Below are 288358 nucleotides of genomic sequence, written 5' to 3'. Positions count from 1 at the left end.
TCGCAAAAACATCAATCGATGTATAAACATGTTAGCTATAACCATATAGTCCTAGAAGCCTTAGTGGCGAAACGTGCGTCGAAGTGCCCGACAGCGTGTCAGCAGGGGATATCTACTAGTTCCAGCTATGGCCACAGGTACTACATGAATATTTGTCTATACTATGATTGGTTGTGATCTATCCACAGGCTGGTGACTGTATCTGGATAAAAGCCTATAAAATATTTATCACCTGTGTATTTTAAACGGGTTTGTTGTTGTATTAATTATGCATCTTTGCTACAGTTCCCCCACTTGCTTGTTATAATTTGTTATCTTAACACAACTTCTCATGGTCATCTATTTATATATCCTACTAGCTGAAGAGCCTGGCGTTGCCTGGGCATAGTAAATATCTGTGGTTAGTTATAGCACCTCACTTCTCTTATTTTCCCATCACGCCTCTCATTTTCCCCATCACATCTTTCATTTTCCCTCTTACATCTCTCATTTTCTCCCTCACACCTCTCATTTTCCCCCTCACTCCTCTTATTTTCCCCCTCACTCCTCTCATTCCCCCCTAACACTTGTCATTTCGACCTCACATCTGTCATTTTCCGATCACTCCACTATTTTCCCTCACTCCTCTCATTTTGCACTCACACCTTTTCATTTTCACCTCACACCTCTCATTTTCACCTCAGTATATACATGTTTGTCATCTCCCTTAAATATAGTATACACCTGTATGTCATCTCCTGTATATAGTATATACCTGTATGTCATCTCCCTTGTATATAATATATACCTGTTGTGTGCCATCTCCCCTGTATATAGTATATACCTGTATGTCATCTCCTCCTATATATAGTATATACCTGTATGTCATCTCCTCCTGTATATAGTATATACCTGTGTGTCATCTCCCCTGTATATAATATATACCTGTAAGTCATCTCCTCCTGTATATAGTATATACCTGTAGGTCATCTGCTCCTGTATATAGTATGTACCTGTATGTCATCTCCTCCTCTATATAGTATATACCTGTGTGTCATCTCTCCTGTATATAGTATATACCTGTGTGTTATCTCCCCTGTACATAGTATATATCTGTATGTCATCTCCTCCTGTATTAGACCTCGTTCACACGTTATTTGGTAAGTATTTTTACCTCAGTATTTGTAAACTAAATTGGCAGCCTGATAAATCCCCAGCCAACAGGAAGCCCTCCCCTTGGCAGTATATATTAGCTCACACATACACATAATAGACAGGTCATGTGACTGACAGCTGGCGTATTTCCTATATGGTATATCTGTTGCTCTTGTAGTTTGTCTGCTTATTAATCAGATTTTTATTTTTGAAGGATAATACCAGACTTGTGTGTGCTCTAGGGCGAGTTTCGTGTGTCAAATTGTGTGTGTTGAGTTGCGTGTGGCGACATGCATGTAGCGACTTTTGTGAGATGAGTTTTGTGTGGCGACATGCGTGTAGCAACTTTTTGTGCGTCGAGTTGCATGTGACAGGTTAGTGTAGTAAGTTGTGTGCAGCAAGTTTTGTGCATGGCGAGTTTTGCGCGTGGCGAGTTTTATGTGTGGTGCCTTTTGAGTATGTGCAAGTTTTGTGTGAGGCAACTTTTGCATGTGTTGCAACTTTTGTGCATGTGGCAATTTTTCCGCGGGTGCAAGTTTTGCATGTGGCGAGTTTTCCCATGAGGTGAGTTTTGCACGTGTGGCAAGTTTTGCGTGAGCCTAGTTTTGCATGTGGCGAGTTTTGCGCGTGGCGAGTTTTGAGCGGCGACTTTTGTGTTTCGACTTTTATGTGGCGAGGTTGGTGTATGTGTGGTGAAATGTGTGCTGAGGGTGGTATATGTGTTAAAGCACGTGGTAGTGTGTGGCGCATTTTGTGTGCGTGTTCATATCCCCGTGTGTGGTGAGTATCCCATGTTGGGGCCCCAGCTTAGCAACTGTACGGTACATACTCTTTGGCACCATCGCTCTCATTCTTTAAGTCCCCCTTGTTCACATCTGGCAGCTGTCAATTTGCCTCCAACACTTTTCCTTTCACTTTTTCCCCATTATGTAGATAGGGGCAAAATTGTTTGGTGAATTGGAAAGCGCAGGGTTAAAATTTCACCTCACAACATAGCCTATGACGCTCTCGGGGTCCAGACGTGTGACTGTGCAAAATTTTGTGGCTGTAGCTGCCACGGTTCAGATGCCAATCCCGGACATACATACACACACACATTCAGCTTTATATATTAGACTAGCTGAAGAGCCCGGCGTTGCCTGGGCATAGTAAATATCTGTGGTTAGTTATAGCACCTCACTTCTCTTATTTTCCCATCATGCCTCTCATTTTCCAAATCACATCTTTCATTTTCCCCCTCACATCTCTCATTTTCTCCCTCACACCTCTCATTTTCTCCCTCACTCCTCTCATTCCCCCTAACACTTGTCATTTTGACCTCACATCTGTCATTTTCTGATCACTCCACTATTTTCCCTCACTCCTCTCATTTTGCAATCATACCTTTTCATTTTCACCTCACACCTCTCATTTTCACCTCAGTATATGCATGTTTGTCATCTCCCTTATATATAGTATACACCTGTATGTCATCTCCTGTATATAGTATATACCTGTTTGTCATCTCCCCTGTATATAGTATATATCTACTGTGTGTCATCTCCCCTGTATACAGTATATACCTGTATGTCATCTCCTCCTATATATAGTATATACCTGTATGTCTTCTCCTTCTATATATAGTATATACCTGTATGTCATCTCCTCCTGTATATAGTATATATCTGTGTGTCATCTCCTCCTGTATATAGTATATACCTGTATGTCATCTTCTATATAGCATATACCTGTATGTCATCTCCTCCTGTATATAGTATATACCTGTAGGTCATCTGCTCCTGCATATAGTATATACCTGTGTGTCATCTCCTCATGTATATAGTATATACCTGTAGGTCATCTGCTCCTGTTTATAGTATATACCTTTGTGTCATCTCCTCCTGTATATAGTATATACCTGTAGGTCATCTGCTCCTGTATATAGTATATACCTGTGTGTCATCTCCTCCTGTATATAGTATATACCTGTAGGTCATCTGCTCCTGTATATAGTATATACCTGTATGTCATCTCCCCTGTATACAGTATATATCTGTGTGTCATCTCCTCCTGTATATAGTATATATCTGTGTGTCATCTCCTCCTGTATATAGTATATACATGTGTGCCATCTCTCCTGTATATAGTATATACCTGTGTGTCATCTCCTGTATTAGACCGCATTCACACGTTATTTGGTCAGTATTTTTACCTCAGTATTTGTAAGCTAAATTGGCAGCCTGATAAATCCCCAGCCAACAGGAAGCCCTCCCCCTGGCAGTATATATTAGCTCACACATACAAATAATAGATAGGTCATGTGACTGACAGCTGCCATATTTCCTATATGGTACATTTGTTGCTCTTGTAGTTTGTCTGCTTATTAATCAGATTTTTATTTTTGAAGGATAATACCAGACTTGTGTGTGTTTTAGGGCGAGTTTCGTTTGTCAAGTTGTGTGTGTTGAGTTGCGTGTGGCGACATGCATGTTGCGACTTTTGTGAGATGAGTTTTGTGTGGCAACATGCGTGTAGCAACTTTTTGTGTGTCGAGTTGCATGTAACAGGTTAGTGTAGCAAGTTGTGTGCAGCAAGTTTTGCGCATGGCGAGTTTTGCGCGTGGTGAGTTTTATGTGTAGTACCTTTTGACTATGTGCAAGTTTTGTGTGAGGCAACTTTTGCGTGTGAGGCAACTTTTGCATGTGTTGCAACTTTTGTGCATGTGGCAATTTTTCCGCGTGTGCAAGTTTTGCGTGTGGAGAGTTTTCCATGAGGTGAGTTTTGCACTTGTGGCGAGTTTTGCGTGAGCCTAGTTTTTGCATGTGGCGAGTTTTGCGCTTGGCGAGTTTTGAGAGGCGACTTTTGTGTTTCGACTTTTATGTGGCGAGGTTGGTGTATGTGTGGTGAAATGTGTGCTGAGGGTGATATGTGTTCAAGCACCTTTTGTGTGTATGTTCATATCCCCATGTGTGGTGAGTATCCCATGTCGGGGCCCCACCTTAGCAACTGTACGGTATATACTCTTTGGCACCATCGCTCTCATTCTTTAAGTCCCCCTTGTTCACATCTGGCAGCTGTCAATTTGCCTCCTACACTTTTCCTTTCATTTTTTCCCATTATGTAGATAGGGGCAAAATTGTTTGGTGAATTGGAAAGCGTGGGGTTAAAATTTCACCTCACAACATAGCCTATGATGCTCTCGGGGTCCAGACGTGTGACTGTGCAAAATTTTGTGGCTGTAGCTGCGATGCCTCCAACACTTTTCCTTTCACTTTTTCCCCATTATGTAGATAGGGGCAAAATTGTTTGGTGAAGTGGAAAGCGCGGGGTTAAAATTTCACCTCACAACATAGCCTATGACGCTCTCGGGGTCCAGACGTGTGACTGTGCAAAATTTTGTGGCTGTAGCTGCGACGGTTCAGATGCCAATCCCAGACATACATACACACACACATACACACACACATTCAGCTTTATATATTAGATTCTAGATATATAAACCTTCCCTCCTATTGAGGTCATTCATGTTTACCATCTTTAGTGATTCTGGCTTATGGACGCCCCTGTCTAGCCCTGCTGTTGTGGCTGTTTTTTGTCTTAGATTGCCCTTTTGTACTTTCTCACAAAAATAATCTATTTATGCGATTTTGTGTATTATTTGATATATTTAATAAAATTTGTTACATTTTGATACATGCATATAGACTACCCTATTGTCTCCTTTATATCTATGTAACACTTACTTTTAGTCTGCATTTGCAATCACAGCTATGCCTGTGACTATAATGCACTCCAATGGCCTCCATGCATCTCTGTGCACATCCTGAGTAGAACACACAGCAACCCCTACCTGTGACATTGGTCACTGCCTCACAATTGCAATTACAGCTACGCATGTGACTGCAATGCACCCCCCCGGCCTCAATACGCCTCCATGCATATCCTGGGGAGAACACACAGTGACCCCTACCTGTGACACTGGTCACTGCCTCACAAAGTGCACTGTGCATGCATGAGTCTCTCTAGTCGTTTTATGGGAGTTGTGGAGCTTGATCTCAGTGGGAAGAAAATGAGCAAAGCAGAATTAGCTGAAAATGTACTTCACCTCCCACCTTTGCTACAAGAAGAATATTGGTATATATCTGCCCTATAATTAGATGTCCCTGAGATTTATGTAGCCCAGATAAAAGAGGAGGATAGAGTTCCTTCCAAGGGATTAGTTGGAAAGAAGGAAACAGCTATTTTTAAAGCATTACTTTTCTTAACAGAGGAATCAGCTGCCTAAAATGGTTAATATGAGTCTGTCACCACATACTGTCTATAGATGGCCACAAGCACACAGAGAAGGCTGTGACAAGATTTACCTAACTTGCTGTTTCTGGCCTCTTTCTGATTCTCCATATTACACAGGAATCCATCTTACATCTTTTCATATTTACGGTAAGTACATCCAGCATGAAGTAAGGCAGCAGCACAAATCTGTTTTTTCCATGGTGGACATTCCAATGTCTCAGTTCAGGAGCAGGAAGCCTCATACAGATGTTGCAATATTAGGACTGTAGAGAGTCCTGACTTCAGTCTCTCTTCGTAAATGGCCCGAGTGAATATCTCTAAAATAGGATAGATATTAGATACTTTGATTTTCATTTCTTTAAGGACGTATTGTACAGCAACACAGCAGGAAAGTTATAAATTTGAGTCTTTTAGACAGCTTACTTCATTCATGGGTCAGCTACATTTGCCCCCCTGCTGCGTTTGAATGGATTACTAGTGATTACTATTTTGCCTCTACCTACTTTCACTGTCTGAAAAAGTCAGTAGTACGTACTGTACATCTCAGCAATTTTGCTATTTACTTAATTAGGTATTTCTCCAGTTCAAAGCACTGATTCTCCACACCATTAACTTGTCACAATACTAGAGGATACTGCCATTAGAGAGGAATTTCATATAAGTAGATGCATCCCGCCCTTATTATAATGGAAAAGCTAAATATACTGTAACTGTCTGCATACCTGGATATCAGGAGAAATTGACACCAACACGGCCACTTGCGTGAGACAATAAGAAACTAGTGGGCCATAAAAAAATAGAGAGAAGGGGTTTCTAAGAGAAATTATCATTCTTATGGCTACAATTTTCCTAGTGCTCTAAATTACCGTAAATGATTTATTTTGCCTGAGAGAAATGGAATTATATTTCTTCTGTCTTCGTACAAGTGACTAATAACTAGAAATGAGCGGATCTTTTACAATTTGAATTCCACAAATTTTCTTCCAAAATTTGTTTTGTGCCAAATAAATTTGTGCAAATCTCAATACTAGAAAGCATGTAAGTACTCGGAAAATACATGTAGGGGAGAGAAGAGAGAGAGATCCCTGCAGACCATAAGAGCTTACATTTTACAGGAGTCAGAGCGGTGGGACTCTGCTGACCATAAGGGCTTACACTCTACAGGAAAGAGAGAACCTTGCTGGGTCAGAGTTTACACCTTACAGGCGAGAGAGAATTACCCAGTGATTCTGGACAAGGAAAAGGACTCTGCTTTACATACTGTGCTCTGCTGGAAACCACTGATCTGTGATGGCCCAGGTACTGACCACCACTGTACAAGGTATGACAGTCCAGTAGATGTCACAGATGCAAAGCATTATGGGGAAGGCAATGAAAAATGGCATTAGCCTGCTATCTGATCCTCCAGTAGTTTGCAAAATGGTGCCAGGCAAATTCTCTTTTTTTTTTTGCGAACCACAAATTGAATCTCAAAATAATTAAATTTGTGTGATACAACGAATTTCAGGAAATCTGACACATAAAAATCTATCCTGAGGGGATCGATCCACTCATCTCTACCAAAGACCATGGAAAAGTTGTGAAATGATTGTCAAAATGACTACTCCATTAATAGAACTATCAGAAGCCCATTTAAAAGCAGTATGATGACCAACCTGTCACAATAGTGAACAGATCATGTTAACATCTGTGGTGAACTAGTTTAGTTAAAAAGAAAAGGGGTAAGTAACCTAAAATAAACATGTAAAAACAGCTGCAAATGTGGTAAAGCAAATAATGAAAATGTGCTCACCCTTTCTTCTCCCTGCAAGTACAGAACTGACTTTCTGGTGGCCCGCCCAGTCTTTGAGTTGATGTATACTGATTTGTGTAGCCATAAAAATGAAATGATGGCACTGGCACCCTGACAGTATCAATATAATACTGAATCATTGGCCAACCTACCCTAGTAAATGCATTTGAGAGCACTTAAGCCTGGAAAGGTTGGTAAACCAATCTGTCAAGCCCATTTTTCATTAGTCTGGGAAAATGGGGAGAGCAAATTATATTAACAATTCCCAGGACTAAAGGGCTGTCAAAAAGTGCTGCCTCTTTTCTTGATCTCTGGATACACTGTATTGTTGTTGTCTAGAGGGATGAAGGTCCTCTTTGAGGCGTGGACTCAAACTTCTCTTTTTAAGCATGTTGTGCTGTTTGCCTTGTCTTTCTTTGTACAGAGCTAAAATTACTCAAGTGAGTTAAAACATCTACCTTTGTGAACATCTGTTACCTATTGGACTTTGCTTGAAGAGATCATTTGAATTTGTTATCAAGGGTCAGTTTACATAACTCATGACAAGCAGCCTATGTCCACAAGTGTTTATACAGAATAAAAGTCTTGAATTAAATGGCTAAACAGCGATAATTACATCGTAGCATTGAACATTGTGCAGTGTTCACACAAGCAGATAATATAAAATGTAGATGTATTCAGAGTTCACATCCCATAAGTTCTACTATTTATTTCAAATAGATTAATTCATAAAGTATTGTCCAATCTTTTTGGTGTATAATGTACAAAGAGAATACTTGTGTATAAGCCAAGTTTTTCAGCACATTTTTTTATGCTGAAAACGCCCCCCTCACCTTATACATGAGTCATTGTCCCAGAAAAATGGCGGGGGAGAGTGTTATGTTTGCTAATGACAGGTGTTATGAAGGCAATCCAGAAACACAGTGTGCTTAGCGATCAGAGCGCCCACAGTGATCTGACAAATACCCAAAAATACAAGAACGAGCTCTGAGACGTGGAAACTCTGTAGACTGCACACCTGATCCTATCCTAAACACAACTAAAAGCGGCTGTGGATTGCGCCTAACAACTACCTAGGCAACTCGGCACAGCCTAAGAAACTAGCTAGCCTGAAGATAGAAAAATAGGCCTGACTTGCCCCAGAGAAATTCCCCAAAGGAAAAGGCAGCCCCCCACATATAATGACTGTGAGTAAGATGAAAAGACAAAACGTAGGGATGAAATAGATTCAGCAAAGTGGGGCCCGATATTCTAGGACAGAGCGAGGACAGTAAAGCGAACTTTGCAGTCTACAAAAAACCCTAAAGCAAAACCACGCAAAGGGGGCAAAAAAAACCCACCGTGCCGAACTAACGGCACGGCGGTACACCCTTTGCGTCTCAGAGCTACCAGCAAAACAAAAGACAAGCTGGACAGAAAAAAAGCAACAAAAAAGCAAAAAGCACTTAGCTATACAGAGCAGCAGGTCACAGGAACAATCAGGAGAAGCTCAGATCCAACACTGAAACATTGACAAGGAGCAAGGATAGCAGAATCAGGCGGAGTTAAGTAATGAAGCAGTTAACGAGCTCACCAGAACACCTGAGGGAGGAAGCTCAGAAGCTGCAGTACCACTTGTGACCACAGGAGTGAATTCAGCCACAGAATTCACAACAGTACCCCCCCCTTGAGGAGGGGTCACCGAACCCTCACCAGAGCCCCCAGGCCGACCAGGATGAGCCGCATGAAAGGCACGAACAAGATCGGAAGCATGAACATCAGAGGCAAAAACCCAGGAATTATCTTCCTGAGCATAACCCTTCCATTTAACCAGATACTGGAGTTTCCGTCTAGAAACACGAGAATCCAAAATCTTCTCCACAATATACTCCAATTCCCCCTCCACCAAAACCGGGGCAGGAGGCTCAACAGATGGAACCATAGGTGCCACGTATCTCCGCAACAACGACCTATGGAATACATTATGTATGGAAAAGGAGTCTGGGAGGGTCAAACGAAAAGACACAGGATTGAGAACCTCAGAAATCCTATACGGACCAATAAAACGAGGTTTAAATTTAGGAGAGGAAACCTTCATAGGAATATGACGAGAAGATAACCAAACCAGATCCCCAACACGAAGTCGGGGACCCACACGGCGTCTGCGATTAGCGAAAAGTTGAGCTTTCTCCTGGGACAAGATCAAATTGTCCACTACCTGAGTCCAGATCTGCTGCAACCTATCCACCACAGAATCCACACCAGGACAGTCCGAAGACTCAACCTGTCCTGAAGAGAAACGAGGATGGAACCCAGAATTGCAAAAAAATGGAGAAACCAAGGTAGCCGAGCTGGCCCGATTATTAAGGGCGAACTCAGCCAACGGCAAAAAGGACAACCAATCATCCTGGTCTGCAGAAACAAAACATCTCAGATATGTTTCCAAGGTCTGATTGGTTCGTTCGGTCTGGCCATTAGTCTGAGGATGGAAAGCCGAGGAAAAGGATAGGTCAATGCCCATCCTACCACAAAAGGCTCGCCAAAACCTTGAAACAAACTGGGAACCTCTGTCAGAAACAATATTCTCAGGAATGCCATGCAACCGAACCACATGCTGAAAGAACAAAGGTACCAAATCAGAGGAGGAAGGCAATTTAGCCAAGGGCACCAGATGGACCATTTTAGAAAAGCGATCACAGACCACCCAAATGACTGACATCTTTTGAGAAACGGGAAGGTCAGAAATGAAATCCATCGAAATATGTGTCCAAGGCCTCTTTGGGACCGGCAAGGGCAAAAGCAACCCACTGGCACGAGAACAGCAGGGCTTAGCCCTAGCACAAATCCCACAGGACTGCACAAAAGTACGTACATCCCGTGACAGAGATGGCCACCAGAAGGATCTAGCCACTAACTCTCTGGTACCAAAGATTCCAGGATGACCAGCCAACACCGAACAATGAAGTTCAGAGATAAGTTTATTAGTCCACCTATCAGGGACGAACAGTTTCTCTGCTGGACAACGATCAGGTTTATTCGCCTGAAATTTTTGCAGCACCCGCCGCAAATCAGGGGAGATGGCAGACACAATGACTCCTTCCTTGAGGATACCCGCTGGCTCAGATAAACCCGGAGAGTCGGGCACAAAACTCCTAGACAGAGCATCCGCCTTCACATTTTTAGAGCCCGGAAGGTACGAAATCACAAAGTCGAAGCGGGCAAAAAATAACGACCAACGGGCCTGTCTAGGATTCAAGCGCTTGGCAGACTCGAGATAAGTCAAGTTCTTATGATCAGTCAATACCACCACGCGATGCTTAGCTCCTTCAAGCCAATGACGCCACTCCTCGAATGCCCACTTCATGGCCAGCAACTCTCGATTGCCCACATCATAATTACGCTCAGCGGGCGAAAACTTCCTGGAAAAGAAAGCACATGGTTTCATCACTGAGCAATCAGAACCTCTCTGTGACAAAACCGCCCCTGCTCCAATCTCAGAAGCATCAACCTCGACCTGGAACGGAAGAGAAACATCTGGCTGACACAACACAGGGGCAGAACAAAAACGACGCTTCAACTCCTGAAAAGCTTCCACAGCAGCAGAAGACCAATTAACCAAATCAGCACCCTTCTTGGTCAAATCGGTCAATGGTTTGGCAATGCTAGAAAAATTACAGATGAAGCGACGATAAAAATTAGCAAAGCCCAGGAACTTTTGCAGACTTTTCAGAGATGTCGGCTGAATCCAATCCTGGATGGCTTGGACCTTAACTGGATCCATCTCGATAGTAGAAGGGGTAAAGATGAACCCCAAAAAAGAAACTTTCTGCACACCGAAGAGACACTTTGATCCCTTCACAAACAAAGAGTTAGCACGCAGGACCTGAAAAACCATTCTGACCTGCTTCACATGAGACTCCCAATCATCTGAGAAGATCAAAATGTCATCCAAGTAAACAATCAGGAATTTATCCAGATACTCACGGAAGATGTCATGCATAAAAGACTGAAACACAGATGGAGCATTGGCAAGTCCGAACGGCATCACTAGATACTCAAAATGACCCTCGGGCGTATTGAATGCAGTTTTCCATTCATCTCCTTGCCTGATTCTCACCAGATTATACGCACCACGAAGATCTATCTTAGTGAACCAACTAGCCCCCTTAATCCGAGCAAACAAGTCAGATAACAATGGCAAGGGATACTGAAATTTAACAGTGATCTTATTAAGAAGGCGGTAATCAATACACGGTCTCAGCGAACCATCCTTCTTGGCTACAAAGAAGAACCCTGCTCCCAGTGGTGATGACGATGGGCGAATATGTCCCTTCTCCAGGGATTCCTTCACATAACTGCGCACAGCGGCGTGTTCGGGCACGGATAAATTAAATAATCGACCTTTAGGGAATTTACTACCAGGAATCAAATTGATAGCACAATCACAATCCCTATGCGGAGGTAGAGCATCGGACTTGGGCTCTTCAAATACATCCTGATAATCAGACAAGAACTCTGGGACCTCAGAAGGGGTGGATGACGAAATCGACAAAAATGGAACATCACCATGTACCCCCTGACAACCCCAGCTGGATACCGACATGGAATTCCAATCCAATACTGGATTATGGGTTTGTAGCCATGGCAACCCCAACACGACCACATCATGCAGATTATGCAACACCAGAAAGCGAATAACTTCCTGATGTGCAGGAGCCATGCACATGGTCAACTGGGCCCAGTATTGAGGTTTATTCTTGGCCAAAGGTGTAGCATCAATTCCTCTCAATGGAATAAGACACCGCAAAGGCTCCAAGAAAAACCCACAACGTTTAGCATAATCCAAATCCATCAGATTCAGGGCAGCGCCCGAATCCACAAACGCCATGACAGAAAACGACGACAAAGAGCATATCAAGGTAATGGACAGAAGGAATTTGGACTGTACAGTACCAATGACGGCAGACCTAGCGGACCGCTTAGTGCGCTTAGGACAATCAGAAATAGCATGAGTGGAATCACCACAGTAGAAACACAGACCATTCAGACGTCTGTATTCCTGCCGTTCAACTCTAGTCATAGTCCTATCGCACTGCATAGGCTCAGGTTTAACCTCAGGCAGTACCGCCAAATGGTGCACAGATTTACGCTCGCGCAAGCGTCGACCGATCTGAATGGCCAAAGACAAAGACTCATTCAAACCAGCAGGCATAGGAAATCCCACCATGACATCCTTAAGAGCCTCAGAGAGACCCTTTCTGAACAAAGCTGCCAGCGCAGATTCATTCCACTGAGTGAGTACTGACCATTTCCTAAATTTCTGACAATATACTTCTATATCATCCTGACCCTGGCACAAAGCCAGCAAATTTTTCTCAGCCTGATCCACTGAATTAGGCTCATCGTACAGCAATCCGAGCGCCAGGAAAAACGCATCGACACTACTCAATGCAGGGTCTCCTGGCGCAAGAGAAAATGCCCAGTCTTGAGGGTCGCCGCGCAAAAAAGAAATAATAATCAAAACCTGTTGAATAGGATTACCAGAAGAATGAGGTTTCAAGGCCAGAAATAGCTTACAATTATTTTTGAAACTTAGAAACTTAGTTCTATCTCCAAAAAACAAATCAGGAATAGGAATTCTTGGTTCTAACATAGATTTCTGATCAATAGTATCTTGAATTTTTTGTACATTTATAACGAGATTATCCATTGAAGAGCACAGACCCTGAATATCCATGTCCACACCTGTGTCCAGAATCACCCAAATGTCTAGGGGAAAAAAAAAAATGAACACAGAGCAGAAAAAAAAAAAAAAAAAATGATGTCAGAACTTTTTCTTTCCCTCTATTGAGAATCATTAGTTTGGGCTCCTTGTACTGTTATGTTTGCTAATGACAGGTGTTATGAAGGCAATCCAGAAACACAGTGTGCTTAGCGATCAGAGCGCCCACAGTGATCTGACAAATACCCAAAAATACAAGAACGAGCTCTGAGACGTGGAAACTCTGTAGACTGCACACCTGATCCTATCCTAAACACAACTAAAAGCGGCTGTGGATTGCGCCTAACAACTACCTAGGCAACTCGGCACAGCCTAAGAAACTAGCTAGCCTGAAGATAGAAAAATAGGCCTGACTTGCCCCAGAGAAATTCCCCAAAGGAAAAGGCAGCCCCCCACATATAATGACTGTGAGTAAGATGAAAAGACAAAACGTAGGGATGAAATAGATTCAGCAAAGTGGGGCCCGATATTCTAGGACAGAGCGAGGACAGTAAAGCGAACTTTGCAGTCTACAAAAAACCCTAAAGCAAAACCACGCAAAGGGGCCAAAAAAAACCCACCGTGCCGAACTAACGGCACGGCGGTACACCCTTTGCGTCTCAGAGCTTCCAGCAAAACTAAAGACAAGCTGGACAGAAAAAAAGCAACAAAAAAGCAAAAAGCACTTAGCTATACAGAGCAGCAGGTCACAGGAACAATCAGGAGAAGCTCAGATCCAACACTGAAACATTGACAAGGAGCAAGGATAGCAGAATCAGGCGGAGTTAAGTAATGAAGCAGTTAACGAGCTCACCAGAACACCTGAGGGAGGAAGCTCAGAAGCTGCAGTACCACTTGTGACCACAGGAGTGAATTCAGCCACAGAATTCACAACAGGAGAGGAGCGGCGGAGCAGCGGTTCACAGAGGCAAGAGCCGGCAGCTGCGGCTAAAGCCTGTGCCCACTGCTGAAGAGAAATGTATATTTACTGTGCTGGCATTGAGTATTCATTTCTCTTATAGCCTGCACAGTTACAGCCACAGCCGCCGGCTTCCAGCACACATCCTACTTACCTTCCCTGTGCGCCCTCGCTGCATCTGCTTCCGGTGCCAGCAGCTCTACCGGCTGAGCGATCACGTGTCCCCACTTATTAAGGTAATGAAAATTCAGCTCATAGGCGTGGAGTGAATATTTATTAACTTAACCCCTTTCTGAAATCCAACGTACTCTCACATGACTCTGAGGGCCAAAATATGAAAACATTATAGCTCTCAAAGTGTGGTGATGCAAAAACGCAAAAAAACTATTTTTTGCAATAAAAAGCATCTTTTAGTGTGTGACAGCTGTCAAACATAAAAACCAGCTATAAACCCCTCTATAAATAATAAATCAAAACCCCTTTATCACCCCCTTAGTTAGGGAAAATAATAACATTTTAAAAATTATTTATTTCCATTTTCCCATTAGGGTTAGGGTTAAGGTTAGGGTTGGAGTTGGGGTTATGGTTGGGACTAAAGTTATGGTTAGGGTTACGATTGGAATTAGGGTTAGGGTTGGGATTAGGGTTAAGGTTGGGATTAGGGTTAGGGGTGTGTTAGGGTTAGCTTTGTGGTTATGGTTATGGATAGGGTAGGGATTAGGGTTAGGGGTGTGTTGTGGTAAGGGTTGGAGATAGGGTTGTAGATAGAATTGGGGGCTTTCCATTGTTTAGGCACATCAGGGGCTCTCCAAGCAAGACATGGCGTCTGATCTCAATTCCAGCCAATTTTGCATTGAAAAGTCAAACGGTGCTCCTTCCCTTCCAGGCTCTGCCATACACCAAAACAGTGGTTTATCTGCATATATGGGATATCAGCGTACTCAGGACAAATTGCACAACAACTTTTGTGTGTCTAATTTCTTCTCTTACCCTTGGAAAAATAAAAAATTGGGGACATAAAGATCATTTTTGTGAAAAAATATGATTTTTTATTTTTATGGCTCTGCATTATAAACTTCTATCAAGCACTTGTTGGGTCAAAGTGCTCACCACACCTCTAGATAAGTTCCTCAAGGGGTCTACTTTCCAAAATGGTGTCACTTGTGGGGGGTTCAATGTTTAGGCACATCAGGGGCTCTCCAAACGCAACATGGTGTCTGATCTCAATTCCAGCCAATTTTGCATTGAAAAGTCAAACGGTGCTCCTTACCTTCCAAGCTCTGCCATGCACCAAAACAGTGGTTTACTGCCACATATGGGGTATCAGCGTACTCAGGACAAATAGCACAACAACTTTTGGGATCCAATCTCTCCTGTTACCCTTGGTAAAATAAAACAAATTGGACCTGAATAAATTTTTTGTGAAAAAAGTTAAATGTTCAAAAAAAATGGTGTTGTAAAATGAGGAATCACTGGCCAACTTTTAACCCTTATAACTCCCTTACAAAAAAAAATTTTGGTTCCAAAATTGTGCTGATGTAAAGTAGACATGTGGGAAATGTTACTTGTTAAGTATTTTGTGTGACATATCTCTGTGATTTAAGAGCATGAAAATTCAAAGTTGGAAAATTGTGAAATTTTCACAATTTTCGCCAAATTTCCATTTTTTTTCACACATAAACACAAGTCATATCAAAGAAATTTTCCCACTATACTCATGATCTCACCGGCATCAGTTGTAGCATTCCAGAGATATAACCTCATAAAGGGACAGTGGTCAGAATTGTAAAAATTGGCCCAAGTCATTAACGTGCAAACCACCCTTGTGTGTAAAGGGGTTAATGAGCGGGGACATGTGATCGCTTGACCGGAAGCGCTGCTGGCACCGCAACGAGATGCAGCAATGGCAAGCAGTGAAGGTAAGTAGGATGTGTTTTTATATATATATATATATATATATATATATATATATATGAACTATGCATACAAGGACAGGGATGGGGAGCCATGCATACAAGGATAGGGGATAAGGAGCCATGCAAACAAGGACAAGGAGCCATGCATACAAGGATGGGGACGGGGAGCCATGCATAGAAGGATGGGGAAAGGAAGCCATGCATACAAGGATGGGGAGTCATGCATACAAGGATGGGAACGGGAAGCCATACAAACAAGGATGGGGAGTCATGCATACAAGGATGGGGAAGGGGAGCCATGCATACAAGGACGGGGATGGGGAGTCATGCATACAAGGATGGGGACGGGGAGCTATGCATATAAGGACAAGGATGATGAGCCATTCATACAAGGACAGGGATGGGAAGCCATGCATACCAGGATAGGGATGAGGGGACAATGCATACCCGGCTTATACTCAGGTCAATACGTTTTCCCAGTTTTTCATGGCAAAATTAGGTGCCACGGCTTATACTCAGGTCGACTTATACACGAGTATATACGGTTATCAAAGTAAAATGTTGATAATTTCCTGGTTTTATATGACAGTAGCATTAGCAATAATAACAATTAATAATATGACACAAAAATATATTCGTTCCAATGCTCCAACTACTACTGAACAATTATCTCGAAACATGAAAAAAACAATCAGTGAAAGCCATACCAATTTAGGATTAATATTTCCACTCCTCCTTTTTACCGGTCAAACGACCATTTTTATAGACATCATTCATTCCCTCAACCAATTGACATTACACAATTATGATGAACGATGAGTTAACATTAGAATCTAAAGGATTATATCAGCCAGTGTAAATGTGCTTTCAGTTTTTAACTGACAATTTTTACAATGTTTATCAAATTGTTTTTTTTTGCAATAGCAAATATAATTATCAGCTACTATTTTTTCACACCAAATAATATTTGTGATACAAATAGGATTCTTGTCACACTGTACTACTGAGAGTTAATGCAGAGTAACTCAAGCTCCACTAGATGGCAACAGAGTGGAGAGTGAGATGAATATCCTGCTGAGAAGCAGACCCACAGCAGTACAGCGAAGCCACCACTAGGTGGCAGCAAAATAGTCAGAGAGCCGAGTCAAAACCGGGGAAAACGCAGTACAAAAGGGAAAAAACAGAGGCGCAGAGTCAGAGGAGATCAGGGGTCAGTACCGGTCAGTAGCAGGAATACCTGAGGAGAGAGAGAGAAAATCAGGTCAGAGACAAGCCAAAGTCAGGTACCGGGAAATCCAAACAGAGAAGTCAGGAGCTGAGACAGGTAGACCGGAGATAAACAAACACAGGTCGGGTTAACTGAATGCAGCAGGACAGATAGGAACTCACCAGAGCCAGCTAGCACAAGGCAAACAATATAACTGGCACTGAACACAGGTAGCAGCACAGATATATAGCAGACCGGACACAGGAACGAGGCTGTGAAAGTTAACCCCTGGCATGACCAGACCAGGAAAGATAAAACAAAACCTGGCCTGGATCATGATAGTTCTGTTCTGCAGAAAACAATTTTGAATAGAATACCATTTTGTGACATAGGATACATTTTGTAATATAGAATAGCATTTTATGGTACAGAATGATATGGAACAGCATCTTCTTAAAGAATAAAATTTTGTCTCCAATAATTTTTTAACATGTTAAAAAAGCCCAAAAAATACTTACTTTAAGTTGAAATGAGCAAATCTCCCAAAATTCTAGATTTGAACACAAGATTTGATTTGTCCTGAATAAAATTAATCCAACTCTCCATTTCCCCAAAATACATTTATTATGCTTTGAGGTTTCTATAGATCCAAAAGCACAATAAACAAGGAAAAGGGGTTAAAAATAATGATTCTTTACTCACCCATGGTAGGCCCACCCCTCACCTATCCTAACCTGTTGCCTCTCCCCAGTCCTCCGCATCAGTCTTTGGTTCTAGTAATTCATTCTTTTACTGAGACCTGTGATTTGCATCAAGCTGTTCACTTGGGTACCCAAACATGACCAGATCCTTTGACTGTCCCTTCCAGAGCTCAGGGTTCATGTGAAGACCATTGCAGAGAATTGGGAAGCTGCAACAGTGTAAGTACAGATGATGAATGGGCACAAGACAAGTTAGTGACTGATCACCATTTCCTGGATTCATGCAAATTCAATATCCAAATTTTTAGCTTCACCAAAATCTGAAATTGAGGAAATTTTTAGTAATCTTTGGGAAATTTATAATAAATTTGATTCATAACAAATTGATTCACTTATTAATATATTGCAGTGCTGATTCAAAAGAAGGCAAACTCCCCCATAAAGCCAAAGCCAATTTTCTTCATCTAAAAGAAAAAATTCCTTCCCAACTCAAAATGTGGTCTCCTACACATAAAAGTTTTGTGACGTGTATCATCTTTTTACCATATTTTTTATTTACCAAATGCATTTTTAGTGCAAAACATACTGTGCCTTATTACTTTTTTTGCTATATTATTGTCATGATCCAGTTCGGAGTTTATGTTCAGCTGTTTTATCTCTGGACTGGTCATGTGGGAGTTATTCCTCCCTGCCTCACTTTGAAGCTGGCTGAGCTATTTAAGTCCTCTGCAGCCTGAGGGTCAGTGTCAGCTATAGTTCATGCTGCACGGTTTGAGCACCTGACCTGGATCCCTGTACTAGTGTTCCTTTTGCCTCTGACTGCCTGCACCCGTTTATGACTTGTTCCGACCTTTGGCCTGTACCCCGACTCCGTCTTACGTCTCACGTTTTGGTTACCACGTTCCCGGTAGGCTCTGATGTCTTGCTTTTCCCCGACTATTCTCTGCTCGCCCCTTCTGTACCGCGCTGCTATCTCCGTGTATGACCTTGGCTTGTCTCACGTCTCTTTCTTTACCTGTGACACCTATGTTGTTGTTCAGTGTTGCTGCGCTGTGTGTACAACCTCCTTTCCTTAACCAGCACCCCCTGGTGGAGGTTGCTCTATACTGCACTGCAGCAGCACATTACAATTACAAAACTAATGTGAAGTCTAAAAGACTCCTTCAGATCATAGTTTTACAAATTGGACAATGTTTTCTTAAATGCTGTATTATTCTGAGTAACATTTAAAAAAACATATGCTTACTCACCACACCGTGCCTTACTATGTCACGTGAGCGCTGCAGCCAATCAGAAGCCGGCAACGGGCTGCAGTGCTCTCACCTTCCCCTGCCTCTCAAGCTTCATCTGAGGAAAGTGTGAGCATGGTAGTCGATTAGCGGCCACTGATCGTCTGCAGTGCCCCTGTGACACAACAGTGTCTCGTGAGCCTGCCGGCACTGAAGCAGCGCCAGAGCGAAAGGTGAGTATAAAGGTTTTTGATTTTACTTGGGTCAACACAGCATTTAAAGGGACTCTGTCACCTGAATTTGGAGGGAGCAATCTTCAGACATAGGGGCGGGGTTTTCGGGTGTTTGATTCACCCTTTCCTTACCCGCTGGCTGCATGCTGGCTGCAATATTGGACTTGCCTTGCGCAGGCGTGTACTATGGAGGACAGAGAATGAACTTCAATCCAATATTGCAGCCAGCATGCAGCCAGCGGGTAAGGAAAGGGTGAATCAAACACCCGAAAACCCCGCCCCTATGGCTGAAGATTGTTCCCTCCAAATTCAGGTGACAGAGTCCCTTTAAGAAGGAGGTTGCCCACTACTTTTAACAATTAAGTGTACTTCATATATTTACAAATTCAGGAACATTATAAAATGTTAACTACTTCCCGATAATAGCCAAATTTATAATATGTGGCTGAATTAGTAACAGCTGGAAAGTGTTGTAATTGAAAACACTTTCATGCTGCCAGTGTCGATATAACACATAAACTTTAGAAAAGCAAAATCAATTGTGCTAAGAATAGGCAGACACTGCCAAGAATGACTGATGTGTTTTTAAGATCGACTTGACTCCTGCTTTACATTATTGTCTACATCTTACGTGCCAATTAAAAGTGGAAGAGACAGAAGATGCTGTGTTTCACTTCCCAAAGAGCCTTACATCATAATTTACAAAGGCAGCATTCATTACAATACAGTACGGACTATTAATCATTAATGCCTATTTACTCCTAATAGTGAGTGATTTATGGAAAGCTAACTTCATTTACGGTATATTTACGTGGAAGTAGTCAGTGGTGCAGTGTACATTTGTAAGGCTACGTTCAGATTAGCGTTTCCCGACGCTGCGTCTGGAAACGCAGCGGCGACGCACGCGTCATGCGCCCCTATGGCTACGTTCAGATTAGCGTTGCGCGCCGCTGCGTCGGCGACGCAACGCACGACGCACGAAAAAAACGCATGCAAACGCACGCAAAAACGCTGCGTTTTGCGACGCGTGCGTCTTTTTTTGACGAAATCGGACGCAAGAAAAATGCAACTTGTTGCGTTTTCTTGCGTCCGACGCTAGCGTCAAAAACGACGCACGTGTCGGAAAACGCAACAAGAAAAACGCATGCGTCCCCCATGTAAAACATAGGGGCGCATGACGCGTGCGTCGCCGCTGCGTTTCCCGATGCAGCGTCGGGAAACGCTAATCTGAACGTAGCCTATGTTTTACATGGCGGACGCATGCGTTTTTCTTGTTGCGTTTTCCGACACGTGCGTCGGACGCAAGAAAACGCAACAAGTTGTATTTTTCTTGCGTCTGATTTCGTCAAAAAAACGACGCACACGTCGCAAAACGCAGCGTTTTTGCGTGCGTTTGCACGCGTTTTTTCGTGCGTCGTGCGTTGCGTCGCCGACGCAGCGGCGCGCAACGCTAATCTGAACGTAGCCTTAAGTAGTTGTTATTTGCTATAAATTGCAATGTACATGTCTGTTCCATATGGACCGTCCTCCTGAGAAATGAAAGGTTGTTTAAATGACTTTCGTCTTTAATGAATTGTGTAGGTCAGCATTCTAGTATTGAAATTGTAGCTTATGTCTCGCTTATGCTGATTGTTTCAAGCAATATGGAAGCTATTAATTATATTTCAGTACAAATTGTTGACAAGATACTATTCAAGATTGATTCTGAGTCTTAAAAGAAAGATTTGTATATTTTTGAGTGAAGTAATTCTGGATGATACTTATACCTATCTTTCCTATGAAGGTAGCTACAGCCAATACTGTAATACTGCAGTAACCACCGATCGACCAAACCGCTGCACGACCAGCTCTACGCTCGCCTACAGTATTCTCACCCATCCATTGTAGATTGTGAGCCTTCGCGGGCAGGGTCCTCTCTCCTCCTGTACCAGTCATGACTTGTATTGTTTAAGATTATTGTACTTGTTTTTAGTATGTATACCCCTCCTCACATGTAAAGCGCCATGGAATAAATGGTGCTATAATAATAATAATAATAAATAGGAAGATCAAATATGCTAAATCAGGGGCCTTCCATTTAGCCTTCGACTAAAAGTTGTATATGTGTAGCCATACAAAGTAGATCAATGTTGGATGTATTTCTCCAAAGGCCATCTTCTGGAGCAAATAAGTATTGGGCCGTTGAATTTTAACAAAAAACATATCCAATCCTTTCATTTTTAGGGGAGATATGATACTGAAAGAAGTGTTTGACGCCAGTTGTAATCGCTGTAGATAAGTCTGGGCTGGAAAAAGTTGTCATTTCGGTCTGGGCCAGATGGAAAAGACGAGAAAAGTGGCCAACTCCATCAGAATGAACGTGAGCTCTAAGTGATTATCTGTAACTGCACTGTAATCTCTTAACATGTTCTGCAGGACTGGAATCTACCACTATTTGGTCACCATTTAGCGGTAATATCAGTGGTGGTCTTAGTATAAAAATGTATTTTCATTAACAGCATACGCATCTGCTGAGGTTCCCTTATTCCAACTATTAGGGTCCGTCACCATAGTTGTAATCAGGGTTACCTGGTTAGGGGCACACTCATAGGTTTCATCCCCCTCTGAGCTGAACGCCTCTAATACTGAGTCCAGTTCAACATGAAAAATTTGATGAAAGGTCCTCTTTAATAGAGAGCAGTGACAGATGAAAAAGCATCCAAATGCAGAAATATTATTTGTCCAACATAGGAATTCATAATGCTTTTTGTATAATGTAGTGTTACATCTATGTAGACATTTTCATCATTTCGAGCAGACATCGATTTTTAAAATGCTTGTACACTTTAGCAGAGCAAGCTCAACCTGGCTATTTAATATAAATGAATACCACTATCTGCTCCTGTAAATCATGTCCTAATTGCTGTAATTACTGCATATTTTACCTGTCCAGACAGCACGGTTATTAGCTAATCACAGTATGATAGTTCTATCTTTGCTCCCATTTACTTTTTCATCCTTCTACTTACCATAAGGGTCTACAAGCCAAGCAATTAGGTCATATCACACGTTCCCTTTTTTCAGATCTGATTGGCATTGAGAGTGCAGATTAGAGAAATAATTGACATTTGACAATCTCCTCTGAACTTTTGCGGAAATCAGTCAAATTTAATATGATCCCCCATTGCTAAAAGCAACTATTCCTGGAGACACGTCTTGTGGCATCGCTCATGGCTCGATTCCTCAGATTTTATTTACTTCTTCAGAAGTTTGTTAATGTAGAAAAAGTGAAAGCTGAGTAGAGAGATCATGTCATCTGCGGGCCTAGATGAATAGGAGCAGAATAAAGCAGTGAAAGCCGTAACTGGAAAACACATTTACATTTTCACACTGTGTTTCTGATGCTTTTGACAATGCCGGGCTTTTAGAGGCTTTGAGGTGCAATGTGTGATGCCGATTGTCAGAAAACACCACAGGGGATCAAAGCAAAAACCGGCTGATAATTCTCCCTGCATGAGCAGACATCTTGTACATTTTTAACTCCTGATGATCAGCAAAGATTAGGCATGAGTTAATATTTGCAGTTTAATAGTTGAGAACATTGAACGTAGAAAAGGAACAATACAAAATAACAAGCTAAAGTTAGAAATGTATGGTCAACAAGACCCAACACGATGGAGAAATATAATGGAAAGGTGAATATGACACAATTCTGAGATTGAGATGCATTTTTTTAATTGATTGTGAATAAATGTACAAAATTGGATACAATTGTTCAAAGCCAACACATTACAGGGAACCTTTCACATCATTTATCCCTTCTAAACTGCCCCCAATATCTTATAGGTCATGCAATGTTCATCACTAACATTTTGTTCTCATACACCCCAGTATACAAGGAAAAAATACACTTTTAATCTTTACTCAATTTCCGACCAGGCCCTGGCCTTCATTTATATGGGTAGCACTGCATATCGTATCAGTCACATCCAATGCATTGTGATTGATGGGCTAGACTACCCCGAAGTCATGCCAATTGCTGACGAAATCCCGCACTTGTGTGCTGACAATCACCTGCCTGGGCATGTGCACTGGAGCTGGGTGTAAACTTACCCTCTTCTTCACCTCTTGGCAGTGGTGGGAGCACAGCAGGATATCTTCAGCCATTGGCGCGATGTCGGTGAAGTCCAGCCCATCAATTAAACTGCGTTGGTTGTGATTACTGTACAGAGGACCATGACTGAAACAATATGACTGAAAGCAAGGGTTTGGTAGGCAATTGAGCAAGTAACTCTTGTACTGGGATGTTTAGCTTGCAACCAATATGTTAGTGATGCACATTGCATGAACTGTAACTCTTTGGGGTAAGTAGGAATAGATGAGGTATTAAGTTCTCCTTAAAGGGAACCTGTCACCCCCAAAATTTAAGGTGAGTTAAGCCCACCGGCATCAGGGGCTTATCTACAGCATTCTGTAATGCTGTAGATAAGCTCCCGATGTATCCCGAAAGATGAGAAAAAGAGGTTAGATTATACTCACCCAGGGGCGGTCCCGCTGTGGCCCGGTCCGATGGGCATCGAGGTCCGGTCCGGGGCCTCCCATCTTCTTACGATGACGTCCTCTTCTTGTCTTCACGCTGCAGATCCAGCGCAGGCATACTTTGTCTGTCCTGTTGACAGCAGAGCAAAGTACTGCAGTGCGCAGGCGACAGGAAAGGTCAGAGAGTCCAGGCGCCTGCGCACTGCAGTACTTTGCTCTGCCCTCAACAGGGCAGACAAAGTACACCTGCGCCAGAGCCGCAGCGTGAAGACAAGAAGAGGACATCATCCTATGAAGATGGGAGGCGCCGAACCTGACCGCGATGCCCATCGGATCGGACCGCCCCCCCAGGTGAGTATAATCTAACCTCTTTTTCTCATCTTTCAGGATACATCGGGGGCTTATCTACAGCATTACAGAATGCCGGTGGGCTTAGCTCACCTTCGATTTTGGGGGTTACAGGTTCCCTTTAAAACAACCTTCTATGGCTAAGTTCACATTTGCGTTCGGGGGCTTTGCGGATGGTTGCTTACATCCTCCGTTAAGCCTCGACTACATGCGTCCTGCGTACCTATCTTTAACATTGGGTACGCAGGACACAGGACATGCGGATGTATGCGGATAATAATAATAATAATCTTTATTTTTATATAGCGCTAACATATTCCACAGCGCTTTACAGTTTGCACACATTATCATCACTGTCCCCGATGGGGCTCACAATCTACATTCCCTATCAGTATGTCTTTTTTTTTTAATGTGGAAGGAAACCGGAGTACCTGGAAGAAACCCACGCAAACACGGAGAGAACATACAAACTCTTTGCAGATGTTTGGTTGGGTTTGAACCCAGGACTCCAGCGCTGCAAGGCTGCTGTGCTATCCGTTGCGCCACCATGCTGCCCAATGCGGATGCATTGTTTTGACGTGCCCGCCGACCGCACAGGAACACAACAAGCTATGCATTCCAAAAGCTATCTAAAGGTTTCTTGTGGTATATTGTGGTGACAAGGTGCTAATAGTATCATTAAGTTGGAGTTAACTGAATTGCAAGACCCCATTGGATTAACCATGTTTTATAGCACAGCCCACAGATGCTCCATATGATTGATAACTGAAAAATTTGGAGGTCAAGTCATCACCTTGAAGTCTTTGTCCAGGTCCTAAATCTGTGGCACATTATGCTGCTTAAAAAGACGACTATAATTTGAGAATGTAAACCTAAAATCCAACAATGCAGTTCTAAATATAGCTAGCAAACAATACAAAAATAATTAAAAAAAAAACTATAAATCTGGAGCGCCCCCAGACACAGGGCCACGGGTTCTCGATACCGGGACCCTCAGTCTCTGTATTGGGGTCGTCACGGTGGCTAGACCCGGTCCGTGACCCTGCTAAGGGGCGCCCAATGAAAGGTGATGGTGTGATGCGTGGTGCGAGGCACGATGAATAACGAGGACACAGGGTTGCAGTCTCTTTACCTCTTTACTGAAGGCTTTGGAATCCGCAATCCAGAGCACTGCTAACAGGGCTGGCTGAGACCGGCCGGTCCGAAGGCACATCCAGAGTTTCCTTTGCAGGTGGAAATCAGTGCCTACCCACTAGCGCCTGTGTGTTGTAGTCCTTCCCTGCCGTACCACGGGATAGTCCTCACAACTGTTGTGTCTGTGTTCGTTCGTTCTTTCTCTCTCTCTTCATCCCCCAGATGATATGGTTAGGACGCACCCGTATGACGGGTAGGCCTGGAGTTATTCTGGGACCCTAGAGATGCCCCTCTCCCACAGTTGCCTCCCTTGTCTGCTTAGGTGATTTAGGTGAGACAGCCAACCTATAATTAACTGTCCTGCCGTGTTGAAGTAAGGCATAAAGTCTCTTACTTTCTCGGTGCTCCGGCCACCGCTATGCGCCTCAGAAGGATGTTGCCTCGGTCTCACGGCACGACTCCTACTGGTTCTATCTCCTTTACACTGTGATCCCGCTTCTCACTTCTCCACAATCAACTTCGCTTCGTGTCCTTTCTTAGAATACCGCCGCAAGGTAGTGCAGGCGCGGCTCCGTAACGATCTGTTCTCTTTCTAGACCGCTGTCAGGATCCCACCCCTGACAGGTCTTCTCCCTAACTCTCCCTGGCTCTTTCTGTCTAACTTCCTGTCCAACCCCCAGTTTTACCAGAGTGTGAAAAGTGGCCTACTAGATAGAACCACTCCCCCTGGTGGCCGGAGTGTGAAGTGTCATGTGTGTTTGTGATACCTGGTCAGAACTCCTTCAGTGCCATCAGACGTACCATCACTCCCCTTAGCGGCAGAGTGTCATACTGCAACGACCAGATCTCTGGGGCGCTGCAAATCAGCACCCACAAAAAATATGTACACAAAGTTTGATACCTTATTCACCCTTTATTGGAAAATGTATACGAAATTCCAAATTCATAATAATCTAAATGTTAATATATTATACACATGAACATAACCAAACAGGACAATATAGAAAGGTATATATTTCCAGTCTATCGTAGTGTCCACACAGCCAGCAACTCGTAATGTCCACATATCCAGTGGCTCGTAGTGTCAACAACACTGCCAGCCCCTTGTAATATCCACATATCCAGCTCCTCATAATAACCACATATCCAGTCCCTCATAGTGACCATAGAGCCAGACTCTCATAATGTCCACACAGCCAACTCCTCGTAATGTGCACACAGCCAGCTCCTTATAATGTCCACACGCCAGCTGCTCGTAAATTCCCCACATCCAGCCCCTCGTAATATCCACATATCCAGTTCCTCGTAATAACCACATATCCAGTCCCTCATAGTGACCATAGAGCCAGACCCTCATAATGTCCACACAGCCAACTCCTCATAATGTGCACACTGCCAGCTCCTTATCATGTTCACATGCCAGCTGCTCGTAAATTCACCACATCCAACCACTCGTAATATCCGCACAGCCAGACCCTCATAATGTCACCATAGCCAGCCCCTCGTAATGTCCACACAGCCAGTTTCTCGTAATGTCAAGACAGCCAGCACCTCATAATGTGCCCACAGGCAGCCCTTCTTGTGATAGCCCCAATTTATTGGCAAAATAAAAGAGGAAAGATTAAAAGAAGCTTATACCCATCTAATCCAGGCTCCCTGTCCAGCCCAGCCTCTGTCTCCTCTTCTGTCTGGTGCAGCAGTGGGTGCTGTATGGCGCTTTCCATGATGTCATTGCACCGTCTAATGACCCCTGCATCTGCAATTGAGTGCAGGGAGTGAGTAACGGCTGGAGCACAAGCAGACAAAACGGGTAAGTGGTGTCAGCACTGTCAGGTGTTGTTTTCCAAAGTACGCCCGACAAGGGAAGGCAGGAGGTAGCACATTAGGCGGGTGCCTGCCCTGCCTATCCCGTGTCCCGGGCCTGCTTTATGGTATAACCTAATGAAGGAGTAAAAGAGGTTAATGAAGGGGTAAATGCCTGCTTTGAGTAAACTTTGCTACCAAATGTCTTTCTTTCAATAAATCATCTCAAGATAAATGGAGCAAAGTAAGACGATAGTGATGATGATGATGATGATGATGATGATGATGAATATAAATGATTTATGCTTCATGCTTTTGCACTTGTTACAATTAACTGTAGGTGTGATTTTTTCACTAGCACTTCCATAACACTTAAGGTACCTTCACACATAACGATATTTTTAACGATATCGTTGCTATTTGTGACGTAGCAACGATATCGTTAATGAAATCGTTATGTGTGACAGCGACCAACGATCAGGCCCCTGCTGGGAGATCGTTGGTCGCTGAATAAAGTCCAGAACTTTATTTCGTCGCTGGACTCCTGCTGACATCGCTGGATCGGCGTGTGTGACACCGATCCAGCGATGTCTTCACTGGTAACCAGGGTAAACATCGGGTAACTAAGCGCAGGGCCGCGCTTAGTAACCCGATGTTTACCCTGGTTACCATGCTAAAAGTAAAAAAAAACAAACACTACATACTTACCTACTGCTGTCTGTCCCCGGCGCTGTGCTCTGCACTCCTCCTGTACTGGCTGTGAGCCGGAAAGCAGAGCGGTGACGTCACCGCTCTGCTTTCCGGCTCACAGACAGTACAGGAGGAGAGCAGAGAAGCAGAGCGCAGCGCTGGAGGACAGACAGCGGTAGGTAAGTATGTAGTGTTTGTTTTTTTTTACTTTTAGCATGGTAACCAGGGTAAACATCGGGTTACTAAGCGCGGCCCTGCGCTTAGTAACCTGATGTTTACCCTGGTTACCGGCATCGTTGGTCGCTGGAGAGCGGTCTGTGTGACAGCTCTCCAGCGACCAAACAGCGACGCTGCAGCGATCCGGATCGTTGTCGGTATCGCTGCAGCGTCGCTTAATGTGAAGGGGCCTTTAAAGTACAGGAGGAGTGCAGAGCACAGCGCTGGAGGACAGACAGCGGTAGGTAAGTATGTAGTGTTTGTTTTTTTTTACTTTTAGCATGGTAACCAGGGTAAACATCGGGTTACTAAGCGCGGCCCTGCGCTTAGTTACCCGATGTTTACCCTGGTTACCAGTGAAGACATCGCTGGATCGGTGTCACACACGCCGATCCAGCGATGTCTCCAGGGAGTCCAGCGACGAAATAAAGTTCTGGACTTTATTCAGCGACCAACGATCTCCCAGCAGGGGCCTGATCGTTGGTCGCTGTCACACATAACGATTTCATTAACGATATCGTTGCTACGTCACAAAAAGCAACGATATCGTTAACAATATCGTTATGTGTGAAGGTACCTTAAGGCTTTAAACCTAAATTTGCGGACTAATTAAATTAAGCTCACTCATATAGTTAGTGTTACATTATAAATAGTAATAGAACAGATTCCATCCAGAATACTGAGTGCAGCATGTTAGTATTATGGCTTCTCGTTACTTTTTACTTTGTAAAGTGTAAGATATCACTAAGATTTTACATCAAGTAAATATTCTCCCCTAACTGTTGCTTTTCACCTGTCTGTGTTTTTTCTTAGACTGTGTGTCCATGCAAAGCACATACAGACGTGTCTGGTTTTTTTTCCAGCAGCACAGGTGAAAAAGGGCCAAAACATGTCTATACGTCCGTTAATAACACATACAGCTCACGGGTGGCATGCGTGTCCCATCCACGTGCCGTACATATTTATCATTGCAAAGAATAAGACAAGCTTTGTCATTTATTTATTCATCGATGAAAAACTCCAATGACTGATGGTAAAAACGGACACACGGAAGTCACACTGATGGTAAAAATGGACACACGGATCACACACTGGTGCTAAAAACGGACACACGGATCACACACTGATGGTAAAAACAGACACACAGATGACACTGATGGTAAAAACAGGCACATGGATCACACACTGATGGTAAAAACGAACACACGGATCACACACTGATGGTAAAAACGGACACACGGATCACACACTGATGGTAAAAACGGACACACTGATCACACACTGATGGTAAAAACGGACACCCTGATCACACACTGATGGTAAAATGGGCACACTGATCACACACTGATAGTAAAAACGACCACACTGATGACACATTGATGGTAAAAACTGACGCACGGATCACGCACTGATCCAAAACACTAGAGTCCAGTAGCCTTTTTCATGGACGTGTTTAAACAGAGATGTGAGAATGGGGTCTTACACACTGGATGAAGCAACTGTAAAAAATGTGATAAAAAAACAAGAAAAGAAAACAAATTAAAGGTTTATATTTATTGATGACACTGAAATACAAAAACTGGTCTTTAAGATAAAATGGAAGACGGTGGTCGGTTCCCCTTAAGCAGCAGCTAGATCCACTCACAGCCCTTTTATGAAGCATAATTTTATTTCACATTTTGTAGCCAATAAATTATTCACGGTGCATTCTCGTGCACTTAAAACCTTCCCTAGGAGCAGATTAGAAGAGGCGCTTACAGAGGTCACATTTATTGGCATTTAACTAAAAATCTAGCACAGTGTGAGTGATAAAGTTATACAAGAAGTAAAAATGATAAAATCTGAGGCGAGAGGTGGAAGGGATTATGTAACATAGTTAATGTCACTTTAAAAGATTAGCTCTGGGGCTGTGACTCACGAACGACAAAATAAGTAAATGTTTCGCTATAAAATGAATGGGCCATTTGAAGGAAGATTAAATCGATAGCTTATTCAGAATATATCTGACTTATGTTCAGTAGATGGAGATATTTTCCGGTGTCATAAACTTTAAACATATCTGTCAGTTTCCTGAATGGGGCATTTTAAAAACTTCACAGAGAATCACAGCGAAAATAAATCCGTTGGAGCGCATTCAATTGAATCACAAAGGATAAAGTTCATGACTTTATATCAAGTCTTATTGCTGTTCAGCTTAACTTTGATACTTTTAGTGACGACCATTAAGTACACTGCTGAGTACAAATGGCCAGGCCATCGCCTCCGATGAACAAATTATGAAAAAAGTTATTTTCAAGGCACAAATTTAGGCAGTAAACATTAAAAATATAGGGAGGGCGTACAAGAGATAATTTACCAAGGTTTACGTTAGTGACAACAGCCATGGTGAATACAGCTTCCTACTTAAAGAGAATCGGTCAGTAAGTTTTTGCTATGTAATCTGAGGGCAGCATGATGTAGAGGCTGAGACACCGATTTCAGGGATGTATCACCTATTCACCTGTCTGTTGTTGTTTCAAGACAATGAATGTTTTAGCAGCAGGAGATTATCACCACCTAGACTGATGCCTGCCTAAGACCTGTTCGGACCACGCCCCCAGCTCTGATTAGCAGCTGACTGTCAGTAGACAACGTACCCAGAAAGCTGTGGTGTGGGCGGAGTTAGCTTTCTCAGCTCTGCTAGACACTACATCTAAAATCTCTGCTTGTTTCATGAGGGCTGCACCCAGTAAAATAAGTGACACATCATTGTAATCAGGTTCTTTTTTTCCTACAGTATGCTGCTCTCAAAAGAGGTAGCAAAAGATCGGTGACAGATTCCCTTAAACGGATATAAGGGTCCTTTAATCTTCCTTGTGCAAAATGCCCTTAAATAGTGAATGAGACAATTGATAATAATTATGTGAAAGGCTTTTTCTATAGTCATAAGAAAGAAGCAATGAATGCATTTAGGGTTTAAATGAAGCACCGCCTTTAAAGAAGCTGTACTTCCAGAAACAGCACCACACTTACCCTGGAGGTGTGGAGCTCAGCAACACGAAATTAATGGAGGTAAGCTACAAAATTAATTTACTAAAAGGAGAACCGATAGAGTGGGTAAGTGTAAAGGTAATATAAGTACTAATGCCGTGAGGGCAAAAATAAACTACAACATCCATACACTATAAACCTGAATTCTTGACAATATTAAGGGAAAATCAAATGTCTCCTAGATGCAGGGTAAAATAAAGGAAGAAGCCTATCTAGTAATACTCATAGGAGAACTTCACTACTACTGATAAACTATCACAGGTAGATGCAGTGTTATATGTAGTATTGTGGTAGAGGTCTGCAGAATACAACAAATGCATGGCAATTGGTAGGAAAAGTCCCTCAATGAAACAAAATATTGTGAGAAGTCGACCTCCCAACAGGGTTTACTGTCTACACAGCTTTATCAGGGGAAGAAGAGGAGCAAAAAGCTACTATATTCAACAAAACGTGTATTCACATGTCAGTGATTTTCATCGATAGGACAGATAGCGATAACACCCTGTGTGTATGTTCATACTGTATGTCCATTTTACTGTTGTGCACCGATTGTCAACGAAAAAAAGGACCTGTGTCTAGTACTGATCCAACTTGCTGTTTCAAGTCACTGTATGTCATTTGTATGGTTGCACCCTCTTGATTTACTGTCCGTCATGGTTTCCTCACTTAATGTGGCCTAGGGACGCTGTAAGTGAAAGCTCAGCCGCCCTATGGGATCTGGAGTGTGCTGGACTGTCAGTTTTGTGACAGTATAGTCATCCAGTGTGATACTGAGGCATGCTGGGCTGTCAGCATTTTGACTGACAGCACTGATGCTAAATCTGGTCTAGTCTGCGGGGCGTTTCCTCAGGTGCCTCTGCAGCGCCCCAGGGTCCTGTTCGTTGCAGTAATACCATTCTCCTCTAGGGGGAGTGATGTTACGTTTGGAGGCAAAGAAGGACACCTGAATCCAGGTATCACAAACATGCAACACATTTTGCACTCCAGGCCACCAGGGGAGCTCTGTTCCGATTTATTAGGGCACTCTTCACACTTAGGTAAAACTGGTTGCCTGGGGAGGAAGTTAGTTAGTTGCTGGCTGAGTTTTGTTCAGGTAGTTGGTCCCTGACAGGGGTGGGATCCTGTCAAAGATCGAGACAGAAGGACACGGAGCTGTGCATGCCCTGAGAGCTGCAGCTTCTAGAAAGAGACACTGAAGGAGAACTGTATTGTAGAGAGGGTGAAGAAGTCGTAGCAAAGGAGTGGATACCAGGAGGAGTTCTGCCCTACACAGGCTGCCTCCTTCTGAGGCACAAGATCCAGGTAGCCAGAACACCGAGGGAGCAACGATCCTTTATGCCTTGCTCCAGAGACTGGCAAGACAGCTGATTTCACATTACCTGTTCGCCCCTACACCCAGGAGGCAAAGTGGCACCCCTTATAGGCTGGGGCATGATAGAGTCCCTGTAAAACGCCTCAAGCCACCGGTCATACGGGTTTGTCCTATCCATCTGGGGGACAGAGAGAGAGACATAACATCTATAACATCTGTGAGGACCTTATGAGAAGCTTAGCAGTAAGGGACTAAACACCAAGGCGCTAGAGGAAAGCTACTGATTTCTACCTTGACAAGGGGACTCTGGACTTGCCTCCAAACCGGCCGGACTCTGTCTGCCCTGTGATCTGGTGCTCTGGACTGTGGATGCTGAAGCCTTCAGTAAAGGTAAAGAGACTGCAACCTTGTGTGCTCGTTCTTCTCTGCGCCTCTCACCATCCACCATCCACCATCTACACACTGGGAAGCCCTGGTGACATACTTCGCCTGTGGGAAGGTATACCATCTAGCTGCCATAACATCACCCCAGCTCACCCCTTAAAGCAGCGTTGGTCACCCTGACTGAATACCATAGGTGGCATCACGAACATAAACTCTATCCCTTTAAAGACCTTTCCCTTTAACACGGACGTCCCAAGGGACACGGACCGGGTCAGCCACATGACATCCCCCTGTGAACTGAAGGACCCGGTACCGAGTACCCCGCTGCCCTTGGGGGCGCTCCATATTCCATCCTAAACTGATCTTCAAGGTATTTAGCTGGCTTGCTATGAGCAGCAGCTTGTCAGTTGTAGCTTTGTTTTAGTTAGGTGTGTGCTTGCTTTGTGTCTGACTTTTGATGTTATTGATCATCTCAGAGTTGTTGTGACTATTCGTTAGATTATCTCTTCTGCTTTTGACGCTCTCTGACTTCAGGTATCTGACCCCGGACTTGGCCTCTGATCATCTGTTTTTTTGTACTCTCTGGTTTTGAACTACCCTCCTGGCATTTGAACCCAGACTGATACCTGACCAAGCCTTTGTTTTATCCTTCTGTACTACAAACCCTCCTAGTATTTGACCTTGGACCTCCTGACTAACCTGTCTCACGACTTCCCCGTGAGTAGTAACTCAGCGTCACACTGTCACAATGGATAAGAAAAACTTGGAACCTGTTTTTTTTTTTTTTTTTGCACATGGATGTCACACTCATAGTAGAAATGGAAAAACTGACCTCAAAACTGATGCAAATTAGAAAATAGAAATCAAAATTGATAAATTTTTCTCATATATCAAAAAAACTAAATAAAAAAACAGATGTGTGAATGAGCAGAAGAAACAACCCTGATGCTCTTATATAGTTTTGAAGGTGTGTCAGCTGTTCTGCGAAATCATGGATCTATTTACCAATCAATTTACCAGCAGCATGCCACTCGAGACTAGATCTCAGTAACATGACCATGTGCGTTGCGGAGCACAATACAAATCCTTATGTGCAATGTGTTCTAAAGGTTTTGCAAGTTCTATTTATGTATCGCTCCATTTTCTTCTCTAGAGCTAATGAAGCCTAATATATCGCATTGAATAGAGCATAAGGTTATTCTTTTAAGCATCATCTTTCTGAAACAAACACCATTGTACCATATATGAAACTATGTGCTTGAGATCTTATTCATTGCTACCCACAGACATTAGGCATGTGAGGATTTCAATTAATAAAAGCCCCACGTTTCTTTTTTTTCCTGTTGAATCCAACAAAAATGGAGAAATACATTTAGACTTACACTCTTCTATGAATGACCCTTCACAGCTCTGTAAAAATAGAAGCTGTAATATGTATGAGCTGTTATTTAAGACTAATTCCCTAATTGAATGTTGTTTTGTTGGCATAAATATTATAATTACATACTCCTTAATGATCTGCTATGGATATAACTGTTTTCATTTGCCCATTATGTTTTATGAAATCCCATAAATGAAAATTGTTTAAAAAACATATATTTATTGCTATGTCAATATCAAATTTTATAGTTCTTTTTTGGGGTCTTAAAGGGGTTGTCCACTACTTTCAGTTAACCCCCCAATGTATCCCCTCGGGGCCCCTAATCTACTATACAATTGTCTAAGGGTCACTTCCGTCTTTCTGTCTGTCTGTTATGGCTGGCAATCAGGCAACACAGCGTGCAGTAATCAGCGCACATACAGAGATCTGGCAATAACCAAAAACAATAGGACGAGCTCTGAGACGTGGAATCTCTGTAGACTGCAGTACCTGATCTATCCTCACACAACTATAAGCAGCAGTGGATTGCGCCTATCACTACCTATGCAACTCGGCACTGCCTGAGGAGCTGACTAGCCTGAAGATAGAAATACAAGCCTGACTTACCTCAGAGAAATACCCCAAAGGAATAGGCAGCCCCCCACATATAATGACTGTTAGCAAGATGAAAAGACAAACGTAGGAATGAAATAGATTCAGCAAAGTGAGGCCCGATATTCTAGACAGAGCGAGGATAGCAAAGAGAACTATGCAGTCTACAAAAAACCCTAAAACGAAAACCACGCAAAGGGGCAAAAAGACCCACCGTGCCGAACTAACAGCACGGCGGTGCACCCCTTTGCTTCTCAGAGCTTCCAGCAAAAGTTAATAGCAAGCTGGACAGAAAAAACAGAAAACAAACTAGAAGCACTTATCTAGCAGAGCAGCAGGCCCAAGGAAAGATGCAGTAGCTCAGATCCAACACTGGAACATTGACAAGGAGCAAGGAAGACAGACTCAGGTGGAGCTAAATAGCAAGGCAGCCAACGAGCTCACCAAAACACCTGAGGGAGGAAGCCCAGAGACTGCAATACCACTTGTGACCACAGAAGTGAACTCAGCCACAGAATTCACAACAGTACCCCCCCCCTTGAGGAGGGGTCACCGAACCCTCACCAGAACCCCCAGGCCGACCAGGATGAGCCACATGAAAGGCACGAACAAGATCTGGGGCATGGACATCAGAGGCAAAAACCCAGGAATTATCTTCCTGAGCATAACCCTTCCATTTGACCAGATACTGGAGTTTCCGTCTAGAGACACGAGAATCCAAAATCTTCTCCACAATATACTCCAATTCCCCCTCCACCAAAACAGGGGCAGGAGGCTCCACAGATGGAACCATAGGTGCCACGTATCTCCTCAACAACGACCTATGGAATACATTATGTATGGAAAAGGAGTCTGGGAGGATCAGACGAAAAGACACCGGATTGAGAATCTCAGAAATCCTATACGGACCAATAAAACGAGGTTTAAATTTAGGAGAGGAAACCTTCATAGGAATATGACGAGAAGATAACCAAACCAGATCCCCAACACGAAGTCGGGGTCCCACACGGCGTCTGCGATTAGCGAAAAGCTGAGCCTTCTCCTGGGACAAGGTCAAATTGTCCACTACCTGAGTCCAGATCTGCTGCAACCTGTCCACCACAGAATCCACACCAGGACAGTCCGAAGACTCAACCTGTCCTGAAGAGAAACGAGGATGGAACCCAGAATTGCAGAAAAATGGAGAGACCAAGGTAGCCGAGCTGGCCCGATTATTAAGGGCGAACTCAGCCAACGGCAAAAATGACACCCAATCATCCTGGTCAGCGGAAACAAAACATCTCAGATATGTTTCCAAGGTCTGATTGGTTCGTTCGGTCTGGCCATTAGTCTGAGGATGGAAGGCCGAGGAGAAAGATAGGTCAATGCCCATCCTACCACAAAAGGCTCGCCAGAACCTCGAGACAAACTGGGAACCTCTGTCAGAAACAATATTCTCAGGAATGCCATGTAAACGAACCACATGCTGGAAGAACAAAGGCACCAAATCAGAGGAGGAAGGCAATTTAACCAAGGGCACCAGATGGACCATTTTAGAAAAGCGATCACAGACCACCCAAATGACCGACTTTTTTTGAGAAACGGGAAGGTCAGAAATGAAATCCATCGAAATATGTGTCCAAGGCCTCTTCGGGACCGGCAAGGGCAAAAGCAACCCACTGGCACGTGAACAGCAGGGCTTAGCCCTAGCACAAATTCCACAACGTTTAGCATAATCCAAATCCATCAGATTCAGGGCAGCGCCTGAATCCACAAACGCCATGACAGAATACGATGACAAAGAGCACATTAAGGTAATGGACAAAAGGAATTTGGACTGTACAGTACCAATAACGGCAGAGCTATCGAACCGCCTAGTGCGTTTAGGACAATTAGAAATAGCATGAGTAGAATCACCACAATAGAAACACAGTCTGTTCAGACGTCTGTGTTCTTGCCGTTCTACTTTAGTCATAGTCCTGTCGCACTGCATAGGCTCAGGTTTACTCTCAGACAATACCGCCAGATGGTGCACAGATTTACGCTCGCGCAAGCGACGACCGATCTGAATGGCCAAGGACATAGACTCATTCAAACCAGCAGGCATAGGAAATCCCACCATTACATCCTTAAGAGCTTCAGAGAGACCCTTTCTGAACAAAGCCGCTAGTGCAGATTCATTCCACAGAGTGAGTACTGACCACTTCCTAAATTTCTGACAATATACTTCTACATCATCCTGACCCTGGCATAAAGCCAGCAGATTTTTCTCAGCCTGATCCACTGAATTAGGCTCATCGTAAAGCAATCCCAGCGCCTGGAAAAATGCATCAACATTACTCAATGCAGAATCTCCTGGTGCAAGAGAAAACGCCCAGTCCTGTGGGTCGCCGCGCAAAAAAGAAATAATAATCAAAACCTGTTGAATAGGATTACCAGAAGAATGAGGTTTCAAGGCCAAAAATAGCTTACAATTATTTCTGAAGCTCAGGAACTTAGTTCTGTCACCAAAAAACAAATCAGGAATCGGAATTCTTGGTTCTAGCATCGATTTCTGATCAATAGTATCTTGAATCTTTTGTACATTTACAACGAGATTATCCATTGAGGAGCACAGAGCCTGAATATCCATGTCCACAGCTGTGTCCTGAAGCACTCTAATGTCTAGGGGAAAAAAAAGACTGAAGACAGAGCTAAGAAAAAAAAATGATGTCAGGATTTCTTTTTTCCCTCTATTGGGAATCATTGGTGTGGCTCCTTGTAGTGTTATGGCTGGCAATCAGGCAACACAGCGTGCAGTAATCAGCGCACATACAGAGATCTGGCAATAACCAAAAACAATAGGACGAGCTCTGAGACGTGGAATCTCTGTAGACTGCAGTACCTGATCTATCCTCACACAACTATAAGCAGCAGTGGATTGCGCCTATCACTACCTATGCAACTCGGCACTGCCTGAGGAGCTGACTAGCCTGAAGATAGAAATACAAGCCTGACTTACCTCAGAGAAATACCCCAAAGGAATAGGCAGCCCCCCACATATAATGACTGTTAGCAAGATGAAAAGACAAACGTAGGAATGAAATAGATTCAGCAAAGTGAGGCCCGATATTCTAGACAGAGCGAGGATAGCAAAGAGAACTATGCAGTCTACAAAAAACCCTAAAACGAAAACCACGCAAAGGGGCAAAAAGACCCACCGTGCCGAACTAACAGCACGGCGGTGCACCCCTTTGCTTCTCAGAGCTTCCAGCAAAAGTTAATAGCAAGCTGGACAGAAAAAACAGAAAACAAACTAGAAGCACTTATCTAGCAGAGCAGCAGGCCCAAGGAAAGATGCAGAAGCTCAGATCCAACACTGGAACATAGACAAGGAGCATGGAAGACAGACTCAGGTGGAGCTAAATAGCAAGGCAGCCAACGAGCTCACCAAAACACCTGAGGGAGGAAGCCCAGAGACTGCAATACCACTTGTGACCACAGAAGTGAACTCAGCCACAGAATTCACAACATCTGTCCTTCTGTCTGTCACGGATATTCATTGGTAGCGGCCTCTGTCTGTCATGGAATCTAAGTCGCTGATTGGTCTCGCCAGCTGCCTGTCATGGCTGCCGGGACCAATCAGTGATGGCCACAGTCCGATTAGTCCCTCCCTACTCCCCTGCAGTCAGCACCCGCTCTATACTCCCTGCAGTGACCGCTCACACAGGGTTAATGCCAGTGGTAACGGACCGCGTTATACCACGGGTAACTCACTCCGTTACTGCCGCTATTAACCCTGTGTGACCAAGTTTTTACTATTGATGCTGCCTATGCAGCGTCAATAGTAAAAAGATCTAATGTTAAAAATAATTAAAAAAATAAAAAATCATCATATACTCACCCTTCGGCGCCTTTCCCGCTCCTCGCAACACTCCGATGCTAAGGATGGTATGCGACAAGGACCTTCCATGACGTCACGGTCATGTGACCGCAACGTCATCACAGGTCCTGCGCGCCTACGCGAGAAGGACCTGTCATGATGTCACGGTCAGCACACCCTGGGACTGGAAGCTGGCAACAGAACTAGAAGGGGCCCTCGGATCGGAAGGTGAGTATATGTTTATTTTTTATTTTTTAACCTGTGACATGCGTGGCTGGGCAATATACTACATAGCTGGGCAATACACTACGTGGCTGGGCAGTATACTACGTGACTCTGTGCTGTATACTACATCACTGGGCAATATACTACGTCGCTGGGCAATATTCTACGTGGCTGGGCAATATACTACGTGACTGGGCAATATACTACATGGCTGGTCAATATACTATGCGACTGGGCAATATACTACGTAACTGGGCAATATACTACATGGCTGTGCAATATACTACATGACTGGGCAATATACTACGTGACTGGGCAATATACTACGTGGCTGGGCAATATACTACGTGGGCTGTGCAACATACTACGTGACTGGGCAATATACTACGTAGCTGGGCAATATAGTACGTGACTGGGCAATATACTACATGGCTGTGCAATATACTACGTGACTGGGCAATATACTACATGACTGGGCAATATACTACATGACTGGGCAATATACTACGTGACTGGGCAATATACTGCATAGCTGGGCAATATAGTACGTGACTGGGCAATATACTACGTGGGCTGTGCAATATTCTATGTGGCTCTGTGCTGTATACTACGTCGCTGGGCAATATACTACGTGGCTGGGCAATATACTACATGGCTGGGCAATATACTACGAGGACATGCATATTCTAGAATACCCGATGCGTTAGAATCGGGCCACCATCTAGTGAATTTTATAAATACCTTCTGTTGCCGTTTTTGCCTGTGAGGGCCGCTATGGCGGCAGCTGAGTCCGGGTCACGTGACCCCCTGGCTGCAGCCGCTGCTAATTTCCTCCGACGTCACGTCAATTTCCAGACTCTGGATATTGACGTGACGTCAGCAGCAGGCGTGACCCAGCCTCCACAGACAGCAGTCACTCAAGAGTGACTGGGCTGTGGGCGGGGCTGTGGGTGGGGCTGCCTGCGGGGCTGTTCTGGGGGCGGGCGGGGCTGGGGTCTGCGGGCGGGGCTGGGGTCTGCGGCGGCGGTGGGGGGTGGGGGTCTGCGTGGTGAATCTGCCGTCGGTGGATCTGCTGGTGGTGGGGGTTCTGCGCAGTGGGTCTGCAGAAAGTGCTGGAGTGTGCGGGCTGGGGGTCTGCCGGGCTGTGCGGTGGGGTCATTGCTGTGTGTGTCTCTGTGTGCAGGCATCGTCCGATGGGACTACAAGTCCCATCGGGCTGTGCAGGCTCGGACTGGCCCACCGGGGAACCGGAGGATCCTCCGGTGGGCCCTGGCACTGACACCTGCTGGCAGGGCCCACCCCCGCTCCAGGGCCCCACCCCCGTTCCAGGCCCCCCCCCCCCCCCCGCTGCCCACCTTGAATACTCACCCTGCTCCAGCGATGGTCTCGGCGTCTGCACTGAACGAGCGGTCACGTGACACCGCTCATTAAGATCATGAATATGCGCATATTCATGATCTTAATGAACGGTGTCACATGACCGCTCAAGCAGGAAGAAGGTGCTGCGCCGGCGCCGGCGCCTGGAGTCGGGACAGAGCGCGAGGGATGTCGGCACGGCCGTGCAGTGGGACAGGTGAGTATGAGGGACGGGGCCGGGGGACGGGGGACGGGATGAAGGAGGACATAAGCCGGCGCGCCGAGCGGGTGCAGAGAGATAAGCCGCCATGCAGGGGGAATATATGAGCCATACAGGGGGGAATATATGAGCCATATAGGGGGGGAATATGAGCCATACAGGGGGGAATATGAGCCATACAGGGGGGAATATATGAGCCATACAGGGGGGAATATATGAGCCATACAGGGGGGAATATATGAGCCATACAGGGGGGAATATGAGCCATACAGGGGGGAATATGAGCCATACAGGGGGGAATATATGAGCCATACAGGGGGGAATATATGAGCCATACAGGGGGGAATATATGAGCCATACAGGGGGGAATATGAGCCATACAGGGGGGAATATATGAGCCATACAGGGGGGAATATGAGCCATACAGGGGGGAATATGAGCCATACAGGGGGGGACTATGAGCCATGCATACAGGGGGGAATATAAGCCATGCATACAGGGGGGAATATGAGCCATGCATACAGGGGGGGGATATGAGCCATGCATAGGGGGGGTCATTATACAGTATTGAGCATCATGTGTGGCCGTTATACAGTATGGAGCATCATTTGTGGCCATTATTCAGTATTGAGCATTATGTGGGATCATTATACAGTATGGAGAACTGTGTGGCCGTTATACACTATGGAGCACTATGTGTGGGTGGCCATTATACAGTATGGAGCACTGTCTGGCCATTATACAGTATGGAGCAATGTGTGGCCATTATACACTATGGAGCATCATGTGTGGCCATTATACACTATGGAGCATCATGTGTGGCCATTATACAGTATGGAGCATCATGTGTGGCCATTATACAGTATGAAGAACTGTGTGTGGCCATTATACAGTATGCAGCATCATGTGTGGCCATTATACAGTATGGAGCATCATGTGTGGCCATTATACAGTATGGAGCACTGTCTGGCCATTATACAGTATGGAGCAATGTGTGGCCATTATACAGTATGGAGCAATGTGTGGCCATTATATACTATGGAGCATCATGTGTGGCCATTATACAGTATTGAGCATCATGTGTGGCCATTATACAGTATGTATGGAGCATCATGTGTGGCCATTATACAGTATGGAGCATCATGTGTGGTGGACATCATACAGTATTGAACATCATGTGTGGCCATTATACAGTATGGAGCATCATGTCTGGTGGACATTATACAGTATTGAGCATCATGTGTGGCCATTATACAGTATGGAGCACTGTGTGGCCATATTTTTGTTTGCTTATAATTATCGTATATAAAACAGTGTGATCAGCAGTGCTAAATGGCTGTGGTTGGGACGTGGATATGGGTGTGACTAGTTGTGAAATGGGTCTGGTCAGAGGCGTGGCCTAAAATTTGCCGCGGCGCACTACGCGCGCCGCAAACTTTATACCTCCTTCCCTTCTTCAAAAGTTGGGAGGTATGGTACCACATTTGCCAGATCATGGCAAGTGCCGCAAATCCCATAGGGAATGAATGAGGCCGAACGCAGTGTTGCCATAAGTGATCTGTTATGCAGCAGATGCAGAAAAACTGCCCGATCTTCTGCAAAAGGCGACTTTCACATCAGCGATTCTTGCCAAAGTCACTGCCGATAGTGTCATACTCACCAATGGGGGAGGCAGCACTAAATGTGCCTAGGGCAGCAGAAACACTAAATACGGCCCTGGGGGGCTACATTATATTCTGTGGGGGGACTGCATTATACTCAAGGTACTACATTATATTATGGGGGGCTACATCATACTATATGAGGGGTTACAGTATACTCTATGGGGGGCTGTATTATATTCTGTGGTGGGGCTGCATTATTCTCTCAGGGGACTACATAATATTATGGGGGCTACATCATACTATATGAGGGGGCTACAGTATACTCTATGGGGGGCTGCATTATATTCTGTGGTGGAACTGCATTCTCTCGGGACTACATTATATTCTGTGGTGGGTGGCATTATACTATATTGGGTTGGGCTGCATTATACCCCATGGGGTGCTACATTATATTCTATGGTGGGGACTGCGTCATACCTGAGAGGGTTGCATTATATTTTGTGGGGTGCTGCATTATATTCTATGAGGGGGGACTGCATTATATTTTATGAGGGGGCTACATTATATTCTGTGAGGGGGCTACCACAACCCTTGCTACATAATTAAGACGTGAACTACCTTATATTACACCCTGATATTAGCGCTTTTTACCGCACAATTGGTGGTCTTGTATCTATTTCTATGTAGCTACATAGTGGGCCCCAAGAATGATTTTCTCTGGTGGGCCCAAGGTGTTCCAGTCCGATGCTGGGGCTGTGCCTGCTACAGTGACAGTGAGTGACACATTAGCCAATGATGGGACTGTAGTAGTCCCATCATCCGGCTAATGTGTTGAATGTAAAAAAACACAAAAAATACAAACACACATATACAGTACATACAACATACATTACACACATACAGAACATACACCATGCAATATACATCATGTGACATGCACCATGCGCCATGTGATATGCACCATGCGACATGCACCATGCGACATGCACCATGTGACATGCGCCATATGACATGCACCATGCGACATGTACCATGCGACATGTGACATGCACCATGCGACATGCTCCATGTGTCATGCACCATGCGACATGTACCATGCGACATGTGACATGCACCATGTGAAATGCACCATGCGACATACGACATGCACCATGCGACATGTGACATGCACCATACGACATGCGAAATGCACCATGTGACATGCACCATGCGACATGTGACATGCACCATGCGAAATGCACCATGCGAAATGCACCATGCGACATGTGATATGCACCATGCGACGTGTGACATGCACCATGCACAATGCACCATGCTACATGCGATATGCACCATGCACCATGCGACATGTGACATGCACTATGAGACATGTGACATGATCCATGCACCATGCGACATGCACCATGCGACATTCACCATGCGACATACGACGTGTCATGTGCCATGCACCATGTGACATGCAACATACAACATGCACCATGCCACATACAGTAAATACAGTGCATACATACAACATACATACAGTTAGGTCCATATATATTTGGACAGAGACAACATTTTTCTAATTTTGGTTATAGAAATTACCAAAATGAATTTTAAACAAAACAGTTCAGATGCAGTTGAAGATCAGACTTTCAGCTTTCATTTGAGGGCATCCATATTAAAATTGGATGAAGGGTTTAGGAGTTTCAGCTCCTTAACATGTGCCACCCTGTTTTTAAAGGGCCAAAAGTAATTGGACAATTGACTCCAAGGCTATTTCATGGACAGGTGTGGGCAATCCCTTCATTATGTCATTCTCAATTAAGCAGATAAAAGGCCTGGAGTTGATTTGAGGTGCGGTGCTTGCATCTGGAAGGTTTTGCTGTGAAGTAAACATGCGGTCAGAGGAGCTCTCCATGAAGGTGAAACAAGCCATCCTTACGCTGCGAAAACAGAAAAACATCATCCGAGAAATTGCTACAATATTAGAAGTGGCAAAATCTACAGTTTGGTACATCCTGAGAAAGAAAGAAAGCACTGGTGAACTCATCAATGCAAAAAGACCTGGGCGCCCACGGAAGACAACAGTGGTGGATGATCGCAGAATAATCTCCATAGTGAAGAGAAACCCCTTCACAACAGCCAACCAAGTGAACAACACTCTCCAGGAGGTCGGCGTATCAATATCCAAATCTACCATAAAGAGAAGACTGCATGAAAGTAAATACAGAGGGTTCACTGCACAGTGCAAGCCACTCATAAGCATCAAGAAGAAAAAGGCTAGACTGGACTTTGCTAAAAAACATCTAAAAAAGCCAGCACAGTTCTGGAAGAACATTCTTTGGACAGATGAAACCAAAATCAACCTCTACCAAAATGATGGAAAGAGAAAAGTATGGTGAAGGCTTGGTCCAGCTCATGATCCAAAGCATACCACATCATCTGTAAAACATGGCGGAGGCAGTGTGATGGCTCGGGCATGCATGGCTGCCAGTGGCACTGGGTCACTAGTGTTTATTGATGATGTGACACAAGACAGAAGCAGCCAAATGAATTCTGAGGTATTCAGAGCCACACTGTGTGCTCAGATCCAGCCAAATGCAGCCAAACTGATTGGTCGTCGTTTCATACTACAGATAGACAATGACCCAAAACATAAAGCCAAAGCAACCCAGGAGTTTATTAAAGCAAAGAAGTGGAATATTCCTGAATGGCCAAGTCAATCACCTGATCTCAACCCAATTGAGCATGCATTTCACTGGTTAAAGACTACACTTCAGGCAGAAAGGCCCAAAAACAAACAGCAACTGAAAACCACCGCAGTGAAGGCCTGGCAGAGCATCAAAAAGGAGGAAACACAGCGTCTGGTGATGTCTATGAGTTCAAGACTTCAGGCAGTCATTGCCAACAAAGGGTTTTCAACCAGGTACTAGAAATGAACATTTTATTTAAAATTATTTAATCTGTCCAATTACTTTTGGTCCCTTTACCAACAGGGTGGCACATATTAAGGAGCTAAAACTCCTAAACCCTTCATCCAATTTTAATGTGGATACCCTCAAATGAAAGCTGAAAGTCTGAACTTCAACTGCATCTGAATTGTTTTGTTTAAAATTCAATGTGGTAATGTCTATAACCAAAATTAGAAAAATGTTGTCTCTGTCCAAATATATATGGACCTAACTGTATAGACATACAGTACATATAACATAGAGTACATACTCACCATCACTTGTCACTTTGATCCTCGAAGCCAGTGTCACCTGTAAACAATATTAAAATAACAAACAAACACTATACTCCCTGATCCGCAGAAATCCAATTAAAACAAGTGTCCCTCGACGCTCTCCTGTGGAGAGCAGCAGCATCAGCTGATACAACTGCTCTCCAGGGGCTCCAGGAATACAATGATGGAAGGTATCCTTCCACAATGTATTCCCCACAATGTATTCCTATGCCCCTGTGAGAAAATAGTCCCTAGTCTCACTTCTGGCACTGCTGTGTGAGAAAGTTCCAACGCAGCTTTTGCCATAAAGTGAGACCCTGAACTGAGGTAACCTCGCAGTGATGCACTGCAGGAGCCATTGTCTCCTTGCAGTGTGTCACTGGAGGGCCTATAGAGCAGTGACATCACCCGCTGTCACTATTCTATAGGGGAGATCGTCGTGGGACACTCGTTATTAATTGGACTATGGCGGACAGGTAGCATACGGTTTATTATTTTTAATTTTTTGCAGGTGATCGAGTATGGTAAGTATGGTTAAATTAAGAATATTAAAATACTTTTTTCTGGCTGTGTCTTTTTTTTTTTAACTCTTTCACTACTATAGGATTAATAATGGATAGGCGTCATATTGATGTCTCTCCATTATTAACCTGACTTAATGTCACCTTACAATAGCAAGGTGACATTAACCCTTTATTACCCCATGTCCCACCACTACTCGGGAGTGGGAAGAGAGGGGCTAAGTGCCGGACTTGGCGCATCTTACAAATGTGCCATTTCTGGTGCGGCTGGGTGCTGGTATTTGTAGCCGGGGGGGGTGGGGCAATATCCATGGCCCCTCTCTAGGCTATGAATATCAGCCCGCAGCTGTCTGCATAGCCTTTCTGGCAATAAAATATAGGGGGATCCCACATCATTTTTGGGGGGGTCCCCCTATTTTAATAGCCAGTAAAGGTTACGCACACAGCTGCGGGCTGATATTCATAGCCTGGGAGGGGGCCATGGGTATTAACCCCTTCCCAGGCTACAAATATTGGCCCCTGGCCGTCGGCTTTCCCCCTCTGGCGCAGAAAATTGCGTGGGACCCCACGCCATTTTTTTTTCTTTTTTTAACTGAAACATATTGTTCATTAACCCATTTCTGCCAGCTGACGGAATAGTACGTCAGCTGGCAGTATCCCCCGCTTTGAGGTGAACTTCGGTGGTGAGCCCACATCAAAGCCACAACATGTCAGCTGTTTTCAATACAACAACAAAAATTTACATCATCGCTAAACGGTGTAGCGAGAAAAAAAAATCCAAAGCCAAAATTAGGTTTTTTTGGTCGCCGCGACATTGCATTAAAATGCAATAACGAGCGATCAAAAGAACGTATCTGCACAAAAGTGGTATCATTAAAAACGTCAGCTCGACATGCAAAAAATTAGCCCTCACCTGACCCGATATCTCAAAAAATGTAGACGCTACGGGTATTGGAAAATGGCGCAAACATTTTATTTCTTTTTAGCAAAGTTTGACATTTTTTTTCACCACATAGATAAAAAATTACCTAGACGTGTTTGGTATCTATGAACTCGTAATGACCTGAAGAATCATAATGGTCAGTTTTAGGCTGCGTGCACACGTTGCAGATTTGTGTGCAGAATTTTCTGCACAAAATCTGCATCTCCTTGCAGAAGATGCAGCTACGTTTTTGATGCATTTTTTTCACGGCTTTTTCCCAGTTTTTGTGCGGTTTAGATGTGGGTTTTTTGTGCGGTTTTGATGCAGTTCTTGGTGCGTTTTTTTGCGTGGTTTTGATTCAGTTTTTGCTGCAGTATTTGGCGCGGTTTTTTGCGTGGTCTTAATTCAGGTTTTTATGCTTTTTATGCAGGTTTTTTTTCATGTGTTTTTGATGCAGTACTTGGTGCGGTTTTGATGCAGTTTTTGTGCAGTTTTGATGCATTTTTGATGCAGTTTTTGGTGTGGTTTTCATGCGTTTTTGATGCAGTTTTTGCTGCGCTTTTGATGCAGTTTTTGGTGCCGTTTTGATGCAGTTTTTGGTGCCGTTTTGATGCAGTTTTCGGTGCATATGATACATATCTATCTACCTATCTATCTGTGCGTAATGGAGTGTGAGTTGGACAAATGTAAAAGAGGAGGTTGGACAGAAATTACATCACAAATCTTTTTGAAGATAGAGAAGGGAGAGGAGGGGTTTGGGTGTATTTTGGAGTGGGTGTGGTAGGTTCAGGCTTAGTGGCCAGTGCCAATGCATCATGGAACTTGCAGTATTAGAGCACAATAACTCAGGAGAAAGGAAGTTGTCTATTAACCCAATGAGAGCTGGATCCAACACGGAAGATGTGCTGCTACAGCACGATAAAAGGTAATATTGCTAAAATAAACACAGTGGATGATTTCAGTGGCACATAATAGCAAGAGTTATGAAAAAAAATTATTGTAGTGGACAACTTCTTTAAGTCAGTTTTGGGGGGCTTTTTGAATAGAATCTGTCAGCAGAGTTTTGTTCTGTAATCTGAGAGGTGCATGATGTAGGGGCAGAGAAAATGATTCCGGCAATGTATCACTTACTGAATTGCTCGGTGTAGTTTGGATAGAATCCCTGTTCTCTCTCTCGACATAGAAGTGGCCAGATTGCGGAGTTGGGCACTGTGCATAGTCAGAAAGCTGCCAATGAGTGGTGGGGTGCTCTTATACAGATTAGCCTGACTGGCCAGCACATGAGACCTAGTCCGGCAATGAAATATCCTGTTGATAAAACAATGATTGTATTAAAACACACAGTCTAATAAGTGACACATAGCTGGAATCAGGGTGTCTGCCCCTACATTATTAGCCTGACTGGTCAGCACATGAGACCTAGTCCAGCAATGAAATCTCCTGCTGATAAAATAATGATTATATTAAAACACACAGTCTAATAAGTGACACATTGCTGGAAGCAGGGTTTCTGCCTCTACATTATGCTGCTCTCAGATTAACTAACAGAGACTTACTTAAAGATTTTGTTTATCGAAAGCAGGCATGGTCAGCCACTATGCAGCAAAATGTACTACAATGTATAGAAGAAAACTGGAGTAAAATATAACAGAAATATAAACATCATTTCTGGGGCACAGACAGGTCAAAGATGCATGCACCTCCAAAAAACATTGGCGCACCTAACTTTATAAAATTCCCCCTAATATCTGTAAATATTGTATAGGCCAAAAATTTAACAAAGCATCATTCCAAATAAAAATTAGCAATAAAGGTGGTTTCATTGATTCCAAAGTCTATGCTAAGCAATAAATCAATGTTTTACTTGCTTTTTTTGGACAACTGCTCTGTTCTATTTATTTGCCTGTTATTATAATACTAGATGGTGGCCTGATTCTAACGCATCGGGTATTCTAGAATATGAATGTAGTTTATTTATGAAGATTTAAGAATAATGCAATGAATACACAGGATTCGGCCGGCTGGCCGCGACCAATCAGGGAAGCGTGGTTCAAATCCTGCTCAAATTCGCATCCGGACTGCGCCTGTCACTGATTGGTCGTGCCTGGACGGGCGCGACCAATCAGTGAAGCCAGGGCCGGCTCCAGGTTTTTGAAGGCCCCGGGCGAAAGAGTCTCGGTGGCCACCCCTTTAACACATACCATGATTCATGATGCACAGATACAGCAGAGAAAGGTCCCCCGCCTTTCAGCGTTGCCGGAATATACAGGTATCCTTGCCGGCGTTTGGAACAGCCGCACAGAACAAAGCTGGAAGGCGGGGGACCTGTGGAGCGTCTGACAGGCGCAGTGCGCATGCCCAGGAATCCCAGCCCCGCACTGTGCATACTGCATAACACAGTGTGGGGCGGGGATTCAGTAACAGGCTGGCCGCACTGACCACACAGGTGCAGAAAGGAACCCGGCACCAGCACTCGGACGAATAATGCTGTATGCGCCTGCGCAAGGCAGAAGAGCAGAGTGCAGGCGCCGGAATTCACACAATAACAGCGCTGAGGGGGCGGCGAAAATCTACACAAGAGATGACTGACGGCAGTTGGGCGCTTCTAAGAGGAGGCTTCAGTCCCGCCTCCATGGACAAAGACAGGTATTTCAGCAGAATTATAAATACATTTATTGTGGCAATAACAGAAACAAAAACTAAAAGAGCCACCTTGTTAGAATGCAGCATTACTGCTGGACAAGGTGGCTCTTTTAGTTTATAACGGCTGGAGGGGGGTGACAGTGGCCCTTTAAAGGGGCTTAAAGGGGTTGCTTACTACTCGGACAATCCCTTCATAAATACCATATTCCCCCTTGTGATATACAAATACTCTATACTCAGCTCCTGTACTGGCGCCATTCCAGTGATGTCAGCTGCGGGTCTCCGAAGGCTCATGTAGCCCTGCAGCCAGTCAGCGGCCAATATTGGGGTGCTACACACTCACTTCATTTGGACCTCTGAGGTTCATCCAAGGGAAGTGATTGCACAGCAGCCCAATGGCAGCTGCTGATTGGTTGCGCGGCTCACTAAAATGGCACAGGTATGGGAGGTGAGCATTTGGTAATTTAAATTACAAGGGAGAATATGGTATTTGTGAAGGGGGTTGTCTGAGTAATAATAATGATAATAATAATCTTTATTTATATAGCGCCAACATATTCCGCAGCGCTTTACAGTTTAACAGTTTCAAACACAACAGTCATAGGTAACAATGTTAACAATACAGTAATAAAGCACATTAGACGACCCTGCTCGTGAGAGCTTAGAATCTACAATGAGGTGGGGGAGAGTAGTGATATAGTGATATGAGTAGTGGATAGCCCCTTTAAAGAGGACCTGTGACCAGGCCAAATGTGGGCAGTTTTTGCTTTTAATTAAAGTGGTATTCTCACCTCCAAGATCCTATCACAATATGTAGTAGGTGTAATAATAATAATAATAATATTAGCAAATTCCTCAGTGGTTACATCCACTGATATAGTGACGGCTAGTTGCTAGTAGTCGTAGCCATGGATACCTAAGGTCCCGCAATGCCTGCATATGAGGAAAGGGACATAGCGAATAAAAAAAAACCATACTACATTTGTAATTGGAGGTATTTTCTAATATTATTATTATAATTACGCCTACTACATATTGGGATGGAATTTGGAGATGGGAGTACATCTTTAACTCCTGCTACTGCCCTTTTTATATGTGTTGTTTTTATAAATCTATAATATGGTTCCAGAGTTAGAGATCTTTTTATTTAGTACTAATTTTTATGATCTTTACAAGTGGGCATTGCTCACGGTATGAATATGCAGAGCAGCCTAAAGACACGCCCCAGAAAATCCTGTGAGTAACGCCCCCTTGGTAAAGAATTTAAATTAGGACAAATAAAAAGGCCCATATCTCTGAAACCGTACGTCAGATTAATGAGAAACAAAAACCAATGGAATACTCAGTAAAACAGAAGGAATAAAAAAAGAGTAAAAACTGGTCACTTTTCAAATGGGGTCAGATCTTCTTTAACCCCTTAACGTCCAATGACCTTTTCCAGCACATGACGACTGGTCTACATGTGCCTGGAGCAGCCACGTGTGGAATTGCGATTCACCCGCAGCTGTTAACATGTTAAATGCCGCTGTCAAACGGAAGTGTGTCATTACCTCCTCCCATTGGCGCCCGTATCACATGAGCGCGGGTCGCCGAAGGGTTGACATGACAACTCGGGGTCAGCAGGAGACCCCTGTGGTTGTCATTGCTGGATCGCTATGAGCGCCGCCTGGTGGTCAGCGCTCAAGGAAAGTGAGCACATCTGCTATATAGAGCAGGGCTGTAGCCCTGCTCGATGTATCAGAGGCGATCGGACAAGTGCAGCTTCTAGTATCCCATGGAGACTATTGAAGCAAGGCAAAGAGTAAAAAAAGTTTTTAAAAAAATTAAAAATATATAAAAGTTCACATCACCCCCCTTTCGCCCCATTCAAAATAAAGCAATAAAAAAAAAGAAATGTACACATATTTGGTATTGTCGCGTTCAGAATCGCCCGATCTATCAATATATAAAAAGAATAAATCCAATCAGTAAATGGGATAGCAAGAAAAAATATCAAAACGCCAGAATTATGTTTCTTTGGTCGCTGTAACATTGCAATAAAATGCATTAACAGGCGATCAAAAGACCGTATACACATCAAAATGGTATCAATAAAAATGTCAGATGAGTGCACAAAAAATAAGCCCTCAGCCAGCCAGAGGTCCATAAAAATGTAGACGCTATGGGTCTCGGAAAATGGCAACTTTTTCTTTTCTTTTTTTTTTTTACAAACTCTGGAATTTTTTTCACCACTTAGATAAAAAAGAACCTAGACATGTTTGATGTCTATGAACTCGCAATGACCGGGAGAATCATAATGACAGGACGGTTTTAGCATTTATTGAATCTAGGAAAAAAAATCAAGCAAAAAACAAGTGTGGCATTGTACTTTTTTTTGCAATTTCACCGTACTTGGATTTTTTTCCCATTTTCTATTACAAGACAAGGTAAAACCAAAAAAACAACGGTGTCATTGAAAAGTACAACTCGTCCCGCAAAAAATAAGCCCTCACATGGCCATATTGACCAAAAAATAAAAAAGTCATGGCTCTGGGAAGAAGGGGAGCAAAAAAATGAAAATGCAAAACCAAAAAATACCCCTGGTCGTTAAGGGGTTAACCCCTTCCCTACATGCGCTGTATACATACGGCGCTGCAGGAGCTGAATTCCCGCATGCCCAAAAATCTGAAAATATTAGATTCCGCCACAAATCGGGAAAAAAAAACAAAAAAACAGGCAAGCACATATACAATAGACTTAGAAAATGACGCACGTAGAATATTTTATAGGGGGTAAACAAAAGCAAAAGGCAGAAATGAGCCAAAATAAGACAGAAAACAGGCACAAACACACAATGGACGTATTGGGGCCAAATACTTATAAAAGAAAGACAACTTAAAAGAGGAGCAAAACGTGTAGAGAATAGGGAACAAATACTAAAGCCACTAAAAGAAAAGCAAATTACTGTAGAAAAGTCGAGAAGCAACTATGAGGAATCGGGGGCCTGTGTATATATTTATACATGGGCTTAATCATTAACATTAAAAATGCAAAGTAAAATTTAGTTTTGTGCTTAATTAGCCAATTAATTTAAGCACTAGAATGTTTCAAAGCGATTAATTTTGCTTTCTTTTTCAATTTTCTTTCTGTTATTTGTCAAAATAACCTTGTTTTAACAAAATGAACAGATATTTTGTTTTCCACCTCCTTTAATTGAGCAGAATTGGACCGTACAATGACCTCTGTGTTACACGCCTGTTAGCCACAAGAGGTCACTAGTTGCTCAGTTGTGTTCTTGTGAACCAGGCCAAGCAACATAACAGCCCTTTACTTTAATTAAAGCACTAATTAATCCGATAACCCAAGATATTGTAAAAAATTTTAATAAACTAAAGCCAATGGTTCATAGTTAAAGGAAATAAAAAGAGCGAGCAATAAATATCTTGTGCAAATGTAGCTACTTGTATTTTGTATAAAATGCTGCATTAATTGCTCATTAATTAACACAGCATGGTCAGTTTTTGTCATTCATGGCCTATCCATTTTTTTTATTTATGGACAAAACAAATTAATTTCATTTGTATATTGAAATTATTGTGGTATTCTTTGTGGACTTTCGGAGTGAAGTCCGTTTTTTATCTCATTTGTGGATCAAGGTCGTCCATTCAAGTAAATAGGATTGTGAAAAATAACGAATATCGCTTGGATGCTTCCCGTGTGTCATTGAAGTGCTATCCATTCTTCACATTAACCCCTTAAGAACAGCATTTTCGTTTTTACGTTTCCGTTATTTTGCTCCCCACCTTCCCAGAGACATATTTTTTTTATTTCTCTGTCAATATGTCATGTGAGGGCTTGTTTTTTGCGGGATGAGTTGTACTTTTGAACGACATCATTGGTTTTACTATATCATGTAGTGGAAAACGGGAAAAATATTCCAAGTGCGGTGAAATTGGAAAAAAAAGTGCAATCCCATAATTGTTTTTTTTTTTACCATGTTCATTAAATGCTAAAGCTGACTTGCCATTATGATTCTCCGGGTCATTATGAGTTCGTAGATACAAAACATGTATAAATTCTTTCTTATTGAAGTGGTGAAAAAAAAAACAAAGTTTGAAAAGAAGAAAAAAGAATTGTAATGCCAACCCATCAACACCCACGATCATGTGACAGGGGTGCCGATCAGCAGAGCTAAGGCAAGCATCCAGTTTGCGAGAGTTAAATGCTGCTGTCAGAGGTTGATAGCGGCATTTAACTAGTTAAGCCTGGGTTTAACGCTAGCATATGGGAGTGCTGCGGATGGCAGCGTCCTTCCTCCCATCTTCCTCCCTGAAACCATGCCTACGCTCTGCCTATGCCTCCTTGCGTCCTGCAGTGCCCTGCGTACCTATCTTTATCATTGGGTATGTAAGCTGCTTGCGGATTCCTCCGCATGCGCCGTTTGGACGATGCGCCAAATGGCGCCGAACACCACATGTTGCATTTTGTTGCGGTCGGCGCAGCGTCCGAACGGCGCATGCAGAGGCATCCGCAAACGTCCCTGCGTACCCGATGATAAAGATAGGTACGCAGGGCACCGCAGGACGCAAGGAGGCATAGGCAGAGTGCACGCGTGATTTCATGGAGGAAGAAGGGAGGAAGTACGCTGCCATCCTCAACACTCCCGTATGCTAGTGTGAAACCAGCCTAACAGCTGCAAGTGGATCGCAATTCCATCTGTTAGAGGCACATGACAGCTAATCAGATCAGCTGTCATGTCCCGGAAAAGGTAACGGATATACATGTCATAGGTCTTTCAGGGGTTAATAAGAGAAGCCTGATTTTTTTGTAGTAGAGTAATTGGTAACATTTGGACTGTAAAAACTGACACAAGGATCTAAATGAGGTCCAAACACAATGAAAAATAAGGTACATGTAGGAGAGGGGAAAAAACACTCATTAATTCGTGTATATGTCAGGTGTGACAATTCTCCTTTAAAAACATGTACAATTGAACTCTTTTTCTATCTACTTGTTAGATTACTAACCAAGGATGTACATAGACATTACAAGCTTCAATATCAAAATTTCTATTCCCAACCTCCCTTGTCTCCACACCACCATCAAAAAAATATGCAGCGATGTAGTAGGGATCATAGCATCTGGACGAAATCAAGAAGGGCCACACCACCAATCTTTGAAAGACAAAGAGGGGGGGACGTATCAAGGTACTTACAACGTAATAGTGACCTTAGTGAAGTTCAACACTGTTTTCACTCAGTACACAGGCCCCTTTCATCACACAAAGTATGATGGTCCTCACACATGATAATGCAGTCACATAGTGTGATGGGCCCCACAGTCCTGTAACACAGTATGAGGGCCCCCACAGCTGCCTCCCCACACTCCTGCCCGTACAGCACCCACGCACACTCACACACACACACGCACACACATAATATGATTGACCTTAGGGTATGTGTCCACGGCCGCAGAGTTCAATCAGCAGCATCCAGATGTTACAGCATAGTGGAGGGGATTTTATGAAATCTCGTCTCCACTATGAGTGCGAACACGCATCCGGCAGCCCTGCGTTTCCAGACATGCGTCTTTTTAGAACGCAGCATGCCTGTTTACCTTGCGACGACGCTCTGTCGCCACAAGGTAAATAACATAGTCCTATGTATAGGGTACAATGAATACATCCGGAATCTCCACACTTACAGAAAAGGCGGCACTTTGGGCGGAGTGGGTTTTCCGCTCCGTCCAAAGCGCCGACAATCCGAACTGTGGACATGCACCCTTACAGCCACCAAAAAAAACACAATCTATCCCAGCTCAATCATGGTTTTCCTTAGTAACGCTCCATACAGCTTCTGCTTCTTTCTTAAACCCAGGACTCAGGATGCCTTCAATGCTCTAGCAGTTTTCTGGATTGACTGACCTTAATGTCTAAAGTAATGACGAATCGTCATTTCTCTTTACTTAGTTGAGTGTTTTTTGACATATTTTAGTTGAAAACGGATATGGAATAGGACTCGGCACTGTATAGAAATGTGTACTGACACTGCCTCTGCAAAATACAGCTGATGGTCGCCTTCACTGTCTGAAGGCCGGTGACTCTACAAATGAACTCTTGATGAGGCATCTCTCTTTATTGAAAGCCGGTCCAGGTAATACCTGGTGAAGGTACTTGAGAGAATGCCAAAGGTACATAAGACTATGATCAAAATAAAAGGGGTACTTTGAGAAAGTAAAAGTTTAACACGTATTCTGGTTTGTTTCTCGTTTCTATACTCCTTGTTTCCATGCATGCTTCTTTATGTAATTGCTGCCTACAGTATGATTATACAATGTGCACATTTCAATAAGGACACGGAAACCCATTGCTTTAACAGTTGTGTCCAAACTTTTGAATCGTATTGCACAACTGTATTACAGCACTATAACGAAGGCATGTGACTGATCTACTGTGAAAGTGCAACTACATATTACCCTGAGTAATGCTGCAACTAATAACTTGTGGAGCTGTTACTGACTACTCGTAAGGGTGCGTTCACATCTGGGCCAGCATTTCTGTTTTTCTGCAACTTTAGAGTGATAAAAATTATTCTTAGTCTTGTATTCGGGGTTCTTCGGCGTGGCCACCTGCTTTGCGCACTCTTGGCATTCTCTTGGTGAGCTTCAGGAGGTAGTCACTGGGAATGGTTTTCACTTCACAGGTGTGCCCTGTCAGGTTTAATACGTGGGATTTCTTGCCTTATAAATGGTGTTGGGACCATCAGTTGTGTTGTGCAGAAGTCTGGTGAATACACAGCTGATAGTCCTACTGAATAGACTGTTAGAATTTGTATTACGGCAAGAAAAAAGCAGCTAAGTAAAGAAAAACGAGTGGCCATCATTACTTTATGAAATTAAAGTCAGTCAGTCTGAAAAATTGGGAAAACTTTGAAAGTGTCCCCAAGTGCAGTTGCAAAAACCATCAAGCGCTACAAAGAAACTGGCTAACATGAGGACCGCCCCAGGAAAGGAAGACCAAGAGTCACTTCTGCTTCTGATAAGTTTATCCGAGTCACCAGCCTCAGAAATCACAGGTTAACAGCAGTTCAGTTTAGAGACCAGATCAATGCCACACGGAGTTCTAGCAGCAGACACATCTCTACAACACCTGTTAAGGGGAGACTTTGTGCAGCAGGCCTTCATGGTAAAATAGCTGCTAGGAAACCGCTGCTAAGGACAGGCAACAAGCAGAAGAGACTTGTTTGGGCTAAAGAACACAAGGAATGGACATTAGATCAGTGGAAATTTGTGCTTTGGTCTGATGAGTCCAAATTTGAGATCTTTGGTTCCAACCACCGTGTCTTTGTGCTTCGCAGAAAAAGTGAATGGATGGACTCTACATGCCTGGTTCCCACCATGAAGCATGGAGGAGGAGGTGTGATGGTGTGGGGGTGCTTTGCTGGTGACACTGTTGGGGATTTATTCAAAATTGAAGGCATACTGAACCATCATGGCTACCACAGCATCTTGCAGCGGCATGCTATTCCATCCGGTTTGCGTTTAGTTGGACCATCATTTATTTTCAACAGGACCTACCATCGAAACATTCAAAAAAAACCTGAAGACCTACCTCTTCCGGCAAGCCTACAACCTGCAGTAACCACCGATCGACCAAACCACTGCACGACCAGCTCTATCCTCACCTACTGTATCCTCACCCATCCCTTGTAGATTGTGAGCCCTCGCAGGCAGGGTCCTCTCTCCTCCTGTACCTGTTGTGACTTGTATTGTTCAAGATTATTGTACCTCTTTTCGTTATGTATACCCCTCCTCACATGTAAAGCGCCATGGAATAAATGACGCTATAGTAATAAATAATAATAATAATAAAATAATAATAATAAAAATTAAAATAACTTAACCGGGACGTGAAAGACTACCAACCTGTCTGTTGACTGTTGCACTTGCACCATTTTCCACCAGCACAGAACGGTCACATATTTCCACTGATGTCACATCAACAGAGCGGCGGTTTCTTTTCCTGTTGACAGGGCAGAACTATTGGTGTAATGCTGAGTGACAGCCAGCTCCTCGCTGCCTAATTGAGGGTAGCCGGCTGTCAATCAGCATGACACCAGTAGTCCTCAGCTGTCAACAGGAAGAGAAACTACTGCTCTGTTGAAAGAGAGCAGCTGAATCTCTGGCAGGAGTGGTCAATGACCGACATTGGGAACAACAGTCAGGTAGTTGCCTCTGTTAGCAACTACATGTCTGTTGGACCTTAGGCACATTTTTTTTAAATCCTGGATATCGCCTTTAAGTGCTGAATCCATCATTGGATAGAAATCCACAGTACCCCACCAGGTTTCTATCGTGGTGTCTCTTTTTTTATCGTGGCTTTTTTATACGTTTGCTGTGCCATTTTTCCTTATTCAATGAAAACTGTGATGGAGACTCCTAACAGTCTCTAAAGCCAATGTGACCTTAAAGGGGTTGTCCACTACTAAAACAACCCCTTATGGATCTAAATTTTTGGCCCCAATAAAATAAAAAAAATCTATACTCACCTCCCGTGTTGGTGCCGTTCCAGCATTGTCAGCACTCACGCTCCTGGGGCTCTCGTGTGGATGTTGTGAGATGTGACCCAATCGCCCAATCAGCATTGGTGTCACTGTCTCCACCTTTGGACAAATCAAGCATGAAGAGGAAGCCCGGCCTGCAGTCAATTTCTCACTTCTGCTTCATGTTTAATTTGACAGGAGGCAGGGACAGTGACACCAGTGCTGATTGGGTTCTGGGGTCTCGTGTCACAACAACAGCACGGGAGCTCCAGGGAGAGCAAGTGCCAACAAAGCGGGAAAGATGCCAGCACAGGAAGTGAGTATAAGATTTTTTTTATTTTATCAAGGCCAAGCGTGGGGTATGAGAAGAAGTTGTCCAAGTAGTGGACAACTTCTTTAAGTCTAATGTGTGAAATGGGAGGGCAAAGTGGGGGAGAACTTGCAAATTTGAATGAGCGTTATTGAGTAATTTCAAGTACTCAGTTTCTGTGCTTGAGAGAGTGTAACCCGCGTTGATTGTGAATGTTTGAGTGTCTGAAATGTTTGTGAATGTTTGACTGGTGAAAATAGAAAAAAAAACAGCAAACTGTTATGCTTAATATCAGAGGTGTACCTAAAAAGGCTAGACCCCATACAGAAACTTTTGAATTGATCTTCATTCTCTTGTCTGAACCCATAGATGCCACTGATGCTATTCACCATGATCACCAAAAAAATGATATCTAAAATATGTAAACTATATGAAAAGCGCTAATGACAAACTACAATAGCCCATTCCCATGGTAAGACATAAAAGTTTGAATGGTGGGTTCTGACTTCCGAGGGGCCTCTGATCCCAATGACAGGTTAACAGCAAAGAGAGAACTTTCTCACTAGGCTTTTTAAATCTAGAAGGGGATCATGAAAGCGCAGCCAATTTTCCACCAAGTCCCTTGTTTTCAGGATAATTGGTATTCCCAACAGTCAAAATACACTATTCCAGATTTTTGCCCTATGTATTAGAAATTGGCAGGCATGATACCATGGGAGAAAGGGCATAAATAGGAGGCCACAATGCAAGTACACAGGGTCAATCTACCAAGTGGCCTAGGACTGTGTGACAAAGGAGGTTCAAAGTACAGGACAAAGGTCTCTGTGGAGTTTAATAGGCCATGGCTTTGTAGGGAGTGATTTTTCATAGCAAAGTCTTGTGAAAATTCTACAGCTAATCCCCCAATGTGCAGGTAGCCTAAATGTTTAAAGGCATTTTCCAGGCGCACTGTCAGAATTCTGCTCTGTTTGCCTGCTGGAGTAGTTGTCTGGTGAGCCTTCACATGAAGTCATATTTCACTGGCTACTTTTTCAGCATCTCTCAATGTTCTGTTTAGAAAAGTGGAAAGGATGTCGGCACATGACTACATGTATACAAATTGCATATTAGCTGCCACAGCTTCAGTAGGCGAACAGAGCATAATCCTAACAGTATGCATATTGCACAGAGTCGAAAAACGGTAGTCAGATAAAGTGACTGCAAAAATTCATACATGGCCCGAAAAATTCCTTTAAACACTGGAATAAAGAACAGCTGTTGGTACCAGCACTCTCCTCCTTCCTTCCACTCTATGCTTATCACGACACGTGGGCAGCAAGTGCCAGTAACACGCTGCAAGTGACAGACAAAAGTACCACCCTTTTTAATATTTTGCCTTGGTCTAAGATGGGACTATGAGCCTACTGCCAAGGCACACTGAGACGGTGGGATGTAAAGCAGTCACCACGGCTGCTGGGGTTGTCGTTTCGCCACTGCAGAATATTTTGGAGATCTATGCCCGCCAAGTGGACAGTTGCGGTGGCATAGCTGGGAGAGGCAAGCAATGAACGTCTTCTAGGTGCTGGATGCTAGAAGAGCTGCCAAGAGGAATTTATATACAGGGTGAGGTAAATCTTTCTCCTTGAAGGAAATCCTAGAATACTAGAATTTACAGAAATAATCATATATTTTCACACAAAAAATCATTTCTTCAAAAAGATTCTCTAATTCTTTCCCAAGTGTAGCAGGGATAGTTAATATGATTTAATGCATATTGTGCACCTTAGTAAAATATTAGTCAATGAATGCTCCTCTGCTGACCGAGACAGATTAAAGTCCATTGAGAATGAAACATTATATTGTACAATTTCACAGGGTATCATGGATTAATGATTGAATATGAAGTCCAATAAATCTGCTGTTTTATTGATCTGTTCCAAGAAGGTCAAACAATTACGGATTACAGCGGCTTATATTAACTGCACATTTAGCTGTAACCTGCACCTTTCTTAAGCCGTCTGGGCAATGTACAATTTTGGCACTGATGATGAAATATGTTTTAAGGGAGTTCTTGCTAGGAAGTGCAATTAAGAGAGGTGTAAAAGGATCTCATGTGATATATGTCTGTTGTAATCTTCACATAATACTTATCTATTAAGATAAACAGAAGAATATAATTCAATGGAACACCATGAGGGGTCATTTTACCCCTTGGAGTCTGGTTCATTTTTTCTTTCTTTCTTTCTTTCTTTCTTTCTTTCTTTCTTTCTTTCTTTCTTTCTTTCTTTCTTTCTTTCTTTTTCTCTTTCCTTCTCTCTTTTTTCTCTTTCTTTCTTTCTTTCTTTCTCTTTCTTTCTCTTTTTCTTTCTTTCTCTCTTTTTTTCTTTCTTTCTATCTTTATTTCTTTCCTTTCTTTCTTTTGTTCTTTTTCTTACTTTCTTTTCTTTTTCTTTCTTTTTCTCTCTTTCTCTCTTTCTTTCTTTTTCTTTTTCTTTCTTTCTCTTTCTCTTTTCTCTCTTTATTTCTTTCTTTCTCTCTCTTTCTTTGCTTTCTTTCTTCTGTTCTTTTTATTTCTGTATTTCTCTCTTTCTTTCTTTCTCTCTTAATTCCTCTTTTTTTCTTTCTTTCTCTCTTTCATTCTCTCTTTTTTCTCTCTTTCTTTCTTTATTTCTTTCTTTCTCTTTTTCTTTCTTTCTCTATCTTTCTTTCTTTCTTTCTTTCTTTCTTTCTTTCTTTCTTTCTTTCTTTCTTTCTTTCTTTCTTTCTTTCTTCCTTTCTTTCATAACTTTATTTTTCCATTCCATTTTTCCAATATAAGTGTATAATGGCTTGTTTATTGTGGGACATATTATAGTTTTGAATAACACCACTCATATTAGCATGTAATGTACTAATAAACAGGATGGAATTGAAAAAAAACGACACCCCCAATAAATTACCTTGTAACTTTTCTCTATGAGTCAGTAAGGTTTGTATGTCCGTAACCAATATAGTTTGTTTGATTTTTTTTTTACTGGTTAAAAAAATGACATTTACAAAAACTTGGCTTCAGTCGCCATATTCTGAGTCTAACTTTTTTATTTTTCACATTGTATGAGCGTCTGTTTTTTGTGTGATAAGCTGTTGCTTTCTTTAGTATCCCTGTGGGATTATTTTTATTACATTTTTGTCCAAAAACAGCAATTCTGACTGCTTTTATGTGTTTCGGTCTTTACCATTTGGGATAACTATTTTGATAATTTATTAGATAAGACAATTATGGATGCAACAATACCAAATGTGGTAAAAAAAAATTACATTTCACTATTTACAATTTGGGAAAAGAGGGGTGATTTAAACTTTTTAAAGTTTTAAAGCTTTGTCTTTTAAATAATTACATTTATTATTAGTACAAAAAAGAGACTTAAACATGCTTTCTTCATTGCTTGTACCAATGTACCAATGTACCAATGCAATACTATAGCATTGCAATCTACTGTATAATGATTGATCTTCTGTTCGTGGTGTACAAACATGGCAAACACAGTGGCCTACAATAGGCCTCCCGGTGCCATGACATTGCCATTGGCACACCACTGAATGCATTGTGGAGAGCTGGAGGAAATAATGGGTGAAAGAAGGAGCCCCCTCCCTTCTTTATGAAAATATCTGAAATCTGATGAAAACCTAAAACATATTTTAATCCTGCAGGGGCCTATCAGCTGAATTTTTTTATTTTTTACAGTGGATAATAAGAGAACATGAGCTCCACAATTTATAACGCAATTTCTCGCATACACAGTGATGCCCCCAAACTACTGCTAGCCACACGGTAGGGCTCAGGAGACAAAGCAGCATTTGACTTCTGGAACACAATTTTGCTGGAATAGTTTGTGGACCCCATTTGCAGAGACCCTAGGGTACCAGAATAGCACAAAAAGAGAAACAATTTTTGAAACTAAACCCTTTAATGCAATTATCTACAGGTGAGTGAAAACTGCAAATATGTCAGCTTAGTGCCCAATACATTGTGTTTATGGAGTCATGCACAACATTAATTTTAACCCCTTAGTGACAGAGCCAATTTGGTACTTAATGACCAGGCCAATTTTTGCAATTCTGACCACTGTCACTTTATGAGGTTATAACTCTGGAACGCTTCAACGGATCCCGCTGATTCTGAGATTGTTTTTTCATGACATATTGTACTTCATGTTAGTGGTAACATTTCTTCGATATTACTTGCGATTATTTATGAAAAAAACGGAAATATGGCAAAAAAATTTAAAATTTTGCAATTTTCAAACTTTGTATTTTTATGCCCTTAAATCAGAGAGATATGTCATGAAAAATAGTTAATAAATAACATTTCCCACATGTCTACTTTACATCAGCACAATTTTGGAAACAAAATTTTTTTTTGTTAGGGAGTTATAAGGGTTAAAACTTGACCAGCAATTTCTCATTTTTACAACACCATTTTTTTTTAGGGACCACATCACATTTGAAGTCATTTTGAGGGGTCTATATGATAGAAAATAATGAAATGTGACACCATTCTAAAAACTATACCCCTCAAGGTTCTCAAAACCACATTCAAGAAGTTTATTAACCCTTTACGTGCTTCACAGGAACTGAAACAATGTGGAAGGAAAAAATGAACATTTAACTTTTTTTTGCAAACATCTTAATTCAGAACCATTTTTTTTATTTTCACAAGTGTAAAAACAGAAATGTAACCATAAATTTTGTTATGCAATTTCTCCTGAATACGCCAATACCCCATATGTGGGGGTAAACCACAGTTAGGGCGCACCGCAGAACTTAGAAGTGAAGGAGCGCCGTTTGACTTTTTCAATGCAGAATTGGCTGGAATTGAGATCGGACACCATGTCACATTTAGAGAGCCCCTGATGTGCCTAAACAGTGGAAACTCCCCACAAGTGACACCATTTTGGAAACTAGACCCCTTAAGGAACTTATCTAGATGTGTGGTGAGCACTTTGAACCCCCAAGTGCTTCACAGAAGTTTATAACGTAGAGCCGTGAAAATAAAAAATCGCTTTTGTTTACACAAAAATGATCTTTTCGCCCACAAATTCTTATTTTCACAAGGGTAACAGGAGAAATTAGACCACAAAAGTTGTTGTGCGATTTCTCCTGAATACGTCGATACCCCATATGTGAGGGTAAACCACTGTTTGGGCGCACCGCAGAGCTTGGAAGTGAAGGAGCGCCGTTTTACTTTTTCAATGTTGAATTGGCTGGAATTGAGATTGGACGCCATGTCGCGTTTGGAGAGCCCCTGATGTGCCTAAACAGTGGAAACCCCCCACAAGTGACACCATTTTGGAAACTAGACCCCTTAAGGAACTTATCTAGATGTGTGGCGAGCACTTTGAACCCCCATGTGCTTCACAGAAGTTTATAACGTAGAACCGTGAAAAAAAAAAAATCGCATTTTTTCTACAAAAATGATCTTTTTGCCCACAAATTTTTATTTTCACAAGGGTAACAGGAGAAATTAGACCACAAAAGCTGTTGTGCAATTTCTCCTGAGTACGCTGATACCCAATATGTGGGGGTAAACAACTGTTAGGGCGCACCGCAGAGCTTGGAAGAGAAGGAGTGCCGTTTTACTTTTTCAATGTAGAATTGGCTGGAATTGAGATTGGACGCCATGTCGCGTTTGGAGAGCCCCTGATGTGCCTAAACAGTGGAAACCCCCCACAAGTGACACCATTTTGGAAACTAGACCCCTTAAGGAACTTATCTAGATGTGTGGCGAGCACTTTGAACCCCCATGTGCTTCACAGAAGTTTATAACGTAGAGCCGTGAAAAAAAAATTGCATTTTTTCTACAAAAATGATCTTTTTGCCCACAAATTTTTATTTTCACAAGGGTAATAGGAGAAATTAGACCACTAACGTTGTTGTGCAATTTCTCCTGAGTATGTCGATACCCAATATGTGGGGGTAAACCACTGTTTGGACGCACCGCAGAGCTTGGAAGAGAAAGAGTGCCGTTTTACTTTTTCAATGTAGAATTGGCTGGAATTGAGATCGGACGCCATGTCGCGTTTGGAGAGCCCCTGATGTGCCTAAACAGTAGAAATCCCCCACAAGTGACCCCATTTTGGAAACTAGACCCCCCATGGAACTTATCTAGATGTGTGGTGAGAACCTTGAATGCCCAAGTGCTTCACAGAAGTTTATAATGCAGAGCCGTGAAAATAAAAAATATTTTTTTTTCCACAAAAAAGATATTTTAGCCACCAAATTTTTATTTTCACAAGGGTAACAAGAGAAATTGGACCCCAAAAGTTGTTGTCCAATTTGTCCTGAGTATGCTGGTACCCTATATGTGGGGGTAAACCACTGTTTGGGCGCACGGCAGAGCTCGGAAGGAAGGAACGCCGTTTTGGAATGCAGACTTTGATAGAATGGTCTGCGGGTATTATGTTGCGTTTGCAGAGCCCCTGATGTACCTAACCAGTAGAAACCCTCCACAAGTGACCCCATTTTGGAAACTAGACCCCCCAAGGAACTTATCAAGATGTGTGGTGAGAACTTTGAATGCCCAAGTGCTTCACAGAAGTTTAGAATGCAGAGTCGTGAAAATAAAAAATATTTTTTTTTCCACAAAAAAGATATTGTAGCCCCCAAGTTTTTATTTTCACATGGGTAACAGGAGAAATTGGACTGCAATAGTTGTTGTCCAATTTATCCCGAGTACGCTGATGCGCCATATGTGGGGGTAAACCACTGTTTGGGCGCACGGCAGAGCTCGGAAGGGAAGGAGCGCCTTTTTGGAATGCAGACTTTGATAGAATGGTCTGTGGGCATTATGTTGCGATTGCAGAGCCCCTGATGTACCTAAACTGTAGTAACCACCCACAAGTGACCCCATTTTGGAAACTAGACCCCCCAAGGAACTTATCTAGATGTGTGGTGAGAACTTTGAATGCCCAAGTGCTTCACAGAAGTTTAGAATGCAGAGTCGTGAAAATAAAAAAAAAAAATTTTTCCACAAAAAAGATATTGTAGCTCCCAAGTTTTTATTTTCACAAGGGTAACAGGAGAAATTGGACTGCAATAGTTGTTGTCCAATTTATCCCCAGTACGCTGATGTGCCATATGTGGGGGTAAACCACTGTTTGGGCGCACGGCAGAGCTCGGAAGGGAAGGAGCGCCTTTTTGGAATGCAGACTTTGATAGAATGGTCTGTGGGCATTATGTTGCGATTGCAGAGCCCCTGATGTACCTAAACTGTAGTAACCACCCACAAGTGACCCCATTTTGGAAACTAGACCCCCCAAGGAACTTATCTAGATGTGTGGTGAGAACTTTGAATGCCCAAGTGCTTCACAGAAGTTTAGAATGCAGAGTCGTGAAAATAAAAAATATTTTTTTTTTCACAAAAAAGATTTTGTAGCCCCCAAGTTTTTATTTTCACAAGGGTAACAAGAGAAATTGGACCCCAGAAGTTGTTGTCCAATTTATCCCGAGTATGCTGATGCCCCATATGTGGGGGTAACCCACTGTTTGGGCGCACGGCAGAGCTCAGAAGGGAGGGAGCACCATTTGACTTTTTGAGCGCAAAATTGGCTGTCGTGTTTGGAGACCCCCGATGTACCTAAACAGTGGAAACCCCCCAATTCTAGCTCCAACCCTAACCCCAACACACCCCTAACCCTAATCCCAACCTCATCGATAATCCTAATCACTAACCCTAACCATAATCACAACCCTTACCCCAAAACAACCCTAATGTCAACCCTAACCATAACCCTAATCAAAACCCTAAATCCAACACACCCCTAATCCTAATCTCAACCCTAACCTCAAACCTAACCCTAATCCCAATACACCCCTAATCACAACCCTAACCTTAACCCTAATCCCAAACCTAACCCTAATCCCAAGCGTAACCCTAATACCAACCCTAATCCAAACCCTAACCCTAATCCCAGTTCTAACCCTAACTTTAGCCCCAACCCTAGCCCTAACTTTAGCCCCAACCCTAACCCTAGCCCTAGGGCTACTTTCACACTTGCGTCGTTTGGCATTCCGTCGCAATCGGTCGTTTTGGACAAGAAACGGATCCTGCAAATGTGCCCGCAGGATGCGTTTTTTGCCCATAGACTTGTATTGCCGACGGATCGTGACGGATGGCCACACGTCGCGTCCGTCGTGCACTGGATCAGTTGTGTTTTGGCGGAGCGTCGGCACAAAAAAACGTTCAATGAAACGTTTTTTTGTACGTCGCATCCGCCATTTCTGACCGCGCATGCGTGGCCGTAACTCCGCCCCCTCCTCCCCAGGACATAGATTGGGCAGCGGATGTGTTGAAAAACTACAGCTGCTGCCCACGTTGTGCACAATTTTCACAACGTGCGTCGGTATGTCGGGCCGACGCATTGCGACGGCCCCGTACCGACGTAAGTGTGAAAGAAGCCTAACCCTAAGTTTAGCCCCAACCCTAACCCTAAATTTAGCCCCAACCCTAACCCTAAATTTAGCCCCAACCCTAGCCCTAACCCTAGCCCTAACCCTACCCCTAACCCTAACCCTACCCCTAACCCTAACCCTACCCCTAACCCTAACCCTACCCCTAACCCTACCCCTAACCCTACCCCTAACCCTACCCCTAACCCTACCCCTAACCCTAACCCTAGCCCTAACCCTACCCCTAACCCTAGCCCTAACCCTACCACTAACCCTACCCCTAACCCTACCCCTACCCCTACCCCTAACCCTAACCCTACCCCTAACCCTACCCCTACCCCTAACCCTACCCCTAACCCTAACCCTACCCCTAACCCTACCCCTAACCCTACCCCTAACCCTAACCCTACCCCTAACCCTAATTTTAGCCCCAACTGCTGTTCTCCTGCCGGCCGGCAGATGGAGACAGATGGCGGGCGCACTGGGCATGCGTCCGCCATGTTCTGCTGCCGGCGGCCAGGAGGAGCAGCAAGAGGATCCAGGGACCTAGGTGAGTATGCTAGGGTCCCCGAATCCCCCTATTTCTCTGTCCTCTGATGTGCGATCACATCAGAGGACAGAGAATTACACTTTACTTTTTCTTTTTTTTTTTTGCGGTCGCCGGTAAACAGTTAATTACCGGCGATCGCAAAACAGGGGTCGGTAATACCGACCCCGATCATGCTCTTTGGGGTCTCGGCTACCCCCGGCAGCCGAGACCCCAAAGATTCTCCCGGTGCCGGCCGGCGGGCGCACTGCGCATGCGCCCGCCATTTTGAAGATGGCGGCGCCCACCGGGAGACACGAGGAGCATCGGGGGAGCTAGGTGAGTATTGGGGGGCCACCTGGGACCCCTTTTCTCTGTCCTCCGATGTGCGATCACATCGGAGGACAGAGAAATTAAAAAGAGATCGCTTTTTTTTTTTTTTTTTTTTTTGCGATCGCCGGTAAACGGTTAATTACCGGCGATCGCAAATGCGGGGTGGGTTAAAAAAACCCCGAATCATGTTCTCTGGGGTCTCGGCTACCCTCGGCAGCCGAGACCCCGGAGAAAATCGGCCTCTGGGGGGCGCTATGGACTTTTTCCACAGCGCCGTTAATTAACGGCGCTGTGGTTTAAGTACCCTTAGCGGCCGCCGTTAAAAGGCGTATCGGCGGTCGCTAAGGGGTTAAAGTGGGTTCTTCCCACAACAGCAATACCAAACATATGTATGCTACCTGCAGTTTAGGCAAACTATGGGGCTCAGAAGGAAGGGGACCATTTGGATTTGGGAGTAAAGATTTCTCAGGATTTTATTTTTATGAGGATCCAAGCTCTTTTTCCAGAGTCGTTGATTTACCTGTGATATGGAACCACATTACTTTTACATTGACACACGATGGTCCTGGGGGAGGGGTTGTTTTTTGAGATGAGATGTAATTTTTACTGGTATGATTTTGGGGTACACAACGTTTTTGATTACTTTCAAAGCTATGTTCACATTTATGGTATGGTACATCAGGGTTTCTATCTAGACTCCCAAAAAATTAGATGCAGATGAAACTACTCATGGAACCATTTACTATAATGAGACATAGGAGTAACTTTCAACTCTGACCTCTGTCCCAGCAGTGCAGTGTCCCGTCTTTTTAGCCATCCACTGTTTGGTGGTCGACCCAGGTACGGACTGGGGCTCAAATTCAGTCCTGGCATTTGAAATCACACAGGCCCACGTTGTCCCTGTTCCCAAGCACCAGATGGAATATATTACTAATATTACCCTGGATGGAGGAAAGGAAGATTTTCTACAAGACCAATATGTCTAATGATACCCATGGCCTGCTGGGGTAAGTGACGGAGTCAGCGACTTTGTGCTCCATCACAACTCTTAACAGTATGGGTGTCTTGAGAACATAGATTCTGTTAACAATGTAGCAGACAAGGCGGCCCATGACCAGACAGGCCCTTCTGGCATTTGCAGAATTACCAGATGGCCAGACCGGCCCTGTGGTCGACCACACTTTTATGCACTAAAAATACAGACACCACCAGAACAGAGGTCAAACTGTGTCTCCATCTACCTTATTATAGTAAATGGAAGTAAAGGCACAGATGATTGGCCTCGGGGAGACCAAAACATCCAACACCGCGGAGACACCATCACGTGTTTCTCAACGCAGTGATTCCAGAACACTGCCCCCATCCCTTATGGGAAATATGCAGATGCAAGAAAAGAAGCTGCGGAGACACCATCACGTGTTTCTCGACGCAAGCAGTGAATAGCCAGGCCTTTCACCGGGAAGGAATAACCACGGGAAGGGCAGCATCCTATGAAGGAAAGACACCTATGCCAAGCATGGTATCCATCCACAGACAGCTTTTCTTGCATCAGTAAATGGAAGTAGGCATTTTGTTTGAATTGCATTTTTGTGGGGATTTAGTCTGAAACCCCAAGGTAAGAGCCCCTTCGGCTCCCGTTGCTGCCTACTTGGTACTTCTCTGAAGCTTAGTAAAAGGGTTCACTCACACTTGCAAGAGAGAATCATCGGATGCTATAGACAAATGACTCTTGGCTCAAACACTACTGTGAGTGTGAGCCGAGTGTCATTTGACTGTGATCCAATTCTCTATCATGTGAGAATTGCATCACAGGTGCGGAGAAGATCAAGAACTTAACTTCTCCATTGTGAGTCGATGTATATCGGACTGCACTCAGAAGACATCGAAGTGCAGTCTGATGTTTTGTACACAACCATAGATTTGTATGGGTGCATGCCATCTGATATACATTGTCAATCTCAGCATGCAGCATTTTTTTTTCTCATGCTAGTGCTTCAATCCATATCCCCTCCAGTCAGCACTCCCACAAAGTGATCGTGAGGGCCCCATCACTGCCATGGTGACCTGAGGTTGTCATGACGACATCTGGGACACCAGACTAGCAAGTTTGTTATACCATGCTGAGTGCATGGTCTATCAAGCTTGTGTGTCAGTGCAGAACTGAAAGTTATAAATCAGAACAATGGTGGTGCATTGCAATGCTTTACGACAGCGATCGAAGTGGTAAAAGTGAAAGTCCCATAGAGGGACTAAGTATAAAAGTTTTAAAAAAATGAAAAACATTTTAAAAAATATATATATACCACACGCGAAATGGTGTAGAAAATAAATAAAGCCAATTCTTTACCTGCTGTTGATTTTTTTCCATTCTGCCTCCCAAAGATCGCAGTAAGACTCGGCTCACATTTATTCTGCACTCTACGCTAAGTGCTGACACAGGGATTTCCGTGTAAATCATTGAAATACATGATTCGGATGGAACCACTGGGGGAAGATTACCTATAATGAGGATGATGTAGACACTGTGGACGCTGTCTGACCTGTGGTTCGGCGGTGTTCGTCATTTTAGACGTGCATAAAAGCGCGTTTGGCCACAGTTGTGTGCACTTCTGAAAAGAAGTACAAAACTGAACAGAGGTCAGACAGAGTCCAAAGTAACTCTGCTGCCTCATTATAGTGAATAGATCACTCGGGGGGGTGTTATCTGAATCATGTCACTTGTAGATTTAGATGGAAACTCCTATGTAAGTGCTCAGCATAGAGCACCGGATAAATGTGATCCCAAACATTATGTCAAATGTTTCCAATAAAAGCTTCAGCTCTTTCCACAAAAAAGCAAGTCTGCACTCAGGTCCATCATCTGTTAAAGGAAATATAGGGGGTTTCCACTCTGCTTGTAGGACAAAGGCAACTGAAAAGCAAAATGGCTCCTTGCCCCCCAAAAGAAATTCTGCAAATTCTGCGCTCCCAAATTCAAATGTCCCTCTTTCTTCTGAGTCCCACAGTGTGTCTAAACTTCATTTAACGTTTACATGTTTGCATTTCCATAGCAATAAGAGTCTGTGTAATTTATGGGAGTATGTCTCTAGAAGCATGGGCTTGGCATAATGTATTGGGTACTACAACATACTGGGCACTACAATGTACTGGGCACTAAAATGCCTGATTTGCAGTTTTCACTCAGCAATATCATCTGGTGCTTGCTTCTGGAAAACACAGTAGTTTACAACCACATATTGGGTATTGGTGCTCTCAGAAGAATTTGCACAACAAATTTTGGGGTCCATTTTCCACTGTCATCTTTTTAAAAAAAAAATGTGGGTTAAAGTAAAACTTTTATGGAAAATAAGTACCGTATATACTCACTGAAAGTGCCCCTCTCGGCTTATATTTAAGCTATTGTCCCAGGGGGTTGGCGGGGGATGGAGAGCGGCAGAAGTGGTGGCGGTCACCTCATACTCACCCCCTCCTGACGTGGTTTCTGAATGTCCCTGCTTCTCAGATGGTCTCTGGTGCCTGCAGCTCTTTCTGTGTTCAGCGGTCACGTGGTACCGCTCATTAAAGTAATGAATATAGACACAACTCCACTCCCATAGGCGTGGAGCACATATTCATTACTTTAATGAGCGCTACCACGTGACCGCTGAACACAGGAACAAGCTGTCAGTGCGCGCCGGAAACCATAATACAGAGCTCCTGCACAGGCACACTTCTCAGCCCTGTTGTGGGCAGAGCAAAGTACCGCAGTGTGCAAGTGTCGGGAAAGGTCAAATAGCCCAGACAAATGCGCACTGCAGTACTTTGCTGTGCCCTCGACAGGCAGGAGCGCTGTGCCGAGGAGACTGTGTAGATGACGAAGGGATGTGTCATCCACATGAAGCAAGCAGAAGGACAGGGATCGTAAGAAGATGCAAGGTGCTGGACCAAGACCAGCGACGCCCATCGGACCAAACCGTCCAGCAGGGGAGTATAATGAGACGTATTTTTCTTCTCTTGCAGGTAGGGTTGGGGGCTGATATGCAACATTATAGAATACTGTATATCAGCCCTGAAAGGTGATGGCCGTATCTCTTATCGGCCAAACCTGGTGACAGGTTCCCTTTAATTATCATAAATTGAATAAAAAATCAGCAACAGGTTGGATAAATAATGCTGCAGTGTTTATTAAGGATATTATTCAATATTAACCAAATAAATACCATATAACTTTATCATTAAACATTAACGACTCAGTTCTTACTTGACTCAAGTCGATCAACCAGTCCTTTGTTAAATTAAAAAGATCACACAGCCAGATGGCTAAGTGTTACCTCCCTTCAATAAAGCAATGCGACAGTAATGATCAACAAAAAAGGGGGTGAGTGAGTGGGGAAAAATCTTCTGGATCCTGTCAGAATGCCAGCACACTCACCAAAATGGCGTCGATGTTGATGCCTGCACCGTAGCATGATACAATGGCTATTATGTATATACTGTATATATTCATTTATGATTTATTCATATAGTATTGTGTGGAGAGAAAAAAAATTATCTTAATCAAAATGGCACAGAAGGCACTTGCGAGGTAGCATATATCATGCTACTGCACAAGAGTGCCATTAGTGCAATTTTGCTGGAGAAAAAAAATTGGGCTAGATGCTACCTTTGGCACAGTAGTGTGGCGCCCCTGAGGGTCCAGTCGCCACAGAGGTACTGCACCGCAGCCAGAGGTGTGGTACTCCACTCTCGGGTAAGGAGGGGGCAATACCCGGTACCCGCACACTAGCATCCAACACCACACCACTCCAGGCCAGGGGATCTGGGTGGACATTATTTAGGCAGGGTCCCATCTTAGGCTGGAGGGGGAACTAGGTAGAGGGTGTGGGTGGAGGAAGTGAAGGGTTGTTATGGAAACAGGAGTGAGGCTGAGTTTGTCAGTCAGAAGAGTTAGTGAGTTGGTGAGGAGAAGAATGAGAGGAGTGAGCAAGGAGGAGCTCCAGAAAGAGAAGGGGTCCTAGGGGCCAGGGAAGTGAAGAATCCACCGGTGATGCCTGAATCCACACCAACCGTAGTTGGGTGGAGGGACCAGGTCGCAGTGGGGGACCGGCCCCAGACAAGTGGAGAGACTGTAGGCCTCAGCTAGCAAACCAAAGGCTGTGGTGTCTGTATGTGCCACAGCCAAATCTACACACACTCACTAAAAAGGCAGCCGCATAGGGTCAAGGGGACCAGGAGGACGTCGCCAGACAGGACCTGAGGCTGCTGTCTTGGGACACTGTATGTAAGGAGGGCGGGAGCCAGCGCAGAGTGAGACAACCTGGAAAGGTGCAAAAAAAGGGGGCCCCGGAGAAGTGAACCCCAAATTACCTGAGAGCTGGCTAGACCACTGACCCGGAGAACACAGCACCTAGCTGGTGACTGTAACCCACAAACTGTGAGTAAAGTGCGAAGACTGCACCCCGCTGTGTCATCAGAATTATTTACTGCGTCACCTCTGCAGTACTATAACTTCAAACTTCAATTTACACCTTTTATCTGCCCTGGGGCCCCACTCTACCTGTGGGTAGGTGTACCATCTTTACTGCATCACCATCGGCCCCAGTGGACCTGAACCACAGCGTCGGCCATCCCTTGCCAAACACCATGGGTGGCGTCACAAATCAATCCCAAATAACTTTCCCCCTTGCATTTTTATTGCACGCCCAGGGCCACGGAGTCAGGTCACGACCCTGTGACTTCCCCTAAGTACTGTCCGACACTGTTCCTAGTATCCCACTGCCCTGGTGGGCACTGCAGTTGCAGCACCCCAGGTAGCCGGACGCTGCAGTGATGTTGCCTTCCCTACCGGGAGGGTGATGTCATGCTTGGAGGCAAGGGGGATTCTATCTATCACGTAAGGCACTCACATTCAATATATCTAAATCTAGGCAAAGAGGGGGAGCTCAAGACCCGGATTCAAGGGAGCTTTCTTACACTTTATGTATCCTGGTCTGGAGGAGGAGCTAGCTAATCTGAGGGAGACAGTAGAGGGAGACAGTTGGTCTCCAAGAGAGCATAAGGACGTCTGAAGCAGACGTTGGGGCCGAGCAGCCACGAGGGAGCTGCTACCCCTGGAAAGAGAAGCAGAAGGAGAGTTGAATTGTGGAGGAGCTTAGAGGGAAGAAGCACAGAGGAGGAAGAGGCTCAGTAGGGGAACAGCGGAAGGACACCCTGAAAGCCAGAGCGCAGAACTGGGTACCGGGAGCCCGAGGTCGTGTTGTTCTCCAGGACATGCAACAGAACCGGAGGGCATAGTATTATATGTCAATTGCCTGTAATAAGTCTGAGGTGAAGTAGTGACCTTAAGAGCCAGGTCATCTAAGAGATCCTATAAACAGGCTCAAACTGCCTATCGTACAGACATCTGTCTTAGGACAGGAGAGAAGGCACCCTGCCAGCAAGCTTTAAGCCACAGGGACCTCGCCATCTGGCGCAAGTAGGAAAGGTTTACAGACCTCACCCGGGAGAGGGATCTCCTATTGCCTCCAAGCCGGCCGGACTACAGCTACCCTACACTTGGTACCCTGGACTGACGACTGCTGTCATCAGTAAACCAGGTAAAAGACTGCAAACTCTATGTCCTCCACTTATTCGTCGGCATACACCATCTTTCCTTGGGAGCCCTGGGGACCCCGCTTCACCTGTGGGAAGCGTTACCATCTTGCTGAAACAACATCACCCCCGAGGACCCCTTTAATCAGCGTCGGTCCCTACTGACCGAATACCACAGGTGGCATCACAAACAATAGACATTACAAATCCCTTTAAAGACCTTTCCCTTTAATTGGGCCCCCAGGGCCACGGACCGGGTCGCAGCCACCGTGACATCCCCTTTAAGACCGAACCTGGCACCGAGTACCCCGCTGCCCTGGTAGGGTGCTCCACAGTAGCATCTATTGGAACGCACCATTTTGCTAGAGCAAAAGCAAATTTGGCTACATCAAAATGGTACTGGTGCCTGTGCAAGTGGCATCTATCGCCGATGCATCATACCATTAAAGGGACACTGTCACCTGAATTTGGAGGGAACAATCTTCAGCCATGGAGGCGGGGTTTTGGGGTTTTTGATTCACCCTTTCCTTACCTGCTGGCTGCATGCTGGCTGCAATATTGGATTGAAGTTCATTCTCTGTCCTCTGTAGTACATGCCTGCACAAGGCAATCTTGCACAGCGCAGGCGTGTACTATGGAGGACAGAGAATGAACTTCAATCCAATATTGCAGCCAGCATGCAGCCAGCGGGTAAGGAAAGGGTGAATCAAACACCCAAAAACCCCGCCTCCATGGCTGAAGATTGTTCCCTCCAAATTCAGGTGACAGTGTCCCTTTAATTCTCCTGGTAGTCACATACAGAATTTGTGGAGCTGTCATGTGTATGTACAGTACCTCCATTACTTCATTGAAACAGGGTTATGCAGAGCATCAATCTCAGGACCGATGGGGGTCTTAGCGGCTGAATCCCCACCAATCAGCAAGTTATCAACTATACTATAAATGGATGGTTGATAACTTCTAAACATGGGAGTTATCATGGGGGTTATCCCTTAAAGTGAGGTGTAGACAACCGTTTTCTCCCCATCTGAGAAAAACCGCCCGATCATGCTAACCAGACTCTGATCAGCGTGTGATCAGAGTCTGATCAAAGTGGGATCCGATTTTCTCAAAGATGGGGAGGAAAAAAAACTTTCTCCACCTTTTCCATTATTACAGTACATGAAAACCAGACAGCAGTCGGATGTCACCCGAGTGCAGTCTGATTTTTTTCACGGACCCATAGACATGAATTGTTGAGTGCCATCTGATTCTCTGAGACAAATCATGCACGCTGCATTCTTTTATACCTTGGACCACTCAGTGTGAAGGAAAAATCAGGCATGTGCAGTGCACGACCCCATAGAATGGGCATGAGTGCTATCTGTCACAACCAAGGATAGCACTCGTCGTCTGCAGGAGCCCAAATTGCAGGAAGCCAAATATCACAAACTGCAGATTATACTAGTGAGCTGCAAAAAGAGAAGCGGACAAACATTCTGGAAATTCATCTAATAATAACTATACTTGGCTAAAAGATTGCAATGTTTTCTGATGGCTGGGAATCCAGGTATCCGCTCTGCAGACGTCATCTACATAAGGGAAATATGTTGTATTGTACAATGGTACGGTATTTTTTTCTTTTACACACTGGTGTTTTTGATACATTTTATGTCTCGGCTGCCTTTTCAAAGAATGCTGATCATGAGTCTTACTGCCAGTTATGGTTCCAGAGTTGCACTTCCTTATGGCTGGGCCGGATGCCAAGCTCATATTTGTAAATAGCAGTGCCAGGTACTGGGCAGCACAGGCAAACATGCTGAATGCTGATTTGCTAAGGTACAGATGGCAGCTGCTGGTTCACCACTGGTGAAGACAGTTGTGATAAGTCTTGGGACTAGCGAGGATATATAAAGCAAAGATGACAATGTCCAGAGTCTAGCACAGGAATAATCCAGACTGACGAGCAGTCAGACTGGCTGAGGAGGGCCAGGAGAATGGCAAAGACAGATCAGCCTATGAAGGTAAGATATTTCTATACTAATTCTACCTGTTAAGTTTTTATTATGTCTGAAAAAAAATGATTTTGGATAAAATATAGCAAATGTATATGGTCAGTCATTGCATATTTCCTTAACCTTATGCCTCTGCAACCAATTTTTATTTTTACGTTTACATTTTTCCCCCTTCTTCCAAAAACCATAACTTTGCTATTTTTCCGCTTACATAGCAGTATGAGGGCTTACGTTTTTTTTTATGTAGTTTTGAATGACATCATACATTTTGCAATATAGTGCACAGGAACGGGGGGAAAAATCCAAGTGGGATGAAATGGTGAAAAAATAAATGCAATTCTACCACTGATTTTTGGGTTTTGCTTTTACGGTATTCATTGCATGGTAAAAATGATTCTCCAGATCAGTATGATTATTGAGATACCAAACTTGTATAGATTTGTTTTTTCGATTTAAGTGGTGAAAACAATTCAGAGGTTTGTAAAATCATGGTGTCTTGTTCCTCCATCTTTCAAGATCAAGGCCCATATTTTTTTTAAATATTTCTTTCGAGGGCACGGTGTGAGGAATTGTTCTTTTCGATGGTGAAATCGCAGTTTGATTAATACCAGTTTGGGGTACATATAATATTTTTTACACTTTTGTTAGGGACTCGGTGTTTCCGGTGCTAAACTCCGAACATGGACTTCGAGAAAGAGAGAATTTTCCAGATCCAAAGTTTGGGTCCCCATTGTTTTCAGTGGAGTTTGGGTTCAAGTTCGAGTAGAGTTTTAGTACTTGAACTGTAGGGTGCCAGAGCCCGAAGTTCCATGGGTCCGCTCATCCCTAGTGATGACCAAAAAATACATAATTCTAGCATTTTGATTTTATTTTTTCACCTGTAGGGTGCTTAGTATATGAGTTGATTAAATGTATATTTTGATAGCTCGAATTTTTATAGACACGGCAGTACCAAATAGCCAATATGCTTTTTTTTAATTTCTTTATTTTTAGGTAAGGAAAAATGCAGTGATTTGAATATTTATACTTTTTAAACTTTTTTTTTTTTTTTTTTTCCTTACATTTTTAGTCTCCTTAAAGCACCACTCCAGTATTTTGTTTCGGTGCAGGAGTGGCGCTTTAAATGTAATCCCCCTGCACCCGTTCTTATATTCGCCTTCCAGCGACTTCACCTTTTACAGACGCCGCTCCGGTCCCGCAGCGCCATCTTGTGCCCATAAGTTCTGACTGGCCAGGGTCTGCAGTTACGTCACAAGAGCTCAATGCAAGTCTGTAAGAGCCAGAACGAAGCTCTCCTAGAGATGTATTGTAAAGTGATCTCTGGTTCGCTCCATGAAACACTGGGGCTGCCGGCATATCACTTTTAGCCGGAGACCAACTGGAGCAATGCTGTAAAATTCTGAAGGTGGCACCAGGTGAGTATGAGACAGGGGGCATGGGAATTACATGTCAAGCACCACTCCAACGGTGCAATAAAAAAAACACTGGAGTGGTGCTTTAAGAGTCAGGAACCTTCAACCATTTGATTGCTTATATTGCAGCATATAGGGTAAATTAGGGGTCACCATTGAAGCACTGACTTTAGCTGAGCTTCACAGGAGTACCAAGATGGCAGAGACAGGGGACTTCAGTTGGCTCCCGGATGCCATAGTAATCCATCGGTGTCCTGCAATGGTGTTGCAGTGGGTCAGCAACCACTCCATGTAAATATTTTTAGCAGAGATTGACAGTATCACCTAAATGGTTACTAGCAGCACTCGAAGCTCAGCTGTGGATACTAGAGAACCCTTTCAAGATCTAGTTAAAGTATGAATATTTTCAGACCCACACAGACAGCACACTGATCTACAAGTCCAGAGGGGAGGTGGGCCCTGAACAAATACTATTTTATAAGGAATACCTATGTCCTATTTAATAGACTTGGTGGTAACCTGTTGCCGCGGGACGTTCACAATTCCTTTTGAATGGGGCTTAGTGCAGTCAATGGGTGGGGCTAATAAAATGGGGAGGAACTTTCTATCTGCATAATTTAACATCTGAGTGATCAGCACTAGATGTTGTAATTATTTATACTATGTCGATTGCTTTACTGGCAGGCTTATGATGTGGTTTGTGCATTGATAACCGTGCACATGCCGAGTGTGTTTGTGATTGTGTGGTTTCCACTGTATGGAGCCCCATACAGTATAGACAGCTGCACTGTTCAGCAGGGAGCTATCTCTTCCGACTCCTTCTTACACAGGAGGTGCTTGCACTGATGAGTGCTCCTGAGTTCTCTACGAGAGCCGCACAAGAGCCATTGACTGGCTCCTCTAGCTGTGAGATCTCAGAATGTCAGATTCTTATCATCATCTGTCAGGAGAGAGTCAACTGGACCACTTTCACAGATTGTCAGCCGATCCCGCTGATAAAGCTGGTTTATATGATGTTAATTTAATGTGTACAGGGGCCTTATCACACTTTTCTTTCCCTCATACTGTCCCCTCACACTTTTTGCCCACCCTACTGTCTCCTCACACTATTCCTCCCATGCTTTGCCCTCACACTTTTCTCCCACCATACTGTTTCCTCACAATTTCTCCCCTTATACTGTCATCCCCCACTTTTCTCCCCCATACTGTCTCCTCACACGTTCCTCCCCATACTGTCCATCACACTTCCTGTCACCTTACTGTCGACTGTCCTCCTCTGTGGCGCATGAGTGACATCAGCAGTGTGATCACGTGATCATGTTACTTAAATACTCTCCTGACAAAGTGTTGAAAAGACCCTAGAACAATTGATTGCAGGAGTTTTTCATTTTCAGATCTCAGCTTGATAACCGGCTTGGAGAACAAGTGAATCCCACTTCCAGGGGGCAGCATAATGCCACCGCCTTACAGACATCACAGACCGCTACATTAGACAGCCCCCCTAGATACTCCCCCGACAAGACCAATGGGTGCGTTGTGCTTGTATGACATGCGCGGTTGTGTACAAACTTCTGTAACGAGTCTCATGTGTGCGATGTTCTTGTGTGACATGAGCGCTAGGCTTGCCCAATGTGTGCACATGTTTTGTTGTATGATGTGTTACTTAAGAGCATTGAGACTATGGAACTCTCTGCCGTATGATGTTGTAAGGAGTGATTCATTACTTAAATTTAAGAGGGGACTGGATGCCTTTCTGGAAAAGTATAATGTTACAGGGTATATACACTAGATTCCTTGATAAAGCGTTGATCCAGGGAACTAGTCTGATTGCCGTATGTGGAGTCGGGAAGGAATTTTTTTCCCCAAGGTGGAGCTTACTCTTTGCCACATGGTTTTTTTTTGCCTTCCTCTGGATCAACATGTTAGGGCATGTTAGGTTAGGCTATGGGTTGAACTAGATGGACTTAAAGTCTTTCTTCAACCTTAATAACTATGTTACTATGTTACTATGTTAAGGAGCACGCCTATGCACGGTTCTCACACAGGGGGACTTTGCTCTCAGTGTCCACCTCTGTGTGCACTTAGTATGTAAATTAGGATTTCCAATCTAGAATTTAAAAAGTTAATGCTCAACGTTGTTTAGCTTCATTTAATATATGACAGAGTAGCAGGTGACTCAATAGCAGGTGAATCACTACACCCATTCCCTTCCACATGGTGGATAATGAGAAAACTGTCTAAATAAAGAATGGAGAAATACAATACAAATAAGATGATTATCTTCTGCAAACAGGGAACTACAAGCTGTCTGTTTCTGTAGAAATGCTTGCTAGCTAATAAACACCAGTGTTCACAGCACCATTGACACTGATTCAAGCAGGAAGTTTACATCTTTCTACAGTGAGAGGAAGAAAGGAGAATGTTTAACCCCTTCACAACATATGACATACATTTATATCATATTGTCTTGTCCCTGACTTTGAGGCCGGCTCACAAGCCGAGCCTACATCTACCCTAGCTGATGATGGCTGTTTAATCAGCCATCATCTGCCTCTAACAGCTGCAGGTGGAGTGGAGTGTAGTCCATGGCTATTAACCTGTTAAATGCCAGTGTCAATCTCTGAGAGTTGCATTTAACATGTATCAGCAGGGTGGAGCGTCATTCCCCACTACCATCGCTGCGCCCGTGAAGTGATCATGGGGCACCAATCGGTTGCCATGATAGCTTGGGGTCCGCTGAAGACCTCTGCGCTGTAATGATGATGCTCCTGTGAAAGACTAAGCATAGCAGTACATTGCAGTGAATTGGAATAATAGGCTATCAAAACATCATATCTACTCTAAAATGGTATCAATAAAAACATCAGCTAAGGATACAAAGGATAAGCCCCCACACAACCCCGTATCTTGAACATTTGGGTCTCAGAAAATGGCCACACAAGCAATATTTTTTTCTTTTACAAATTTCCAAATGTATATTCACCTCTTAAATTAGAACAAAAAACTATACATCTTTGGTATCCGTGTAATTGTACTGACCTGGAGAATGATATTGCCAGGTCAGTTTTACTCTATAGTGAATCTGGTAAATAAAAAACAATTGTGGAATTGCACTTTGTGTGCAATTTCAATTCAGTCAAAAAATTTTCCCGCTTTAAAGTGCATCACATGATACAGTGAATAGTGTCATTCAAAAGTACAACTCATCTTGCAAAAAACAAGCCCTCATATGGCTATGTGGATGGAAAAATAAAAACATTACTGCATTTGGATGAAGGGGATGAGAAAACAAAAGCGAAAAATCATCAATTGACTGTGGTGTGATAGCACTAAATAGATTGTCCAGGAATGAGATATTGATTACCTATCCATAGGATAGTTTGTAAGGGTTTATTTGGTTTTATAGTGTGTGCCACCAACAATAACCTCCAGTCTGTATGGGGGATCCCCAGACAGAGAAGTAGGGGCAATAAAACACAAGAGACCTTCCAATGAGTAAAAACTAAAACAGGACGGTAAAGGGAATCTGCCTATCTAAACTATTAATATGGGCATTTAGGTTGTATACTGTTGAGGAGAGTGATGCATGTAAGCCTCATATCAGATGCCTTGTTGATAAATCATCTCTTATAACTTTAAATAAAATGACCTATTCCGGGCTCTGGGGCGGATGGTGCCTGGAGGATAACTCGGCCTCCAGAGATTACTTTACATGAAGGGGAGTTACCAGTGTGATGTGTGATGGCCGCTCTCTGCTCTCCCGATCTCAATGCAGAGCTGTGTGTGATTATACCGGACACATCTGCAGGTTCCTCTCTGCTTCCATCTCACAGGCAATATGAAATGAAACCTGGCACTCAACTTGTACGTGAAAGCGGTTTTATTTACCAGCAAGAAAAAAACGTTTAGGTCGTTAATCTGACCTTCATCAGTTACGTATAAATAGTGTTGTTTATAGTGAGTGTACGCTCCTGTGAGCGAAGGGCTATGTTTTCCCTGTTATGAGAAGAGACCGGGTATGTGACCGGTAACCGCTGGCTTGTGATGTGAGACTAGCGGTGGACACCGTATCTCGTCACATCACAAGCCACAAATGAGGGACCCTAAAAAAATGACGTGGGGTCCCCCTATAATTAATAATCAGCAAAGGCTATGTGGAGAGCTGCGGGCTGATATTAATAGCCTAGGAAAGGGCAATGGGTACTGGCCCCCCCAGGCTTAAAACATCAGCTCTCATTCGCCCCAGAAAAAAAGGCATCTCTAAGATGCACCAATTCTGGTACTTAGCCTCCCTCTTCCCACTTGCCCTGTAGTGGTGGCAAGTGGGGTTAGAGTTGGGGGGGGTTGATGTCACCTTTGTATTGTCAGATGACATCAAGCCCCGAGGTAAGTAAAGGAGAGGCATCAATAAGACGCCCCCATTACTAACCTCATAGTCACATTGTATGAAAAATAGACATGTAGAAAAAGTCCTTTAATTGAAAGAAAGACACAGACTCCTTTAATCATCTTAATTAAACCATACTTATGACATCGCCCATTTCCCTGATGCCCTCGTCATCTGGAAAAGATGTAAAAAAACAGTCAACAATATTCCTCACTTTTCCGCAGAAAAATCTATTTGTCCCATGATGGGTCTAGCTCAGCTACATCTAGATGGCAGGCTGTATGGTTGCGTGATGTGACCATACAGCCTGTCATCCAGTAGACACTGAGTATCGTGTACTCAGTGTCTGCCTGTGAACTGCTATTCCCTGGTCTGAGGGCACCGCAAGCGTGAGAAAGTTCTCCTGCTCGCGGTGCCGTCTGATGGATCCTGCGAGCTCATGGCCAATGAGCTCAGTTCACCTATGTGACGTCGGTGCGAGCACCGTGGGAAATTCGGATGCTAGGTGTGAAAAATTGGATTGTACTAGCATTACACTTATGCGACTCTCAGCAGGGAGACTCTGGCCTAATTAGAAAAAAACGTTAATGGGAGTGCTCCTTTAGGGTATGTTCCCATGGTTAGTAAGCGCTGCAAGTTGGACGCTGCATACATCCGCAACGTCCAAACCGCAGTGGCTAGATGTTGCAGCATAATGGATGGGATTTCAAGAAATCCCATCTCCACTATGCGTGCACTGACACCCGTGGCTTACCTGTGGAGACAGACATGTGTTGCATTTATCCAGACCACAGCATGTCAATTTAACGAGTCTCCACAAGATAAATTTCACCCGTTCAATGAATTGGACGTGTTGATTGTTTATGGTTCAATGAACACATGCGGAATCACCTGCGTCCCAATGCCGGCAGCGCTTTGGAAGCAGCGGACATGGGCTGCATCCAAAGCGCTGCCGATTACTGACTATAGGGACATAGCCTTAAAGTCAGTCATCTGGCTGGGTTGGAGTGTTTTTGGGAGGGACTGGTGCTGGGATGTAAATGTCCTAATACTTCCAATAATGCTGGAAAATATGTTAATGTTGCTCTATATTTTTACCGAACAGCAGAAATGACAGTCTGTTCACTCGTTCCACTTTGCTTTCAGCGCTCTTTTCACAGTGCGCTCAGCAACATGTTCACTATCAGCACTCCATCGGTTCTCTCTTACCCATGGGTAGTTCTTTCTTATGTGACTGCCACCCCATTTGTCTCACTTCTGTGGCACTGATTTTGACTCTTCATGTTTTCAGCCTCAGAACCTCCTCTCAAACAGGCCTTAGTCTTTTCTCATCTTAGTGAACAACTTGGTTTAATTCTCCTTCCGGCACTGCTCTTTACTGTGGGATTTGTCTACTTTTCAAACTCAGGCTTAGGTCAGAGTTAGATGACTGTTTAAAACGGATAACGATCACATCACAATGCTCAGACTGGTCGTCAGCTCTCTTGGTCCGAGCGTGACAGCATGTATTTCTATGCAGCTGTCACGCTTGGGTCAGGAGAGCCACTGGCCAGTCCCTACACTGTGATGCGATCCTTGTCCACGTTATATGGCCTTCTGAATGCGCCCTCAGACTTTGAAAATTCCATGGAAGTAATTGCTTGTCTGGAAGTCTGTAGTAGACAAGTATACATGTCCCCCACTAAATTGCATTGCAGGCTACTCAAACAGCATGAAGCTCTGACCTGCTCACATGCTATCTCTGACTGATGGGAAACAGAAGAATTTATATCATCTGATGTTCTTGATGTGTCCTAACACTGACCCCTATGCTCTACCTTACCCATCTGTCAAGTGCATCAATAAATCAATAAGAATCATTAACTCATTGCAATCACACATTTATCCAGGCAGTGCATACCTCACTGCTATAGAGTACCACTTCAGACAGTTTCTTAGGTATTCCAGCAGTTTGCACAGGGATAATGACCAGGGCTACACCAGATGGAACACATCCTTAACATTCCTGCATCTGTTTATGGAAGAGTACTCACTCTCCTAAAAACAGATGCAAACATACAGAATCAGTGGAATAATTACATAATATTAAAACATAGGTAGTATGCCCAACATAAGAAACAGAGAACTGACATAGTAAAAAATAAAAGGGACTGAAGGACGTAATGATATGAATGTCTAAGTCTCTAGTAAGAGGGTGTTTAGAGAACAGTTTTCAACCTTCGCCCAATGTAATTAATATCAGATTGATGGAGGTCTGACATCCACCTTCCATGATCAGATAATACCTGGAACAGCAGCCACTGAAGTCAAAACACAACTGCAGTGTTTAAGACTATGGTTTACCACCTCCATACACCGTACTATATCAGGTATCGGCTGATTAGTGAAGGTGCTCGGTGTCAAATTCCTTCCTAATTATTATTATTAACCCCTTAGTGACAGAGCCAATTTGCAGCTTAATAACCAAGCCAATTTTTACAATTCTGACCACTATCAATTTATGAGGTTATAACTCTGAAACGCTTTAACAGATCCCGCTAATTCTGAGAATGTTTTTTCGTGACATATTGTACTTCATGATGGTGGTAACATTTCTTCAATATTTCTTGCATTTATTTATGAAAAAAATGAAATGTGGCAAAAAAAAATAAAATTTAGCAATTTACAAACTTTGAATTTTTATGCCCTTAAATCAGAGAGATATGTCACACAAAATAGTTAATAAATAACATTTCCCACATGTCTACTTTACATCAGCGCAATCTTGGAAACAAAATTTTCTTTTGTTAGGAAGTTATAAGGGTTAAAACTGACCAGCGATTTCTCATTTTTACAACAAAATTTACAAAACCATTTTTTTTTCGGGACCATCTCACATTTAAAGTAACTTTAAGGGGTGTACATGACAGAAAATACACAAAAGTGACACCATTCTAAAAACTGCACACCTCAAGGTGCTAAAAACTACATACAAAAAGTTTATTAGCTCTTTACGTGCTTCACAGGAACTGAAGCAACTTTTTTTTACAAACATTTTATTTCAGAACCAATTTTTTTATTTTCACAAGTGTAAAAAGAGAAAATGAATCATAAAGTTTGTTGTGCAATTTCTCCTGAATACGGCGATACCCCATATGTGGGGGTCAACCACTGTTTGTGCGCACGGCAGAGCTTGGAAGAGAAGCAGCGCTGTTTGACTTTTTCAATGCAGAATTGGCTGGAATTGAGATCGGATACCATGTCACGTTTGGAGAGCCCCTGATGTGCCTAAAAAGTGGAAACCCTCCACAAGTGACACCATTTTGGAAACTAGACCCCTTAAGGAACTAATCTAGATGTGTGGTGAGCACTTTGAACCCCAAAGTGCTTCACAGAAGTTTAGAACGTAGAGCCATAAATATAAAAAATTGTATTTTTTCCACAAAAATTATCTTTTCTCCCCCAATTTTTTATTTTCAATAACAGGAGAAATTAGACCCCAAATGTTTTTGTGCAATTTGTCCTGAGTATGCCGATGCCCCATATGTGGGGGTAAACCAGTGTTTGGGCGCACGGCAGAGCTCAGAAGGGAAGGAGCACCATTTGACTTTTTCAATGCAGAATTGGCTGAAATTGAGATCAGATGCCATGTCGTGTTTGGAGAGTCCCTGATGTGACTAAACAGTGGAAACCCGCAGAAGTGACAACGTTTTGGAAACTAGTCCACTTAAGGAACTTATCTAGATGTGTGGTGAGCACTTTGAATCCCGAAGTGCTTCACAGAAGTTTATAATGTAGAGCCGTGAAAATAAAAAAAATCATATTTTTTCCACAAAAATGATCTTTTTGCCCCCCAAATTTTTATTTTCACAAGGGTAACAGGAGAAATTAGACCACCAAAGTTGTTGTGCAATTTATCCTGAGTACACCGATACCCCATATGTTTGGTAAACCACCGTTTGGGCACACGGCAGAGCTCGGAAGGCAAGGAGCGCCGTTTGACTTTTTCAATGCAGAATTGGCTGGAATTGTGATCGGACGCCATGTTGTGTTTGGGGAGCCCCTGATGTGCCTAAACAGTGGAAAATTGGACCCCAAAAGTTGTTGTCCAGTTTGTCCTGAGTACGCCAAAACCCCATATGAGGGGGGACCACTGTTTGGACGCATGGCAGAGCTCGGAAGGGAAAGAGCGCTGTTTTGGAATGCAGACTTTGATAGAATGGTCTGTGGGCATCATGTTGCGTTTGCAGTGCCCCTGATGTGCCTAAACAGTAGAAACCCCCCACAATTGACCCCATTTTTGGAAACTAGACCCCCAAGGAGCTTATCAAGATGTGTGGTGAGCACTATGAACCCCCAAGTGCTTCACAGAAGTTTATAACGTAGAGCCATAAAAATAAAAAAATCTTATTTTTTTCCACGATTTTTTAGCCCACAAATTTTTATTTTCACAAGGGTAACAGGAGAAATTGTACCCCAAAAGTTATTGTCAAATTTGTCCTGAGTACGATGATACCCCATATGTGGGAGAAAATTACTGTTTCGACACACATCAGGGCTCGGAAAGGAAGTAGTGATGCTTTGGAATGCAGACTTTGATGGAATCGTCTGCAGGCGTTATGTTGCATTTGCAGAGCCCTTGATGTGCCTAAACAGTAGAACCCCCCCACAAGTGACCCCATTTTGGAATCTAGACCCCACAAGGAGCTTATCTAGATGTGTGGTGAGTACTTTAAATGCCCAAGTGCTTCACAGAAATTTATAATGCAGAGCCGTGAAAATAAAAAATATTTGTTTTCCACAAAAATATTTTTTTAGCCCACAATTATTTATATAACAAATAATTGTTGTCCAATTTATCCTGAGTACATTGATACCTCATATGTGGGGGTAAACCACTGTTTGGGCTTACGGCAGAGCTCAGAAGGGAGGGAGCACCATTTTACTTTTTGAATGCAATATTGGCTTGAATCAATGATGGCGCCATGTCACGTTTGGAGACCCCGTGATGTACCTAAACAGTGGAAACCCCCCAATTCTAACTCTAACCCTAACCCCAACACACCCCTAACCCTAATCCCAACCCTAACCATAACCCTAATCAAAACCCTAATTCCAACACACCCCTAATCCTAATCCCAATGATAATCTTAATCATAACCCTGGGATTAGGGTTGGGATTAGCGTTAGGGTTGGGATTAGGGTTAAAGGTGTGTTGGGGTTAGGGTTGTGATTAGGGTTATGATTAGGGTTATGATTAGGGTTATGGTTGGGATTAGGGTTAGGGCCCTAATCCCAACCATAACCCTAATCATAACCCTAATCACAACCCTAACCCCAACACACCTCTAACCCTAATCCCAACCCTAACCATAACCCTAATCACAACCCTAACCCCAACACACCCATAACCCTAATCCCAACCCTAACGCTAATCCCAACCCTAATCCCAATACACCCCTAACCCTAATCCAAACACTAACCATAACTCTAACCACAAACCTAACCCTAATCCCAGCCCTAACCCTAATCCCAACCCTTATCTCAACCCTAACCCAAACCCTATTCCCAACCCTAACCCTAATCCCAACTCTAACCCTAACTTTAGCCCCAACCCTAATTTTAGCCCCAACCCTAACCCTCACTTTAGCCCAACTCTAACCCTAATGGGAAAATGGAAATAAATACATTTTGTTTATTTTATAATTTTTTCCCTAGCTAAGGGGGTGATAAAGGATGGCTATATACATTTTTTTTTATTTTGATCACTATGATAGGGTGTATCACAGTGACCAAAATGAACCAATAGGAAAAATCCTTCCTATTGTTGCCGGGTGCCGGTTGACAGATCTCGGCCGGCGCAGGCACCAGCAGCCATGGGGGAAAGCAGGAGGACCCAGGGACACCGGGAGACACTGATAAATATCGGGGGGTGATCGGAGACTCTATTTCTCTTTCTTCTGATGTGCAATCACATCAGAGGACAGAGAATTAAATGGCAAATCACGCTTTTTTCAATAACGGCGATCGCAACCCGAGGGTCGGTAAAAACTGACCCGAATCATGTTCTCTGGGGTCTTGGCTACCCCTGGCAGTCGAGACCCCAAAGAAAATCAAACTCTGGGGGCGCTATACACTTTTTCAACAGCACCGCTGATTAACGGCACTTTGGTTTAAGTGCTCTTACCTACCTCCATTAAAAGGCATATCGGCGGTCGTAAAGGGGTTAAATGACCTTTGGCTCCATCTCTAGCCATGGCAACTTGATGGTTGAATGATCTGTAGGCACACCTAAATAGGTACACCAGGGCTTCAAACCTAAAACCTCAATAGGTTCACCACGGTTTTCGCCACAATTATTCTGATTGTATTAAGCCATCGGGTTGCTGGTCTTCCTCTTCACCTTGTTCCTTCTATTCTTCTGTCCATGATGTTCTTCTCTAGTGATTGCTCTCTTCATATGATGTGTCCAAAGTAGACAAGTTGTAGATTGGTGTTCTTTGCTTCGAGTGACATGTCTGACTCGATTTGTTCCAAGATTGATTTGTTTGTTCTTTTTGCCATCCATGGTATCGATAACATCCTTCTCCAGAACCATATTTCAAAGGAATTGATTCTTCTTCTGTTTTATTTCTTTAACTTATCTTTATTTTATATTTATTTATCTTTTTTATTTATTCACCAATTTAACATTGTTGATTTATACTAAAGGCCCCAATACACATTATACTAATGTCGGCTGATATTGACAGGCTCGAGCAACAGTTTAATATGCATGAGGGCCTCCTGGGTCTCCTCAGACAGATGATGTCAGGGAACATAAGGATCTGGCATTTCTAATGTTGGACTAATGACTTTTTTTATCTCAGCGAGATAAGCCACAGATGGGATAACCTGGCAGAGGCGCTCTCATAAAGAACAAAGGAGTGATTAGCAAAGTGAGCGCTTGTGTGTGGAGGAGTCGGAAGAGGTAGCTGCCAGCCAAATCATCATTTTGGCCAACAGCCATCTATTGTGTATGAAACCCTAAGGGTATGTGCACACGTCAGGATTTCTTGCAGAAATTTTCCTGACAAAAACCGGACATTTCTGCCAGAAATCCGCATGCGTTTTTTTCGTGTTTTTTCATGCGTTTTTTATGTGTTTTTGACGCGTTTTTGGTGCGTTTTTGTGCATTTTTCTCCCAAATGCATAGAATAGCGGGAAAAACGCAGAAAATCCGCAAAATTAATGAACATGCTGCTTTTTTTTACAGCGATGCGTTTTTTTCGCGGAAAAAAATGCATCATGTGCACAAAACATGCAGAATGAATTCAAAATGATAGGATGCATAATGTATACATTTTTAATGAGTTTTTATTGCATTTTTCCCACGAAAAAACGCAAAAAACCTGAAGGTGTGCACATAGCCTTAAGGCTACATTCCCACAATGAGCTTTTAGTGAGTTTTTGATCTTGCAGATTTTCTTCAGCATTTCTACGCTTACCATATACAGGTCCTTCTCAAAAAAATTAGCATATATTGTTAAATTTCATTATTTACCATAATGTAATGATTACAATTAAACTTTCATATATTATAGATTCATTATCCACCAACTGAAATTTGTCAGGTCTTTTATTGTTTTAATACTGATGATTTTGGCATGCAACTCCTGATAACCCAAAAAACCTGTCTCAATAAATTAGCATATTTCACCCATCCAATCAAATAAAAGTGTTTTTTAATAACAAACAAAAAAGCCAACAAATAATAATGTTCAGTTATGCACTCAATACTTGGTCGGGAATCCTTTGGCAGAAATGACTGCTTCAATGCGGCGTGGCATGGAGGCAATCAGCCTGTGACACTGCTGAGATGTTATGGAGGCCCAGGATGCTTCAATAGCGGCCTTAAGCTCATCCAGAGTGTTGGGTCTTGCGTCTCTCAACTTTCTCTTCACAATATCCCACAGATTCTCTATGGGGTTCAGGTCAGGAGAGTTGGCAGGCCAATTGAGCACAGTAATACCATGGTCAGTAAACCATTTACCAGTGGTTTTGGCACTGTGAGCAGGTGCCAGGTCGTGCTGAAAAATGAAATCTTCATCTCCATAAAGCATTTCAGCCGATGGAAGCATGAAGTGCTCCAAAATCTCCTGATAGCTAGCTGCATTGACCCTGCCCTTGATGAAACACAGTGGACCAACACCAGCAGCTGACATGGCACCCCACACCATCACTGACTGTGGGTACTTGACACTGGACTTCAGGCATTTTGGCATTTCCTTCTCCCCAGTCTTCCTCCAGACTCTGGCACCTTGATTTCCGAATGACATGCAAAATTTGCTTTCATCAGAAAAAAGTACTTGGGACCACTTAGCAACAGTCCAGTGCTGCTTCTCTGTAGCCCAGGTCAGGCGCCTGTGCCGCTGTTTATGGTTCAAAAGTGGCTTTACCTGGGGAATGCGGCACCTGTAGCCCATTTTCTGCACACGCCTGTGCACGGTGGCTCTGGATGTTTCCACACCAGACTCAGTCCACTGCTTCCTCAGGTTCCCCAAGGTCTGGAATCGGTCCTTCTCCACAATCTTCCTCAGGGTCCGGTCTCCTCTTCTCGTTGTACAGCGTTTTCTGCCACATTGTTTCCTTCCAACAGACTTACCATTGAGGTGCCTTGATACAGCACTCTGGGAACAGCCTATTTGTTGAGAAATTTCTTTCTGGGTCTTACCCTCTTGCTTGAGGGTGTCAATGATGGCCTTCTTGACATCTGTCAGGTCGCTAGTCTTACCCATGATGGGGGTTTTGAGTAATGAACCAGGCAGGGAGTTTATAAAAGCCTCAGGTATCTTTTGCATGTGTTTAGAGTTAATTAGTTGATTCAGAAGATTAGGGTAATAGGTCGTTTAGAGAACCTTTTCTTGATATGCTAATTTATTGAGACAGGTTTTTTGGGTTATCAGGAGTTGTATGCCAAAATCATCAGTATTAAAACAATAAAAGACCTGACAAATTTCAGTTGGTGGATAATGAATCTATAATATATGAAAGTTTAATTGTAATCATTACATTATGGTAAATAATGAAATTTAACACTATATGCTAATTTTTTGAGAAGGACCTGTATATACTCAACTATAAGCCGACCCGAGTATAAACCGGCCCCCCTAATTTTGCCACAAAAAACTGGAAAAACTTAATAACTCGAGTATCAGCCTAGGGTAGAAAATGCGGCAGCTACTGGTAAATTTCAAAAATATAATGCTCCATAAAGTTGATGATGGGCCCATATAATGCTCCATACAGTTGATGATGGGCCCATATAATGCTCCATAAAGTTGATGATAGGCCCATATAATGCTCCATAAAGTTGATGATGTGCCCATAAGATGCTCCATAGAAAAATATGCCCCATGTAATGCTTCATTAAAGTTCATTATGGCCCCATAAGATGCTCCATATAAAAATGTGCCCCTTGTAATGCTGCATACAGTTCATTATGGCCCCATAAGATGCTCCATTTAAAACTGTGCCATATAGAATGCTCCATACATTTCATTATTGCCCCATAGATGCTCCATATAAAGCTGTGCCATATAGAATGCTCCATACATTTCATTATTGCCCCATAGATGCTCCATATAAAGCTGTGCCATATAGAATGCTCCATACATTTCATTATTGCCCCATAAGATGATCCATATACAGTGGTGCCCGTGCCACATGTAATGCTGCTGCTGCAATAATAAAAAAAAAAGACATACTCACCTCTCCTTGCTTGCTGCCCGCTGCTCATCAGCGTCCCGTCTCTCCGCACTGACTGTTCAGGCAGAGGGTGGTGCGCACACTAATACGTCATCGCGCCCTCTGACCTGAACAGTCACAGCAAGAGGACGGGAAGACGGAGCGGCGCCCGGTGGGTGGAACGCAGACAAGTGACTATGAAATACTCACCTGCTCCGGCGTGGTCTCTGGCAGCTTCTCCAGGACAGATGGTCTCCAGCGCCCGCAGCTTCTTCCTGTAGTAAGCGGTCACGTGGGACTGCTCATTACAGGAATGAATATGCGGCTCCACCCCTATGGGAGTGGAGTCCATATTCATTACTTTAATGAGCAGTCCCACGTGACCGCTGAACAGAGTAAGAGCTGCGGCACCCAGAGACCATGGGACAGGCAAGGACAGCGACAGGAGCGCTGGGACTAGGTGAGTATATGACAGTCCTCCCTCCCCCTCACCCGCCGACCCCACCGCCGATCATGACTCGAGTATAAGCCGAGAGGGGACTTTCAGCCCAAAAATTTGGGCTGAAAATCTCAGCTTATACTCGAGTATAAACAGTAAGTAAAATAGGCTACTTGTGTTTTAAAAAAAAAAAAAATCATCAGGGTCACACAGCCTAATAAAAGCAGTGCAAGTTATCAATATCTTTGTACCAGAGATAAATTCTTTATTGTTTGCTAGCAGACTTATATAAACTATGATTGTGACCAATCTGTAACTTCCCTGTACTCGCATCAAAGACAGTGATAAACTTAGTGATGAGAAAGGAGAGCTGTGCAACATAAGTGTTGGTAACCAGTTATTACAGTGACGTTGCCTTCCTTTCGGGGAGCACGATATCATGCGTGGAGGCAAAATGAATTCCCTTCACCAGGTAAGGCACTCACACACAACACATTCCAAATCCAGGCCAGAAGGAGGAGCTCAGGACCTGGATTCAGGGGAGCTTCCCTCAGCTTTAAGTATCCTGGTCTGGAGGAGGAGTTAGCCAGTTGGTGAGAGACAGTGGACAGAGAAGGAAGTCTGGAACAGAGAGAGGAGCAGACAGCGGATCTGTGCAGCCAGAGGTGAGCTGCAGCTCCAGAAAAGAACGAGAACCTGAGGGGTGTTGAATGTGGTGGAGCTATTGAGGGAAGGAGCAGAATAGTGGAAAAGGGCTCAGCGGGGAACTGTGAGCCAGAGCGCAGGAACCGAGCACCGGGAGCCCGAGGTCGTGTTGTGCTCCAGGACACACAACAGAACCGGAGGGCATTGAACTGTATGTAATTTGCCCACACCACACCTGAAGACAAAGCAGCACCTGAAGGGCCTGGGTTGTGATAGAGACCTGTAAACTGGCTCAAGCTGCCCGTCATACAGGTACCTGTAACAGGACAGGGGAAGGAAGGGGTATTTTGCCAAACAGCTTCAGGCAGCAGGGACCTTGCACATCAGCGCAAGTAGGAAAGACTTACGGACCTCAGCTAGGAGAGGGATCTACCATTGCCTCCAGGCCGGCCGGGCAATACCATCACCTGTTCCTGGTACTCTGGACTATGGGCTGCTATTGCCAGTAAACCAGGTAAAGACTTTACCACTCTGTGTCCTCCACTTATTTACCGGCATATACCATCCTTGCCATACACCTTGGGAGCCCTGGGGACCATGCTTCACCTGTGGGAAGCATCACCATCTTGCTGAAACAACATCACCCCAGAGGACCCCTTTAAGCAGCGTCGGTCCCTATTGACCGAGAACCACAGGTGGCATCAAGAAAATAGACTTTCACAATTCCCTTAAGAGACCTTTCCCCTTTAATTGAGTCCCAGGGCCACGGACCGGGTCGCAGCAACCGTGACATCCCTTTTAAGTGCGACCGGACCAGGTACCGAGTATCCCCATTGCCCTGGTGGGCGACTCATAAGCAGCACTCTGGAAAGGCACAAGATCTAATTGTTCACACACTGCAGAAAAAAATCTGCAGTGGAAAATGCAAGTTTAAAATCTACATCAAGACATTGTTCGAATGCATCCAGTGTAATCTGCAATAAAGTCCGTGAGATATATGCATGTAGCACAAATTTGCTGCAGGTCAGAGCGGAACCCACAGTCTAAACCTTGCCTGTGTGAACGTGCCCTAAAAAGAAATGTTTGAGTGTAGTTAGATAAGTCCAAATTAAACTAATAGTTCACAGGAGTTCAGCCGCTTCAGTTACATGACTTGATGTCACCATAGTGTAATAACATTATCGTAATTTGATTTGGATAAGATTCTTAGAGGCCAAGAATACTGGACAAAAGTGAAACTTGAAAATCATTTATAAAAAACATACCTTTATAAAAGGTTTTATATTGCAGTTTTATTTCTATAGTCAGCTTTATTGGATTTTTAGAAAATTGACCTACTGCTGGACAACCTTTTATGGTTTCATACATGTATGTACGTATGTATGTGTACTGAATATCAAACTTCTATGTCTTTTTTGCCATGGAAAAATTATATCTACCAATTAGAGATCATCTTATGAACAGCATACATATGGCAAGTTTCAGGTTTTACACATACGAGTCATAGAATATTCCATGTACGTCTTTCATCAGGATCAGAGCAAAAATGCTCCAGTCTCTATAGAGTCCTGATATGGTAATTGCTTCATTGTGCAATTGCTTGCAGTCCTCATTGGCCCCAATCTCCTTCATCTCATGTCCTGATTCTGCTCTGAAGCATTACAATGAAACCCTGCAAAGTGCCCTGGATGAAGCTGCACCTCCTATACATAGAACAACTCAGCACAGACGGCAACAACCGTGGCACACGCTGCAAACACGTTTCCTGCAGCGGTGCTCCAGGTGCGCCGAACGTCTGTGGAGAAAATCTAATCTACCCAAAGATTTCATCCATTATAAGTTCATGCTAAAAACATACAACTCTGCCCTTCACCTCTCCAAACAAACCTATTTCAACACCCTCATCACCTCGCTGTCCAATAACCCTAAATGTCTCTTTGACATTTTCCAGTCCCTACTCAACCCAAGAGTGCAGACCCCAACCACGGATCTCCACGCTGGCGATCTGGCCAATTACTTCAAAGAAAAAATTGACCACATTAGACAGGAAATCATCTCCCAATCTCTTCATACCATGCACTGTCCTCCCTCCCCCACTGCATCTAGTTCACTCTCTGACTTTGAACCAGTTACAGAAGAAGAAGTAATCAGGCTCCTTGCATCTTCTCGCCCAACCACTTGCACCAGTGACCCCATTCCGTCACATCTCCTCCAGTCCCTTTCCCCGCCTGTCACCTCTCACCTAACAAAAATATTCAACCTTTCTCTCACTTCCGGTATTTTTCCATCCTCATTTAAGCATGCTATCATACATCCATTACTTAAAAAAACATCCCTCGACCAAAACTGTGTCGCTAATTATAGACCTGTCTCTAATCTTCCCTTCATCTCTAAACTCCTCGAACGCCTGGTCCACTCCCACCTTACCCGCTGTCTCTCAGATAACTCTCTTCTCGAGCCTCTTCAATCTGGTTTCCGTTCTTTACACTCTACTGAAACTGCCCTCACTAAAGTCTCTAATGACCTACTGACAGCTAAATCTAATGGTCACTACTCCATGCTAATTCTCTTGGATCTCGACTGCCCCCTGACGAAGCCGACGCGAAACGCGCGTTGGGGCTCCGTTGGAAACTCCTGGTGGTCCAAATAATGGGTAAGACTCTGACAGGGATAGTTGGCACCTAGTGCGCCGTACCAGATTGTAACCCCTGATTTAGGTCATATAACTTAGCGCCTAATGCTGACTTTTTCCAAGCAACTTACTGCTTACCCATTATGTGATATGCACTAATAGCACCTTATTTGGTAATACGGACATTTCCAGGGATTGTCCCTGGCTGTTTTTTCAGTGTTGTCCCAGTTTTTCCCTCATGATCACTATGTAGTACTGGTTTTGTCATGTGATGCGTTTGTATATATAGTTAATGTAATAAAATTTGAATACATTTTTATATACAAATATCTTGGACGTATACTCCTATTTTTCTCCTGGTTTCTCTGTCTCTAATCTTCCCTTCATCTCTAAACTCCTCGAACGCCTGGTCCACTCCCGCCTTACCCGGTGTCTCTCAGATAACTCTCTTCTCGAGCCTCTTCAATCTGGTTTCCGTTCTTTACACTCTACTGAAACTGCCCTCACTAAAGTCTCTAATGACCTACTAACAGCTAAATCTAATGGTCACTACTCCATGCTAATTCTCTTGGATCTCTCCGCAGCATTTGACACTAAGGATCATCAGCTCCTCCTCACTTGCTCCGCTCCATCGGCCTCAAGGACACCGTTCTCTCCTGGTTCTCCTCCTATCTCTCTGACCGTTCCTTCACCGTTTGTTTTGCTGGTTCCTCCTCTCACCTTCCCCTTACTGTTGGGGTTCCTCAAGGATCAGTCCTAGGCCCCTCCTCTTCTCTTTGTACACTGCCCCTATTGTACAAACAATCAGTAGATTTGGTTTCCAGTACCATCTTTATGCTGACGACACCCAATTATACACTTCTTCTCCTGTTATCACGCCGACCTTTTTAGAAAACACCAGTGATTGTCTTACCGCTGTCTCTAAAGGTACCTTCACACTCAGCGACGCTGCAGCGATACCGACAACGATGTCGATCGCTGCAGCGTCGCTGTTTGGTCGCTGGAGAGCTGTCACACAGACAGCTCTCCAGCGACCAACGATGCCGGTAACCAGGGTAAACATCGGGTTACTAAGCGCAGGGCCTCGCTTAGTAACCCGATGTTTACCCTGGTTACCATCGTAAAAGTAAAAAAAACAAACACTACATACTTACCTTCTGCTGTCTGTCCCCGGCGCTGTGCTTTCCTGCACTGACTGAGCACAGCGGCTGGAAAGCAGAGCGGTGACGTCACCGCTCTGCTTTCCGGCTGACCGGCGCTCACAGCCAGTGCAGGAAGCAGAGCGCCGGGGACAGACAGCGGAAGGTAAGTATGTAGTGTTTGTTTTTCTTACTTTTACATCGGGTTACTAAGCCCGGCCCTGTGCTTAGTAACCCGATGTTTACCCTGGTTACCAGTGAAGACATCGCTGAATCGGTGTCACACACGCCGATTCAGTGATGTCTGCGGGAGATCCAGCGACTAAATAAAGTCCTGGACTTTCTGCAGCGACCAACGATCTCCCAGCAGGGGCCTGTTCGTTGGTCGCTGTCACACTGAACGATATCGCTAGCCAGGATGCTGCAACGTCACGGATCGCTAGCGATATCGTTCAGTGTGAAGGTACCTTAACATCATGTCCTCCCTCTATCTGAAACTGAACCTTTCAAAAACTGAACTCCTCGTGTTTTCTCCCTCTATTAACCTACCTTTGCCTGACATTGCCATCTCCGTGTGCGGTTCCACCATTACTCCAAAGCAACATGCCCGCTGTCTTGGGGTCATCCTTGATTCCGAGCTTTCATTCACCCCCACATCCCATCACTGGCTCGCTCTTATCTGCATCTCAAAAACATTTCTAGAATTCGCCCTTTTCTTTCTTTCGACTCTGCAAAAACTCTTACTGTTTCACTTATTCATTCTCATCTGGACTATTGTAACTCTCTACTAATCGGCCTTCCTCTTACCAAACTCTTCCCGCTCCAATCTGTCCTGAATGCTGCAGCCAGGATCATATTCCTCACCAACCGTTACACCGAGGCCTCTACCTTGTGCCAGTCATTACACTGGTTAGGTTACCCATCCACTCAAGAATCCAGTACAAAACTTCTACCCTCATCCACAAAGCACTCCATGGATCAGCACCACCCTACATCTCCTCTCTGGTCTCAGTCTACCACCCCACCCGTGCCCTCCGCTCCGCTGATGACCTCAGGTTAGCATCCTCAATAATCAGAACCTCCCACTCCCGTCTCCAAGACTTTACACGTGCTGCGCCGATTCTTTGGAATGCACTACCTAGGTTAATACAATTAATCCCCAATCCCCACAGTTTTAAGCATGCCCTAAAAACTCATTTGTTCAGATTGGCCTACCGCCTCAACGCATTAACCTAACTATCCCTGTGTGGCCCGTTCAAAAAAAAAAAAAAACATAATCAGGTTCCTCGCAACATGTTCTCATACACTTTATGCAGTTAATAGCCCTCTGTGTCTGTACTGCTACATACTTAGGCAGTTACACTATGGCTGGTCCGACTAACTAAAGCAATTGTTACCATCCACCTCTCGTGTCTCCCCTTTTCCTCATAGATTGTAACCTTGCGAGCAGGGCCCTCACTCCTCTTGGTATCTATTTTGAACTGTGATTTCTGTTATGCTGTAATGTCTATTGTCTGTACAAGTCCCCTCTATAATTTGTAAAGCGCTGCGGAATATGTTGGCGCTATAAAAATAAAATTATTATTATTATTTTGTGTCACCATCAAGAAACATATATGATTACCTCTCATAAATGATGAATTGGAAGCATGTTCCCCTACTCCTTCCTATAAATCAGTGTGTGATATGTGCATGTTTTTATCCTATAGCAACAGAATGGACCAGTCAATGGCAGATTATACAAGAAAGAATACAAGGAGTCATTTGAAGAAGCCCCATTGTACATTCCTGTGCTCACCTACCTTGGTTATGGCATTCTAATTTTATTCGGCTACTTACGGGATTTCATGAGAAGGTGGGGATTAGAACAATGTCACATGGCCGAAGAAAGGGAAGAACAAAGAGTAAGAATATTTTTAGTTTATTAGACAATTAGTATAAATACAGATAGTCAAAATTTTGAAATTTAATTTTACAATGTTTCCGCCAATTCGGTTATCCGAGTTGCAACCTACCTGGACCTTTATTAATGTCATTTAGGTAGCAAATCTAAGATTATATAGCAGCAAAGAGATGAGATACTGCTGGTAGCCTAATAACCTAATAATTTACTTGTCTTTAACTCCTTTACCCCCCAAGCCTGTTTTCACTTTCATGACCAGGGCCAAAGTTTACAATTCTGACCAGTGTCATCTTAAGTGGTAATAACTTTTGAACACTTCAATGGATCCCAGTGATTCTGAGAAAGATTTGTGGAGACAAATTCTACTTCATGATAGGGTTAAAATTTGTTTAAAATAACTTGCTTACATTTGTGAAAAAATTGGAAATTTGGCAAAAAAATGTAAAATTTTGCAATGTTCAAAATTTTAATTTTTAAGCCCTTAAAGAAGAAAGATATGTCACATAAAATATTTGAAATAGCATTTCCCACATGTCTAGTTTACATCAGCACAATTGTTGAAATAACATTTGTTTTGTTAGGTAGCTAGCCCCTTCCCGACCTTTGACGCCACGTAGGCGTCATGAAAGTCGGTGCCAATCCGACCCATGACGCCTATGCGGCGTCATAGAAAGATCGCGTCCCTGCAGGCCGGGTGAAAGGGTTAACTCCCATTTCACCCGATCTGCAGGGACAGGGGGAGTGGTAGTTTAGCCCAGGGGGGGTGGCTTCACCCCCTCGTGGCTACGATCGCTCTGATTGGCTGTTGAAAGTGAAACTGCCAATCAGAGCGATTTGTAATATTTCACCCATTATAACGGGTGAAATATTACAATCCAGCCATGGCCGATGCTGCAATATCATCGGCCATGGCTGGAAATACTAGTGTGCCCCCACCCCACCCCTCCGATCGCCCCCCCACCCCCCCGATCTGGCCGGTACACTGCTCCGGCTCCCCTCCGTCCAGTGCTCCGCTCCCCCCCGTGCTCGTGTCCGCTCCCCCCGTGCTCCAATCACCTCCCCGTGCTCCAATCACCCCCCCTGCACTCCGATCCACCCCCCCCCCGTGCTCCGTTCCACCCCCCGTGCTCCATTCCAGCCCCCCCGTGCTCCGTTCCACGCCCCCCGCGCTCCGTTCCACCCCTCCCGCGCTCCGATTCCCCCCCCCGTGCTCCGATCCCCCCCCCCCGTGGTCCCCCCCCACCCTATCATACTTACCGATCCAGCCGTGGTCCCGTCCGTCTTCTCCCGGGCGCCGCCATCTTCCAAAATGGCGGGCGCATGCGCAGTGCGCCCGCCGAATCTGCCGGCCGGCAGATTCGTTCCAAAGTGCATTTTGATCACTGAGATATAATCTATCTCAGTGATCAAAATAAAAAAAATAATAAATGACCCCCCCCCTTTGTCACCCCCATAGGTAGGGACAATAAAAAAATAAAGAAATTTTTTTTTTCCACTAATGTTAGAATAGGGTTAGGGTTAGGGGTAGGGTTAGGGTTAGGGGTAGGGTTAGGGGTAGGGCTAGGGTTAGGGTTAGGGGTAGGGTTAGGGGTAGGGTTAGGGTTAGGGGTAGGGTTAGGGGTAGGGTTAGGGTTAGGGCTAGGGTTAGGGTTAGGAATGTGCACACGTATTCTGGTCCTCTGCGGATTTTTCCGCTGCGGATTTGATAAATCCGCAGTGCTAAACCGCTGCGGATTTATGGCGGATTTACCGCGTTTTTTTCTGCGCATTTCACTGCGGTTTTACAATTGCGATTTTCTATTTGAGCAGTTGTAAAACCGCTGCGGAATCCGCACAAAGAAGTGACATGCTGCGGAATGTAAACCGCTGCGTTTCCGTGCAGTTTTTCCGCAGCATGTGTACAGCGATTTTTGTTTCCCATAGGTTTACATTGAACTGTACACTCATGGGAAACTGCTGCGGATCCGCAGCGTTTTCCGCAGCGTGTGCACATACCTTTAGAATTAGACTATGTGCACACGGTGCGGATTTGGCTGCGGATTCGCAGCAGTGTTCCATCAGGTTTACAGTACCATGTAAACATATGAAAAACCAAATCCGCTGTGCCCATGGTGCGGAAAATACCGCGCGGGAACGCTGCGTTGTATTTTCCGCAGCATGTCAATTCTTTGTGCGGATTCCGCGGCGTTTTACACCTGTTCCTCAATAGGAATCCGCAGGTGAAATCCGCACAAAAAACACTGGAAATCCGCGGAAAATCCGCAGGTAAAACACAGTGCCTTTTACCCGCGGATTTTTCAAAAATGGTGCGGAAATATCTCACACGAATCCGCAACGTGGGCACATAGCCTTAGGGTTAGGGTTAGGGTTGGAATTAGGGTTGTGGTTAGGGGTGTGTTGGGGTTAGTGTTGTGGTTAGGGGTGTGTTGGGGTTAGGGTTGGAGTTAGAATTGAGGGGTTACCACTGTTTAGGCACATCAGGGGTCTCCAAACGCAACATGGCGCCACCATTGATTCCAGCCAATCTCGTATTCAAAAAGTCAAATGGTGCTCCCTCACTTCCGAGCCCTGACGTGTGCCCAAACAGTGGTTTACCCCCACATATGGGGTACCAGCATACTCAGGACAAACTGCGCAACAATTACTGGGGTCCAATTTCTCCTGTTACCCTTGTGAATCTAAAAAAATGCTTGCTAAAACATAATTTTTGAGGAAAGAAAAATGATTTTTTATTTTCACGGCTCTGCGTTGTAAACGTCTGTGAAGCACTTGGGGGTTCAAAGTGCTCACCACATATCTAGATAAGTTCCTTGGGGGGTCTAGTTTCTAAAATGGGGTCACTTGTGGGGGGTTTCTACTGTTTAGGCACACCAGGGGCTCTGCAAACGCAACGTGACACCCGCAGACCATTCAATCAAAGTCTGCATTTCAAAAGTCACTACTTCCCTTCTGAACCCCGACGTGTGCCCAAACAGTGGTTTACCCCCACACATGGGGTATCAGCGTACTCAGGAGAAACTGGACAACAACTTTTGGGGTCCAATTTCTCCTGTAACCCTTGGGAAAATAAAAAATTCTGGGCTAAATAATTATTTTTGAGGAAAGAAAACGTATTTATTATTTTCACGGCTCTGCATTATAAACTTCTATGAAGCACTTGGGGGTTCAAAGTGCTCACCACACATCTAGATAAGTTCCTTTCAGGGTCTAGTTTCCAAAATGGGGTCACTTGTGGGGGGTTTCTACTGTTTAGGCACATCAGGGGCTCTGCAAACGCAACGTGACGCCCGCAGAGCATTCCATCAAAGTCTGCATTTCAAAACGTCACTACTTCAATTCCAAGCCCCGGCATGTGCCCAAACAGTAGTTTACCCCCACATATGGGGTATCACCGTACTCAGGAGAAACTGGACAACAAATATTGGGGTCAAATTTCTCCTGTTACCCTTGGGAAAATTAAAAAATTCTGGGCTAAATAATTATTTTTGAGGAAAGAAAACGTATTTATTATTTTCACGGCTCTGCATTATAAACTTCTATGAAGCACTTGGGGGTTCAAAGTGCTCACCACACATCTAGATAAGTTCCTTTGGGGGTCTAGTTTCCAAAATGGGGTCACTTGTGGGGGGTTTCTACTGTTAAGCCACATCAGGGGCTCTGCAAACGCAACGTGACGCCCACAGAGCATTCCATAAAAGTCTGCATTTCAAAACGTCACTACTTCACTTCCGAGCCCCGGCATGTGCCCAAACAGTGATTTACCCCCACATATGGGGTATCAGCGTACTCAGGAGAAACTGGACAACAACTTTTGGGGTCAAATTTCTCCTGTTACCCTTGGGAAAATAAAAAATTGCAGGCTAAAAGATCATTTTTGAGAAAATAATTTTTTTTTTTATTTTCATGGCTCTGCGTTATAAACTTCTGTGAAGCACTTGGGGGTTCAAAGTCCTCACCACACATCTAGATTAGTTCCTTTGGGGGTCTAGTTTCTAAAATGGTGTCATTTCTGGGGGATCTCCAATGTTTAGGCACACAGGGGCTCTCCAAACGTGACATGGTGTCCGCTAATGATTGGAGCTAATTTTCCATTTAAAAAGCCAAATGGCGTGCCATCCCTTCCGAGCCCTGCCGTGCGCCCAAACAGTGGTTTACCCCCACATATGGGGTATCAGCGTACTCAGGACAAACTGGACAACAATATTTGGGGTCCAATTTCTCCTATTATCCTTGGCAAAATAGGAAATTCCAGGCTAAAAAAACATTTTTGAGGAAAGAAAAATTATTTTTTATTTTCATGGCTCTGCGTTATAAACTTCTGTGAAGCACCTGGGGGTTTAAAGTGCTCAATATGCATCTAGATAAGTTCCCTGGGGGGTCTAGTTTCCAAAATGGGGTCACTTGTGCGGGAGCTCCAATGTTTAGGCACACAGGGGCTCTCCAAACGCGACATGGTGTCCGCTAACAATTGGAGCTAATTTTCCATTCAAAAAGTCAAATGGCGCGCCTTCTCTTCCGAGCCCTGCCGAGTGCCCAAACAGTGGTTTACCCCCACATATGAGGTATCGGCGTACTCGGGAGAAATTGCCCAACAAATTTTATGATCCATTTTATCCTACTGCCCATGTGAAAATGAAAAAATTGAGGCGAAAAGAATTTTTTTGTGAAAAAAAATTACTTTTTCATTTTTACAGATCAATTTGTGAAGCACCTGAGGGTTTAAAGTGCTCACTAGGCATCTAAATTAGTTCCTTGGGGGGTCTAGTTTCCAAAATGGGGTCACTTGTGGGGGAGCGCCAATGTTTAGGCACACAGGAGCTATCCAAACGCGACATGGTGTCCGCTAACGATGGAAATAATTTTTCATTCAAAAAGTCAAATGGCGCTCCTTCCCTTCCGAGGCTTACCATGTGCCCAAACAGTGGTTTACCCCCACATGTGAGGTATTGGTGTACTCAGGAGAAATTGCCCAACACATTTTAGGATCCATTTTATCCTGTTGCCCATGAGAAAATGAAAAAATTGAGGCTAAAAGAATTTTTTTGTGAAAAAAAAGTACTTTTTCATTTTTACGGATCAATTTGTGAAGCACCTGGGGGTTCAAAGTGCTCACTATGCATCTAGATAAGTTCCTTGGGGCGTCTAGTTTCCAAAATGGGGTCACTTGTGGGGGAGCTCCAATTTTTAGGCACACGGGGGCTCTCCAAACGTGACATGGTGTCCGCTAAAGAGTGGAGCCAATTTTTGATTCAAAAAGTCAAATGGCGCTCCTTCCCTTCCAAGCCCTGCCGTGCGCCAAAACAGTGGTTTACCCCCACATATGAGGTATCAGCGTACTCAGGACAAATTGGACAACAACTTTCGTGGTTCAGTTTCTCCTTTTACCATTGGGAAAATAAAAAAATTGTTGCTAAAAGATAATTTTTGTGACTAAAAAGTTAAATGTTCATTTTTTCCTTCCATGTTGCTTCTGCTGCTGTGAAGCACCTGAAGGGTTAATAAACTTCTTGAATGTGGTTTTGAGTACCTTGAGGGGTGCAGTTTTTAGAATGGTGTCACTTTTGGGTATTTTCAGCCAAATAGACCCCTCAAACTGACTTCAAATGTGAGGTGGTCCCTAAAAAAAATGGTTTTGTAAATTTCGTTGTAAAAATGACAAATCGCTGGTCGAATTTTAACCCTTATAACTTCCTAACAAAAAAAAATTTTGTTTCCAAAATTGTGCTGATGTAAAGTAAACATGTGGGAAATGTTATTTATTAACTATTTTGTGTCACATATCTCTCTGGTTTAACAGAATAAAAATTCAAAATGTGAAAATTGCGAAATTTTCAAAATTTTCGCCAAATTTCCGTGTTTATCACAAATAAATGCAGAATTTATTGACCTAAATTTACCACTAACATGAAGCCCAATATGTCACGAAAAAACAATCTCAGAACCGCTAGGATCCGTTGAAGCGTTCCTGAGTTATTACCTCATAAAGGGACACTGGTCAGAATTGCAAAAAACGGCAAGGTCTTTAAGGTCAAAATAGGCTGGGTCTTGAAGGGGCTAGAACTGTTAAAAGTTGACCAGCGATTTCTTATTTTTCCTCACAAAATTTACAAACCCATTTTTTTTATAGACCACATCACATTTGAAGTGACTTTGAGGGGCATATATTACAGAAAATGCCAAAAAGTGACATCATTCTAAAAACTGCACCGCTCAAGGTGCTCAAAACCACATTCAATAAGTTTATTAACCCTTCACGTGCTTCACAGGAACTGAATATGGAAGGAAAAAATGAACATTTAATTTTTCACAAAAATTTTACTTTAGACCCAATTTTTTTTTTTCATTTTGCTCCTAAGTACACCGATACTCCATAGGCAGTGCTTGGAAGGGAAGGAGCCCCATTTGACTTTTTGAATGCAAAATTGGCTGCAATCAAGAGTTGACAATATATCACAATTGATATAAAGAGCCCCTGATGTGCCTAAACAGTGGAAATCCCCCACAAGTGACCCCATTTTGGAAACTAAACCCAGAATGAATCTAGATGTGTGGTGAACACTTTCAACCCCCATGTGCTTCACAGAAGTTTGTAACATAGAGCTGTGAAAAAAAAAATCAAATTTTTCCCACAAATGTTTTTTACCTCCAAATTTTTTATTTTTACAAGGGTTTTGTTATTTTATTAACTAGACTCCTCGAGAAATTTATCTAGATGTGTGGTAAGCACCTAGAACATCCAAGTGCTTCACAGAATTTTGCAACGTTAATCTGAAAAAATGAAGAATAATTATTTTCTCACAAAAGTTGTTTTAGTCTCAAATTTTAAATTTTCACAATGATATCAGGAGAAAATGGATGCCTAAATTTGTTGTGCAATTTTCCTGAGTACACTGATACCCCAAGTGGTTAAAAATTACTTTTAAGGCACAGTGCAAAGCTCAGAAGGAAGACGCGCCATATTGGAGTTCAAATTTTGCTGGAATGGTTTGAGGGTGCTCTGTCACATTGGCAGAGCCCCTGAAGTGCCAGAACAGCACAAGCGCCCCATAAGTGACCTCATTTTACAATTACACTTTCCAATGATTTAATATAAGGGTGCAGTGATCATATTGACACACATGTGCCTCACAGAATTTTATACCATTGGGCAGTAAAGAAAGAATGATTACATTTTTGCCATCAAAATTTAGTTTTAGCCCCTGATTTTACATTTTCACACAGGAAAATGGGCAAATATGGCACCAAAATATGTACCACAATTTATGATGAATGTAGAAATACCCCATATATGACTGTACAGTACTGCTTAGCCATACATCGAGACTCGGGAGGGACAGAGCGCTATTTGCCTCCTGGATCACAGATTTTCCTAGAATAGTTTGCAAAGCCTCAAAGTGCTAGAAGAGCAGAAGTTCCTCTTAAGTGACCCCATTTTGGAAATTATACCCCTTTGGAAATTTATCTACAGGTGTTGTGATGATTTTGACCTCATGGTTGTTTTCCAGAAACAACAGCAGTGGATGTTGCTGAGTGAAAACTGCAAACTGCCATTGTAATGCCCAGTACGTTGTAGTGCCAAAAACCTTATAGTGCCCAGCTCATGGTTCTGGATATACACACTTATAAATTAGGAGGGCTCTCATCACTACAGAAATGTCAAACGTGGACGCTTATTGTGCTTTAGGCACACTGGGGCTCAGAAGGGAGGGGGGCATTTGGATTTGGGTGCACAGAATTTGCAGAATTTTTTGGGGGGGTCGAGGAGCCATTTAGCTTTTCCAAAGCCTTTGTACTATCAGTTACGTGGAAGCGCCCCTTGTTTCCATTAACAGATGATGGACCTGAGTGAGGATCACATTTATCCTGCTCTCTACGCTGAGCACTTACTTTGGGGTTTCCATCTAAATCTCTGAAGTGATGTGATTCACATGACACCCCTGAGGGATCAATTCACTATGAGGCAGTAGAGTTACTCTGGGCTCCATCAGGCCTCTGTTCATCACTGTCCTTCTTTTCAGAAGTGCATAAAACTATGGCGGGCCGCGCTTTTTTGGATGACTAAAATGATAGACATCGTCTGATCACAGGCCACACAGCGTCCACAGTGTCTCCATCTGCCTCTTTATAGGGAATCTTCTGCTGGGGTTCAGTCTGAATCATATATTTCAGATTTACACGGAAACCCCAGTGTAAGCGCTTAACATAGAGCCCAGGATACATGTGAGCTGAGCCTTACTGCAATATTTGGGAAACAGAATGATGAAATCAACAGCAGGTGAAGAATTGGGTTTATTTATTTTTTACACCGTTCCTCTTGCGGTACAAGTGATTAGACGATTTTATTATTCGGGTCGGTGCAATCACAGCGATATCAGATTTATATTGTGGTTTTTTTTTGTTTGGCTGCTGTCACAAACTAAAAATCGCTTTTTATTGCAAAATATTTTCATATTTCATCCGACAGGGACATGTGAGTGCTTGTTTCTTGTGGGACGAGTTGATGTTTTTATTGGTACCATTCTCAGGCATATTCAGCATTTTGATCACTTTCTATTCCAATTTTTGGGAGGCAGACAAAACAAAAAATAGCAATTCCTGAATTTTTTTTATGCCTTTCCTCAAGTGATAAAATTGATAAGGCAGATTTAGTCTTTGGGTCAGTATGATATTACAGTATTACAGTGATAGCACATTTATATGGGTTTTTTATGTTTTGGTGCTTCTACATTATAAAAACTATTTTATAGAAAAAATAATTATTTTTTGCATCGCTTTATTCTGAGAGCTATAGCTTTTTTATTTTTCCATTGATAGGGCTGCATCGCAGATTTTTTTTTTTTGTGGAACAAGATGATGTTTTCAGTGTTACAATTTTTATTTATATTGATTGTTTTGATCTCGTTTTATCCCACTTATTGTTCAGCGGTATGATGAAAAAGCATCGTTTTTTTCCCCTGTTTTTGTTTTGTTCATGGTGTTCACTGAAGGGGTTAACTAGTGTGACAGTTTTATGGAGCATGTGTTTTACACAAAAACACACATTTTTTAGAACAATATATTTTTTTTATTTTGTGATTTAAAAAAATATTTTTACAATTTTTTTTTTTACATTTTTAACTTTGTCCCTCTTTGGGACTTTCACTTTCATGTGCCTGGTAGCTGTTATAAACCATTGCAATGCATGAATATTGCACTGGTTTATAATTGTCAGTGCTGCACTGGCACAAGCCCCATAGACCATGCTCTAAGGGGCTTGCCGTAGCCTGCTGACCAGGATGTCCTTATGATGACATCGGGTCACCTTGGCAACGATCGGGTCCCCTTGATGATGTCACAGGGGCGCTGATCAAAGGCGAGAGGGAGCTTCCTCTCTCTCCCTGCCTTCTAAATGATATAGATTACAGCATTTAGGGGTTTAACCTTCCAGGCATGGTGCGGGCACCACTCCTGGCAGTGAGAGCCGAGTGTCAGCTATAATAATAGCTGAAAACCCAGCGGCGATAGCGCGCACACAGCTCCTGTGCACGCAAAATTGCCATGACGTACCCAGTACATCCAAGGTCAGGAAGTCTTTCCCTTCCATGATGTATTGGGTATGTTGAAGGTTGGGAATGGGTTAAGATTGTGTGCACTTAAGGTCACCAGGTTTTTGCTCACCAATCCAAGAGTAGCATAATATAGGGGCAGATATGCCAAATCCAGTGATGCCACTTGCTGGACTGCTTGCAGTCATGTTGATAAAATCCCTGTTCTATCTGCTGCAGATCTTAGAGTTCTCTGTATAACCCAGCCCATGCTAATGATTGGCAGCTTTCTGCCTATGAACAGTGTAAACACAAAGCTGGGGTGGAGGTTATACAGATCTTATGAATATGCATGACTACCTGGCTACAGGTTTACTAGTTCTCTAATGATGATCTCCTTCTGAAAAAACTATGATTTTATTAAAAATGACACTAAGCAGTCCAGTGATACATCACTGAAATCAGGGACTCTGCGTCTACATTATTTTGCTCTCAGTTTAGGTGCCAAAAACCTAGTGACATATTCTTTTTCAATTGTTAGATCTAGTACAATTGACACTCTCTTGGAAAAGCATCGCTGTGAAACACACATCGGGGTGCTTGTGGTGGTCCTCATAACACATTATGGGTAAGCAGAGACCCTTTACTGTTCAAAGTTTGGCCTCGCTTTTCTCTACTTGTGTGAATAACAGACTGTTTATATGAATAGCAGCCATCTTTAATATATTATAGTTGTAAGTACTAACCCTTTTACTTGGATCTACCATTCTCTTTACTTGATCCTTTCTCTTTGTGTAGTATGTGTAAAAACGTTTTCAATTATGTTAAATAAAATGTATTTTATATTTTAACCCCTCTGTGACCTTGGACGTACTATCCCGTCGAGGTGCCCTGGGCCTATCTGACCCTTGACGGGATAGTACGTCCTGCCCTTTAATGCGATACCGCGACTTAAGTCGCGGTGATCGCATTAAAATTCCGACGCCATCTCACCTGGGGGGAGATGGCCTCGGCATCCAGGGCATTGTCGCCGCCCACCCGCCCTCTCGATCGCTGTGATTGGCTATTCAATTCTGAACAGCCAATCACAGCCATTCTCATTGTTTCAGCCAATCGGAGCGGCTGAAACAATGAGGTCACAGGCTAGGATCGAGTACCGATGTACTCGATCCTAGGTCCGGTGCCTGGCAACGCCAGGCACCGGCAAGAACACCCCGGATTGGCGCGATCGCCGATCGCATCGATCGCGCCAATCGCAGGGCACCGCGCGGAATTACCGCGCTGTGCCCTGCCGGAACCTGCGTGGATCGGTGCTCTAATAGCACCGATCCTAGGATAGGACACAGTGCAGGCCCAGCAGGGCCTGCAGGAGCCGATTGGCGCGATCGATGTCATCGTCGATCGCGCCAATCACAGGGCGCAGCGGCGATCACGCTGTGACCGCTCTGTGCCCTGCAGGTGACCTGGCTGTGACCTGCCTAGGATGGCGCGAACAGATCCGATCCTAGGCAGGTCACAGCCAGGTCACCAGGAAAGCTCTGATTGGTGGGATCGATGTTATGGTCGATCCCACCAATGACAGGTCACAGCAGCAGCATGACCGCTCTGTGACCTGTCTGTGTCACCTGCCTGACCTGTGTATGACCGCTGAGGATTCCTACAGAGCGGTCATACTGCTGGATCTCCCTGCTGGATTTTGTGCCTGGATCTCCCTGCCGTGCTGGGTATTGTGGTGCCACAGCAGCCTGTAGCACCACAATCCCTGCTAAAGAAAGAAGACAACTAAACGTAAGTTTTATCCCTGATCCCTGCCCAATCCCCGTTCATCCACCCCAATCCCCGTTCATCCACCCCAATCCCCGTTCATCCACCCCAATCCCCCCTTCCCCCTCTTTTTACCCCCTCCACCCCCATTTGTGCCGCCTCCGTGCGCACATTTAGTAGCCGCCGAGCGTTGATTGGTGACGCAGTTCACCGATCAACGCTCGCGCTCGCTTTTTTTCCCTCGCCCCCGTTGCGCCAACTCCGTACACACATTCCGCAGCCGCCAAAGTTTGATAAGTGACGCAGTTCACTTATCAGAGTTTGTGCCTGCCGTTTTCCTTTTTTTTTTTTTCACCCCCCTTTTTGCGCCACCTGACTACAACCGTACGTTTTGATCACTGATCCCTGCCCAATCCCCACTTCCACCCCCATCTCCCTTCCCCCTCTTTTTACCCCCCTTTGCACCTCCTTCCGTGCGCCCATTTAACAGCCGCCGAACGTTGATTGGTGACGCAGTTCACCGATCAACGCTCGCGCTCGCTTTTTTTCCCTCACCCCCGTTGCGCCAACTCCGTACACACATTCCGCAGCCGCCAAAGTTTGATAAGTGACGCAGTTCACTTATCAGAGTTTGTGCCTGCCGTTTTCCTTTTTTTTTTTTTCACCCCCCTTTTGCGCCACCTGACTACAACCGTACGTTTTGATCACTGATCCCTGCCCAATCCCCACTTCCACCCCCATCTCCCTTCCCCCTCTTTTTACCCCCCTTTGCACCTCCTTCCGTGCGCCCATTTAACAGCCGCCGAACGTTGATTGGTGACGTAGTTCACCGATCAACGCTCGTGCTCGCTTTTTTTCCCTCACCCCCGTTGCGCCAACTCCGTACACACATTCCGCAGCCGCCAAAGTTTGATAAGTGACGCAGTTCACTTATCAGAGTTTGTGCCTGCCGTTTTCCTTTTTTTTTTTTTCACCCCCCTTTTGCGCCACCTGACTACAACCGTACGTTTTGATCACTGATCCCTGCCCAATCCCCACTTCCACCCCCATCTCCCTTCCCCCTCTTTTTACCCCCCTTTGCACCTCCTTCCGTGCGCCCATTTAACAGCCGCCGAACGTTGATTGGTGACGCAGTTCACCGATCAACGCTCGCGCTCGCTTTTTTTCCCTCACCCCCGTTGCGCCAACTCCGTACACACATTCCGCAGCCGCCAAAGTTTGATAAGTGACGCAGTTCACTTATCAGAGTTTGTGCCTGCCGTTTTCCTTTTTTTTTTTTCACCCCCCTTTTGCGCCACCTGACTACAACCGTACGTTTTGATCACTGATCCCTGCCCAATCCCCACTTCCACCCCATCTCCCTTCCCCCTCTTTTTACCCCCCTTTGCACCTCCTTCCGTGCGCCCATTTAACAGCCGCCGAGCGTTGATTGGTGACGCAGTTCACCGATCAACTCTCGCGCTCGCTTTTTTCCCTTCAGCCTTTTTGCGCAACCTCCGTACACACATCCCGCAGCCGCCAAACTTTGATAAGTGACGCAGTTCTCTTATCAGAGTTTGTGCCTGCCTTTTTTTTTTTTTTTACAGGTTTTTCTTCTCCTTTTAGCATTTTCTTTTCAGATAAGTTTGCACAAATCACTATCCCCCCACACATACACATACAGTTATCAATAAAGTGCACCCAATCACCATATTCACACAAAAATGTCCCGCTCGTCCCGTTCGTCCCAACAGCGCTATTCATTGGAGGAGGCATATGCTTTCCTTGCCTCCGACACTGATAGCGAGGGAGAGGATCCCACTTTTCTTCACTTTTCTGATTCTTCATCCTCTTCCTCCTCCTCCTCCTCTTCCTCCTCGGGTCCTGCGGAACCACCACGCAGACGCCCCAGGACAGAAGATGAGGCAGCCCCCACCACTCCTGAACCAGCGCTCCCCACTGCGGAACCCACATGGACCTCGCCCCCCGAAAATTACGAGCCACTGATTCCTGATTTTGTTGCAGAATCAGGAATCAAGTTTGACACCACGGGCCTCACAGAAACAGACTTTTTCAAAGTCTTTTTCTCTGAGGATTTTATTAACCTCATGGTGGAGCAAACTAATTTGTATGCTCGTCAATTTTTGGAGCAAAACCCCGGTACATCATTTTCCAACTGGTCTCCTGTAGACGCAGTTGAAATGATGCAGTTTTGGGGCCTGGTCCTCCACATGGGGATCGTGAAGAAGCCAGAAATGCGGCAATATTGGAGTGTAGATGTTTTATATAACACTCCAGTATTCCGAATGGCCATGGTTCGGAGACGTTTTGAGGCCATCCATAAATTCCTGCATTATTCCGATAATGCACAGTGTCCCGCACGAGATGACCCCAACTTTGACCGTCTGTTCAAAGTTCGGCCGGTCATCGAACACTTCAACAAAAAGTTTTCTGAAGTGTACGTGCCCAAAAGGGACATCTGCGTGGATGAGTCCTTGGTCCATTTTAAGGGGCGGCTCGGATTCCGTCAATACCTGCCCAACAAAAGGGCCAGGTACGGAATCAAACTCTACAAGCTGTGTGAGAGTGCCTCAGGGTACATCCACAGGTTTAGAGTGTATGAAGGGAAGGACAGCAGGATTGAACCCCCTGAGTGTCCTCCTGTCCTGGGAGTGAGTGGGAAGATCGTGTGGGATTTGGTGCACCCACTGCTGGATAAAGGTTATCACCTCTATACTGATAACTTTTATACCAGCATCCCACTCTACAAATCCCTCTCTGCGCGAGGTACCGCAGCCTGCGGTACTGTGCGCAAAAATCAGAGAGGCCTCCCAAAGACGCTACTTCGGCAGATGCTCAGAAAAGGTGAGAGCAAGGCCCAATGTAGCGACCACCTGCTGGTGGTCAAGTACAAGGACAAGAGGGATGTCCTTCTCTTGACCACCATACATGGTGATGGCAGAGCCCTCAGCACTGTACGGGGTACCTCTACACAGGTCTGCAAACCGGACTGTGTACTGGGCTACAACAAAAGCATGGGGGGGGTTGATCTCTCTGATCAACTCCTCCAACCATACAGTGCTTTGAGAAAGGCCAAGGTGTGGTACAAAAAGTTGGCCGTCCACATCGTACAAATGGCAATGCTCAACGCTTTCCTGCTGTTACGATGTGCACGCCACACCGATACGTCGTACCTTCAGTTCCAGGAGGTAGTGGTTAAGGCCCTGATATTTGGTACTCCGGAAGGAGAGGGCCCCAGTACTTCCGGAACTGAAGGTGCTCGTATCGTACCAGGCCAGCATTTTCCGGGGGTGGTCCCGCCAACCGGCAGAAAAGGTAAGCCGCAAAAAAGGTGCCGAGTGTGTTACAAAAGGGGAATACGCAAGGACACCATTTATCAATGCGACACCTGCCCCGAAAAACCTGGCCTGTGTATGAAGGATTGCTTCAGATTGTACCACACCTCCATGCACTACTAATTTACTTTACAAGAAAGCGTACATTAGTTCCAAAAAGGGGGCACATCTAGATAAGTTCCTTGGGGGGGGTCTAGGTTCCAAAATGATGTCACTTGTGGGTTTTTTTTACTGTTTAGGCACATCAGGGGCTCTGCAAACGGAACATGACGACCGCAGACAATTTCTGCATTCCAAAACGTCACAACTTCCCTTTCGAGCCCCAACGTGTGCCTAAACAGTTTTTTCCCACATATGGCGTACCAGCGTAATCAGGACAATTTGGACAACAACTTTTGATGTCCAATTTCTCCTGTTACCTTTGGGAAAATTAAAAATTGGGGACTAAAATATCATTTTTGTGGGAAAAAATAGGATTTTTTATTTTCACGCCTGGGCATTATAAACTTTAGTGAAGCACGTGGGGGTTCAAATTTCTCACCAAACACCTAGATAAGTTCCTTAGGGGGTACAGTTTCCAAAATGGGGTCACTTGTGGGGGGTTTCTACTGTTTAGTCACATCAGGGGCTCTGCAAATGGAACATGATGCCAGCAGAACATTCCATCAAAGTCTGCATTCCAAAACGTCACTACTTCCCTTTCGAGCCCCAACGTGTGCCCAAACAGTAGTTCCTCCCCACATATGGGGTATCAGCGTACTCAGGACAAATTGGACAACAACTTTTGGGGTCCAATTTCTCCTGGTACCCTTGGGAAAATTAAAAATTGGGGACTAAAATATCATTTTTGTGGGAAAAAATAGGATTTTTTATTTTCACGCCTGGGCATTATAAACTTTAGTGAAGCACGTGGGGGTTCAAAATTCTCACCACACAACTAGATAAGTTCCTTAGGGGGTACAGTTTCCAAAATGGGGTCACTTGTGGGGGGTTTCTACTGTTTAGTCACATCAGGGGCTCTGCAAATGGAACATGATGCCAGCAGAACATTCCATCAAAGTCTGCATTCCAAAACGTCACTACTTCCCTTTCGAGCCCCAACGTGTGCCCAAACAGTAGTTCCTCCCCACATATGTGGTATCAGCGTACTCAGGACAAATTGGACAACAACTTTTGGGGTCCAATTTCTCCTGGTACCCTTGGGAAAATTAAAAATTGGGGACTAAAATATCATTTTTGTAGGAAAAAATAGGATTTTTTATTTTCACGCCTGGGCATTATATACTTTAGTGAAGCACGTGGGGGTTCAAAATTCTCACCACACAACTAGATAAGTTCCTTAGAGGGTCTAGTTTCCAAAATGGGGTCATTTGTGGGGGGTTTCCACTGTTTAGGCACATCATGGGCTCTCCAAACGCGACATGGCGTCCGATCTCAATTCCAGCCAAAGTTAGTTTGAAAAAGTCAAACGGCGCTCCTTTCCTTCTGAGCCCTGCCATGCGCCCAAACAGTGGTTCCCCCCAAATATGGGGTATCAGCGTACTCAGGACAAATTGGACAACAACTTTTGGGGTCCAATTTCTCCTTTTACCCTTGAGAAAATAAAAAATTGGGGACTAAACGATCATGTTTGTGGAAAAAAATAGGAATTTTTTTTTTCACGCCCGGGCGTTATAAACTTTCGTGAAGCACTTGGGGGATAAAAGTGCTCATGACACATCTAGATAAGTTCCTTAGGGGGTCTAGTTTCCAAAATGGGGTCACTTGTGGGGGGTTTCCACTGTTTAGGCACATCAGGGGGTCGCCAAACGCGACATGGCGTCCGATCTCAATTCCAGCCAAAGTTAGCTTGAAAAAGTCAAACGGCGCTCCTTTCCTTCTGAGCCCTGCCATGCGCCCAAACAGTGGTCCCCCCCCCACATATGGGGTATCAGCGTACTCAGGACAAATTGGACAACAACTTTTGGGGTCCAATTTCTCCTTTTACCCTTGAGAAAATAAAAAATTGGGGACTAAACGATCATGTTTGTGGAAAAAATAGGAATTTTTTTTTTCACGCCCGGGCGTTATAAACTTTCGTGAAGCACTTGGGGGATAAAAGTGCTCATGACACATCTAGATAAGTTCCTTAGGGGGTCTAGTTTCCAAAATGGGGTCATTTGTGGGGGGTTTCCACTGTTTAGGCACATCAGGGGGTCGCCAAACGCGACATGGCGTCCGATCTCAATTCCAGCCAAATTTAGCTTGAAAAAGTCAAACGGCGCTCCTTTCCTTCTGAGCCCTGCCATGCGCCCAAACAGTGGTCCCCCCCCACATATGGGGTATCAGCGTACTCAGGACAAATTGGACAACAACTTTTGGGGTCCAATTTCTCCTTTTACCCTTGAGAAAATAAAAAATTGGGGACTAAACGATCATGTTTGTGGAAAAAATAGGAATTTTTTTTTTCACGCCCGGGCGTTATAAACTTTCGTGAAGCACTTGGGGGATAAAAGTGCTCATGACACATCTAGATAAGTTCCTTAGGGGGTCTAGTTTCCAAAATGGGGTCATTTGTGGGGGGTTTCCACTGTTTAGGCACATCAGGGGGTCGCCAAACGCGACATGGCGTCCGATCTCAATTCCAGCCAAATTTAGCTTGAAAAAGTCAAACGGCGCTCCTTTCCTTCTGAGCCCTGCCATGCGCCCAAACAGTGGTCCCCCCCCCCACATATGGGGTATCAGCGTACTCAGGACAAATTGGACAACAACTTTTGGGGTCCAATTTCTCCTTTTACCCTTGAGAAAATAAAAAATTGGGGACTAAACGATCATGTTTGTGGAAAAAATAGGAATTTTTTTTTTCACGCCCGGGCATTATATACTTTAGTGAAGCACGTGGGGGTTCAAAATTCTCACCACACAACTAGATAAGTTCCTTAGAGGGTCTAGTTTCCAAAATGGGGTCATTTGTGGGGGGTTTCCACTGTTTAGGCACATCATGGGCTCTCCAAACGCGACATGGCGTCCGATCTCAATTCCAGCCAAAGTTAGTTTGAAAAAGTCAAACGGCGCTCCTTTCCTTCTGAGCCCTGCCATGCGCCCAAACAGTGGTTCCCCCCAAATATGGGGTATCAGCGTACTCAGGACAAATTGGACAACAACTTTTGGGGTCCAATTTCTCCTTTTACCCTTGAGAAAATAAAAAATTGGGGACTAAACGATCATGTTTGTGGAAAAAATAGGAATTTTTTTTTTCACGCCCGGGCGTTATAAACTTTCGTGAAGCACTTGGGGGATAAAAGTGCTCATGACACATCTAGATAAGTTCCTTAGGGGGTCTAGTTTCCAAAATGGGGTCACTTGTGGGGGGTTTCCACTGTTTAGGCACATCAGGGGGTCGCCAAACGCGACATGGCGTCCGATCTCAATTCCAGCCAAAGTTAGCTTGAAAAAGTCAAACGGCGCTCCTTTCCTTCTGAGCCCTGCCATGCGCCCAAACAGTGGTCCCCCCCCCACATATGGGGTATCAGCGTACTCAGGACAAATTGGACAACAACTTTTGGGGTCCAATTTCTCCTTTTACCCTTGAGAAAATAAAAAATTGGGGACTAAACGATCATGTTTGTGGAAAAAATAGGAATTTTTTTTTTCACGCCCGGGCGTTATAAACTTTCGTGAAGCACTTGGGGGATAAAAGTGCTCATGACACATCTAGATAAGTTCCTTAGGGGGTCTAGTTTCCAAAATGGGGTCATTTGTGGGGGGTTTCCACTGTTTAGGCACATCAGGGGGTCGCCAAACGCGACATGGCGTCCGATCTCAATTCCAGCCAAATTTAGCTTGAAAAAGTCAAACGGCGCTCCTTTCCTTCTGAGCCCTGCCATGCGCCCAAACAGTGGTCCCCCCCCACATATGGGGTATCAGCGTACTCAGGACAAATTGGACAACAACTTTTGGGGTCCAATTTCTCCTTTTACCCTTGAGAAAATAAAAAATTGGGGACTAAACGATCATGTTTGTGGAAAAAATAGGAATTTTTTTTTTCACGCCCGGGCGTTATAAACTTTCGTGAAGCACTTGGGGGATAAAAGTGCTCATGACACATCTAGATAAGTTCCTTAGGGGGTCTAGTTTCCAAAATGGGGTCATTTGTGGGGGGTTTCCACTGTTTAGGCACATCAGGGGGTCGCCAAACGCGACATGGCGTCCGATCTCAATTCCAGCCAAATTTAGCTTGAAAAAGTCAAACGGCGCTCCTTTCCTTCTGAGCCCTGCCATGCGCCCAAACAGTGGTCCCCCCCCACATATGGGGTATCAGCGTACTCAGGACAAATTGGACAACAACTTTTGGGGTCCAATTTCTCCTTTTACCCTTGAGAAAATAAAAAATTGGGGACTAAACGATCATGTTTGTGGAAAAAATAGGAATTTTTTTTTTCACGCCCGGGCGTTATAAACTTTCGTGAATAACTTGGGGGATAAAAGTGCTCATGACACATCTAGATAAGTTCCTTAGGGGGTCTAGTTTCCAAAATGGGGTCATTTGTGGGGGGTTTCCACTGTTTAGGCACATCAGGGGGTCGCCAAACGCGACATGGCGTCCGATCTCAATTCCAGCCAAATTTAGCTTGAAAAAGTCAAACGGCGCTCCTTTCCTTCTGAGCCCTGCCATGCGCCCAAACAGTGGTCCCCCCCACATATGGGGTATCAGCGTACTCAGGACAAATTGGACAACAACTTTTGGGGTCCAATTTCTCCTTTTACCCTTGAGAAAATAAAAAATTGGGGACTAAACGATCATGTTTGTGGAAAAAATAGGATTTTTTTTTTTCACGCCCGGGCGTTATAAACTTTCGTGAAGCACTTGGGGGATAAAAGTGCTCATGACACATCTAGATAAGTTCCTTAGGGGGTCTAGTTTCCAAAATGGGGTCATTTGTGGGAGGTTTCCACTGCTTAGGCACATCAGGGGGTCGCCAAACGCGACATGGCGTCCGATCTCAATTCCAGCCAAATTTAGCTTGAAAAAGTCAAACGGCGCTCCTTTCCTTCTGAGCCCTGCCATGCGCCCAAACAGTGGTCCCCCCCACATATGGGGTATCAGCGTACTCAGGACAAATTGGACAACAACTTTTGGGGTCCAATTTCTCCTTTTACCCTTGAGAAAATAAAAAATTGGGGACTAAACGATCATGTTTGTGGAAAAAATAGGATTTTTTTTTTTCATGCCCGGGCGTTATAAACTTTCGTGAAGCACTTGGGGGATAAAAGTGCTCATGACACATCTAGATAAGTTCCTTAGGGGGTCTAGTTTCCAAAATAGGGTCACTTGTGGGGGGTTTCCACTGTTTAGGCACATCAGGGGGTCGCCAAACGCGACATGGCGTCCGATCTCAATTCCAGCCAAATTTAGCTTGAAAAAGTCAAACGGCGCTCCTTTCCTTCTGAGCCCTGCCATGCGCCCAAAAAGTGGTTCCCCCTCACATGTGGGATATCAGCGTACTCAGGATAAATTGGACAACAACTTTTGAGGTCCATTTTCTCTTTTTACCCTTGGGAAATTAAAAAGATTATTGCTGAAAGATCATTTTTGTGACTAAAAAGTAAAATGTTAATTTTTTCCTTCCATGTTGCTTCTGCTGCTGTGAATCACCTGAAGGGTTAATAAACTTCTTGAATGTGGTTTTGAGCACCTTGAGGGGTGCAGTTTTTAGAATGGTGTCGCTTTTGGGTATTTTCTGCCATATAGACCCTTCAAAATGACTTCAAATGTGAGGTGGTCCCTAAAAAAAATGGTTTTGTAAATTTGGTTGTAAAAATGAGAAATTGCTGGTCAAATTTTAACCCTTATAACTTCCTTGAAAAAAAAAAGTTTGTTTCAAAAATTGTGCTGATGTAAAGTAGACATGTGGGAAATGTTATTTATTAACTATATTGTGTCACATAACTCTCTGGTTTAACAGAATAAAAATTCAAAGTTGGAAAATTGTGAAATTTTCAAAATTTTCGCCAAATTTCCATTTTTTTCACAAATAAACGCAAGTTATATCGAAGAAATTTTAGCACTATCATGAAGTACAATATGTTACAAGAAAACAATCTCAGAATCGCTAAGATCCGTTGAAGCGTTTCGGAGTTATAACCTCATAAAGGGACAGTGGTCAGAATTGTAAAAATTGGCCTGGTCATTAACGTGCAAACCACCCTTGGGGGTAAAGGGGTTAATATGAGTGAATAGTTTAGTGAATGCCTTGGTGGTATTCACATGTACAGTGGGTACAGAAAGTATTCAGACCCTTTTACATTTTTCACTCTTTGTTTCATTGCAGCCATTTGGTTAATTCAAAAAAGTTTATTTTTTCACATTAATGTACACTCTGCACCCCATCTTGACTGAAAAAAAAACAGAAATGTAGTAATTTTTGCAAATTTATTAAAAAAGAAAAGCTTAAATATCACATAGTCATAAGTATTCAGACCCCTTCCTCAGACACTCATATTTAAGTCAAATGCTGTCCATTTCCTTGTGATCCTCCTTGAGATTGTTCTACTCCTTCATTAGGCCAGTATGGTTTAATTAAACTGATAGGACTTGATTTGGAAAGGCACACACCTGTCTATATAAGACCTCACAGCTCACAGTGCATATCAGACCAAATGAGAATCATGAGGTCCAAGGAACTGGCCAAAGAGCTCAGAGACAGAACTGTGGCAAGGCACACATCTGGCCAAGGTTACAAAAGAATTTCTGCAGTACTCAAGGTTCCTAAGAGCACAGTGACCTCCATAATCCTTAAATAGAAGAAGTTTGGGACCACCAGAAGTCTTCCTAGACCTGACCGTCCAGCCAAACTGAGCAATCGTGGGAGAGGAGCCTTGAGAGGTAAAGAAGAACCCCAAGATCATTGTGGCTGAGCTTCAGAGATGCAGTAGGGAGATGGTAGAAAGTTCCACAAAGTCAACTATCACTGCACCTCTTCACTAGTCAGGCCTTCATGGCAGAGTGGCCCAACGGAAGCCTCTCCTCAGTGCAAGCCTCTATATAGTTTGCTATACAACACATGAAGGACTCCCAGACTATGAGAAATAAGATTCTCTGGTCTGATGAGATGAAGATAGACCTTTTTGGTGATAATTCTAAGTGGTATGTGTGTAGAAAACCAGGCACTGCTCATCACCTGCCCAATACAATCCCAACAGTGGCAGCATCATGCTATGGGGGTGTTTTTCAGCTGCAGAGACAGGTTGACTGGCTGTCATTGAAGGAAAAATGAATGCGGCCAAGTACAGATATATCCTGGATGAAAATCTCTTGCAGAGTGCTCTGGACCTCAGACTTGGCCGAAAGTTTACCTTCCAACAAGACAATGACCCTAAGCACACAGCTAAAATAACAAAGGAGTGGCTTCAGAACAACGCTGTGACCATTCTTGACTCGCCCAGCCAGAACCCTGACCTAAACCCAACAGAGCATCTCTGGAGAGACCTGAAAATGGCTGTCCACCAACGTTCACCATCCAACCTGACAGAAGTGGAGAAGATCTGCAAGGATGAATGGCAGAGGATGCCCAAATCCAGGTGTGAAAAACTTGTTGCATCATTCCCAAGAAGACTGGCTGTACTAGCTCAAAAGGTGCTTCTACTCAATACTGAGCAAAGGGTCTGAATACTTATAACCATGTGATATTTCAGTTTTTCTTTTTTAATAAATTTGCAAAAATGTCTACATTTCTGTTTTTTTTTCAGTCAAGATGGTGTGGAGAGTGAAAATTAATGAGAAAAAAATGAATTTTTTTTAATTTACCAAGCGGCTGCAATGAAACAAAGAGTGAAAAATTTAAAGGGGTCTGAATAATTTCCGTAACCACTGTAAGTACTAATATTGGAGTAACCCACTCCTTTTTACTTTTCCATATAGTCATGAAGAGACTGATATGAATATGTCTCTAGCCAAAGTGAATAGAATATGTATGTGCTTTTTGAATAATTTTTACCGTCTAGTACAGCATAGGGTCTAATACAAATTCATATCCAGAAACAATCCCTATAGATGTATGTATTCTCCATACCTGCCCTTGACCAGATACGGAGTGGATAAGGCTGTGTTGCTCTTGGGAAGTTCCGGCATCGATGGTAAGAAGCCTGTAAATAATGCCACTAGACTAGTCCAGTAGGCTGGAAAAAATATATGTTTGCCATATTTAGAAAGAACATATTTTTGTTAGCAGAAAACAGACTTTCTACCACAGAATATCCAGCTCCATTACGGAGTGTGTATCATACAACATTAAAAAGTCAAAACAGGAGTTTAAAACGTGTTGGAGCATTACCCTATTGTTGTGTTTTGAAGGATTTTGTGCCTCTTTACCAAGACTTTGAAAATTTCTACACAAGAAATATCTACATGCGCCTCCGTGATGCTTTTAATCGACCCATATGCAGTGTCCCAGGGCCTCAGTTTCACCTAATGGAGCGAGTAACTGATGACTACAACTGGACCTACAGGTGACCATTCCGCTACTTCTCTTTTTAATTAGCTTCAGTTAATTTTGGTTCATTTATTCTATTCATCCATTGCTGATTTTAGTGAAGAAAGCCGTCATCAAGGAGAATCGCTCTTTCTATTTCCCACATTCTGTGTTAGGGCAAATTCAGACATAGATTATAGAACATAAAAATTTGCGTCATTTATCACTGTTTTGGATTGAAATTTAATCAGTGTTTCAGTTTTTACCATCAGTATTTCATCTGTGATTTTTCACAAAAACATTGCAAAGCTTCTCTTATCCATTACCAATGTTAATCACGGACAGCACATGGACTGCTCGCTGATGCCATTCATGACTTCAACAGACCCATAGACTTGAATGGCTTGATTCATGACTCAAATGAAAAATGGACAAAATCGCCTACCTATGGTCCGCAAACAAATACAGTGGGTATGGAAAGTATTCAGACCCCTTTAAATTTTCCAATCTTTGTTTCATTTCAGCCATTTGGTAAATTCAGAAAAGTTCTTTTTTTTATGTACACTCTGCACCCCATCTTGATTGAAAAAACTCAAATATAGACATTTTTGCAAATTTATTAATAAAGAGAAACTGAAATATCACATGGTCATAAGTATTCAGACCCTTTGCTCAGTATTGAGTAGAAGCACCCTCTTAAGCTAGTACAGCCATAAGTTTTTCACACCTGGATTTGGGGATCCTCTGCCATTCTTCCTTGCAGATCCTCTCCAGTTCTGTCAGGTTGCATGGTGAACATTGGTGGACAGCCATTTGTAGGTCTCACCAGAAATGCTCAATTGGGTTTAAGTCAGGGCTCTGGCTGGGCCAGTCAAGAATGGTCACAGAGTTTTTATGAAGCCACTCCTTTGTTGTTTTACCTGTGCGCTTAGGGTCATTGTCTTGTTGGAAGGTGAACCTTCGGCCAAGTCCGAGATCCAGAGCACTCTGGAAGAGGTTTTCATCCAGGATATCTCTGTACTTGGCCGCATTCATGTTTCCTTCAATGGCAACCAGTCATCCTGTTCCTGCAGCTGAAAAACAGCCCTATAGCATGATGCTGCCACCACCATGTTTCACTGTTGGGATTGTATTGAGCAGGTTATGAGCAGTGCCTGGTTTTCTCCACACATACCGCTTAGAATTATCACCAAAAAGGACTATCTTCATCTCATCAGATCAGAGAATCTTATTTCTCATAGTCTGGGAGTCCTTTATGTGGTTTTTAGCAAACTCTATGATGGCTTTCATATGTCTTGCATTGAGGAGAAGCTTCCATTGGGCCACTCTACCATAAAGGTCTGACTGGTGGAGGGCTGCAGTGATGCAGTGAGTTGACTTTGTGGAACTTTCTACCATCTCCCTACTGCATCTCAGAAGCTCAGCCACACTGATCTTGCGGTTCTTCTTTACCTCTCAGCAAGGCTCTTCTCCCACAATTGCTCAGTTTGGCTGGACGGCCAGGTCTAGGTAGAGTTCTGGTGGTCCCAAACTTCTTCAATTTAAGTATTATGGAGGTCACTGTGCTCTTAGGAACCTTGAGTACTGCAGAAATTCTTTTGTGACCTTGGCCAGATGTGTGCCTTGCCACAATTCTGTCTCTGAGCTCCTTGGCCAGTTCCTTTGACCTTATGATTGTTATTTGGTCTGACATGCACTGTGAGCTGTGAAGTCTTATATAGATAGGTGTGTGCCTCTACAAGTCAAGTCTAGTTTTTTTCAATCAAGATGGGGTGCAAAGTGTACATTAATAGTGAGAAAAAAATTAACTTTTTCAATTTGCCAAATGGCTGTAATGTAAAGGGGTCTGAATACTTTCGGTACCCACTGTATGCACATATGAACAGAACCATAATTAATAAAAGTTACATGTACTACCCATGAAAACAATGGATAGAATAAATATGTAACTCATGAACATCTGAATAAGTCCTTAGTTTCCCATGCGGTACTATTAGAAAAATTTGTCAATATGTAAAACAATCTCCAAGAACATTTATACTCCTGCACAAATCTCACCACTTGAGATCTGAAGTCTGGCCACCGTTTTGTATAATGTTACACTGTTCAAAAAATAAAGGGAAAACTAAAATAACACATCCTAGATATCCCTGAATGTGATATTTCAGTTGCAAATCTTTATTCATTACATAGTGGAATGCATTGAGAAGAATAAAACATCAAAATGATTAATGTAAATCAAAACTAATATCCCATGGAGTTCTGGATTTGGAATTATACTGAAAATCAAAGTGGAAAATCAAATTATAGGCTGATCCAACTTCAGTGGAAATGCCTCAAGACAAGTAAATGATGCTCAGTATAGTGTGTGACCTCCACGTGCCTGTTTGACCTCCCTACAATACCTCAGCATGGTTCTGATGAGGCAGCAGATGTTCTCGTGAGGGATCTACTCCCAGACCTGGATTAAAGCATCAGTCAACTCTTGCATAGTCTGTGGTGCAATGTGGCATTGGTAGTTGGAAAGAGACATGATGTCCCAGATGTGCTGGATTAGATTCAGGTCTGGGGAACAGGCAGGCCAGTCCATAGCATTAATGCCTTCATCATTCAGGAAATTCTGATACAGTTCATTCACATGAGGCCTAGCATTGTCATGCATCAGTAGGAACCCAGGGCCCAGTGCACCTGCATATGGTCTTGCAAGGGGTCCGATAATCGCATCCCGCTACCTAATGGCAGTCAGGGTACCTCTGGCTAGCACATGGAGGGCTGTGCAGCCCTCCAAAGAAATGCCTGCCCACACCATTACTGACGCACTGCCAAACTAGTAATGCTAGAGGATGTTGCAGGCAGCAGAACGTTATCCACGGTGTCTCCAGACTCTGTCAGTCTGTCACATGTGCTCAATATGACCCTGCTCTCATCGGTGAAGAGCACAGATGCCAATGTCGAATTTGCCAATGTTGATGTTCTTTGGCAAATGTCAGTTGCCCTGCTCGGTGTTGTAAGCACAACACCCACTTGTAACATAGTTACATACCAAGGCTGAAAAAAGACATTTGTCCATCCAGTTCAGCCTATATTCTGTCAGAATAAATCTCAAAAACTATGTCCTTCTAAAGAACCTAATAACTGTAAGTTACAATATTGTTACGCTCCAGGAAGACATCCAGGCCGCTCTTGAACACCTTGATTAAGTTCGCCATCACCACCTCCTCAGGCAAGGAATTCCAGATTCTCACTGCCCTAACAGTAAAGAATCTTCTATGTTAGTGGAAAAACCTTCTCTCCTCCAGATGCAGAGAATGCCCCCTTGTAACCATCACCTTCCTTGGTATAAACAGATCCTCAGAGAGATATTTGTATTGTCCCCTTATATACTTATACATGGTTATTAGATCACCCCTCAGTCGTCTTTTTTCTAAATAATCCTAATTTTGCTAATCTCTCTGGGTATTGTAGTTCCCCCCATCTCCTTTATTAATTTTGTTGCCATCTTTTGTACTTGCTCTAGTTCCATTATATCCTTCCTGAGCACCGGTGCCAAAAACTGTACACAGTACTCCATGTGCGGTCTAACCAGGGATTTGTACAGAGGCAGTATAATGCTCTTACCATGTGTATCCAGACCTTTTAATACACCCCATGATCCTGTTTGCCTTGGCAGCTGCTGCCTGGCACTGGCTGCTCCAGGTAAGTTTATCATTAACTAGGATCCCTAAGTCCTTCTCCATGTCAGATTTACCCAGTGGTTTCCCGTTCAGTGTGTAATGGTGATATTGATTAATTCTTCCCATGTGCATAACCTTACATTTATCATTATTAAACCGCATCTGCCAGCTCTCGGCCCAAGTTTCCAAATTATCCAGATCCGTCCGTCTGTAGCAGAATACTATCTTCTCTTGTATTGACTGCTTTACATAGTTTTGTATCATCTGAAAATATCGATATGTTACTGTGTAAACCTTGTGCTAGATCGTTAATAAATATGTTGAAGAGAATAGGTTCCAACATCGACCCCTGTGGTACCCCACTGGTCGCAGCGACCCAGTTAGTTAATATACCATTTATAACCACCCTCTGCTTTCTATTACTAAGCCAATTACCCATTTACACACATTTTCCCCCAGACCCAACATTCTCATTTTGTGTACCAACATCTTGTGTGGCATGGTATCTTGTGTGGCACTTTTGACTGCCAGACCCTCATACCAACCTCATGGAATCTTTCTGACAGTTTGAGCAGATACATGGATGTTAGTGGTCTGCTGGTGGTCATTCTGCAGGGCTCTGGCAGTGCTCCTCCTGTTCCTCTTTGCACAAAGGAGAAGGTAGCGGTCCTGCTGCTGGGTTGTTGCCCTAAAACGGCTCCCTACCCGTCTCCTGGTGTACTGGTATCTGCTTCATGCTCTGGACACTGTGCTGACCAAAACAGCTACCCTCCTTGCCACAGCTCACACTGATGTGCCATCCTGGATGAGCTGCATTACCTGAGCAACTTCTGTGGGATGCTACTGGTCCTCTATGGGTGAGAGCATTGACAAAATGCAAAAATGACTAAAACAACAACCAAAAAGGATGAGAACGGAGAAATGGTCTGTGGTCACCACCTGCAGAACCACTCCTTTATAGGAGTTTTCTTGATAATTGCCTATCATTTTACCTGTTTTCTGTTACATTTACACAACACAGCAGAAATTGTTTCACAATTAGTGTTGCTTCATAACTGGACAGGTTAATTCCACAGAAGTGTGATTGACTTGGAGATACATTGTTTGTTTAAGTGTTTCCTTTATTTTTTTTGAGCAGTGTACTTTTGAGATTGAATTAACATTCTCCTGTCATTTCGATGTGGCAATCCTCAGTCCTTGCTTGTCTGTTGGAGTGCACAGATTCTGTCATGCTAATTAAAGGTTTGGTTTAATCGTAGGTACACTGGAAAAGTCATTAAGGATGTGATAAACATGGGATCCTACAACTATCTGGGTTTCGCAGAAAATAATGAAGAGTCCTTGGAAACAGTGGAGAATGTATTACAGAGATATGGTGCTGGGGTGTGCAGTACCAGACATGAAATGGGTAAGTAGAGTTACAGTTAAATATACGGTCAGGCTAGTTTCACATGTCAAGCCTTAAGAGTTCAAGCATGGATCACAATGACTAGGTCAGCCTTAGGTCTCACAAGACCTGAACTCAGCAGTCTCATATGCGTGTATAAGGCAGGCACGTTAGTGCCATGATATCTATGACCAGTCTGGACATAGTGCTCGGTACTAAATCAGCAAGGGATCATATATTTCCCCCACTGACAATGCATACATATATACAGGTTTAGATGAGGCTTTGGATCTTAAAATTAACTGTTTTATTATCTTTAATACATATTTTCCCAATCAGTGAAAGGACACCCTCAAATATACAAAAAATTAAATATATAAATGTAGCCATTAAAAGAATGCAGATAACATAACAAGCATTGGGATATCATGGTGCAGGAAAGTGTAATTTGACACCTAAGATCACTCAATGGCTTTTGCAATGTTAACTTATCTAAATCCATTTAAGTGAGATAACTTTCTTGCAAAGTTATCAAGATGGCGCTCTTTTTATATAGATAAACTTGGCTACATTTGTATATACTAACATATCCACACTTGCTCCAGGGCATACATGGAAATCATGGGACCTAGTAGTAAAAGTCCTAATTGTCCAGTCCTTCCCCTTAAAGAGAAAAAATTATATACCGGTGTGTGTATATATATATATATATATATATATATATATATACATACATACATACATGTACAAATATGTATATGTGTATATACACTGCTCAAAAAAATAAAGGGAACACTAAAATCCTACATCCTAGATATCACTGAATGAAATATTCCAGTTGTAAATCTTTATTCATTACATTGTGGAAAGTGTTGAGAACAATAAAACCTAAAAATGATCAACATAAATCACAACTAATATCCTACGGAGGTCTGGAGTTGGAATGATGCTCAAAATCATAGTGGAAAATGAAGTTACAGGCTGATCCAACTCCAGTGGAAATGCCTCAAGACAAGGAAATGATGCTCAGTAGGGTTGAGCGACCTTTGCTTTTATAGGATCGGGTCGGGTTTCACGAAACCCGACTTTTTCAAAAGTTGGGTCGAGTGAAATCGGCCGATCCTATAAAAAAGTCGGGGTCGGGGTCGGCCGAAACGCGAAACCCAATGCAGTGCATTGGGTTTCCATGGTTCCCAGGGTCTGAAGGAGCGGAAACTCTCCTTCAGGCCCTGCGATCCATATTTTAGTGTAAAATAAAGAATTAAAATAAAAAATATCGCAATACTTACCCTCTGACGCGCCCTGGTACTAACTGGCAGCCTTTCTTCCTTAGAATCAGCCTTCCAAGACCTTGCGGTGACGTCGCGGCTTCTGATTGGTCGCGCGGCCGCCCATGTGACCGCCGCGCGACCAATCAGAAGCCGTGACGTCACCGCAAGGTCTTGGAAGGCTGATTCTAAGGAAGAAAGGCTGCCGGTTAGTACCAGGGCGCGTCAGAGGGTAAGCATTGCGATATTTTTTATTTTAATTCTTTATTTTACACTTAAATCTGAATTCCGATACCAATTCCCGATATCTTAAACATATCGGGAATCGGTATCGGAATTCCGATTCCAGATTCAAAAGATCGCCGACTTCATGGCCGACCCCACACTGGGGTCGGGTCGGGTTTCATGAAACCCGACCTTGCCAAAAGTCGGCGACTTTTGAAATATTTCGACCCGTTTCGCTCAACCCTAATGCTCAGTAGTGTGTGTGGCCTCCACATGCCTGTATGACCTCCCTAAACGCCTGGGCATATTCCTGATGAGGCGGTGGATGGTCTTCCGAGGGATCTCCTCACAGACCTGGACTAAAGCATCTGCCAACTCCTGTACAGTCTGTGGTGCAATGTGACTTTGGTGGATGGTATAAGACATGATGTGCCAGATGTGTTCAATCTGGTTCAAGTCTGGGGAACGGGCCTGCCAGTCCATTGCCTCAATGCCTTCATCTTGCAGGAACTGCTGACACACTCCAACCACATGAGGTCTGGCATTGTCCTGCATTAAAAGGAACCCAGAGCCAACTGCACCAGCATATGGTCTCACAATGGGTCTGAGCATCTCATCTTGGTACCTAATGGCAGTCAGGCTACCTCTGGTGAGCATATGGAGGGCTGTGCTGCCCTCCAAAGAAATGCCACCCCACACCATTAGTGACCCACTGCCAAACCGGTCATGCTCAAGCATGTAGCAGGCAGCAGATCGCTCTCCACAGCGTCTCCAGACTCTGTCACGTCTGTCACATGTGCTCAGTGGAACCTGCTTTCATCTGTCAAGAGTACAGGGCACTAGTGGTGAATTTGCCAATCCTGATTTTCTGTGGCAAATGCCAAGCATCCTGCACGGTGTTGGGCTGTGAGCACAACCCCATCTGTGGATGTCGGACACTCAGACCATCCTCATAGAGTCGGTTTCTAACCATTGTGCAGACACATGCACATTTGCGGCCTGCTGGAGGTCATTTTGCAGGGCTCTGACAGTGCTCCTCCTGTTCATCCGTGCACAAAGGCTGAGGTAGCGATCCTGCTGCTGGGTTGTTGCCCTCCTACGGCCCCCTCCATGTTTCCTGGTGTACTGGCCTGTCTCCTGGTAGCACCTCCAACCTCTGGACACTATGCTGACAGACACAGCAAACCTTCTTTCCACAGCTCGCATTGATGGGCTATCCTGGATGAGCTGCACTACCTGAGCCACTTTGTGTGGATTGCAGAGTACATCTCATGCTACCACGAGTGTGAAAGCACAACCAACATTCAAAAGTGACCAAAACATCAGCCAGAAAGCATTGGTACTGAGATGTGGTCTGTGGTCCCCACCTGCAGTACCACTCTTTTATTGAGTGTGCCTTGATAATTGCCAATAATTTCCATCTGTTGTCTATTCCATTTGTACAGCAGCATCTGAAATTGATTGTCAAACAGTGTTGCTTCCTAAGTGGACAGTTTGATTTCACAGAAGCTTGATTTACTTGGAGTTATATTCTGTTGTTTAAATGTTCCCTTTATTTTTTGAGCATATATAAACTGTATATAGGAATGCAGAGAAATGCCAACACCACCAACCTGTGTGTTTCTGTGTCTAGTGAAATAGAGGACTTGGCAATCAAGCCATAGAATACCGGGTGCTCACACATAACAAAGTCTACATATGTTCAAAGAAAGAAAAAATTGTGACATTTACTGGTCCTGTAAAATCCAATGTCTTTATTCAGTACAATATTAAAACTGGCTGCAGGGAGGTAGGAAGCACATGAGAGGAACGAAGGTTGTTTCGTTCGTACCTGCGCTTCAGCGGGTCCGTTGAAGCACAAGTACACGCAAAACAGCTTTTAACACATACCGTATATGTTTGGAAAGTAGTCAAATAATTCACAACTTTTAGGCACAGACACAGAAGGGCATACTGCACAACTTTTGTAGACAGGAAGAAGTGTTACGACATGTACACAGTAATTAAGCCCCTTAGTCTTTCACCTACTACAATACTGCTGTTAATACTCCCTTTGAGTATGATGCCCCCAAAAATGCCCCCCTACATACAGTATGAGATCTCTATACTGATTTTATCCACACAAGCATAGTATGATGACCCCAGAGTAACTCCACCAAAGTTTGATTTCCCAACAGCACAGTATGATGTCCCCACAAAATATGATTTTACCACACCCCCACAAATCCCTATACATAGTGTGATGGCCCACAGCTCCCTTTACACAGTATGATGGCCTCCACAGCTACCTATATATATTAAGATATAACCCACATCTCAAACATCTTTTATACAGAATCATGGTATCACAGTCCCCAATAAACATTATGAGGCCCCCATAGTCCCCTATACACATTATGATGTCCCTATAGCTCTTTATACATAGTATGATCGCTCCATAGATCCTTTATTCAGTATGATGGCCCCCACAGCTCCCTATATATATTAAGATATAACCCACATCTCATAAACATCTTTTATACAGAATCGTGGTATCACAGTCCCCTATAAACATTATGAGGTCCCATATACACATTATGATGTCCCTATAGCTCTTTATACATGGTATGATCGCTCCATAGATCCTGTATTCAGTATGATGGCACCCCACAGCTTCCTATATACAATATAGTGGCCATAAAGCATCCATTTACACAGCATCATGACCCACAGATCCCCAATAAACAGTATGAGGTCACCGTAGCCTCCTATACACAGTATGATGCCCCCACATCTTTTTATATACAAAATGATGCTCCCCTATCCAGTTGCAGTAACGTGACTAGGTTGCACCTGCTACATCCAGTCACAGATGAAAAGTCTAAATAGTGGGGAAAAGCGCTGTTTCCTCATCCATTGTATCCATCAGTATCTGCATCCTGAGGATGCAGATACCATTTATATTTAGACACGGTGCTGGAAGCCCAATGCCATTTGGCCCCAGGTTCCTCCTGACCAAGGGGCCCCATAGTGGCTGAAAGTCTTCCACTATCGACATCCCTGAAGAAAAGGACAGGCTCGGAGAAAAGGTCAGGGTCCACCGGGCCCACCTGGAGACTATCCAGTCTGACACTGCTTTGTAGATATCAAATCTACTATATAAAGCTGAATGTGTGTATGTGTGTGTGTGTGTGTGTGTGTGTGTATGTCCGGGATTGGCATCTACACCGTCGCAGCTACAGCCACAAAATTTTGCACAGTCACACGTCTGGACCCCGAGAGCGTCATAGGCTATGTTGTGAGGCGAAATTTTAACCCCGCGCGTTCCAATTCACCAAACAATTTTGCCCCTATCTACATAATGGGGGAAAAAAGTGAAAGGAAAAGTGTTGGAGGCGTTGCAGCTACAGAAACAAAATTTTGCACAGTCACACGTCTGGACCCTGAGAGCGTCATAGGCTACGTTGTGAGGTGAAATTTTAACCCCGCGCTTTCCAATTCACCAAACAATTTTGCCCCTATCTACATAATGGGGAAAAAAGTGAAAGGAAAAGTGTTGGAGGCGTCGCAGCTACAGAAACAAAATTTTGCACAGTCACACGTCTGGACCCTGAGAGCGTCATAGGCTACGTTGTGAGGTGAAATTTTAACCCCGCGCTTTCCAATTCACCAAACAATTTTGCCCCTATCTACATAATGGGGAAAAAGTGAAATGAAAAGTGTTGGAGGCGTCGCAGCTACAGCCACAAAATTTTGCACAGTCACACGTCTGGACCCCGAGAGCGTCATAGGCTATATTGTGAGGCGAAATTTTAACCCCGCGCTTTCCAATTCACCAAACAATTTTGCCCCTATCTACATAATGGGGAAAAAAGTGAAAGGAAAAGTGTTGGAGGCCTCGAAGCTACAGCCACAAAATTTTGCAAAGTCACACGTCTGGACCCTGAGAGCGTCATAGGCTATGTTGTGAGGTGAAATTTTAACTCCGCGCTTTCCAATTCACCAAACTATTTTTCCCCTATCTACATAATGGGGAAAAGTGAAAGGAAAAGTGTTGGAGGCAAATTGACAGCTGCCAGATGTGAACAAGGGGGACTTAAAGAGTGAGAGCGATGGCGCCAAAGAGTATATACCGTACAGTTGCTAAGGTGGGACCCCGACATGGGATACTCACCACACACGGGGATATGAACACACACACAAAATGCGCCACACACTACCACGTGCTTGAACACATATACCACCCTCAGCACACATTTCACCACACATACACCAACCTCGCCACATAAAAGTCGAAACACAAAAGTCGCCGCTCAAAACTCACCACGCACAAAACTCGCCACATTCAAAAAATAGGCTCACGCAAAACTCGCCACAAGTGCAAAACTCACCTCATGGAAAACTCGCCACACGCAAAACTTGCACATACTGAAAAATTGCCACATGCACAAAATTTGCAACACATGCAAAAGTTGCCTCACACAAAACTTGCACATACTCAAAAGGCACCAGACATAAAACTCACCACGCGCAAAACTCGCCATGCGCAAAACTTGCTGCACACAACTTGCTACACTAACCTGTCACATGCAACTCGACACACAAAAAGTTGCTCCACACATGTTGCCACACAAAACTCAACACACACAACTTGACAAACGAAACTCGCCCTAAAACACACACAAGTCTGGTATTAGCCTTCAAAAATAAAAATCTGATTAATAAGCAGACAAACTACAAGAGCAACAAATGTACCATATAGGAAATACAGCAGCTGTCAGTCACATGACCTGTCTATTATGTGTATGTGTGAGCTAATATATACTGCCAGGGGGAGGGCTTCCTGTTAACTGGGGATTTATCAGGCTGCCAATTTATCTTACAAATACTGAGGTAAAAATACTGAGCAAATAACGTGTTAACGAGGTCTAATACAGGAGATCACACAGGTATATACTATATTCAAGGGATATGACACACAGATATATACTATATACAGGAGAGATGACACACAGGTATATACTATATAGAGGAGGAGATGACATACAGGTACATACTATATACAGGAGGAGATGACATACAGGTATATACTATATACAGGAGGAGATGACACACAGGTATATACTATATACAGGAGCAGATTACCTACAGGTATATACTATATACAGGAGGAGATGACATACAGGTATATGCTATATATAGAAGATGACATACAGGTATATACTATATACAGGAGGAGATGACACACAGATATATACTATATACAGGGGAGATGACACACAGGTATATACTATATACAGGAGGAGATGACATACAGGTATATACTATATATAGAAGGAGATGTCATACAGGTATATACTGTTATGAGAGGCAATTCAGAATCACAATGGACATGGAGGTCAGAGCACATACAGTGAACTGACAATAACCCAAAATAATAGAACGAGCTCAGAGACGTGGGAACTCTGCAGACCGCAATCCCTAAGCCTATCAAACCACACTAAAGGTAGCCATGGAGCGCTCCTGACCAGAACCTAGGCGCCTCGTCACAGCCTGAGAAACTAGCTAATCCTGAAGATAGAAAAATAAGCCTACCTTGCCTCAGAGAAATTCCTCAAAGGAAAAGGCAGCCCCCCACATATAATGACTGTGAGTAAGATGAAAACACAAACATAGAGATGAAACAGATTTAGCAAAGTGAGGCCCGACTAGCTGAACAGAACGAGGATAGGGAAGATAACTTTGCGGTCAGGACAAAAACCTATACAAAAACCACGCAGAGGGGACAAAAAGACCCTCCGCACCGACTAACGGTACGGAGGTGGTCCCTCTGCGTCTCAGAGCTTCCAGCAGGCGAGAAAAACCAATAAAGCAAGCTGGACAGAAAAATAGCAACAAAATAACATAAGCAAAACTTAGCTTTGCAGAGCAGCAGGCCACAGGAATAATCCAGGGAAAAAACCAGTCCCACACTGAAACATTGACAGGAAGCATATATCAAAGCATCAGGTGGAGTTAAGTAGAGAAGAAGCTAACGAGCTCACCAGATCACCTGAGGGAGGAAACTCAGAAGCTGCAGTACCACTTTCCTCCACAAACGGAAGATCCCAGAGAGAATCAGCCGAAGTACCACTTGTGACCACAGGAGTGAACTCTGCCACAGAATTCACAACAGTACCCCCCCCTTGAGGAGGGGTCACCGAACCCTCACCAGAGCCACATGAAAGGCACGAACAAGATCGGGAGCATGGACATCAGAGGCAAAAACCCAGGAATTATCCTCCTGAGCATAACCCTTCCATTTAACCAGATACTGGAGTTTCCGTCTTGAAACACGAGAATCCAAAATCTTCTCCACAATATACTCCAATTCCCCCTCCACCAAAACCGGGGCAGGAGGCTCAACAGATGGAACCATAGGTGCCACGTATCTCCGCAAAAATGACTTATGGAATACGTTATGTATGGAAAAAGAATCTGGAAGGGTCAGACGAAAAGACACAGGATTAAGAACCTCAGAAATCCTATACGGACCAATAAAACGAGGTTTAAACTTAGGAGAGGAAACCTTCATAGGAATATGACGAGAAGATAACCAAACCAGATCCCCAACACGAAGTCGGGGACCCACACGGCGTCTGCGATTAGCGAAAAGTTGAGCCTTCTCCTGGGACAAGGTCAAATTGTCCACTACCTGAGTCCAAATCTGCTGCAACCTGTCCACCACAGTATCCACACCAGGACAGTCCGAAGACTCAACCTGTCCAGAAGAGAAACGAGGATGGAACCCAGAATTGCAGAAAAACGGTGAAACCAAGGTAGCCGAGCTGGCCCGATTATTAAGGGCGAACTCAGCCAAAGGCAAAAAGGACACCCAGTCATCCTGATCAGCAGAAACAAAGCACCTCAGATATGTTTCCAAGGTCTGATTGGTTCGCTCGGTCTGGCCATTAGTCTGAGGATGGAAAGCCGAGGAAAAAGACAAGTCAATGCCCATCCTACCACAAAAGACTCGCCAAAACCTCGAAACAAACTGGGAACCTCTGTCAGAAACAATATTCTCTGGAATGCCATGCAAACGAACCACATGCTGGAAGAACAAAGGCACCAAATCAGAGGAGGAAGGCAATTTAGACAAGGGTACCAGATGGACCATCTTAGAAAAGCGATCACAGACCACCCAAATGACTGACATCTTTTGAGAAACGGGAAGGTCAGAAATAAAATCCATAGAGATATGTGTCCAAGGCCTCTTCGGGACCGGCAAGGGTAAAAGCAACCCACTGGCACGAGAACAGCAGGGCTTAGCCCGAGCACAAATCCCACAGGACTGCACAAAAGCACGCACATCTCGCGACAGAGAGGGCCACCAAAAGGATCTAGCCACTAACTCTCTGGTACCAAAGATTCCAGGATGACCGGCCAACACCGAACAATGAAGTTCAGAGATAACTCTATTCGTCCACCTATCAGGGACAAACAGTTTCTCCGCTGGGCAACGATCAGGTTTATTAGCCTGAAATTTTTGCAGCACCCGCCGCAAATCAGGGGAGATGGCAGACACAATTACTCCTTCCTTGAGGATACCCGCCGGCTCAGATAAACCCGGAGAGTCGGGTACAAAACTCCTAGACAGAGCATCCGCCTTCACATTTTTAGAGCCCGGAAGGTACGAAATCACAAAGTCAAAACGGGCAAAAAACAACGACCAACGAGCTTGTCTAGGATTCAAGCGCTTGGCAGACTCGAGATAAGTCAAGTTCTTATGATCAGTCAATACCACCACGCGATGCTTAGCTCCTTCAAGCCAATGACGCCACTCCTCGAATGCCCACTTCATGGCCAGCAACTCTCGGTTGCCCACATCATAATTACGCTCAGCAGGCGAAAACTTCCTGGAAAAGAAAGCGCATGGTTTCATCACTGAGCAACCAGAACCTCTCTGCGACAAAACAGCCCCTGCTCCAATCTCAGAAGCATCAACCTCGACCTGGAACGGAAGAGAAACATCTGGTTGACACAACACAGGGGCAGAAGAAAAACGACGCTTCAACTCTTGAAAAGCTTCCACAGCAGCAGAAGACCAATTGACCACATCAGCACCCTTCTTGGTCAAATCGGTCAACGGTTTAGCAATACTAGAAAAATTGCAGATGAAGCGACGATAAAAATTTGCAAAGCCCAGGAACTTTTGCAGACTTTTCAGAGATGTCGGCTGAGTCCAATCATGGATGGCTTGGACCTTAACAGGATCCATCTCGATAGTAGAAGGGGAAAAGATGAACCCCAAAAATGAAACCTTCTGCACACCAAAGAGACACTTTGATCCCTTCACAAACAAAGAATTAGCACGCAGGACCTGAAAAACCGTTCTGACCTGCTTCACATGAGACTCCCAATCATCCGAGAAGATCAAAATGTCATCCAAGTACACAATCAGGAATTTATCCAGGTACTCTCGGAAGATGTCATGCATAAAGGACTGAAACACTGATGGAGCATTGGCAAGTCCGAACGGCATCACGAGATACTCAAAATGACCCTCGGGCGTATTAAATGCAGTTTTCCACTCATCACCTTGCTTAATTCGCACCAGATTATACGCACCACGAAAATCTATCTTTGTGAACCAACTAGCCCCCTTAATCCGAGCAAACAGATCAGATAACAATGGCAAGGGGTACTGAAATTTAACCGTGATCTTATTAAGAAGGCGGTAATCTATACAAGGTCTCAGCGAACCATCCTTCTTGGCTACAAAAAAGAACCCTGCTCCTAATGGCGACGATGACGGGCGAATATGCCCCTTCTCCAGGGATTCCTTCACATAACTGCGCATACCGGTGTGCTCAGGCACGGACAAATTAAACAATCGACCTTTTGGGAATTTACTACCAGGAATCAAATTGATAGCACAATCACAATCCCTATGCGGAGGTAGGGTATTGGACTTGGGCTCATCAAATACATCCCGGTAATCAGACAAGAACTCTGGGACCTCAGAAGGAGTGGATGACGAAATTGACAGAAATGGAACATCACCATGTACCCCCTGACAACCCCAGCTGGACACCGACATGGATTTCCAATCTAATACTGGATTATGGGCTTGTAGCCATGGCAACCCCAACACGACCACATCATGCAGATTATGCAACACCAGAAAGCGAATAACCTCCTGATGTGCAGGAGCCATGCACATGGTCAGCTGGGTCCAGTATTGAGGCTTATTCTTGGCCAAAGGCGTAGCATCAATTCCTCTCAATGGAATAGGACACTGCAAGGGCTCCAAGAAAAACCCACAACGCCTGGCATACTCCAAGTCCATCAAATTCAGGGCAGCGCCTGAATCCACAAATGCCATGACAGAATACGATGACAAAGAACAGATCAAGGTAACGGACAGAAGAAATTTTGACTGTACCGTACCAATGGTGGCAGACCTAGCGAACCGCTTAGTGCGCTTAGGACAATCAGATAGCATGAGTGGAATCACCACAGTAGAAACACAGACCATTCAGATGTCTATGTTCTTGCCGTTCAACTCTGGTCAAAGTCCTATCACACTGCATAGGCTCAGGTTTAAGCTCAGGTAATACCGCCAAATGGTGCACAGGTTTACGCTCACGCAAGCGTCGACCGATCTGAATGGCCAAAGACATAGACTCATTCAAACCAGCAGGCATAGGAAATCCCACCATGACATCCTTAAGGGCTTCAGAGAGACCCTTTCTGAATATTGCTGCCAGCGCAGATTCATTCCATTGAGTGAGCACTGACCACTTTCTAAATTTCTGACAATATACCTCTATCGCATCCTGAGCCTGACAAAGAGCCAGCAAATTTTTTTCTGCCTGATCCACTGAATTAGGCTCATCGTACAGCAACCCAAGCGCCAGGAAAAACGCATCGATATTACTCAATGCAGGATCTCCTGACGCAAGAGAAAACGCCCAGTCCTGAGGGTCGCCGCGCAAAAAAGAAATGACGATCCTAACCTGTTGAATTGGGTCACCAGAAGAGCGAGGTTTCAAAGCCAGAAATAGTTTACAATTATTTTTGAAACTCAGAAATTTAGTTCTATCTCCAAAAAACAAATCTGGAATAGGAATTCTCGGTTCAAGCAAAGAATTCTGGACCACAAAATCTTGAATATTTTGAACTCTTGCCGTGAGCTGATCCACACATGAAGACAGACCTTTAATGTCCATTGCTACACCTGTGTCCTGAACCACCCAAATGTCTAGGGGAAAAAAAAGACAAAACACAGTGCAAAGAAAAAAAAATGGTCTCAGAACTTCTTTTTTCCCTCTATTGAGAATCATTAGCACTTTTGGCTTCCTGTACTGTTATGAGAGGCAATTCAGAATCACAATGGACATGGAGGTCAGAGCACATACAGTGAACTGACAATAACCCAAAATAATAGAACGAGCTCAGAGACGTGGGAACTCTGCAGACCGCAATCCCTAAGCCTATCAAACCACACTAAAGGTAGCCGTGGAGCGCTCCTGACCAGAACCTAGGCGCCTCGTCACAGCCTGAGAAACTAGCTAATCCTGAAGATAGAAAAATAAGCCTACCTTGCCTCAGAGAAATTCCCCAAAGGAAAAGGCAGCCCCCCACATATAATGACTGTGAGTAAGATGAAAACACAAACATAGAGATGAAACAGATTTAGCAAAGTGAGGCCCGACTAGCTGAACAGAACGAGGATAGGGAAGATAACTTTGCGGTCAGCACAAAAACCTATAAAAAACCACGCAGAGGGGACAAAAAGACCCTCCGCACCGACTAACGGTACGGAGGTGGTCCCTCTACGTCTCAGAGCTTCCAGCAGGCGAGAAAAACCAATAAAGCAAGCTGGACAGAAAAATAGCAACAAAATAACATAAGCAAAACTTAGCTTTGCAGAGCAGCAGGCCACAGGAATGATCCAGGGAAAAAACCAGTCCCACACTGAAACATTGACAGGAAGCATAGATCAAAGCATCAGGTGGAGTTAAGTAGAGAAGAAGCTAACGAGCTCACCAGATCACCTGAGGGAGGAAACTCAGAAGCTGCAGTACCACTTTCCTCCACAAACGGAAGATCCCAGAGAGAATCAGCCGAAGTACCACTTGTGACCACAGGAGTGAACTCTGCCACAGAATTCACAACAATATACTATATATAGGAGGAGATGACATACAGGTATTTACTATATATAGGAGGAGATGACATACAGGTATATACTATATACAGGGGAGATGACACACAGCAGGTATATACTATATACAGGGGAGATGACATACAGGTATATACTATATACAGGAGATGACATACAGGTGTATACTATATATAAGGGAGATGACAAACATGTATATACTGAGGTGAAAATGAGAGGTGTGAGGTGAAAATGAAAAGGTGTGAGTGCAAAATGAGAGGAGTGAGGGAAAATAGTGTAGTGATCGGAAAATGACAGATGTGAGGTCGAAATGACAAGTGTTAGGCGGGAATGAGGAGTGAGGGAGAAAATGAGAGGTGTGAGGGAGAAAATGAGAGATGTGAGGGGGAAAATTAAAGATGCGATTGGGAAAATGAGAGGAGTGATGGGAAAATAAGAGAAGTGACGTGCTATAACTAACCACAGATATTTACTATGCCCAGGCAACGCCGGGCTCTTCAGCTAGTCAAATAATAAAAATGGATGCATTTTTGGATGCTACCTGAAAGTAATGTCCAAAATGTGAATTTTCTGAAAGCCCATGGCGAATACACATATTGTAGTTCACCATAATGATAATTATTATAATTCCTATATTATTATTATTATTGTTGTTATTTTATAAAACCAGAGTTATACTACTTTACAATTGTTTTTGATTCCTGTATAGCTTCCAGTGCACTTAGGGGAATGGATACATTAGTGCATGACAAACATGTATAATTTTTCATAACCCCACAGGATACTCATAAGAACCACTCAGTAACTATTTGTTTATGTTAAAGAAGCACTCCAGCAATTTTAAATTGTTTTATTTATTTGCATACGTATATAATGTTTACTTACTATACTTACCAGCTCCACCTACTATATGCCCCTGTACGTCCTCCCATGCAGATAAAGATATAGATGAAGACTTATCAAACTATCTAAAAGAATTGATGTCTTAGACAGTTTCATAAATATATTAATATCATATTAACTGTATGTAAGAGAGCAGTGATATAGTAGGTGAGACGAAATACAGAGACTGCAGTATACATCAGATAAGATACACTGAGACTATTATATATATCTCACACATGATACACTGAGACTCTGCTGTATATGTCATGCATGACACACTGCGACTACTGTATACATCACATAGGATACACTGAGACTCTGCTGTATATGTCGTGTATAATACACTGCGACTACTGTATACATCACATAGGATACACTGAGACTCTGCTGTATATGTCATGTATAATACACTGCGACTACTGTATACATCCCATAGGACACACAGACTCTGCTGTATATGTTGTGTATAATACACTGTGACTACTGTATACATCACATAGGATACACTGAGATTCTGCTGTATATGTCATCTATAATACACTGCGACTACTGTATACATCCCATAGGACAAATTGAGACTCTGCTGTATATGTCATTTATAATACCCTGCGACTACTGTATACATCACATAGGACACACAGACTCTGCTGTATATGTCGTGTATAATACACTGCGATTACTGTATACATCACATAGGATACACTGGACTCTGCTGTATATGTCATCTATAATACACTGCGACTACTGTATACATCCCATAGAACACACTGAGACTCTGCTGTATATGTTGTGTATAATACACTGTGACTACTGTATACATCCCATAGGACACACTGAGACTCTGCTGTATATGTCGTGTATAATACACTGCGACAACTGTATACATCACATAGGATACACTGAGACTTTGCTGTATACATCACCAAGGATATAATGAGACTGCTGTTTACATCACATGGCATACGCTAATACTCTACTGTATGCATCACATAGGATGCACTGAGATTGCCCTATACATTACATAGGATACAGAAGTCTGCTGTGTACTTCACAAAGGATACTGTTGCACACGAAGGTGGCACACGTGGTTTTGCGGTCCACTGTGCCATGGGGCTAGGCTTACCTAAGAGAGGCACAGCTAAGTGGCCACCAGGTGTTCACTGGAGCTCCTGATTGTGGAGCCAGGCTTGGCTGCAGGTAGTCACCACGTACCACTCCTAAGCAGTCCTGAGTAAGGCAGATGCTGACCCCAGGGGTCAGGTACGCAGACACGGATAGGACTAGGGCTCCATTCAGACTACTAAATTCTGGATCCTCTGTAGAATGGTTACTGACACAGACTCGTGCTCCATTCAGACTGCTATGTTCAGGATCCTCTGCAGAATGGTTGACACTGAGTCTCGGACAAGGCTGATTCAGAGACTGGTTGTAACAGTCCAGAAATACAGGATACTCAGATAGGCACACACTCAAGACCCACAGGTCTCAGATACTGATTCAGGGACTGGCTGCACACAGACTGGGGGATGAGAACTAGGACTTCAGGTTCAGGACAGGATGCAACAGGACCAGGGACTTTGGGTTCAGGACTGTCTACATCAAGACAAGAGACTTTGGGTTTAGGACTGGCCAAACCAGAACCAGGAACTTTGGGTTCGGGACTGGCCACAAAAGGACTAGGGACATCAGGTTCAAGACTGGCCACACAAAGACCAGGGGACCTCACAACTCATTAGGAGACCACCTCACTCACTAATGTTTCACTGTGTTGATTGGCACCTCTCTATAAAGGAGGGTGACTTACATACAAGATGTCTCCTAGCTACTGGCTGGGGGCCATCTTGCAGGTGTACTATGTTACTAAATGTCTCCCAGCCATTGGCTGTGGGCATTTTACTAGGTGAACATGCTGACCCTTTAAGAGCGGGGTAGCACACATGCACTAGGCACGCCACCGTGAAGAGTGGCGTACACTACAGCTGAAGACAGGGCGGATGCCGGGGACCATGCAGGGCTGATCCGGCGGTGAGTATGCCGGTGTCCCTACATGGAGTGGGAAGGGGAATCATGCAGGGGTGCCAGCAATAGCATTACAGATACACAGAGACTGCTATGTACATCACATAGGATGCACTGAGACTGCTGTTTACATCATATGGGTTACACTGAGACTGCTGTATATACATCACATAGGAGGCAATGAATCTGCTGTATGCATCTGGATACTCTGAGGCTATGTTGTATACATCAGGGGACAGCAGCTTTATGTCACTAATCTATGACTGCTGTTAGATAGGAGCAAGAGCACATTGATGAGACTTTGACATTATGGGGAACATAGTCTTCAGTAGGTCATCCATATCAATGAAAAAGAAGGAATCAAGATAAGAGACAATCCAGATACACAGGGTATACGTAAAAAAAATCTACATTATTATCTAATCATTTCCTATGCTACACTAAATAAGCAAAAAATACTTTTAAAAGATGTATCTTAATTTTCTGCTGTTTGCATATAGTTTTTATTCTATTTCAGGACACATGGATAAAATTAAAGAAGTGGAAGACTTGCTTGCAGAGTTTCTAAACGTAGACGCAGCAATGGTTTGCAGCATGGGGTTTGCCACAAATTCAACAAATATTCCTGCTCTAGTTGGAAAGGTTGTGACATTCAGATCAATTATTACCATGTATTTTATTAACAGCATAAATTATCCAGATTTGAATGTAACAATAAAAAAAAAATACAATGCAGTTAAAAGTTAAGACAATTAATACTAAGTAATAATTCTAATGGTATTCTGCAAAAGTTATCAAGTTTCCACTCTATAGGCAATCATTTTTAGATTGGCCATTGTCCCTCTACCAGGAAACTACCGATCACCAGAATGTAGGATGCAGCACAACTAACACTGTCACATCCATAGACAATGCATGAAGTGCCAAGGTGTGTGTGGATCGCCCCCAGACACAGGGCCACGAGTTCTCGGTACCGGGCCCCTCTGGTTCGGTTCTGAGGCTGTCACGGTGGCTAGACCCGGTCCGCGACCCTGCTAAGGGGCGTCCAATAAAGGTGGTGCAGTCTGTCAGGGGTTCGTGACGCCACCTGTGGTGTTCGGTCAGGGTGACCGACGCTGCTGTGGGGTCCGCTGGAGTGATGGAATAGCAGCTGGATGGTATACCTTCCCACAGGTGAAGTATGTCCCCAGGGCTTCCCAGTAAGGTAGATGGTGATGGTGTGAGGTGCAGGCAATAACGAGGACACAAGGTTGCAGTCTCTTTACCCCTTTACTGAAGACTTCAGGATCCTCAATCCAGAGCACGTTTAACAGGGCTTTCAGAGACCGACCGGTCCGATGGGCACTTCCAGAGTTTCCCTCGCAGATGGAAATCGTTGCCCACCACTAGCGCCTGTGTGTTGTAGTCCTACCCTGCTGAGCATTCGGAATAGTCCTCACAACTGCTGTTCTCATTCGTCGTTCTCTACAGCTCTCTCACTCTCTTTAGTTCCAGATGTTGCTAGTTTCTCGTCCCCCAGTATGTTTTGGCTAGGACGCACCCGTATGACGGGAAGGCCTGGAGGTCTTCCGGGACCCTAGAGATGCCCCTCTCCCACTGTTGCCCCCTATGTCTTCTTAGGAAATTTAAGGTAGACAGCCAACCTATAATTAACTGTCCTGCGGAGTTTGAAGTAAGGCCTGAAGTCATTTACTCCCGAGGTGTTCCGGCCACCGGCTACGCACCTCAGTAGGATGTTGCCTCGGTCTCACGGCACGACTCCTACTGGTACTCCTTTTTGCTTGATCGCGTTTACACTGTTCCACAATATCCTTCCTATCTTATCTCTTCCTTAAGATACCGCCGCAAGGAGGTGCAGGCGCGGTTCCGTAACGTTCTGTTCTGTTCGCTAGGCACCTGCCAGGTTCCCACGCCTGACAGGGACCCCCCTGTGTCTTCTCCCTGCAACACCCCCTGCCACAGGATGTTGCCTGAATCCAACCCAGTCAGCTTCTGACTAACTTTCTATCCAACCCCTAGTTTTACCAGTGTGAGGAGGGGCCCAATAAATAAAGCCTTTTGCTCCCCCTAGTGGCCGGAGTGTGAAGTGTAATGTGTGCTGGTGATACCTGGTTAGGAGAATTCCTTCAGTGCCATCAGCCGTACCATCACTCCCCTTTGTGGCAGAGTGTCATACTGCAAAGACCAGATCTCTGGGGCGCTGCATGTGTGTGGCAAGCGATTCCATGCAACTTTGTTTTCATCTGAGATAGTAGAAATTTGAGAACCAGGGGGACATTAGTGGTGGATGAGGGCCACATTGCTGAAGGGAGATGGAAAAGATCCTACTCCAATGAGAACTTCATCGCATTGAAACAGTCCCTCACTACTTCCAAGTTCATGGTCACTGCAGCAAAACAACCATACTTCTCATCTCTCATATCCTCCCTGTCTTACAACCCTAATCAGATATTCAACCCTTTCATTCCTCTCCTCCATCCTCCTGCAACCTCCTGTTCCCCTCTCATATCAGATGACCACTTTGCCTCATTCTTCAAGCAGAAGATTGACATCAGACAAAGCTTTTGCCTCAAATCCACACAGCCCCTCCTCATAACTACTCAACCCTCCTCCTCTAAAATCAGCTTCTCCGGAGTACGGAACATCAACTTTCCTGTTTACTTTCCCAACCACATCTCACCATCTGTGAACTTGACCTAATTCCGTCCCACCTCATCCAAAACCTCGCCACAGTCTTTATCCCAACCCTAACCAATCTCTTCAACCTGTCACTAAAAACTGGTGTGTTCCTCTCATGCTTCAAACATGCCTTGATCACATCCATTCTCAAAAAGCCCTCCCTTGACCCATCCTCTCTTTCCAACTATCACCCCACATCACTTCTCTCCTATGGCTCAAAACTACTGTAACAACACGTCCATTTTGAACTGTCCTCCCAACTCTCCTGTTCACTCTTTGACGGCTTACAGTCGGGCTTCCGACCACACCATTCCACTGAAACTGCAATGACTAAAGCCACTAATGACCTACCAACTGCCAAATCCAAGCCACACTACTCTGTCCTTCTCTTCCTGGGCCTGTCACATGCCTTCAACACAGTGGAGAATTCCCTCTTACTACAGATTTTCCCATCTATTGGCATCACAGACTTGGCCCTATCCTGGATCTCTTCATGCCTAACAGACTGGACATTCAGCATCTCCCACTCACAAAGGAGGTGGATCACTTTCTTTCCTGAATCTCTTCACTACCCACAGACTCCAATTCAAAACCCTAACCTTGGCATGCAAAGCCCTCCACAACCTGTCTCCTCCATATATCTGTGACCTAGTCTCCTGGTACTTACCTGCACACAACCTCCGATCCTCACAAGATCTCCTTCTATACTTTCCTCCTATCTCCTCTTTCCACAATCACATACAAGACTCTTCCTGAGCATCCCCCCCGACTCTGGAACTCTTTACCCCTATCAGACTGTTGCCTACCGTAAAAACCTTCAAAAACAACCTGAAGACCCACCTCTTCCGACAAGCTTACAATCTACAGTAACCCTCGTTCCGCCATACTGCTGCATGACCAACTCCATCCTCACCTACCTCACCTACTGTATCTTCACCCATCCCTGGTAGATTGTCCTCTCTCCTCCTGTACCACTCGGTGACTCTTTTTGTTCAAGATTATTGTATTTATTTTTGTTATCTATACCCCTTTTCACATGTAAAGCGCCAAGGAATGGATGGCGCTATAATAAAAAATAATAATAGGTTGTACCAACACCAATCTAAAAATGATCACCTATCCAGTGGCTAGGTGACGATTTTTGCAGACTAAAATATGATTTCAAGTTACCACACAAACATTTATAAATGTATTATTGTGCCTAAGGTCTGGGATTAATTAATCTTGCAGCTACTATTATTTTAAAATTGCAGAGCATGCACATAGTGCTTCATTTTGGGGGAGAGATTGCTTGACAAACTACAAAGGCAAATGTACATTGGTCGAAGAGCCTGTGTTATTTCCACCATTGTTGCACAACCAAGAATGACTATGGGGCCAGATGTGTAACTATAGAGGTTACATGGGTTGTAGTTGCCTTCATTCCTAGACTCTTATGAGAAGTTTTAGCACTAATAAAGATCTGTTATAGTTGTTAAACATTTTGCACAAACTTCACATCACTGGAGAGGCCCCACACTACATTGTAAAGACAGCCATTGATATCAGATTTATGGCCAAGAGGCTTCATAGTGTATCACTTTTGGTACATGAACTACCATAATCTCATATTTATTGTTACATATATTTACAGGGCTGTCTTATCCTTAGTGATGAATTAAACCACACCTCTCTGATTCTTGGAGCAAGACTTTCTGGAGCTACCATTCGAGTTTTCCAACACAACAGTAAGTGTCAGGGACAGAGAAGAGAGGTCAGCGCTGTAACTTCTGTACAGTGACGAGTGACCTGCACTGAGTCTTCTTGGTGAGTAGCTTTTCCTATGCTGGACCTCTGCACTGTATACTAGTTACTAAGTATCAGATATGCTTGCACGATTTGGCTGATGCAGCAGTTCCATTCATTTTCTATGTATTCTTATTACAATGTTTTTTCTCTATTGAGATGTATTTAACTTACTACCAGTAACTAGGTGTATTAGTGTACCACAGATACGTATGGAGCAAACTTTAACTTACTACTTACAATATCATGATGGAACAAAAAGTTCACTTGCTTATGCTGAGGATAACTTATGTCAATGACTTATGCTACGGATAACTAAAAGAGAACCTGTCATGTAAAAAAAGCATTATTAGGCTAGGTTCAGATTGCGTTAGGGCAATCCGCTTAACGCTATGCGCTAGCGGATTGCGCTAACGCAGTGTCTTTTTAGGGGTCGCGTTAAACGTCCCTGCTAGCGCAGATCCCCGATCTGTGAGAGCGGGGAACGGACCTCGGGCGCGCATTTTTAATGCATTCTGCAATTTTTGTGCACATGTGTTTTTTTCCGTGGAAAAAACGCATCGCGGTAAAAAACGCAGCATGTTCATTAATTTTGCGGATTTTTCACATTTTTCCCACTATTTAATGCATTGGGAAACTCCGGAAAAAACACGCGAAAAACGAGTCAAAAACACGCAAAAAACGCATGCGGATTTCCTGCAGAAAAAGTCCGGTTTTGTTCAGGAAAATTATGCAGAGAATCCTGGCGTGTGCACATAGCCTGAACCCGCAGATATGGGGTTCAGAGCCCTGCTGCCGGGAGAAAATTAACTTGTACCCTTCCGGCAGGCTCGAGCTTTTAGTCATAGAGACTGCGCCATTGTTCAAAACATAGTGAGCGGCAGCTGAAACCATGCCCCAGCGCTGACTGAAAGCTGGCTCAGCATTAAAGCCGGCTGTCTGTCAGTGACAAGGATACGTTTACAGACGCTGCTCACTATGTACTGAGCAATGACTGAAGCCTCGCCGGCTGCCTCTACTAGCAGAATCCAAGCCCACAGTTAGGTTTGGCATTTCAATCATGCTTGCACCTTAACCTATCAGTCTCCAGCAGCACACCGTTCATGGAAAGCAGGAAGGCGGGAGGCAGGTGACCTATGCACGCCTGAAGATTGATCTTGATAGCAAGCCGTTATAGAGTTTATCTGGTTTAGACAACCTTATGTCAGACTGGACATTAGCCTTTGGGCAGGTGATTGTGTAATGAGACACATGGAAAATAAAGATGTGTACAGGGCCCATGGTAGTCTGATAGGCACTAGACTTCTTACTGCAATTGCGGTGATGCCTTGTGATACAGTATGGCATGTCCCCTGTAAATATGCTTTCACAAATAAATTGGCACAAGCATTGTACTAAAAGCAATCAATAAGATGGAGAGGCTTGATGGTCCAACCTGTTTTTGTCTGTTTTCAAAGTATATATTTTTTATATGTGAAGATATGGGGAATCTGGAAAAATTATTGCGGGAAGCAATAGTGAGGGGTCAGCCACGTACTCGCAGAGCCTGGAAGAAAATTCTCATTATTGTTGAAGGAATTTACAGGTAAAATATTATGTGACAAATTCAGATGTGTTTCCTTGTTTTTTTCCAATGGTTTCATGTGTTATCAAAGATTTTATCTTGTACTTATTATGGCTAGAGTATATTAAAGGGAGCCTGTAATGTCCGGTAATGTTATTAGCCTGCAGTTATAGGGTTAATCTGCACGTTAATAGCATTATGATGGCGCCAGGCCGCTGTACTAACAGAGCGAAACCCAGGAGAAAATGAACTTTTTTCCTCCCACCGGTTTTCAGTCATGAAGGCGTGCCGGTGAGGCTTTAGTCATCGCTCTCTATACTGTGAGTGATGGCTGTAATCATGCCCTGCCACTTTAACTGCCAGCTCACTTAGGTCTGACAGCGGCATTATCATATATAACACACACCCTAATTGAAATAAAAAGGGGAAATGAAGAGATCCATGAAAAGATTTTTATTAATGAATTCAAAAAATGTAAATTACTGAAGTTAAAAAACTTCAGTAACGCCCCAGAAGAAGCGAAACGCGCGTCGGGGTGAGAGGACGTCGCTCCAGGCTCCAGATAACAAGGTGAGTCGATCTCCTATCATTGTGGGCACTGTCCCCACACTTATTGGTATGCACAGCCTTCTATATGATCAGAGTTTACCAGTTCATGGGTGCTTCTCACTGGTGAATTTTACTTTACTAATTTTTACTCCATTTAATTTGTACCAGCTGTCACCTTATAACGTCACTTAAGTGGTTTTGCTCTATAGGCATCCGATTGTTCCATATACTCTTGCTATTACTGCAGAGGCATACCAGCTACATGTACTCTGGCATAAATTAGCCAACATGGAATTACCCCTTCTTTTTCTATCGATTTAGTTATAGATATTTATTAATCTGTCATTACAATATGTACATGAGGTAATTTCATTGGTATCACTAACTGTTGCTATTACTCCACGTGCCATGTATACATAGCATTGATTTAATGAGTTTTTGCTTCTGGTAGTCTTAACCATCCTCTATGTGAGGCACACTGTTTTTTAACTTCAGTAATTTTATTTTTTTTTAATTCATTAATAAAAATCTTTTTATGGATCTCTTTATTCACCCTTTTTATTTCAATTGGGGTGTGTGTTATATATTTTGAAGCGAAGTGCCATCATTCACTTAAATTGGGACATTATATTGACAAGCGGCATTATCATGTCTGCATCGAGGTGCATCATTCTGTGCACACATCGGAGCCTCTGTGATGTGATTGCGGGGCACCAATGTGTTGCTATAACAGATGGGGTCTGTTGAAGACCTCCGCTCCTGTCATAACGGAGCTCCTTTCAAAACCAGCCTGCGGCCTGGCTTCAAAGTAGACTGTGATTTTTACTACATGCAGCAACGCTGTAGTATTTATATGTATAGTATTTGTATAGCATAAGCGATCAAACGATCCCAGGTTCAAGTCCTCTAAAGGGACTAATAAATAAAGTACTGTATTGTTCTGACTGTAAGACGCACCGGACCACAAGACGCACCTAGGTTTTAGAGGAGGAAATTAGAAAAGAAATTAAGCAAAAAATGTGGTCAATTCTGTACTTAAAGGGAACCTGTCACCTGAATTTGGCGTGACCGGTTTTCGGTCATATGGGCGGAGTTTTCAGGCATGTACTATGGAGGACAGAGAATGAACTTCAATCCTATATTGCGGCCAGCATGCAGCCAGCGGGTAAGGAAAGGGTGAATCAAACACCTGAAAACTCCGCCCATATGACCGAAAACCGGTCACGCCAAATGCAGGTGACAGGTTCCCTTTAATATCCTTTATCCTGGTATATATGATCCCCTCATCCCCATACTGGTATGTATGGCCCCTCATCCCCATCCAGGTATGCATGGCCTCCTCCTCCCTATCCTGGTATGCATGGCCCCCTCATCCCTAGCCTCGTGGGCATGTCCCCTTTATCGCTAGCCTTGTAGGCATCGCCCTCTCATCCCTATCCTGTTAGGCATGGTCCCCCTCATCCCTATCCTGGTATGCAGAGCCTCCATCTCCATCCTGGTAAGCATGACCCCATCCTTATCTTGGTATGCTTGGCCTCATCCCTATCCTGGTATGCAGGGCCCCCATCTCCGTCCTGGTATGCATGGCCCCATCATTGTCCTGGTATATTTGGCCCCTCATCTCCATACTGGTATGCATGGCCCCATCAGAAAAACATTAAAAAACCATAAACCATTATACTTACCTTCCTTGCACTCCCTCGCAGCGTCTTGTTCTGATGCCAGTAGCTGATTTATGCTTGTAAGCAGAGCATGGCAGGGACGTCATGTGCTGCTTACAAGCTGAGGACAGCTACTGGAATACTCGCTGCTCTCTACGCCTGGACTATGTGCATGGAGGGCAGTGAATATTCATTGCTCTTTAATAGCGAGCACAGTGTTAGCTGCAGCCGCCAGCTTCCTGCAGCTGCCGGGCGTTCACGTGTGCCATTACTAAAGAGAATATTCACTGCATTCTATTCTTATGGAAGTGGAGAGCAATGAATATTCATTGCCTTAAGTAGCAAGCACACGCAAACGCCTGGCAGCTGCAGGAAGCCGGCTGCTGAGTCTAACAGCGCATCCGCTATCAAAGAGCAATTTATGTTCACTGCCCTCCATAGGTGTGGAATGCAGTGAATATTCATTACTCTTTAGCAGTGGGCACAGGAGTTAGCCGCAGCCGCCTGCTCCTGCCTCCTGTCACCGGCTGCTCAGCCGTTGCCGCTCCCCCACCTCCCCACCACAGCTAGAGAAGGTACATCCAGACTATAAGACGCACCTTCCATTTTCTTCCACATTTTTGGAGGAAAAAGTGTGTCTTATAGTTCAAAAAATACCATAAATTGTAAAAAAAAAAAAAGTTTTAAAAAATATGAGAAAAATAAAAAAAACATAAACGTTTAAAATCACTCCCTCCCACCCATTAAAAATAAAGATAATACAAAAATAATTAATAAGTTATTCATCGTAAACGGAGAAGAATTCAAAAGACCAAATTTGAGGGTTTTTTTGTTGCTGCAAAACTTCAAAAAATGCTGTAAAAAGTGATCAAAATGTCACATCCATCCCAAAATGGTATCAATAGAAATGTCATCTCACCCTGCAAAAAAATAAGCCCTCACAAAACTCTGTTGACTGAAAAATAAAAACATTTTTTTACCACTAAATTAATAGAAAAAAATGGACAAGTTTTTTTTATCACCATAATGTTGAGGAGAATCAGATTTCCAGGTCATTTTTACCACTCAATGTACGCCATAAAAACAAGTCCAAAAAAACAATATCAGAATTGCTTTTTTTCGCAATTTCACTCACTTGGAATTTGTTTTCTGTTTTCAGTACACTATGTGGTAAAATGAATGTTGTCATTCAAAAGTTCAACTCATCTCACAAAACAAAAAGACCCTCACATGTCTATGTGGACAGAAAAATAAAAAAAAGATGGCTCTTGGAAGAAGGAGAACAAAAAACAAAAACGCAAAGCAAATGCAAATTGGCCGTGTCGGGTAGGGGTTAAAGTTTAACACAAACATTATCTGAACTTTAGTATATTTAATTATAGCATAATATTGAAAAATGTCTTTATTTTCCAGCATGGAAGGATCTATCATCCGTCTTCCAGAAATAATAGCGTTAAAAAAGAAGTACAGAGCCTACTTATATGTGGACGAAGCGCACAGTATTGGAGCAGTGGGGCCCACAGGACGAGGTGTGGTGGAATACTTTGGAGTGAACCCTACAGATATCGATGTGATGATGGGAACATTTACCAAGAGCTTTAATGCTATAGGAGGGTATATTGCTGGAAGAAGGGTAAGTAGGTTCATTGGCTATAAAACTAAAATATAAGGCTATATTCACATGGAGTGTTTTCATGTGGATTTTGTAGAGGAGGCAAAGCAAAATCCACATGAAAAAAGGAGTCAAAGAGTATTGAAAGAATTTTTTAATCTGGATTTTGAAGCTGATACTGCACAAAATCCATGTGAAAAAGAGTATAACCTAACTGCTGTAATGACTTATGTACAAAGAATACTTTTAGTATGTACCCAAACTAATATGAGGACGTTTGATAGAATGTACAATATACCGTACATCTCTATAAGGCTATGGTTACACGATAATCTTTTGTTGAGTTTTTGATGTTGCAGACTTTCTGCACTTATTATTTAAATTAGGTTGCTTTTGTTTTTTTATTGTTTTTTTGTGTGCAGCTAAAAAGTTAAAAAACCCCTTCACGACATGCGCCGTACTAGTACTGCGCATGCCGTGAATCCCCCTTTGATGTGGGCTCCGGCGGTGAGCCCACATCAAAGTCGCGACATGTCAGCTGTTTTGTACAGCTGACATGTGCGCGCAATAGCGGCGGGTGAAATCGCTATTCACCCGCCGCTATTAACCTGTTAAATGCCGCTGTCAAACACAGACAGCGGCATTTAACTACCGCATCCGGCCGGGCGGCCGGAAATGACGTCATCGCCGACCCCCGTCACATGATCGGGGGTCGGCGATGCATCAGGAAGGTAACCATAGAGGTCCTTGAGACCTCTATGGTTAGTGATGCAGGCCTGCTGTGAGCGCCCCCCTGTGGTCGGCGCTCACAGCACACCTCCATTTCAGCTACATAGCAGCGATCTGATGATCGCTGCTATGTAGCAGAGCCGATCAGGCTATGCCAGCTTCTAGACTCCCATGGAGGCTATTGAAGCATGGCACAAGTAAAAAAAAATGTTTTTAAAAATATGAAAAAAATATAAAAAATATAAAAGTTTAAATCACCCCCCTTTCGCCCCATCCTAAATAAAACAATTTAAAAAAAATCAAACATACCCATATTTGGTATCGCCGTGTTCAGAATCGCCCAATCTATCAACTAAAAAAAAGCATTAACCTGATCGCTAAACAGCGTAGCGAGAAAAAAATCCGAAACGCCAGAATTACGTTTTTTTGGTCGCCACGACATTGCATTAAAATGCAATAACGGGCGATCAAAAGAACGTATCTGCGCAAAAATGGTATCATTAAAAACATCAGCTCGGCACGCAAAAAATAAGCCCTCACCAGACCCCAGATCACGAAAAATGGAGACGCTACGGGTATCGGAAAATGGCACTTTTTTTTTTTTTTTTTTTAGCAAAGTTTGGAATTTTTTTTCACCACTTAGATAAAAAATAACCTAGTCATGTTAAGTGTCTATGAACTCGCAATGACCTAGAGAATCATAATGGTAGGTTAGTTTTAGCATTTAGTGAACCTAGCAAAAAAGCCAAACAAAAAACAAGTGTGGGATTGCACTTTTTTTGCAATTTCACCGCACTTGGAATTTTTTTCCCGTTTTCTAGTAAAAGACATGGTAAAACCAATGGTGTCGTTCAAAAGTACAACTTGTCCCGCAAAAAATAAGCCCTCACATGACCATATTGACAGAAAAATAAAAAAGTAATGGCTCAGGGAAGGAGGGAAGTGAAAAATGAAAACGCAAAAATGAAAAAGGGCCGCGACTTGAAGGGGTTAACATTTGTATTTATTGCATTAAGAAGCTGTTGTTTTTGTCGCTTTTTGATATGTCATGCTTTAAATAAAGCTGCTTTGTTTTTTATACTTCCTAGTATTTGGCTTTGACAATACTTTATTGACATACAGTGGGTACGGAAAGTATACAGACCCCTTTAAATTTTTCACTCTTTGTGTCATTGCAGCCATTTAGTATATTCAAAAAGTTCTTTTTTTCTTATTAATGTACACTCTGCACCCCATCTTGTCTGAAAAAAAAACAGAAATGTAGTAACTTTTGCAAACTTATTAAAAAATAAAAACTGAAATATCACATGGTCATAAGTATTCAGACACTTTGCTCAGACACTTATATTTAAGTCACATGCTGTCCATTTCTTTGTGATCCTCCTCGAGATGGTTCTACTTCTTTCTTGGAGTCCAGCTGTGTTTAATTACCCTGATAGGACTTGATTTGAAAAGGTACACACCTGTCTATATAAGACCTCACAGCTCACAGTGCATGTCAGACCAAATGAGAACCACGAGGTCAAAGGAACTGGCCATGGAGCACAGAGACAGAATTGTGGCGAGGCACAGATCTGGCCAAGATTACAAAAGAATTTCTGCAGTTTTCAAGGTTCCTAAGAGCACAGTGGCCTCCATAAACCTTAAATAGAAGAAGTTTGGGACCACCAGAAGTCTTCCTAGACCTGGCCGTCCAGCCAAACTGAGCAATCGTGGGAGAAGAGCCTTGCTGAGAGAGTTAAAGAAGAACCCCAAGATCACTGTGGCTGAGCTCAAGAGATGCAGTAGGGAGATGGGAGAAAGTTCCACAAAGTCAACTATCACTGCAGCCCTCCACCAGTTGGGCCTTTTTGGCAGTGTCCTGACGGAAGCCTCTCCTCAGTGCAAGACATATGAAAGACCGCATAGAGCTTGCTAAAAAACACATGAAGGACTCCCAGACTATGAGAAATAAGATTCTCTGGTCTGATAAGACAAAGATAGATCTTTTTGGTGATAATTCTAAGCGGTATGTGTGGAGAAAACCAGGCACTGGTCATCAATCCCAACAGTGAAACATGGTGGTGGCAGCATCATGCTATGGGGGTGTTTTTCAGCTGCAGGGATAGAATGAGTGGTTGTCATTGAAGGAAACATGAATGCAGCCAAGTACACAGATATCCTGGATGAAAACTTCTTCCAGAGTGCTCTGGACCTCAGACTTGGCTGAAGGTTCACCTTCCAATAAGACAATGACACTAAGCACACAGCTAAAATAACAAAGGAGTGGCTTCAGAACAACTCTGACAATTCTTGACTGGCCCAGCCAGAGCCCTGACCTAAACCCAATTGAGCAACTCTGGAGAGACCTGAAAATGGCTGTCCACCAACGTTCACCATCCAACCTGACGGAACTGGAGAGCATCTGCAGGAAGAATGGCAGAGGATCCTCAAATCCAGATGTGAAAAACTTGTTGCATCATTCCCAAGAAGACTCATGGCTATCTCAATAGGGTGCTTCTACTCAATACTGATCAAAGGGTCTGAATACTTATGACCATGTGATATTTCAGGGTTTTTTTAAATAAATTTGCAAACATTTCTACATTTTTGCTTTTTTTTTCAGTCAAGATGGGGTGCAGAGTGTACATTATCCCCTTAGCGACCGCCGATACGCCTTTTAACGGCGGCCGCTAAGGGTACTTAAACCACAGCGCCGTTAATTAACGGCGCTGTGGAAAAAGTCCATAGCGCCCCCCAGAGGCCGATTTTCTCCGGGGTCTCGGCTGCCGAGGGTAGCCGAGACCCCAGAGAACATGATTCGGGGTTTTTTTAACCCACCCCGCATTTGCGATCGCCGGTAATTAACCGTTTACCGGCGATCGCAAAAAAAAAAACCGCGATCTCTTTTTAATTTCTCTGTCCTCCGATGTGATCGCACATCGGAGGACAGAGAAAAGGGGTCCCAGGTGGCCCCCCAATACTCACCTAGCTCCCCCGATGCTCCTCGTGTCTCCCGGTGGGCGCCGCCATCTTCAAAATGGCGGGCGCATGCGCAGTGCGCCCGCCGGCCGGCACCGGGAGAATCTTTGGGGTCTCGGCTGCCGGGGGTAGCCGAGACCCCAAAGAGCATGATCGGGGTCGGTATTACCGACCCCTGTTTTGCGATCGCCGGTAATTAACTGTTTACCGGCGACCGCAAAAAAAAAAAAAAAAAGTAAAGTGTAATTCTCTGTCCTCTGATGTGATCGCACATCAGAGGACAGAGAAATAGGGGGATTCGGGGACCCTAGCATACTCACCTAGGTCCCTGGATCCTCTTGCTGCTCCTCCTGGCCGCCGGCAGAAGAACATGGCGGACGCATGCCCAGTGCGCCCGCCATCTGTCTCCATCTGCCGGCCGGCAGGAGAACAGCAGTTGGGGCTAAAATTAGGGTTAGGGGTAGGGTTAGGGTTAGGGGTAGGGTTAGGGGTAGGGTTAGGGGTAGGGTTAGGGGTAGGGCTAGGGGTAGGGCTAGGGTTAGGGGTAGGGTTAGGGCTAGGGTTAGGGCTAGGGTTGGGGCTAAATTTAGGGTTAGGGTTGGGGTTAAATTTAGGGTTAGGCTTCTTTCACACTTACGTCGGTACGGGGCCATCGCAATGCGTCGGCCGACATACCGACGCACGTTGTGAAAATTGTGCACAACGTGGGCAGCAGCTGTAGTTTTTCAACGCATCCGCTGCCCAATCTATGTCCTGGGGAGGAGGGGGCGGAGTTACGGCCACGCATGCGCGGTCAGAAATGGCGGATGCGACGTACAAAAAACGTTTCATTGAACGTTTTTTTGTGCCGACGCTCCGCCAAAACACAACTGATCCAGTGCACGACGGACGCGACGTGTGGCCATCCGTCACGATCCGTCGGCAATACAAGTCTATGGGCAAAAAACGCATCCTGCGGGCACATTTGCAGGATCCGTTTCTTGTCCAAAACGACAGATTGCGACGGAATGCCAAACGACGCAAGTGTGAAAGTAGCCTTAGGGCTAGGGTTAGGGTTGGGGCTAAAGTTAGGGCTAGGGTTGGGGCTAAAGTTAGGGTTAGAGCTGGGATTAGGGTTAGGGTTTGGATTAGGGTTGGTATTAGGGTTAGGGTTGGCATTAGGGTTACGCTTGGGATTAGGGTTAGGTTTGGGATTAGGGTTAAGGTTAGGGTTGTGATTAGGGGTGTATTGGGATTAGGGTTAGGTTTGAGGTTAGGGTTGAGATTAGGATTAGGGGTGTGTTGGATTTAGGGTTTTGATTAGGGTTATGGTTAGGGTTGACATTAGGGTTGTTTTGGGGTAAGGGTTGTGATTATGGTTAGGGTTAGTGATTAGGATTATGGATCAGGTTGGGATTAGGGTTAGGGGTGTGTTGGGGTTAGGGTTGGAGCTAGAATTGGGGGGTTTCCACTGTTTAGGTACATCAGGGGGTCTCCAAACACGACAGCCAATTTTGCGCTCAAAAAGTCAAATGGTGCTCCCTCCCTTCTGAGCTCTGCCGTGCGCCCAAACAGTGGGTTACCCCCACATATGGGGCATCAGCGTACTCGGGATAAATTGGACAACGACTTCTGGGGTCCAATTTCTCTTGTTACCCTTGTGAAAATAAAAACTTGGGGGCTACAAAATCTTTTTTGTGAAAAAAAAAATATTTTTTATTTTCACGACTCTGCATTCTAAACTTCTGTGAAGCACTTGGGCATTCAAAGTTCTCACCACACATCTAGATAAGTTCCTTGGGGGATCTAGTTTCCAAAATGGGGTCACTTGTGGGGGGTTACTACAGTTTAGGTACATCAGGGGCTCTGCAATCGCAACATAATGCCCACAGACCATTCTATCAAAGTCTGCATTCCAAAAAGGCGCTCCTTCCCTTCCGAGCTCTGCCGTGCGCCCAAACAGTGGTTTACCCCCACATATGGTGCATCAGCGTACTCGGGATAAATTGGACAACAACTATTGCAGTCCAATTTCTCCTGTTACCCTTGTGAAAATAAAAACTTGGGGGCTACAATATCTTTTTTGTGGAAAAAAAAATATTTTTTTTTTTCACGACTCTGCATTCTAAACTTCTGTGAAGCACTTGGGCATTCAAAGTTCTCACCACACATCTAGATAAGTTCCTTGGGGGATCTAGTTTCCAAAATGGGGTCACTTGTGGAGGGTTTCTACTGGTTAGGTACATCAGGGGCTCTGCAAACGCAACATAATACCCGCAGACCATTCTATCAAAGTCTGCATTCCAAAACGGCGCTCCTTCCTTCCGAGCTCTGCCGTGCGCCCAAACAGTGGTTTACCCCCACATATGGGGTACCAGCATACTCAGGACAAATTGGACAACAACTTTTGGGGTCCAATTTCTCTTGGTACCCTTGTGAAAATAAAAACTTGGGGGCTAAAAAATCTTTTTTGTGGAAAAAAAAAATATTTTTTATTTTCACGGCTCTGCATTATAAACTTCTGTGAAGCACTTGGGCATTCAAGGTTCTCACCACACATCTAGATAAGTTCCATGGGGGGTCTAGTTTCCAAAATGGGGTCACTTGTGGGGGATTTCTACTGTTTAGGCACATCAGGGGCTCTCCAAACGCGACATGGCGTCCGATCTCAATTCCAGCCAATTCTACATTGAAAAAGTAAAACGGCACTCTTTCTCTTCCAAGCTCTGCGGTGCGCCCAAACAGTGGTTTACCCCCACATATTGGGTATCGACGTACTCAGGAGAAATTGCACAACAACTTTAGTGGTCTAATTTCTCCTGTTACCCTTGTGAAAATAAAAATTTGTGGGCAAAAAGATCATTTTTGTAGAAAAAATGCAATTTTTTTTTTTTCACGGCTCTACGTTATAAACTTCTGTGAAGCACATGGAGGTTCAAAGTGGTCGCCACACATCTAGATAAGTTCCTTAAGGGGTCTAGTTTCCAAAATGGTGTCACTTGTGGGGGGTTTCCACTGTTTAGGCACATCAGGGGCTCTCCAAACGCGACATGGCGTCCAATCTCAATTCCAGCCAATTCTACATTGAAAAAGTAAAACGGCACTCCTTCTCTTCCAAGCTCTGCGGTGCGCCCTAACAGTTGTTTACCCCCACATATTGGGTATCAGCGTACTCAGGAGAAATTGCACAACAACTTTTGTGGTCTAATTTCTCCTGTTACCCTTGTGAAAATAAGAATTTGTGGGCGAAAAGATCATTTTTGTGTAAACAAAAGCGATTTTTTATTTTCATGGCTCTACGTTATAAACTTCTGTGAAGCACTTGGGGGTTCAAAGTGCTCACCACACATCTAGATAAGTTCCTTAAGGGGTCTAGTTTCCAAAATGGTGTCACTTGTGGGGAGTTTCCACTGTTTAGGCACATCAGGGGCTCTCTAAACGTGACATGGCGTCCGATCTCAATTCCAGCCAATTCTGCATTGAAAAAGTCAAACGGCGCTCCTTCACTTCTAAGTTCTGCGGTGCGCCCTAACAGTGGTTTACCCCCACATATGGGGTATTGGCGTATTCAGGAGAAATTGCGTAACAAAATTTATGGTTACATTTCTGTTTTTACACTTGTGAAAATAAAAAAAATGGTTCTGAATTAAGATGTTTGCAAAAAAAAGTTAAATGTTCATTTTTTCCTTCCACATTGTTTCAGTTCCTGTGAAGCACGTAAAGGGTTAATAAACTTCTTGAATGTGGTTTTGAGAACCTTGAGGGGTGTAGTTTTTAGAATGGTGTCACACTTCATTATTTTCTATCATATAGACCCCTCAAAATGACTTCAAATGTGATGTGGTCCCTAGAAAAAAATGGTGTTGTAAAAATGAGAAATTGCTGGTCAACTTTTAACCCTTATAACTCCCTAACAAAAAAAAATGTTGTTTCCAAAATTGTGCTGATGTAAAGTAGACATGTGGGAAATGTTATTTATTAACTATTTTTCGTGACATATCTCTCTGATTTAAGGGCATAAAAATAAAAAGTTTGAAAATTGCAAAATTTTAAAAATTTTCGCCATATTTCTATTTTTTTCATAAATAATCGCAAGTATTATCGAAGAAATGTTACCACTAACATGAAGTACAATATGTCACGAAAAAACAATCTCAGAATCAGCGGGATCCGTTGAAGCGTTCCAGAGTTATAACCTCATAAAGTGACAGTGGTCAGAATTGCAAAAATTGGCCTGGTCATTAAGTACCAAATTGGCTCTGTCACTAAGGGGTTAAAGAGAAAAAATGAAACTTTTTTGAATTTACCAAATGGCTGCAATGAAAAAAAAGAGTGAAGAATTTATAGTGGTCTGAATACTTTCCATACCCACTGTACTTAGGTACATATTACTTGCGTTTTTGATGTGTTTCCACTGCGGAAACACATGTGCGTTTTTTATCTGCGGAATTTCCGCACTTAATGGAAGTCTATGGAGAAATCCCAGATAGAAAACTCAGCGTACCAGCAGGAGAAATTGACTCATAATATTAGGTAACAGGATTTTTGGAGGCTTTAATTTAAATTATTTCTCCCCACTTGGAATTTTTTTCACATTTTTCAGTACATTGTGTGTAGATGGAGAAATAAAAACATATGGATCTTGAAAGGCATATCTCATGTATACATACGTTTATGACATACCCCAATGGGCAGAGTATTTTTATGGAGGGAAGTAGATATTTTATGATGGATGTTATTAACAAGTAGCCCTAAAATAAAGAACATAAATGCAAAATAATTCTGTGAATGGAATCTCATCTCTAGGATCTTGTGGATCACTTACGAAACCACTCATACAGCGCATTTTATGCAGCATCTATGTCTCCACCAATAGCTGAGCAGATTATAAAGGTCATAAAGTGCATCATGGGTCGTGACGGGACACGGATAGGTACGACATTATTTATTTTTCTGTTTTTCGTATTTATGGATGTTTTTCTTTACTACTGATTATTTATAGAGCTTTACCGTAAGTGTCGACATTGTAGTTGAATTCACTTCTTCTAAGGGCAGGTGCAGACGACCTCATCGGTCCCAGTGCCATCCGACAAATCATCGGGCCACACCCAGAGCAATGTTACATACGCTATGGGGCCATCCACATGCCCAATTTTTTCCTTGGACTGAGCCATTCCAGGGAAAAAACCACTGCATGCCCTATTTGATCTGATATTCGGATTGCACTCGGCCATGCAAGTCAATGAGTCCGTGGAAAACATCGGACTACACTCAGATATCAAGAGTGCAGTCAGGTTTCCACGGACTGACAGAACGGAGAAGATGGAGAATTTTTTTTCTCCATCTTCTCCTCATCCAAGAGAATCGGATTACACTATGATCACGCTCTGATTAAACTCTAATCAGAGATTGATCAGAGTGTCATTTGCATGATTGAACAGATTTTCTCAGATGTAAAAAAATACGCCTGTCTGCATTTATACTTAGTGAGGCTCATAAGTTATCAGCTATCCACCGAATAAGTAATAACTGTTGGATTGGTGTGGATGAGGGACTTGGAAATGGATTCGTCCATGGTTCCCATCTAGAAGCCTTTGCCGTGCTGCTCAATTTTAAGTATTTAACGCTGATCAAACTAGCCACACACTGTGTTGCCTTTAGTATCTTCAGGCCATCGGCTATTAAGGAGCGGTAGGGAGCATGTGCCACCTTCCACACTATTCATTAGTCTTGCTATCAGGAGAGAATGAGAGAGGAACAAGAGACACAAGTCCACTGAGCTGGCGATCGGTGGAGGTCTTTCTAGCTGATAGGTGATAAGCTGTGCTGACCAAAATACCACTATAATGATGAAAATTGTTTCTGAGTATTCTAGTCTTTAGGCACACACACTTTATTTTTATTGCTCTTCATCTGTGTTTGTATAAAGGCTCCAAATTAACTTCCTGTGGAATTGAGCAAAAATGTTGTGATTTTTGGTGCCAAAAATTGGAAGAGCTGGGGTGTGACGAAGGTGTGACACAAAACCTCGTCCAATTCATGAACTGTGGCGTTTCTCCACAGAATCCTACTCAAGGACTAGAGTAAGATTTGTGACAAGGCACACAGAGGTGCACGCCTCCTGAATCATTAAGGGGTGTGCGACTCATAATGAATTATTGTCCACTCCTAGGACAACCGCTTCTCATATCCTACACTCATCCCTGATAAAATAAAACAGCTTATACTCACCTCCCGTGCCGGCGCCGTTCTAGTGCCGTCAACACTCGCATTCCTGGGGCTCTCGTGCGTTTGTTATGATACGTGGTACCTGGCGCCCAATCAGCGATGGCATCACTGTCACTGTCTTCGTACGAATTGAACATGAAGAGGAAGTCAAAGATCAGCTGTAGCCTGGACTTCCTTTTCATGTCCAATTCGTATGAAGGTCGGTATAGTGACCCCAGCGCTGATTGGGCACCGGGTACCACATGTCATACAGCTGCACGAGAGCCCCGGGAACGCAAGTGCCGACACTGTAGAAGTGTCGCCGGCACAGGAGGTGAGTAAACATTTAGATAAAAAAGGGGTTGTCCTGGTAGTGGACAAGCCCTTTAAGATTGTCTGACTCCAGCATGCCACGTCATCAGGACTGACATGAATATCACCGGGGCCTAGGTTTTTCTCTCTTCATTGGGTTAATATTAATATTCTGGTGTTTTCCTACAAATCACACTTTGTGATAAACACTGCCGCTATGCGTTGTAAAGAACCAGACATATACTGGGCTGTATAGGGGGACTTAGTATTTTTTTCTTAATGTATTTTATGGTAATGATGGTTGTAAACCCCATAGGCCAGCAAAGAGTGAGTCAACTTGCAGAGAACACCAGATACTTCAGACAGAAATTACATGACATGAATGTAATCACTTATGGGAATGAAGACTCGCCTGTTGTCCCTGTGCTCATGTACATGCCAAGCAAAGTAGGGTAAGTACTACATGTCATAATTAAACTAAGCTCCCAATGATCAGATCATTGTGTGACATAATAATACATAACCTCCACTTCTGTGACGATTGCCTGCCTGCCTGTGCCTGAACATGTTGCTGTAGCCATTCAAACCATCGGAACATAGAAATGCCCCCATCTTAGATACCCATAATATTGGTCTGGTACAATGCATAATTCAAAATCCTATCACCATCCTCAATGCAATGCAAAATTCAATACTTACTAGCAATAAAAAAAAATTCTAACCCTGTTTGATGCTTACTTCTGTAGCCATAGCATTGACACAGTGATCATTTACACAGTTTGCGAACAAAGACATTTGTATATTGTATTGGATACGTCAAACAACTCAGTGCTGCAGGCATTTTCCCAGTATGATTTATAAGATTTAGTATCATGTGCAGCAACGTGTGACTTAAAGTAAACATAGTGTGGGAAAATAGAAAATACAAAATACACTCAAAAAATTGATGCATATGGATGAGGAGAGGTGTTGTCTGTTAGGGACTCTCCTCTGTGATCAGCAAATGAAAGTCACTTTTTAAAGGGAAATTGTCACTTGATTCATGCAGCATAAACCACGCCAGTGTGAATCACAGACTGGATCCTTCATTCTAATAATAATTTATGTTTTTCTCTAAAATGATGCGCTTTTTTCCGGCGGGACTCCTCTCCTCTGCCCTCCCTGTTGGTAAGCTTACTTGTTACACCCATTGCTGCAGACCTGTTGAAGCGCTCGAGTAGCGCGAAACGGCCGTCGTTTTACCTGCACACTTCTCTGTATATATGCACCCCCGAGCCGTGAAGAATATGCACCAATAAAGTATTACCTGCCATCAAGACTGGTGAGTGCGGCCGGTTCTTTTTCCCTTGGACACCCATTGCTGCGTTATTTATTACCCACTATTGTCGCTCTAGTCCGACTTTTACTATTTGGACGGTTGTATACATATTCAGGCTTGCCAACCTTATTTTCCACATGGGGTTCCTCTCTCCCTTTGTGTGTAGCCACTCATCTATATAGGGGGGTTAAGGGGCGGTAGCCCCTCCTCTGTGTCTGATTAGGAATGCCTATACCGTAATGTATTACTGATCTCTGTTTTAACATTTTGTACTAATAAAGACATTTTTATATATCATAGTACTATATGCTCCTTATTCTCCGGTTCACATATGTATCCTATGCAGCAGATTTAATTTGTCTGGGGGCACGTTACTTATATGTGCTCTTGTCCAGACTGTCGTTATGACTTTGGGACCTTTGTTATTACTAATATGAACCTATATGTAGATATGGGATAACATGAGAGGAGAGAAGGTTTTTCCACCAACATAGAAGAGGATTCTTTACTGTTAGGGCAGTGAGAATCTGGAATTGCTTGCCTGAGGAGGTGGTGATGGCGAACTCAGTCGAGGGGTTCAAGAGAGGCCTGGATGTCTTCCTGGAGCAGAACAATATTGTATCATACAATTATTAGGTTCTGTAGAAGGACGTAGATCTGGGTATTTATTATGATGGAATATAGGCTGAACTGGATGGACAAATGTCTTTTTTCGGCCTTACTAACTATGTTACTATGTTACTATGAGAGTCTTAAAAAAAACTCCAAGGTCCACTATACACCCACACTGTTCTAACTAATCATGATTTTTTTAAGTCTTCAAAATAACTCTATATAGTTTGTAGTTTTGTGACCACTAATGACATTGTTAAATCCGAAGTGAAAAAGAGTAACATTTGTACATTGCATTGCAGTCGAGTTTGCCTTCCTAAAACAAATTGTTCTTCTGGTTAAGTTAATATCGGAATTTATTTTTTCCCTCTATCCATAGGGCTTTTGCACGGCACATGCTGAAGAAGAAAATTGGTGTTGTTATAGTTGGTTTTCCAGCTACTCCTATTGCTGAGGCAAGAGTGAGATTTTGCATTTCAGCCGCACATACAAAGGAGATGTTGGACAAGGTGTGTTTTTCAATCTCGAATGTAAAAAAAACAATTATAATTTTTTTCTGGAAGATACATACATTTTGGAAGAGTTACCAAAAGTAGCGCAAGAAATAAGTAGAGTAAAAAAGGAAATCAATGTGATAAAAAAGAATAAATATTTCGTTTCCCCCCCCCTCTATTAGTGTCGATAAATCTTAAAGGGAACCTGTCACCCCAAAAATTGAAGATGAGCTGCGGCCACCAGCATCAGGGGCTTATCTACAGCATTTTGTAATGCTGTAGATAAGCCCCCGATGTGTCCTGAAAGATGAGAAAAAGAGGTTACATTATACTCACGCGGGGGCGGTCCTGCTGCAGTCTGGTCCGATGGGCGTTGCGGTCCGGGGCCTTCCATCTTCTTACGATGACGTCCTCTTATTGTCTTCTTGCCGCAGCTTCGGCGCAGGTGTACTTTATCTGTCCTGTTGAGGGCAGAGCAAAGTACTGCAGTGCGCAGGCGCTGGGCCTCTCTGACCTTTCCCGGCACCTGTGCACTGCAGTACTTTACTCTGCCCTCAACTGGATAGACAATGTACGCCTGCGCTGTAGCTGCGGCAGGAAGATAAGAAGAGGACGACATCGTAAGAAGATAGGAGGCGCCGGACCGGACCGCAAAGCCCATCGGACCGGCCCGGGACCACCCCTGGGTAAGTATAATTTAACCTCTTTTTCTCATCTTTCAGGATACATCGGGGGGCCCTGGTGCCGGTGGGCTTAGCTCACCTTTTAGGGGTGACAGGTTACCTTTAAAGCTTTAGTCTCTTCCCTAATGCATTGTCCAGAAAATTGATCACCTAGGGATTAGTGATGAGTGAGTGTACTCGTTGCTCGGGTTTTCCAGAGCATGATCAAGAGGTCTCCGAGTATTTTTTAATGCTCAGAAATGTAGTTTTCTTCCCTCAGCTGGATGATTTGCGGCTACTAGACAGCTTGAGTACATGTGGGGATTCCCTAGCAACCAGGCAACCCCCACATGTAATCAAGCTGGCTAGTAGCTGTATGTCATCCAGCCGGGCCGGCAAGGAAAACTAAATCTCTGAACAGTCATAAATACCCGGAGACCACCCAAACATGCTCTGTAAAACCCGAGCAACGAGTACACTCACTCATCACTATTAGGGATGAGACCTATTTGATGAACCTGGCATAGATTTAAATAAGTCCAGGTGCAGACAACCATATTTTCTCTCATTCTAGAGAATTGGATCGATTATGCAAATAACACTCTGATCAAACTTTGATTACAGTTTATCAGAGTGTCAGTATAGTGCAATCCAGTTCACTCAGATGAGGAGAAGATGGAGGCAAAAATGTCTCCATCTTCTCCATTATGTGAGTGCGTTGAAATCAGACTACACTCAGATGACGTCCGAGTGCTGTCCAAGGTTTTCCATGGATTCATAAGCTTACATGTTTTTGTCAGATTGCACTTGAGCCAAAAATGTGCTTTTGCGCACCTGCCCTAAGGGTGTGTGCACAAAACATCTTTTCAGGCAGGTGTGAACTGTAGAACTTCTGAAAAAAGCACTAACGAAACACTAAAAAGAAAGAACACATGCAGGTAAAAGACGTGACCTGAACATTCTTCAGACAGCATTCACTTGGAAGCCACGCACTATTTTATACATACAAGTAAAAATAAAAACACATCACACCAGTACAGTCGCTGCAAAAAAAAAAACAACTGGAAAAAGAAGAAAAAATACATTACTGGGAAAAAAAACACTATCTGTGCTTTTCTGAAGCATCTTCTGCTTAAAAAAACTGGACGATTTTGATTGAGTTCAATAACCCTTGTGTGCACATACCCTTAGGCCGGGATCACACACAGCTCCGGAGCGGAGCGTGCAGCCGCATAGCAATACATGGAGCCGCACGCTCTGCTCCGGAGTGCCGGTGCCAGAGCTTGTTTTTAACCTGCGAGACTCGGCCGAATCTCGCTGTAGTGTGACTCCGGCCATAGTATTGCTGAACACTGATGAATAAAGAGGCTCAACCACTTTCCTTTACACATTCATAATTTTGTGTAAAAAAGGTGAAGAGGCGTCATAAAAATTTAATTTGGCATAAAGACCGTATTGCTCAATGTAGTTTTGGAAAATGGTAACGATACATTAGTAAATCAGCTATACTGTTTAAAGGGGATCTGTCACTCTCTTGGACGTACCTTAGCTATTAAGATGGGCATACAGGCACTAGAATACTTAACATAGTGGTTGTCCCGTGCCTGCGCCAATGCCCATAGCAGGGCGGAATATCGCAATTGTAGGGTGCAGGCACCACTAGACGTCACAGGGCCATGTGACACTGATGGGAGGCAACAGGCCCGCAAATGAAGACCGGAGGCCGAATTTCCTTTCAGAAACCAGATTAGCATAAAAGAATACAATTTCTCAAGAACAAGACCGCAGATATGATTATTTTAAGTGTTCTAGTACCTGTATGCCCATTTTAATAGCTTAAATATGTCCCGGGGGGTGACAGATTCCCTTTAAGCCTGTAACCATACTTGCCAATTCATTTCAATCATCATATTATACAGCATTGTGTACTTACAATTGCTTATTTTGCTTTTCTACCCAGTGAATTATTCTATTTTTGGTGTTCTAAGTAGAAAAAGAAAGTCTCGTTTTCCTGCTGAAATCATTCCCCTCTTCAACTTCTGACCCAGCTACCCTGCTCCCCCCCCTGCCAGGGACTTTTGCAGTGACTTATGCATGACTCATGCAGGGAAAATTGACCTCCTGTTTCTACCTTAGAGATTGGAAGAATTCAGGTAGTTTTTAATCGCGTGAAATCATAGACCCTAATGGAAGAGAGAAGAAATAACTGGGTAGAAAGGCAAAATGAGCAATTGTAAGTACACAGAGCCATATAATATGATGAATACAGTATCTTAAGAGGATAACAACTTTGATAGGAGGAGGAGCGTTTCTTTAATTTTACAAGAGTTTCTTGACACTTTGCTCTATACATGTTTTCCAGGTATTGCATGAGCTGGATAAAATGGGTGACATTCTATATGTAAAGCATTCCCGCAATAACAGAGCAAACCGTACAGTGGTTTATGATGAAACTAACGTAGAACTTGAAGATTGACATCAATGGACACTTGAAGTTGCGAAGACCATTTCCAGTTTTATTTTTTTTAAAATTCAGGTCTTTATCCTGAGAACTCCAATGCCATTTAATGTAAATATACGAAGGTGGATACTCCAATAATGTTTTTAAAGCTGTAACATTTTTGTTAAATAAAGCCAGTATTTTATACAAATCATTTAGTACATCGCATACAATTACATTACAGTTACCTTGTGTCTGATTATCCTGGTGTCAACGAATCCTAAAGTAACTTAGAATAGTTTTATTATTGTTACTGTCAATAGTTTCATAGTTTTTATTATGAGGTGGAATCGAATTTTAGTCGAATTTCACAAAATTTTGCATTCTGGAGAATAGGATTTTTTGGTAATTTTCCCCAGATGCTCCCTGCCCATCTTCTGGTCCTCCAGCACAGTACGTCTCCTGCCTGCAGTTCACTGTAGTTTGAGGTTTCTTGGTATGAGTAGGACTCAGAGTTTACTGTGCATGGGTTGCTCTCATCTGGAATCCCCAGCATAAAATGAACACAGGGAACAAGATGTAGCGCTATGGAGGACGGGATATCAAACACGGAACAGCAGGGGCAGCTAGAGAGGTGAGCGTTGAGCTGAGTTTTTTTTTTCTTTTATATCTTTGGTTTATTGTGGTCCAGGGTCTGGAGAGACCCAGGAGCATAAAAGGGAATATTCAATTTACAGAGAATAACTTTACTATGAACCAAATTTACAGCAGATACCTTGTGGGGGAATCCAACTCTGCATCCAAACATAGTTGTCCCCCCCAAGTAATTCTTTCTCTCTAATAGGAGTCACGTGGACAGGTACATGTTTCTCCAGTACTCTGGTCAATATCTTGAACACAGCGACCTCTGAGCTCCCAGGGTGGCAGCAGTCCATGGTCCTACTCCAGTGATCTCTTGGCTCAAACTGAAAAATATCCAATGGCAAAATGGAAAAATCCAAAATAAACTCTGTAATAGAGTCTATTTAGGAGGCAACAGTGACCTCTTGTGGCCAGAGCCCGATACTGCAATAATGTCTATTCATCATTACCAATTCATATGCCACCTCACTAGAGGTTGGCGTCCCTGACAGACCTTTCCAGATGAAATAACCCTGCACATTGCAAAATTGGGGTACACCCACGGTGGCCCGAGCTGTTGACTCCCCGAGTGCACTATCACTGAGGACAGCTATAGTTTGGACTGGGGCAGTCACATCTTCCTGTATATCGTCTCTGGGGGGGGGCCACATGTCTTAAAATAGTCTCACTCTGGTGGGCAATATTACAACAAATGGGCCCTCAGCCTGCAAGGAAGTGGGTACAGCCCACCAATCAACATCTATGGGTGGGTCCATGCTCCTTGGCTCAGGTTTAGGTGTTGCTTCATTACCACTGGTTCTTCAAACTGGCACCATCACAGCTTGTTGTTGAGATTCCTAGTGGGCGCACCAATCCCCAACGGTTCCACCTCATTCACGGATATATTGGGCCCCATTCTCCTTTTCATCACCTACTGTACTGTCTCCCATCGGTCATCTAACTTCTCAGACTGCATTTTGACTCCGACTAGCACTCTTTACCCTGGAGCAAACACTTCCTTCTGTACCGGTCTCTGGTCATGATCTGTCACTGATGATCCACCACACTGTGCACTGTTGGAAAGGTGCTCCTGGGCCAACGCAGCAGTGGTCTGAGGAGAATCAGCCATGGGATCAGGCATGTGTAGGTCTTTAAACTCCCTACTTGCCCTCCTGAACATCAGTATGTGGGGCGAGCATGTGCAGGAGGGTGCGGTTGAAACGTTCACATGCACCATTGCCTTGCTGATGATAGGGCGTCATCCTAGACTGCTCAATACCATACAGGCAATAAAGTTCCTTTATTAAGGCACCACGGAAACACTCCCTGATCAGAACGAATCCACCATGTACACCCAAACACTTGAATGAAGTGACAACATACTGCCTCAGCGGCTGATTCTGTGGTCTGGTCTCTAGTAGGTACCGTCACTGTGTATTTAGTGAAATCATCAGTCATCATCATCATCAAACAATACGAGTGTCCCAAACTGGAGTACCCTATGTGCACATAATCTATCATGAGTATCTCCAATGGAGCGGAAATGCGGATGGTCTGAACAGGAGCTCACTGTTCCAGGCTCCTGCTGAACCCACATGCTCAACATTTTTAGCACATTTCAATTACCATCTTTTCCAGATCTGGGCAGAATATCATTCTCTGCAACCACTTATGTCTCACCTGCAGATAGCGCACGTGGTTCATGGACCCAGTGTAGGAAGGGGCGTAGCTAAGTGGCTACTTGGTATTCGCTGGAGCTCCTGATGGTGGAGGCAGACTGCGCTGTAGGTAGCCGCCAGGTACCACTCCTAGGCAGGCGCTGGTTCTGAAACTACTGATCCCAGAGGTCGGGTTCTCTGACACGCGGAGGCGTGACCGAGGTTACTGACAGACTGTACGGACAACTTGAACATTGAAGACAGGTTTTCGTTCACACTCGAAAATATCAAGAAATGGTTCTGGAGCTAGCCGCACTAGGGCCATGGGCAACAGAAACAGAAGCAGTCACAGGAATACAGACAAACTATACAGTTAGGGCCAGAAATATTTGGACAGTGACACAATTTTCGCGAGTTGGGCTCTGCATGCCACCACATTGGATTTGAAATGAAACCTCTACAACAGAATTCAAGTGCAGATTGTAACGTTTAATTTGAAGGGTTGAACAAAAATATCTGATAGAAAATGTAGGAATTGTACACATTTCTTTACAAACACTCCACATTTTAGGAGGTCAAAAGTAATTGGACAAATAAACATAACCCAAACAAAATATTTTTATTTTCAATATTTTGTTGCAAATCCTTTGGAGGCAATCACTGCCTTAAGTCTGGAACCCATGGACATCACCAAACGCTGGGTTTCCTCCTTCTTAATGCTTTGCCAGGCCTTTACAGCCGCAGCCTTCAGGTCTTGCTTGTTTGTGGGTCTTTCCGTCTTAAGTCTGGATTTGAGCAAGTGAAATGCATGCTCAATTGGGTTTAGATCTGGAGATTGACTTGGCCATTGCAGAATGTTCCACTTTTTGGCACTCATGAACTCCTGGGTAGCTTTGGCTGTATGCTTGGGGTCATTGCCCATCTGTACTATGAAGCGCCATCCAATCAACTTTGCAGCATTTGGCTGAATCTGGGCTGAAAGTATATCCCGGTACACTTCAGAATTCATCCGGCTACTCTTGTCTGCTCTTATGTCATCAATAAACACAAGTGACCCAGTGCCATTGAAAGCCATGCATGCCCATGCCATCACGTTGCCTCCACCATGTTTTACAGAGGATGTGGTGTGCCTTGGATCATGTGCCGTTCCCTTTCTTCTCCAAACTTTTTTCTTCCCATCATTCTGGTACAGGTTGATCTTTGTCTCATCTGTCCATAGAATACTTTTCCAGAACTGAGCTGGCTTCTTGAGGTGTTTTTCTGCAAATTTAACTCTGGCCTGTCTATTTTTGGTATTGATGAATGGTTTGCATCTAGATGTGAACCCTTTGTATTTACTGTCATGGAGTCTTCTCTTTACTGTTGACTTAGAGACAGATACACCTACTTCACTGAGAGTGTTCTGGACTTCAGTTGATGTTGTGAACGGGTTCTTCTTCACCAAATTAAGTATGCGGCGATCATCCACCACTGTTGTCATCCGTGGACGCCCAGGCCTTTTTGAGTTCCCAAGCTCACCAGTCAATTCCTTTTTTCTCAGAATGTACCCAACTGTTGATTTTGCTACTCCAAGCATGTCTGCTATCTCTCTGATGGATGTTTTCTTTTTTTTCAGCCTCAGGATGTTCTGCTTCACCTCAATTGAGAGTTCCTTTGACCGCATGTTGTCTGCTCACAGCAACAGCTTCCAAATGCAAAACCACACACCTGGAATCCACCCCTGACCTTTTAACTACTTCATTGATTACAGGTTAACGAGGGAGACGCCTTCAGAGTTAATTGCAGCCCTTAGAGTCCATTGTCCAATTACTTTTGGTCCCTTGAAAAAGAGGACGCTATGCATTACAGAGCTATGATTCCTAAACCCTTTCTCCGATTTGGATGTGGAAACTATCATATTGCAGCTGGGAGTGTGCACTTTCAGCCCATATCTAATATATAATTGCCTAGAATACTACTTCCTGCAATTTGTGCCAACTTCCTGTCCGGAGCTAATGTCCGGAGATAATGTCCGGAGCTAATGTCCGGAGATAAGTGACGTCAACAGTGTCCAGTGTCTGATTGGTTGCCGCCTGCTGCGAGCGACCAATCAGAAACGTGCCGTACTGTGACACACTCCGCCCGCCATTTTGGTGTGATTTTTGAATTTTTACCTCACAGCAAGTTTCTACTGCGTGGAGGCGGGCCCAGTGACGTTGCTCTTCAAGCTCCTGCCGAATTTCGTCAAAAAAATGATAATACCATTTACCAAAACTATATATATTTAGTTGTGAAGTGGTTCAGTGACATTTTCACACCAATTTTGAACTTTTGTTTGGTGTTTTCTCCATATACTGCCTATTATTTTTGTTCTTTCTTACTATTATTTATTAATTGTATTATTCTTACATTTGAATAAATAAAGTATATATGGATTCTAGACTCCCGATTCTTTAGAATCGGGCTGCCATCTAGTTATATATATAATTGTATTTCTGAATATGTTTTTGTAAACAGCTAAAATAACAAAACTTGTGTCACTGTCCAAATATTTCTGGCCCTAACTGTACTAGGCTAACGGGAATGACTGTAATAAACTAATGACGGGGGCCTGGCAACATAAAAATGCATACACCAACACCACTAAGGTTAACTATAGGGGTAGTTCAGGTACTTCCCTATTGGGGAGGGTGCCTTTTACACAAGATACCTCACAGCTATTCGAGGAGAGACAACTTGCAGGGAGGTACTTTAACTAAATGCCTGTAGCTGACAGCTGGAGGCAATTTACTATCTGTGCACGCTGCACCTTTTAGAGCAGAGGACTGTGCGCACACACATACTAGGCAGTTATATGTCCTTACTATATAAAATAAATTTATTATTGTTTTCTCAAGTCATTTCTATTATCATCATTCACAGAATATGAAGGAGGAATACTTCCTCCAGAAGTAAGGATCCTGCTCTCAGCCTACATGCTTCTCTGAGGGCTATGTACATGGAGGACACAACGTGACTTCTATCGGAGACTGTACCTACATCTCCTGTGAATAATAATAATAATAATCTTTATTTAGCGCAAACATATTCCGCAGCGCTTTACAGTTTGCACACATTATCATCGCTGTCCCCGTTGGGGCTCACAATCTAAATTCCCTATCTGTATGTCTTTGGAATGTGGGAGGAAACCCACGCAAACATGGGGAGAACATACAAACTCTTTGCAGATGTTGTCCTTAGTGGGGCTTGAACCCAGGACTCCAGCGCTGCAAGGCTGCTGTGCTAACCACTGCGCCACCGTGCTGCCCACGCACATCATAAAGGAGAATTGTCTGCAAGAGTCCTCATAAAGACCAGAAGAGCAGCTAATGGTACCAACCATCGGCCTACTGCAGAAAAGGAGGAAGAGTGTGCTGAGAAAAGGTTATAAAATAAAAAATATATAATTAGCTAAATAAACATCAATCTAAAAAACAAAGAAAGTTAGCCCCAGATATACCCTATAACTAAATCATTCTATACCATATAAAAAAAGATATTCTCCTTCCTCACCCTAACCCCAAATAAAAACAAAGAATATACAGTGCCATGCAAAAGTATTCAGCTCCCTGGAACTTTTCAACCTTTTCTCATATATCATGCTTCAAACATAAAGATACCAAATCTAAATTTTTGGTGACGAATCAACAAGTGGAACACAATTGTGAAGTTGAATGAAATTTATTGGTTATTTTAAATTTTTGTGGAAATTCAAAAACTGAAAAGTGGGGCATGCAATATTATTCGGCCCCTTTAACTTAATACTTTGTTACGCCACCGTTTGCTGCGATTACAGCTGCAAATCGTTTGGGGTATGTATCTATCAGTTTTGTACATCGAGAGACTGAAATTCTTGCCCATTCTTCCTTGGCAAACAGCTCGAGCTCAGCGAGGTTTGATGGAGATCGTTTGTGAACAGCAGTTTTCAGCTCTTTCCACAGATTCTCGATTGGATTGAGGTCTGAACTTTGACTTGGCTATTCTAATGGTTAACCGGTAGGTGAAAAGACCTCTGTATCGATGCAAGTCGATGAGCTGCGGGGTGCAAACAGCAGCGACTGTGCTTCCTGCAGCGGCGAATCCAGGCTGGGATAGTGGTGGAGAAATCGCTGTACGACCAGGTTGAGGATGTTAGCCATGCAAGACACGAGTGTGAGGTTGCCCTGGCATAGGGCCACCACCAGGTTTGCACCGTTATCAGATAAGGCCTTCCATGGCACCAGGTTCAGTGGAGACAGCCATTGCTCAAACTTTGCCTGAATAGCTGACAATTCTTGAGCTGTGTGACTGCGAGCTCTAAGGCATATCAATTTAAACACTGCCTGATTGCGGTGAGTCCTGGTTGTGCAGTACGGAGGTAGGGGGGATTCAATCTGCACTGTTAGAAAGCTTGTCTCATTAATGGAGAGGTTAAGGGTGCAGGTGGATGCCCTAGAGGAGGTGGAGTATGCAGAAGCAGTGGTGGGAGTGTTAGATAGAGGTTTGTCCTGCAAGCCTTGAGGATTCAAAGACTTGTGAAGCAGCCCCTTGACTGCCTGCCCCCACAGCCACCAGAGTCACCCAGGGCCCAGTCAGCGAGATCTGACCATGCTTGCTCATCCAGGTGTCAGTTGTGAAATGCACCCTGTCAGATATAGAATGTCTGACATTCTGGTGTAGCGCTGGCTCAGCTTTCAGCTGGCAACTGGTAGTGGGGGACTGTGATGGCCATCAGCTTTTTGTAAACAGTCTGTATGCACCCAATTGGAGATGGTGAAGTTCAAGCTCTTAGCTTTGGCATGTGTAGGAAGAAAACCTCTTTTACGTGACCACAATTGCGGGACCAAGGGCTGGTTGCTGTGCTAAGAGAAGGTGGAGTAGGGTGTACACGACAAACTGCAGGACTGTGAGTGAGGTGCACGTGGATATGTCATGGTGGATTGAGAAAGATGTGTCTGAGATCTTTCAAAAATAGCAGGCATGTCTGCTTCTGTAACAGCTGATGGGGTCTCACTCACCTCAAATTTCGTGGGTAAACAAATGGAGGTTCTGTGGCCGGAGACCTGTCTGAGAACACTTACCACGGTGATGGAGGAGGAAGAAGCAGATGCAGTTAATTAGGCTGATGATGATTGGCGAGGTCCGATAAGCAGCATTTTAGCGCAGTGACACACAACCTCAGGAAGGAAATTTAAGCAAAGGGACTTATCATGTCAGAAGAGTCTCGCCTCAACACGTTTCCCCGTCCATACAGTTCATCAGGAGGCCAGCTGGATACTGATGAGGAAAGCATGGTTGGTGGGAGCGCTATAATCTTATTTCTCAGCATCATTAAAAAGCGGCACTGAGGAATAAGTACCCATAACTGCCACCATTAAAAGGCGTATCGGTAGTCGTTAAGGGGTTAAATGGAACCTGTGAGACGATTAATGCTGCAGCATGAATCGGTGCCTGACTGCATGATTGTAGCCTTCTACGGTGTGTCCACTATAACTGGGATGTACAATTACAGTAGTTTGCATTAAAGGGCTTCTTTGGTTAAAAGAAGTTACAATAATACCACATGCAAGGGAGAATTACCGCCACACCATGATTGGACTACATATTCCACCACATGGTGACCAAATAATACCACATGCAAATGACAAATACAGACACACTGTGACCAGACCACATACTACCTCCACATAGTGACCCAATAATGCCACATACAGGGACAAATACCGCCACACTGTGACCAGACCACATATTACCACCACATAGAACACTACACTACACTACACTACGAACACTACAATACTGATCAAGCCATAATACTAACAACACTGTTATTACCACCAGTGACATTATATATAGAAGTGCATAGTGTACAGCAGACGTGGGCAAAGTGCGGCCCATGGGCCACATCCGGCCCTCTGGCAGTTTCAGTCCAGCCTGTGCACTGAGACAGTCGAGGAGCCGGACAACAGTGGCCCACAGGCTGCACCATGCCCTACCACACCTGCCCACTGTCTCCATCTGCACTGGCTTAATTGGTGGAGGACCATAATTAGGTCCGGAACCTAATATGTCAAATAACACTAATAGCCTGCAGATATGGTGTTAATCTGCAGGTTAATTGCGTTCTAACATCATGTGACCACTGCACTTAGAGCCCCACTGTGGAAGGAAATTAACATTATTCCCCCCAGCAGGTTTGGACTTTCCATCATAGTGGCGGTGCCATCATGGTTTAAGTCAATGCTCTGAGCATATAGAGCAGCAGGTATAACTGCACACGTGGCACTGACTAACAGCAGCTCAGCACTCGATCCAGCTGTCAGTCAGTGCCCGGTGTGCGATTACAGCAGATGCTATCTATGCTTAGAAATATACCCAAACTCACAGAAAGAATATGGGTCCCATATGACAAGTAATGTCTCAGTGATTTTATGTATTTACCCATAGAGTGTCTAGATAGTAAGTGTATACTCCCAATACACATTTAAAAGCACAAACAAATCGGAGTTCCATACACATAAATTAGGTAAAATAATATATAAATTTTATTATAAATACCATTGCATGATATCACAAATTAACGGAATAAAAAAAAAAAAAAAGAGACCCTAGTAACAAACAAGTAAAACACCCGGGCATAAAAAAACAATTATGTGTATCACCATGGTGCTAATAATGTGTCACTATTAATCATGCTGACCATAGATGCATCCAGCATCAAATCTAAACATAGTTCACGTAACCAGAGTGTTACTCCTGGAGCTAGATGTCCTAAGTATAAAGAAAAACCCTCTATTACATAGACCAGTGCTATCACTGAGGAGAGAAAAAATATTGATGCATCTAATAGCAGCAACGCTTACCCATGGTGACTGTGACAATGCCCACACACTCCCGTTTGGTAAACCTTACGCGAAACACAGGGGTGGATCCGGTCCCTGGGCATTGTGGGCAGGAGTAACACTCTGGTTACGTGAACTATGTTTACATTTGATGCTGGATGCATCTATGGTCAGCATGATTAATAGTGACACATTATTAGCACCATGGTGATGCACATAATTGTTTTTTATGCCCGGGTGTTACTTGTTTGTTACTAGGGTCTCTTTTTTTTTTTTTTTTTTTTTATTACGTTAATTTGTGATATATCATGCAATGGTATTTATAATAAAATGTATATATTATTTTACCTAATTTATGTGTAGGGAACTCCTATGCTTAGAGCGGTGACTGAAATCGTGCCAGCTCTATCCGTATGAATGGAAGCTGAAGGCTGTTGGGGGAAATAAAGTTCATTTCCTCACTGCAGCGGGTATTTAAGTGCAACGACTGCACGATGTCAGAACGCTATTAACCTGCAGATTAACCCCATATCTACAGGTTAATAGCATTATTTTTCATGACAGGTTCCCTTTAAATACTTGTAAACTTTATATTTTGCCAACACCTAATGCTTTAATGCTTGAATGACATGCTATTTAATTTATGGATGTTTCATTTTTCTTTTTTTTTCCAAATGTGCCATGAAAAGTTCAGAATAGACACAATAAAGCAGTAAATGTTTCTTATAGCATCATTTCTTCTGCACTGAATCCTACAGAAAGTGATCTATGATGTACAATAACAGCTGATCTGGGTCATTTTAGTTCTCACATCTCCCCAGGCTGCATTGACTCTTATTACTATAATGCTCATCCATGTTGCTGAAGGAGCCGCAGTCACACTGCTACTACAACAAAAAAATATATATATAGCGTATTTATGGGACTATAAGATCCACTTTTTTCCCAAAATTTTTTTAGGGAAAATGGGGGTGCGTCTTATAGTTAGAATACACTTACAAATGCTGTGGCGGCAGTAGGAGTTGTCCAATTCTGCGGCAGTCCCGGCTGGCGCGGCAGGTTCGGCAGTGCTCTGTTGTGCAGGGGGCTCCGCCAGCATTTTGTGGCCCCCGCACATCCATTGCTGTGATGCGGTGGCATCCGGGAAAATGGCCGTCGGTGGTGGCGCATGCTCAGATTGAGATCTTGGCAACGAGATCTCGTCCCAAGATCTTGGGATACGAAATCTCGGCATTGAGATCTCGGCTCCCAAGATCTCGTTCCCGAGATCTCAATCTGCTGCGATGCGGTGGCCTCTGGGAAAAGGGCCGCCGGGGGGCGGCGCATGCTCAGATTGAGATCTTGGCACCGCATTGCAGCAATGGATGTGCAGAGGTCTCCAGGCATTCACAAAATGCTGGCAGAGCCCCCAGCATCACAGAGCACCACCGCCACACCTGTGGCACCAGCCTGGGACGGGATTTCCCGGAGGCCACCGCATTACAACACTGGATGTACGAGGGCTAACGGTTTTCAGAAAATGTTGGTGGAGCCTGCGCACCAGAAGCACCGCTGAACCAGCCCGGGATGGGAGTCATATCGCCGGACCACCTAACACCCCTTGTGACCACGTTCCACCAGTGCTGCCGATCCCCCCAAGTAAGCTGAAATCGGACTGTAAGACGGACCTCCATTTGACACATTAATTTTTTTTCCTTCTGAAAATTTGGGGTGTGTCTTATGGTTCAGTGCATCTTATAGTCCGAAAAATATGGTATATCAATACTTACTGCTTTTTGCTTTTTTCCCTGCAATTTTGAATGAGACTTTACTTAGACAGTCCTTGGAAAATATTCTGAATGCTGAGACCACTGAGAATGCGGAGTCTACTTATTGTCCAGTGCTATTTGAGACACTTGTTGCAAGAGACAGATGTTCACATTCTAAAATGTGATTTATTCAACGTGTTTCAAAGTACAATGAATTCTTCATCATGAGATGCCACATACATGCTGGTACAGGGTACATTGAGTAATTAGGCAAGTTCATCAGAAGGGAAATTTGTCAGTCAGTTTCTTTTTACGAAGCAAGTTCTGTTCCCTTCACTTTCGGTATTTTTTCTTCTTTTTTCTTCTTCCATTTATTTTATAGTACCTTAATTATATAAGAAAAGAAATAAATATTAATGTCATGCAATGTTACCTATTATATCATTTGTGTCAAATACTTTGAGTGTACTATATGAACTTTCACATTGTCTGTATGTCAGGTGATCACATCGGTGCCGAAATTTGAAATTCTCTGTTACTTAAAGCCTCAATGTACCCTGTACCAGCATGTATGTGGCATATCCTGATGAAGAAGTCACTGTACTTCACGTTGAATAAACCACATTTTAGTATGTGAATATTTCTGGATCTTCAGTTATTCGGCAGCACAGATCAAATCCACGCTTTCCCATTCATCTATATACTTTTGTCACCCAGTGACTGGTGGATCTGCTGCAGCGGATAATCCTACATGCTTTAATAACAGCTCTGTCTGGTGAGTACAATTTAATTGTATTAACCCTGAATATCTCAGATAAGACCCCATTCTGCGCTATTTTTTCCAATAGCAATGATAAGAGACAGATGTTAGAATTAACCCGTAATGAAAATGCGTCAGTTTATTTCTGGATGACAAATATATACCGCACTGTACAACTTATGTACCAATTAAATCAGCTGCAGGAGCCCAGATGTCATACACAGACGCTTCTAAACGTAACGAAAAGGATGAATATTCTCGTTAATTCCAGCAGTTTAACCCTTATTTTTGAAGAGTTTGACAGAGGGAGAGCGCTCCCTCTGTCAGTCCATAGGCATCCATGTACTGTGATTGTAGGGTGTTGCAAAGGCCTCCATTTCTGTGTTATGCTACATACACACATCCATGTAAGTGTTACCATTTTTGAGAAACAGACCAATTTTTATTAGTTACATCCTAGTTGCTTCCAGTTTTTTTCTTCCATCCATTTTTTCCCCCTGATGTTTGAACTTTCTTTTTTTATCCATTGACTCTTAACAATGTATCAGTTAAAAAAAATAAAACTTTTTTGGAACTCTTAAGTATTAGGTCTTCAGTGTTTCATCCGCTTTGTATTGATCTTCACAGGCTTTAATTAGTGGGTCTGATCCACACAATGTCTGAGAATAGGACATGCTCATGAGTCTCGCAGATCGGAGTTACAGACCTGTTTTTTTTTTTTTTAATAATGAGCGAATATGCTCAGATAAGGTGTTATCCGAGCATGCTCGGGTGCTAACCGAGTGTCTTCAGTGTGCTTGAATAATATGTTCAAGTCCCCATGGATGCATGTCTGCTTTTTAGGCAATCCCTGAATTGTTGCAGCTGTCGAACAGCCGGTAAATATGCAGCTGCGGGGACTCAAACATATTATTTAGCACGCCGTAGACACTTGGTTAGCACCGGAGAATGCTCGGATAACATCTTATCAGAGCACGCTCGCTCATCAATACTATTTTTAAAACTGATGGGTGTATGGCTCAGTGAAAGGCTGCCTGCGGAAAGAAAACAGCACTGGGAAGAGTCACATCACTCTAAGGGATCATGCAGAGGAGCATATAATTTGTCCAATTTGTAGTTGGATAGCACTCGGACAGCACACTGACCCATGTTATTCAATAGTGCTGTTCAGATGATTTTGTTCTCAGTCCGACTGTCCGTGAAAAAAGAAATCCCAGCATGCACTACTCTTCTGCGTATATCAGATGAGACTCGCCCATGTACCTCAATGGGTGTGCAAAAAAAAATGGATCCCACAATGTTCATCTGTGTGGCATCCAATTTTTACACGTCTGACTTGAAATGAAACAGGAAACTGGTAAGTATCACAAGAAGTATTTTATGTTAAAACAAAGTTTGGTGCACTTCTGTAGCCATGCCACGGATGCAGAGCGTTTGATTATTTTGGTTCAGGAGAGGTGTATCCTTTGGGATGTGCGTGACCCCCTTCTACAGTGACAAGCATAAAAAGGAAGCAGCTTGGTCACAAATTTGTCAGGACCTCTATCCTGAATGTGCCACCAGCAGCTCAGATCATAAGTTAACAATATGTAAGTAATTAAAATGTGCCTATAAGAAAATTGTAATGGGCTTCTCAGCAAGCGTGACCGTACGGAACGCTGCTGACATTGTTCACAGCGCAGATCCAAAGTGGATTAGTCAACCTACTTGCCATCAACATAGTGGGGAGCAAGGCACACAGGTAGCGTTCACCTCCGGTCATTCACTATTCATGTCCTAGGATAAAAGCCAAAACCAAAATCTCACTTTGCAGACACTGTGTTTCGGGGTACTGCCTTTCATCAGTGAAAAGTGTGAGATTTGGTTTGGCTGTGTGACATTTGTCTGCTCGGGATCCCAGGGGTAAGGACTCTCCTTGCGGAGAGCAACACGTCAAGCCTGACTTCCCGAGGTGATGAGACTTTTAAGCCACAATGCTCCTCTGGGAAATATGCAAATTGTCTTTTCAGAGAAGAAGAGGACTAGAGCTATAGGGCCACCTATAGGAAGTAGAAATCCTAGAAATCAAATCTCACACAGGAGAACACCACAAGTGAAGGTGTGTTTCTGAGGAGTCCGCAAACCCTGTGCGTCTTGAAGAAGAGTCAATGTTGACTCAGCAGTTACCTGTTGGCTCAGCAGTTACCTGTTGGCTCAGCAGTTACCTGTGACAAGCACCAAAGCCTAATGTTGAGTAACCACCCAGTCACAATCAACAAAGCCACCAGTAATCTGAAAAAAAAGAATGTAGAAAGAAAGGGAGTACGACTGATACCCACTAACGTGTTAATATACCTCAGCTACAATGCAGAGGAAGATGTGGAGGACAGCCTTTGCGCTTTTATGAGGGATTCTCAACAGAATCCCTCATAACAGCGCATATTTCTAAATCAGTTGTTTTCTCAAGCATACCCAATGCATGAATCTGGCCACTCTTGAAAAGAAATACGATATCAAATACTTTGGTTGACAAGGTGTTTGTGGAGTGCCATGCAGCGGCCATGCAGCGCTGGAGTCCTGGGTTCAAACCCCACACAGGACAACATCTGCAAAGAGTTTGTATGTTCTCTCCGCGTTTGCGTGGGTTTCCTCCGGGTTCTCCGGTTTCCTCCCACATTCCAAAGACATACTGATAGGGAATTTAGATTGTGAGCCCCAACGGGGACAGTGATGATAATGTGTGCAAACTGTAAAGCGCTGCGGAATATGTTAGCGCTATATAAAAATAAAGATTATTTATTTATTGATTGATTTTCTCTTAGAAATATGGGCAATTCAAAAGGTGCAAGCCTCCTGATGATTCAGGCACGTCTTAAACATGGTGTGCAATTTGCTACAAATCCTACTACAGTCAAGGACTGGAGTAAGATTTTTGGCATAAGGTACGCCATAGCGCGCCATGAATAGGACAAGCTGTGGCATCATGCCTCCATAACGCTCTCCGTCCCACCCAAGCTCTGTCCATTTTTTCAGAACTGGCCAAAACTGGAGTTGCACAAAGGTTTTGCGACTTATTGAAGTGTTTTACAACAGATTTTTGGAGTAAACACTTTGATGAATGGGCGCTGCAATCGCAGACACAACAGTTTTGTTCTGATGTGAGAATATAGCCGAAGAAAAACAAATTGACGGTGTCTGAAGTCACCAAGCTCCTCCACACAAAAATTAGACACTTACTATAAAGTACATGAAAGTGACTTTTCAGCATATCGAAGACTTCTCCGCAGAATATCTGATATGTGGAGGTCAGACACCTGGCGCTTCCATATATCAGCAGTTATTTGCTCTTGGCGGCCACGTGTTAACAATGAAGTTGCGAGGCGTAGCTTCATTCAAAGAGTAGCTGCCACTGCCGGGTCCTGCAGAACAGCTAATGGTCTCATGAATAGGAGCTGATCTGCAGGTCTCAGCAGCTGCTACACATTGAATTTAAACTCCAATTAACTGGACTTCCACCATTCACTAGGAACACAGCCTATGTCTCCAATGGTCTCCATTTCCTCTTCTGGCTTAAATTTCACATGACCAGGGCTCTAAAGCAGGGGTCCCCAACTCCAGTCCTCAAGGCCCACCAACAGGTCATGTTTTCAGGATTTCCTTAGTCTTGCCCAGGTAATAATTGCATCACCTGTGCAATGCAAAGGAAATCCTGAAAACATGACCTGTTGGTGGGCCTTGAGGACTGGAGTTGGGGACCCCTGCTCTAAAGAACCTCATCTGAATGGAGTTTGAGCATATGCATCCCCAATATCGCACCTACAAGGATTGGTGTGTCATCTCCTATCCTGGAGATAGGAGATAACTTTCAAACTTGGTACAAACCCTTTAAAGGGGTTGTCCTGTCCAGATCATTAACTCTGCGGTCCCTCTGTGTGACTGCAGACTTATCGGTTTGGATCAGACAACCCCTTTAAGGCAAAATTCATTTTTGATGTAGTGAAATGATTGAAACAGTCGTGTTTTGCATATTGTAATGTTTGCTAAAATTCTCAAACGCATAGAAAATAAATGTAATACATTCCTAATCTAAAGATTATTGGCTCAGTATACTGAATCAACTATGGTAACCTCATCACCATGTTTCCCAATCCCCATTATAAAAGTACTAATGTTACTGGCAGCAGTAATTAAGATTTCTTTCTGTAGGAATCATTGGCCCCCTCTGTAGTTACAGTATGTCTCAATCTGTAGCTCTACTGTGCTTTTACTTCTACCACTGGAAACTTCTGTACAAATGAGCTTTTCTTCTCATTACCACAAGAGGGCACTAAATATCCACCTATGATTATTACAAGAGTGCAGTTACATAAGTCATTCACTTCTATTATTTGTGAAGCAATGTTATTTACTATGAAATCGTGGATCACCAAGATAATCATTATAAAAGTGATATATAATCATGAACTAAACACATGTGCTGCATATTAAAAACAAATAAAAAAATCTGAAAAGGTGCTGAAGAATGAGGAACGTGGAGAACAATGCTATATAATACAATTGGTGGACAAACATCTATAGTGATTCCATAAGAAAGCAATTCATATAGTCACGGCCGGCTTTAAATCCTGTAGCCAAACAATGCTATATAATACAAATGGTCGACATTCATCTACTGTATATTGTTGCAGCAGCAGCCTAAAAATCCTGCAGCTAAACCAAACAGATGTGATCGCACTGTATTGCAATGATAACTTATTGCATAAGCAAAATGTCTAGCATTTACCTGCAAAAAATCTTTGCTTGTGGTGGAAGAATGAGTTAGCGCCAGGGCCGGACTGGCCATCGGGCAGTTCTGGCAAATGCCAGAAGGGCCAGTGCCAGTAGTGGGCCGCTGCATGCCGACTCACCCTGTGGCTGTGTTATACTATGGGGGGCTGCATTATATTCTATGGGGGCTACATTATATATTATGGGGAGGTGGGCTGTATTATATTCTATGGGGTGGCTGCATTATACTTTGGGGTGGCTGCATTATATTCTGTAGGGTGGTGGCTGCATTATACTATATGTGGGCTGCATTATACTGTATCGAGGATAATGGGAAATACGTTATACTATATGAAGAACTATGGGGTGGACTATACTATGGGAAGTGAATTGTACTACATGGATGACTATGGCGGTGCATAATACTATATGGAGCACTATGAGGAGTGTATTATACTATATGGAGGACTGAGGCGTGCATTATACAATATGGAGCACTATGAGGAGTGTATTATGCTATATGGAGGACTATGAGGAGTGTATTATGCTATATGGAGGACTGAGCAGTGTATTTTAATATATGGAGGACTATAGGGAGTGTATTATACTATATGGAGGACTGTGGTGCACATTATAATATATGGAGGACTATGGGGTGTATTTTACTAAACAAGTAAAATGCTGCCTATTCAGTTTGTTTTTGCTGGAACAAAAATCCTTGTTCTGAGCAGCACATAGCCGGTGTAAACTGTAGATGTGCTGCTGATAACATGATACTGTATGGTGATCTGTTAGTGATCTATTAGTGATCGTTCTGTCCCATCATTATTCCTCAGCTGGTGGAAAGAGGCCGGGAAACAAGTGTTGAACAACTTCAGTATTGTTGATCAAACTCATTTAGCGGCCTGAGATCAGCGCTTGTAAATACAACCGAAATGCTTTTGTGTGATGTGCAATATGTTAGCATTTGGGGCCCCATTTTACACTTTGCCTAGGGCCCCACTTTGCCTAAAACCGGCCCTGCCTACAAGTGTACAAAGATATTATACAGTCACCATGTGACAAGTGGGCCTGTGTAACTTCAAATGCCAGGGCTGAATTTTAGTCCCAGTCCGGCCCTGGTTAGCGCCATGTCCCTTCCCCACGACACGCGTTTCGCCTAGCCTCTTCAGGGTGCGTGTCTGGGCAGGAAGAGCTTTGCTGGTTATAAGTGTCAGTGAACCAAAGAAAGATCTATTTAATGTGATGTAAATCTCATTGGACAAGTGTGAACGATATAAGCTCCGGGAGGAAAAATGATCTCCGGCTGGCATCAGTGCGAAGCCCACGTCAGTCTGTCGCACCCTGGGCCGGTAACAGAAGTGTCAAGCACACATAGTCCATCAACCCGGAAGTCATGGAAGGCCACATCACATCCAGTGTCCATTTCACATATATTTATGCACGTACAGTATTCATTATGATATTTTTTTCTTTATAGGATGCAAAAAAAAAACAGTCTGATGTGATTTTTTCATCCTTTATAAAACATGAATTTAAAACTGATCTGTTTTTTATAACACTGCAGAGTATAGAACATGAATGCAAAGATATTGTCCTATTTTTCTCATTTTTCAACTTCATTTTTGGATTTTTTTTATTCCCCAAAAATTAATCACAGGATCTTCTGACACTCCACCAGTGTAATTTAAAAAAAAAGAATGGATGTGCTTGGTTTTAACGTAACATTATTCTTTCATGAGTTATTTACAAGTTTATGACCATTTATAAAATGTGTTCAAAGTGCTGCCCATTGTGTTGAATTGTCAATGCAACCCTCTTCTCCAACTCTGAACACACTGATAGCAACACCGCAGAAATGCTAGCACAGGTTTCCAGTATCCGTTGTTTCAGATGCTACACATCTCATAACTTCACAGCATAGACAATTGCCTTCAGATGACCCCAAAGATAAAAGTCTAAGGGGGTCAGATCGGGAGACCTTGGTGGCCATTCAACTGTCCCACGATGACCAATCTACTTTCCAGCAAACTGTTCATGTAGGAATCCTCGGACCTGACACCCATAATGTGGTGGTACACCATCTTGATGGAAAAACACAGGGAACCTGCCAACTTCAGTGCATGAAGAGGGCAACACATCATCATGTAGCAATTTCAGATACCAGTGGCATTGAAGTTTCCATTGATGAAGAATGACCCCACTATCTTTGTACCCCATATACGAGATGGGCAGCACCTGAAACAACGGATACTGGAAGCCTGTGCTAGCATTTCTTCTGCGGTGTTGCTATCAGTTTGTCAAGAGTGGGAGAAGAGGGTTGCATTGACAATCCAACACAATGGGCAGCACTTTGAACACATTTTATAAGTGGTCATAAACCTGTAAATAACTCATGGAATTATAAAGTTACGTTTAAAATAAGCGCACCATTGTTTTTCTTGTGAAATTCTCAATAAGGTCGATGTGTTACATGACCCTCTTCCCATTGGAAAAAATAAAGTTGGATCCAAAATGGCCAACTTCAAAATGACCGTTATGGTCACCATCCATATTGAAAAGTTTTCCCCTCCCATATACTAATGTGCCACAAACAGGAAGATGATATCACCAACCATTCCCATTTTATTTAGGTGTAGCCATATAAATGGCCCTCCCTCTATATTAAAAAAAAACTGATAGACTTGCTGTCAAATGCATCCTCTTATTTTAATTTTTCCAAAGAACAGAGGTGCATCTATTCAAGCTTACAAAAACGTGGCGTGAAGCAGGTATGAGCTAACTGGTGCAGAAATTCTACAGAAAATCTGCAGCATCAAAAATGCATCAAACACTTACTGCTAGTGTGACGGCAGCCTATTTGGTCAGTATTTTCCATCAGTATTTGTAAGCCAAAACCAGGAGTGGAACAATTAGAGGAAAAGTATAATAGAAACATGTCACCACTTCTGTATTTATCACCCACTCCTGGTTTTGGCTTACAAATACTGAGGTAAAATACTGACCAAATACTGCTAGTGTGACGGCAGCCTTATTGTGGGAACTTATTCTAAAAAGGGTTATTTTGAATGTGGAGTGCAGAAATTGCCAACTTTTTCAGATGCCATAACTACCATTTGAGCAGAGGCAAATCTAGGTTTTTCTGCATCCGGGATTTTCTCGGCGTTAATAGTTAAACTGACAAGAGAGAATGTCAAAATCCTACTCGCCAACTGAGTGGGAGACATTTTGGACCACCACATAAGGAGGTCCAATATCGCCCCCTGCTGGCTGCACCTGGGATAAGTGATGTCATTCTTTCTTTAGTCTATGGATATATTTCCGGGCTGCTGAATGAATAAAGACGTCAGTTCAGAGATGGATAGATAGAAGGATACTTGGAGTTTATTCTACACGTTTCCAAGTTTCAATCACTTCTTCAGTTTATTAGAAAACAAAAAAATACTACTTGTTACTCACCCTCCCCACATCTAGTGCGGAGTCTCCATCGATGCTTTCAGGGCCTGTAATTGTCTTCAGAAACGGCGCCATGTCAACAGCACTGCAGCCAATCAGTGCGCTTAGAGGCTTTGAGCGGCTCATGCTGCACATCGGCATATTAGGCAGAGCTGCTCAGGTCACCGATTGGAGGCAGCGCTGTCGATGCGACATCAAGGCTGCAGACAATAACAGGCACTGGGAGCAGCAGCAGAGACCCCATTGTTTTAAAGGGGTTGTACCAAGTTTGAAAGATATCCTCTGGATAGGTGATACCTTCCCAATCTCTAGGTGTTCGAGTGCTAGGACCCCCCACTGATCCGATAACTGGAGAACTGGGACTCTGAAGGAAGAGTCTTGTGGAAATGGAGCGGTGGTCAATGATGTGCACCACCGCTCCAGTCATTCTCGATGGAAGTGCTGAAGACCAGTCGATCGCTCAGCTATCTCTGGTGGTCCCATAAACAATGAATGGGGCAGAGGCGCACATGATCGACCATCACTCCATTTACACAGGCATCTCATGGCTCTTGGAAATTGTGGGTCTACCAGCGGTTAGACCCCTTGTGATCGGGGGTAACTTCTAAACTTGGTATGTATATGACGTCACAAGGGCACAATATTGACGTCAGCTGTCAACCGCTGGAAAGCCACACTTATGTAGTCCACACGTATGTAGTCCACACATATGTAGTACAATCTTATGTAGTCCACACATATGTAGTCAACACGTATGTCGTCCATATGTATGTAGTCCAATCTTATGTAGTCCACACATACGTAGTCCACACGTATGTAGTCGACATGTATGTAATCCACACGTATATAGTCCACATGTATGTAGTCCACACATATCTAGTCCAATTTTATGAAGTCCACATGTATGCAGTCCAATCTTATATAGTCCACACGTATGTAGTCCACACATATGTAGTCCACATGTATGTAGTCCACACGTATTGTATGTAGTCCAATCTTATGTAGTCAACACGTATGTAGTCCACATGTATGTAGTCCACATGTATGTAGTCCACATGTATTGTATGTAGTCCAATCTTATATAGTCCACACGTATGTAGCCCACACGTATGTAGTCCACATGTATGCAGTCCACATGTATGTAGTCAACGTGGTGCCTGAGCCACCAGATAGCGAGCACTGTTCCACATATGTAGTCAGGTTGGAGAAAGATTAATCTACTAGTATATGGCCTCACATGATCATATGTCATAACGGGAAGGTCACAGTCACAAGGTCACAAGACGGTGGTGTCATATTTACTGCTGAATGGTATGAGTAACGCTGCCGCCCTATTGTGCTTCTGGTGACAGTCTGTTACTGGCTGTACAAAGCCTGTAATGTCAGGTGATGTGTAAAATCATTACATCACCTGCCGATCTGACAGATAAGGCAGCTATGTCTCCATGCTGGGAAGAGTGGTGTAATGATTTACTATTTGCAGAAGAGAGGAAGAAAAGGGGATGTGAGCTGGAACGCCTCCACAATGAGTACAATAAAACCAGGCAATAAACCAGCAATGATGGATAAAGTCAGATGCTGCATATCTCCTACTGTAGTTAAAAATAACTAGGTGAGAAAGTTTGTGGGGTCTTATTTTTTGGCCAAGGAATATGCAGTAAGGCTATATTCACATGTTGTTTTTTTGCTGAAAGTCCTGCTCCCTTGGCAGTAAATAAGCTGATTACAAAAAAACAGGTTTTGAAGTGTTTTTGCTGCTTTTTTGTTTTTCTGTTTAGTTTATTCACCAAAAATGCAACAATAAAAAACTGCAAAAACGCATGGTTGCAGCATTTTTGCACTTCTTCATTGTTCTCTATGGTGGAAAAACAATCCAAAATGCCCCAAAAACTCTGCAAGTAGAGACATGCTGCAGTTTTTAAAAAAAACACAGTAGTTATACAATTCAGTCAGGGATAAAAAAACAACCGTGCATGAGATTTGCTGGTACTGTGAAAAGCAACTTTTAGGCTGCCGTCACACTAGCAGTATTTGGTCAGTATTTTACATCAGTATTTGTAGCCAAAACCAGGAGTGGGTGATAAATACAGAAGTGGTGCATATGTTTCTATGATACTTTTCCTCTAATTGTTCCACTCCTGGTTTTGGCTTCAAATACTGATGTAAAATACTGACCAAATACTGCTAGTGTGACGGCAGCCTTAATATGTATGATAAAACGCAGAAAAAAATTCCTGCCAAAACGCAACATGTGAACATAGCCCAATACTAGAATCTGCATGAAAGTGTGCAACATTTCTACTAGCATTTTACAATATGGCCATAGATAACACTGAAAGGCAAACGCCCTCTCAGAGGTTCCTGTCAGCAAATTAGTCTGTATGGTCTGAATATTTCTGCTGCCCAAGCTGCTGGTTAAAGGGAACCTGTCAGCAGGATTGTGCACAGTATGGCTGCCATCACACTAGCAGTATTTGGTCAGTATTTTACATCAGTATTTGTAGCCAAAACCAGGAGTGGAACAATTAGAGGAAAAGTATAAGGGCTTGTTTTCACTTGCGAGAAACACGTCCGTGTCTCGCATGTGGAAACGAAGCTCTGGTGCCGGCACTCCGGAGCGGAGCGTGCAGCTCCATGTGTTCCTATGCGGCCGCACGCTCCGCTCCGGAGTGCCGGCGCCAGAGCTTCGTTTCCACATGCGAGACACGGACGTGTTTCTCGCAAGTGAAAACAAGCCCTTATAGAAACATATGCACCACTTCTGTATTTATCACCCATTCCTGGTTTTGGCTTACAAATACTGAGGTAAAATACTGACCAAATACGGCAAGTGTGACGGCAGCCTCACCTACAGGACGGGGCTGTTATACTGATTGAAATGATACCTGGTGATGAAATCCGTCTTGTGGTTGTTGTTTAATTTTTATTTTCAGTTTTGAGTTAGTGACACGCTTGAGCTCCGGGGCGGCCTGTGGGGGGTCTTCATGTGGTGCTCTGATTAGCTATTCATCAGCATGGTTTCTCACAGGTCACTGATCCATCACTGACCTGCCCATTAGTTTACATAATTAATATTTTATCTTGGGAAAAAAAACCTTCTACAGGCAGGTTCCAACGGTGGCACCGATGCTGATGGCATATTTAATGTATCGTATATGTAATCCCCTTCTTTCATGCTATCCATAAATGCCTAAAAAAAAACTGTTTGAAAATGGCGCCAGCAGCGCGGGAACTTTCCTAGAAAGCTCCCAGGCTCGAGTTCATATGAGGACAACCAGCAGAGGGCGCCCTCATATGAACTCGAGCCTGGGAGCTTTCTAGGAAAGTTCCCACGCTCCAGGAACAACCAGCAGAGGGCGCCCTCATATGAACTCGAGCCTGGGAGCTTTCTAGGAAAGTTCCCACGCTCCAGGAACAACCAGCAGAGGGCGCCTCACCGCAAATCAAGGTGAATATAGGTCATTGACCTACTTTACCTTCATTCTCCGGGGTTTTGCAGCAAGGAGCAGCGCTGCATTAGCAGAGCTCCTGGCTGCAAATTTTTTTCACCCCTTCAGATGGATTTACATCGCTGGACCTTACAGATCTTCGGAAGGTATGTATATTGTTGGTTTATTATTTTTACTTTGTTACAGAGCGAAGGTCTTCAGAAGGATTGAGCGTAGAATAAATTATTACAACCTTTGTTTTTATTTCATTAAAATAATTTTTAATAATGTGTTTGTGTTTTTTTTAACCCTTTACTAGTATTGGATTAATAATGGATAGGTGTCATAATTGACGCCTCTCCATTATTAATTTGGCTTAATGTCACCTTACAATAGCAAGGTGGCATTAACCCTTCATTACCCAATATCCCACCGCTATACGGGAATGGGAAGAGAGTGGCCAAGTGCCAGAATAGGCGCATCTTCCAGATGTGCCTTTTCTGGGGTGGCTGGGGGCAGATGTTTTTAGCCGGGGGGGGGGCAATAATCATGGACCCTCTCCAGGCTATTAATATCTGCCCTCAGTCACTGGCTTTACTACTCTGGCGGAGAAAATTGCGCGGGAGCCCACGCCAATTTTTTCCGCCACTTAACCCTTTAATTTAATAGCTAGAATGGCCAAATTTTGCACATACACACTACTAACATTAGTAGTGTGGAATTTGCAAAAAAATGGTGATATGACATGGTTTACTGTATGTAAACCATGTCTCATATCATGTCGGGTTTTAGGAAGGAGATAGCAAAAGCCGGCAATTGAATTACCGGCTTTAAAGCTATCTAGCGCTGTATGAAGTAATAATATATATACATATATGTGTCTCACTGATATATATATATATATATATATATATACAGTTAGGGCCAGAAATATTTGGACAGTGACACAAGTTTTGTTATTTTAGCTGTTTACAAAAACATGTTCAGAAATAAAATTATATATGTAATATGGGCTGAAAGTGCACACTCCCAGCTGCAATATGATAGTTTCCACATCCAAATCGGAGAAAGGGTTTAGGAATCATACCTCTGTAATGCATAGCGTCCTCTTTTTCAAGGGACCAAAAGTAATTGGACAATGGACTCTAAGGGCTGCAATTAACTCTGAAGGCGTCTCCCTCGTTAACCTGTAATCAATGAAGTAGTTAAAAGGTCAGGGGTGGATTCCAGGTGCGTGGTTTTGCAGTTGGAAGCTGTTGCTGTGCGGTCAAAGGAACTCTCAATTGAGGTGAAGCAGAACATCCTGAGGCTGAAAAAAAAAAAAAATCCATCAGAGAGATAGCAGACATGCTTGGAGTAGCAAAATCAACAGTTGGGTACATTCTGAGAAAAAAGGAATTGACTGGTGAGCTTGGGAACTCAAAAAGGCCTGGGCGTCCACGGATGACAACAGTGGTGGATGATCGCCGCATACTTAATTTGGTGAAGAAGAACCCGTTCACAACATCAACTGAAGTCCAGAACACTCTCAGTGAAGTAGGTGTATCTGTCTCTAAGTCAACAGTAAAGAGAAGACTCCATGACAGTAAATACAAAGGGTTCACATCTAGATGCAAACCATTCATCAATACCAAAAATAGACAGGCCAGAGTTAAATTTGCAGAAAAACACCTCAAGAAGCCAGCTCAGTTCTGGAAAAGTATTCTAAGGACAGATGAGACAAAGATCAACCTGTACCAGAATGATGGGAAGAAAAAAGTTTGGAGAAGAAAGGGAACGGCACATGATCCAAGGCACACCACATCCTCTGTAAAACATGGTGGAGGCAACGTGATGGCATGGGCATGCATGGCTTTCAATGGCACTGGGTCACTTGTGTTTATTGATGACATAAGAGCAGACAAGAGTAGCCGGATGAATTCTGAAGTGTACCGGGATATACTTTCAGCCCAGATTCAGCCAAATGCTGCAAAGTTGATTGGACGGCGCTTCATAGTACAGATGGACAATGACCCCAAGCATACAGCCAAAGCTACCCAGGAGTTCATGAGTGCCAAAAAGTGGAACATTCTGCAATGGCCAAGTCAATCTCCAGATCTAAACCCAATTGAGCATGCATTTCACTTGCTCAAATCCAGACTTAAGACGGAAAGACCCACAAACAAGCAAGACCTGAAGGCTGCGGCTGTAAAGGCCTGGCAAAACATTAAGAAGGAGGAAACCCAGCGTTTGGTGATGTCCATGGGTTCCAGACTTAAGGCAGTGATTGCCTCCAAAGGATTTGCAACAAAATATTGAAAATAAAAATATTTTGTTTGGGTTATGTTTATTTGTCCAATTACTTTTGACCTCCTAAAATGTGGAGTGTTTGTAAAGAAATGTGTACAATTCCTACATTTTCTATCAGATATTTTTGTTCAACCCTTCAAATTAAACGTTACAATCTGCACTTGAATTCTGTTGTAGAGGTTTCATTTCAAATCCAATGTGGTGGCATGCAGAGCCCAACTCGCGAAAATTGTGTCACTGTCCAAATATTTCTGGCCCTAACTGTACCTATTCTATGTGTACACATTTATTCTACCTATTCTACTGTAAGCTGTCAGTGTGATTTTACTGTACACCGCACTGAATTACCGGCTTTTCTCTCTAACACCGCTGCGTATTTCTCGCAAGTCACACTGCTGGTCCGTGTGTAATCCGTATTTTTCTGGCTTCCATAGACTTTCATTGGCGGTTTTTTTTGCGCAATACGGTGACAAACGCAGCATGCTGCGATTTTCTACGGCCGTAGAAAGCCGTATAATACTGATCAGTAAAATACGGCAGATAGGAGCAGGGGCATAGAGAATAATTGGGACGTTTGTTAGGCGTGTTTTACGGATGTATTTTATGCGCTCATACGTCCGTAAAACTCGCTAGTGTGACGCCGGCCTGATAGTGTATGGAGCTTTTGTTGTAATAGATCCATTCGACAGTACATAAGAAAAAGCCACAATACTTTATAGGAAATAATTAAAGGCCGGGTGTCATCAGAAAATGACTTATTGTTTAAATCATTTTTTAAAGGGAATCTATCACGAGTTTTTATCTATGTGAAAAGAGAACAGTATGATGTAGGGGCAGAGACCCTGATTCCAGCAATGTGTCACTGAGCTCCAGGCTGTCATTTTTAGAAAATCAGTTTTCCCTGCTGCAGATCTACCAGTTCTCTAAATGCTATATAACCAGCACACGGTACTGACTGACAGTGATGGGGACGTGGCTAACAGAGAAGGAGGACTACAAGGCTCGAGACAACTAGTCGTCTAGTGATAACCTTGCAGCGCCCCAGAGACCTGGTCGTTGCAGTAATATCGCTCTGCCACTAAGGGGAGTGATGGTACGTCTGATGGCACTAAAGGAGTTCATCTGACCAGGTATCACCAGCACACATTACACTTCACACTCCGGCCACTAGGGGGAGCAAAAGGTTTTATTTATTAGGCCACTCCTCACACTGGTAAAACTAGGGGTTGGATAGGAAGTCAGTCAGAAGCTGGCCGGGTTTTGTTCAGGCAACATCCCGTGGCAGGCGGTGTTGTGGGGGAAGATTCAGGGGGTCCCTGTCAGGCGTGGGAACCTGGCAGGCACCTAGCGACAAGGATAGAACATTACGGAGCCGCGCCTGCGCTATCTGCGGCGGCATCCAAAGAAAGGACACGAAGCGAAGGATATTGTGGACAGTGAGAAACAAGATCAAAGCACAAAGGAGAGCCAGTAGGAGTCGTGTCCGGAGAACGGCAACATCCTACTGAGGCGCGTAGCCGGTGCCCGGAACACCGAGGAAGTAACTGACTAACTGACTCTATGCCTTACTTCAAATACCGCAGGACAGCTAATTATAGGTTGGCTGTCTACCTTACATCACCTAAGCAGACATAGGGGGCAACGCGTGGAGAGGGGCATCTCTAGGGTCCCGGAAGAGCTCCGAGCCTTCCCGTCAAACGGGTGCGTCCTAGCCATAACAAACTTGGGGGACGGAGAATAGAAAGAACGAGAAAGAGCTAGAAAGAACGAGAAAGGACGAGAACAGAAGTTGTGAGGACTATCCCGAATGCTCAGCAGGGAAGCACTACAACACACAGGCGCTAGTGGCAGGCAACGATTTCCACCTGCAAAGAGAACTCTGGATGTGCCTTCGGACCGGCCGGTCTCAGACAGCCCTGTTAACTGTGCTCTGGATTGCAGATCCTGAAGTCTTCAGCAAAGAGGTAAAGAGACTGCAACCCTGTGTTCTCGTTATTGTCTGCACCTCACATCATCACCACCTACACTACTGGGAAGCCCTGGGGACATAATTCACCTGTGGGAAGGTATACCATCTAGCTGCCATCACCTCACCCCAGTGGGCCCCAAGCAGCGTCGGTCACCCTGACCGAATACCACAGGTGGCGTCACAAAACCTTGACAGACTCGTATCACCTTTCATTGGACGCCCCTTACCAGGGTCACGGACTGGGTCCAGCCACCGTGACAACCACAGAACTGAGACAGAGAGGACCGGTACCGAGTAACCTGTGGCCCTGTGTCTGGGGGCGCTCCAACCTCCTACAGGTAAAACACTAATTTCATTGAAACTGCAACAAGTAGCCCAGTAAGTGCTACATCTCTGGAATCAGGCTCTCAGTCCTTACATCATACCGCTGTCAGATTACATAGAGGAAAAACCTGCAGACAGATTCCCTTTTATTGCTTCATATCTTTTTGTTCAATTTTCCATAACACTATATTAACAAAAATCTGAAATCTTGCTAGTTTCACCCTGGCCACTAGGCCTCATATTAGGCACATACTCCCTGTCCTCTTCAGCAGCCGCATAGACATAAGCCGCATTAGACTATCCAATACATTTCTGCTTTGATTTTTATGTTCTGATCTGGGCAAAGGTCATCACAGACCTTGCAAATCCATTTCAGAATGACTGTACAGTATAATCCTGTTGGAAGGTAGTTAAGTTTAATATTGAAATAAAAGTTTTATGGAGTTCAGTTTTATGAGCTACAACCATTCTGACAAAGATTTTCAAAGTAAGTACAACAACCTCATCAGGTGAAGAGATGTATCTAATAATGTATACAGTTTATGTTATACTAGCTGTACTACCCGGCTTCGCCCGGGTTAATAACTGCTGTTAGCAAAATAGAATGTGTTAACAAAAATGTATTCTGCACAGAAAAACCACAAAACAAATAGATAGAAATGTAATGTTCTCTTGCCAGCAAGCCTCGCTTCCCTCTCCTCAGAAAGTTCATTGGCCCTTGAGGAAGCAGCTCTTGTTCTCTTGTCTGCAAGCCTCGCTTCCCTCTCCTCAGAAAGTTCATTGGCTCTTGAGGAAGCTGCTGTTCTCGTGTGTCAGCTTTGTTTCTAGGTCTTCACATTTTCCATTGGCCCGTAATGCAGCTTTTCTTTTCGCATCAGCTGACATTCGTGCCATGGAATTCCTTTTCTTATGAGGCATTGTTGTGGTAAAAATAGTCTGTAACTGGCAGTTTTTATATCCTCTCACATAGAGGTAATGTGACTGACATCAGCCTTTCCACCAACACACCCTAACTGACATGCTATTACCTCACACAAGCTTTGTTATACTGAGAATGTCCTTTGTTGCCTATATTAACCAATCAGTGCTCAGATTAATTAACTGTAGCAAAATAAAAGCTGAGCTGTGATTGGTTGCTATTGGCAGGTCATGTAACTGATAGCTGCCGTATTTTCTATATGGTACATCTGTTGCTCTTGTAGTTTGTCTGCTTATTAATCAGATTTTTATTTTTGAAGGATAATACCAGACTTGTGTGAGTTTTAGGGTGAGTTTCATGTGTCAAGTTGTGTGTGTTGAGTTGCATGTGTCAACATGCATGTAGCGACATTTGTGAGATGAGTTTTCTGTGGCGACATGTGTGTAGCAACTTTTTGTGTATTGAGTTGCATGTGACAGGTTAGTGTAGCAAGTTGTGTGCAGCAAGTTTTGCGCATGGCGAGTTTTATGTGTGGTGCGTTTTGAGTATGTGCAAGTTTTGTGTGAGGCAACTTTTGCATGTTATTCCATTTTCGTTAAAAGCACATAAATCCAAAGTCCATCTTCACATCCATAGACACAAAATCGGGTGATTCATACCAGTGACAGTCACAGGCTTAAAGTGCATTAAAATCAAACGCGTTTCAATGGTCGTGCCGCCTTACTCATTGTGATTGACCCCACCTTAGCAACTGTACGGTATATACTCTTTGGCGCCATCACTCTCATTCCTTTTTCACATCTGGCAGCTGTCAATTTGCCTCCAACACTTTTCCTTTCACTTTTTTCCCATTATGTAGATAAGGGCAAAATTGTTTGGTGAATTGGAAAGCGCAGGGTTAAAATTTCGCCTCACAACATAGCCTATGACCCTCTCGGGGTCCAGACGTGTGCAAAATTATGTGGCTGTAGCTGCCACGGTGCAGATGCCAATCCCGGACATACACACACACACACACACTCAGCTTTATATATTAGATATTAAAATATTCAGATTTATATTATACTAGCTGAAGAGCCCGGCGTTGCCTGGGCATAGTAAATATCTGTGGTTAGTTATAGCACCTCACTTCTCTTATTTCCCCATCATGCCTCTCATTTTCCCAATCACATCTTTCATTTCCCCCCTCACATCTCTCATTTTCTCCCTCACACCTCTCATTTTCTCTCTCACTCCTCTCATTCCCCCCTAACACCTGTCATTTCGACCTCACATCTGTCATTTTCCGATCACTCCACTATTTTCCCTCACTCCTCTCATTTTGCACTCACACCTTTTCATTTTCACCTCACACCTCTCATTTTCACCTCAGTATATACATCAGACCTGGGCAAGATGCGGCCCGCGGGCCACATCCGGCCCGCCTGACGATTGTGAACGGCCCGCCGATCCCGGCACCGCTCGGCCAGCTGCCAGAGACAGTGCAGCTGCTGCGCGTCGCTGGTTCCCCTTCCCTTCAGCCACTCCAGCGCCTGCGCCTCTGCGCCCTGCATTCAATCCCCCTGTCCGCTGAGAGGCACTGACCGCCGCTGGCACTTCCGCATCAGGGAAGCGCCAGCAGCGGGTGACGTCACTCAGCGTGACACAGGCTGCGGCGCTGCTCCGTTCCGCCGGACACCGGTGTTCTGTGTGGCACTGCGGCTGTACTGAGGTCACCGGTGGTCGGTGGTAAGTGCTCCATGCTGCGGGGACCGGGTGATGGAGCTGCCTGGCACCTGCCTGTCTGCCTGCATGCATGATAGGAGGGGGAGGGAGCAGCGGCCAGCCCTGGGGGGAATGCGGATGGGGGCAGCACAAACAGGACAGTATGGGGCTTTGGGGCACAATTATCAGGAGTAAGGACAGTATGATGGGGGCACATGTGACAAATCAGGACAGTATGGGCCCCATACTGTCCTGATTTGTCACTATGGGGGCACAAGTGACAAATCAGGACAGTATGGGCCCCATACTGTCCTGATTTGTCACTTGTGCTCCCATACTGTCCTGATTTGTCACATGTGCCCCCATCATACTGTCCTGATTTGTCACTTGTGCCCCCATACTGTCTTGATTTGTCACTTGTTCCCCCATACTGTCCTGATTTGTCACTTGTGCCCCCATATTATATTAGTCCGGCCCTCTAAACCATCCAAATTTCTCATGCGGCCCCATGGCAAAATTAATTGCCCACCCCTGATATACATGTTTGTCATCTCCCTTATATATAGTATACACCTGTATGTCATCTCCTGTATATAGTATATACCTGCTTGTCATCTCCCCTGTATATAGTATATACCTGCTGTGTGCCATCTCCCCTGTATATAGTATATACCTGTATGTCATCTCCTCCTGTATATAGTATATATCTGTGTGTCATCTCCTGTATATAGTATATACCTGTATGTCATCTTCTATATAGCATATACCTGTATGTCATCTCCTACTGTATATAGTATATACCTGTAGGTCATCTGCTCCTGTATATAGTATATACCTGTGTGTCATCTCCTCTTGTATATAGTATATACCTGTAGGTCATCTGCTCCTGTTTATAGTATATACCTGTGTGTCATCTCCTCCTGTATATAGTATATACCTGTAGATCATCTGCTCCTGTATATAGTATATATCTGTGTGTCATCTCCTCCTGTATATAGCATATACCTGTAGGTCATCTGCTCCTGTATATAGTATATACCTGTATGTCATCTCCCCTGTATATAGTATATACCTGTATGTCATCTCCTCCTGTATATAGTATATATCTGTGTGTCATCTTCTCCTGTATATAGTATATATCTGTGTGTCATCTCCTCCTGTATATAGTATATACCTGTGTGCAATCTCTCCTGTATATAGTATATACCTGTGTGTCATCTCCTCCTGTATTAGACCGCATTCACACGTTATTTGGTCAGTATTTTTACCTCAGTATTTGTAAGCTAAATTGGCAGCCTGATAAATCCCCAGCCAACAGGAAGCCCTCCCCCTGGCAGTATATATTAGCTCACACATACACATAATAGACAGGTCATGTGACTGACAGCTGCCGTATTTCCTATATGGTACATTTGTTGCTCTTGTAGTTTGTCTGCTTATTAATCAGATTTTTATTTTTGAAGGATAATACCAGACTTGTGTGTGTTTTAGGGCGAGTTTCGTTTGTCAAGTTGTGTGTGTTGAGTTGCGTGTGGCGACATGCATGTAGCGACTTTTGTGAGATGAGTTTTGTGTGGCAACATGCGTGTAGCAACTTTTTGTGTGTCGAGTTGCATGTGACAGGTTAGTGTAGCAAGTTGTGTGCAGCAAGTTTTGCGCATGGCGAGTTTTGCGCGTGGTGAGTTTTATGTGTAGTACCTTTTAAGTATGTGCAAGTTTTGTGTGAGGCAACTTTTGCATGTGTTGCAACTTTTGTGCATGTGGCAATTTTTCCGTGTGTGCAAGTTTTGCGTGTGGCGAGTTTTCCATGAGGTGAGTTTTGCACTTGTGGCGAGTTTTGCGTGAGCCTAGTTTTTGCATGTGGCGAGTTTTGCGCGTGGCGAGTTTTGAGCGGCAACTTTTGTGTTTCAACTTTTATTTGTGAGGTTGGTCTATGTGTGGTGAAATGTGTGCTGAGGGTGATATGTGTTCAAGCACATTTTGTGTGTGTGTTCATATCCCTGTGTGTGGTGAGTATCCCATGTCGGGGCCCCACCTTAGCAACTGTACGGTATATACTCTTTGGCACCATCGCTCTCATTCTTTAAGTCCCCCTTGTTCACATCTGGCAGCTGTCAATTTGCCTCCAACACTTTTCCTTTCACTTTTCCCCCACTATGTAGATAGGAGCAAAATTGTTTGGTGAATTGGAAAGCGCGGGGTTAAAATTTCACCTCACAACATAGCCTATGACGCTCTCGGAGTCCAGACGTGTGACTGTGCAAAATTTTGTGGCTGTAGCTGCGACGCCTCCACCACTTTTCCTTTCACTTTTTCCCCATTATGTAGATAGGGGCAAAATTGTTTGGTGAATTGGAAAGCGCGGAGTTAAAATTTCGCCTCACAACATAGCCTATGACGCTCTCGGGGTCCAGACGTGTGAACGTGCAAAATTTTGTGGCTGTAGCTGCGACGGTGCAGATGCCAATCCCGGACATACATACATACACACACACACACATACACACACACACACACACACACACACATTCAGCTTTATATATTAGATTTTAACTTGTAACTTCTGAAACCCAATGCAAAATCTGTAACAGATTTTGCTGGAGATGTGAAAAAAAAAAAGAAGGTAATATAACACATAGACACGTAGACTGTTCTTTTATGAAACACTTTTGGAGGAAAATGTGTTACTTAGTGATGAGCGAGCATGCTCGGATAAGGTGTTATCTGAGCATGCTCATGCGCTAATAGAGTATCTTGGGCATGCACAAAAAATATGTCTATGTCCGAGTCTCCGCGACTGTTCGACAGCCACAACACATGCAGGAATTTCCTGTTTGTTAGGAAATCCTACAGATGCACCTTTTCTGGGGTGGCTGGGGGCAGATGTTTTTAGCCGGGGGGGGGGGCAATAACCATGGTCCCTCTCTAGGCTATTAATATCTGCCCTCAGTCACTGGCTTTCCTGCTCTGACGTAGAAAATTGCGCGGGAGCCTATGCCAGTTTTTTCTGTGATTTAACACTTTATTTTAACACCTAGAGCTCCCAAATTTTGCACACATACACTTGTAACATTATTAGTCAAGAATATGTAAAAACATAACAGATATGAAATGGCTTACCGTATGTAAACCATGTCTCACATCCTGTCGGGTTTGGTAAGGAGATAGCAAAAGCCGGCAATTGAATTACCGGCTTTTATGCTATCTAACGCTGTATGAAATATAAATATATATAAACATATACAGTTAGGGCCAGAAATATTTGGACAGTGACACAATTTTCGCGAGTTGGGCTCTGCATGCCACCACATTGGATTTGAAATGAAACCTCTACAACAGAATTCAAGTGCAGATTGTAATGTTTAATTTGAAGGGTTGAACAAAAATATCTGATAGAAAATGTAGGAATTAGGGTTGAGCGAAACGGGTCGAACATTTTCAAAAGTCGCCGACTTTTGGCTAAGTCGGGGTTTCATGAAACCCGATCCGACCCCTGTGCGGGGTCGGCCATGCGGTACGCGACTTTCGCGCCAAAGTCGCGTTTCAATGACGTGTGGGCAGCGTGATGACATAGGTCCTGGTCCCCACCATCTTAGAGAAGGGCATTGCAGTGATTGGCTTGCTGTCTGCGACGTCACAGGGGCTATAAAGAGGCGTTCCCGCCGACCGCCATCTTACTGCTGCTGATCTGAGCTTAGGGAGAGGTTGCTGCCGCTTTGTCAGAAGCAGGGATAGCGTTAGGCAGGGTCCATTAACCACAAAACCGCTTGTGCTGCAGCGATTTGCACTGTCCAACACCACCCTCGGTGTGCAGGGACAGTGGAAGTTTTTTTTTTTTTTTTTTCCCCTCAGCGCTGTAGCTCATTGGGCTGCCCTAGAAGGCTCCCTGATAGCTGCATTGCTGTGTGTACGCCGCTGTGCAAACCAACTGCTTTTTTCAAAGCACAAATCCTCTTGTTCCTTCCTTTCTGCACAGCTATCTTTTTTGTTTGTCCACACTTTTTATTTCATTTGTGCATCAGTCCACTCCTTATTGCTGCCTGCCATACCTGGCTGAGATTACTGCAGGCAGGGAGATAGTAGCTGCCTGCCATACCTGGCTGAGATTACTGCAGGCAGGGAGATAGTAATTGTAGGACATTCCCTGTTTTTTTTTTTTTTTTTTTTTTGGTGGGAGATTAAGATTGGCAATTTGGCATTTCTGCTAGAGTGCCATCCCTGTGTGTGCCATCTCTCTCACATAGTGGGCCATAGAAAGCCTTTTCATTTTTCTGTATTTTTTTTTGTGGGGTGTATAAATTCTCCCTGATAAAAATACAGTGGGAGATTAATATTGGCCTTTGGGCTTGTGTGCCAGTCCTGAGTGTGCCATCTCTCTCACAAATAGTGGGCCATAGAAAGCCTATTTTATTTTTTTTTGGGTTTTATAAATTCTCCCTGAAAAAAAGGGAGATTAATATTGGCCTCTGGGCTTGTGTGCCAGTCCTGAGCGTGCCATCTGTGCCAGCCCTGAGCGTGCCATCTCTCTCACAAATAGTGGGCCATAGAAAGCCTATTTAATTTTTTTTTTGGTTTTATAAATTCTCCCTGAAAAAAAGGGAGATTAATATTGGCCTCTGGGCTTGTGTGCCAGTCCTGAGCGTGCCATCTGTGCCAGCCCTGAGCGTGCCATCTCTCTCACAAATAGTGGGCCATAGAAAGCCTATTTAATTTTTTTTTTTGTTTTATAAATTTTCCCTGAAAAAAGGGAGATTAATATTGGCCTCTGGGCTTGTGTGCCAGTTGTGAGCGTGCCATCTGTGCCAGTCCTGAGCGTGCCATCTCTCTCACAAATAGTGGGCCATAGAAAGCCTATTTAATTTTTTTTTTGGTTTTATAAATTTTCCCTGAAAAAAGGGAGATTAATATTGGCCTCTGGGCTTGTGTGCCAGTTGTGAGCGTGCCATCTGTGCCAGTCCTGAGCGTGCCATCTCTCTCACAAATAGTGGGCCATAGAAAGCCTATTTAAATATTTTTTTGGTTTTATAAATTCTCCCAGAAAAAAAGGGAGATTAATATTGGCCTCTGGGCTTCTGTGCCAGTCCTGAGCGTGCCATCTGTGCCAGTCCTGAGCGTCCCATCTCTCTCACAAATAGTGGGCCATAGAAAGCCTATTTTTTTTTTTTTTTGGGTTTTAGAAATTCTCCCTGGAAAAAAAAAGGGAGATTAATATTGCCCTTTGGGCTTGTGTGCCAGTACTAAGCGTTCCATCTCTCTCTCTCTCTCAGTCAGTGGGCCATAGAACGCCTATTTTTGGTTTTATTTGTTTTCTAAATTCTCCCTGAAAAAATCATTTTATTTTATTTGGTTTCTAAATTCTTCCTGATAAAATCATATTTTTTTTATTATTTTTTTTTCTAAAGTCTCCCTGAAAAAAAAAAAAAAAAACAGTGGGAGATTAATATTGGCCTTTCTGCTTGTGTGCCAGTCTTGACTCCTGGGTGCGTCATCTCTCAGTCAGTGGGCCATAGAACGCCTATTTTTGGTTTTATTTGTTTTATAAATTCTCCCTGAAAAAATCATTTTATTTTATTTGGTTTCTAAATTCTTCCTGATAAAATCATATTTTTTTTATTATTTTTTTTTCTAAAGTCTCCCTGAAAAAAAAAAAAAAAAAACAACCAAAAAAAACAGTGGGAGATTAATATTGGCCTTTCTGCTTGTGTGCCAGTCTTGACTCCTGGGTGTGCCATCTCTCTCTCTCTCTCTCTCTCTCTCTCTCTCTCTCTCCAATTGTGGTCCATAGAAAGCCTATATTTTTTTTCCTTGATTTGGGTTCTAAAATCTACCAGAGAAAATAACTACATCAATCATTGGTAGAAAAATATTGGCCTCTGGGTTTGTGTGCCACTCCTGACTCCTGTGTGCGTCATCTCTCAGTCAGTGGGCCATAGAACGCCTATTTTTGTTTTTATTTGTTTTATAAATTCTCCCTGAAAAAATCATTTTATTTTATTTGGTTTCTAAATTCTTCCTGATAAAATCATATTTTTTTTATTATTTTTTTTTCTAAAGTCTCCCTGAAAAAAAAAAAAAAAAAAACAAACAAAAAAAACAGTGGGAGATTAATATTGGCCTTTCTGCTTGTGTGCCAGTCTTGACTCCTGGGTGTGCCATCTCTCTCTCTCTCTCTCTCTCTCTCTCTCCAATTGTGGTCCATAGAAAGCCTATATTTTTTTTCCTTGATTTGGGTTCCAAAATCTACCAGAGAAAATAACTACATCAATCATTGGTAGAAAAATATTGGCCTCTGGGCTTGTGTGCCACTCCTGACTCCTGTGTGCGTCATCTCTCAGTCAGTAGGCCATAGAACGCCTATTTTTGTTTTTATTTGTTTTATAAATTCTCCCTGAAAAAATAATTTTATTTTATTTGGTTTCTAAATTCTTCCTGATAAAATCATATTTTTTTTATTATTTTTTTTTCTAAAGTCTCCCTGAAAAAAAAAAAAAAAAAAAAAAAAAAAAAAAAAACCCCAAAAAATGGGAGATTAATATTGGCCTTTCTGCTTGTGTGCCAGTCTTGACTCCTGGGTGTGCCATCTCTCTCTCTCTCTCTCTCTCTCTCTCTCTCTCTCTCCAATTGTGGTCCATAGAAAGCCTATATTTTTTTTCCTTGATTTGGGTTCCAAAATCTACCAGAGAAAATAACTCCATCAATCATTGGTAGAAAAATATTGGCCTCTGGGCTTGTGTGCCACTCCTGATTCCTGTGTGCGTCATCTCTCACTCAGTGGCCCATAGAAAGCATATAGTTTGTTACATTTGTTTTCTAAATTCTCCCTGCAAAAATCTATTTTTTTTTTTTTGGGGGGTTTCTAAAGTGTTCCTGAAAAAAATAAAAATAAAAAAATAATAATAGTGTGACATTAATATTAACATTTGTGCTTCAGTGACAGTCCTGCGTGTGGGGCATCTCTCTAATTTGCAGCCACCAAAAAAAGAGTGTGTAACATTGGGCCTGATTTTCGCTGTGGTCTCACCAACCTGTAAAGGGGTAGCTAAATCATACTGAAGTTATAGCTCACCGTGTAAGTTGTGTGACTGCAACAAATAACGTTAGTTTGGTTACGTTTTTAAAACAATGAGGAAGTCTAGTGGAAGAGGTCGTGGCCGGGGGCGTTCATTGTCAGCTGGTAATGAGGGTAGTGGTAGTGGTGGAGCATCAGGTGGTCGTGGGGAAAAAAATATTGCACCTAAGTCTGGAGCTGTGGAGCCAGGTTCGTCGTCCGGCTACACAAGGCCTCGAACGCTCCCTTTTCTGGGATTAGGAAAACCGCTTTTAAAGCCGGAGCATCAAGAGCAAGTTTTGGCTTATCTTGCTGACTCAGCCTCTAGCTCTTTTGCCTCCTCTCGTGAAACTGGTAAAAGTAAAAGCAGCGCGTCGTTAGTGGATGTTCACGGTCAGGGACAAGTCACTTCCTTGTCCTCTTCAGCAAAAACAACAACAGAGAAGAATGCAGCAGGCGACACAACGGGTTACTCCATGGAGCTCTTTACACATACCGTCCCTGGCTTAGAAAGTGAAGCAGTTAACAGTCCATGCCCATTACAAATTGAATCTGACATGGAGTGCACTGACGCACAGCCACAGCCAGACTACTATGCTGGTCCTTTGACTCAGACCACAACATTGCCCTCGCAGGGTGCTGATCAAGAATCAGACCCTGATGAGACTATGTTGCCCCATCACGAACGCTATACCACCGAACGACACGGTGACACAGACGAAGTTGCGCAGGAGGTACAAGAAGAGTTATTAGATGACCCAGTTCTTGACCCCGATTGGCAGCCATTGGGGGAACAGGGTGCAGGCGGCAGCAGTTCTGAAGCAGAGGAGGAGGAGGGGCCGCAGCAGGCATCAACATCGCCACAGGTTCCATCTGCCGGGCCCGTATCTTGCCCAAAACGCGTGGCAAAGCCAAAACCTGGTGGAGGACAGCGTGGCCATCCGGTTAAAGCTCAGTCTGCAATGCCTGAAAAGGTATCCGATGCTAGAAAGAGTGCAGTCTGGCATTTTTTTAAACAACATCCAATTGATCAGCGCAAAGTCATCTGTCAAAAATGTTCTACTTCCTTAAGCAGAGGTCAGAATCTGAAAAGTCTCAATACTAGTTGCATGCATAGACATTTAACCACCATGCATTTGAAAGCTTGGACTAACTACCAAACGTCCCTTAAGGTTGTTGCACCCTCGGCCAATGAAGCTAGTCATCAACGCAACATCCCTTCCGGCAGTGTAGGACCACCATTTAGCGCACCACCTGCTGTATCTGTGCAGGTATCTTTGCCAGGCCAAAGCAGTCAGGGTCAGGGAATCACCAGTTTCGTAGTAGGAAACACTGCATCTAGGGCACCGGCGGCAACAATACCATCTCCCACCGTCTCTCAGTCTGCCATGTCCACCGGCACCCCCGCTAGTTCCACGATCTCCAGCTCTCCAGTCCAGCTCACCCTACATGAGACTATGGTTAGAAAAAGGAAATACTTAGCCTCGCATCCGCGTACACAGGGTTTGAACGCCCACATAGCTAGACTAATCTCGTTAGAGATGATGCCCTACCGGTTAGTTGAAAGCGAAGCTTTCAAAGACCTGATGGACTACGCTGTACCACGCTACGAGCTACCCAGTCGACACTTTTTTTCCAGAAAAGCCATCCCAGCCCTCCACCAGCATGTTAAAGAGCGCATCGTCCATGCACTCAGGCAATCTGTGAGCACAAAGGTGCACCTGACAACAGATGCATGGACCAGTAGGCATGGCCAGGGACGTTACGTGTCCATCACGGCACACTGGGTAAATGTGGTGGATTCAGGGTCCACAGGGGACAGCAAGTTTGGGACAGTTCTGCCTAGCCCACGGTCTAGTAAACAGTTGTCTGTAGCCGTTCGCACCCCCTCCTCCTCCTCCTCCTCCTCGTCCTCCTGCAGAAGCAAGAGCTCGTCCACAGACCGCAGTCGCACAAACACTCCATCCGCACCTGCCACTGTTGCACACCAGGTCTCCCATTATGGGGCAGCTACTGGCATACGTCAGCAGGCTGTATTGGCTATGAAGTGTTTGGGCGACAATAGACACACCGCGGAAGTTCTGTCCGAGTTCTTGCAGCAAGAAACGCAGTCGTGGCTGGGCACTGTAGATCTTGAGGCAGGCAAGGTAGTGAGTGATAACGGAAGGAATTTCATGGCTGCCATCTCCCTTTCCCAACTGAAACACATTCCTTGCCTGGCTCACACCTTAAACCTGGTGGTGCAGTGCTTCCTGAAAAGTTATCCGGGGTTATCCGACCTGCTCCTCAAAGTGCGTGGACTTTGCGCACATATCCGCCGTTCGCCTGTACACTCCAGCCGTATGCAGACCTATCAGCGTTCTTTGAACCTTCCCCAGCATCGCCTAATCATAGACGTTGCAACAAGGTGGAACTCAACACTGCACATGCTTCAGAGACTGTGCGAACAGAGGCGGGCTGTTATGTTTTTGTGGGAGGATACACATACACGGGCAGGCAGTAGGATGGCAGACATGGAGTTGTCAGGTGTGCAGTGGTCGAAGATTCAAGACATGTGTCAAGTCCTTCAGTGTTTTGAGGAATGCACACGGCTGGTTAGTGCAGACAACGCCATAATAAGCATGAGCATCCCCCTAATGCGTCTGCTGATGCAAAGTTTGACGCACATAAAGGATCAGGCGTCTGCACCAGAGGAAGAGGAAAGCCTTGATGACAGTCAGCGATTGTCTGGTCAGGGCAGTGTACATGACGAGGTACCGGGCGAAGAGGAGGTGGAGGATGAGGAGGATGATGGGGATGAGTATATTTTTAATGAGGAAGCTTTCCCGGGGGCACGGGAAATTGGTGGCGTGGCAAGGCCGGGTTCTGGTTTTTTGAGGGACACAAGTGACGTAGATTTGCCTGCAACTGCCCCTCAACCAAGCACAACCGCAGATTTGACAACGGGAACTTTGGCCCACATGGCGGATTATGCCTTGCGTATCCTCAAAAGGGACACACGCATTACAAAAATGATGAACGATGACGATTACTGGTTGGCCTGCCTCCTTGATCCTCGCTATAAAGGCAAATTGCAAAATATTATGCCACATGAGAACTTGGAACTAATATTAGCAACAAAACAATCAACTCTTGTTGACCGTTTGCTTCTGGCATTCCCTGCACACAGCGCCCGTGATCGTTCTCACACGAGCTCCAGGGGCCAGCAGACCAGAGGTGTTAGAGGGGCAGAAATCAGAAGTGGCGTTGGCCAGAGGGGTTTTCTGACCAGGTTGTGGAGTGATTTTTCTATGACCGCAGACAGGACAGGTACTGCAGCATCAATTCAAAGTGACAGGAGACAACATTTGTCCAGTATGGTTACAAACTATTTTTCATCCCTTATCGACGTTCTCCCTCAACCGTCATTCCCATTTGATTACTGGGCATCCAAATTAGACACCTGGCCAGAATTGGCAGAATATGCATTGCAGGAGCTTGCTTGCTCGGCAGCTAGTGTCCTATCAGAAAGAGTATTCAGTGCTGCAGGTTCAATACTAACAGAAAAAAGGACTCGTCTGGCTACCCAAAATGTAGATGATCTAACCTTCATTAAAATGAACCACAACTGGATTTCAAAATCTTTTGCCCCACCCTGCCCGGCTGACACCTAGCTTTCCTATGAAAAGGTCTTGCCTGTGGACTATTCTGAATGACTTTTCCAATCTCGTAATTTTCTTCACCTGATTGTCCAGCATACGACATGTTTCCACCTCACGAAATGGCCAAACTCCCCACACGGGGCCGTGCTATCGCCACTTTGCGCTTGGACCCTTGAGAGTGCTGTTTGTCTGAAGAGGTGGGTGTGGCCGCTTTTGGTCGACGGCACTGCCACTGGGTCCCTCATAGTACAATAAAGTGTCTCTGGCGGTGGTGGTGCGCACCCAACGTCAGACACACCGTTGTAATATGAGGGGCCCTGTGCCTGTACCGCCGGCCACAAGACAGTTCTCCCCCCCAGCTCAAACAGTGCTCTACCACTAGCAAAATTATCTCTCACAGCTTCACCAATGTGTAGTCTAGGCGCTGACATCCTTCAATGCCTGGCACTGACAATACCATTGTTTTGACATTTTTGTTATGTTAGGCCTTCGAAGCCTGTCTGCGGTCCCTTCTTTCTACAACTACTACACTGACCAGGCCACTGCTGGCCGTGTTACCCTGGAACCAATTTAAAAGTGCCTACAGTCAGCCCAATTTTGTTATGTTAGGCCTTCGAAGACTGTCTGCCGTCACTCCTTCCACTAGACTTCCACTGACCATACACTGCTGCCCATGTACCCCTGGAACCAATTTAAAGTGCCTACAGCCAGCCCAATTTTGTTATGTTAGGCCTTCGAAGCCTGTCTGCGGTCACTCCTTCCACTAGACTTCCACTGACCAGACCACTGCTGCCCGTGTACCCCTGCAACCAATTTAAAAGTGCCTACAGCCAGCCCAAGTTTGTTATGTTAGGCCTTGGAAGCCTGTCTGCGGTCACTCCTTCCACTAGACTTCCACTGACCAGACCACTGCTGCCCGTGTACCCCTGGAACCAATTTAAAAGTGCCTACAGCCAGCCCAAGTTTGTTATGTTAGGCCTTGGAAGCCTGTCTGCGGTCACTCCTTCCACTAGACTTCCACTGACCATACACTGCTGCCCATGTACCCCTGGAACAAATTTAAAAGTGCCTACAGCCAGCCCAAGTTTGTTATGTTAGGCCTTCGAAGCCTGTCTGCGTCCCGTTCTTTCAACTACAACTACACTGACCAGGCCACTGATGGCCGTGTTCCCTTGGAACCAATTTTAACTTGCCTACAGCCAGCCCTATGTTATTATGTTAGGCCTTCGAAGCCTGTCTGCGTCCCGTTCTTTCAACTACAACTACACTGACCAGGCCACTGATGGCCGTGTTCCCCTGGAACCAATTTTAACTTGCCTACAGCCAGCCCAATGTTAGGCCTTTGATGCCTGTCTGCCGTCACTCCTTCCACTAGGCCTCCACTGACCTGTCTATTGCTGCCCGTGTACCCCTTGAACCAACATCATTAAATATAAAAAAAATTAATTTGATTATAAAAAATAAGATCGTGTTGAGATCTCAAATGCAGACATTTTAACAATCAAAACAAACACACAACAAATATCTGGAACTGTACTACAAAGGTCCAACAGCTACAATTTCTTTCTCCTGCAAGAAGTTAACTGAAAGTTTTTTGGAGTTGTTAACACAGATATGGCATCCACCGAGTGTTGTCCTGTCGCGTCTCCTTTAAATTATTTCCAATAAGATGTTAAACTATTAATTTAATAAAATCAATAATTAAAAAAATAATTGAGTAAGTCAAAAGCACATTGCAAATAAACATTAATTACAAATCAAGAAGCATGGCGCGTCCGAGGGTGAGTAGATACCGAATAAGAATATAATCACCCTCGGACGCGCAATGCTTATTTACAACAGCCTTCCTTCCTAAGAATCAGCCCTTTCGTGGTGTAGAGAGAGGTTGTGTTACACTCCAAGGTGTTCCCCGGGTTGCCTTTCATGAGCTTCGATCTTCCGGCTCTCGTTTAGTAGTTGGTGGAAACTACGCTGCATTAGGCCTACAAATTTGGTATGGGGTGTAGAGACAGGTTGTGTTACACTCCAAGGTTTTCACCAGGTAGCCTTTCCTGAGCTTCGATCTTCATGCTCTCGTTTAGTAGGTGTCGGAAAGTAGGCTGCATTAGGCCTACAAATTGGGTATGGGGTGGAGAGAGATGGTGTGTTACACTCCAAGGTGTTCCCCAGGTTTCCTTGCCATTGCTTCGGTCTTCCGACTCTCGTTTAGTAGTTGTAGAAAAGTACACAGCATTAGGCCTACAAAATGGGTATGGGGTGGAGAGAGATGGTGTGTTACACTCCAAGGTGTTCCCCAGGTTGCCTTTCCTGAGCTTCGATCTTCATGCTCTCGTTTAGTAGGTGTCGGAAAGTAGGCTGCATTAGGCCTACAAATTGGGTATGGGGTGGAGAGAGATGGTGTGTTACACTCCAAGGTGTTCCCCAGGTTTCCTTGCCATTGCTTCGGTCTTCCGACTCTCGTTTAGTAGTTGTAGAAAAGTACACAGCATTAGGCCTACAAAATGGGTATGGGGTGGAGAGAGATGGTGTGTTACACTCCAAGGTGTTCCCCAGGTTGCCTTTCTTGAGCTTCGATCTTCATGCTCTCGTTTAGTAGGTGTCGGAAAGTAGGCTGCATTAGGCCTACAAATTGGGTATGGGGTGGAGAGAGATGGTGTGTTACACTCCAAGGTGTTCCCCAGGTTTCCTTGCCATTGCTTCGGTCTTCCGACTCTCGTTTAGTAGTTGTAGAAAAGTACACAGCATTAGGCCTACAAAATGGGTATGGGGTGGAGAGAGATGGTGTGTTACACTCCAAGGTGTTCCCCAGGTTGCCTTTCCTGAGCTTCGATCTTCATGCTCTCGTTTAGTAGGTGTCGGAAAGTAGGCTGCATTAGGCCTAAAAAATGGGGAATGGGGTGGAGAGAGATGGTGTGTTACACTCCAAGGTGTTCCCCAGGTTTCCTTGCCATTGCTTCGGTCTTCCGACTCTCGTTTAGTAGTTGTAGAAAAGTACACTGCATTAGGCCTAAAAAATGGGTATGGGGTGGAGAGAGATGGTGTGTTACACTCCAAGGTGTTCCCCAGGTTGCCTTTCCTGAGCTTCGATCTTCATGCTCTCGTTTAGTAGGTGTCGGAAAGTAGGCTGCATTAGGCCTACAAATTGGGTATGGGGTGGAGAGAGATGGTGTGTTACACTCCAAGGTGTTCCCCAGGTTTCCTTGCCATTGCTTCGGTCTTCCGACTCTCGTTTAGTAGTTGTAGAAAAGTACACAGCATTAGGCCTACAAAATGGGTATGGGGTGGAGAGAGATGGTGTGTTACACTCCAAGGTGTTCCCCAGGTTGCCTTTCCTGAGCTTCTATCTTCAGGCTCTCATTAAATTGTGGTTAAATGGAACAACTGCATTTGGCGTACTAGTTGGTTTGGGGCCTACTATCGGTGTCTGCCACTCCTTGCTGTTCTCCTGGTTTCCTGTCCTGAAATACCATTTTCAGCCTCTCGTTAAGTAGTTGTTAATGTTAGACTGCATTTGGCCTACTAGTTGGGTTGGGGCCTACTATCGGTGTCTGCCACTCCTTGCTGTTCTCCTCCACTGAACAAAGCTGTGCCGCCTGTTTACTACGGTTGCCAATTTTGAACTGCATTTCGACTACTTACTGATTTGGCCCTACTCTCTGTGTCAGCCTCTCATTCCAGTTGTCCTCCACTGCAATGCCCCCTGGTTATTCCTGTGTTACCAATTTTGAACTGCATTTAGCCCACTTTCTTCTTTGGGCCTATATCTGTGTTTCCACTTCATCGTGCCCATTGCCCAGCCAGTGATAGATGAGTCTGCTGGTACATTGACCCATAACGCAACATTCCCCGTGCACGCTACACAACAACATTGTGACCCTGCTGAAAGTCAGGTTGCTCTTCCCGCATACCATACCACCTTACACGGGGACAAAGAGGAAGGTGCAGATGAAAGTGCAGGTTCCTTCATCAGGTGGGGGGAGGAATACTAGTTGGCGACGTCACTGGCACAGGGCCTCTCATAGTACGCAAAAGTGTTGCTGCCGGTGGGAGGCGCCCCCGCCGTGCAAACACACCGCTGTACTTTGAGGGGCCCTGTGCCAGTGCCAATGCCAACGAGTGGGCCCCCCCTGCTTGCTCAGGTTCACAGCACTTGCAAAGTTGAAATACTTACCTCTCCCTGCTCCACTGCCGTGACGTGGTCCAGATTTCCTGGGCCCACTAATTACTTGAACCAGCCCTACCCCCCACAACTTTAGCCAAATGACCCCCAATTTCAAATGCCTTCCAATTATTATAAGGTAAATTACGCTTGACAAGCTTCATTAAGAAGAATGGATGGTTTTGACATTAAAATGGGCACTCTAGGTGTTTTCCTGGCCCCCACTCACTGCCGACTATGCTGCCCCATTGACTTGCATTGGGTTTCGTGTTTCGGTCGATCCCGACTTTACGTCATAATCGGCCGATTTCACTCGACCCGACTTTGGACATAGTCGGGTTTCGCAAAACCCGGCTCGACTCTAAAAAGGTCAAGGTCGCTCAACTCTAGTAGGAATTGTACACATTTCTTTACAAACACTCCACATTTTAGGAGGTCAAAAGTAATTGGACAAATAAACATAACCCAAACAAAATATTTTTATTTTCAATATTTTGTTGCAAATCCTTTGGAGGCAATCACTGCCTTAAGTCTGGAACCCATGGACATCACCAAACGCTGGGTTTCCTCCTTCTTAATGCTTTGCCAGGCCTTTACAGCCGCAGCCTTCAGGTCTTGCTTGTTTGTGGGTCTTTCCGTCTTAAGTCTGGCTTTGAGCAAGTGAAATGCATGCTCAATTGGGTTTAGATCTGGAGATTGACTTGGCCATTGCAGAATGTTCCACTTTTTGGCACTCATGAACTCCTGGGTAGCTTTGGATGTATGCTTGGGGTCATTGTCCATCTGTACTATGAAGCGCCATCCAATCAACTTTGCAGCATTTGGCTGAATCTGGGCTGAAAGTATATCCCGGTACACTTCAGAATTCATCCGGCTACTCTTGTCTGCTCTTATGTCATCAATAAACACAAGTGACCCAGTGCCATTGAAAGCCATGCATGCCCATGCCATCACGTTGCCTCCACCATGTTTTACAGAGGATGTGGTGTGCCTTGGATCATGTGCCGTTCCCTTTCTTCTCCAAACTTTTTTCTTCCCATCATTCTGGTACAGGTTGATCTTTGTCTCATCTGTCCATAGAATACTTTTCCAGAACTGAGCTGGCTTCTTGAGGTGTTTTTCTGCAAATTTAACTCTGGCCTGTCTATTTTTGGTATTGATGAATGGTTTGCATCTAGATGTGAACCCTTTGTATTTACTGTCATGGAGTTTTCTCTTTACTGTTGACTTAGAGACAGATACACCTACTTCACTGAGAGTGTTCTGGACTTCAGTTGATGTTGTGAACGGGTTCTTCTTCACCAAATTAAGTATGCGGCGATCATCCACCACTGTTGTCATCCGTGGACGCCCAGGCCTTTTTGAGTTCCCAAGCTCACCAGTCAATTCCTTTTTTCTCAGAATGTACCCAACTGTTGATTTTGCTACTCCAAGCATGTCTGCTATCTCTCTGATGGATTTTTTTTTTTTCAGCCTCAGGATGTTCTGCTTCACCTCAATTGAGAGTTCCTTTGACCGCATGTTGTCTGCTCACAGCAACAGCTTCCAAATGCAAAACCACACACCTGGAATCCACCCCTGACCTTTTAACTACTTCATTGATTACAGGTTAACGAGGGAGACGCCTTCAGAGTTAATTGCAGCCCTTAGAGTCCATTGTCCAATTACTTTTGGTCCCTTGAAAAAGAGGACGCTATGCATTACAGAGCTATGATTCCTAAACCCTTTCTCCGATTTGGATGTGGAAACTATCATATTGCAGCTGGGAGTGTGCACTTTCAGCCCATATTACATATATAATTTTATTTCTGAACATGTTTTTGTAAACAGCTAAAATAACAAAACTTGTGTCACTGTCCAAATATTTCTGGCCCTAACTGTATATATATATATATATATATATATATATATATATATATGTGTCTCACTGACATTATATATATATACAGTGGGGCAAAAAAGTATTTAGTCAGTCAGCAATAGTGCAAGTTCCACCACTTAAAAAGATGAGAGGCGTCGGTAATTTACATCATAGGTAGACCTCAACTATGGGAGACAAACTGAGAAAAAAAAATCCAGAAAATCACATTGTCTGTTTTTTTAACATTTTATTTGCATATTATGGTGGAAAATAAGTATTTGGTCAGAAACAAAATTTCATCTCAATACTTTGTAATATATCCTTTGTTGGCAATGACAGAGGTCAAACGTTTTCTGTAAGTCTTCACAAGGTTGCCACACACTGTTGTTGGTATGTTGGCCCATTCCTTCATGCAGATCTCCTCTAGAGCAGTGATGTTTTTGGCTTTTCGCTTGGCAACACGTACTTTCAACTCCCTCCAAAGGTTTTCTATAGGGTTGAGATCTGGAGACTGGCTAGGCCACTCCAGGACCTTGAAATGCTTCTTACGAAGCCACTCCTTCGTTGCCCTGGCGGTGTGCTTTGGATTATTGTCATGTTGAAAGACCCAGCCACGTTTCATCTTCAATGCCCTTGCTGATGGAAGGAGGTTTGCACTCAAAATCTCACGATACATGGCCCCATTCATTCTTTCATGTACCCGGATCAGTCGTCCTGGCCCCTTTGCTGAGAAACAGCCCCAAAGCATGATGTTTCCACCACCATGCTTTACAGTAGGTATGGTGTTTGATGGATGCAACTCAGTATTCTTTTTCCTCCAAACACGACAAGTTGTGTTTCTACAGTTCAAGTTTGGTTTCATCAGACCATAGGACATTCTCCCAAAACTCCTCTGGATCATCCAAATGCTCTCTAGCAAACTTCAGACGGGCCCGGACATGTACTGGCTTAAGCAGTGGGACACGTCTGGCACTGCAGGATCTGAGTCCATGGTGGCGTAGTGTGTTACTTATGGTAGGCCTTGTTACATTGGTCCCAGCTCTCTGCAGTTCATTCACTAGGTCCCCCCGCGTGGTTCTGGGATTTTTGCTCACCGTTCTTGTGATCATTCTGACCCCACGGGGTGGGATTTTGCGTGGAGCCCCAGATCGAGGGAGATTATCAGTGGTCTTGTATGTCTTCCATTTTCTAATTATTGCTCCCACTGTTGATTTCTTCACTCCAAGCTGGTTGGCTATTGCAGATTCAGTCTTCCCAGCCTGGTGAAGGGCTACAATTTTGTTTCTGGTGTCCTTTGACAGCTCTTTGGTCTTCACCATAGTGGAGTTTGGAGTCAGACTGTTTGAGGGTGTGCACAGGTGTCTTTTTATACTGATAACAAGTTTAAACAGGTGCCATTACTACAGGTAATGAGTGGAGGAAAGAGGAGACTCTTAAAGAAGAAGTTACAGGTCTGTGAGAGCCAGAAATCTTGATTGTTTGTTTCTGACCAAATACTTATTTTCCACCATAATATGCAAATAAAATGTTAAAAAAACAGACAATGTGATTTTCTGGATTTTTTTTCTCAGTTTGTCTCCCATAGTTGAGGTCTACCTATGATGTAAATTACAGACGCCTCTCATCTTTTTAAGTGGTGGAACTTGCACTATTGCTGACTGACTAAATACTTTTTTGCCCCACTGTATATATATATATATATATATATATATATATATATATATATATATATATATATATATACTGTATATATGTTTTCATGAATATTTGAGCCCATGGATCCATTCTATGTCTATTTTGCAAGGCGGCGAGAAAATCTTGCCGTACGGATGCCATACAGAGGTTTACATACGCAAAATACGCAGCCACACCTTGCCTACGGATGACATACGGATCACTGTTCAGGGAACATTTCTGTGTATTTGGTCCGTAAAAAACGGAACATATTTTTATACGTTGAATGTGGCTCTGTCCTAATGATGATTCCTCTTCCGTGACATCCCATCAGATATTTGTACAGTAGACAGCTATTAGGTCTCCTCTTAGCCTTTTTTGCAACCTAAACATTCCCAGATGCTTTAACCGTTCCTCGTAGGACATACTTTGCAGTTCGCTCACCATCCTGGTAGCTCCTAGAACTCTGTTTGCCTGTTTTACAGCTGCATCACACTGTTGACTCATGTGCAGTCTATGATCTATTAGTAACATAGTAACATAGTAACATAGTTAGTAAGGCCGAAAAAAAAGACATTTGTCCATCCAGTTCAGCCTATATTCCATCATAATAAATCCCCAGATCTACGTCCTTCTACAGAACCTAATAATTGTATGATACAATATTGTTCTGCTCCAGGAAGACATCCAGGCCTCTCTTGAACCCCTCGACTGAGTTCGCCATCACCACCTCCTCAGGCAAGCAATTCCAGATTCTCACTGCCCTAACAGTAAAGAATCCTCTTCTATGTTGGTGGAAAAACCTTCTCTCCTCCAGACGCAAAGAATGCCCCCTTGTGCCCGTCACCTTCCTTGGTATAAACAGATCCTCAGCGAGATATTTGTATTGTCCCCTTATATACTTATACATGGTTATTAGATCGCCCCTCAGTCGTCTTTTTTCTAGACTAAATAATCCTAATTTCGCTAATCTATCTGGGTATTGCAGTTCTCCCATCCCCTTTATTAATTTTGTTGCCCTCCTTTGTACTCTCTCTAGTTCCATTATATCCTTCATGAGCACCGGTGCCCAAAACTGGACACAGTACTCCATGTGCGGTCTAACTAGGGATTTGTACAGAGGCAGTATAATGCTCTCATCATGTGTATCCAGACCTCTTTTAATGCACCCCATGATCCTGTTTGCCTTGGCAGCTGCTGCCTGGCACTGGCTGCTCCAGGTAAGTTTATCATTAACTAGGATCCCCAAGTCCTTCTCCCTGTCAGATTTACCCAGTGGTTTCCCATTCAGTGTGTAATGGTGATATTGATTCCTTCTTCCCATGTGTATAACCTTACATTTATCATTGTTAAACCTCATCTGCCACCTTTCAGCCCAAGTTTCCAACTTATCCAGATCCATCTGTAGCAGAATACTATCTTCTCTTGTATTAACTGCTTTACATAGTTTTGTATCATCTGCAAATATCGATATTTTACTGTGTAAACCTTCTACCAGATCATTAATGAATATGTTGAAGAGAACAGGTCCCAATACTGACCCCTGCGGTACCCCACTGGTCACAGCGACCCAGTTAGAGACTATACCATTTATAACCACCCTCTGCTTTCTATCACTAAGCCAGTTACTAACCCATTTACACACATTTTCCCCCAGACCAAGCATTCTCATTTTGTGTACCAACCTCTTGTGCGGCATGGTATCAAACGCTTTGGAAAAATCGAGATATACCACGTCCAATGACTCACCGTGGTCCAGTCTATAGCTTACCTCTTCATAAAAACTGATTAGATTGGTTTGACTGGAGCGATTTCTCATAAACCCATGGTGATATGGAGTTAAACAGTTATTCTCATTGAGATAATCCAGAATAACATCCTTCAGAAACCCTTCAAATATTTTACCAACAATAGAGGTTAGACTTACTGGCCTATAATTTCCAGGTTCACTTTTAGAGCCCTTTTTGAATATTGGCACCACATTTGCTATGCGCCAGTCCTGCGGAACAGACCCTGTCGCTATAGAGTCACTAAAAATAAGAAATAATGGTTTATCTATTACATTACTTAGTTCCCTTAGTACTCGTGGGTGTATGCCATCCGGACCCGGAGATTTATCTATTTTAATCTTATTTAGCCGATTTCGCACCTCTTCTTGGGTTAGATTGGTGACCCTTAATATAGGGTTTTCATTGTTTCTTGGGATTTCACCTAGCATTTCATTTTCCACCGTGAATACCGTGGAGAAGAAGGTGTTTAATATGTTAGCTTTTTCCTCGTCATCTACAACCATTCTTTCCTCACTATTTTTTAAGGGGCCTACATTTTCAGTTTTTATTCTTTTACTATTGATATAGTTGAAGAACAGTTTGGGATTAGTTTTACTCTCCTTAGCAATGTGCTTCTCTGTTTCCTTTTTGGCAGCTTTAATTAGTTTTTTAGATAAAGTATACCCAAATCTTTTTCACAGCTTCTGTTGCTTAGTTCTAGTCCTCCCATTCTCTACATGTAATTTTCGTTCTCTTGCCAGATGCAGAATCTTGCATCGCTCCCTGTTAAATACCTTTCTATTAGTTGCTGCTCAATAGAATGGTAATAACTGTAGATGCTGTGGTCGTTATTACGGGGGTATTCCGATCCAAATTGATAAGTCTGCAGTCACTCTCTGTGACTGCAGACATATGAATCCCCTCAGTGATCACACTGTGCGCTGCAGGGATTTGCCGGTTTCTGAGCTGGGACCGGTGGGTATGTATGCATTATACATACCCCGGGCAGAGCCCAAATAGTGGCCACAGCCTCGCTCCATATACTTGTATGAAGTGAGGACGCACCCTCTAGTTGGCTACACCTACTGGATGACCATGTCCCTAGACAGGGACGTTGCCCCTCTCAATACAAGTGTATGGAGTGAGGCCGGGCTCACTAGTCGGGCTTTGGCAGGAAGTATGTATAACGCATATGTACCCACCAGTCCTGGCTCAGAAACCGGTGAATCCCAGCAGCGCACAGTGAATGCGCTGGAAGGATTTATAAGTCTGCAGTCACTCAGAGTGACTGCAAATGTATCATTTTGGACTGGACAACCCCTTTAAGGGATCATACTCACTTGCAGGAAACTCGCATGAGTCTCGCACCGCAATATCCGGCACTGCACCCGGCACTCAGGAGCGGAGCGTGTGGCTGCATGTATTGCTATGTGGCCGCACGCTCCGATCTGAGTGCCGAGTGCATTGACGGGTATTGCCGTGCGAGACTCATCCGAGTTTCTCGCAAGTGAGTATGAGCGCTTACAGTGGAATCAGGCAGAGACTAAACATCAAAGATTGAAGTTAGCACAACTGTTATAATGGTAATGAATAAGAGAAAAATCTATTTTCAGGCTTCAAACGCAAACTAAAAAAAAATACTGACTGAAGCATTTAAGGTGTTAAATGCACAGAATCAAAGCTATTTCTGATCCTGAATGTTTCAGTGGGGGCACAGCTGTCAATCACTACTGGCTCCTGCAGTGATCACACAGATACATGCCTAAAACATGCAAAAACATCTTCCATACCTTTACATAATAATATGCCATATCGTGCTGAGTAATTAATGATTTAAAAGGCAAATTAATTAGTAAAAACATTTTTTACACATTAAAGAGTAATAATTCATTACTTCTTTTCTCATAAATTAGTACAAGCAATGATCAAGGATGTATTTACATCTCATCCTGCCCTAGGCACAGAAATGCACCGTGCCCCATTGTGTTGGCCAACACTTAACAGAAAGTTTTTCATTTATTCCTTTTCATGTTGAGATAGAAATCTAAATTTCGGTGCTAAATATTAGTGACGAGCGAATGTGCTGGGACAAGGTGTTATATGAGCATGCTTGTGTGCTAACCGAGTGTCTTCGGCATCCTCGAAAAATATGCATGCTCGGATAACACTTTATCGCACCACGTTTGCTCATCACTACTAAATATGCATTTATCAAACTATCCAGCCAATTTTAAAGGTAATAAAAAGATTACAAAATGATGCAAATAAAGGCACTAAATGTTTATATCATAGAAGTACATTTATACATATAGTAGAAAAGCACACATGCACCTGTAAGGAGGAAGACCGGACTGCGGCTACCTGTGCGAGACCGGGTCCGGAACTGCTGAGGCTGCGTCCCATGTTGTCTGGAGAAAGGCAAAAAAATCCCGGACAGGTTCCCTGACCCGGAAGCTGGGGGCGAGGTTATAAGTAAAAGCGCGTGCTGCCTCGGGCAGTTTCCTGCCGGTGGTGACAGAGGCAAGGTTCGTGCACAGCGGGCTCCGAGGGGTGCGCAGCCGGGCCGCAAGGACACACGGCCGATCCGATGCTGGGAAGCTGCCGGAGCCCACCGCCATAATAAGGAAAGAGCTGGGAGCCATGTTCAGCTAAGCACCGCACGCCAGCCTAAGAGCCAGGGCAGAGTTCAGGACTGTTCACTGCTGCCCTCGTCGTCGGACCATGGTCTGCAGGACCTCGTTGGAGAAACATCGCACCAGCTGCTGTCGGCACTTCAGTCTTGGTGGGAACAGGTAGCGCGCAGCACAGAGAGAGCTGCGGCGCACCCGGTGGCTGAGAGAGTGAAGTCCTGTGTGTTTCATGACCGTGAGTACAGCGCACCTGCTGCAAAGAGAGAACCGGGTACTGGACAGACATTATCAGCCCACCTTACCAGCTGAACCTTCCTGTACCAGCACCGCGCCAGCCGTTGCTGGCGCTATTAACTCCACCGCAGCTTTCACAAGAACTGCCAGCGAGGAGTTAACCCCCTGTTAAATTAAAACTGTTATATTTGTTAACCCTTGCTCTGCCTTCTGTCTGTTACTGCTCCCGTGACCTGCTTACACACCCACAGGCGGATTATCATTTTACAGCATTACCTACTTTTCAACATACAGCAACTTTGTAAGAATGCAAATTTTTTTTTGTAAATGCACTAGGTATACTGTTTCCCTCTATTATTCTAGCCTATTCTTGTTTCATGAGGTTACACACAGCCCTGACAAAGATAGAGGAACATTAGACTCCTCTTGTCCTTCCCCCATCCCCTGATCTGATCATTCACTTTCAATTCATAGATACGATATACAGGGCTGCCATCAGGGCATTACAGCCGTGACTGGCGTATGGGGCCCGGTGGGCAGAGGGGGCCCGCATCGGGCCCCATCTCATCTGCTCACCAGGCCCCTACCGGCAGCCGCAGGCTATACCAGGCCTTTAGCGGCGGCACTGCAGCTGTTTAACGCTATTGATGTGCAGGCCCACGCCCACGCGTCAATAGTTAACAGCCGCCAGCCAATCTGAGGCTGGCAGCTGACGTCTGCCGCAGCGTGCATCTCGCCGGCGTCTGACGTCATTGTCAGTCGCCGGCGAGTGCGCGCTTCAGCTGCGTGGAGAGAGCTTTGCCCGCCGCAGGAGTGTGGTCAGGTGAGAATAACTTTTTTTTTTTATTGAGAGCGGTGATCTGGGGGGCCCAGGGCAGAATGCTGGACACAGGGGCAGAACGCTGGACACGGGGGCGGAATGCTGGACACGGGGGCGGAATGCTGGACACGGGGGCGGAACGCTGGACACGGGGGCGGAACGCTGGACACGGGGGCAGAACGCTGGACACGGGGGCAGAACGCTGGACACAGAGGCAGAATGCTGGACACAGGGGCAGAATGCTGGACGCAGGGGCAGAAAGCTGGACACAGGGGCAGAAAGCTGGACACAGGGGCAGAATGGAGATACGGGGCATGATGAAAGACATGGGGGCATGACTGGAGACAGATGGGGCAGGATTGGAGACAAGTGGCAGGATTGCAGACATAGGGGGCAGAATGGAGACACAGGGCAGGATGAAAGACATGGGGCATGATTGGAGACACTGGGGGCAGAATTGGAGACAGATGGGGCAGGATTGGAGACAGATCTTGCAGGATCATGGGGCAGGATAGATATGATGGAGACAGATGGGGCAGGATGGAGAAATCATATGGGGCAGAATGGATACTCATGAGGGCAGGATGGGAGAACATATGGCTGACGCCAGGAATGAGACACACGGGGCCAGGATGGCGAATATTATTACCATAGGGGCTAATTAAGGGATATTATTACTGCAGTGATGTATTTATTTTATTTTTTGAGTATACTGTTTTAAATGGGGGGCGGTTCTGTTACTGTGTAGAGTGACACTATGTCGCGTCTTTTTCTTAATGTGGTGTAATGTAGAAGTTGGGAAAAATTAAGTAATGTGTTCTGCAAGCGGAGCTCGAGATAACTGTGTTATTTCCTGTAGAGACAAGTCCTGGCTGGAAGAAATGATGGCGGTCTGTGCTGGATGAAAGATGAAGGACTTCACCTAGAGACGTCACTGGTGAGTCAGTGTTACCTATACACAGACACTATACACTGTATACTATATACAGAGGTTCTGTGTATAATTTCACTAGTGATCACTGTATTATCTGTACACAGACACTGCATACTAATTACAGATCTCCTGTGTATAATGGCACTTATGATGATAGTATTGTGCTTTTTTTTATTACTGATCAGAATTGTAGTATTCAGTCACTATGTGGTGGTAACATGTGGTCTGGACATGGTGCGGTGGTATTTGTTCCTTGTATGTGATATTATTCGATCACTGCGGGTAATATGCGGTCTGGTAATGGTGTAGCGGTATTTGTTCTTTGTATGTGATATTATTCTATCACTGTGGTGGTAATATGTCATCTGGTCATGGTGTAGCGGTATTTGTTCTTTGTATGTGATATTATTCGATCACTGTGGTGGTAATATGTCATCTGGTCATGGAATAGCGGTATTTGTTCCTTGTATGTGATATTATTGGTCATTTTAAAAATTGAAAAATAAATAAAAATATACCTAAATTGTATTCCATATTTTAACAAATATTTAGTAGGTTACAGCAGAGTAGGGCCTGGCCAAAAGTGTCTACCGTGTTATGGTGGCGGCTTAAAAAATCTTTTGGCCAAAACAAAAGCTGCCGGCTATATGTGTGATCTGGTGATGGGAACTGTCAGGCCATGTTCACACAGTGCGTTTTTTACTGCGGAACCGCAGCGTTTTTGCCGCTGCGGTTCCGCAGCTGTTTTCCATGCAGGGTACAGTACAATGTACCCTATGGAAAACAGGAACCGCTGTGCACATGATCCTGAATTTAAAAAAAAAAGCCGCGCTGAATAGCTGCGGGAAAAAAGAAGGAGCATGTCACTTCTTTTTTCGGAGCCGCAGCGGTTCTGCACCCATAGACCTCCATTGTGAGGTCAAACCCGCAGCAAAACCCGCAGATCAAAAATATATCTGCGGGTTTTATTGCGGTTTGTGGTGCCGAACCGCTGCAGCAGGAAGTGTGGGGAAGCGGGCGGAAGTGCGTGGGCGTAGTGTGGCTGCCCCGATCCCACCCCCCCATGCTCCGATGCCCGCCCCCGTGCTCCGATGCCCCCCCCTGTGCTCCGATGCCCCCCCCCGTGCTCCAATGCCCCCCCCGTGCCCTAATCTCCCCCCCTTATACTTACCCGGCCTCCCGGTGTCCGTCCGGCCGTCTTCTCCCTGGGCGCCGCCATCTTGCAAAATGGCGGGCGCATGCGCAGTGCGCCCGCCGAATCTGCCGGCCGGCAGATTCGTTCCAAAGTGCATTTTGATCACTGAGATATAACCTATCTCAGTGATCAAAATAAAAAAAATAGTAAGTGACACCCCCCCCTTTGTCACCCCCATAGGTAGGGACAATAAAAAAATTAAGAATTTTTTTTTTCCACTAAGGTTAGAATAGGGTTAGGGTTAGGGGTAGGGTTAGGGGTAGGGTTAGGGGTAGGGTTAGGGTTAGGGGTAGGGTTAGGGTTAGGGGTAGGGTTAGGGGTAGGGTTAGGGGTAGGGTTAGGGGTAGGGTATTTTCAGCCATTTTAACCCTAAAAAACTTCCTAGAAAACACACAGACTCTGCATAGAAAACTGCATAAAAAAAAGGATCAAAAAACGCATAAAAAAAACGCACCAAAAAAGCACAAAAAAAGGACCTGCATTTTCTGCCAAGAGCTGCGGTTTCAGTCCTGAAAAAAAAAGGATGGAAATCAGGAACGTGTGAACATACCCTCAATGTGTGATAGGTGAGAAGTGGAGTTTTTCCAAGAGAGAGCGGTGGGACTGTGGACAGTTCGAGGGGTGGAGCGTGGAGGCGGGGCTGGGGTGGAGCCTGGGCGGAGTCTCAAGGGGGCCCTGAAAATTTTGCCAGTATGGGGCCCTGAAATTTCTAGTGGCAGCCCTGACGATATACGTCAGAGGTGAGAAAGAGATAAATATGAATTATCAGCTACGAAAGGACGAAGCAGCTACAAATAGAGAGGCACGGAGATACTGCTGCTCCTACAAGTGTACTGCTATCTATCCCCAAAGCTGGAGCCACAGAATCTGTGCTCAGTGCTGCGGTATAATGCCCTCCATGCAGCTGCTGCTTATGTACAAGTATGTGCAAGAAAAGAGAGGGGAGCAGATTCTCCTTTTCACAGAGTGTCTTGTATTGAAGACATCCTGGTATCCGCTCACTCTGAAGCTTAGGGGAAACTGACAAGATATGGACCCTGCAGAGGAGGAAAACTCCTGAAGAATAAAAGTATATGTGTCCTATAAAGGCAGTAAGTAGTGTTATTGCTCATTTAATCACACAATGGCTGATTCTGGGAAGTCACATGAAACAACTGTTATGCTTAACCAAAGCATTTCTGAGAACTAAGTTTACTGTTAGATACAATGATTAGACCTTACAGGGTTTCTCCGAGAAATGTAGCAAAATAAATAATACCTGTTTTTCTAAATACTTTTATGTAGCAAAAAGGTATGCTTTATCTAGTGCACTCTGTCAGGATCTCAAAGATATCATTGTGGCTGCCATCCTGGATTTCAGAGGATACGCAGTAGAATTGGCTACGTGAGGAACATCAGCTCAAGACAGAGGGCAAAACAGAGCAGCTTCCTGTCAGGCTCAGTAACGTGCGTCCAATGGTCAGTCTACCTGACAGGACACTGAGCGGAGCTCCACCAGGCCACAAAACGCCATTCTTTAGCTCACTGAGAATGGACATTCAAGCCAGTCAGCCTGACAGGACTAGTGCGTCTGTCTGTCCCTATTGTGTCTTCTGAAATTCCATCATCATCAGGAGGCAGAGGCAGCAAATCCTGCCACCGCCCCTGCCTCCTCCCAGAAATGAAGTGTTATCAGTGACGCCAATCCAGGGTCAGATTCTCCCACCGGGACACCGGTAAAATACCCAATGGGCCCCAGAGAGCAAAGGAGGAAGAAGTAAAAAGCAGCCCGCTCAGCATCTGTGTCCTGAGCACTGGAGACTCAGAAGAGACCGCACCTGCAGCGGGAATGGGAGAGGTGAGTATTTGATTTTTTATATATACAGCATTATATTGGTCTCATGATATACAGTATGGAAGAGCATTATATGGCGCCCATTGTATATGCTGTATGTAGGAGCATTATATGGGGCCCATGATATGCCGTATGGAGGAGCATTATATGGGGCCCATGATATACCGTATGGAGGAGCATTATATGGGGCCCATGATATACCGTATGGAGGAGCATTATATGGGGCCCATGATATACTGTATGTACTGTATGGAGGAGCATTATATGGGGCCCATGATATACTGTATGTACTGTATGGAGGAGCATTATATGGCGCCCATTATATATGCTATATGAAGGAGCATTATATGGGGCCCATGATATGCCGTATGGAGGAGCATTATATGGGGCCCATTATATATGCTATATGAAGGAGCATTATATGGGGCCCATGATATGCCGTATGGAGGAGCATTATATGGGGCCCATTATATATGCTATATGAAGGAGCATTATATGGGGCCCATGATATGCCGTATGAAGGAGCATTATATGGGGCCCATGATATACCGTATGGAGGAGCATTATATGGGGCCCATTATATATGCTATATGAAGGAGCATTATATGGGGCCCATGATATACCGTATGGAGGAGCATTATATGGGGCCCATTATATATGCTATATGAAGGAGCATTATATGGGGCCCATGATATGCCGTATGAAGGAGCATTATATGGGGCCCATGATATACCGTATGGAGGAGCATTATATGGGGCCCATGATATACTGTATGTACTGTATGGAGGAGCATTATATGGCGCCCATTATATATGCTATATGAAGGAGCATTATATGGGGCCCATGATATGCCGTATGGAGGAGCATTATATGGCACCCATGATATACCGTATGGAGGAGCATTATATGGGGCCCATGATATGCCGTATGGAGGAGCATTATATGGGGCCCATGATATGCCGTATGGAGGAGCATTATATGGGGCCCATGATATGCCGTATGGAGGAGCATTATATGGCACCCATGATATACCGTATGGAGGAGCATTATATGGGGCCCATGATATGCCGTATGCTTTACAAAACTATGTAAAGCAGTTAATACAAGAGAAGATAGTATTCTGCTACAGATGGATCTGGATAAGTTGGAAACTTGGGCTGAAAGGTGGCAGATGAGGTTTAACAATGATAAATGTAAGGTTATACACATGGGAAGAGGGAATCAATATCACCATTACACACTGAACGGGAAACCACTGGCTAAATCTGACAGGGAGAAGGACTTGGGGATCCTAGTTAATGATAAACTTACCTGGAGCAGCCAGTGCCAGGCAGCAGCTGCCAAGGCAAACAGGATCATGGGGTGCATTAAAAGAGGTCTGGATACACATGATGAGAGCATTATACTGCCTCTGTACAAATCCCTAGTTAGACCGCACATGGAGTACTGTGTCCAGTTTTGGGCACCGGTGCTCAGGAAGGATATAATGGAACTAGAGAGAGTACAAAGGAGGGCAACAAAATTAATAAAGGGGAGGGGAGAACTACAATACCCAGATAGATTAGCGAAATTAGGATTATTTAGTCTAGAAAAAAGACGACTGAGGGGCGATCTAATAACCATGTATAAGTATATAAGGGGACAATACAAATATCTCGCTGAGGATCTGTTTATACCAAGGAAGGTGACGGGCACAAGGGGGCATTCTTTGCGTCTGGAGGAGAGAAGGTTTTTCCACCAACATAGAAGAGGATTCTTTACTGTTAGGGCAGTGAGAATCTGGAATTGCTTGCCTGAGGAGGTGGTGATGGCGAACTCAGTCGAGGGGTTCAAGAGAGGCCTGGATGTCTTCCTGGAGCAGAACAATATTGTATCATACAATTATTAGGTTCTGTAGAAGGACGTAGATCTGGGTATTTATTATGATGGAATATAGGCTGAACTGGATGGACAAATGTCTTTTTTCGGCCTTACTAACTATGTTACTATGTTACTATGAGGAGCATTATATGGGGCCCATGATATGCCGTATGGAAGAGCATTATATGGCACCCATGATATACCGTATGGAGGAGCATTATATGGGGCCCATGATATGCCATATGGAGGAGCATTATATGGCACCCATGATATACCGTATGGAGGAGCATTATATGGGGCCCATGATATGCCGTATGGAGGAGCATTATATGGCGCCCATGATATGCTGTATGGAGGAGCATTATATGGGGCCCATGATATGCCGTATGGAGGAGCATTATATGGGGCCCATGATATGCTGTATGGAGGAGCATTATATGGGGCCCATGATATGCCGTATGGAGGAGCATTATATGGGGCCCATGATATGCTGTATGGAGGAGCATTATATGGGGCCCATGATATACTGTATGTACTGTATGGAGGAGCATTATATGGGGCCCATGATATACTGTATGGAGGAGCATTATATGGCGCCCATTATATATGCTGTATGGCGGAGCATTATATGGGGCCCATGATATACTGTATGGAGGAGCATTATATGGGGCCCATGATATGCTGTATGGAGGAGCATTATATGGGGCCCATGATATACTGTATGTACTGTATGGAGGAGCATTATATGGGGCCCATGATATACTGTATGGAGGAGCATTATATGGGGCCCATGATATGCTGTATGGAGGAGCATTATATGGGGCCCATGATATACTGTATGGAGGAGCATTATATGGGGCCCATGATATACTGTATGTACTGTATGGAGGAGCATTATATGGGGCGCATGATATACTGTATGGAGGAGCATTATATGGCGCCCATTATATATGCTGTATGTAGGAGCATTATATGGGGCCCATGATATACTGTATGGAGGAGCATTATTTGGGGCCCATGATATACTGTATGTACTGTATGGAGGAGCATTATACAGGGCCCATGATATACTGTATGGAGGAGCATTATATGGGGCCAATAATATACTGTATGGAGGAGCATTATATGGGGCCCATGATGTACTGTATGAAGGAGCATTATATGGGAGCCCATGATGTACTGTATGGAGGAGCATTATATAGGGCCTATTATACTCTATGGAGCACTATATGGGGCCGTTTATACTGTATGGAGCACTTTGTTGCACCATTATTCTACATGGAGCAATATTTGGGGCCACTATACTGAATGGAGCACCATGTGGGGCCAATACACTATATGGAGCAATATTCGGGGCCAATTATACTGTATGGAACAATATATGTGACCCATTATACTGTATGAAGGACTACATGACACCCATAATACTGTATGGGGAACTATGTGGTGCCCATATACTGTACTACACCTGTATTTCTTATCTGTGCATCAGGAGTCATGGTATGTGTTAAAGGGGCCCACTGAGTTTCTTTTGTCCGAGGCCCACGAAAACCTGGAGCTGGCCCTGGTGACGATACACATCGAGATGCAGCTGCAGCCGTGACAGGGCACTCTGCTCTGTGACAGGCCGCGCGTCAACGTCACAAAGCAGTTACGTTAAATGGTTGCCAGCTTATTAGAGGCTGCACAGGTACTCCTGCGACCTGTGATAGGCCGGCGGCCTTTCAATCTTACTGCTATGTGACATCAGTATGCGTTCTGTCACAGAGCAGTCCCAGCTGCAGTCGGCAGCCATTTTAACAACCACGCTGAATATGAAGAAACAAGAAGATGCCGGGGAGCACAGCAAGGTGAGACAAATCTTAATTTCCCCCCTCAGTGATTAGGCAAGGTAATTGACATATGGGCTGACATAAGGGCCTAGGATGAGGACATTATTAAAGTGGACAGAGGGGCCCAGGACGGGGTGACATAGGGGCCTAGGATGGGGACATTGAATAAATGGGCCCATAATGAGGACATTATTACCAGAAGGGGCTCAGGATGGGTACATTATATAAAGGGGGGCCAGCATCTGGCACCTTATTATAAAAGGGCGACATAAGTACTCTATGGAGGTCAGGATGAGGAACATACATTATTGGATTATTGTGGCAAGTGGGAGCATAATTGCTGTAGGGGCCAATCAGGGGACATTATTACTGTTGCAATTTAACTTACTTTTGAGGATACTGTCTTCCTTGGGGGAGAACAAAAGGGGGGTCCTGTTACTGTGCAGGGTGGCACTATGTCTCTTTTTTGCTTGATTTGACGTGTAGAAGTCAGAAAAAAGAGGGGAATGTGCTCTGGAAGCAATCAGCCATAGTTAACTGTGTCTTATATTCTGCAGAGACGAGTCCTGGCTGGAAGAAGTGATTGTGGTCTGCACTGGATGAAGATGAAGGACGTCAACTACAGACATCACTGTGAGTCAGTGTATTACCTGTACACTGACACTATATACTGTATACTGTGTACAACGCCCCTGTGTATAAGGTTACTGGTGGTCACTGTATTATTTGTACACTAATACTTTATACGGAACTCATGTGTACAATGGCACTGGTGATCACTGTATTATTTGTACACTGACAATATATACAGAGCTCCAGTGCATAATGTCACTGGTGATCATTGCATTTTTTGTACACTGACACTAGATACAGAGCTCCTGTGTATGTCACTGATGAGTCACTGTATTACCTGTACACTGACACTATATACGCTATACTATATACAGAGTTCCTGTGTATAATGTCACTAGTGATTACTGCATTATCTGTACTCTGAAACTATATACAGAGCTCCTGTGTATAATGTCACCAGTGGTAATGTTAGTGTTATTAGTATTGTGGTTTTTATTAATGATCAGTATTGTAGTATTGGGTCACTATGTGGTGGTGATATGTGATATGGTCATGGTGTGGTGGTATTTCTCTCTTGTATGTGGTATTATTCAGTCACTATGTGTGACAGCAGCCAAACAGAAAAAAAACTATATAAATCTGGTATAACTTTAATTGCACCGACTCGAAGAAAAAAGTCATCTAATCGCTTATACTGCACGATATTAATATTTTTAATATTGATGCTGCATAGCCAGCATTAGGGTTGAGCGAAACGGGTCGAACATTTTCAAAAGTCGCCGACTTTTGGCTAAGTCGGGGTTTCATGAAACCCGATCCGACCCCTGTGCGGGGTCGGCCATGCGGTACGCGACTTTCGCGCCAAAGTCGCGTTTCAATGACGCGAAAAGCGCCATTTCTCAGCCAATGAAGGTAAACGCAGAGTGTGGGCAGCGTGATGACATAGGTCCTGGTCCCCACCATCTTAGAGAAGGGCATTGCAGTGATTGGCTTGCTGTCTGCGACGTCACAGGGGCTATAAAGAGGCGTTCCCGCCGACCGCCATCTTACTGCTGCTGATCTGAGCTTAGGGAGAGGTTGCTGCCGCTTTGTCAGAAGCAGGGATAGCGTTAGGCAGGGTCCATTAACCACAAAACCGCTTGTGCTGCAGCGATTTGCACTGTCCAACACCACCCTCGGTGTGCAGGGACAGTGGAAGTTTTTTTTTTTTTTTTTTTCCCCTCAGCGCTGTAGCTCATTGGGCTGCCCTAGAAGGCTCCCTGATAGCTGCATTGCTGTGTGTACGCCGCTGTGCAAACCAACTGCTTTTTTCAAAGCACAAATCCTCTTGTTCCTTCCTTTCTGCACAGCTATCTTTTTTGTTTGTCCACACTTTTTATTTCATTTGTGCATCAGTCCACTCCTTATTGCTGCCTGCCATACCTGGCTGAGATTACTGCAGGCAGGGAGATAGTAGCTGCCTGCCATACCTGGCTGAGATTACTGCAGGCAGGGAGATAGTAATTGTAGGACATTCCCTGTTTTTTTTTTTTTTTTTTTTTTGGTGGGAGATTAAGATTGGCAATTTGGCATTTCTGCTAGAGTGCCATCCCTGTGTGTGCCATCTCTCTCACATAGTGGGCCATAGAAAGCCTTTTCATTTTTCTGTATTTTTTTTTGTGGGGTGTATAAATTCTCCCTGATAAAAATACAGTGGGAGATTAATATTGGCCTTTGGGCTTGTGTGCCAGTCCTGAGTGTGCCATCTCTCTCACAAATAGTGGGCCATAGAAAGCCTATTTTATTTTTTTTGGGGTTTTATAAATTCTCCCTGAAAAAAAGGGAGATTAATATTGGCCTCTGGGCTTGTGTGCCAGTCCTGAGCGTGCCATCTGTGCCAGCCCTAGGCGTGCCATCTCTCTCACAAATAGTGGGCCATAGAAAGCCTATTTATTTTTTTTTTTGGTTTTATAAATTCTCCCTGAAAAAAAGGGAGATTAATATTGGCCTCTGGGCTTGTGTGCCAGTCCTGAGCGTGCCATCTGTGCCAGCCCTGAGCGTGCCATCTCTCTCACAAATAGTGGGCCATAGAAAGCCTATTTAATTTTTTTTTTTGTTTTATAAATTTTCCCTGAAAAAAGGGAGATTAATATTGGCCTCTGGGCTTGTGTGCCAGTTGTGAGCGTGCCATCTGTGCCAGTCCTGAGCGTGCCATCTCTCTCACAAATAGTGGGCCATAGAAAGCCTATTTAAATATTTTTTTGGTTTTATAAATTCTCCCAGAAAAAAAGGGAGATTAATATTGGCCTCTGGGCTTGTGTGCCAGTCCTGAGCGTGCCATCTGTGCCAGCCCTGAGCGTGCCATCTCTCTCACAAATAGTGGGCCATAGAAAGCCTATTTAATTTTTTTTTTTGTTTTATCAATTTTCCCTGAAAAAAGGGAGATTAATATTGGCCTCTGGGCTTGTGTGCCAGTTGTGAGCGTGCCATCTGTGCCAGTCCTGAGCGTGCCATCTCTCTCACAAATAGTGGGCCATAGAAAGCCTATTTAAATATTTTTTTGGTTTTATAAATTCTCCCAGAAAAAAAGGGAGATTAATATTGGCCTCTGGGCTTCTGTGCCAGTCCTGAGCGTGCCATCTGTGCCAGTCCTGAGCGTCCCATCTCTCTCACAAATAGTGGGCCATAGAAAGCCTATTTTATTTTTTTTTTGGGTTTTAGAAATTCTCCCTGAAAAAAGGGAGATTAATATTGGCCTCTGGGCTTGTGTGCCAGTTGTGAGCGTGCCATCTGTGCCAGTCCTGAGCGTGCCATCTCTCTCACAAATAGTGGGCCATAGAAAGCCTATTTAAATATTTTTTTGGTTTTATAAATTCTCCCAGAAAAAAAGGGAGATTAATATTGGCCTCTGGGCTTCTGTGCCAGTCCTGAGCGTGCCATCTGTGCCAGTCCTGAGCGTCCCATCTCTCTCACAAATAGTGGGCCATAGAAAGCCTATTTTATTTTTTTTTTGGGTTTTAGAAATTCTCCCTGAAAAAAGGGAGATTAATATTGGCCTCTGGGCTTGTGTGCCAGTTGTGAGCGTGCCATCTGTGCCAGTCCTGAGCGTGCCATCTCTCTCACAAATAGTGGGCCATAGAAAGCCTATTTAAATATTTTTTTGGTTTTATAAATTCTCCCAGAAAAAAAGGGAGATTAATATTGGCCTCTGGGCTTCTGTGCCAGTCCTGAGCGTGCCATCTGTGCCAGTCCTGAGCGTCCCATCTCTCTCACAAATAGTGGGCCATAGAAAGCCTATTTTATTTTTTTTGGGGGTTTTATAAATTCTCCCTGAAAAAAAGGGAGATTAATATTGGCCTCTGGGCTTGTGTGCCAGTCCTGAGCGTGCCATCTGTGCCAGCCCTGAGCGTGCCATCTCTCTCACAAATAGTGGGCCATAGAAAGCCTATTTAATTTTTTTTTTTGTTTTATAAATTTTCCCTGAAAAAAGGGAGATTAATATTGGCCTCTGGGCTTGTGTGCCAGTTGTGAGCGTGCCATCTGTGCCAGTCCTGAGCGTGCCATCTCTCTCACAAATAGTGGGCCATAGAAAGCCTATTTAAATATTTTTTTGGTTTTATAAATTCTCCCAGAAAAAAAGGGAGATTAATATTGGCCTCTGGGCTTCTGTGCCAGTCCTGAGCGTGCCATCTGTGCCAGTCCTGAGCGTCCCATCTCTCTCACAAATAGTGGGCCATAGAAAGCCTATTTTATTTTTTTTTTGGGTTTTAGAAATTCTCCCTGAAAAAAGGGAGATTAATATTGGCCTCTGGGCTTGTGTGCCAGTTGTGAGCGTGCCATCTGTGCCAGTCCTGAGCGTGCCATCTCTCTCACAAATAGTGGGCCATAGAAAGCCTATTTAAATATTTTTTTGGTTTTATAAATTCTCCCAGAAAAAAAGGGAGATTAATATTGGCCTCTGGGCTTCTGTGCCAGTCCTGAGCGTGCCATCTGTGCCAGTCCTGAGCGTCCCATCTCTCTCACAAATAGTGGGCCATAGAAAGCCTATTTTATTTTTTTTTTGGGTTTTAGAAATTCTCCCTGAAAAAAGGGAGATTAATATTGGCCTCTGGGCTTGTGTGCCAGTTGTGAGCGTGCCATCTGTGCCAGTCCTGAGCGTGCCATCTCTCTCACAAATAGTGGGCCATAGAAAGCCTATTTAAATATTTTTTTGGTTTTATAAATTCTCCCAGAAAAAAAGGGAGATTAATATTGGCCTCTGGGCTTCTGTGCCAGTCCTGAGCGTGCCATCTGTGCCAGTCCTGAGCGTCCCATCTCTCTCACAAATAGTGGGCCATAGAAAGCCTATTTTATTTTTTTTGGGGGTTTTATAAATTCTCCCTGAAAAAAAGGGAGATTAATATTGGCCTCTGGGCTTGTGTGCCAGTCCTGAGCGTGCCATCTGTGCCAGCCCTGAGCGTGCCATCTCTCTCACAAATAGTGGGCCATAGAAAGCCTATTTAATTTTTTTTTTTGTTTTATAAATTTTCCCTGAAAAAAGGGAGATTAATATTGGCCTCTGGGCTTGTGTGCCAGTTGTGAGCGTGCCATCTGTGCCAGTCCTGAGCGTGCCATCTCTCTCACAAATAGTGGGCCATAGAAAGCCTATTTAAATATTTTTTTGGTTTTATAAATTCTCCCAGAAAAAAAGGGAGATTAATATTGGCCTCTGGGCTTCTGTGCCAGTCCTGAGCGTGCCATCTGTGCCAGTCCTGAGCGTCCCATCTCTCTCACAAATAGTGGGCCATAGAAAGCCTATTTTATTTTTTTTTTGGGTTTTAGAAATTCTCCCTGGAAAAAAAAAGGGAGATTAATATTGCCCTTTGGGCTTGTGTGCCAGTACTAAGCGTTCCATCTCTCTCTCTCTCTCAGTCAGTGGGCCATAGAACGCCTATTTTTGGTTTTATTTGTTTTCTAAATTCTCCCTGAAAAAATCATTTTATTTTATTTGGTTTCTAAATTCTTCCTGATAAAATCATATTTTTTTTATTATTTTTATTTCTAAAGTCTCCCTGAAAAAAAAAAAAAAAAAACAACCAAAAAAACAGTGGGAGATTAATATTGGCCTTTCTGCTTGTGTGCCAGTCTTGACTCCTGGGTGTGCCATCTCTCTCTCTCTCTCTCTCTCTCCAATTGTGGTCCATAGAAAGCCTATATTTTTTTTCCTTGATTTGGGTTCTAAAATCTACCAGAGAAAATAACTACATCAATCATTGGTAGAAAAATATTGGCCTCTGGGTTTGTGTGCCACTCCTGACTCCTGTGTGCGTCATCTCTCAGTCAGTGGGCCATAGAACGCCTATTTTTGGTTTTATTTGTTTTCTAAATTCTCCCTGAAAAAATCATTTTATTTTATTTGGTTTCTAAATTCTTCCTGATAAAATCATATTTTTTTTATTATTTTTTTTTCTAAAGTCTCCCTGAAAAAAAAAAAAAAAAACAGTGGGAGATTAATATTGGCCTTTCTGCTTGTGTGCCAGTCTTGACTCCTGGGTGCGTCATCTCTCAGTCAGTGGGCCATAGAACGCCTATTTTTGGTTTTATTTGTTTTATAAATTCTCCCTGAAAAAATCATTTTATTTTATTTGGTTTCTAAATTCTTCCTGATAAAATCATATTTTTTTTATTATTTTTTTTTCTAAAGTCTCCCTGAAAAAAAAAAAAAAAAAACAACCAAAAAAAACAGTGGGAGATTAATATTGGCCTTTCTGCTTGTGTGCCAGTCTTGACTCCTGGGTGTGCCATCTCTCTCTCTCTCTCTCTCTCTCTCTCTCTCTCTCCAATTGTGGTCCATAGAAAGCCTATATTTTTTTTCCTTGATTTGGGTTCTAAAATCTACCAGAGAAAATAACTACATCAATCATTGGTAGAAAAATATTGGCCTCTGGGTTTGTGTGCCACTCCTGACTCCTGTGTGCGTCATCTCTCAGTCAGTGGGCCATAGAACGCCTATTTTTGTTTTTATTTGTTTTATAAATTCTCCCTGAAAAAATCATTTTATTTTATTTGGTTTCTAAATTCTTCCTGATAAAATCATATTTTTTTTATTATTTTTTTTTCTAAAGTCTCCCTGAAAAAAAAAAAAAAAAAAAAAAAAAAAAAAAAACAGTGGGAGATTAATATTGGCCTTTCTGCTTGTGTGCCAGTCTTGACTCCTGGGTGTGCCATCTCTCTCTCTCTCTCTCTCCAATTGTGGTCCATAGAAAGCCTACATTTTTTTTCCTTGATTTGGGTTCCAAAATCTACCAGAGAAAATAACTCCATCAATCATTGGTAGAAAAATATTGGCCTCTGGGCTTGTGTGCCACTCCTGATTCCTGTGTGCGTCATCTCTCACTCAGTGGCCCATAGAAAGCATATAGTTTGTTACATTTGTTTTCTAAATTCTCCCTGCAAAAATCTATTTTTTTTTTTTTGGGGGGTTTCTAAAGTGTTCCTGAAAAAAATAAAAATAAAAAAAAAATAATAGTGTGACATTAATATTAACATTTGTGCTTCAGTGACAGTCCTGCGTGTGGGGCATCTCTCTAATTTGCAGCCACCAAAAAAAGAGTGTGTAACATTGGGCCTGATTTTCGCTGTGGTCTCACCAACCTGTAAAGGGGTAGCTAAATCATACTGAAGTTATAGCTCACCGTGTAAGTTGTGTGACTGCAACAAATAACGTTAGTTTGGTTACGTTTTTAAAACAATGAGGAAGTCTAGTGGAAGAGGTCGTGGCCGGGGGCGTTCATTGTCAGCTGGTAATGAGGGTAGTGGTAGTGGTGGAGCATCAGGTGGTCGTGGGGGAAAAAATATTGCACCTAAGTCTGGAGCTGTGGAGCCAGGTTCGTCGTCCGGCTACACAAGGCCTCGAACGCTCCCTTTTCTGGGATTAGGAAAACCGCTTTTAAAGCCGGAGCAGCAAGAGCAAGTTTTGGCTTATCTTGCTGACTCAGCCTCTAGCTCTTTTGCCTCATCTCGTGAAACTGGTAAAAGTAAAAGCAGCGCGTCGTTAGTGGATGTTCACGGTCAGGGACAAGTCACTTCCTTGTCCTCTTCAGCAAAAACAACAACAGAGAAGAATGCAGCAGGCGACACAACGGGTTACTCCATGGAGCTCTTTACACATACCGTCCCTGGCTTAGAAAGTGAAGCAGTTAACAGTCCATGCCCATTACAAATTGAATCTGACATGGAGTGCACTGACGCACAGCCACAGCCAGACTACTATGCTGGTCCTTTGACTCAGACCACAACATTGCCCTCGCAGGGTGCTGATCAAGAATCAGACCCTGATGAGACTATGTTGCCCCATCACGAACGCTATACCACCGAACGACACGGTGACACAGACGAAGTTGCGCAGGAGGTACAAGAAGAGTTATTAGATGACCCAGTTCTTGACCCCGATTGGCAGCCATTGGGGGAACAGGGTGCAGGCGGCAGCAGTTCTGAAGCAGAGGAGGAGGAGGGGCCGCAGCAGGCATCAACATCGCCACAGGTTCCATCTGCCGGGCCCGTATCTTGCCCAAAACGCGTGGCAAAGCCAAAACCTGGTGGAGGACAGCGTGGCCATCCGGTTAAAGCTCAGTCTGCAATGCCTGAAAAGGTATCCGATGCTAGAAAGAGTGCAGTCTGGCATTTTTTTAAACAACATCCAATTGATCAGCGCAAAGTCATCTGTCAAAAATGTTCTACTTCCTTAAGCAGAGGTCAGAATCTGAAAAGTCTCAATACTAGTTGCATGCATAGACATTTAACCACCATGCATTTGAAAGCTTGGACTAACTACCAAACGTCCCTTAAGGTTGTTGCACCCTCGGCCAATGAAGCTAGTCATCAACGCAACATCCCTTCCGGCAGTGTAGGACCACCATTTAGCGCACCACCTGCTGTATCTGTGCAGGTATCTTTGCCAGGCCAAAGCAGTCAGGGTCAGGGAATCACCAGTTTCGTAGTAGGAAACACTGCATCTAGGGCACCGGCGGCAACAATACCATCTCCCACCGTCTCTCAGTCTGCCATGTCCACCGGCACCCCCGCTAGTTCCACGATCTCCAGCTCTCCAGTCCAGCTCACCCTACATGAGACTATGGTTAGAAAAAGGAAATACTTAGCCTCGCATCCGCGTACACAGGGTTTGAACGCCCACATAGCTAGACTAATCTCGTTAGAGATGATGCCCTACCGGTTAGTTGAAAGCGAAGCTTTCAAAGACCTGATGGACTACGCTGTACCACGCTACGAGCTACCCAGTCGACACTTTTTTTCCAGAAAAGCCATCCCAGCCCTCCACCAGCATGTTAAAGAGCGCATCGTCCATGCACTCAGGCAATCTGTGAGCACAAAGGTGCACCTGACAACAGATGCATGGACCAGTAGGCATGGCCAGGGACGTTACGTGTCCATCACGGCACACTGGGTAAATGTGGTGGATTCAGGGTCCACAGGGGACAGCAAGTTTGGGACAGTTCTGCCTAGCCCACGGTCTAGTAAACAGTTGTCTGTAGCCGTTCGCACCCCCTCCTCCTCCTCCTCCTCGTCCTCCTGCAGAAGCAAGAGCTCGTCCACAGACCGCAGTCGCACAAACACTCCATCCGCACCTGCCACTGTTGCACACCAGGTCTCCCATTATGGGGCAGCTACTGGCATACGTCAGCAGGCTGTATTGGCTATGAAGTGTTTGGGCGACAATAGACACACCGCGGAAGTTCTGTCCGAGTTCTTGCAGCAAGAAACGCAGTCGTGGCTGGGCACTGTAGATCTTGAGGCAGGCAAGGTAGTGAGTGATAACGGAAGGAATTTCATGGCTGCCATCTCCCTTTCCCAACTGAAACACATTCCTTGCCTGGCTCACACCTTAAACCTGGTGGTGCAGTGCTTCCTGAAAAGTTATCCGGGGTTATCCGACCTGCTCCTCAAAGTGCGTGGACTTTGCGCACATATCCGCCGTTCGCCTGTACACTCCAGCCGTATGCAGACCTATCAGCGTTCTTTGAACCTTCCCCAGCATCGCCTAATCATAGACGTTGCAACAAGGTGGAACTCAACACTGCACATGCTTCAGAGACTGTGCGAACAGAGGCGGGCTGTTATGTTTTTGTGGGAGGATACACATACACGGGCAGGCAGTAGGATGGCAGACATGGAGTTGTCAGGTGTGCAGTGGTCGAAGATTCAAGACATGTGTCAAGTCCTTCAGTGTTTTGAGGAATGCACACGGCTGGTTAGTGCAGACAACGCCATAATAAGCATGAGCATCCCCCTAATGCGTCTGCTGATGCAAAGTTTGACGCACATAAAGGATCAGGCGTCTGCACCAGAGGAAGAGGAAAGCCTTGATGACAGTCAGCGATTGTCTGGTCAGGGCAGTGTACATGACGAGGTACCGGGCGAAGAGGAGGTGGAGGATGAGGAGGATGATGGGGATGAGTATATTTTTAATGAGGAAGCTTTCCCGGGGGCACGGGAAATTGGTGGCGTGGCAAGGCCGGGTTCTGGTTTTTTGAGGGACACAAGTGACGTAGATTTGCCTGCAACTGCCCCTCAACCAAGCACAACCGCAGATTTGACAACGGGAACTTTGGCCCACATGGCGGATTATGCCTTGCGTATCCTCAAAAGGGACACACGCATTACAAAAATGATGAACGATGACGATTACTGGTTGGCCTGCCTCCTTGATCCTCGCTATAAAGGCAAATTGCAAAATATTATGCCACATGAGAACTTGGAACTAATATTAGCAACAAAACAATCAACTCTTGTTGACCGTTTGCTTCTGGCATTCCCTGCACACAGCGCCCGTGATCGTTCTCACACGAGCTCCAGGGGCCAGCAGACCAGAGGTGTTAGAGGGGCAGAAATCAGAAGTGGCGTTGGACAGAGGGGTTTTCTGACCAGGTTGTGGAGTGATTTTTCTATGACCGCAGACAGGACAGGTACTGCAGCATCAATTCAAAGTGACAGGAGACAACATTTGTCCAGTATGGTTACAAACTATTTTTCATCCCTTATCGACGTTCTCCCTCAACCGTCATTCCCATTTGATTACTGGGCATCCAAATTAGACACCTGGCCAGAATTGGCAGAATATGCATTGCAGGAGCTTGCTTGCCCGGCAGCTAGTGTCCTATCAGAAAGAGTATTCAGTGCTGCAGGTTCAATACTAACAGAAAAAAGGACTCGTCTGGCTACCCAAAATGTAGATGATCTAACCTTCATTAAAATGAACCACAACTGGATTTCAAAATCTTTTGCCCCACCCTGCCCGGCTGACACCTAGCTTTCCTATGAAAAGGTCTTGCCTGTGGACTATTCTGAATGACTTTTCCAATCTCGTAATTTTCTTCACCTGATTGTCCAGCATACGACATGTTTCCACCTCACGAAATGGCCAAACTCCCCACACGGGGCCGTGCTATCGCCACTTTGCGCTTGGACCCTTGAGAGTGCTGTTTGTCTGAAGAGGTGGGTGTGGCCGCTTTTGGTCGACGGCACTGCCACTGGGTCCCTCATAGTACAATAAAGTGTCTCTGGCGGTGGTGGTGCGCACCCAACGTCAGACACACCGTTGTAATATGAGGGGCCCTGTGCCTGTACCGCCGGCCACAAGACAGTTCCCCCCCCCAGCTCAAACAGTGCTCTACCACTAGCAAAATTATCTCTCACAGCTTCACCAATGTGTAGTCTAGCCGCTGACATCCTTCAATGCCTGGCACTGACAATACCATTGTTTTGACATTTTTGTTATGTTAGGCCTTCGAAGCCTGTCTGCGGTCCCTTCTTTCTACAACTACTACACTGACCAGGCCACTGCTGGCCGTGTTACCCTGGAACCAATTTAAAAGTGCCTACAGTCAGCCCAATTTTGTTATGTTAGGCCTTCGAAGACTGTCTGCCGTCACTCCTTCCACTAGACTTCCACTGACCATACACTGCTGCCCATGTACCCCTGGAACCAATTTAAAGTGCCTACAGCCAGCCCAATTTTGTTATGTTAGGCCTTCGAAGCCTGTCTGCGGTCACTCCTTCCACTAGACTTCCACTGACCAGACCACTGCTGCCCGTGTACCCCTGGAACCAATTTAAAAGTGCCTACAGCCAGCCCAAGTTTGTTATGTTAGGCCTTGGAAGCCTGTCTGCGGTCACTCCTTCCACTAGACTTCCACTGACCAGACCACTGCTGCCCGTGTACCCCTGGAACCAATTTAAAAGTGCCTACAGCCAGCCCAAGTTTGTTATGTTAGGCCTTGGAAGCCTGTCTGCGGTCACTCCTTCCACTAGACTTCCACTGACCAGACCACTGCTGCCCGTGTACCCCTGGAACCAATTTAAAAGTGCCTACAGCCAGCCCAAGTTTGTTATGTTAGGCCTTCTAAGCCTGTCTGCGGTCCATTCTTTCAACTACTACTACACTGACCAGGTCACTGCTGCCCGTGTACCCCTGGAACCAATTTAAAATTGCCTACAGCCAGCCCAATTTTTTTATTTTAGGCCTTCGATGCCTGTCTGCGGTCCATTCTTTCAACTACTACTACACTGACCAGGTCACTGCTGTCCGTGTACCCCTGGAACCAATTTAAAATTGCCTACAGCCATGTGTTATTATTTTAGGCCTTCGATGCCTGTCTGCGGTCACTCCTTCCACTAGGCCTCCACTGACCACACCACTGCTGTCCGTGTACCCCTGGAACCAATTTAAAATTGCCTACAGCCATGTGTTATTATTTTAGGCCTTCGATGCCTGTCTGCGGTCACTCCTTCCACTAGGCCTCCACTGACCACACCACTGCTGTCCGTGTACCCCTGGAACCAATTTAAAATTGCCTACAGCCATGTGTTATTATTTTAGGCCTTCGATGCCTGTCTGCGGTCACTCCTTCCACTAGGCCTCCACTGACCACACCACTGCTGTCCGTGTACCCCTGGAACCAATTTAAAATTGCCTACAGCCATGTGTTATTATTTTAGGCATTCGATGCCTGTCTGCGGTCCATTTTTTCAACTACTACTACACTGACCAGGTCACTGCTGCCCGTGTACCCCTGGAACCAATTTAAAATTGCCTACAGCCATGTGTTATTATTTTAGGCCTTCGATGCCTGTCTGCGGTCACTCCTTCCACTAGGCCTCCACTGACCACACCACTGCTGTCCGTGTACCCCTGGAACCAATTTAAAATTGCCTACAGCCAGCCCAATTTTTTTATTTTAGGCCTTCGATGCCTGTCTGCGGTCCATTCTTTCAACTACTACTACACTGACCAGGTCACTGCTGCCCGTGTACCCCTGGAACCAATTTAAAATTGCCTACAGCCATGTGTTATTATTTTAGGCCTTCGATGCCTGTCTGCGGTCACTCCTTCCACTAGGCCTCCACTGACCACACCACTGCTGTCCGTGTACCCCTGGAACCAATTTAAAATTGCCTACAGCCATGTGTTATTATTTTAGGCCTTCGATGCCTGTCTGCGGTCACTCCTTCCACTAGGCCTCCACTGACCACACCACTGCTGTCCGTGTACCCCTGGAACCAATTTAAAATTGCCTACAGCCATGTGTTATTATTTTAGGCCTTCGATGCCTGTCTGCGGTCACTCCTTCCACTAGGCCTCCACTGACCACACCACTGCTGTCCGTGTACCCCTGGAACCAATTTAAAATTGCCTACAGCCATGTGTTATTATTTTAGGCCTTCGATGCCTGTCTGCGGTCCATTCTTTCAACTACTACTACACTGACCAGGTCACTGCTGCCCGTGTACCCCTGGAACCAATTTAAAATTGCCTACAGCCATGTGTTATTATTTTAGGCCTTCGATGCCTGTCTGCGGTCACTCCTTCCACTAGGCCTCCACTGACCACACCACTGCTGTCCGTGTACCCCTGGAACCAATTTAAAATTGCCTACAGCCAGCCCAATTTTTTTATTTTAGGCCTTCGATGCCTGTCTGCGGTCCATTCTTTCAACTACTACTACACTGACCAGGTCACTGCTGCCCGTGTACCCCTGGAACCAATTTAAAATTGCCTACAGCCATGTGTTATTATTTTAGGCATTCGATGCCTGTCTGCGGTCCATTTTTTCAACTACTACTACACTGACCAGGTCACTGCTGCCCGTGTACCCCTGGAACCAATTTAAAATTGCCTACAGCCATGTGTTATTATTTTAGGCCTTCGATGCCTGTCTGCGGTCACTCCTTCCACTAGGCCTCCACTGACCACACCACTGCTGCCCGTGTACCCCTGGAACCAATTTAAAATTGCCTACAGCCAGCCCAATTTTTTTATTTTAGGCCTTCGATGCCTGTCTGCGGTCCATTCTTTCAACTACTACTACACTGACCAGGTCACTGCTGCCCGTGTACCCCTGGAACCAATTTAAAATTGCCTACAGCCATGTGTTATTATTTTAGGCCTTCGATGCCTGTCTGCGGTCACTCCTTCCACTAGGCCTCCACTGACCACACCACTGCTGTCCGTGTACCCCTGGAACCAATTTAAAATTGCCTACAGCCATGTGTTATTATTTTAGGCCTTCGATGCCTGTCTGCGGTCCATTCTTTCAACTACTACTACACTGACCAGGGCACTGCTGGCCGTGTACCCCTGGAACCAACATCAGAAAATATAAAAATAAGTATTTTGCTTATAAAAAAGAAAATACTGGTGAGATATCAAATGCAGACATTTTAACATTAAAAACAAACACACAACTAAAATCTGGTACAGTACTAAAAATGGCCACCAGCTACAATTACTTTCTCCTGCAAGTAGTTAACTGAAAGTTTTTTTAAATTGAAAACACACATATGGCATCCACCGAGTGTTGTCCTGTCGCGTCTTCTTTATATTATTGCCGAGAAGATGCAAAATAATGAAAATAATAAAATCATTAATTACCAAAATAATAGAGAAAGTCAACACCACATTGCAAATAAACATTCATTCCAAATAAAGAAGCAGGGCGCGTCCGAGGGTGAGTATATACCTAATAAGAATATAATCACCCTCGGACGCGCAATGCTTATTTCCAACAGCCTTCCTTCCTAAGAATCAGCCCTTCCGTCGTGTAGAGAGACGTTGTGTTACACTCCAAGGTGTTCCCCAGGTTGCCTTTCCTGAGCTTCGATCTTCCGGCTCTCGTTTAGTAGTTCTTGGAAACTACTCTGCATTAGGCCTTCAAATTGGGTATGGGGTGTAGAGAGATGGTGTGTTCCACTCCAAGGTGTTCCCCAGGTTGCCTTTCCTGAGCTTCGATCTTCCGGCTCTCGTTTAGTAGTTGTTGGAAACTACGCTGCATTAGGCCTTCAAATTGGGTATGGGGTGTAGCGAGAGGGTGTGTTACACTCCAAGGTGTTCCCCAGGTTGCCTTTCCTGAGCTTCGATCTTCCGGCTCTCGTTTAGTAGTTCTTGGAAACTACACTGCATTAGGCCTTCAAATTGGGTATGGGGTGTAGAGAGAGGGTGTGTTACACTCCAAGGTGTTCCCCAGGTTGCCTTTCCTGAGCTTCGATATTCCGGCTCTCGTTTAGTAGTTGTCGGAAACTACGCTGCATTAGGCCTACAAATTGGGTATGGGGCGTAGAGAGAGGGTGTGTTACACTCCAAGGTGTTCCCCAGGTTGCCTTTCCTGAGCTTCGATATTCCGGCTCTCGTTTAGTAGTTGTCGGAAACTACGCTGCATTAGGCCTACAAATTGGGTATGGGGTGTAGAGAGAGGGTGTGTTACACTCCAAGGTGTTCCCCAGGTTGCCTTTCCTGAGCTTCGATCTTCATGCTCTCGTTTAGTAGTTGTCGGAAACTACGCTGCATTAGGCCTACAAATTGGGTATGGGGTGTAGAGAGAGGGTTTGTTACACTCCAAGGTGTTCCCCAGGTTGCCTTTCCTGAGCTTCGATCTTCCGGCTCTCGTTTAGTAGTTGTTGGAAACTACGCTGCATTAGGCCTTCAAATTGGGTATGGGGTGTAGCGAGAGGGTGTGTTACACTCCAAGGTGTTCCCCAGGTTGCCTTTCCTGAGCTTCGATCTTCCGGCTCTCGTTTAGTAGTTCTTGGAAACTACACTGCATTAGGCCTTCAAATTGGGTATGGGGTGTAGAGAGAGGGTGTGTTACACTCCAAGGTGTTCCCCAGGTTGCCTTTCCTGAGCTTCGATATTCCGGCTCTCGTTTAGTAGTTGTCGGAAACTACGCTGCATTAGGCCTACAAATTGGGTATGGGGCGTAGAGAGAGGGTGTGTTACACTCCAAGGTGTTCCCCAGGTTGCCTTTCCTGAGCTTCGATATTCCGGCTCTCGTTTAGTAGTTGTCGGAAACTACGCTGCATTAGGCCTACAAATTGGGTATGGGGTGTAGAGAGAGGGTGTGTTACACTCCAAGGTGTTCCCCAGGTTGCCTTTCCTGAGCTTCGATCTTCATGCTCTCGTTTAGTAGTTGTCGGAAACTACGCTGCATTAGGCCTACAAATTGGGTATGGGGTGTAGAGAGAGGGTTTGTTACACTCCAAGGTGTTCCCCAGGTTGCCTTTCCTGAGCTTCGATCTTCCGGCTCTCGTTTAGTAGTTGTTGGAAACTACGCTGCATTAGGCCTTCAAATTGGGTATGGGGTGTAGCGAGAGGGTGTGTTACACTCCAAGGTGTTCCCCAGGTTGCCTTTCCTGAGCTTCGATCTTCCGGCTCTCGTTTAGTAGTTCTTGGAAACTACACTGCATTAGGCCTTCAAATTGGGTATGGGGTGTAGAGAGAGGGTGTGTTACACTCCAAGGTGTTCCCCAGGTTGCCTTTCCTGAGCTTCGATATTCCGGCTCTCGTTTAGTAGTTGTCGGAAACTACGCTGCATTAGGCCTACAAATTGGGTATGGGGTGTAGAGATAGGGTGTGTTACACTCCAAGGTGTTCCCCAGGTTGCCTTTCCTGAGCTTCGATATTCCGGCTCTCGTTTAGTAGTTGTCGGAAACTACGCTGCATTAGGCCTACAAATTGGGTATGGGGTGTAGAGAGAGGGTGTGTTACACTCCAAGGTGTTCCCCAGGTTGCCTTTCCTGAGCTTCGATCTTCATGCTCTCGTTTAGTAGTTGTCGGAAACTACGCTGCATTAGGCCTACAAATTGGGTATGGGGTGTAGAGAGAGGGTTTGTTACACTCCAAGGTGTTCCCCAGGTTGCCTTTCCTGAGCTTCGATCTTCCGGCTCTCGTTTAGTAGTTGTTGGAAACTACGCTGCATTAGGCCTTCAAATTGGGTATGGGGTGTAGCGAGAGGGTGTGTTACACTCCAAGGTGTTCCCCAGGTTGCCTTTCCTGAGCTTCGATCTTCCGGCTCTCGTTTAGTAGTTCTTGGAAACTACACTGCATTAGACCTTCAAATTGGGTATGGGGTGTAGAGAGAGGGTGTGTTACACTCTAAGGTGTTCCCCAGGTTTCCTTGCCATTGCTTCGGTCTTCCGACTCTCGTTTAGTAGTTGTAGAAAAGTACACTGCATTAGGCCATACAAAATGGGTATGGGGTGGAGAGAGATGGTGTGTTACACTCCAAGGTGTTCCCCAGGTTGCCTTTCCTGAGCTTCTATCTTCAGGCTCTCATTAAATTGTGGTTAAATGGAACAACTGCATTTGGCGTACTAGTTGGTTTGGGGCCTACTATCGGTGTCTGCCACTCCTTGCTGTTCTCCTCCACTGAACAAAGCTGTGCCGCCTGTTTACTACGGTTGCCAATTTTGAACTGCATTTCGACTACTTACTGATTTGGCCCTACTCTCTGTGTCAGCCTCTCATTCCAGTTGTCCTCCACTGCAATGCCCCCTGGTTATTCCTGTGTTACCAATTTTGAACTGCATTTAGCCCACTTTCTTCTTTGGGCCTATATCTGTGTTTCCACTTCATCGTGCCCATTGCCCAGCCAGTGATAGATGAGTCTGCTGGTACATTGACCCATAACGCAACATTCCCCGTGCACGCTACACAACAACATTGTGACCCTGCTGAAAGTCAGGTTGCTCTTCCCGCATACCATACCACCTTACACGGGGACAAAGAGGAAGGTGCAGATGAAAGTGCAGGTTCCTTCATCAGGTGGGGGGAGGAATACTAGTTGGCGACGTCACTGGCACAGGGCCTCTCATAGTACGCAAAAGTGTTGCTGCCGGTGGGAGGCGCCCCCGCCGTGCAAACACACCGCTGTACTTTGAGGGGCCCTGTGCCAGTGCCAATGCCAACGAGTGGGCCCCCCCTGCTTGCTCAGGTTCACAGCACTTGCAAAGTTGAAATACTTACCTCTCCCTGCTCCACTGCCGTGACGTGGTCCAGATTTCCTGGGCCCACTAATTACTTGAACCAGCCCTACCCCCCACAACTTTAGCCAAATGACCCCCAATTTCAAATGCCTTCCAATTATTATAAGGTAAATTACGCTTGACAAGCTTCATTAAGAAGAATGGATGGTTTTGACATTAAAATGGCCACTCTAGGTGTTTTCCTGGCCCCCACTCACTGCCGACTATGCTGCCCCATTGACTTGCATTGGGTTTCGTGTTTCGGTCGATCCCGACTTTACGTCATAATCGGCCGATTTCACTCGACCCGACTTTGGACATAGTCGGGTTTCGCAAAACCCGGCTCGACTCTAAAAAGGTCAAGGTCGCTCAACTCTAGCCAGCATCAATAGTAAAAAGTTAGTCACACTTGCAAACACTATCTCGGCAGGGGGTGAGATGAAGGAATTTATTTCAAAACGCACGTTGGCATGCACGTGGGTATGGGACCTGTTAACCCCTAAAGGTACTTTGCTTTTTTATTTAGGCCCTTTGTACTTTGCAATCACATTTTCACTTACCTTATTGTGCACAATGGGAGCTGAATACTTTTTATATCTCACTCTCCGTGCTTCATGGTTTTCCACATTTACACAGGTTTTCCACTTGGCAATGCTTTAATCATGGATTCAATATGCACCTCATTATGCACTTTGTGAGTTTTTTTTAGTATTTTTTAATATTTTGTATTTGCACTCTGTAGTACCACCTACATTTTTTATATTGTTTTGTAATTGGGCTACTTTATTACAATTTAGGGGTCACTAATTTATTGTGGGCCTGTAAAATATTTCTTCACCTATTTTCCTGTCTGGGTTTCTCTGCTTATCTAATAGTTCTGGAATGGTTGGTATACTCATTGGTGGTACTAGTGGAGCTGAAGACACTGAAGACTGCATGTACTGGTTGGTGGCTGATTTAGTGAGGGGGGTATTTACTGGATTGTGGGGGGTATTTACTGTGTGTGTGGGGTAGATTTAGGCTATGTGCACACGTTGCGGATTAGGCTTAGGAATTTCTGGTGCGGATTCTGCCTCTCCTGGCAGAAAACGCACCTGCGGATTTGTCGCGTTTTTTGTGCGTTTTTGCTGCAGTTTTCTTGCGGATTTGCTGCGTTTTTGACCCCTGTGGTTTTCTATAATGGAATGGGTACAAAAATGCTGCAGATTCACAAAAAAGAAGTAACATGCTACTTCTTTTAAACTGCAGCGTTTCCGCAGCGGATTTTCCGCAAACTGTGCACAGCATTTTTTTTTTCTCATAGATTTACATTGTACTGTAAATCAATTGCGGATCTGCAGCGTTTCTGCACTGCAAAAAACGATGCGGCTCCGCAGAGAATCCGCAACGTGTGCACATACCCTAAGTGTAACGGGGCTGGGGCAGATCTACTGGATGTGGGGGTATTTACTGTGTATGGGGATATTTATTGTGGGAGGGTATTTACTGTCTGGGGGTTGAAGCGTTCCAGAGTTATTACCTTATATAATGACACTGGTTAGAATTGAAAAAAAATGGCCGGGTCATGAAGGTGAGTGTGAAGGGGTTAAAATCATTAATCCAAAATGTTTTGCAAGTCTATGTCACATAGAGCACATTGTGATAATATGAGGAACTGTATTGTGTGTAATGACAGTCAGCTCTGCTACATACTATACCCATGCGCAATAAGGATGGCCATCATCAACAATTAATACATAATTAGGGTGGTGAATAATTTGATATTTTTGTAGAGATGTGAAGTTTTTGTGCAAAAAAAAAAACTTTTACATTTTGTTTTCACCTACGCAGTCACAGTTCCATATTGCTGCACAAGAACTGGAAGCTTTTGCTAAAACACGACTAAAAGCTCATTCCGGGGAGACACTGCAGGGCGTTTCTCCAATTCAAAACTGGACTTCACAAATCACAAAGCACTTGATCTTTTTATCATTTTACACCCTGACAGATTACTTACCAACCTCTTAATACAAAACTAGGACAGCAATGTTATATCGTTCATTGTACGACGGTAACTCCCTCAGCTATCATACAGATTGTTTCCTGTCAGGTGTGCGCAGTGACTCCCTGCAGACAACAGTAATATGAATGAATCTTACTTCATATGATACATGAAGAAGGAATAATCGGCTCTGTCCACCTTTTTTATTCTATGTGAGGGAATAAAAGCAACAGATATATACAAGTAGGAAGGCAAAGAATTAGAGATAATTGGATTGATCTGCAGAGGATCGAATTTGTGTAGAATTTCCTGAAATTCTCGGTTTCATGTGAAATTTATTAGAAATTTATAGATTTAAAAGTTGTCACGCCCGCTTAAATGAAGTTCACCATCACATGTTTGTGACGGGGTGTACGGCAGAGCAAGAAGGGACAACAGGCCAATGGATGATTCCACAGATTTATTATCAAGAACGCTGGAACAACACATGCAGGTAGATCTACAGAGTCCACAATTAGTCCAGTGGAACAGGTTCGGGGGCACCTCCCGATAATCCTTGTGCCAGGTAACAAAGCAATAGTCCACACGAGTCCAAGGGATCCCAAAACAATCTCACGAACGACGAGATATGTCCTCAGCTCAAGTCTCGCCCCGTTCGCTTCCGCAGTCACAGCTGGACATGGGGTCTTGCCTCAGCTAAGAATCCCCACTCCTTCTCCTTCAAGGATCAACTCACATCTGATCTCAAAAATAAGAATGGATTGTCTGAGCTCCTGGGATCCGCCCATGAAGGGGGTAGGGGTTACACCTTCTATTCAATGGTTGGGTCCACCAGAAGATTCTAGACTGGTGGGCTCCAGGCAGTCTATGTAATATGTACATTTGACTAGCCACCTGCTGTGAGGAAGAATGGCTATCCCTCCACTAGTGATGTTGACAAAGCTTAATTACATTAGAGCTTAGGGCTGCAAGTATTGGGGGAAGGAGACATTGTTACAGGTGAACTCCCAGCCAAGAAAATACATAAATTACAGCTAATAGAAACCAGAGAAGAGTTACATACATCAAATGGCATATTATTCAAATACAGGACAGGGCAAAAGTACATATCATGACAATCCCTTCCCCTCCCAATTTGTGTACGTACTAGAGACCTATACAGGTCGCTGGTTAAGTACACACAGGCAGAGCGTAACTTACATGTGGCTTCATGCAGCCACGAATTGGCATCGTAGCTCTCCCACATCATTGCCCAGGAGAACATCTGCAGGCAGACCACCCATCACCCCAACCACACATCGCCTGACCCCCAAACCAAAGTTCAGATCCACAGTGACTGTGGGAATAGTCCTCCATTGTCCACCAGCCAGTTCAATGACAATCCCAGGTCCTCGATGGATTGCCTCAGGCCGAACCACTCGGGGATCAGCCAGTGTGAGGAAAGCCCCTGAGTCACAAAATCCAATAAGTCTCTGTCCATCCAGCACGACCTCCTGCAAGTGCTTACCTCGATGAGCAGAAGTCGTCATAGCTGCGGGTCGCACACCATAAACTCCTAGTGGTGCAACATGGGTGGGTGAGGCACTAGGCCAGTCCTCACGTAGTGGTGACACGTTGTCCTCCATGGCACTTGGGTGTACATAATTAATAATACGACTGGGTACAGGATTAATCCTCATTTGAACAGCTGGGCAGGAGGCTTGCAGATGCCCCGGCTGTCCACATCGATAGCATCTCTGCTGGGTCTCACTCCATCCAAGGCGTCCTCTTGGGCGAGGGGTAAGGGAACCTGGAGTCCGGCTTCCACCTGAAGGTGCTGTAGGGGTTTGAGGACGACTTCTTCATGAGCTGGCTGGGCATGAGGCCTGCAGATGCCCCAGATGCCCACAACCATAACACCTGCGCTCTGCTACTTCCTCTCCTCGTCGTATTCCAGAAAACGCAGTAGAAGCAACTGGAGGCACATTTACACGGGTATCAGCATGAGGTGGTGGCTTAGAGGAACGGGGAACAATGGGGACAGAAGAACAGGGGGCCACCGGTGTTGTGGAGCTGGTAGGCCTCTCTCCATCCTCCAACAGAACCCTCCACTGAGGCTTGATGGTGAGAGCCTCATCAGCTAGAGCTGCAGTTTCCTCCACAGTGGCTGGTCTCCTCTCACGCACCCATTCCCGGATCTCAGCAGGGCACTTGAAGTAAAACTGCTCTTTTAGGATAACCTGGAGGAAGGTCTCCCAGGTTAAGGCCTCATCTGCCTCCAGCCAGCGATGACATATCTGTTTGAGTCTGTGGGCATACATCTTGAAAGACACTTCCTCATCACAAGTTAAAGTACGAAACTGAGTCCTGTAAGTGTCTGGGGTAACAGCATAATGTTCTAGAATAGTCCGTTTAATCTCCGCATACTCACAGTTCCCCTGAGGGTCCATAGCTCTATAGGCTGCGGCAGCTCCACCCTCTAAGAGCCCCACCAGATGTCGGACTCGGTCCCTTTCCGGGACTTCCATTAATCGACACTGATGCTCAAAGTCCTGGAAGAAGCCCTCAATGTCGCCTGCAGACTCATTAAAGGGCTTGAAGTCTTTGCGGGACACTCTGGGAAGTTCCCTCATGGTGGGTGCTGGGGTTAGAGTCTGTCTGGAGCTTCTAGCTGCTTCCAAAGCGATCTGCCTCTCCAGCAATGCCATCTCCTGAGCTCTGTCCTCGGCTCTGTGAATGGCCTCCCTCTCCCTCTCCTCGGCTCTGTGAATGGCCTCCCTCTCCTGAGCTCGGTGAATGGCCTCTTTCTTATAGTCTATGGTGGCCTCTTCTCCCAGCAATGCCAACTCCTCCTCGTACCACACAACCCACTGACTCCTTTGGGCATTTACCTCTGGCTGCAGTCTTTCCTCCATTTGCTGTGAGGATCCTTCCTCAGCGTCATCTTGCAGGCGAACTCCTTCCAAAGCCTCAATGAGCTGCTCCTTGGAGAGTCCCTTGTAGCTGACTCCCAGTTCACGGGCCTTTGTTTGTAGGTTCACCGCAGTCCAGTGCTTGTACTCTGCGGTGCTGGTTCCCAATGTTGATGGGCCTTTGTCCTTCATTCCTTCTGCTCTGGTCCCACTGCTTGCCACCAGTTTGTGACGGGGTGTACGGCAGAGCAAGAAGGGACAACAGGCCAAGGGATGATTCCACAGATTTATTATCAAGAACGCTGGAACAACACATGCAGGTAGATCTACAGAGTCCACAATTAGTCCAGTGGAACAGGTTCGGGGGCACCTCCCGATAATCCTTGTGCCAGGTAACAAAGCAATAGTCCACACGAGTCCAAGGGATCCCAAAACAATCTCACGAACGACGAGATATGTCCTCAGCTCAAGTCTCGCCCCGTTCGCTTCCGCAGTCCCAGATGGACATGGGGTCTTGCCTCAGCTAAGAATCCCCACTCCTTCTCCTTCAAGGATCAACTCACATCTGATCTCAAAAATAAGAATGGATTGTCTGAGCTCCTGGGATCCGCCCATGAAGGGGGTAGGGGTTACACCTTCTATTCAATGGTTGGGTCCACCAGAAGATTCTAGACTGGTGGGCTCCAGGCAGTCTATGTAATATGTACATTTGACTAGCCACCTGCTGTGAGGAAGAATGGCTATTCCTCCACTAGTGATGTTGACAAAGCTTAATTACATTAGAGCTTAGGGCTGCAAGTATTGGGGGAAGGAGACATTGTTACAGGTGAACTCCCAGCCAAGAAAATACATAAATTACAGCTAATAGAAACCAGAGAACAGTTACATACATCAAATGGCATATTATTCAAATACAGGACAGGGCAAAAGTACATATCATGACACATGTCTCATCGGGTTGGAGTTTCCTGAGAAGCGAATGCATTTCTTCAAGCTCATATGCTTTTTCAGAAATGTTGAGAATAGAGATGAGCGAACCTGTACACGTTCGGGTCAGGCAGCTTTGGTCGAACATTTAAAAAAAGTTTGGCTTGGGTACCAGAACAGTACCCGAACTTGAACCCAAACTCCATTCACATGATCTGTTTTTTCCCACACTGCCATCTGCGTGACAAAGGCATGAATCGGCGAAAAAGGTGACTTTAACTTTTTCATTTTTCTGAATAAATGTGTAAAACAGGGTTACTAACCATAAAACAGCTTACATCAATTCAAAACCTATTTCCCATTTGCCACCGCACCAGGGCAAGTGGGAAGAGCCGGGCAAAGTGCCAGAACTGGCGCATTTAATAGATGCACCTATTCAGTGGCAGTGGGCTGCTTTTTTTAGGCTGGGGTGTGCCAATATCCATGACCCCTTCCCAGTCTGAGAATACCAGCCCCCTGCTGTCTGCATTAGCTTGGCTGGTTGTTAAAAATGTAGGGAACCACACTCTGTTTTTTTAAATTATTTAAACTCTTAAAAAATATGGCTTGGGAACCCCGCTATTTTTTTTAAAACAAGCCAAAATAAAGCTGACAGCTGCCGCTTGCAGCCCGCAGCTCTCAGCTTAACCTGTGCTGGTTATCAAAAATAGAGGGGAACCCACGCCATTTTTCTTTTCATTTATTTATTGCACAGACGCCGGCTGATGAATACTCTCATCATCCTTCACCTGCTCTCGCTGCTATCAGTGAGAGCAGGTGTAGGATGATGAGAGTAGTACTCTCTAATGAGCCAACATTTGTAACCGGCAGTAACCTTTTTACTGCCGGTCAGAGCTGCTGGCGAAATTGTCAGATGACAGAGTTGGAGCTGCAGCACTCTAACCAGTTTTTGATGCAGGTATGATGCAGTTTTTGGTGCGGTTTTTGCGCGGTTTTGATGCAGTTTTTGAAAATTAATAAATAAACGGAAAATGTGCATGATTTGAATGGAAACATGCATGAAAAAACGGATTCGGAGGCCGGATTCACCATTTCACATCTCAGTTTCATACGTTTTTTGCCATCTCCGTCGCTGTGCGTTTTTTTGCCGGACAAAAAAAACGTTCCTCTGTATGTGTTTTCCGTCCGGCGGAAACAGCTTTTTTGACGGATCCGGCAAAAAACCGGATGAAACATGTGGCCATTAGGTGCAATCCAGCGCTAATACAACTCTATGAGAAAAAAGCGGATGTTTTTTTTTTTTTAAACTCGCCGGATTGTACCTGTCGGCAAAAACCTGATGTGTGAAAGCAGCCAGATATAAGGATAGATACATTTATGTATCTATATATATATATCTATCTATAAATATATCTATAGATATATCCATAGATATATAATAGAAAGGCCGATGTTTCTAAGGCTACTTTCACACTTGCGTTTTTAGCAATCCGTCGTTTTGGAAAAAAAACGGATCCTGCAAATGTGCTCGCAGGATGCGTTTTTTACCTATAGACTTGTATTAGCGACGGATCGCGACGGATGGCCACACGTTGTGTCCGTTGTGCAACGGATCTGTCGTGTTTCGGCAGACCGTCGGCAAGAAAAAAACCATCAAGTGAACGTTGTCTGTCGCGTCCGCCATTTTCTACCGCGCATGCGCGGCTAAAACTCCGCCCCCTCCTTCCCGGACTTCACAATGGGCAGCAGATGCGTTGAAAAACTGCATCCGCAGCCGACGTCGTGCACAAATATCATAACGTGCGTTGGTACTTTGGCATAGTACCGACCGTACCGACGCAAATGTGAAAGAGGACTTAATGAGCGTTTAATTAAAAAAAAATGCGTTGGCTCCTGCGCAATTTTCTGCGCCAGAGGGGGAAAGCCGACGGCCGGGGCCAATATTTGTAGCCTAGGAAGGGGTTAATACCCATGGCCCCTCTCTAGGCTATATCAGCCCACAGCTGTCTGCGTAGCCTTTACTAGCTATTGAAATAGGGGGACCCCCCAAAAAAAATGACATAGGGTCCCCCTATATTTTATAGCCAGAAAGGCTACGCAGACAGCTGCGGGCTGATATTCATAGCCTAGAGAGGGCCATGGATAATGGCACCCCGGCTACAAATACCAGTCCGCAGCCACCCCAGAAATGGCGCATCTATGAGATGTGCCAATTCCAGCACTTAGCCCCTCTCTTCCCACTCCTGTGCAGCGGTGGGATATGGGGTAATAAGGGGTTAATGTCACCTTGCTATTGTAAGGTGCCATTAAGCCAGGTTAATAATGGAGAGGCGTCAATAAGACGCCTATCCATTATTAATCCTAGAGTAGTGAAAGAGTTAAAAAAAATAAAGACACAGCCAGAAAAAAGTATTCTAATATTCTTAATTTAACCATACTTACTATACTTCAGCGCCGGCAAAAAACGTAAAATAATAAACCGTATACTACCTGTCCGCCGTAGTCCAATTAATAACGAGTGTCCCATGACGATCTCCCCTATAGAACAGTGACATCAGGTGATATCACTGCTCTATAGGACCTTCAGTGACACACTGACAGGAGACAATGGCTCCTGCAGTGCATCACTGAGAGGTTACTATAGTTCACTGGTCTCACATTATGGCATTTGCTGCATGGGAAATTTCTCACACAGCAATGCCAAAAGTGAGACTAGGGACTATTTTTTTACAGCGGCGGAGGAATACAGTGCAGAGGGACACCTTCCTCCCGTCATTGTATTCCTGGAGCCCCTAGAGAGCGGTTGTATGAGCTGATGCTGCCTTTCTCCACGGGAGATTGTCGTGGGACACTCGTGGATTTCTGCGGATCAGGGAGTATCTTGTTTGTTTGTTATTTTCATATTTTTTCCAGATGACACTGGCTTCGGGGAACAAAGTGACAAGTGATGGTGAGTATGTACTCTATGTTATATGTACTGTATATTTGTATTGTATGTAATGTATGAACGTATTGTATGTAGTATGTATGTATGTATGCAGTATGTATGTAGTATGTATGTATGTAGTATACATGTAATATGTTGTATGTATGTAGTATGTATGTTGTATGTATGTATGTAGTATGCATGTTATATGTATGTAGTATGCTGTATGTATGTAGCATGTATGTAGTATGTATGTAGTATGTATGTATGTATCATGTATGTAGTATGTTGTATGTATGTAGTATGTATGTAGTATATAGTAGGTTACATGTAGTATGTATGTATGTTGTATGTAGGTTGTATGTATGTTGTATATATGTACAGTATGTAGTATGTATTTATGTAGTATATAGTATGCTGTATGTATGTATGTAGTGTAATAGTATGCAGGTACTGAGTATGTCACCATGGAACAGACAGACCAACAGTTGAGGGGTTTAATAACAGGAATCAGGTTCTCCACGCAGGGAGGAAGCAATGGTATATAACTTGCAATAAAACCGTGCAAAAATGTGGGAGTCAAACAATGTAACAGGAGTAAGCAAGATTTCTTGAGAAAAGAACACTTATCAGTCTGATGAGGACTTGCTTGAAGGGTCGTCTTCTCCAACGTAGGCGCCGAGAAACAGCGGCACTTGTCGTCCCTCTGTCGTCCGTGGGCTGAGTAGTCTCTAGGAGCCTGCTGCCTGGGGTTTCGGGAGTTAATGTGGTATGCACAGGCTCTGAGTCTTTAGCTTTTACAGCACAGCCAGGAATCAGGGGCTCTGCACTGTTAAGTCTCTGTACCAGGAATCACAGTCTCTGTACTGATACCGCGGGGACCAGGGGGTAAAAGTCTCTGCACGGGCCAATGTCTCTACACGGGTCTCAAAGCGCCCCTCTCCAGTCACAGCAGAGTCCGCTTTCAAGTTCTCACAAGATGCAGTCTTTCTGGGCAGTCTCCCTGTATTTGTCCTCAGACAGGGAGCTCTCTCTCTCCCGGAGCACAGCTGCAGCCTGCTCTGACCGCTGCTATCTCCCTTGCGCCCGTGCCTTTCCTGCTCCCTGCCCGCTTCCTTCCTGTCCCAGTCTCTAAGTCTGCCCCCTGAGAAAACTGCAGCACAGCTCAATGGTTCCAGGCATAGAGCCGAGAAGGTAACCGCCCCCAGACTCTTCTGGTGTTTCACCTCCTTACAGTAGTATGTATGTTTGTGGGATTTTTTTTTTACATTCAACACATTAGCTGGATGATGGGACTACTACTGTCCCATCATTGGCTAATGTGTCAATGACTGTCATTGTAGCAGGCATAACCCGATGGGACTTGTAGTCCCATCGGACGATGCCTGCACACAGACACAAAGACCCTTGAGAGGCCCGCACAGACCCTCGAGAGGCCTATACAGCCCCCGGCAGGCCCGCACAGACCCCCGGCAGGCCGCACAGACCCCTGAGAGGCCCGCACAGACCCCCGGCAGCCCGCACAGACCCCCGAGAGGCCCGCACAGACCCCCGGCAGGCCCGCACAGACCCCCGAGAGGCCCGTACAGACTCCCAAGAGGCCTGCACAGACCCCCACGGTCCCTGACAGACACGCAGTCTCCGCCCACACTCTTGGCCTCTCCGGAACTGGATGTGCAAGGAAAGGAAGCGTTTATTTTCATTCAGATATTTGTGTCCCATTGACTTGCATTGGTTTACGGTATCGGAATCGGCGATACCCGATCCAATTCGATCCGATATTTCCCGATATCGGAAGGTATCGCTCAATACTAATGGTTTCCAACCGTCTAGAAATGACTCGACCGTCCATAACCGTAGGGCACTTTTTTGCCCTGCTCGTAAAAGAAAAATTTGAAGCCGAAGAAACTTCTACAGATTATTCTGACTGTAAATATCATTTTTAAATTTACAGTGAATGCAGTTAATGGATACAGATAATTATGAGCTATAGCCACGTAGCACATAAAATCATTATGATTTATTCTGGTTTTATAATGTGTCTGTAAAAATATATTGTCTGTCCGTGATTTTTTTATAAATTGTTCAGAAAAAATAAAAAATCAAGTTGGCAACTCTGTCCCCATGTACGAGCGATTGGCAGAGTTCTAAGAAAAGTTGCTCCAGAATTGTTAGTTCATGGAAATATAAATATTTACTAAAGACATGTTATGTGTAAACATAACAACAGTGAAAAGGAGAAGACACACCATGGAGGCTCCTCTAGAGCCCTGGAAGACGTGGTGAATAGCGATGAGCATAGTGGAGATGAAATCCCATCTCCACTATGCATGCAGGGATGCCTCTGGCTTCTCTGCGTATACGCACATGCGGTGCGTCTTTCTAGACCGCAGCATGTCTATTTATCTTGCAGAGACGCTCAGTTTCCGCAAGATAAATAGCACAGTCCTGTGCATAGGATGCGGTGATTCCGCATGTGTTCAATAAATACATCCGGAATCACCGCCCGTACAAAAGCCGGCAGTGCTTTAGGCTGTTTTCACACATCAGTTTTTTGCCATCAGTCACAATCCGTCGACTGTTGAAAAAAAGCGGATCCGTCAAAGATTGTGAAAAACTGATGCGACAGATCTGTTTTTTTGCCGGATCCGACTAGCTGATCGAGCTATTTGGGTCCTAAAAAAATGCTCAGTTAAAAAAAACGGAATCCGTCACCGGATTCCATCATTTGACGGATCCAGCGCCATAGGCTTTCATTCTAGCAAACGACGGACGGCGATGAATCCGTCGCTGTCCGTTTTTTCGATGGACACAAAAACGTTACTATGTCTGGTTTTTTTTCGGCTGCCAGATAAACAATTTTCGACGGATCCACCGAAAGACGGATGAAACATGAGGCAATCCGTTGCTAATACAAGTCTGTGAGATAAAAAACGGATCCGGCGGCAGCATTCGCCGACTCTGTTTTTTTCAAAATTTGCCGGATTGTGACTGATGGCAAAAAAACTGATGTGTGAAACAAGCCTTAGGCCAGTCTCACACGTCCAGATAATTCCGGTACCGGAAAAATCGGTACCGGAATTATCCGTGTCCGTGTGTCCGTGCGTTTATGTGGCACATCAGTGTGGCCGACTGGGTACCACACGGAGCGTGCAGGAGACAGCGCTAGAGATAAGCGCTGTCCCCTGCATCTGGTGCTGAAGCCGCCATTCATATCTTCTCTCCAGCAGTGTTTGCTGGATAGAAGATATGAAAAATCCTTTTTTTTTTTTTTTTTCATGTTTAAAATAAAGATCCCTGTCCTCCCCCTGTGCGCCCCCCCGCTGTTAATAAAATACTCACCCGGCTCCCTCGCAGCGACCTGTCCTCGCCGCACCTTCTTCTGTATGAGCGGTCACGTGGGGCCGCCGATTACAGTCATGAATATGCGGCTCCACCCCTATGGGAGGTAGGGGACAGGGATCTTTATTTTAAACACGAAAAAACAAAAAAAAAAGGATTTTTCATATCTTCTATCCAGCGAACGCTGCTAGAGAGAAGATATGAATGGCGGCTTCAGCACCACGTGGGGGGGACAGGGATTACTGTAGCGCTGTCTCCTGCACGGCACACGGACTGCACACGGACAGCGTCCGTGTGCGGTGCGTGTTTTACACGGACCCATTGACTTTAATGGGTCCGTGTGATCCGTGCGCTCCCACGAACACTGACATGTCTCCGTGTTTTCCAAACGGACACACGGTCCGTGAAAACACGCTGACATGTGCAGAGACACATTGATTTCAATGTGTCTACATGAGTCAGTGTCTCCGGCACGTGAGGAAACTGACACCTCACGTACCGGAGCCACCTTTCACCTTAAAAATAAAGTTTGTGCGTCCCCTCCCGCCTCCCATCCCCTGTGCGCCCTCCCCCCCCCCCCCCCCTTGCCAGGAAATACTCACAGACACCCAGCTCCAGCGATGTCTCCTCTAAACCCGTGTAATGTAAATAATATGCATAAAACTATTGTAATATTGTATTGTAAAATATAAGTGAGGATTCTTTTATATAGGCTACATCATCCATACTTTTGCTATAACCAGCTCCTATCATATCACCTTCTAACGTCAGGGAAAACACATCCTGCCACAGTTTCCTATACAGTTAAAGGGATATTCTCATCTCCAAGATCATATCCCGATATGTAGCAGCTGTAATAATAATAATATTAGCAAATACCTCCAATTAGAAATGTAGTATAGTTTGTCTGATTCTCAATGTCTTTCTTCATGTGCAGGGTATTGAATGACCTTAGATATCCATGGTTTTGTCCACTGATATAGTGACAGTTAGGTATTTATGGTTATGACCACTAGCAACTAAGGATCAGCACTGCCTACACATGAGGAAAGACATAGTGAATCAGAAAAACTAAACTACATTTCTAATTGGAGGTATTTGCTAATATTATTATTATTATTATTATTATTATTACACCTACTACATATTGAAATAGGATCTTGGAGATGGGAACACCCCTTTAAATAAGTTAAATAAGCAGTATGTTGATGAATGCTGGTCAGTTGGAAGCGAAGACAACACTCTTTTAACCTCCAACTGGCAATTGGATTGCTTTTCCCAGTAAATTCCATTGAAAGGGTCCCAAAAATGGCTGCAGGTGCTTGCTTTTGGTTTACCATTACTTATGAGTTTGCCAAACAAAACGCCCTAATCTTAACCCCAATAAAGGCCCCTTCACATTAAGCGACGCTGCAGCGATACCGACAACGATCCGGATCGCTGCAGCGTCGCTGTTTGGTCGCTGGAGAGCTGTCACACAGACCGCTCTCCAGCGACCAACGATGCCGGTAACCAGGGTAAACATCGGGTAACTAAGCGCAGGGCCGCGCTTAGTAACCCGATGTTTACCCTGGTTACCATCCTAAAAGTAAAAAAAAAAAACACTACATACTTACCTAACGCTGTCTATCCTCCAGCGCTGTGCTCTGCACTCCTCCTGTACTGTCTGTGTGAGCACAGCGGCCGGAAAGCAGAGCGGTGACGTCACCGCTCTGCTTTCCGGCTGACCGACGCTCACAGCCAGTACAGGAGGAGTGCAGAGCACAGCGCTGGAGGACAGACAGCATTAGGTAAGTATGTAGTGTTTGTTTTTTTTACTTTTAGTATGGTAACCAGGGTAAACATCGGGTTACTAAGTGCGGCCCTGCGCTTAGTTACCAGATGTTTACCCTGGTTACCAGTGAAGACATCGCTGGATCGGTGTCACACACGCCGATCCAGCGATGTCCACGGGAAATCCAGCGACGAAATAAAGTTCTGGACTTTCTTCAGCGACCAACGATCTCCCAGCAGGGGCCTGATCGTTGGTCGCTGTCACACATAACGATTTTATTAACGATATCGTTGCTACGTCACAAAAAGCAACGATATCGTTAACGATATCATTATGTGTGAAGGTACCTTTAGGAAATCAGATCAATCCTGTAAATCCGAGGTTAACGACAGCAAGCTACAATGACTTCTATACCATGTATGGTTTTCGACCTTGTACTATGGATTATATCAACTGCTTCTATATATTGTAAATCAGGAAGGAGAGCCGAGTCTGGAGGTACAGGGTAGTCACCTCTATGGTTTGGGTGATTCTAAATATATGTTTACATATTTTTTGAGAGCAGATCCTTTCCCAAATCCTCCTAAAAAAAACAGCTTAAAAAATGCTTGGAAAACTGTCCCTATTAATTTATTTAAATCTACTTTCCTGTTCACAGGAGATGTTTTAGCTGTTTTATGATTGTGTTTGCTTTTTGAAGTTTGGAAAAGCGCCTTTTAAAACACAACAAGTGCATGTCTCTTCTTTGCAGAGGATCCTTTTTACTTTTGAAATCCACTGCAAACTTGGCATTGTCAATTCAAAAGGCTGTAAAATATGCTTCAGGGGAAAAAACTCTCCAAAAAATGCTTCAGGAAACATTTCAGAAAAAGAAAAAGTTCTCCAAAATAGTAGCATTTCGTGAAGCTGGTTCCACTTGAAAAACTTGAGTTTTTTTAACACCACAAAGAATTATGTGTGAACCTTATGTGGCCTCCTGAACTCTGCATGGATAGATTATGGAAGGATTTGTAAGGAGTATGTTTTCCTTAGGCTATGAGCACACGTTGCGGATTTTGCTGCGTATCCACAGGGGATTTGATGCTGCGGCTCTGCTGCTGTTTTCCGCACACCAATCCGCAACTTGTGCACATAGCCTTAAAGGGAACCCGTCAGCAGGATTGTGCACAGTAACTACAGACAGTATCAGGTTGAGGCCGTCATACTGATTAAAATGATTCCTTGATTGATGAAATCAATAGGTCTTGAGGACTGAGTTGAGAAACACTGGTCTGTAGGTTACTCAGCAAAAACCTGTTGACATGTTCCCTTTAAAAACCCTTTTTTGTTCTTCTGCCCTTTAGTGCCTAAGGCTAAGGGAATCCCCACATGTACTTATGCTGGCTAATAGCTGTAAATCATGCAGCTGCGGCAAGAAAAACAAAATCTCCGAGCACTAAAAAATACTCGGAGGACACACGAGCATGCTCGGGAAATCTCGAGTAACGAGTATATTCGCTCATCACTAGTGCCTAATACATGATTTTCTGTGTATCAGAGAGCTCCTAATTAGCAGAGGAATACACTTCTTCATTCTTCACATCTTACTGGTGATAAGGGCTGTGCAGATCATTTTCTGTTTTTAGGGTACCATCACACAGTGGCATTTTGATCGCTACGACGGCACGATTCATGACGTTCCAGCGATATATCCGTGACGTTCCAGCGATCTCGCTGTGTTTGACACGCTCCTGCGATCAGGGACCCCGCTGAGAATCGTACGTCGTAGCAGATCGTTTGAAACTTTCTTTTGTCGTCTAGTGTCCCGCTGTGGCGGCATGATCGCATGGTGTAACAAAGGTGTGCACGATATTGTATACGATGTGCGCATAGTAACCAACGGCTTCTACATCGCACATACGTCATGAAATTATCGCTCCAGAGTCGTACATTGCAAAGTGTGACCGCAGTCTACGACGCTGGAGCGATATTGTTACGATGCTGGAGCGTCACGGATCGTGCCGTCGTAGCGATCAAAATGCCACTGTGTGACGGTACCCTAAGACTCAATAGTGACCAGTAAACTGGAAATTCAAGTTTCTTTGTTTGGGACAGCGGAAAACGGCATCCGGAATCCACATAGTATCAAAGATTCAGTAGAACACATAATCGGTTTATGACGTCAGACAGTAAATGATTAGAAATTAACTTGTCCTAATAGGCAAATGCTTCTGGGACTTATAGTTCAACAACATAGCAAATGTTCACATATGGGAGATATGCTGTACGCATTTTCACAGCTGAAAATCTATTCCATACATTTAAAAGTGGTTATTTCTACCCCAAGCTAGTTTCTGCAAGAACTATTCAGATAAATGAAACAGTTGTAGGAATGTCTAAAATTTCTGACACGTGGTAGTAGACGCTGCCTCATTCAGATGTCTGTGTTTCACATACATCGGACATTTGGATTTTTCATGGATAAAACATGTACCCATTATAGACTACGGGGCTCCTCACGCGTTCATGTGTTTTTGCTGAACTGTCTGCAAAGAAAACAAAACACTGACATCTATTTTTGATCTGAGTCATGGATATAAAGCTGGAATCACATCAGCCTATGGCATCAGCTGGGATATGCTAGTGACACTCAGCTTCAGCTCCGCTGTGAGCAGGAGCCGAGCGTCAGTGCTCTGTGCTCCGATCCGCTCACATGACAGGATCGGAGCACAGCTACAGAGCAGACGGAGAAACTAATTTCTCCATCTCCTCTGCTGCTGGCGTCTGAGTATATCGTTCTGCACTCGGGTGATATCCGAGTGCAGTCCCATGTTTCACTTGCAACTATAGACATTTGTGGGTGCAAGTGAGCTGAGTCTCGCTGCCAGTCACAGCATGCTGCAATTGTTGTCTCATGTCAAATCGGCATGAGAAAATAATCACAGATTGAAGCTGTCCCCTAGTATAACACTGGGCCGAGCGCTATGTGATGTTTTACCGCAGAGCACGCGGCCGTGTTATACGGTAGGGTGACCCTGGCCTTACTCCCTCATTCAAAGCAAAGGGTCTATGAAAAAACGTGCAGAGCACAGATGTCATCACCGTGTCATCCAAATACTGTCTGATTTTTACTGTTTAACCCCTTTACGACCAATATATTTATGTCATCGGCCGTGTCCCTGCCATTGATGCTCGCTCACACGATGAGCAGGAATCTTTCCCCTCAGTTGAGGGCTAATTTAATCAGCCAACAAGTGCCTCTAAGGCCGGGATCACAAATACGCAAGATACGGCCGAGTCTCGCAGGTGAAAACCCAGCTCTGGCGCCAGAGCTGGGTTTTCACCTGCGAGACTCGGCCGTATCTCGCGTATGTGTGATCCTGGCCTAACAGTCAGGGTATGTGCACACGTTGCGGATTTTGCTGAGGATCCACAGCGGATTGGCCGCTGCGGATTCGCAGCAGTTTTCCATGAGTTTACAGTACCATGTAAACCTATGGAAAACAAAATCCGCAGTGCACATGCTGCAGAAAAAAACGCGCGGAAACGTAGCGTTTTTTATTCCGCAGCATGTCAATTCTTTGTGCGAATTCTGCAGCGGTTTACACCTGCTCCATAATTGGAATCTGCATGTGTAAAACCGCAGGTGGAATCGGCACAAAATCCGCAAAAAAATCGTGGTAAATCCCCAGGAAATCCGCAGTGCGGTTTACCTGCATATTTACCAAAATCACACAATCCTACAATAACCATGGAGTAATAAAGTCCCATATACTAGTATAAGACAAAAATGGTAAATTTATTGAACATATAACATATACAGGTCCTTCTCAAAAAATTAGCATATAGTGTTAAATTTCATTATTTACCATAATGTAATGATTACAATTAAACTTTCATATATTATAGATTCATTATCCACCAACTGAAATTTGTCAGGTCTTTTATTGTTTTAATACTGATGATTTTGGCATACAACTCCTGATAACCCAAAAAACCTGTCTCAATAAATTAGCATATCAAGAAAAGGTTCTCTAAACGACCTATTACCCTAATCTTCTGAATCAACTAATTAACTCTAAACACATGCAAAAGATACCTGAGGCTTTTATAAACTCCCTGCCTGGTTCATTACTCAAAACCCCCATCATGGGTAAGACTAGCGACCTGACAGATGTCAAGAAGGCCATCATTGACACCCTCAAGCAAGAGGGTAAGACCCAGAAAGAAATTTCTCAACAAATAGGCTGTTCCCAGAGTGCTGTATCAAGGCACCTCAATGGTAAGTCTGTTGGAAGGAAACAATGTGGCAGAAAACGCTGTACAACGAGAAGAGGAGACCGGACCCTGAGGAAGATTGTGGAGAAGGACCGATTCCAGACCTTGGGGAACCTGAGGAAGCAGTGGACGGAGTCTGGTGTGGAAACATCCAGAGCCACCGTGCACAGGCGTGTGCAGGAAATGGGCTACAGGTGCCGCATTCCCCAGGTAAAGCCACTTTTGAGCTACAGAGAAGCAGCACTGGACTGTTGCTAAGTGGTCCCAAGTACTTTTTTCTGATGAAAGCAAATTTTGCATGTCATTCGGAAATCAAGGTGCCAGAGTCTGGAGGAAGACTGGGGAGAAGGAAATGCCAAAATGCCTGAAGTCCAGTGTCAAGTACCGACAGTTAGTGATGGTGTGGGGTGCCATGTCAGCTGCTGGTGTTGGTCCACTGTGTTTCATCAAGGGCAGGGTCAATGCAGCTAGCTATCAGGAGATTTTGGAGCACTTCATGCTTCCATCGGCTGAAATGCTTTATGGAGATGAAGATTTCATTTTTCAGCACGACCTGGCACCTGCTCACAGTGCCAAAACCACTGGTAAATGGTTTACTGACCATGGTATTACTGTGCTCAATTGGCCTGCCAACTCTCCTGACCTGAACCCCATAGAGAATCTGTGGGATATTGTGAAGAGAAAGTTGAGAGACGCAAGACCCAACACTCTGGATGAGCTTAAGGCCGCTATTGAAGCATCCTGGGCCTCCATAACATCTCAGCAGTGTCACAGGCTGATTGCCTCCATGCCACGCCGCATTGAAGCAGTCATTTCTGCCAAAGGATTCCCGACCAAGTATTGAGTGCATAACTGAACATTATTATTTGTTGGTTTTTTTGTTTGTTATTAAAAAACACTTTTATTTGATTGGATGGGTGAAATATGCTAATTTATTGAGACAGGTTTTTTGGGTTATCAGGAGTTGTATGCCAAAATCATCAGTATTAAAACAATAAAAGACCTGACAAATTTCAGTTGGTGGATAATGAATCTATAATATATGAAAGTTTAATTGTAATCATTACATTATGGTAAATAATGAAATTTAACACTATATGCTAATTTTTTGAGAAGGACCTGTATACAAAACAGCAAAACAAGGTGCAAAGATGATGCAAATACAAAAGACACTAACACTGTAGTAGCAGCAGAGGCATGACAGGCGGATAACCTATATCTGGGTACAGTGTAACATACATCCCTAAAATGCTATGTGCAAAATACAGTACCACAATGTATGAAACTGTAAGCCATAAAGAGTAGTAGTAACAGTTTATAATCACTTCTATATGCGTATAATCAGAAGATAGCTAAGTAAATAAGATACACCGCCAGTCTTACCCATATTAAGATGCCAGTGCGTGTCGCCAGCAGCCCCGACGGGCGTTTCGCGTTGGGCTTCCTCGGGGGGCTGTGAATATGTGTGTGCTCGAGCGTTTATTTATATAGGGAGAACACCTGAATGCACTAATTGGCGCTATTCACGGCGCATGCGCAGTGGTATGCAGGCCGGTATATCGAGCGTCATATTTCGGCACTTCCTGTGACCAGGCGGATGGAGGGAAATCCCTCGTGACGTCTGTAATCCGCTTCGTCACATCCTGGAGGCCGGATCATGACGCTCACCGTAAACTGCCGCACCGCGCATGCGCACGCGCCCCGGACCGCCATGTTAGAGAAGGGCAAAGTAGGCCCCGGTATGTAAGTAGGATCCAGCAATAACAACATGAATGCAACATGCCGCAAGCATACACCTGCTGTCTCTAGGTAATATAGTATTGTTTTTAAACACGAATGTGTAACTATAGCCTACCGCATGGCATCCTAAAGAATAGGGAAACTACGCGCCGAGGTCCATCATACTGCGCATGCGCGTGTGTCACCGCCGCCATATTGAATAAGGGCAGAACCAACAGTGATCTATATAAATTACGTGCAACAGATAAGATATGTGGGTGAAAGAGATATATATCTACCAGCGAACAGACACTGACATAATTTTAAAAGGTAAATATAATATCGGTGATAAACCCAAGAAATGGGAGAGAAGTGACCATAAAACACGCCTATAAACGGGCATACTCATACCTGCTCACTCAAAGATCAGCATAGTACAATATAATGAATAAACAGGTGTATAACAGATAACACATTCCTCATACAAAAACACAATGCATAAATATGTGACAATGATATACTTGTGTTCTCAAATAACAAACATCAGGAAAAATATGAATATATAAATATCACAATAACGAGAAAAAAGAAAAAGAAAATAAAAGAAAGAAAAACAAAAGAAAGAAAAACCAAGTGGTAAACACGCTGATGTCTGTCCAGGTTTTTTTCCCATATGACGTACTAAGGAGTTCTCATGTGGTATCTCACCGATGATATATGGATCTTTATGTTAAACACGAGAAACAAAAAAAAGGAAAATTCATATCTTCTCTACAGCAAACGCTGTTGCAGAGAAGATATGAATGGCGGCTTCAGCACCAGTGGGGGGGACAGCGCTTACTGTAGCGCTGTCTCCTGCACGGCACACGGACTGCACATGGACAACGTCCGTGTGCGGTACGTGTTTTACACGGACCCATTGACTTTAATGGGTCTGTGTAATCCGTGCGCTCCCACGAACACTGACATGTCTCTGTGTTTGGCACATGGAGACACGGTCCGCAAAAAATCAATGACATCTGCACAGATGCATTGATTTCAATGTGTCTACGTGTGTCAGTGGCTCCGGTACATGAGGAAACTGTCACCTCACGTACAGGAGCCACTGACATGTGAAACCGGCCTTATGTCATTTCAGCCTAGGCTTCCAAAAAATAATTAAATGGGCAGTTTTTTTACTTTAATGAGATGCTGCCTTGCAAGCATATGCATCAAGTGTACTGTGCCAAGCATTGCTCATGTGGTGCAGCCCACCAGGGGGTTACACTGTGCCCCCTTGGGCTAGTCTGACCCTGAATGATACCATTCACTTTCCCATACAATCTATTGAAAAACAGACAAAAAGGTTCAAGTGGGGTGAAATGATGAAAAAGCTGCAATTCTGAGATTGTTTTTCGAGTTTTGTTTTTTTATGTTATTCATAATGCAGTAAGGCCACAAGTACACTGAGTATTTGGTGAATTTTTTTTACCTCAAAACCAGGACTGGGTAAAAAATGCAGAAGTGGCGACGTGTTTCTATTATACTTTTCCGCTCCTGATTTTGGGTGTTAAGTTCAAGTCAGGAGACTCGCGGTCAGTCAGTGTATGACTATCTGAACAAGGACCATGTTACTCGGATGTCTGAATGAGGCTTAACACATCTGAATGCTCAAAAAACCAATCATTTGCATTTCTATGTAAAAACCACTTACTGGTCAGGTTTCCAAAGACGCAATGCAGTTAAAAAAATTCACCTGACTATTCTCATGGCATTTTCTACCCTGAAAACGCTCTATACTTTATAATAAAAGTCAATGGGAAACCTAAACTTTTTTTAGCGTTTTTGCTTTAAAAAACAATATCCGTTTACTCATTGATGAATGGAATTTAAAAATGTACAGAAAATGCCAGTAAAAAGTATGCCACAAAAATGTGGGGAAAAGGTTTACAAAAATAGAAAATTCCCCAAGAAATGCTGGTGTTTGTTGCAAAACCCGGTTCGTGGTATCTCCCTTTCACATAATGCTGCAGTTTGATAAAAAATAAGAAAGTGTGCAGCATTTACCTTCCCCAGGTCCACAGACGAATCTCTGCCGCTGCTCTCGGTGTCTGGTAGTGATGAGCGAGTATACTCGTTGCTTGGGTTTTCCCAAACACGCACGGGTGACCTCCGAGTATTTGTAAGTGCTCAGAGATTTAGTTTTCATCGCCCCAGCTGAATGATTTACAGCTACTAGATAGCTTGATTACATGTTGGGATTCCCTAGCAACCAGGCAACCTCCACATGTACTCAGGCTGGGTAGTACCTGTAAATCATTCAGCTGGGGCGATGAAAACTAAATCTTCGAACACGAACAAATACTCGGAGGTCACCCGAGGGTGCTCATCACTAGTGACTGGTATCGGTTGCAGGGCTGACATCATTTCAACAACAAATCACTGAGCTCAGCAGCTCTGAACAGCGCGTTTTCTCTTCAATGGTAGAGCTGCGGAGTCTACTGCGTGTTTGACACAATATTGACATGATACCAGCGCAGTAACCAATGCCAGTCATAGAGGTCAGCAGTGAAGACTCCCCCGATGGACCTGGGGTGGGTGAGTACGGCAATATTTGTTTTTGTTTTTTTACCAATCTACAGTCGGGGCAAAACATTATCTGAAAGGGGACAACCCCCTTAACCTGAGCAATATTATTGGGTGGAATCGGTAACAATTCAATATGCAAAGTGACTAATTTGTCTTGACAATAAATAATTCCCAGATTGAAGTGTAAAATCCCGCTTCATGATAAGCTAAGCCCCCACACCATGCTCCTTTTTATCCTAGACTGGTATTTTTCTGTGAAAAAGAGGCATCCTTAGCCAGGAGGCCTGCAGTCAGTGCGGACATCACAGTCCGTACACTGATCATGAAACAGCCATATTCACACTAGCAGTATTTGGTCAGTATTTTACCTCAGCATTTATAAGCCAAAACCAGGAGTGGAACAATCAGAGGAAAAGCATAATAAAAACACGTCACCACCTCTGTATTTTTTTTTCCCACTCCTGGTTTCGGCTTACAAATACTGAGGTAAAAAACTCACCAAATACTCAACGTGGCTACGTTCCCATGATGAGCTTTTGGTATGTTTGACGCTGCAGAATTTCTGCACCATTTGTGCACCCATTATTTCAATAAAGTTATTTTTCGTCTTCCATAGCGTTTTTGTGGTTTTTTTAAACATGCATTTTTTATCACGTTTTTGACGCTGCATTTTTGTCTCTTGTTGGCATGTCATGTTTTAAATAAAGCTATTTTGTTTTTGATACTTCCTGATATTTGACAGAACTTTATTGATATGGTACGGATTGCCGCAGAAACGCACTAAAAACGCATTTGTGTGTTTTATACCTGCGTATTTTCCACATCCAATGCTGGCCCATGGGGAAAAATTGCACAGAAAACTCAGTGTAACCGGAAGAGAAACTGACATGCTGCGGATTTGAAACACGCACCGCAGGTCGGTGTACGCTGAGAAAAAAAGAAGGGTAGTGGGTGTGAGATTTCTATAAGTCCCATCCACTTTGCTAGATCTGTTAGACCAGGGGCGGACATAGCATTGGTCGAACAGAGGCCCAAGAGGTGAGGGGGCCCATTTCGACCTCCAAAGCAGGTGCAATTTAGCATTTTCAGGAGCTCTTGGGCTACAAAGGGTCCATATATTGTCCTCGCACAGGGGCCCTTCTCTGTCTGGGTCCCCCAGTGTATTAGTCGATGCCTTTTTACCTCAGCAAAAATACAAAGCGTCCGAAACTGACTAAAAGCTCATTGTGGAAAGGCAGCCTTAACGGTATGTGCACACGTCAGGATTTGTTCCTGACAAAATCCTGAGAATTCTGCCAGAAATCCGCGTGCTTTTTTCGCGTGGATTTCTCGCGGAATTTGTGCGGTTTTTGCGCTGATTTTTTGCGGATTTTTTTTTTTTCCGGAAAGACCTTTTTGATAGCAAATCCGCAAAAAATCCGGAAAAAGATAGAGCATGTCCGGATTTTTTGCGGTATGCATTTTTTGTGTGGAAAAAAACGCTAACAACTGCACAAAAAATGCGGAATGCATTCTAAAAGATAGGATGCATAATGTTAGCGTTTTTTTTTTTACCGGATTTATAGCGTTTTTCATGGCGAAATTCCGCAAAAAAAAACGCTAAAAATCCTGACGTGTGCACATACCCTAAGGCTATGTGCACACGTTCAGGAATTCATGCAGAAAATTCCTGAGAATTCCAGACATTTTCTGCATGAAATCCGCAAGAAAACCGCATGCGTTTTTGTCGCGATTTTGCCGCGGTTTTGACGCGTTTTTTTCCGGACACTTCCCAATGCATTTTGGAGTGGGAAATCCGCAAAAAAAAAAGCAAAAAGATAGAGCATGTCCGGATTTTGTGTGGTATGCGTTTTTTATGCGGAAAAAAACGCATCATGTGCACAAAACATGCGGAATTCATTCTAAATGATGGGATGCTTATTGTATGCGGTTTTTTTTGCGGTTTTATAGCGTTTTTATCGGGAAAAAAACGCAACGTGTGAACACAGCCTTAAAGAAACAGTCTGAGAAAGACGATAGTTATTCTAGCAGTTCACGGTCGCATTTCTGCTGCCCAGAGTGAACCTATAACCTAATATCCATAGCTTGGGGTGAATGGTTACACGTTCTCTAGTAGTAAATGATTAGCCTAGCTTATTAAACTAGACTTGGGATGCAAGTTCTGTCATTTTGCAGCAAACACAAGTGGTGTGTGTCTCTTTAAATCCCTTTCCTTCACTTTTCCAGCTTCTTGTTCAGGGGGTTCCTGAGAAGCGTCTGTTGTTTAGCAACCCCCTACCTGAGAGGACAGCGGATGAAGGCTACCTGTGGCCATACATAAATGCTTTGCTTATGCTGAGAGGTAAAGGTGTACAAAGGTGACAGCTAAATTCAAGGAGTGAGGTCTGAGGATAAGGAAGGGCTTTCTTGCTGGCTTCCTCCTCCCCTGCCACCACACCCTTTCCCTGAATAAGCCTGACAGACTGGTTGACTACCTGCGGCTGATCATTCTATGTATCTGCTGTATGAAAGCAGCTCAGTCTCCCCAATGGCTCAGCCCAAGTTGGTTCACTGCAATGGGACCCACAAACCCCACCAAAATCATCTGAATGGGATCACTAAGAAGAACGGATTTACTAAAACTTTACAGGTAAGTGATAACAATTGTGTATTCTGGGTATGTGCTGCTCTGTTACTGAATCTCATACCGGGTCATACAAGTTTGGGATTCAGGTGTATGACGTTACCATGTGGGTTTTATATCTGCCGTTCGTTATCACACCGGCAGAGGTGTATCGGGGCAGCGTCTGTGGGTGACATGTTCTGTAGCAGCATTATAATCTTCTCGTTGTGGATTAGGCTGGGTTCACATTGCGTTAGTGGGTGTCCGCTAACGGAATCCGTTACATGGCGCAATTAACGCTATGTAACGGATCCGTTAGCGCACCCATTGACCGCAATGTAACTAACGTATGCCTTTTTTGGCATGCGTCAGCGATGTCCCGTTATTTTCGGACGGACCTCGGACGCTGCTTGCAGTGTTCAGTGTCCGTTCTTCGCTAGCGCAGATCGGGCATCTGCGCTAGCAGGATCGCTAAACGCAATCCCTTTTTGGACATTGCATTAGCGCATTCCGTTAGGGCAATCCGTTTAGCGCATATGCTAACGCAATGTGAACCTAGCCTTACGCCGGCTTCACACCACAATCCTGGTGTCACGCCGCTCAGTGATTAATAAGAAAAAGGGCTTGCTAAAGCAAATATTTCTCTCTGTCTGGAGCCACAGCACACTTATGCACCGCGCTCTCATACGTCATTATTTGCTTTATTTCCATTTATGACAAATTGTCCGTTTTTGACTGATTCACTGCAAATCCGAAATACATTGTGGAATCAGGGGGATTTATTGATTTGGTCACAGTCTAAAATGACTCAGAGAAACAGCTCAGTATGCGGACAATACCTGTCCACCTACTCCGCATATATACAGTATATTCTTTACAAGTTCAATGAAACCACAAAATCTTAACATTCAAGTGTTTTTATTATATTTCCTTACAGCTAGTGAATGGTGTGAGAAGTGAAAGCTGAGCTTTGATTGTTAGATATTTCTATCTCAGTGGCCTCTAGTTCTAATGGAGGTGAGCCCATGGTGCTGTGATAGATCCATTGACTGAAACCACCACAGAGACTTTCAATAGCAGTATGTGCAAAGTGTAAGGCTATGTGCACACGTTGCGGATTAGGCTTAGGAATTTCTGGTGCAGATTCTGCCTCTCCTGGCAGAAAACGCACCGGCAGATTGTCGTGTTTTTTGTGCGGTTCCGCAGCGCTTTTTGTGCGTTTTTGCTGCGGTTTTCTTGCGGATTTGCTGCGTTTTTTACCCCTGCGGATTTCTATAATGGAATGGGTACAAAAAACGCTGCAGATTCAAAAAAAAGGAGTGAAATGCTACTTCTTTTAAACCGCAGCGGATTTTCCGCAAAGTGTGCACAGCATTTTTTTTTCTCATTGATTTACATTGTACTGTAAATCAATTGCGGATCTGCAGCGTTTCTGCACCTCAAAAAAACGCTGCGGATCCGCAGAGAATCTGCAATGTGTGTACATACCCTTAGGCTATGTGCACACGCTGCGGATTACTCTGCAGATTTTTCCGGACTGATTTTTGTAAATCCGCACTGCGGATTTACCGCGATTTTTGTGCGGATTTCACATGCGGTTTTACACCTGCGGATTCCAATTATGGAGCAGGTGTAAACCGCTGCGGAATCCGCACAAAGAATTGACATGCTACGGAATAAACAACGCTACGTTTCCGCGCGTTTTTTTTCCGCAGCATGTGCACTGCGGATTTTGTTTTCCATAGGTTTACATGGTACTGTAAAGGCATGGAAAACAGCTGCGAATCTGTAGCGGCCAATCCGCGTGTGCACATAGCCTGAGGGTATGTTCCCACGGTCAGTAAACGCTGCCGGTTGGATGCTGCGTACATCTGCGGCATCCAGATGTTACAGCATAGTGGATGGGATTTCTAGAAATCCCATGTCCACTATGCATGCATAGTCGCCTGCGGATCACCCGCGCAGATGGACGTGTGGCGCGTCTTTCAAGACCACAGTATGACAATTTATCTTGTGGAGAAGCTAGTCTCCCCAACAGAAATTACATCAATAGAAATGTATTGAATGCGGTGAACACATGCGGATTTATCTGCATTCAATAGAAGTCAATGCTTTGGCTGCAGCCAACATACACTGCGTCCAAACCGCTGCTAGTTCCAGATTGTGGGTACCCGGCCTTGGACGATCACAAAAGTACATTCAGATCTGCCCTATAATGAGCATCATTCAACTATATATAATGTGGAGCAGTCCTCGTTCACACTTCATTATTCCCATACAGCATTATGTTATCAGCAGAACATCTCCTGCGCTACTGATGATGATTTTCATTTCACCATAAACAATCCAAGTGGTCACCAGCATGTTTACATGGGCCGATCAACGGTACAGAACAGAGAGCACTTGGATGATGCATGGATGACATCCTCCTGCTGTTTGTCCTGTTCTCAGATCTATTGATTTAAAGGGAACCTGTCAGCAAAATGGACGGCAAGGAGAAGACTGTTGGCAAAATATAATTATTTTATGGATGCAAGAACAAAGGATGACATGGATGCTAAAAAAAAAAACCACGCAAGCCTCATTTATTTAAAAAAGTTAATTTTTGTTGCCCATAGCAACCAATCCTAGCTCAACTTTAATTTTTACAGTAGCTCTAGTAGAATGAAAGCTGCGCTGTGAATGGCTGCTGTGGGCAACATGCTTGTTTTTTCTTTTAGTCCGTTTTAATTAATGTGCCCGACAGATGTATAGCCTAACAGCACATGATATCATTTAACTCTGTGCAAACTTTCATAATAAACTGACTATTATAAGATTTTGTAACAAAACAACTGGAAATATGTCGGTAACAGACACAGACCCGCTATGAAGTCATGAACCTGGTCCTATTGACTATAGATTTTATTTGCAGCCATTGTTGTGGTTGCTGTGTAATGTGTACTATCACCATGGTGACCTAACTGCACGACCTGTCGCTTTACTCAACCATCTCTGTTGTTATGCTGTGCCTTTAATACAAGCATTAACTTCTGATATTTATTCTATATAGGGACATCGATGGTAGACGTCAGCAAATGTAAACCACAATATCTTATCATTACCTTTTATTATTTTGTTTCATATCTGCTCTGAAATTGCCTATATGATGTCCATTCAGTGTTTTGGACAGTGGAGTAACTTGAAGAGTGTAGACTCCCAAATGCAAAATCTCTAGTTTTCAGGGTGAGTCTGCAGCCGCTGGTTATGCCCCTGGTGTTGGATGAAAGAATGTTAGCCAGTGATCTTCTGTGGATTCTACATATGGCATATCTATCTTCCATGATTGGCATGTCCGGGCTGCATCTGATCCCCAGCTTCCTCTTCCTGCTCAAAACATCTGAAGGCTGGGCCGGTGATGCCAGTATTGATTGGGCACCACTCAAGACCTCTGGGAGAGCAAATGCTGGCACGGAAGGTGAGTATAGTTTTTTTTTAATGTTTTTGGGGTCAAGTAAAAACGGTATGAGAAGAAGTTGTCCAAGTAGTGGACAACTTCTATAAGTTGGTATGAATGGATTTGCAGAACCTGGTCCATCGGTGATGACAGTAAACTGTGGGCTCTTGACTGTAGCCTTGAGTGCCACCTCCTGTCTATCGGCATCTTCTTTTGGTACATGATGTAATATGTGCGTTAAGATGACGTTGCACAAGGCTGGTTAAAAGAGTATTTGCAAATGCTGGCCAGGACCGCCATCAGGGCATTACTGCCTTTACATATGGGGCTCGATGAGCAGAGGGGGCTTGCAATGGGCCCCACTCTGTTCTGCTTATCGGGCCCCAGCAGCAGGATTCTGCTGGCTCAGTAACTGCCCATGCACCTCAGACGCACGGGCAGTTAAAATTTGTTGCCATACTCCCGCACGGCAACAGTTAACAGTCGCCGGTCAATCACAGATTGGAAGCTGACGACAGTAGGCACGTCGCCAGTGTATAACATCACTGCGCACCTCAGATGTATTGACCGGAGGACACCGCTGGAGCTCGGCCACGTGAGGAGAAACTTTTTTTTTTTCTTATAAAACCGCGGCATGGGGGCGCATTATACTATGTGGGTGCATTATTATATTATGGGGTGCATTATACTGCACTATACCATGGGGTCTATTATGCTACTGCATTATACTGCTACGGGGGTGCATTATAATACTATGGGGTTCCACTATAATACTCTAAGGCTGAATTATACTATGGGGGTGCATTATACTATGGGGGTGCACTATAATACTATAAGGCGCAATTATACTATGGGGCTGCATTATACTGCTTTAGTGGTGCACTATACTATGTGGGTGCATTATAGCACTATGGTGCTGCATTATACTATTATGGAATTATGGATGACTATGGGGGCAATATGGAGAGACATGAGGCAGAATGGGTGGACACTAGTGATGAGCGAGTATACTCGTTGCTCGGGTTTTCCCAGAGCACGCTTGGGTGGTCTCTGAGATTTAGTTTTTGTCGACTCAGCTGCATGATTTACGGCTGCTGACAGCCTGAGAACATGTGGGGATTGCCTGATTGCTAGGGAATCCCCACATGTATTCAAGCTGTCTAGCTGCCGTATATCATGCAACTGGGTCAACAAAAACAAAATCTCCAAGCACTAGCGAAATACTTGGAGACCACCTGAGCATGCCAGGGAAAACCCGAGCAACAAGTATACTCGCTCATCACTAGTGGACACGTGAGGTCCACAATAGGAGGACACGTGGGATATTATTACTGTAGGGGGTAATTAAGGATATTATTTTTGAGGATACTGTTCTCAGTGTGGGGAGGAGAGGTTCTGCTATTGTGCAGGGTGACAGTCGCTTTTTTTCTTCATCTGGCGTAGTATAGAGGTTGGGGAAAAATTGGGGAATGTGCTCTAGATAACTGCGTTCTTCTCTGCAGAGACGAGTTCTGGCTGGAAGAAATGATGGTGGTCTGAACAAGATGACGGACTTCAACTAGAGATATCACCGGTGAGTCAGTGTGTTACGTGTACACTTACACAGGAGCTCTGTATACAGTATATATCACTGGTGATCATTGTATGTATTACCCCCCTCCCCCGTACACTACTATATACCGCATTCGTGTGTATAATGTCACTGGTGATCACTGTATCACCTGTACACTGACACTATATACAGAGCTCCTGTGTATAATGTCACCGGTAATCCCTGTATTACCTGCACACAGACACTATATATAAAGTACAGATCTCCTGTGTATAATGGCATTAGTATTGTGTTTGGTTTTTTTAATTAATGATCAGCATTGTAGTATTCGGTCACTACGTGGTGGTAATATGTGATCTGGTCATGGTGTGGCAGAATTTGTTCCTGATGTGGTATTATTCGGTCACTATGTGGTAGTAATATGTGATCTGGTCACGGCATGATAGTATTTTACTTGTATGTGGTATTATTAGATGACTATATGGTGGTAATATGTGGTCTGGTCATGGTGCGGTGGTACAACTCTTGTGATATTACTGGTCATTTGAAAAATTGAAAAATAAATAATATACCTAAATTGTATTGGCTTTTTTAACAAATGTTTAGTAAGTTACAGTAGAGTAGGGCCCTGCCAAAAGAGTATACTGTGTCATGGTGGCGGATAAAAAAAATCTTTTGGCCAAAACAACAAGCTGCTGGCTATGTATGTAGTGATGGGAACTGTAAATGTGTGATTGGTGAGGATGTGGTGCAGAAGTGGGAGTTTTTCCAAGAGAGGTGGTGGGACTGTGGAAGGTTTGAGGGATGGAGGCAGGGCTAGGGAGGAGCCTGGGTGGAGTTTCAAGGGGGGGCCCCAAAAATTTTGCCAGTATGGGACCCTGAAATTCCTAGTGGCAGTTCTCAAAACTCCTGCTGAGTGGCTACAGATTTCTGACATGACCAATCGACCACGTCCTGCAAATCAATTTCCACCAACTCTTCAATAACCCTGACAAATGTTTGCCATTTATGCATCCATGCTTCAAAGTCCAGGAAGGAACATAATAGCAAAAGGAAATAAGGAAAAACTGTCAGGTGACCTTGCAGCAAAAGAACAGAAACTTACAAACTTGCTTGTCTGTAGTCAAATCTAAGCATCCAGCTCCTGGAGAGGCAAGTCCAGCAGTTTTATTATTATTATTATTATTATTATTATTATTATACATTTTTATAGCGCCATTTATTCCATGGCGCTTTACATGTGAATACGAGGCAAATATAGACAAATACATTAAACATGAGCAAGTGTTTTAAGTGATTGTTTCATATCTGCTTTAAGATGTGTGCGTAGGAGAAAAAAAGGATAAGCATTACTGTTGCTGTTCTTCAGATGTCTATGCACATTAAGGCTGCCGTCACACTTGCAGTATTTGGTCAGTATTTTACATCAGTATTTATAAGCCAAAACCAGGAGTGGATGATAAATGCAGAAGTGGTGCATATGTTTCTATTATACTTTTCCTCTGATTGTTCCACTCCTGGTTTTGGCTTACAAATACTGATGTAAAATACTGACCAAATACTGCTAGTGTGACGGCAGCCTAAGGGTTCGCGCTCACACTGGCGAGTAGCATACGATGAATCCCTGGGAGAGAATCGGATGCTATTTGCAAATGACTCTCGGATCAAACTCTGCTGTGAGCGTGAGCCTAGTGTCATTTTACCGTGATCCCGTTCTCTCGCATGCAAAAATTGGATCACAGGTGCAGAGAATATGGAGAACTTAATTTCTCAATCTTCCCCGTTCTGAGTCGGCGTACATGAGGCTGCGGTTGGTAGACATCCGACTGCAGTCCGATGTTTTGCACGCACGCATAGACTTGTTTAGGTACACACTGTCCGATATACATTGCCAATTGCAGCATGCAGAGATTTTTTTTCCCTCCTCTGCACTCGCCATGGGAAAATAAATGCCAGTCAACACTGCTCCATATTATAACATTGGAGCGAGTGCTAATCCAGGACTCAATTTCTGCAAGGCTACAGTGCTAACCACTGAGCCATATTGCTGGCACTTGATACAACTTTGAGTAAGTCATCTCTGTCTTTTGACACAGTGAGGAGTATTAAGGGACTACTTATTAAGTTTCACCTACTTGACATATGGAGGATTTTAGATTAACCCCTTAAGCCCCGAGGGTGGTTTGCACGTTAATGACCGGGCCAATTTTTACAATTCTGACCACTGTCCCTTTATGAGGTGTTAACTCTGGAACGCTTTAACGGATCTTGGCGATTCTGACATTTTCTCGTGACATATTGTACTTCATTTTAGTGGTAACATTTATTCGATATAACTTGCGTTTATTTGTGAAAAAAACGGAAATTTGGCGAAAATTTAGAAAATTTCGCAATTTTCCAACTTTAAATTTTTATGCCCTTAAATCACAGAGATATGTCACGAAAAATACTTAATAAGTAACATTTCCCACATGTCTACTTTACATCAGCACAATTTTGGAACCAAAATTTTTTTTTTTTGTTAGGGAGTTATAAGGGTTAAAAGTTGACCAGCAATTTCTCATTTTTACAACACCATTTTTTTTTAGGAACCACATCTCATTTGAAGTAATTTTGAGGGGTCTATATGATAGAAAATACCCAAGTGTGACACCATTCTAAAAACTGCACCCCTCAAGGTGCTCAAAACCACATTCAAGAAGTTTATTAACCCTTCAGGGGTTTCACAGGAATTTTTGGAATGTTTAAATAAAAATGAATATTTAACTTTTTTTCACACAAAATTTATTTCAGCTCCAATTTTATTTTACCAAAGGTAACAGGATAAAATGGATGCCAAACGTTGTTGTACAATCTGTACTGAGTACGCTGATACCCCATATGTGGGGGTAAACCACTGTTTGGGCGCATGGCAGAGCTCGGAAGGAAAGGAGCGCCATTTGACTTTTCAATGCAAAATTGACAGGAATTGAGATGGGACGCCATGTTGCGTTTGGAGAGCCCCTCATGTGCCTAAACATTGAAACCCCCCACAAGTGACACCATTTTGGAAAGTAGACCCCTTAAGGAACTTATCTAGAGGTGTGGTGAGCACTTTGACCCAACAAGTGCTTCACAGAAGTTTATAATGCAGAGCCGTAAAAATAAAAAATCATATATTTCTTTTCGCCCCCAATTTTTTATTTTCCCAAGGGTAAGAGAAGAAATTAGACCACAAAAGTTGTTGTGCAATTTGTCCTGAGTGCGACGATACCCCATATGTGGGGGTAAACCACTTTTTGGGCGCATAGCAGAGCTCGGAAGGGAAGGAGCGCCATTTGACTTTTCAATGCAAAATTGACTGGAATTAAGATGGGACGCCATGTTGGTTTGGAGAGCCCCTGATGTGCCTAAACATTAAAACCCCCCCACAAGTGACACCATTTTGGAAACTAGACCCCCTAAGGAACTTATCTAGATGTGTTTTGAGAGCTTTGAACCCCCAAGTGTTTCACTACAGTTTATAACGCAGAGCCGTTAAAATAATTTATTTTTTTTTCGCAAAAATTATTTTTTAGCCCCCAGTTTTGTATTTTCACAAGGGTAACAGAATAAATTGGACCCCAAAAGTTGTTGTCCAATTTGTCCTGAGTACGCTGATACCCAATATGTGGGGGGGAACCACTGTTTGGGCGCATGGCAGAGCTCGGAAGGGAAGGAGCGCCATTTGGAATGCAGACTTAGATGGATTGGTCTGCAGTAGTCACGTTGCATTTGCAGAGCCCCTGATGTACCCAAACAGTACAAACCCCCCACAAGTGACCTCATATTGGAAACTAGACCTCCCACGGAACTTATCTAGATGTGTTGTGAAAACTTTGAACCCCCAAGTGTTTCACTACAGTTTACAACGCAGTCGTGAAAATAAAAAATCCTTTTTTTTCCCACAAAAATGATTTTTAGCCCCCCAAATTTTTATTTTCCCAAGGATAACAAGAGAACTTGGACCCAAAACGTTGTTGTCCAATTTGTCTCGAGTACGATGATACCCCATATGTTGGGGTAAACCCCTGTTTGGACACACGGGAGAGCTCAGAAGGGAAGGAGCACTGTTTTACTTTTTCAATGCAGAATTGGCTGGAATTGAGATTGGACGCCATGTCGCGTTTGGAGAGCCCCTGATGTGCCTAAACAGTGGAAACCCCTCAATTGTAAATGAAACCCTAATCCAAACGCACCCCTAACCCTAATCCCAACTGTAACCCTAACCACACACCTAACCCTGACACACCCCTAATTCTAATCCCAACCCTAATCCCAACCGTAAATGTAATCCAAACCCTAGCCCTAACCCTAACCCTAGCCCTAACCCTAATGGGAAAATGGAAATAAATACATTTTTTTTGAATTTTATCATTTTTCTCTAAGGCTAGGTTCACATTGCGTTAGGGAAATCCGTTTAGCGCTAGCGGATTGCGCTAACGCAATGTCTATTTAGGTGTCGTGTTTAGTGGTCGCGTTAACGTCCCCGCTCTGGAAGATCGGGAATCGGACCTCGGGCGCGCCGCGGACGCTGCAAGCAGCGTCCGAGGCGCGCCACAAAAGAACGGCACCTTGCTAGCGCGAGCCGAAAATGGTACGCTCTAGCGATGCGCTACACCCGAAAATCACATTGCTGTCAATGGGTGTGCTAACGGACCCGTTGCACGGCGTTAATTGTGACATTTTCGCCATGCAACGCTGTCCGTTAGCGTTAACCCATTAACGCAATGTGAACCTAGTCTAACTAAGGGGGTGATGAAGAGGGGTTTGATTTACTTTTATAGCGTTTTTTATATCGGATTTTTATGATTGGCAGCCGTCACACACTAAAAGACGCTTTTTATAGCAAAAAAGTTTTTGCGTCTCCACATTTTGAGACCTATAATTTTTCCATATTTTGGTCCACAGAGTCATGTGAGGTCCTGTTTTTTGCAGGACGAGTTGACGTCTTTATCGGTTACATTTTCGGACACGTGACAGTTTTTGATCGCTTTTTATTCCGATTTTTTTTTTTTTTTTTTTTTTTTTTTTTTTTTTTTTTTTTTTTTTGTGAGGCAGAATGACCAAAAACCAGCTATTCATGAATTTCTTTTGGGGGAGGCGTTTATACCGTTCCGCGTTTGGTAAAATTGATGAAGCAGTTTTATTCGTCGGGTCAGTACGATTACAGCGATATCTCATTTATATCATTTTTTTTTATGTTTTAGCGCTTTTATACGATAAAAGCTATTTTATAGAAAAAATAATTATTTTGGCATCGCTTTATTCTGAGGACTATAACTTTTTTATTTTTTTTGGTTATGATGCTATATGGCGGCTCGTTTTTTGCGGGACAAGATGACGTTTTCAGAGGTACCATGGTTATTTATATCCGTTTTTTTGATCGCGTGTTATTCCACTTTTTGTTCAGTGTTATGATAATAAAGCGTTGTTTTTTGGCTCGTTTTTTTTTTTTCTTTTCTTACGGTGTTCACTGAAGGGGTTAACTAGTGGGCCAGTTTTATAGGTCGGGCCGTTACGGACGCGGTGATACTAAATATGTGTACTTTTATTGTTTTTTTGGTTTTTTTTTTGATAAAGAAATGTATTTATGGGAATAATTTTTTTTTTTTTTTCTTCTTTATTTAGGATTTTTTTTTTTTTTTTTTTTTTTTTACACGTGTGGAATTTTTTTTTTTTTACTTTCTCACTTTGTCCCAGGGGGGGACATCACAGATCACCGATCTGACAGTGTGCACAGCACTCTGTCAGATCGGTGATCTGACATACAGCCGGGCAGGATTAGAGCTGCAGCTGCAGCCTGATCCTGATCCGGAAGTGCTCCCTGCAGGACCCGGATGCAGCCCGGCGGCCATTTTGGATCCGGGGACTGCAAGGAGAAGACGCTCGGTACACGGTGAGTACATCACCGTGTACCGATCGTCTCAGGGAAGCCCGCAGGGAGCCCCCTCCCTGCGCGATGCTTCCCTGCACCGCCGGCACACCGCGATCATCTTTGATCGCGGTGTGCCGGGGGTTAATGTGCCAGGAGCGGTCCGTGACCGCTCCTGGCACATAGTGCCGGATGTCAGCTGCGATAGGCAGCTGACACCCGGCCGCGCTCCCCCCGTGAGCGCGGCCGATCGCATATGACGTACTATCCCGTCACTGGGAATTAAGTCCCAGGTCACCTGGACGGGATAGTACGTCATATGGGATTAAGGGGTTAAAAATCAGCTTTAAATTATTTTAAAGTCAGGTCTTTTTCCAAAATATGCAGTTCCAGTGGTTGTTTTTTTTTTTTTTTTTTTTTTTCCTTTACTCCCCCCAGTCTTTGATTCCCATTGGGTCCCCTTTGTTGCGTATGTCCATGTATTCCACTCCTTAGGCTATGTGCTCATGATTAGTGATGAGCGAATATACTTGTTACTCAAGATTTCTCGAGCATGTTCGGGGGGGTCCTCCGAGTATTTTTTAGTGCTCGGAGTTTTAGTTTTTCTTGCCGCAGCTGAATGATTTACATCTGTTAGCCAGCATAAGTACATGTGGGGATTCCCTAGCAACCAGGCAACCCCCACATATACTTATGCTGGCTATGAGATGTAAATCCTTCAGCTGCAGCAAGAAAAACTAAAACTCCGAGCACTTAAAAATACTCGGAGGACCCCCGAGCATGCTCGAGAAATCTTGAGTTACGAGTATAATCGATCATCACTACTCATGATCAGAAACAACAGTTTTTTTGGGTGGAGCGCAAATGCACTGCATCCAAAACGCTGTGTTCTACTTTAGAAGCACAGTGGATGGGATTTATAGAAATCCCATGCCCACTGTGCTTCTGTTTAACACTGCATAAATTCACAAGCTGTGCGGGTTTACGAGCCACAGCATGTCCATTCCTGTAGCGGAAATACTAGTCTCTCTAGCGGATTTTGACCGATTTGAATGTCATTACTTGCTATGACTCTGCATGCACTGATAAAGAACTGTGGCAATTAGAATGCTGCGAAAATACGCTACATCCAAAACTTTTCTATTCCTGATCGTGGCCACGTAGCTGTATTCTCTCCTGGCTCACAGAACACGACCCTTCATGTCCTTATGCCTTAACTTTATAGGATGGTTTGGGGTAAGTACACAAGTTTGATGTGAATGGGGCTTTAGTTATTAATTCAATATTTTTATGAATACTGCTGTAATGTATTTAGTAACCTAAAAAACTTGTACCTATACAGATCCCCCAAATTTGGACCACTTTAAAACCATAATTTATCGTAATGACATTCCAGCACCTCTTCATTCTAAGGAACGTAAAGGTGAAAGAGCACGTATCACAAGTCTTTTAACTTAATAAGAGTGGGCAGCCCTAGAATGGTGGTATTTCTAAATATAACTTGGTGCCAAAAGTGCACCAAGCACTCGCTGATCTCTCCCAAAAGGGCTAGACTTTCTAGTAAAAGTTGTGCTTGATTTTCTGGGTTGTGGGATTTTGCCACCCTCTATGGCCCCTCTAGAATTGAAAGAGTGAGATCTATCTCTTATCATCTAAGCAGTGACCTAGCGATCATCACTCTGTGAATGTCACTGTTTGGTCAAAACGTGATAAATACAGCTGCAGATTGATGATAGATACTCTTTAAGGAACCTGTCACACTGGATAACTCAACCTGAGGATAGAAGATTCATCTGCAGGTTTTTTTTTTTTTTTTTATTTAAATAAATTTTTATTAACAAAATAAAGAAGAACATCCGGATGTCATTTACATTGCATTATATCACATGCACGTTTTATTTCAATACACCCCAACATTACCCCAACTACCCCCCACCCCCCTAAGACAGCTCATTCCCAATCTATACCCCACTGAGGCATTATCTGCCTCGTGTAGTTTATCCTTATCCAGATCTTAAGAAACTCGACGACTATACTCCTCATTCCAATTCAAGCCAAGGAGACCACATCTTATTATACATATCTATTTTCCCCCTTTTTTTGTACACCCCCTTTTCCAATTTTAAACCATTTTGAACATATTGGAGAAATTCCCTTCTCGTAGGTGGTTCCACATTAATCCAATTTCGTGCTATCACTTTCCTTGCCATGTAGAGTAGCCTAGCAATTGCAACCTTCCAAGTATTATCAACTCTAATTTCTTCCACATATCCCAGCACGCATACCATCGGGTCTCTAAGAACTCTACACTTATACGCTACTTCAACCCGGCTCAAAACCACCACCCAAAAAGCAGCCAGCCTAGGACACGTCCACATCATGTGATATATTCCAGCATTCTCACTCGCACACCTCGGACACTCAGAATTGGCACGCAATCCCGCTCTGTATAGCACTTCCGGAGATTTATATACTCTATGCAGAATATATAACTGCGAGAGTCTATATGGTTCACTCAAGGATAGTCGCGGAATCCACTCCATCACCGATTCCCAGGTTTCATTCTCCATCGGTCCTACGTCCCTCTCCCACTTAGCTCTCGCCTTTATAGGGAAATCTAGTAAAAACGTGTGCATTAGGTCCTTATACAGAGTGGAAATAACTCCCCTTGTAGTCCCGTCACCACACACATACTCCAACACAATATCATCCTGAATTCTGAAATCCACCTTCTTCTTCTGAGCTCTAAAGGCATGCCTCATCTGCGCATACTGATATACCCCTGTGGATCGCAGCCCAAATTCTTCCTGCAATTGAGAAAAGGACTTCAATGCTTGCTGCTGAATTATCTGGTGAACAAAACAAATTCCCTTATTCTGCCATTCCATCAGTCCTCCCAAAGCCTCAAATTCCTTTAAATTGTTATTAGACCATATCGGTGTGAATTTAGTCAATCCTGTAACCCCACGAATCTGCCTTAGTCTATTCCATAATTTTCGAATCAGGAACAGGGTTGGGTGTACTTTCCCCAAAGCGCCCAAAGAGCCATCCTCCAAACACCTGACCATTGGTCGTCAGTCTGTCACCTCTTCCATTAGATGTTGTACTGCACTGGATGACGCCCCTCGCCCCCAGCCCTTCAAATGCTGGCTCTGGGCCGCAAGGAAGTATATTTCCAGGTTGGGCAAAGCCAAACCACCGTCTTCCTTGGGTCGCTGAAGCGTCTCCAGGCTAATACGTGGATATTGTCTACCCCATATCAAACTTCTAAAGAGGGCATTAATCTGCCTAAACTTCCCCCTAGGGATCCAAATTGGTGCGTTATGTAAAACATATAGAATTTTAGGCATCAGGACCATTTTAATAAGGTTTACTCTACCGACGACCGATAGATGTAATTTATTCCAGGCATCTACCTTCGCCTTGAGTACCCCCATAACAGGAGCCAAATTTCTTTGTAGGTACTCCGCAATTGGCACCGAGACATATATTCCAAGGTATTTACATTTGGAAACCACCTGTAGCCTTTCATCACCAACATCCTCACTTACATTCTCACCTACGTCATCCACCCTAAAAAGAACCGACTTATCCCAATTAATTGTCAATCCTGACACCGCACCAAATCTCTCAACAATTTCAATGGCCCCTCTTAGTGAATCGTCTGGATCCGCCAGGAACAGCAAAACATCATCCGCGTATAACGCTATTTTTTCCTCTATTTTCCCATACCTAAACCCAGGGACCCTATCAGACTGCCGAATCTTAGCGGCAAGAGGTTCTACAGCCAGCGCGAACAGGAGGGGTGAGAGCGGGCATCCCTGCCTAGTACCCCTAGCCAGCCCTATAGGTCGAGACAGCTCCCCGTTCACTCTAATTCTAGCCGACGGTGATGAATACAGCAGCTGTATCCAGGCCACAAACTGCGGACCAAACCCCATACATTCCAGCACCTGCCAGAGGTATCCCCATTCGACACTGTCAAACGCCTTATGTGCATCCAGCGATACAATCACTCTACGACTACCGTTATCAGACTCTACCTGCAAATTTACATACAACCTGCGCAAATTGATCGCCGTGGATCTGTCAGGCATAAAGCCAGATTGGTCCGAATGCACCAGACTCGCAATAACACTAGAGAGTCGGATAGCCAACACCTTGGCCAAAAGCTTGACATCAATTGTTAGTAAAGAAATTGGGCGGTACGACTCCGGTTTCCCCAAGTCCTTATCCTTCTTTGGAATAACCACTATTATGGCCTCTCTCATAGAGGCTGGCAAACACCCACAGGACTTAGCTTCCTCCAGTACCATTTTTAATCTAGGAATCAACGCTTCTGCCAACCCTTTATAGATCTCAGCTGGTAGCCCATCGACCCCAGGCGCCTTCCCATTAGCCATGGACATCAATGCCCGACTCAACTCCTCCTCAGTGATAGGGGCCTCAAGGCTCTCCCTATCTGCCTCATTCAGTCTCGGCAGATCCAGACCTTCCAAGAAAGTCAGTGTCCTCGACCGAATCACCAATCCGAGAGGAATACAAATCTGCATAGAAGGCCCTCAAGATTTCAGGCGTTTCCGTAATTCTACCTCCACTTGCAGATTCCAAAGAGTGTATATATGAAGAACCTCTCTGAGCAGCAGCCACTACCGACAGCATATGTCCCACTGTTTCTCCCTCCTGATAAAACAATACCCTTTGGAAATCCCGCTTCCTCTCAGCTTTGCCTAACAGAATCTTTTCCAAATGATTTTGTGCGCTTTTCATCCTTTTCTCTGCCTCAGGGGTTCCCAGTGTGGCCATCCCATCTTCTGCTTCCTTCAACTCCTCAACTGCCGCTTTTTCTGCCTCTCTCGTCCTCCGCTTACACCTACTGATGTCCCTAAACAGTAGTCCCCTCAGGTATGCCTTCATTGCATCCCAAATTGTAAGAGCGTCGGTACTTCCATCATTTAAGAGAAAGAACTCCGCCACCTCCCGTCCTATACTTTCCAACTCAATACTCTGTAACCAATTAGGATGAATCTTCCATTCTCTCCCATTCAGCGAGCGAGCCCCCTCCAATCTAACCTCTACTTCAATTGGACTATGGTCCGACAAGGCCCTTGGCAGGTATCTCACCTCCCCAACCAGTGTGTCAAAAATCCTGTTACCCAAAGCCATATCAATCCTAGAGAGTGTGGTATGTGCTGGTGAATAACATGAGTACCCTCTCTCTCCAACATGTCTAACCCTCCAAAGATCAATCATACCTATCTCCTGTATATAAGTGCCAAATGTTATGTGTCCCTCCGACCTATTCTGAGTATTTTTATTTTTGTCCCAGTAGTCATCACAGATGTTGTTTAGATCTCCGATAATTATTAACGGTGTCGGTCCCCATCTTTCCACACGCTCCATTACATCTCTGATTTTCCTGCTAGAGTAGGGAGGCGGAATA

The 288358-nt window shown here is 44.1% G+C and overlaps 2 protein-coding genes across 7 annotated transcripts in view; both read left to right on the top strand.

The window, feature by feature from the left end:
* The first annotated feature begins 75600 nt into the window (after positions 1 to 75600).
* On the top strand, positions 75601 to 167462 carry SPTLC3 (serine palmitoyltransferase long chain base subunit 3). 4 transcript variants are annotated; one of them, XM_069768782.1, is made up of 13 exons: positions 75611 to 75757; positions 97817 to 98011; positions 120362 to 120484; positions 120966 to 121120; positions 126017 to 126165; positions 142205 to 142329; positions 146000 to 146093; positions 147631 to 147736; positions 151339 to 151558; positions 160013 to 160139; positions 162042 to 162177; positions 164035 to 164164; positions 167174 to 167462. In XM_069768782.1, the coding sequence occupies exons 4-13, from the start codon at positions 121020 to 121022 to the stop codon at positions 167285 to 167287; spliced, it is 1302 nt and encodes a 433-aa protein (XP_069624883.1). In that variant the 5' UTR covers positions 75611 to 75757; positions 97817 to 98011; positions 120362 to 120484; positions 120966 to 121019; the 3' UTR covers positions 167288 to 167462. The 4 variants fall into 4 exon arrangements, with proteins under 4 accessions (XP_069624881.1, XP_069624883.1, XP_069624884.1 ...); XM_069768783.1 differs by lacking the exon at positions 120362 to 120484 and adding an exon at positions 108076 to 108162; XM_069768780.1 differs by lacking the exon at positions 120362 to 120484 and having other exon boundaries at positions 75601 to 75757.
* A 104358-nt stretch (positions 167463 to 271820) lies between these two features.
* LOC138681344 (serine palmitoyltransferase 3-like) overlaps positions 271821 to 288358 on the top strand; it is a 171645-nt gene continuing 155107 nt past the window's right edge. Inside the window, exon 1 of one of the 3 annotated variants that reach the window (XM_069768778.1) lies at positions 271821 to 272061. In XM_069768778.1, the coding sequence (XP_069624879.1) occupies positions 271924 to 272061 (138 nt within the window). In that variant the 5' untranslated portion in view covers positions 271821 to 271923. The remainder of the gene's footprint in view (positions 272062 to 288358) is intronic. The other 2 variants (XM_069768779.1, XM_069768777.1) reach the window with 2 other exon arrangements.

The sequence above is a fragment of the Ranitomeya imitator genome, chromosome 5 (genome assembly GCF_032444005.1).
Source record: "Ranitomeya imitator isolate aRanImi1 chromosome 5, aRanImi1.pri, whole genome shotgun sequence".
Classification (NCBI taxonomy): domain Eukaryota; kingdom Metazoa; phylum Chordata; class Amphibia; order Anura; family Dendrobatidae; genus Ranitomeya; species Ranitomeya imitator.
This window is presented reverse-complemented; position numbering and strand designations above follow the sequence as displayed.

Coding starts and splice junctions, on each gene's coding strand:
- SPTLC3 (XM_069768780.1), top strand. CDS start 75,731: ATGGCAAAGACAGATCAGCCTATGAAG. Junction 146,094..147,630: donor TCGAGTTTTCCAACACAACA/GTAAGTGTCAGG, acceptor TTATATGTGAAG/ATATGGGGAATCTGGAAAAA. Junction 162,178..164,034: donor TACATGCCAAGCAAAGTAGG/GTAAGTACTACA, acceptor CTCTATCCATAG/GGCTTTTGCACGGCACATGC.